The sequence below is a fragment of the Pipistrellus kuhlii genome, unplaced genomic scaffold (genome assembly GCF_014108245.1).
Source record: "Pipistrellus kuhlii isolate mPipKuh1 unplaced genomic scaffold, mPipKuh1.p scaffold_m20_p_1, whole genome shotgun sequence".
Lineage (NCBI taxonomy): Eukaryota > Metazoa > Chordata > Mammalia > Chiroptera > Vespertilionidae > Pipistrellus > Pipistrellus kuhlii.
Window position 1 is genome coordinate 174,843,846 of NW_023425404.1, and position 288,358 is coordinate 175,132,203.

The 288,358-nt window shown below is 41.4% G+C and overlaps 3 protein-coding genes across 9 annotated transcripts; 1 reads left to right on the forward strand and 2 right to left on the reverse strand.

Moving 5' to 3' along the window:
- The first annotated feature begins 24,297 nt into the window (after nucleotides 1–24,297).
- ATP8A1 (ATPase phospholipid transporting 8A1) lies at nucleotides 24,298–227,635 on the forward strand. Of its 7 annotated transcripts, none has more exons than XM_036417401.2 (37): nucleotides 24,298–24,607; nucleotides 53,019–53,133; nucleotides 55,034–55,133; nucleotides 56,055–56,153; nucleotides 61,381–61,426; nucleotides 77,962–78,002; nucleotides 88,539–88,612; nucleotides 91,117–91,186; nucleotides 93,035–93,162; nucleotides 94,002–94,113; nucleotides 95,934–96,099; nucleotides 97,397–97,524; nucleotides 100,042–100,119; nucleotides 101,252–101,340; nucleotides 107,072–107,116; nucleotides 115,995–116,067; nucleotides 118,454–118,559; nucleotides 120,265–120,347; nucleotides 123,969–124,018; nucleotides 126,210–126,279; nucleotides 131,017–131,101; nucleotides 132,342–132,481; nucleotides 145,824–145,962; nucleotides 146,714–146,778; nucleotides 164,286–164,458; nucleotides 179,470–179,653; nucleotides 179,747–179,857; nucleotides 186,022–186,096; nucleotides 186,199–186,321; nucleotides 189,675–189,753; nucleotides 192,686–192,747; nucleotides 194,428–194,484; nucleotides 195,746–195,853; nucleotides 216,845–216,933; nucleotides 217,623–217,715; nucleotides 224,696–224,787; nucleotides 225,983–227,635. In XM_036417401.2, exons 1-37 carry the CDS (start codon nucleotides 24,559–24,561, stop codon nucleotides 226,078–226,080), a joined length of 3,495 nt encoding a protein of 1,164 aa, XP_036273294.1. In that variant the 5' UTR covers nucleotides 24,298–24,558; the 3' UTR covers nucleotides 226,081–227,635. The 7 variants fall into 7 exon arrangements, with proteins under 7 accessions (XP_036273294.1, XP_036273301.1, XP_045428957.1 ...); XM_045573001.1 differs by lacking the exons at nucleotides 24,298–24,607; nucleotides 88,539–88,612 and adding exons at nucleotides 51,571–51,673; nucleotides 85,362–85,435; XM_045573002.1 differs by lacking the exon at nucleotides 24,298–24,607 and adding an exon at nucleotides 51,571–51,673.
- Nucleotides 200,688–203,076, reverse strand: LOC118707337 (polyadenylate-binding protein 1-like). Its single transcript, XM_036417463.2, is given in 2 exon segments — nucleotides 200,688–202,578; nucleotides 202,581–203,076. Coding segments are annotated over 2 exon segments (1,881 nt in total). The 5' UTR covers nucleotides 203,038–203,076; the 3' UTR covers nucleotides 200,688–201,154.
- An 8,541-nt stretch (nucleotides 227,636–236,176) lies between the features above and the next one.
- SHISA3 (shisa family member 3) lies at nucleotides 236,177–240,564 on the reverse strand. The gene is made up of 2 exons (XM_036417484.2): nucleotides 240,236–240,564; nucleotides 236,177–237,763 (listed from the first exon to the last, which is right to left on the reverse strand). The coding sequence occupies exons 1-2, from the start codon at nucleotides 240,510–240,512 to the stop codon at nucleotides 237,324–237,326; spliced, it is 717 nt and encodes a 238-aa protein (XP_036273377.1). The 5' UTR covers nucleotides 240,513–240,564; the 3' UTR covers nucleotides 236,177–237,323.
- Between the last annotated feature and the right edge of the window lie 47,794 nt (nucleotides 240,565–288,358).

Below are 288,358 nucleotides of genomic sequence, written 5' to 3' on the forward strand. Positions count from 1 at the left end.
GGCTCCAATAAGACAAATGGATAGACTGAAAATATATATTCAGTTTTGTTTGTTTCTTTATGTAATAAATGAAACACTATAAATTAATGCAAAAGAAAAATATTATTTAATATTGTAAATAGCAGGGACTCAAAATTGGCTATTTAGAAAAAAATATCCAGATTTAGAGCTTTAACTCATACTGTACATCAAATTAACTTAAAGGAAAAAAAATGAAGGTGAATATTTATGGAATTGCTAGATCATGGGATAGGAAATATCTTGGGTACTTAAAAACAAATGGAAAAAATCATAATGTTTATAATGAATAAATTTAGCTATATAGGCATTTTATTGCTCTCTGCTTCCATAAGAAACACTAACTTAAAGAAAAGAATGTATTGAAATTTTTAAGTGACAAATATGATGGAAAAATATTGTTATTTATATGTAAATATCTAATATGATTTCTTAAGAAAATGAGCAGAAAAACAAAATGAAAAAGGGTGGGGGCAGACAATAAAATTTATTTTCACTTAGAATGAAGAAATTCTATATATTTTTAAAAGTTTAATGAAAAACATAATAAATTTGCAATAACAATTAGCTGGTAAAAATATAAATTTTTATAATGAAAAATATAAACTGATGAACAAAAATAGGTCCAGAGACAGAGAAGCATCAAACAGATGGTCAAATCTCAGAGGGAAGGCAGGGGAGGGAAAGGGGGGGTGGGGCAGGGTAGGTGGTAAGAGGCCAACCATAGGACTTGGATGCATAAGCATAACCAATGGACAAGGACACTAGGGGGGTGAGGGCATGTGCTAGGGAGAGCTCAGTGGGAGGAAAAGAAAATATATGTAATACTTTAAACAATAAAGAAAAGAGAGAAGGGGAAATGAAGAAGGAAGGAAGGGAGGAAGGAAGGAAGGAAAGAAGGAAGGAAGGAAGGAAAGAAGGAAGGAAGGAAGGGAGGAAGGAAGGAAGGAAGGAAGGAAGGAAGGAAGGAAGGAAGGAAGGAAAGAAGGAAGGAAGGAAGGAGATAAATTTTCAGTTTTTTCAAAAAGCAAATTGGCAATGGTTTTCAAATCTCTGTCCCAATTCTGAGGATACAATGTAAAGAAACCAATGAAAATGAAGACCATAGTTTATATTGTTAAACAGTTAACTACTTGTTTCCAGATACATTTAAATATATATTTCAAAATATACATGCTGCTATCATAATGCAAAGAGCAAACAGAAACGTCTGAAAGACTGATTTGCATGCAATCGCCTTAGATGTAATCAATATAAAAGCCTGAACCTAAGTGATGATTCTATTAAAAAAAAAAAATGATCCACCTGTGTAATGTGTGTGAATTCCAGGCCCTCTCTGTCCCGACCCGCGGGACAACAACGGGGGGCACGCAGGAACCACCTAAGAGAATGAATCAAACAAGGAACGCGGAAAGAATGGAGGCAAGACAAGGTTCTGATCAAGCCTCAGTTTTATTCTCTGAAATGGCTGTATTTATACAGCAGAGACAAAGGGGGGCAGGGCCGCCCATGCAGGGGGGTCTTTGGTATGGCAACACAGGATTGACTAATTGCCAGAGGCGGTGTGACATTCCAAGGTGCAATATTCAAAGGCTGGGCTATCTAGGGGGGGAGGATCAGGAAGGGGAAGAGGCAGGAAGACAGGAGATGCTAAACCCCAGGTTAATCTTATCTTCTGGCCAAGCCCTCAGGGCACCACACAACCTCTGCTAGAAGGAACTTAATTCTATTTCCTTAAGACTGAGTTGCTTGCCTCAACTCTGCTAGCTCCCAACACCTCTCAGTAAAAGGGTAGCGTACTCCTCTCCTTTTTCCCTCCCCGTCTTACCGGCTGTCCTGTGGGAGTGATGGTGGAGGGTGGAAACCCCATGTTGATGATAGCAAGTCCACAGACAGACCCTGGAAGCCCACCCAGAAACCTCCCATGTGGCCCTTGACTTCATCTCCTGCAGGTGTACCTGCTGCCTACAGCCTCTAGGGACCTACTCAGTTCAGCATCTTAAATGACAACACTGCATAACTATACGCATAATGAGCTACAAGAATTAATGTTTTGCTCACTAACCCAAACTTGGCAACACACCTGTGACAGTTTGGGTACATCTTTGTATCACAGCAAATGAATGAGAAACAGCCCATGGTTCTGTGCCCCATTCTTTTCATATAATTTAAGAAAGATCAATCACCCTGTCTTATCCTTTAAGATGGTGTCATTAACTAAAGCCATTGAACTAGTCCAAAAAACAAAGTAAGCTCTTAAGGAGAATGTGTTAGCTATTAAAAGTGTACAAGTTATGCCGAAACCGGTTTGGCACAGTGGATAGAGCGTCGGCCTGCAGACTGAAAGGTCCCGGGTTTGATTCTGGTCAAGGGCATGTACCTTGGTTGTGGGCACGTCCCCAGTAGGGGATGTGCAAGAGGCAGCTGGTCAATGTTTCTCTCTCATTGATGTTTCTAACTTTCTATCCCTCTCTCTTCCTCTCTGTAAAAAATCAATAAAAATACATTTTTTAAAAAGTGTACAAGTTGACAACTTCCCCCTGGAAAATATTGATAAATACAGCCCCTAGAGCAAAGTATTAAAAGGTTATGGCAGAGCTTGGTAACTGTGCCCAATACTCACTTTCCACCAACTTCTTTGGTAATAGAATCACCAATTTTTAGCTGAGAATAGGGTTCTTCACATGGCCATGTGACTAAAGTCTAAACTAGGGGTGTCGAACTCAATCAGAGAAGGGGCCAAAATCTAAAATCCAGCCTAAATCGTGGGCCGAATGGTTTACTGAACAGTCATAAACTGTCATTGTGATGGAAACGCAGCGGAGTGCAGTGATGACAGCGCGGTGCGGGCCACATTGCAAGGCCTGGCGGGACGGATTTGGCCCGCGGGCCTTGTGTTTGACACATGTGGATAAAATACAAGCAAAAGTGGTCTGTGCAAACTCCAGGAAGTGTCCTTCCTTCACAGGAGGGGTACACCTCCATGATGATGGGGAGCACACGTGAGGTGTATATCTGGAGCAGCCACCTTGGACCTTGAGTTGGAAGATATGGGTTAAGATGTCAGTGGGACCTGAAAGAAGGAATGTGAGTCCCTCACAATTATGGACTTTCCTTATTAAGTATGGATTGCCTGCTTATGAGAAAGGGAAATAAATCTCAGCCTTCTTTAGGCCACTCTTATTTTTGGGTTCCTGTGAATCCGAATGTTACAAAGATCTAAAGCATATCATAGTTCTGTATTCCTAAAAGTATCAGAAGAGAGTGTAGGCAATATTAAACTTATTGATGGACAAATAAATGCATAGTGAGAACTTAAACGCATGAGAGTCAGTGTCACAGGTCAGCAGCAATCACAACACCTTGAAAGTACCAGTTATTTGGTTTTTCTCTTACCTCTTTCAGTTCTCCAATTTGTAAATCCTGAGATTCGTGAAAGTTTCTCCTCATAGGCTCTCTGCTGACTCATTAAAAAAGCAGTGAAATCGCTGCTTTGGTATTTTATAGTGTGCTTTGGAAAATTAAATTAACCTCCCATGTTATAAGAAAAAAAATAAAAATATAGTACTTTCAAAAATCAATTGTAAAGTGTTACTGTGCTGTAACAAATCTGGCAATTGGCCCAGACTAAAATGTATTGAATGTTTCACTGTCGCCAGAAAAACATGCCCAGCTGGACAGAGCGAGAAGAGGAGCTATTGTTTACATTCCCTAGCCTCTCTACACTTGAGTTCTATAGAGAAATTGCCTGATTTAAAAAAAACTAATTTAAAAAGGTTACTATTGCCCTGGCTGGTTGCTCAGTGGTTAGAGCACGGCCCTTGGACTGAAGAGTTATGGGTTAGATTCTGGTCAAGGACACATACCTCGGTTGCGTGCTTGATCCTGGCCCTGATTGGGGTGCATGTGGAAGGCAATCAATCGATGTGTCTCACGTTGATATTTCTCTCTGTGTGTGTCTCTCCCCTTCCCTTTCACTCTCTAAAAATCAATGGAAAAATATCCTCAGGTGAGGATTAACAAAAAAAAAAACAACAACAACAAATTAGTTACTCTAACACTTGCCTCAGGTGCATGAGCCAATGAAAACTACAGAACAACAGTAGAATTTAGGCACGGCTCCAGGGCAGCATGGAAGAAGAGAGTAAGCCATCTGGCCCGTCTAGGATGGTAACGACCTCAGGGATGGTCAAATTTCTAGAATTGAACTGTATGACCCAGAAAGCTCTTTGTCATACCTCCCGGGCCCCCCCTTAGACTCTTCTTTTCATAGCACTTTCCAGATTGATAAATTCCAGGCTTGCTCTGCATTCTGACGGGTTTTGGACCTCAACCCTGTCGATGCTTATCAGAAAAAGAGCATAGTAGATTGTAAACAGTATGGGCTCTGGAGACGCTAGCTGGTATCAAGTACTATATCATCATAATGATGATGAGAATAAAGAACAGAAGAAATTAATGTTGCATTAAAGTGGTAGATAGCCAAAATCTCAAAGATATACATCATTGCACTGACATTTCTATAGCTCCAATTATGTCTAAAGAACAAAAATAAATGCTTTAACCTTTAAAAATATATTATCAAGTAACAAAACAGGTCACATAGCAAGATTTGGTTTTTAAAGAACATATGTAGTATAGAGTGATGCACACCAAGGTAATAATGGTATTTATTACTCAGTGACAGTTATATATTTTTTCATTTCTTTGATTATCAGTATTTTCTACCTGGTGCATGTATTGTTTCGTAATACAAAACACAATATCTCGAATTCTCAATTCTGCTTCTCTCCCTGTCTTGCGGTCTTTTACAGTTTCTCTGAAAATAATTTGGTACACTACACATCTACTCTTTGGGGAGCTAAAAAGGAGAAAACTGAGTTCTAGCATGTCTTCCAAGCAGAACATGTTTTTCCATCAAACTATCCCAATTTTAAAAGCTTCCTTTTTGAGATGCCCTTATGTTACTGTCTTCAATTGTGACTGTTTCTCATAAAAAAGGCAAGAGGACCAGCCTGCTGTAAAAAAGGGGTTGAGATTGCCAGCTTTTCCCAACACCATCAGGGAGGTTTTCACAGAGTCCCCTTAATAGCAGAAAAGCAGAGTTGATATCAGTGGATTCGAATCCTACTCTACTTTAATCATGACTTTGCTATTCTCAAAAGTTGTTCAACCTTGAGCCCTTTACTCAACCTCTCATATCCTCAAGTTTCTCATCTACAAAATGAGTGAACAATGTTAAGATTAAACGTGATTCTACTTGTAAAGAAGCACAATTCAGTGCTTGGAAAATAATAGCTGCTTATTGAAGCATCTGCTATAGCTCAATAAATTTAACTGTAAATTGTTCTAAAATAAAATATAAGCCTATTCCCATATAATTTCAGAAACTTAGCTTTGTGAGTCCGGTACAAAGTCCCTTCTGATCCCTATCAGAGAAACATATGTACTTGAATAATCATTTAGGCACTTATTCTGTTTTGATTTTATTATACCAAAATTCTACTTACACAGTTTCTCTATTGGAACATATTTTCAATGTTCAAATGAGCCAGTTTCTATTTCTTAATGAAAAGATTATTATTTCTAGAAGCAGAATTATAATCTAATCAATCTAACTATATAAACAGAAATGTTTGAGCTGAAAGAAAATTTAAATGTATATTTTATTCATGTGTATATATTTTTTTTAAAAAAACTCATTTGTTAAGTTCCTAACATTGAAACAAACAAACAAAACCACTGTTAAAGATTATATTCAAAGGGGGTAGTATAGAGTCTGTTAGCACATAAGATTGATCATTTTTTAAGTTAATTATCAAACTAATCTGGAAGGAACTCAGTGGGGGGATGTTGAAAGGTCCTTCCCCATTGCCTTTAATATTTCATTAATTCACTTATGAATTTGTTTGTTGTTCTCAGAGAGTAAGTGATGCTAATGGTTAATCTTGCTAGTAATGTACTAGTTCTGCTAATGTGAATAGGGAAAGTACTTAGCCCACTTTTAAATATGGTTTATAATAATACCTACTTCATAAAGACATTGTAAGAATTTGATAAAAATGCATAAATCATTGAGCAGAATCTGAATATAACACCTGCTTTCAAATTTTATGCAATATTATTATCACTATATCTTATTACTAAGAAAACACACGCATGGGAGAAGTTAACTTCCTGAGGTCTCTTTAAAGGAGACTGGATCAGAATAGATTATATTCCCACAAGAACAGCAATTTATCCCAGTCTATTTTCAAAGTTCATTTCCTGACAAATTAATTCCTTTTGCTACTTCCTTGGCCAGCTTCGGAGAAAACCTCTTTAATTCCCTACTTCGATTTTATTCCTGAGGGGAACTCAGCCTTCACAGTAGATGATTTGGAAGGTTTTCCTTTTTAACTGTGAAACCATTTAAACATACAAGAGTACAAAAGACAACTTGAAAGACGTGTAAAATGTGGCAGTGCTAAAATGCAAAGGTTACGCATGTTAATAGTTTGTTTTCTTGAATTCAGTGTTCTCCCTTTGTTTTCTAAAACTAAAATATTACAGATACACCCATGCCTGCTGTCTTCCTCCCCAGGACTAACCATTACCCTAATGCCGGTGTGTATTATATTCATGGTGTTTTTCTGTTGTATGATGCATGGAGCATCCATAATTAGTAATATTTTAAATTTTTACACCAAAGAATTATATTGTAAGTATTCTTTGCAACTTCCTTTTTTACTCAGCATTACATTTTGTAAGTTAATCATATTTACTCTTGTAGATCTGGACCATTCATTAATATTGCACAACATTTGTTTGAATGAACCATAGTTCATACATTTATTCGCTGTTGAATGGGATTATATCCCTTAGCATAAACTTGCTCAAAGAGACCTCTGTGGGAAGTACCTAGGTTTTTCCAAGGAAGTAGCAAAAGGAATTAATTTGTCCAGAAATGAACTTTCAAAATAGACTGGGATAAATTGCTGTAGACAATGGAAGAGTGGGATGGTGAAGTAGGTGCATCTTCAACTTCACATGTTTGCAAATTGCTTTCAAAAGTCATCAAACCAACTTATACTCCGACCAACATGTATGTGGTTTCATCTTCCCCCACATCCTCATCAGTGCTTGGTATTATTATATATTGAATTTCCCCAATTTATTATTGTTACTGTGGATGAACAAAGAGTCACATACTAAACCTAACAAGCTCAGGGGAGGCCTGCATGGTGGGCCTTACAAACTCAGAGAGCTAAAGTAACTGCATAGGATTGTCTGCAATTAAAATTTCTTAACTAGCTGAAACCGGTTTGGCTCAATGGATAGAGCGTCCACTTGGGGACTGAAAGGTCCCAGGTTCGATTCCGGTCAAGGGCATGTACCTTGGTTGGGGGCCCATCCCCAGTAGGGGGTGTGCAAGAGGCAGCTGATCAATGACTCTCTCTCATCGATGTTTCTGGCTCTCTATCTCTTTCCCTTCCTCTCTGTACAAAATCAATAAAATAAAATTTCTTAACTAAAAGGGAGTCATGATGGGAAGTCCTGTCCTGGGTCAGTATCTTCCTTGGCAAAGGTTAATCTTTACCTTAAGGGAGCCTGTCTGTTGTCTTTTTGCATCTAGGATACCATATCTTTGAAATGTCAAAGTAACCCACTTTTGCCCGACCCCAGAGGGCACAATCTCCCACCAGAACATGAAACCACAGATTACCATCTCCACGCTGTAAATGCTCATTGCTAACTATCCTATACCCATCAATATAAAATAAATATGTGTCTGTCTATTTTATTTTTTATCCAGTCTCAGAGATTTCCCCACTTTGTTTTCTCCTGCCTCCTTAATCTGTCATCAATGAATTTCATGTAATCCTCCTTGATTACATGTATAAAATTGATTCTGATGTATAAAATAACTGGTAAAACTGCCGTTTTCCAGAGCATTTTATCAAGCCACTGAGATTTTTGCTTCCCGACAACTGCTGCTCAAATAAACTCATAAAAGTTCGCTACAGGTTTGGATAATATAAACATGGCAATATATATTTTCATATGTGCCTGAATTACTTGCCAATCCATTCATTTGCCAGGTATCTTGTAATGTCATTTTCTGGAAAAAGTCTCTATAATATCAGGAGAAAGAGCAAATAAATAACTTTAGCAATTCAACTTTTCATGAAGAATACTTTCTGAAACAAAAAGACAAAATCAATGAATGAATGGGATGAATCAATACCTGAAAAAGTAAATATGAACAAAAAATCATTTTCTTCTTATGAGATAGCCAGAGGTAAACCAACACAAAAGAAATCTTATAGTTCAACTCCTGCTCTGGAGTTCAAAATCAACTGGATTATATTTATTCCTTAATAAAGCAGAAAAATTGCAATTTCTTCTTTGTATCTTTCTGAAGCATGGTAGAAATATATAAAGCCCTCACAGAAATCAATAAATATTGCCTGCTGAGATCTCATATTCCGTTTGGCTGGCAAATCAAGATGAGTTCAATAATTTATACATCAACTGAGGATAAATTAATGAGCTTTGTGTATGCGGTTGCTTTTATGTAAAGAAAATTGAATCCAAATCTATCATGTTGCAAATGTGCTTGCTACTGAGCCTTTATACAAATAAAAACCACAGTGGTCCTCCAAATATGAATGCCAATATTGTTTCATATAAAGGGGTATTCCATAGGGCTATTTATATTATTTCTTTCACACTGAGTGAGCTGTAGTTTATGATTTTTTTGAGGAATTAGTTCATTTCCTCTGAGTTGTCAAATTTCTGTGTGTAGAATTATTTGTAGTAGTCCCTTTGACCATTTTTGTGTCTGCATTGGTTTTAGTGATGTTCCTTGTTTTCTTCCAGATATTGGTTATTTGTGTCATCTCTCTTCTTTCCTTTGACAGTGTTCGTAGAGGGTTGTCAGTTTTATTGATCCTTTCAAAGATCTAGCTCTTTATTTCATTGACTTTCTTTATTGTCTTTTTCTTTTTACTTTCATTGATTTCTGGTGTTTGTTGTTTCCTTCTTTGTGTTTGGTTTGAGTTAATTTTACTCTTGTCTTTTTTGTAGGTTCTTCAGGTGGGAGCTTGGAGGAGTGATCTGAGACTTCTCTTCTCCAATGTATCTACTGAGTGCTATAAATTTTGCTCTAAGTGCGTTAGCTGTGTCCCACATATTTTAATATTCTGCATTTTTATTTTCACTCAGATAATGCATTTTTTCATTTCCTTTGAGACATCTTCTATGCTGATTTAGAATGTGTTGTTTATTTACAGTGTGTTGCCTAGTTTCCACATGTTTTGAGATTTTCCTGAGCAATTTCCCTCTTATAATGATACCAGTCATATTGGATTTAAGGCTCACTATAATCTAGCATGAACTTCTCCTAATTATATCTGATTTCCTAATAAGGTTACATTCACAAATTCCAAGGATTAGGATATGGATATATTTGGAGGTTGTTTCTCAATCTACTATATAGACTTTATTTTCACCCTAAAACAAAATATTGGGGGAAAGAATCAGCCTCTTTTTTAATGAATCACCAAGTTAGTAGACATGCAATTACATATTGGATTATAATGGGTAGAATTGAAGATTAGAGACAATAAAATGATAACTGGCAAAGAACTATTTTAAACTATAAAGTGTAAATTTGATGATATAAAAAATTCCATGTAACACATAATTGTAACTAGTTTTCTTTTATAGCAAGATCAAGTTTTGTAATAATATATGTGTCTGGCCGAAACCAGTTTGGCTCAGTGGTAGAGCATCAGTCTGTGGACTGAAGGGTCCCAGGTTCGATTCCGATCAAGGGCATGTACCTTGGTTGCGGGCACATCCTCAGTGGGGGGCGTGCAAGAGGCAGCCGATCTATGATTCTCTCTCATTGATGTTTCTAACTCTATATCCCTCTCTCTTCCTCTCTGTAAAAAATCAATAAAATATATATATTTTTAAAATAATATATGTGTCTGACCAATTATTATTTTAAAGTACCTCTTTCTCACTAGATATTAACCTTGAGAGCAGGGATCTAGCCCTGCACTGCTGCATCGTCAATGCTTAGCCTAGGGCCTAATGGAGATTAGACAATAAATATGTGCTCGGTCATTGAATAAGTGAAAGCATACAGTGTGAGGATAGTATATGCCTGAATTCCTTTTACAAGATCAATGATGAAATCCTCAGCCAGTAATGTTTATGGTGATGCTTCTGTCTCAGTCCAAGTCCAAGTCTAGTTACCTCCCATGATGGACACTCCTAAAGTGGCCCAGTCTTTTCCAATATAAATACTGATGTGATATGTGCACAATATTCCAAATCTTTTTGTATAAAAATTCCTAAAAGTTTAGTCCTAAAAATAAGAAAATCTTCAATTAGTTATTTTCTTATTTGTCATTTTTTATATTTTTGAGAAATTTTGAAAACACAAAAATATAACTGTGATTGATAGTGACATCCATATTCTAGCTACTCATAGTTGTTGCCAATCTTTTTTAAAAGCAAATCAATCTAGATATAATTAAATTTCACTTTAACTTCTCTAGTTCCATTTTATTCTCCTATACCCCACTCTATCTTATCTCCTCATTATCATGACTTTGGGCATATATGTTCAGTTCTCACTAAAAATATGTTTATATTTAGTCCTGCTACCTTCATTCTCCTTATGCAGTTCGAGTTGAGATATATTTTAACTTTTAAATGTGGATATCAATTGTGCCTACAGTATTTTTTTTTGAATTGTTACATTTTTAAAACAAAATTTTCTACTTACATTAGTGTCTCCAGAATTCTCTTTACAATAACATTGGCTTTTTAATTTATTTCTGGCCAATAGCACACTGGTTTAATTAATAAAGTTTTACAGTGAGTATTGAATCCTAGTAAGGCAATTCCCCTAATCTTGTTCTTGATTGTTCTTAGGTATTTACTCTTCCTTATGAATTTTAGATCAGCTCTTCAAATTTCACGGTTAATAAAAAAAATGTAATTGGCATTTTGTCTGAAAATCAATTTAGTTATAATTTAATTTAGGGGATTTTTGCATCATTATGATATAGCATTCTTAGACTCTATGAACATGACATCTCTCCATTTTCAGATTTTATGTCAAATATAAAATATTTGACATAAAATATTTTATATTTTATAAAATATATTTATAAAATATTTATAAATATAAATATTTATAAATATTTATATCCTCAATATATTCGATATAAAAATTTTGATATGAAATAGTTTTAATGTTTTATAATTTTCTCTATTAAGATCTTGAATAGATCCCAGTCATCTTATAGCATTCACCAGTATTAAAAACTGTATTATTTTTTATATTTTCTATATAATTATTGGAATAATATAAGCTAATGCTTATTGAGGGTTTATTTGGCCAGATACTATTTTAAGGACTTTACCTGAGTTAACTAGTTTAATCTACATAACAACTCTGAGAGATAAGTAATATTATTAGCTCCCATTTTATAGGTGAGGAAAATACAACACTGAGAGACTACGTACCTTAACACAAGTCTCGCATGTATTAAGTGGCAGAGCTTGAATTTGAGCCCAGGATTCATATTTATATATTTGGTGTCCCCAAAAACTGTATACTTACTCGTTTCTGTAGATCCTCTTAAATTTTGAAAATGAACTGTATGTTAATAAACTCTGACTTTATAATCATCCAATGTGCATACATTTTGGCGGGACACCCTTTATATATATTCAGAAATTTGATTAGATTAGAAGAGAGTATAGCTGAAGACAGAAGAGAAACAGTCCAGAGATGAAAGACACTGATAACGCCTTGCCATACTAGCAGTCAGTAACTGTGTGTTGCTGCAGGTTGCCCAGGTTCAAACCTGCATCACCACCATTTGTCCACCATCCAGAACTGAAATATCATTGCTGACATGTACACATAAGGAACTGTTCAACATTAAAATTGGGACTCAAAAGAACTGTTGGCCCAGAATGAAACTCACTAGAGACTGATTCATTTGCCTCTCAGCATAACCATTATTGCTTGTCTCATTTTCGATTCTTATAAGTGTATTTCTTGTATCACATGATCTCACTCAACTAGGAAAAATAATGAACAACATAAACTGATGAACAAAAACAGACCCGGATTCAGGGAAGCATCAATAAGACTGTCAAACCTCAGAGGGAATATAGGGGAGGGTGGAGGAAAGGAGGAGAGATCAACCAAAGGACTTGTATAAATGCATATAAGCCTAACCAGTGGTCACAGACAACAAAGGGGTGGGGGTATATGTGGAGAGGGATTTTGAATGGAAATGGGGGGATGAGGACAAATATGTGATACCTTAATCAATAAAGATTTTTTTTAAAAAAAGAAGAGAATATGATATCCTGGCATTGGGTAGCTATAGCACAGATTATGGTGTCCTGGCAATAGGTCAGATTAGAAGAGAATTATAATGTCTCAGCATTAGGCTGCCAGGCAGCAGCATGCCTAGTAAGTCTTAAGTAGAACTGGATATTTAGAGTAACTGTGGTTAGATATGGGGCAAGCAGAAGGTCCTTTTCTTGCCCAAATATTCTGTGATAAAATCCAGTTTGATTTGCTTTTTCAATGTTATTGGTTAAAAGTATAGACTCATATTAAAATTTTTAAAATAAAATTAGAAAATGTGAAGCGATTAGTAGATAAATTCTACTCTAAATGTTGTGTGGTTCTAGAATTTTAAAGCATATTGTAACTGCCTTGCTATCTGAATCATAAGAAAATGATGCAAATCTTTAAGGATGTTATACAGACTATTATCATGAGCAACTACCCATGAGAAAAATAATCCTTATGAGGCAAAAGATAATACTGTTGATTCTGCCTTGAATGATAGCTGTACTCTGTATGCCCATCTTTTCATGTTGAGGTCTCCAAAATAATTATCTGTTACACAATTTTGCTCAGATAGGCCTATCTGATTTATTGGAGTATATTTACATAGTTCTATTCATTTGCAAATATAAAACATTATCTCCTAATCACAAAACTCTAGAATCCTTCTTTATGTTCTTTTCAACCCAGCTCTCTTGGTTCTGAGGATACCAAACTCTCCAATGATCATTACAAACCAGGAAAGCTCATGAACTCCCTCCAGGAACAAATCTAAAGCCTGAGATCACATTTCTCAACAAGGCTCTGCCAAACTTAAGAATCACCTCAACTCTTCACCTCAAAAGCAAACAGTTGCTAGAAAGTCACACCATCTCTCTTTCTTCTCATTACTCTCCTTTTTCAGATGTTTATTTGCATGTACTTGCCTGAGAACAGAATCATTCTCCAAAATGGTAAGTTATTCAAAAGGGAAAGTAAAAGCAAGTCTTCAGAATAGGTTGGTTGGTAGCATAAATTTAATGGTTAGTTTTCATTATTATCTTTATGCTTAATCACTGGAGTGGGAACAAGGAGTCCTAGCCACCAGGCAGTGAGGTAAGGTGACCGAGGGCACCAGCTCTGAAAACACACTTCCCTGAGTTTATATTGCAAATATCCTAGCTGCTTAAAGTTCGGCAAGAACTTAAATCCTCTAAACCTATCTACAAGTATCAGTATACCTATATAAGAGTTCACTGAAGGGATTATCAACAACACTCATGAAACCTGCTCAGTATACAATATTGACTATCATTTCATCATCAGCATCTTCACAGCACGGTCAAGGCACACCTATATTACTTCTCTGTGATGAAGGCACTGAATACTCAACGTTCAATGTAGTCCATAAAACAAGGCAACAAGGTGTAATATTTTATAGCAAGATTTGTATTTGAACGGTTGACTTGATAAGAAGAAGAACTCTTCTATGACTTAACATTTTTGGCATGGTTCTACATGCTTGCATATATTAACTCACTTAATCCTATTTAACCCTCACAAAAACTCAATAAGGTAGAGTCTGTTATTACCCCCACTTTACAAATGTGGAAACTGAGGAAACAAAGGTTAAGTACAGTTACCCAAAGTTGCAATGCTACAAACTGGCAGAATCAGAATTGAAATACAGACAATCCACTCTGTGAATTCTTAAGCACTCTGCTATACCACTATTCAGAGTTAAAAGCAAATTTTGATGTTTCAGGCAGAAACTTCAGCTGTCTAGAAAAATACACTTACATGAACTATCTCATTCTCCAAGGGATCAAAAAAATGAAACATCCTCTCTTATTTGCGCTACCTGCTCTGTAATTATCTCTTCTGTGTATATTAATGCACTCAGCTGATTCCATTGACAAGTTGGTAGTCTGAAAAGTAGGATGGCTGTTCCTTTTAAGATGATAAGAAGAACCACATGCAAGAAGTGCTGGTGAGAAATGTACACAGTGGGGAAAATTCATTAAGTTCCCCAGCTTCTCATTTTCCCAGTAGAAGGGCATTCAAGGATAACAGAACAAATCATTACCCTCCGGCAGCAACAGTATCTCTGCTGTGTCTAAGTCAGTTGCTCAGAAAGTTGAATGTACAATGAGGGAATAAGAAAATGTAACTCACGGGGGACCAGGCTGCATTGCTCAGAATTGCATTCCAAACGCATAAGCAAGCCTCCTGTATGCCTGTGTCTCCACAGGAGGAAGCAGGTCCCTGGATTTGGCTTGATCGATTGCATTGGGTACTACCTGTCAGGGCTTTCAAAACATCTCAGTGTTCTAAACAACAGAGTTCAGGCTGTTCTCTTTCTCTCTACAAAGAGAGAAAGTGGTTAGACAGATCAGTTTTACCCTTAACTCATTCAATCTCTGTGTTTGAATGGCTGCCAAATGTTTGAGGCTGCTTCAAGGTGACCAATCCGTATCATTCACTCACTGTTTCAATGCTCTCAATTGTCAGTTTCTCCAAGAAATATACTGGTAAGTTGTGGTTTAAAAAAAAAATTAACAAATCTCCCTATTTACTTCCCAGTGTCAGAAATCAATCTAAAAGGATGTTTGAGAGAATGTGAGATTAGCTTTTCCTCTTATGATATAGGATGAAATAGTCATGGGCCAGGTTTATAGCAGCATGCTACTCTTCTCATTACTTCTCAGTGAAAGTAACATCTTATTTCTCATGCACACATTCCTGAACATTCTATAATACGTTTTGGGGACACCCTCAAATCCATCCTCTACTTCCTCCTGGGTATCAGAATCCCAAATTTTATCTACATACATCGCCAGCTGAATAAAAAACTAAATTTATTAGCCTCTCTTTCAGCCCTAAGATATAAGCATAGCTTTATGTGAGACTTCAGGAAGAGATGCTTAAAGAGATCTGACTCAGCATGCTGGGGTCCCTTTTTAGCCATATTCCTATTCCCAAACTTCTAGTGTGGATCCCATGGCTGGTACACCAGGAGCCAGCTGGGAGCATGAGGTGGCCTTAAGGAGAGGAAGCCGGATATAAGCATGGAAGAGCAGAGAGGATGGACCCTGTATCTCCCATGACAGTGTGGAACCTATCTTCAACCTTGTTTCATGTGACAGAGAAAGAAACATCTATCTTGTTTAAACCACAGTTATTTTGGGGGTTATCTGCCATTTGCAGTTGAACCTTATTTTAAATGGTATAAAGAGGTATATTTGTCTTAACGTTTTAACAGTATTACTAAAGAGCATTCTTGCAACAAGTCTCTTAAAACCAATAAATAGAATCCTGCATTAAAATTATATATTCAACATTTATGCCATCTGTCACGTAAATGATAAAAACAATTGGTGTTATTTGACTGTACAAAGAAAAGCATTATTGAGGAAAACACCTCTAGTTACCTGAAATCATTTCATTTTATATTACTCACACAGTATGAAAACATGCTGGGTGCAATAATAGTAGCTAAAATTTATTTAGTACATCGCAGTAAATTCTCATGTACATCTCGTGACATTCTTATAAAATAGGCATTGTAATTACTTCCCATTTTACAGATGAGATCACTGACACAGAGAGAAGTAAAGTCACTTGGCCAAAGTGATACTCCTTAGTAAGTGGCAGAGCCTGGATATGAATCTAGCCGTTTCATTGCAAAACCTATATGTTAACCCACTAAATTAATGTAAGTTTCAGAAAGGTTTCAAAGACATTGGCAAGATCAAGGCACCAGAAAGGGCCAGGATTGAGACATAAACCAAGTCTTCTGATTCCAGTTCTTTTCATTTAATCTTTCATTTAATCGGGGTAGAAACCAATGAGATTTTTTTAATTGATCATGCATATTTTCAGACTACTAAAAGCCCTACTATCATAAAAAGATAAACAAAACACTTTCAATAATTAAGCATATGCTCAAATATAACATACATTTAGCATCTTCCAAAGGAAGTAACAAAGGTAATCTCCCCTCTTGGGTGTCAGAATTTCTGTTTCAATAAGAAATTGACCCAACATAAAAAAATTTAATTAACCATATCTATATATCTATAATTACACAATGATTATCTGTTTTTTTCTCCCAGATAAACAGACTATTGCCCTTAATTCTCTCTGTAGTCCCATAAGTTTTACTAAAACTGTTGCATATTACCCTCAAGCTTTTTTATTTTTTTAAATAGAAATTTTATATATATATATATATATATATATATGTGTGTGTGTGTGTGTGTGTGTGTGTGTGTGTGTGTGTGTGTGTGTGTGTATATATATATATATATATATATATATATATATATATATATAATTGATTTTTCACAGAGAGGAAGAGAGAGGGATAGAGAGTTAGAAACATCAATGAGAGAGAATCATCAATCAGCTGCCTCTTGCACACCCCCTACTGGGGATATGCCTGCAACCAAGGTACATGCCCTTGATAGGAATCGAACCCGGGGCCTTTCAGTCTGCAGGCCGATACTCTATCCACTGAGCCAAACCAGTGCCAGCCCTTCAAGCTTTTTTAAAATCACCATTTCCACTGTTAATTGAACAGACCTTTGTCCTCTCCAACTTCGTCCTTTTACTTCCAATCCATGCTCCTCATCCTGATGACACCACAGAATCTTCTTAAAACATACATTTACCTCGTGACTCCCTCTCCTTGGTGCATCCATTCCATCACCTCTGCTGATTGGCATTATCTTGCCATGCAAAGAAGCACTTGGTTCCCATGTTCTTATTCAAATTTATTTCTCTGTTTTTCCTGTACATCTCTCTTTGCCTTCTATACTGTCATTTAAGACAATAACAAGTCAGAGACCAACAGGGGTCAGAACTGGGCATAAGATTAAACCAATGGGCATAGGAAACGATGAGGGGCTATGAAGGCAACAGATTACAGCTGCTTCAATGAGAGGGTGTGAGGCTTCTGAAAACAGGGGAGGCAAGCTGGAGCAGAACAGCATGGATCTAGGAACAGGAGGAAAGAGGCCCCCTGTTCAGCAGGCTGAGGTCAGTTTTTAAGAATTCACACCATATGATAAATAGACCAAAAATCAATCCAGGCCGGGAAGAGGAGCTGACCCTGGAGGTTTGGTATAGACAAGCAGATCTATAAAAAGGTCCAAGTCTCCACTCCCCTACTCCACTCCCCTACTCAGGTTTAGGTCACTTTGTTCTTAACGTCAATGTCACCAGCTCCACAAACCTTGAATCTATACTGTTTCCTTCCTTTATATCTTTTCTTTACAGTGTGTTTCCCCTCGCTGGTGCTGCTGCTACTCCTTCTTCTTCTCCTTCTCCTTCTCCTTCTCCTTCTCCTTCTCCTCCTCCTCCTCCTTCTCCTCCTACTTCTTCTCCTTCTCCTTCTCCTTCTCCTTTTCCTTCTCCTCCTTCTTCTTCTTTCCTTTAGGGTATAATATACAGTTGTGATTTTATATTTATTTACTTAATCATTATTCGATTAATATCATAAGTGCTCTCTGGGACCAGAACCTATTTGTTTTAGTTGACCATTCAATCTCCAATACCCAGCTCAATATCTAGAATATGGCGGGCACTCAATGAGTTGTGTTGACTGCACATCGAACAAGCAACTGCAGTTACATATAACAACCATTTCAAGGGGAAAGAGGAAACATTGAAAGTGATTGGTATGTTTATTATCTTGCATGTGGTAATTGATTCATTGGGTGTATACATATGTCCATCTTATCAAATTCTACACTTTAAACATATGAAGTTTATTGTATGCTTCAATAAACCTGCTTTTTAAAATGTGAAAATCCAGCCCTTACTCGTTTGGCTCAGTGAATAGAGCATCGGCCTGCAGGCTGAAGGGTCCCAGGTTCAATTCTGGTCAAGGGCATGAACCTTGATTGAGGGCACAAACACAGTAAGGCAGCTGATCAATGTTTCTCTCTCATCGATGTTTCTAACTCTCTATCCCTTTCCCTTCCTCTCTGTAAAAAATCAATAAAATATATTTTAAAAAATAATAAATAAAATGTGAAAATCCATGACAATATTACACTAAAATGTATCCGTGAAGTTCACTAAGAATTTTACGGAATTTTATAAAGGATCAGCATTACTGGAGTGATGTTTGTTCACTTTTGAAAAAGAAACAGCACTTCTTAGGTGTTAATTTTCACTTCTTGGCTCTGGTAGGAAGAAAAGCTTTAAAGCAAAAACCATTCCTTATAATCAGTTTTAAATAATAAAATTGAATTCAATCTCTCAACACTAGGATTGTTTTCCCTTGAGCCTTCATTTACTTTTTGAACAAAATATCCAGTAAATGTTTTCCTAAAACATTGGGTATGAATTGAATGCTATTTAAAATATGCTGGAGGGCACTTAATGTTTTTTCCTATTTAGAGTTCTTTCAAATAATAGGAATCCACATTTCAAAAAACAACAACTGTAGTTTCATTTAAACAGTAGCCAAGAATTTTCTATTATAGTGAAGAAAAATTTATTGCTCTTTTGTGCTGTTGGAAATTTCCAGTAAATGAAGATAATAAAGCTTAAAGACCTTATAACTTTGAATTAAAACCTTGCTAAGGCATTTGAAAAGAGAACAATAATACATTTATGGTAAATGAATCATAGCCATGAGGGGAAAAATATTGATTTTATCATCATGAGAAAGAAAATGCCTGCCTGGATTATTTACTAACAATGGGTTTAGAGGTTTAGGTTGAAATCAGTTTTTGTTTTTCAAATTTGATCACTTAATTTTGGACAAAAGCCAAAACAGTAATCATAAAATTTTTCTCTGACCTCCACCCCAAGTACTTCATAAGTTATAGACCCTAAATTATTTTATATAAATAATTCTGGCAAAGTAATATATTCATTTATATTATATATGCTTAGGAAGGGTGCAAACTTATATCTCTTCAAATAGAATGCTACCTATTTTTCTGTTTTTATTTCCAGTCTCCAACCTTAGGGAACCAGATCATTTACAGTACACACATTTTTTCAGTTTGTTCATTCAACAAATATTTATTGATTTTGTGTATAGAGCAGACACTGTTTTTAAAAATAGACAAATTGTAATTAGTAAATATAGCAAGACCTGTATCATAATCAGGTAAACAAACAAGAAAACTTCAGCTAGAGATAAGTACCATGAGAAAAACAGAACAAGGCAATCTGGCATTGGCTGGAATTGGGGGAAGTGAGGCAATGTTAGCTCAGGTAGGCTGGAGCAATCTGAGCCCATGACCAAATGAGGGAGTAGACAGAGATGAGTCCGAGAGGCAGTCAAGGACAAGATCATAAAAGGTTTGGGTTTAATTCCAAGTGCTATGGGAATACTAGGCAGCTATAAAAAATAAAAATAAAATAAAAATAAAAAAGGAGGGCTTCTTACCCTTGGGACAGCATGGAGAGACCTGCAGAGTATCATGCCAAGCACAATAAGCCAGTCAGAGAAAGACAAGTATCACACGATCTCACTCATATGTGGAATCTAATGAACAAAATAAACTGATGAACAAAATGGATCCAGAGATTCAGAAGACGGAGCTCAGAGGGAAGGTATGGGTAGGGGGGAGGGATTAACCAAAGAATTTGTATACATATATGCATGGCCCAGGGACACAGACAATAGTGTGGTGAAGACCTGGGAGGGATGGATACAGGCTGGAGGGAACCAATGTGGGGGAAAGAGAGGGTATCTGTAATACTTTGAACAATAAAGAACATTAAAAAAAAAAAAAGGAACATAAATGGATTTGTGTTTTCAAATAGTAACTATGGCTCCTGTAATGTGAATAGAATAAAAGCAATCAGTTAGGAGGCTATTGCAGGTGAGTGGTGATGGGGCTTGTACAAGAGGGGTAGAGGTGGAGATGAAGAGACTTAAGATATACTGTGGAAACAAGAGTCTAAAGAACTTGCTGATGTCTTAGCAACACATGCAAAGAATGGTGACAGAAAGGAAACCTCACAAGTATAATAATACTAGAAGCCCGATGCACAAAGATTCGTGCTAGAATGGGCTTTCCTTTCCCTGGCTGCCTGAACCATCTTTTCACTCCAGCCCAGCCCCTTTCCACTCAGGCCCGGAAGCCACCTCTTTCTGCTCCAGCCTCTCCAGAGGCCCTGAGAGACTGGGGGTGGGGCAGAAGGCCTTTATCTCTGCTCCTGTCACTCATCGGTTGAGTATGCAAATTAACTCCCATTTTTGTTGGGTTAATTTGCATATCACTTTTTATTGGCTGGTGGCATAGCAGAGGTTAGGTCAATTTACATGGTTGTCTATTACTAGGTAAGATACCTCATCAATACACTAATCCATTGAATCAATATAACACCAACTATGCACCAAAGGTAGTAAGAACCTTTTCTTATAGTCACCAGGTAGCTTGGTGATCTGATGGAATTTTGTGTTATAGCTTCACCTCAATTTTAAACTAAAAGATTTCATGATCTAAAATTCAAGATTAATTGATCTAATTATATTGTGCGTCTGCAAAAGAATGGAAGCTCTCGTGCCGCCACGGCTCAGCGTGTATTTTATGCTGGTGTGGTAATCAGCTTTCTGTGCCGCAGCCCCAGTCAGAAGCAGGGCTCTCAGGCATGTCTCACGTCTCTATAGCCCAGACCACATGTTTCCAAAGGACTTCTGTCTGTATTATCAGTTAGTGATTTAGTGAGCATGCCTCTCTCGCCTACTTGCCTATGAGTTCCTACCCAAAGACACCAATTCTTAACGGTAATCCTTGGTGGCCCCAAACAAAAACGGACTCAGGCAACATCAGGTGAAAATCCAGCAGGATAGGCATACCCCTGCCTCTCTTCTTCACTTTCTGGACTTGATAATTTTGTGCCTGACTCCTCTGGAGATCTTTTTCTTAAACAGCTTTAAGGTACAATTCACGTAACATACAATTGACCCATGTGAAGGGTACAAATCATCTTTGTTGCAGTCAAATCGGTCTCTTTGTCCTCCACAAACATATTTGCTTTTTTATCCTTCCATTTACCTTTAATATTTGTTAAACTATTATTGATTATATAGTATATACCAACTATTAATATCTGGAACCATCAATGGTTCACGTCTAAGCCCAACCCCTACTTAAAGACCTAGCTCAACTATGTTGATCACCCCGCTGTTGGATTGCCCCTCCTCTCATTGTTTATAATCATTGCTGCTTATCCATTGGGCATTGAGCGCCGGCCATCCAGTTCCATCGCTGGTTCACTTTCACAGGTGCGTTAGGTGTCTTTGTAACCTAACCCTCCGGCACAGCACCTCACACATGCTATGCGTTCAGGGTATATTTTGTAGAGGATGATAAATCCCGGTCCTGGGAGAAGCTGTCACTGAATAGCCCTCTTCCTCTAAGTCCATCAGCAAGGGGAGTCATAGGACCTGAGAGTTTTTAAATGATCTGGCTGACGTCTGAATTGTACTACAGATTCTATGACAAGCTCAGGTTTCTGGAACTGGAGTTCTCTGCCAGGGGCTGGCTCAGAGTGCTTCTTACAACAATGAGAGATGAGATCTGAGAGGACTTTGAAATCAAATAGAAACAGATCAGAGCCACACTCAACCTCAATGAGGTTTCTGAACCAATAAAATTGCATGTGGGCCTGGCCGATATGGTTCAGTGGTTAGAGTGTGGGGCCATGCGCAGAAGGGTCACAGGTCCGATTCACAGTCAAGGGCATGTTCGTGGTTGCAGGTTCGATCCTAACTCTGGTCAGGAGGCAACCAATTGATGTGTCTTTGTGAGGATTAACAACAACAACAAAATGTGTGATTTCTAGCAATGAGGAATAAGTAGTTTTTCATAAATGAGTTACTTGGGACACTGCTACCATTATGGATATGGTGACAGAATGATCTGGAAGAAGATGCACAGTAAGCTACAGGCTACATCATGCAACGTTCTTCCGTGTATGAAAGACTGCTGTTGCTGTCCTTTCCTGTATGGATGACCTATGCTGTCACCTTCGCTGATGGGTTGTCAGCGAGACACACACACACATAGGCATATAGACAACAGATTGCTCTATAGAAAACGGGTAATCTCTGGAGCTCCCTTCAAAAAATAATTACTACTAAATAAGCAGAATTGAACTTCCTTTGAGGGCACAATGGGAAATTGCAAAAGTGATTGCTCATAAATCGAATACTGCCATGCAACTGTGCACTGATTTTGAATAAAAACTGGCTCTGGCTTTCTATAAATTACACCTAAAATATTAATCATAAGAGCACTGCATTTTCTCTGGTTTCTATTCCCTGACTTTTGAAGCTGATTTTTTTTCTATTTGCCCTTTGAATTTTGTTTCAGACTCACATTCATCAAGCCAGAGGAAGTCTGCTTCATACAGGCAGGTGCTTGATCTGGAAGGAATAAAAACCACCTGGGATGACAGTCCTAAAAAAAAGCTGTGTACTCATCTCCTACTTTTAGAAGAACCTATTTGTACATCACGGCCATCCCTGAAGCAAACACATTTGCCTTGAGCCCTGCTCTATCTGCGCTGTGAGGTTCCCTCAACTCTGGAAACGCATTATTCTGTTGTTGTTCTAATCTAATCCCAGCCTCTGAGTCAGGGCCTGGCAGAGTGGGTTTTTCATAAATATGCATTGATTGCCTGACTCAGGATTAATGTAGGACAGGGCTCTGATTAGCAAATGCTACCTGCAGGAGGCACAGGACATACCACAAATGGAGATAAGATGCTGTTAGCAGATTTTATCTCTTTTTTTTTATTGAGGGCTGAGAATAATCACTTATCTCCTCTGGTCAAACCTCTCCAGACCTCTCCCTTCAGGATCTGAAAGCAGTTCACTTAAAAGGTCTCCATAGGGGCCCTCTTCCATCCAGGGCTGGCGGAAGAGCCCAAGATGAGGGCCACTGCTCCTAATTTAATTTATTCCTTTCCTGCTGTTTCAGCAGTTCACCAGGATCTATATATCGATAGTACCATACCTTCTAACTTAAAGATGAAACCAGCAACAAAATAAACATACCGTTCTTCTTTTGATAACTTGTGTACAAAATAAAAGGTTGAGGTTACAACGATTTCTAGGATACTGGTCACATTAAGATTTAATATGTTTATGGATATTAGACTAGGACCCCCTCTCCTCTTTCAGTGAATACACTGCACCCAACTTCCTGCAAGTTTCCCTAAAAGCAAAAAAACCCGAACAAGTCCTCGTTTCACCGCTTCACTCCATAGCTGGTTTTGTTGCCATGCACAGCTTTGTCAGGCTGCAGAGCTCGCGCTGGGTGGGCCGTGCCCAGCCCACCCGAAGGTCAGCCCCAGGCGCACACAAGCAACGCGGGACTCGGCCTCGGAGCCTGTTGCTCGCGGCCCGGGCAGGGACGCAAGTGCATCTCGGGCTGAGATGGTCCCTCCGGGCAGAGAGGTTGGAATCCCACCCCCGCGGGGAACTCGCAGCCCCCTTCCCCTGTGAGCGCGCCAGGACTCCACACCGCACCGATCAAGCCCCTCTCGGCCCTCGCCTGCCCACTCAGACCCAGCCCCACTTTTCAGACCACGGGCGACTCCATTGCTTCTAACATCCAGGGGGTGTGGGAGAGGCGAGTCCAGGGTGTAGGAGCCACAGGCCCCCATTCTCCCCTGGCCAGGACTTGAGAGAGTCACTAAGGCGTCGGAAAAAGACGGGGATGAGCGAAGCCACGGCCAGGGCGAAGCGATGGCCGGGTCAGGGGGAGGCTGTAGCTGACAAACCTCCCCCCGCGAGGATGGTACGGTCCGAAGAGGGGCGGGACTCCAGGGGCTTCGGGTCCCGTTCCCGCCTCGCTCGCTAAGCCGCCGCCGCAGCCAATGAGCGCGCGTCCCGGAGACCCCGCCCCCTCGACTCCCCGGCTCCGCCCCTCGTCCCGCCGCCCCCCTCCGCCCCCCGCGCGCCTGCGGGGAGAGCTCGCTCGCCCGGCTCTGCGGCCGCCGCCACCCGCGTCGCCTCTCGCTCCTGCCGCCGGCGTGCGGGGACCGAGCCCCGCGGCTGCTGCGCGGCGCTGGGTGGGCGGGCGGCGGGGCCCGCGCGGCCGCTGAGCGCTCGGCGCAGCGGCTCCGCCCGGAGTCCGGCCTGCGCGGCGCGGTGACAGGTGCAGGGTCCCGGCTGCAGACCCACCTGCGCGGGGGGCGCCGCGATGTCCACCATGCGGAGGACCGTGTCGGAGATCCGCTCCCGGGCGGAGGGTGAGTGGCTACCGCAGCAATGGGGACTGTGCACGGAACGTGCGGGGTTAGGGGCGGCTCTGGGCCAGCCCGGGGTCCTGTGCATGCGTGTGTGTGTGTGTGTGTGTGTGTGTGTGTGTGTGTGCGTGTGCATGTGCATGTGCATGTGTATGCGTGTGCGCGCGTGCGTGGATGGAGATGCCTGTCCCACCTCTTCCCCGGTTCCTGCGGCGTCTCCCATGCACTTGCGGACCCCTCCCCAGATCCTGAGCCCGAGGCTTGCTTTGCACCGGCTGCGCGATCATTTATTTGGATCATTTATTTGGTCGCTGTCACCGATGCTCCTGCCCAACCCACCTCCCTCTCCAACTCGCTCACAGACCTCCGCGTCTTCTCCACTCGGCTTCCCCACCAGAGCGAACAGAGCCCGAACCCGCCGCCCACCCTTTGGCTCCCCACAAGGCACAGCTCCCGGAGCAGAAGCAGGTTTGCCTTGCCCGGGCTGCAGGCAGGAGCCTTTGATCCAAGCCCCTAGCCTCTCGCAGGAGGAGCCTGCATTGGGTTTGGGTGCTCCGCGGGGACTGTGCGCGGCGATGTCTCTGCAATCCTGCCTCCTGCAGTGGAGAGTCGCCCGGCTCCCTGCTGAGCTTTGCGGTTGTTTTTTTGTTTTGTTTCGTTTTTCCTTTTGCCTGACGCCTGCCCTGTGGCTAGCTGAACAGACTTCTCAGCCAGGTGGAAGGTGTGTTTTCTTTGCTCCACCCAGGGCCAGCTGTTGAATGGATACACTTGTCAGCCATGAGCAACAGATGCCCAAGGGCCGAGGCACTCTCCATCTTGTCTCAGGAGCCCTCAGCATCCTGCCTCGCACGAGGCAGCCCGTGAATGGTCCTTGGTTTGGCTCACGATAAAGCCGAGAGCATACATATTTTTTCTATTGTTTTTTTCTCTTCCATTAAACCCGTACCTGGATCCTGCAAAGGGCGGAATGACATGTTTTTGAGAATGAGCTTATCTTGCCTTCATCACTGATTCCCATCCTTCCCCACACCCCGCTCTAACGAGAAGCAGGTGGTAAAGTGGTTTTTAGGGGGGAAAAAAGTTAGGATAGGATTCCAGGAGGTTGAGGCAGGCCATGGTATCACTTTTCTTCCTTGGTGGCCCCCATGTTAGAAATGGAAGCACGGGACTCTGATGTCGTGATTTCCTGTTTACCTTGCTTGGGAAATACTAAATAAAACTGCTCTGAGAGAAAGCCACGCGAGATTCACAACGGACCTGTGTCCTGCATAAGAATTGAATACATACTTACTATTACGTGTAATACAATGAAAAAAATATATATATGCAAGACACTTTTAGATGCACCGTGGAATAGAGGGTAGTGTTATAAAATGTACACAGTAAAACACGTTTTCATTCCTTTCTTAATATATTTCTGAGTGACATGAGTTGATCTTCCTGATTGCCAGTTGAGCGAACCATTGCAGGTGTTGGAAATATAGTGGTAGCAGTTGGGATTGTTCTTTCACCTAATCATAATTCCCTATAATGAGAGAAAAGACCCGAAAACAAGGCAACACCTGTGGGTTTTAAGACGATTGCAAAGTCACAGTGTTGTTTGTGATTCACGTGTGTGTTGCAAAGGTGATCATATAGGTTACCTTCCAGGGCCTTGCAACATGCCTGGAGGTGAGGAAACTGTGGCCCAGGTGGTTGGGCACTTGCACAAGGTCAAGGAGTGCGTACAGTGGAGCCTCTGGATGACGAGCTCTGGGGAAACGCTTCTTATATAATCTTCGTGGTCCCTGTGTGCCCCCACAGCGCCAGGGGCCTGGTGGCACTTGGTGAATGACCCTCCCCTCCCATGTTGGCCAGTTTCCGTTTATTATGTGCTGAGCATTTCGCTCTAGGCTGTGGTGAGGACAACGTAAGTAATGACTCTGTGGGCCGGTGATGTGGCTCATTGCCTGCTCTGCCCACACGCTTCTTTCCTAAGGAAAAATTCTCCTCTGAGAGCTCCCACTGCCTGAAGGGCCTTGTTCTGAACTGCAGCCCCCTTGGTCTCAGCGGATGGGGCCAGAGGAAGCTCTGGACCCAAGGGCAGACAACCCATGAATGGCTCGGACACACACCACACTTGTGACCTGGTGGTTTGGCTGCTGCAGACTCTCTGTGCTGAATGTCTCTCTCATAGAATGATAGAAGCCTAGAGTCTTAGAGTGAACGTTATAGCAGAAAGGGGCAGAGGTGAGCAGGCTGGGAGGGGAGACAGTTGTAGGTCACCCAAATGCTGCTCATAGGAGGAAGCAGAAACGGAGTGAACAGGAAGATAGGGGAGAGGATGCATTGCATGAAGAGAATGGGGCAGAGAGACACACGGATGCTGAGAGTGTGGCCAGGCCTGGAACATCTTCCTCCATCCTTCCCTCTCTCCTCAAATAGCACTTGGGTAGGCTCCTTTTTCCTGGAAGTAACTCCAGTGGGTTTCCGTTCCCTGCATCCCGATTGGCCAGATGCAGAACTACTTATTTGTAAATAAGTTGCACTACTTATGATGGTAAGTAAGTTGCACTACTTAACTACAATTTATTTACCATCAAGTTGGGGAGAAAAGACTTAACATGACACAAGGCCTCAATAGCCCACGAGGGGATGTGGTTAGTGGAACGTTGTGCTTGCTGTGGGTGACGTAGGTCCCGTGGAAGGTCAGGACACAGGAGCACGAGGCTCGCTGAGAAAACACTTCACTGAGGTGAGACTGGAGTGCTCACACAGCGGAGCTTTGAAGACACACTGGCATCACCAGGGACCCGGTGAGAGGCAGGTTCTGCACCAGCCGGTCTGGGCACTGCTGCGTTCTTGACAAGCGCAGGGGCTGTGCGGGGCGGGCTGGCCGAGAGGGGGTTGGAAGTAGGTAGTAGGGGTGTCGAACTCAATCAGAGAAGGGGCCAAAATCTAAAAACCAGCCTAAATCGCGGGCCGAATGGTTTACTGAACAGTCATAAACTGTCATTGTGATGGAAACACAGTGGAGTGCAGTGATGACAGCGCGGTGCGGGCCACATTGCAAGGCCTGGGGGGACGGATTTGGCCCGCGGGCCTTGTGTTTGACACATGTGACTGGTAGAGGAACACAATGAAGGAAAAAAATGGTGAAAGTGAACATGGCGTATTTGAGAGCTCTAAGGCAAGCTGGCCAGGAGCAGAGGGAAACCTGGAAGTCGTAGGATGTACGTGGAGGTGCTGCTGATTACAGAGCATTTTGGATGCCAAGATAAGTCATTGGATGTAGAATCAACTGTTTGAAGAGGATCTTCGAGCTTGTCTGATTCAATGTCTCATTCAAGCGTGCCGCCAGTATATAATATCTCTAACGGCCGGTTAGGAGCCCAATCATGACAGCGGAGTGCCATCCCCAGAGAAGTGTTTTTAGAAAGATTAAGTCTGGATGTGTGTTAGATGGTTGGAGGAAATGACAGTATAGATAAACTCTGTTGATTAAAAAAAAAAAAAAGTCTAAAAACGATAAACTCTAGGGTGAGTATGGGAGGGGAGCAGTGAGAAGAGGAAGGGAGGAATCAGAGCTCATGAACTCAGCCCACAGATAGCTACTGAGCTCTTCACCAGTGGGCAGAACACAGAAAGGCCATCCCTGGAGGTGCTTGCATTGGAGTGAAGTGAGAGACAAAGGAAACACAGTCCGTTAGCAAATTACAGAGCTTGTTCTGTGGTGAGTGCTATGGACAAACCGAAGAGCAGATGAAATGCTGAAAGCTGGCGGAGGGCCTGCAGTTTCCAGTAGGTTGGTTAGGCTGGCCAGCTTTGAAAAGCTGGAGGAAGGGAAGGAGTTAGCCTGGAGGAGTCTGGGAAGGGTATTTCAGGCAGAAGGAACAGCCAGAGCAAAGGCCTCAGGGCAACAGACAGTCAGGAATGGTAAAGGGACTCTGAGAGGGGAATGGTAGGAAATGAGGTCAAAAGTTCATATCATGGGACAGGGAGATGGAGTGAATAAAGGGCAGGGGACAAAGGGATTAAAATGATGGGAGATTCTCAGGCAAGCTCCTGGGTATCTCATGAAAAGTTCAGTTTCCTGGGCTGGCACATGAAAATTCTGTTCAGTTGAGATATATATATATATATATATATATATATATATATATATATATATATATATCTGCTTTACAGTTTTAAACCTGACTGATTGAGAAAATCTGTTTAAAGATTTTGGAAATTGTATCTCAATACAATCAGAGAAATAAATTCAGATTTTAAAGTAATTGTGGAACATCCAAATAGACATATTTTGAAGATATTAGAAATTTGAAGGTTATATGTGGGGGGAAAATCCAAGGAAGATAGATTGTAGAAGGTAGATTGGCCAGAAAGCAAGATTAGATGAAGCAGAAGGCTGAGAATTTTAGATCTCTTGTACACCAGCTACATCAAACGGGTCTCTGAAAACAGCATTGGGGATGCTTGAAACAGGGACTGACATAGTAGTGGTTTACACAGAACAGTTTTCTCTCACTCTTGTAAAACGAACAGGGAGTAAGCAGTCGGGGCCAGGTATGCCCACTAAATAAAACGGTAAGAGACATTGCTCTCTGCCGCACCATCCTGAGTGGGTAAATTCCTGAAGGAGTTCCAGGTGAGAAACGATGGGAGGGGGAGAGACCAAGGCCGTCCACAGGAAGAGTAAGTGCCTGTTTTGCATTGGCTCCGGAATGCAAGGAGCGCTGGGAAAGGGAGTTGGCCAGCTGGGCACATTACTCAGGGTCTGATCCCTGAAGGAGAAGGAAGAAGGGTTATGGGTAGGCAACTAACAGGCATAGTCGCTATCAGGTACTCAGACTGTTCAAGGCTTTGGCTGGAATCAAAGAAGTGTACAAGGGCTTGTAATGTACAAAATCATAAGCGTGAAATCGCACCAAAAAAATACAGGCCTTTTTCAATGATTTGCATTTTCTTTCAATGACTATTGTAATGCTAAAATGTTAGACATTCATTTGATTACTATGTGCAACGTGCTAAAGCGATACATTAAGGAGCTGTTTTAGGGATTGTTTTTCCTAAATTGGTTTGTATAAGTGGTAGCTTTAAAATGTCTGCAGTTACATAGAATACTATGTTTCTTTCCTTAAGAGATTTTTAAAAAGTAGCATTCGCCCTGACCGGTTACTCAGTGGTTAGAGCATCCATCAGCCCTCAGATCAAAGGGTCTCAATTCCAGGTCAAGGGCATGTACCTCGGTTGCAAATTTAATCCCCAATCCTGGATGAGGATTAAAAAAAAATTGTATCAAAGTAATTTCTGTAAGGATGTAAGGATTGTTAGAGGGAGAGGCCATTTCATTTATTTAGGTAAAAAATGACCAAGATTCTTTGTTTAACGTTCATGTTTTATGCCCCTGCTGTGTACCCGCTGATTGGCTGGTGGGACAGAAAGGAGTGGTGAATTCAGGGTATCCCAGTGGACATGTGGAGATGAGTTAAAGATTTATAACTGACGGCACTGTGTGTGAGAGGGTGTGAGTGTAGTGATACTTAATGGAATCAACATTTGAGAATCCCCTATACATGTCATTTTACTTAGTGTCATTCTCAAGATATTAAACGTGGGAGAACACAGTTATTTTAGGTTTTCTAATCTATAGTACACCATGCTTTTCTTTTTAATATCTCATTTCAGAAATAGAGATTGAATCCTGTGCCTGCCTTACAGCCATAAAAAGTTTACATAGATCAGAGTGTACTTTGGTAGTTACTGAAAGGGTTGCTGCTTTCACATAGTTTCATTATTATTCACATAGTTTCATTTTTTTTCAGGCAACAGTTTCATTCTTCACTCACCACGGGATCCCACGCCTTTCAATGCCCTTATCCTCTGGGTCATAAACTCCCCAATGTTTTCTTTAGTGATATGTATGTTGTTGCTCTCACAGAGGACATTGTCGGACATAAAGTAGGAGCTCAACTACTGGGTGAATGAATAGATCTTATGCCCTGGAGAAGAGATAACCTAGAGATGCCTTATAATCACACCTATTTGATATTCCCCTCCTGGAAGCTGAGCATCGGGAAGGAGTGAGCTTTCTGTGACCTGTTTGTGTCCTGCCCTTATAGCCTTGCGGGTCACATGATCGCCGTCAGTGTTTGTCAGATGAATTAGTAACTCTGAGCTTCGTGCTGAGTGGAAGAACTTAACTTGGTTCTCTTGGTTGTTGAAGTAACACCTGATCATGGGAGAAACTCACACTGCAAAAAGGTGTCAAGGCAGTAAAAAACCACCACAAACTGTATTATCTAAATAGAATAAATGATGGCATTTTAATATATATGCTTTTTTAACTATTTTCTAAAAGAGGAGAGATATATTTATTTGTTTAAAACAATGAGATCATATGCTGCATTATTTTTAATTCTTTCTCTTTTAGTATTTCATGGACATCCAAGCCTATCATGTAGATTTCTGTATATTCCATGATAAGGATGGATTTAATCTTTTTTTCTACTTTTATTAAAATATAATTAGTTTCAGGTGTACATCGTAGTGATATATGTACATATATAATTGATTACCACAATAAGTTTAGTTAATATCCATTATTTCACATAGTTTCAAGATATTTTTCTTGTGATGAGGGCTTTTGAGATCTACTCTCTTAGCAACTTTCAAATATACAGTGCACTATTGTTAACTGTAGTCACCACTGTGCATTACATCCCAAGACTTAGTTATCTTACAATTGGAAACCTGTATCTTTTGACTTCCATCCCCTGTGGAAGGGATTTTTGTCTCGCAAGACTTACATCCTCGGTGCCTAGAGCAGTATTCAGCATTTGGTAGGGCCCTACCTCGTGATTATATGTTAAATGAATAGATCATTAATGTCATGGCAGCTTAATACTTTTATGTCCATGTATAATAACTTAGAAGTCCTCTGTAGGTGGGCATATGGCATTTCAATTTTATTTGTAAACAAACCACTCTTGAATAAGCAACCTTATATATCTTTGTGTACTTTTCTGATTATTTCTTTGTAAAAAGCCCTGAGGCATTACTGGGTCAAACTTATGTACCTTTTTAAATGAAAAAAAAAAAAAAAGTATTTTAAAATTGCTAGAAAGACAATACCAGTTTTCTCTCCCAATGAGAGTGAGCAGGAATAACTATTTCTCTATACCCTTCTCCAGTATTTAGAGAGTCTTTTTTATCCTAATGAATATGCTTATACATCGCAAAGAGTGAATGTTTAAGCTTACATTGCTTTGGTTATTAAGTTGAATACATTTTTATAAGTTTAGTGATTTTGTTTCTAAATTGTTTATTCAAGTTCTCTTGTGAATTTTTTTTGTACTTTTGAGACTATGCATTTTGAAGATATTAATTTTTTTCTCTCATTATAGTTTATCTTCTAATTTTATAGTATTTTCTGGTGTATGTGAATTAATTTTATGAAGTATGCTGTTATTTTTTTCTTAAAGTTTTTGCTTTATTTTTCATTTTAAGATAATGATCATTTTTAACATATTTTTCTTCTAGTACTTTCAGGTTTCATTATAAACAGTTAATGTGTAATTTCTGTGGGATTTAGTTTGTTGTTGAGATATAAGGTAGGGACCTAATTTTATTTTTTCTTAACTTATCCACTTGACATGATAATCATATATTTCATAATCCATTCTTTCTGTATTAATTTGGGCGCTTCTTTTATATGCTAAATTTACATACATAATTCATCATTTCTGGAGTTAGTCTCTCTTTTTCCATCTTCTTCTGAACCCTGCCCCTCAAAACCCCAATTTTAGTCTGTCTTTTGGCTCCTGTATCAAATTTCTTTATTGCAGTTAATAAAAAATATCCTCAGAGTGGTCTTGCTCTAACTGCTCTTTTCTCTAATTTCTTTTCTGGCTCTTTTTCTGTTTATGTTTTCACTTTGAACCAAGGGAGTCAAGTTAAACAATGTGTTGGGCTATTTGTTGGCATTTCATTATGTTTATCATTTATACTAAGAGAATTCACATCTTACAGATATTGAGTCATTTAAACTTAGTTTTTCTCTCTATTTATTGGCATTACTTTCATCTGCTGGGAGATGTTTCTTAAAAATAAACTCTGCCCATTTTAGGATGTGATCCTAGGTGGTTTACATTGTATGCAGATATTGTTAATGGGATTCTTTCTGAAATACTCTATTTTTGTTTGACTATTGGAACATGTAAAGTGGAAACTATTGATTTTGAAACTATCAGTCTGAATTCTTTCATTTTTAGTAGATTTTCAGTTAATTATCATCACCATAAATTTAAAAATTATATATCATAAGACAATGTCTTTTTAAAGAAGGTTTTCAGTTCATTAGACTTGACCGGGTATATTTTGATTATACTAATTTTTTCCCCCCAGTAAGATTAGTTCACTTTTACTTGCTAAAATATTGTGGACTCTGGCTCCAACTTATTATTTTTAAGGTGTCACACAATAGCCCTTACATAATAGTCAAGACACAGCTCCTTTTAATGCTTTCCGCTAGAGGCAGGAGTCAGAATTTAGACCAGCTGGGCATTACCGGTAACTGTTGCTTTCATGGAATATACTTAGATCAGACTGGCACTCTTAACTTTCATCAGGACTAAGAGAAATAAACTGTGAGCCACACATGTTAGACACAAATATAATTTTCAGTATTCTAATAGCCACATTAAAAAAAATTAAAAACAAGCAGTTAAAGTTAATTTTAACTCAATGTATGCAAAATACTGTTTCATGTTACTTATATAAAAGTTAATAACGAGGTAGTTTGCTGTATTCATTTTCTATACTAATTTTTAAAAGTCTGCTGTGCTTTTTATATTTACAGTGTTACCTCTCAGTTTGGATCAGTCCCATTTCATGTGCGCAGTCGGCACATGTGGCTGCCATACATGTTAGGATTTCCTGGAGTTCTTCAGAATCTAACGTTTTATCATAAGAATCATTTCTTAAGTAAAAACGCATCTGTGGGTATGCTCTCTTCAGTAGAAATTTACGCCCTCAACTCCCTTCCTTACCACAGAAGACAGTCACACATGTACTCATAAACCCTCACACATTGTGCTAGCGCTTGGGTAATGCTCCCGGTGGCCATGGAGAGGTTTGGTTTTGTGTAAGTCTATCCTATATTTAATAATCCATTCTTTCAATATTATTGTGGGCGCTGCTTTTATATACTAAGTTTACATACATGGCATCTTTTGAAGCCTGTTGTGTTCCCATTTAACAAAAACAATCCCCTTTTTAAGTAGATTTGATAAACGAAAACCATCCCGCCCTACCTTCCTATTAAATAATCCTCATTCAATGTTAACATGAAACATGTGTACACAGTAAATTTTGAGTAGTGTGCTTTTATAGACGATGTTGCCGTCACGTTATTGATCTAAGGGGGCTGTAGACCTTGGCTACAGGGATCATTTACACAGCTGATTGGGCAAAGGGAAGTGTCTCTGTTTTAAGCCAGGGCCTCTGTCGCTGCTTTTGTGTGAGCCATCTTTGAAGCCAACTGCTCTTGAGCCACTGGGGCTGTGCTTAATGGGATCAGGTTCGTCAGGTGACAGTTTAAGTGGAGACAGTTTCTAAGACCAAAGCCAACCCCAGGCTTCCGACCAAGAAACCACTTGAGTGGGCCAGACCTACTTACTAGGAGCATACCGGTTTCACTTTCCTGATGAAGCAAACAAGCAGTGGTATGCAGTGCTGGATCAGAGAGAGAGAGAGAGAGGAGAGAGAGATGACTCTCACCCCAACCTGGAGTAGGAGTGCTTCTGTCGTTGGCTTAGATCCCTGTGGCTGATTCTGGTCCTAAAGGGAAGCCAACTGTTGCAAGAGAAATCTCCTTCCAGAGTCTGCAGCCCATCTTTTCCCCATCCCTCCCTCACCCCATGTAGACTTAGCCCTGCCCAGTCTTGGAAAGCCCTGGGGTGGGGTGGGGATGGGTGGGGGGGGGGGGGGGAAGACATGTAAGAAGCTGAGTTAGCACTCTCAGGATGTGTAAGGAGCTATTTTTGTGCCTCAGTGGTGCTTCTTACACATCCTGAGAGTGCTAACTCATCATTGCTTTGACCCTGAGTGCCTGTCAGTCACTCGGAGAGCTCCGGGCCTGGGCCCTGCCTTGCTCTGGGAAAGGAGACCCTGGTCCCTGACCCTGGCTTGGACAGGAGTGCTCTGCACCGGTGAGTCGTTCTGAAGCAAAGTGAGGCCTGCCAAGGCTCCTGAATATCATTTGCATGTGCTTTCCTCCTGTTGGTCTTGGCCAGCTCACCTGGACAAACTAGTTGTCCCATGCTGGAGGTCTGGTTCTGAGTGCACCTGCTGTCCGTGACCATTTTTTTCTGGGTCTCTTGCTCTGCCACTATTGTTATGCTAGTGGCTGTGACTAGATAACTCTTTCCAGTCTCTAGCTGTACTTAAAAAAAAAAAAAAATGCTCTTTATCTGACCAAAGCAATGAAACCGATCTCTCTGTATGCATTTTATCCAGATTTGATGTGCTACTCTATAATCTTAATCTTGAATTGGGTTCAGTCCACCATCAGGGCCAGGATAGTTGTGATAAATGCCCTCTGGTGGACTTACTCAACTTCTCTAACTTTATTTTCACAATTGTGGGTAATGGTTAGAGAAATGACATCAGGAAAAGTGACTCTGTTCCCCATCTTTAATGCAAAGTGTATGGGCAAGGCAGTGGGAGGCTTGTGGAAGGTGAAATGTTTTTTAGCCATTTTTGTGCCTCAGTGGTGCTCAGCCCTGGCTGCACAGGGAGTAAAATATGGAGCTCTGGGCAATACCGGTGCCCAGATCCATCCCAGGCCAGTGAAATCAGTCAGGCCGATTATTGGGCAAATGGACCAAACATCGATATCATATCTCCGAGGTACTTCTAATGAGTAACATGTTAAAACAAACAAACACTGGTGAATCCTGGCTGGTGTGGCTCAGTTGGTTGAGATTTATCCCCTGCACCAAGGTGTCCAGGGTTCCATTCCCATTCAGGCCACATGCCTGGGTTGTGAGCTCAATCACCAGTATGGGTAGCTGATTAATCTTTCTCTCTCATCTATGTTTCTCTCTCCCTCTCCCTCCCTCTCTCTAAAAAAACGAAAACATATTTTAAAAAACACTCAGTGATGTAGATCCTTGCATTTACTTGCTTGCAGAGAGGAGGAATGGATTGCATATAAAGCTTGTAGGTTGCCAGCCAAAAATAAATAAATAAATAAATAAATAAATAAATAAATAAATAAATAAATAAAAATAATCCAAGAGGGTATGGATATTTTTGTTTAAAAGTTTTGTCCATTGCTCAGTTACTTAGTTTCCCTTCTCAGAAATTGTAAAATTCATACAATACTGGATTTTTAGGTTTTGAAGACTTTCCATTAAAAGAAGAGCACACACATGTAGTTTGTTTTTAGCTGTTTTATATCTACTCTGGGGGCTTGATGAGTATGAGCCTTTCTGCAGTGTCATTACTAGCTTTTTGCTAAACTATTTACGTTTAGTATATTGTAGTAATTAATCTTATTCATTTCGTATTCGTGGCCCACATGTGTAGTCATTTGCACCTGGAAGAAAGACTTGAGCAACTTGGTAAAAAGCAACTTTATTTTCAAGAGGTTTATTTCCTTTAGTTTACAATTATTGACTTAATCCCACCATGATGTTATAAAGTCTTTTATGGTGAATGCATAGAAACTGAAACTGACAGTTTACCACAGGCCCAGTTTACCTGCCTTCCCTGCATGCTGAGAAGTCACTTTGAGACCCTTGACCTGTGGGTTCTTTGGTCTCATGGATGGGTGTCTGGTTTCAGGATGCGATGAGGGTTAGAAAGGAAGCTTTGCAATGCCTTAGAGCCCTGGTCGGCAAACCACGACTCGCGAGCCACATGCGGCTCTTTGGCCCCTTGAGTATGGCTCTTCCACAAAATACCACGGCCTGGGCGAGTCTATTTTGAAGAAGTGACTCTCAAAAGAAATTTCAATCATTGTACTGTCGATATTGGCTCTGTTGACTAGTAAGTTTGCCGACCACTGGAATGCACTGTGTCCAGCCGTTTGGCTTTTTGATTGTGTAGTTAATTCTCTTTTATCCTTATTGTTTCTGCATTTAGACTTTGCTTTTCAGGTGACAATGTGACTTGTACCTTATAGGTAGACATATTTTTAAAGAGATTTATAGAGGGAAAGTTTTGCCTCGGCTCAGTTTACACCCCCACCCCATGGTTCCTTATTCTTGTCTTTTTGTTTCAAATTCAATGGGAGCGTTATTAACACAAGTTGGCCTTTCCTTGGCTTCCAAGTGATTACAATTAGCAAAGGAGAGAACGCTCTTCATTTCCCAGGTGCCAAGTGGAAGGTCCCTTGATCTTAAGTGACTGTACCTGTGGAATTTTTCCTTATGGTTGGTGAACCATATTGTATGTTTTAGTTTTAACTAAGTCCGAATACCAAGGTCTTCAGTCTTAATTGAATGGTTTCTTTATGTCAGACATTTTGTCATTTGTTCAGCTAGGATTGTCCTTTTCTCTTTTAATGCCTTTGATGCAAACTTGAATCACCATGTTTACTGTTTATATTTCATGTGGGTTTTTGTTTTGTTTTGTTTTGTCTTCTAAGTGCCAATCTATTTGGCATAGGAGCCATGTAAAAAGCCAAGTGCTTTTGTTCTGTGAGGCGAGCTTGTCAATGACTGACATGAGAGAAAATGAAATGAGGCACTTGGGGCTCCCAATAGGCCTGGAGTGAGATCTGACTTCTGGCTCTTCCAAGCTGTGTGGCCTTGGGCAAGTCACATAACCTCTCTGAGACTCCTATTTTCCTTTGGCAAAATGGCAGTAATACCTACCAGTGCGTGATAGGCCTGTAGGGTGGAGAGTAGACAAAGCCCAGCTGCATATTGGGCTCTCCCGAGGGGCTGTAAACATGCTGACACCTGGGTCCCACCCCCGGAGATTCTGATTTCATCCTCAGGATAGAGGTTTGAACCAGGGAGAGATGATAGTGGCTTGGACTACTAAGTAATCAGAGCCAGTGATGGGATGTGCTCAGGTTCAGGATCTAGTTTGAATTCATATTTACCTAACAGATTTGTTGATGAATAGGATGAGGAGCACTGAGGAGAAAGAGGTGTTGAAAATCACTGACAAGCCCAAACCGGTTTGGCTCAATGGATAGAGCATTGGCCTGCGGACTCAAGGGTCCCAGGTTTGATTCCAGTCAAGGACATGTACCTTGATTGTGGGCACAACCCCAAATTGGGGGGTGGGGGGGAGTAGGAGGCAGCTGACTGATGTTTCTCTCTCATTGATTTTTCTAACTCTCTATCCTTCTCCCTTCCGCTCTGTGAAAAAAATCAATAAAATATATTTAAAAGAAAGAAAATGACTGATGTTTTGAACCCTGAGCCCAAAATAGTGGCACCATTTACTAAGGAAAAACACTTGAGATGAAGAACTGAAAACCTCCTTACATCTTAGAAATGAGTGAGGAGATCCACATATGCCAAAATATGTATGTTTGTGTACATTTCTTTCATGTTGTTGTTGTTGTTTAGAAAGACTATTGCATTTATCTTAAAATCAGGATTTCAATCTATCCTGCATTTTCTCCATCTTTTCCCCAAATATTCTCTAGAACTTTAGAAAAACATAACTATTGTGGTCTTAGCTGTTCCTAGATCTTAGACATCTAGGGACTGAATAATTCTATTGACGAGACTTTTTGCTCCACAGTCAGAGATGAGAATAGTGTTCCGTGTCATCCTTATGTTGTTTTGGCTCTTGAGGGGTTCCTCGCCACAGGGATGTTCTTCCGAGTGAGAAATGAAATGAGAGCTATCAAGTAGGTGCTCAGCAATTGTTGCTTGCACTCGCCTCTGGTGGGTGATTAGGATAAGATCAGTTGTTAAGATTGAGGAAGGTAACTTCAGCAGGTGGAGTGGTTTTGAAGCCGCGTGGAGTTTTCCTCTCGTCACCAGAGGCCCATTGCCCTTTGCTCAGCCATGGTCACGGGCACTGCACGTCTAAGTGGTTGATTCCGTGATTCTAATTAGTGGTGGTAGCAAGTGGGGGGCAGAGTGATGCAGCAAGAGGCTCTTTCTGCACTGGGTGATTTTTTTATGTATGCCCTTAGAAGGTTTTTGAATATCTGTTCAATCTATCCTCTCCTTGTTCTTGTTCTGCCTGTGAATTGTGTGGAGCTGATAGCAACCTCACACATGTGTAGGTGTCATTGCTTTAACATCCCTGAGCACTGTACTGGGTCTTTTAAGTTCTTGCAGCCCACCAGCTGTCATTCACACCTCCCAGCTTAATCTGGTTAGTGGAGGTTTCTCTCTCTCCTCCCTCTCTCTCTCTTTTCCCCCACATCCTGACAAACGTATGGCTGCTAGCCCTGTCTTCCTTTTGTGCAAGTGACTCCTAAGTCTCGGGCCTGTCTTGTCCAACCAGTCTTGGTGGTTCTTCGGTGCTGCCCACAGTGCTTATGGCAGATGAGCCACCTGGAGCCACTCCCATTCTCGGGGTTCTGTCTGGGGGTGGTGTTCTCCGTGCACCTTTATGGGTGTCCTGTTTTTCTAGGCTTGTTCGCTGGACCTGGTGGATATTTTACATGCCAGATTGTGGCGCTGCTCGTCACTGGTAGGCAGATGAGAGTGGCACCCCCTCTTCTTATCTGGGGTAGCGTGTGGTTCTGCAGAATAAAAAGCTGTTCTTGCTCGTGGGCGGTTTATATTGTTGCGTGTGCTGCTCTGACTCCTCTGTCAAAGCCGTAATTAGCAGGTAGGCTTTCGTTTCTCCCCTGGGTGTTTTGGGTGGTTGAGACTTTGTTAAACAATAAAGGTGGATAATGTTCCTCTCCTGCCAAAGTTGCAGTGGTGATACAAAGCAGGTGCCCATCACACTGCACTGCCTGTCCTGAAAACAGCACAGCGGCAAAGGGTGTTGTTAGAATATTTCCGCTTCTTTAAGCAAAGAGAGGGTGAGTCTGTTGGAATCAGACATGCATTTTCCTGTTTTTATGTTGAAAATGCCTAACTGGCCCTAAAAATGAAAGTTGTGATTGTTCAGAAAACTTCCGTGGTTGTATTAGTATTTTTTCCAGTATATTTTAAGAGCTCATTCATTCAAAACTGTAATTCATATGGGAAGACATTGCTACTGAAGTCAGCGGGGTTAACTACCCTCAAAGCATTTTTATCAACTAACTCGAGAATTCCTTATTCCATTGACAAAGTGATTAAAACTTGCTTGTGCGTTGACTCTCTGATGTATTAATGATTTTCTGATGACCTTATAATTAATTGTCTTTCTTTTTTAAATATTTTTTTAAAAAAATAGCATCATGAAATTCAAGAGTTGGAGGGAACTGAGCAATAATACAGTGCAGTCTGGTCCCTGAGACGGTTACCCAGCTCCTGCTTGAATCCCACTCAGTACGAGAATCACACCCCCTGGTGAAACAGCCATTTCACACTCAGACAATTCTATTTCCTAGCAAGTCCTTTCTTGCTAAGAAAGCAGTGAAAGAGGCAAAGCCATTTATTTTCCACACATCTGCCTGGGCCAGATGTCCCCCATATTGTATTTGCACAGTTGATTTTTTTTTGAGGCCTTAGTATTGTATTAGATCTTCGACTATTAGATATTCAGGCTTTTTAAACCTCCCCAGATTCCGATTTCTTTTCATGTTGTCTGTGCATTTATTCATCATGCCGTGTGTGTTCTCATCATGTCATTGGAACCCAGGCTGTCTGGCTCCAGAGCCATCACTAAGCGATGCATTTAACATCCTGGGGGTCCTCTTGGAATCATCACAGCAGAGCCTCACGGGATTCTGGGATCTCTCACTCCGCCTTGTATTGCCTTGTTGTTCCCTCTGTGCATCCAGCCTATCCTCCACTTCATTCACAATTTCGGCATGCCCCTGGCTTCAGGGTGCTGTGACCCCTCCAGCCCAGCCCTCCACGACAATCCCTCCTCAGCGCCATGTCTGCCTGCCTGTGTCTCTGGATCTCGAGTTCACATCCCCGGAAGGCAATCTGATTAGTCTTGCTGGCTAGATGCCTCCTGTTCTCCCTGACTCCCTGGGCCAGGGGCCAGGGGCCAGGGAACTAGGCCAGGAGAGGGGAGGAGGGGCAAGAGCCAAGGATGTCCGTGTGTGGGTCGGCTCCTTCCGACGGGCTTGCAGTCAGGGGGAACCAAAGGACAGCCTCCATTAGAGTCCCCTCTGTGGCTTTTGATCATTTGTAAAGTCACAGCGCTATGCCCTCATGGAATCCTGTCACCATAACCGTGGAATCGTGTTCCGTTTCACAGGGCCTCGCTGGAAGCCTTGCTGAAATGCAAAATGCTAAGGATTTGGCCAATAGCATGGTTGTCTCACCTGAGGTGATGTCAAGAACCTTTTCCAAAGGGAAAAACTTCTTTTGATCTCTGACTCTACCTCCTGTGTGTGAAAAACACCACTTTCAAAACGTTGAGGTGTCCTACGCAATGTTACCTGAATGCTCCTTGCAAAACTGAACTGCTCCCTTTTAACTTCTGAATTGATCGTTTTCAGAATTTTCCCACAAGTCCTTTAGGAGCTGTGGAGCCCATTCCATACATCCGTGAGCTCTGAAAGCACATCCGTAGACCATATTTGCCATAAACAGTAGTTCACCGGGTACAGGACACCTGCCGTCTTTCCTTGTTAGAACCCTGGGACCCCAGTTTATGTCCAGCCTTTGGACCCACTCTCATCACCGTGCTTCGTCTGTGAGAGACACTTCACATAACTGCTCTGCAGGTGCTCACAGTTCTCTAGGTTTACAGGTTTTGTAGATATGCTCCATCGTAGGAATTCATCTAGAGCAGCTAGGTATTGCCTTTCCTTTTTCTCTTTTTAAAAATAATTCCCTCCCTCCCCTCTCTTTTGCTTTAGTTCCTCCAACTCATGTTTGTTCTAACCTTTCCAGACTTAAGAAGAAGATTTTCCTTGATAGAGAGTGAAATGAAGTAGGAGATGCAATAAAGTATGGTAGCAACCATACTTAGGTAAAAACTGCTGTTTGAATTTTAATCCTGCTATTCTGGCTTCGGCACTCGCTTACTTGCTTAAACAATAGGGCAGTTCCCTCAGCTTCCAGATTGAGACCTGGAGGCTAAGGGAATTTTCCTGTGCCTGTGAGCCAGGACCACAGGAGATGGGTTCCCATTGACTCAGTAACTCCAGGAGTTGAAACTTCAGATAACCTTTAGAGATTAACTTTGCTCAGCTCTGCTTCTGTACTATCTGCTATTGCAAGATAGGGCCCACATTCCAACGTCCAGCAGGATGTGGCTGGGAACGACCCTGGGGGCTGTTCCCAGCATTTAGAATTTAGAATTTAGAAGAAAGGAAATTTTTTGTGGTTTAGACCGGTGTGGTCGACAGTGTGGACTCCACCTGCGTGTGGTGCTCTCATGGCTGTCCTGGCCAGTTCAATAAATCCTTGCCTGCTATTTTAATCAATTGGCAGCCTCCAGTGGTCTTATTTCTGACTCCAGGGTTCGACCCCACAACAGCAGGAGTTGAGAAGTTCTGCTTTAAAAAAAAAATTTTTTTTTTAATTCTTTAGAGAAGTTCTGCCTTTTATTTTATTATCTGCAGGCAGCAGACCAATGCCATCAGTCCCTTGTATTCCAAAAGGAAGAGAGGAAACATTTTGGTAGTCTCCAACACTTTTTAAAACAACTTTCCTCCATTCTCAGATGTCTGGGTATGTTGTTATTCTTTAGTGAACAGGTGAGCCAATTCTCAACCTTTCCCATGATCTTTTTAGTCTTATTTTACTTGTTCAGTGGCTTCCTGGGCAGCCCCAGTGGTCTCTTTGAATACTTCTTTTTTCTCCCTTTTGTCAGGACCTTTCACAAGGAATCAGCATGTTGCTCTACCCGTGCTTCCAAACTTCTGCCCTTCCTTGGTTGTGATAACTTGTTCTGTGTCCTCAAATCTAGAGTGCATGTGTGGCTCAGGCTGGTGGTCCTGCCTCTGACTGTCCAAAGCTCTTTGGTGCAGTTATATCTTCTATGAGTATCATTACTACTTCGTCACTTTTGCATTGATTAGAGTCCAGTACACGGTAGCCATTCCTCCTCCTTTTTCCTGAATGGATTGGATGCCAAAACAAGTTAATGATGCTTTTAGCTCATTGAAATTCTCGGAGGTGCCTGGTGTATGCCTGGTAGTTGAAACCCCGTATTGCTAGTGCAGTCTTTTTCTATGTCAGTGTTTAATTCTCTGTGAGGAGCACACCGTTTACTTCTTCTATCTAACCAAGTGGTCCTTGGGATATTCCCAAGGCGATAGCATTCATTTCCTTTCATCTTTCATTGTTCTTCTTCCTCTTCCTGCTAAGCATGATTTGGCATTAGAAATGTTTCCATTGCTATTTTTAGCCACTCAGCATGCCCAAGATGACTCTTTTTCTGGGTTAATATCAATGGCTGGCAGCCAGGAAATTTGAGTGCTTACTATGTGTGAGGTGCAACACTCAGCATGCCATAGATTTCCATGTCATACCGCTTAAGGTAACCTTTCCTGTGAATACCAGCAATACTTTTTTCAGTGTCTACCACTTAGACTTCATACAACTACTTTGGGGCCTTAATGCAGTTCAGTGTGAGTTCAGGAAGTGTTAACCCATTATATTTTCCTATTTTAGACATTCATGCTGTTGATGTGTTTTCACACTTGGTTATTTTTATATCTGTTCCTACAAAGGCACTTTAAGAAAAATATTATTTACCCTGTATGGTCATGACAGGTCCTGATAGGAAAATATGTCAGAGGGCATCCGGAAAGGGAGACTATTAGTTGTCTTTTTTTTTTATTTTAATTTTTTTGATATCTGATATTAAAATAGAAAATTTAGTAAACATTTATGGCATGCAAGGGACTTCCATGAAGTGTTAAGTTTCTTGCCCATATTAGAGTAACATGCATAATAGATACTTACATGCACTTTCATGTCTGCTTTGTCCTCAATATGTAAGTTAGGTACACCCATAACATCTATTATTCTTCTCAGTTGCTGTATACCTAAGTCAATCAAAAGATTAATGTTGGAGGGGTCCAAGACCACCATATATATTCGAAACTTTTACAGGTGACACTTCAAGGAAGAATGGTCATCTAACAAGGCCATGAGGGTAGAAGAGGGCTATGGTTGAAAAACTTGTATTGAGGTGGAATAGGGCAAATAGAGGAGAAATAGTTACTGGGAAAGATCAGGTCAAGCTAAATTGTCAAATGAATGAATGCATCCATCATCACTATTAAAGCTGGGCTGGAATTTTCCAGTTTCCAAATATTGTCCTCACTGGCTCTCTGACCAGGACCAGTTCTGAGAATGAGAAGCTAAGTTTCCTTACATCATTTTGAAAATAATCAAATCTATATCATTTAGAGAATGTCTTTATTTTTTTTTTTTAATAAAGTGAACCCTTTGTTTGTTAAGATAAAAAACAACCAAATCTTGAAGTCGATAGCCACGTTTTACATAATCAGGGTAAGTGGCTATCATTTGTGACAATAGTCATTATAGTTTTGGTGTTGTAACTTAAATACATCTCAGTTGCATGAACAAGAAGGCGAAGGAGAGGAAACCAGAGGTGTGGAAAGCTTTTTGGCTGTTGTGCAACCCATAGTTATCCTGGAACATGCTGCACTCAGGGCTGGGTTAGGGCAGCTGTTCACATTTAAGGAGAGCTGATATAGCCAGGACAGCCTGTTAGGGAAAGTTCCAGGCAGCCTGGTGATTTGGAGGTGGGGGTCATGGTAGTTGCATTGTGGTCCTAGGTCATCCATGTAGAGCAAAAAAAGCCAGCTAGTGATGGGGTTCAGGGAATAGGTTCCCGCCTCTTGAAGAAGAATGGCCAGGTCCAGGTCCGGTCAGTGCCCAGCTACATTAGATGGGCATCGGGGCAGGACTTGGCTTCCCACCAGGACTGAAATTCCACTTCTAAATGCCTCCATTAAAGCTCCATAATATGGAAGCCATGCAGTCTGTAAGGAGTTGGAGTAGTTCCAGAGTCGAATGAAAGGCTTTACAGGAAGGTCAGGGATGACCCAAGGCAGCTTGAGTAATGGACAGTCATTTCAGGATGCCACAGAGTCGGTTTTAATCTTGCTCAGCCTTTTCATATGTGCACACTGCCAGTGGACTGTGATTAGTCTAGCATGGGCCATGTGCCCAACTTTAAATAAAAAAGGGGGATGCTATCTTTTTTATTATTATTATTTTTATTGATTTCAGAGAGAAAGGAAGAGGGAGAGAGAGAAACATCAATGATGAGAATCATTGATTAGCTGCTTCCTGCATGCCCCCTACTGGGGATCGAGCCCGCAACCCAGGCTCAATGTGCCCTAACTGGCAATTGAACCCCAGACCCTTCAGTCCGCAGGCCAACGCTCTATCCACTGAGCCAAACCGGCTAGGGCAAGGGGATACTGTCTTGATGGACCAGTTCCTTGAGACTGCCTACAGTTGAGGAAAGGGAAGTTTTCCAAAGAAAACCAAAGGACTGTTATCAGAAGAAGCAGACCGAGTTGGAGCGAGCAGCAGATGGAGCCTGAATCAATATACTCTGTGCAGGGAAGGTACATGGATGCAATCGAACGTTTCTTTTCCCCTGGCAATTGCAGTCATGGTCTAAAAATTTGAAACATGTTGCTGGATAGTTTCTATTTAATCCCCATGCTTTTAGAGGCATTTGATTTCTTCAGTACTATGGCCCAGCGATTGTCAACCTGTCCTATGTCATAGTACACATAAACTAATTACTAAAATTCTGTGGCACACCAAAAAGTATATCTTTTGCCAATCTGACAGAAAAATAAATAGGTATAGTCTTGATTCATTCATACTGGACAGTTATTGTTGTATTGGCTAGTGTCATTTTATAATTTGACAATCTAAGCCTTAGGGAAAAGGGGTTAGTGCCCATGACTAAATGTCAGGTATTGCATGATTTAGAAATGTTTGTGGCACATGAGCTGAAAACCGCTGCCATTTCTGAACATGTAGTGTGTAAGTCTCAACCTTTAAAGCGCCCAGTTAATTGTTTGCAGAGTGGTGGTTCCCTTTGTACCCTGTCTGTCTGAACAGCTGCTGCCTGGCTCACAACCCAACGTTCAACAATGCAGAACGTGGGATACACATCCCTTCTGTAGCTCTAGTAACTGCTTCTGTGTTTCTAATTAAATAAACTAGATATATGTATATATACAAAGATATCAATAAAAACTAAGTAAATAAAAGACAAACATCTAAATTATTCAGCCAAAGATTGTTTTGTTCCAGAAACTTAAGCCAAAAATTTTTTTTTTCAATGAGGACATTTATTATTATTGCTTTTCCCAGTCAACAAAATAAAGACGTTCTTAAACCTTTCAAATGGACCATGGGTAATGCTCATAATTTCCCAAGGTAAGTAACACCTACCTTTAATCACACCTGTGTTCTGTGCTTGTGCCTTTTAAGTCTCTGGTTAGTTTTCCAGTTAATATTCTTTTATTTGATTATATGACGGTTGCAAGCATTGCTGTTTGTCTAATGATCTCATTCTAGGTCAAGAAACATGAGCAATCAATATGGTCTCTTTAATGTCTAATATTGGAAGCCATTGAATAAGAAGAATGTATAATTGAATTTTCCTAAATATGTTTGGGGAGTTAATATAATATATATGCTGACTTCAATTTCAGCCTTACTTATAATTGCAATAAGGTTGAGTCTGCAAAAATGTAATGGTCCTATAACCATATTATCAGGCAACTGAATGATTTTGTAACTTATTCTCTCCTCCCTCTTACCGCCCCACTAGTTCTTTTCTGTTGCATAACCACTATACAGATGACATTTTGGGGGAAATGTGTACTTACTTAATATTAATTTATAAATTCTAGAGTAAAATCCATTATTTTACTCTCTAGATCCATTTGCTAGTCACAGCTTTAATTAAATAGTGTCCAATTTTTAAAAAATTGTTAATACCTAAATTAGTGTGTTTCTAAGACTTTATTTTTTCCCATCTCAACGATGTTGAAGGGGAGATTTCCTTTATAATCTCTTGGTAGAACAGAGTGACTGAAACTGTTTGAGTGACAAGTATTGTGCTACATTACTAACATAATGTTATTTAATCCTCCTATCAATCCTGTTTTATGCACGAGGAAGCCAAGCCTCAAAACATAAAATAGTTTGCCCAGAATTATGTAGAAATGCCATAATCCAAATTTGAACACGGGTCTGATAACAAAGTCTGTTCCTTTTCTCCATAGCCTGCCTTTCCGATTTCAACAATAAAAAATAATAACTAGAATGACTGTGTGTGCAGGGGAAGTTAGCCACTTTCCCAAATGCTTTACACGTGTATCATCACCCTTAATCTCCTCAGACAACCGTGGAAGAAGGTAGGCAGCTAGAGATAAGTAATTTGTCTAAAGTTCCCACCACTCATAACTGCTGGGCCTGGATTCTCTCTCTCACTTCATGGCGTGTGCTCTCAGTCCTAACTCTCTGATGTCTTTTAATCGCTGGGTTATACCTGTGTTCTCAATGGTATTGGTTACCATGCTCTGAGGAGAAAAGGATGTGCAATATCTAAGGACAAGGTTGTTTGGCTATGGAGACATTTCTATAAGTGGTTAATCATTTGTTATATTGAGCATCCTGTTTCTTTTAAGTCTTGGGCTTTTGCTTGAGTAGCACCAGGCAGTGGGTGTATGTGGCTCCAGACAGTGGTGGGATGATGAGAGACCTGGAGAGGCTGTAACAGTCAGACCAGCTTCACCTCCAAATCTGTCATGCATACATCCACTTCCTTTCGTCTCTGTCTCCACAGTCTCACATCATCACTGTTCACCTGGATTGTTGCAGCAGCCACAGAAGGATCTTCCAGCCTAACACTTATCAGTAGCTTCCTATGGCATAAAGAGAATAAATTCAAGTTTCTCCCAATCTGGCCCTGCCTCTTCTTTTTTTTTTTCCTTTCATTTTTTTATTGAAGTATTATATGTGTACGTATCTTACCATTGCCCCCACCCCACTCCTATACATGTCCTGACCTCCCAGCATTTTGCATCCATTAGTTATGCTTATATTGCCTCTTCTTGTTTGACTCTCCCCCTATTCACTGTTCCTGGTCCTCAGGTTCCTGAAAATGCCAGGCTCACTCCTGCCTACAGGGCTTTGCTCCTGCTTTTCCTGGTAGTTTACACTGTCCCTTAGCTTTCCTCACCGAAGTCCTCATTGAGGGGGTCTCCATGGAGAGGCCTCCCTTCCACTCAGTATGAAGCTGCTCAATGAGTATAGCTAATGTTCCTGGAGCTCTCACGATGTGTGAGGCATTGTTCTCCACATCTGTTAACTCCCCAGGTCCTCACAACCCCGCTGAGGTGGGTGTTACTATCATCTCCATGTATAGATGGTGAAACAAACACAAAGAGATCTATCAATCATTCTATCAAGAGCTGTTTGTTTGTTTTTTTCATCATACTTAATGTGTTCTGTAATTATCTTGTTCTCTAGAAAGTAAGTCCCCAAGAACAAGGGACCTTATCTTTTCTGCTGTTTCTGCAGCTTTTTATTTTTTTCTTTATTGATTAAGGTATTACATATGTGTCCTTATCCCCCGTAACCCCTTCCCAATCATGCCCTCACCCCCTTGGTGCCTGTGTCCATTGGTTAGGCTTATATGCATGCATACAAGTCTTTTGGTTGATCTCTCCTCCTTGTTTCAGCAGCTTTTTAAAAATGGCTGCCACATAGTAGGCACAGTGTTCAACTTCTAATGAATGTGTTGAATGAATAAGTGAACTACTGAACAATGGATGTACTGATTTGCTCATGATATCTTTTATGAGAAATGGGAACTTTCAGAGGTGATAATGCTGTTGTAATTGTATGAAAGGACTAGAAACATTTCATTCAATAACTGTTGAGCACTTTTTTCCCCTGTTACATCATTCTTTGGGCATATAAGCATGTGATCATGAACCCAGGCAGAGGAAGAAAGAAAGACTATATGTCAACACACTCAGTAACCCAGTAGTTACTGGTCAACAGGTGAGTGCCAGGTACAGCGGTTGCTGGCAACCAAGGACTAGTCACTATTTATCATTTTAGATAAGGAGATTTTGTCATGACCACAACCACCATTTGGTCCTGTGACCAGTTCTGGGTGCAGATTATGTCAGGCAACCATTGCTGTGAAACGTCTGGCTCCAGTAGGGAAATTTTCTATTTTGTTTTTAAACTGTCCTGTTTTTCTAAACAAATGAGATTTGATTTTTTTTTCCTTCCTGGTGCCCAATGGATACTAATTTCACAGGACATTGGATCTGGAAAAGAGCCTAAGATTATTAGCCTGCTTTCCTCACTGTACAAGGGAAGAGAATAACCCCCCAGGGAGTAAGTGGTTTGCTTGGGGTCATATAAATAATCAGTGGAAGAGCCTGAGCTTGCCACACAACCACTAAGAGGGTTTAATGGCCTCACACTCTTAGGGGAGTGTCACTTCATGGCTGTGACCATCACCATCCTATGTTTTCTTGATCAAGAAAAATATTGCTGGAAGCTGAAATGGTCTATCCTTATTAATGCTGCTTGTATATCCTTACTTAGTAATAGAAATATCTCCTTGTAGCACATTCAGTAGCTAAAACCTTTTGCATGACTTTAGGGCAATGAAAGCCCCACTTTCCATGAAGCCTCCATGAGAACGATTGGTAGATCTGGGCCTCGCCCTCCTCCACGTGCCTTCTGTGAGGGGAGGACACAAAAGTGGACTCCGTTCTTACTAAGTCTTTGGGAGGCAAGACAGGTGGATTAAGAGCTGCTGGTGGTCTTTAATGATTTATGTGAATGAGCTCTCTGAATTAATATACAGATCCCAGGAGGCATAGCTTCCCTCCTTAAATCAAAGGACAAACTGTGCATAGGAAGGAAAGGCAACTGTACCATCTTAGTTTTACCTTCTTTGGGGCAGAATGGAGGAAGGATCTTCTGCCAGTTACCTTTGCCATCTCTGTACATCAGCATCTCAGTGAGGCATTGCCCAGGTATGAACACAGAACTCTTTTTTTAAATATATTTTTATTGATTTCAGAATCTATAGGCTGACGCTCTATCCACTGAGCCAAACTGGTTGGGGTGATCATCAAAATTGTTTTTAATTACTCTAGCTTTCATGTTGGGGAAGGAGTTGATTCTAATTCATTTGTCCTTTGCGACATAGAAATTCTTGAATAAAAATTAATATGTGAGGAGATGTGATATCCAACTCCCACTAGCAGCATTTGAGATCCCAGTATAAATGGATGTGTCAGGGGAGGAGTGACACCTAACTCGCCAGCTAAGAACATCCGAGTGCCTAGGCCCCCAATAGTCCCATTACCTAAAGTACAGCCTGAGGGTATCAGTTCAGAGCAGCGCAGAGACCTGATGTTCCTGAGGCTCTCAGTCCAATTGAGGTGCCAGAAAAAGTCCACATGGTGCTGTCATTAAGGGACATCTTTAAGAATGTTTAAGGTTGATATGCCTCTGTTTGATAACCCATGTCTTAGTCTGGGCTGCTGTAACAAAACTTCATAGTTTTGGTGGCTGGGAAGCCCAGGACCAAAGCGCCAGCAGATTGAATGTCTAGTGAGGACTCACTTTCTGGTTCAGAGATGGCTGTCTTCTTGCTGTGTCCTCATCTGATGGAAGAGATGAGCGATCTCTCTGGGGCCCTTTTACAAGGGCACTAATCCCATCCAGGAGGGCTCAACCCTCTTGTCCTAATCACGTCTCAAAGGCCCCACCTCCAAATACCACCCCTGTGAGGGGTAACTTTGGAGGGGACACACAAACATTTGGTCTGTAATAATACATATGTGAAATTTTGATTCTATGAAACTAGGAGGGAAAGCTAGTGTTGTAACTAAAATGTGATGTAGTGAAAAAAAATGATGAACCCATGTGACTGACCATGGGCCAAGCTCCCAATGTGACTAACTGTATATGAGCGTCATTGTACTTAGGTGGAGCCGTGTGACATCCAAGTGCTGAGTATAAACCGTGACTCTCACTCCCTGCCTGTCGATCTGGAAAACTGGCTGCCAACTGGAGGATGCCATCCAGCCTTCTTCACAAGCATGACAGATGTTCTCAGATCCAGCCTGGGTGCTTTTTTAGTGCCATATCTCACCTGTCTTTACCTGGCCTTTATCTGTGCTTCATCTTGTCCTACGAGAGGCCCAGGGCATGAAAATTCATGCATCAGACGGGGTCCCGCAGCTCAACCTGCCCCCTCTCACAGTTTGGGAGCCCTCAGGGGCAGGAGTGACCCGGCGATCAGGGGGAGGTGACGTCCCCATCACACCTCTGTTGCTGCCACTGCCAGCAGCGCAAGCCTCAGGTGGCCCTAGGCTGCTGGGAAGCCACTATCTGAGGCTTGCCTGCACCTCTGGCCAGTCTTGGGCGGCTGCGGGGATGAGGGGACTGGGCACTGCCATCTTGTGGCTGTGGGCACCGCCATCTTTGTGGTCATGACAGTCAATTAGCATATTCCCTCCTTATTGGCGGTGGGTGCTACCATCTTTGTGAGGGTGTGATCGTCAATTAACATATTCTCTCTATATTAGGTAAGATTCCCTCTCCCCTGCACACTCTGCACTCTTCCCTGCTCCCTAGGTCTCCATGCTCATGTTCCTCCCCTTTGTCGAAAGCCTAAGTGATTTTCCCGGTTCGTAGAACCACAAAACCCCACTGGCAAGCTTTTCTTATAGCACAGTTTATTGCCAGCTCTTGGCTGCATAGTGTCCTTATCAGTGGGTGGAGAAGCATGTGCTTGCCTCAGAAAAAAAAACAAAAACGGCCAAATAACCACTCCTTTGTCATGTGGTATTTGTTTGTTCGGCAAACGTTTACCAAGTACCTGCTACCTGTGTTAGGAAGATGAGTAACACACCACCCATAGCCCCAAGGAGTTCCCTTCCTGGACCAGGGAGACTGACACAGAGGCCGGCAGTCAGGAAACGTTCTGGTTAGTGTTTTGCTGGAGAGAGGGGAGCACGGAGGACCATGGGGACACAGAGAAGGCTCACTGACTTTAGTGAGAGACCCCAAGTTGCAGCTCTTAAGGGGGGAGTTGGCATCGGCTTGGCAGAAAAGCGAAGGCAAATGGGTACTTGAGACAGAATGCTGTTGGTGTGAGCCTCTCTAGCAAAGGGGGAGGGAATTAATCCAGGAAGCAATTTAAATTGTTTTATTCTTCCAAAACTTACATGTTGTTTTTTTAACTTTGTTTTACTGTCAACTTTGCAATAAGCTGTTACCTCGTTGAAATTGCCTGAATCTGTTGAAGATTGTGAGATGACTTGATCTCAAAATATTTTAAATTTATTTGTGAACATACATTCTAATTAGTGAAAACAGTAAGATGATCATAGTAAGTTAAGCAATTGTGGTGGTTTCTTATTTAAACCTCATTGTTCATCTTTTTTTCTGTCTCCATCCAAAAAGGAAGGAAAAAACAAAAGCATTAAATATGTATGCTTAAATTTTTTTAAATATATTTTAAATGACTTCTGTCTTGTCAGTTCTTGTCTAAAACTATAATGTAAACCAATTTAAAATTTTTGTTACTTTTGGACATATTCTTATGTAGTGGGAGTAAGTAAAGTAAGTTGAACATAGATGGGGGAAAGATGAACAAAAATTCTCACTGTTTTTGAAATGGGTCAGTTTTTACATACTATAAAATGTTGCCTTTTAAACTTGGTGGAAATGTTAAATGTGGGGCTTTTTCTTTTTATTATGAAAGACACAAGAAGACCAATAAGGAGATGCATGTAGCTTATCACAGATTTTTGATCCTGGAATAGTTATGAAATGTGGCTTTGGTCTAGAAACCATGGTCAGCAAATTGCGGCTCACGAGCCACATGTGGCCCTTTGGCCCCGTGAGTGTGGCTCTTCCACAAAATACCACGGCCTAGGCAAGTCTATTTTGAAGAAGTGGCATTAGAAGAAGTTTAAGTTTAAAAAATTTGGCTCTCAACAGAAATTTCAATTGTTGTACTGTTGATATTTGACTCTGTTGACTAATGAGTTTGCCGACCAATGGTCTAGACCACATGTGTCAAACACAAGGCCCTCGGGCCAAATCCGTCCCGCCAGGCCTTGCAATGTGGCCCGCACCGCACTGTCATCACTGCACTCCGCTGCGTTTCCATCACAATGACAGTTTATGACTGTTCAGTAAACCATTCGGCCCGCGATTTAGGCTGGATTTTAGATTTTGGCCCCTTCTCTGATTGAGTTCGACACAACCTAGTCTAGACAATGAAACATTTCTTATAGAGTAAGAAGACTCTCTCTCTCTTTAAGGTTATGAGAAGACCGATGATGTTTCAGAGAAGACTTCCCTGGCAGACCAGGAAGAAATACGGACTATATTCATCAACCAGCCCCAGCTGACGAAGTTCTGCAACAACCACGTCAGGTAGGAACTGCCAAAGGATGATCTGGACCAGCCAGCACACCCAAGTCCTGTGGACCCTCTCCCCGCCAAAATGAAAAGGATTGCAAAGAGCTTACGGTTACATCAGTTAATATTGAGAGCTTACTAGTGGGCATCTGAATTGGCTATTTCTCCATCTTCTAGCCAATAAGGAAAGAGCAGAAAGGATAAGCAGCTGCTTGTGGGTAAATCCCTTTGTGATAAACCTGTTAATAGATTGTTGTTTGGGGTTAACAAATTTTCACATTTCAGAAGAGGTCCTTTGCCATTCTTCAAGGAGAACTCCTTTTGGCTAAATCACATGTGTCAAACACAAGGCCCTCGGGCCAAATCCGTCCCGCCAGACCTTGCAATGTGGCCCGCACTGCGCTGTCATCACTGCACTCCGCTGCGTTTCCATCACAATGACAGTTTATGACTGTTCAGTAAACCATTTGGCCCGCGATTTAGGCTGGATTTTAGATTTTGGCCCCTTCTCTGATTGAGTTCGACACCCCTAGGCTAAATAGTTGTAAAAATTAGAATGGTGGTAAGGAATGGAGGGCTGTGAGAATTATTTCATTGTTATATATTCACTACAGGCCCAGTGCATGAAATTCATGCACGGGGGTGTGTGTGCCTCAGCCTACCTACACCCTCTCCAATATGGGACATCCCTCTCACAATCCAGGACTGCTGGCTCCTAACCGGTTCACCTGCCTGCCAGCCTGATCCATGATTAACTGCTCCTCTGCTGGCCCAATCACCCCAACTGTCCTCCCCTGCTGGCCCAAAAACCCCTAACTGCCCTCCCTTGCCAGTCTGGTTGTGCCTAACTCCCTTCCCCTGTTGGCCTGGTCACCCCCAACAGCCTTCCCCTGCAGGCCTGAGTCTCCCCCATCTGTCCTTCCCTGCAGGCCTGGTTGCTCTCAACTGCTCTCCTCTGCCAGCCCAGTCACCCCTAACTGCCCTCCCCTGCAGGTCTGGTCTCTCCCAACCACCCTACCCTGCCGGCCATCTTGTGGTGGCCATCTTGTGGCAGCCATCTTGTGTCCACATGGGAGCAGCCATTTTGTGTGTTGGAGTGATGGTCAGTTTGCATATTACTCTTATTAGATTAGATAGGATTCCAGCAGTAATATAAAAGTATCTCTGTCATAAGCCCAATTCACTAAGTGGCCCCTGGAACCAAGTGAGCACCCCCAATGCTAGCCCAGGTTTCTCCATTGGCAACATTACTACACTGGAGACACGCCCACTTAAAGTGAACATTTACAACTTAAAATTCAAGCAGGAGTAACTTTTCACAGTTTGGGGAATGCGGTTTGTGGGCGTGTGTCCCTTTAATCTCCTCTCCGTTATCAATGAGAGGAAGATTGGATGTTTCTAACACCTAAACTGTGACTGGCTGGCTATATCGATGTGTTTGGTGCGGAGTCCTAGCCAAAGTCATAGAGGGTCCCTGAAGAAAATTCAAACCCAGGAAACTCCCCATTTCTCTGAAGCTAGCCAGGGAAGGCATCTCTACTTAAAGTCTCTCTGGTTCTGCTCAAATTGCTGACTTTGTTGTTGTTTTTGCAAGATTTTATTTTCAACGAACATGTTATACATTTTCTTAACTAAAGTTGCTCTTCTTGGTAAGCTATCCCTGGTAATGTTGAAACAAGGATGGCTGACGAAGGAGAAAGAAAGATATTAGGCAGGAAATGAAAGTGTCTGTTTATCCAATTCCTTTCAGTCCTTTTCATTCAGGTTCATGACCATTTGCAATAGTCTCCCAAGTTGAAGCAGAGGACAGATGCTTCCTCATCTAATTTTGTAGATGGTGATACTAGGATTTTGTAAACATTGGAGCTAATTGTGGAACAATTAGGTTTTATGCTGCTTTCATTTTATTTTCCAGCACTGCAAAATACAACATCATCACATTCCTTCCACGATTTCTCTACTCGCAGTTCAGAAGAGCCGCCAATTCATTCTTTCTCTTTATTGCACTGCTTCAGGTAAAGTCCTGTTGTAAAACCTTAGTTCAACATCAGACGTTGTCATTTAATAAAAGCCTGTGACTGGTCTTCGGAAGCTTATCCGAACACAGAGAAATCAGCTGGTTTGAGTGGACATGCCCAGCTTCTGCGACAGCCGTGTTAGAATTTCACTACCTCTGTTAGTCTTCCCATTCACTTTTATCAGCTTATTTTTAAACGTTCTGTAAATTCAATGTGGTGAGGACTATTTGTTTGGTTTCTAAAGGGAATGGGGCATTTTCTTAAAATATCAATTTATTTTAGTAACAATATAACTCAGTTCTGAACCTTAGAATATAAGAATTATCCCTTTAAATCTTGTTTCTCTTTGTAGTTGAAAAATCAGGGGGGGGAAAGTGTTATTTTATTTAAAAATAGCATACACTTGTTATAAAAAGAATTAGAAAACATATTAATGTCTAAAGACAAAATTTACAACTCATTCCACCATTGAAAGGCAACTATGTTCTTAAAATCTGGAGGTATATCCTTCTGGTTTTCCCCCCCCCTTGTATATTAACTTAGTGTACAAAGGGGACCACAGAGTACATGTGTTTCATAACCTGCATTACCAGTATTTTCCCATGAGATTCACTGTGTAGCTAAAATATTATATTTTAATGGTCACATGATATTTTATTAATAGTATATGGATATACTGTAATGTATGAAACCAAGCCCCCTTTGTAGGTGTTAGTCCTACACACAGCTGCTTACCAGAAAGCGAATTAACAGCTGCTTCTTAGACTTGAGCAAATCACCTTATCCAGCGTCAGTCTGCTAAGATAGTAAAATCAAGGAAGCATATGATAAGATGCACTAAGATGTTACCGTTTTTAAATGTATTATCGACTTGCTAGTTCTCACTGGATTTCTTTCTCTCTCTTTTCCTTCAAATAGCAAATACCTGATGTATCACCAACAGGTCGCTATACCACACTGGTTCCTCTTTTATTTATTTTAGCTGTGGCAGCTATCAAAGAAATCATAGAAGATATTGTAAGTACTTAATTTTTTTCATAAGTAAATGACTCTTTATTTTTACATAACTATTTTAAAATATTATTTCTTCTTTCAGTTATTTCATTCTTGACACAAGCTGCTTAAAATGCCCATCCCACTTATAAGTGTGTAGAATATCCTCCCACTTCTACAGTTAATTTTTGTTGATTTTTATATGGTTAACATTTCAAAATGTTTGCTACAGTGTTTCCTTATGTTTGTGGTTTATTAATGAAAGAAATTAATTTGAATGAAATAGTTGACTTAGAAAAAAATATATTTGACCATTATTATGAATTATGCTCAATTTTCAATTTGAACATTGTTTCAAGTTAAACAGACCCTCCAAACTATCTAAAAGTAAGTAGTGAAGGGATTCTTGGTGGTTTTTTTTAAGTTTATGTACCCTAGTTTTCACCTCATTAAATACCTACGATTCCTTTCTTATTTTAGTAGTTCTGAGTTTCCTGTTCCTCTATCTTGTTGTAGTAAAAGAAAGTAACAGCGAATGTGCTATTTTTATTTTTCCGTAGCAGCAGAGAAAAGGGGGAAGTCGGTTTCCCCTTTATAAAATACATTCTCTAAGATAAATTCAGGCTTTTCTTTTTCTTCTGTTTTATCTGTTTGTTTACCACCGTTAGTTGAGGAAGTCAACCTTTTTTTTCTATGCCCTTTAAATAAGATGCCTGTCCCAAACCACCTTCTGTCAAGCCTTCGGCAAGTCAGATGGTAAGGAGAGGAAAGGCCAAGACGTTCTTTAGAAAGCTCCAATGTAAAGTTACACAAGCATTCATTAGTATTATAGCTGCAGGGGATCCGATTGGGATCTCACTGAGAACACATGAGCCATGGCACCACTAGCCCATTAGACATGGGTCAGCCGACTGTTTACCAGGGATGGGGAATCTTTTTTTCTTCCAAGGGCCATTTGGATATTTATAACATCATTCACAGGCCATGCAAAATTATCAGCTTAAAAATTAGCCTGCTATATATGGTCAAACGTGTAATTCACTCTGAATGCCTCGGCGGGGCCAGACCAAATGATTTTGTGGGCCTTATACAGCCCACAGGCCGGGTATTCCCCACCCCTGGTTTAGATCATCAGTGTCAAAAACATCCAAGTGTGTAAGAGTGCAAACAGAGGTTGTGTGTGTAAAACACCAGACTCCTCTTGATTGCAAATGACATACTTGATGGGGACCACTAGCTGAAAAGTGCAGGGGCCCTCTTCTCACGCGTATTGTTCCACACGGACTTACCACCTTTCAAATGAAGGTTGGATTTGGCACTTTATACGGATTCATCTTTATTACAGTTTTGTCTCTTTCTTTGCCTTTGGTACTCCCTTTTCTTTGTTTGTTTAATCTAGGTTTCATTGAGCATCTGTTACTTACTAGCATTATGCTATTGTATTAGCAAAAGGTTTTCTCATTTAATTCCTTCACTAACTTTTGAAAGTTGGATATTAACCCCGTTTTAAAGGTAAGGAAACTGAGGCTTGGAGAGGCCAAGTATCTTGTCTAAGAAATTGATGGAATTTCTATCCCATCCATTGCTCTTTTTTATTGTTGTGACGAGTCACCAATGATAATATGAATAACTGAACTTCTGGGATCCACGTTCGTGCTTTATGTCCTTTATAGTTATTAAATCTTATATTAACCCTTTCAAGGATGAATGGTATTGTCCGTATTTCACAGATGAGGGTGAGGAGGCACAGAGCAGTGAGGTAACTTGCCCAAGGTCTTTCAGCTGTTTATGTGGGGCTGTGAGAATTCAAATAAGGCTCCTGCCGTATAATCATTTCTCTAAACTGCTGCTTCTACCCTTACCTTTTCTCTTCCTTAGCAAAGCTGTAAGCTCTCTACCCACATTTTTAGTACCCCTCTTTATGAAAATACATGGTAAATATGCATATAAGTACAACAAATAGACACAAAACTCTGGGGAGGGAGGGCATGTATGGGGGGGCAATGGTAATGTACACAGATAATAATTTAATTTTAAAAAATTAAAAAAGAAAATACATGGTAAATAGAATGGTATCCAAGAAGTTTTTTGTTTGTTTGTTTGTTTTAACAAAATGCTTATTAGAACACAGCTAATTGGGCAGTTTCTGAAGGTTGTTATATTAGTACTAGAGGCCCGATGCATGAAGATTTTGCACAAGAATGGGCCTTCTCTTGGCTGCTGGCATCACATTCCCTCCAGCCGGAGCCGCCTTTTCCCTCTGTCCTGGAGCCACCTTTCCGCCTTCCTATGCTGCCCAAAGGCCCGGAGCAGCTGGGGCAGTGCGGAACGCTGCTCTGTGCCTGATTGTACAAATTAACCTGCCATCTTTGTTGGGTTAATTTGCATACTCACTCCTGATTGGCTTGTGAGGGTCATGAAGGTACAGTCAATTTGCATTTTACTCATGGGGTAGATCATGGGGTAATAATAGTATCATTTGAAGTAGCTTTCTAATAAGTATTAAAGAATGAAGTAAAAAATGGACTGTAAGAATGATTTAACAAGACTGCTGGAGGGATATATCAAGGAGGCAACTGGATATAACTGTCTGGAACTCAGATGAGAGTTTTGGCTGGTATATATTTACAAGTTGGTTATCGTTGAAATTGCAGGTATGAATGAACTAAGAGAGTGTAGAGTGAGAAGGAGAGAGGGTAAAGGATTGAGCCTTTAGAAATTCCATCGCTGAATTACAAGCAAGGAGACAAAGGGGGCCGAGGTGCAGGTAGAAGACCTGGACGATGATGCAACAAGAAATGTCTGGGTTGGAAAAATTCCCCGAAGTAGGATTAACCAATATTGCATCCTTAAGTATCCTGAAGCTCATGGAGCTATTTACACAGTCCAGTTTATTGGTGTGCTGTCAACCAAATATTGAAAATATTAAGTAATTCACTAAGTCTTGCTGGCATTAGTGAATTCTGATTACAGGACAGTGACTGTATTTGAATTCAGAGAATAACTATATAAATTTTTCTAAACTATTACTTTTAGAATAATGATCTCTTAAGGTACAAAGATGCTTTCTTTTTGTAGTCATCAGATTAGAATCTGCCTGTCTGGGTGGGTCCTTATGTATATTCAGCACAATTATGTCCTGACAAGTAGTCTAATTTATTCTGTGGTGGAAAGGTTGAAGAAAAGGATGCTCTGTACAGAAATTCTGTGTATGGAAAGTAATGTTCAAGAATTCCTCAGGTTTCACTAAGATTAAATTTCCTGTAGAAGTGGAATGTTTTGTTAATTCGCATTTATTTGTCTCCTTCAGTTGAAAGTCTAACTATTATATATTAGAGGTCCGCATTGTTTTGGAAGTATTTGCACCTGCTCTGAGTATCTGCTTTTACCTTGGATCATTATTTCAGTCTAAAATTTATTTTGGGTTACTGTTCATTTTCTTAAAATCTTTATTAACAAACAAAAATGAGCAAGCATGCTCTACTGAATAATATACTCTACAAAAGCTACAAATTTAACAGAACTTTAAAAAATTCAGTTAAGAATATTTTTTGGCAAATAGTGTGCTTGCTTTTGGAAGCAATAACTTGCCTATTAAAAGTGTACATTATTACACTTTTACTTATGATAGTTTTATTCTGAGAAAGGATTGTCCCTGCCATATGGATGTGCAAGGATTATTTTCAATAAGCCTTCCACAGAAGCATTCTGAATGCACCACTTGCATTTTGAGCAGTTCACTGGCTGGTTATTGGGATGAAGCAAGTTCTCACTGCCAACTATTATGCCATTCCTCCTGAGTGTTGCTATGTCTCCAGATTTTTCTCTTGGAAAGTGTTTTTCCTAATGTGCCCTATGCCCCTAAAAACCATCTTTCTTCTCAATGGAAAGCTTAGGAACTCATTTGTTTTGCATATGTTCCACCCTATCTCATAGTCAGGTATATGCAGCTAAATCTGAACAGGGGTTATATATGCTGGAACCTTTGAACACAGAGTCATTTACACTCAACACCTTTTTCCAACATCAGCAGAAGCTGATGTGTTACTCACAATGGTATACATTTAGACAGAAGCTATGGAAAACCTCTTGTTTCCATTGGTCATTCAAATCCTCACCTTCCTCCAGCCTGCCGTTTCTTTTCCTAACTGCTGTAAAGGCCTTGGCTTCTGTAACTCTTCAAACTCACCCACCTAGACATAGACTAGCTGGCCTGTTTATTTATTTTGTCTTAGTGCTTTTGGGAGGAAGGAGAACAGGATCATGCATTCACTGGCTTCTGATTATCGGGGAGAGTGGCTCTTGGGGAGCAGTAGATGGAAGAAGCTTTGTGCAAGTGGTAGATGCACCTTGTTTCTAGTCACTGACAGGCACATCATTAAATTATAGAGGATCTATCAGCTTAATTAGATAATGGATTTTATAAGTTGAAAATATTTCAGTGCCATTATAAAATGATAGTTATTATAGATAATTCTCTTGGGCAATCTTTTGTGAGTTATTGAAACAAATGATTAAGTCAGCCTTTCAGCGCAAACTCTTCTAGTACCGTGGTCGGCAAACTGCAGCTCACGAGCTACATGCAGCTCTTTGGCCCCTTGAGTGTGGCTCTTTCACAAAATACCTGGGCGAGTCTATTTTGAAGAAGTGGTGTTGGAAGAAATTTAAGTTTAAAAATTTTAGCTCTCAAAGGAAATTTTAATTGTTGTACTGCTGATATTTGACTCTGTTGACTAATGAGTTTGCCAACCACTGTTCTAGTACATTAAAATTTGAATTTTACCGGCATGCTGATGTCAGACCTTCCAAGGACCCATACACCTGGAAAAGGACTGTGGATTGCTTTCAGTTTTAAAATCCCTGATTACCTAGCCTCCCATCATCATACTCACAGCATATTTATGACATTGATATGGGTATGAAAATAAGTTAAAGAAATCTCTTGCAGCCGAAACCAGTTTGGCTCAGTGGTCGAGCGTTGGCCTGCGGACTGAAAGGTCCCAGGTTCGATTCCAGTCAAGGGCATGTGCCTTGGTTGCGGGCATATCCCCAGTAGGAGGTGTGCAAGAGGCAGCTGGTCGATGTTTCTCTCTCATCGACATTTCTAGCTCTCTATCTCTCTCCCTTCCTCTCTGTAAAAAATCAATAAAATACTTTTTTTTTTTTTTAAAGAAATCTCTTGTAGGTGCTATTTTGTTTTACTTGTCTTTCTCACTTTTTCACAGTTTTTATTTTTGCTTTTAAATTTTAGAAACGACATAAAGCTGATAATGCTGTGAACAAGAAACAGACACAAGGTAGGAATTTTACAATTTATTTCTTGTATCTATCAAATACACTCATACTAATATAAATAATCACTTCAGTTAAATGTAACTCAATTGAAAACATTGTATATCTCTTACATTTTGTTCCAAGGTAAATTCTTGCTGTGTAGCATTTATTAGCATGACATTTAAATCGCAATAGATGACTTTAGTGGTAATACTTTTGAAAGATAACATCTTTAATATATTTAATTACTTCATAACAATATGCTGGTAAGTACAGTTCATAAAATCTGCAATGGTTTTAACAGTATTATATGCTGCAAAATATATTTTGTGACTTATTGATATAATTCTAGCAGATACTATCTAATCTAATAATAGAGTAATATGCAAATTAACTGTCACTCCACTACATAAGCCATGCCCCTCAATCAATCAGAGACAATATGCAAATTAACTCAACAAAGAGTGTGGTTAATTTGCATACAGGGAGGAGGGAGGAGTGAAGACTGAAGATAAAGCAAGGTGGCTGCAGCTGTGCCTGATGGAGGGAAAGCACTGGCAGCACATGTGGAGTGGGACAAGGTGCGCAGCAGCTGTGGAGGCAGCTGGGGCGGTGGTCCCAGCAGGGCAGAGGGCAACTAATCATTGTTTCTCTCTCTCCCTTTCTTTTTTCCTCCCTCCCTCGATGTCTCTCTCCCTCTCTCTCTCTCTCTTCATCTCTCTAAAATCAATTGAAAAAATATCCTTGGGTTAGGATTTAGAAAAAAAGAAATAGGTAAGGCTTCTAACATAAGTATATAAAACATGTCAATAATAAAATATTTGGGCTTAACCGCTATAAACACCATTTTGGTAGAATACTTGGTAATCCCATATATAAGATACTATGGGATACTTGATACTTGAAATTGTTTTCTCAGCGATCTTTCCTTCTTTTCTCCCTGCTTTGTCTAATTTAAGTACTAGTTATCGTTTATATTTTGAAGTTGATAGGACATAAGAGAAATGCTTGTCGATGATACTGTTTGCTATCACATAACTCAGATTGCTTAATACGAAAGCCATCTGTTGTCATTAGACCAGAATGAAATTGATTTGCTTTGCCGAATTGAGGCAGTAGTGGGTGTAGGAGTGGGAAGGGAGTATTTTTGACAGATAATTAATTTTTGACAAATATTGGAAGTATTGAGCTTAAAATTTCAATTTCCTAAATGTTTACCAAGCCCATGCAATGTGTAAGAAAATACCTTTCCTTCAGATTCCAATAGTAATCCTTCTCTGTTCTTAGAGAAATTAATATTTTCTCTCCTTATTTTGCATGGAGGCACTAGAGTGACTTTTTTCTTTCCTTCCCTAACAACTTCAGAAATATAAACTCATAATTTGATTTCAACATTTCTGATCATTTAACTCTGTAGCTTTGTACATGTCTGATGCTTCATTTTCACCAGTCAGTGCACTCAGTCAGGGAGCATATTTTGTACTCTACTCAGAACTTTATAAACTTTATGTTTTAGCCTATTATCAATGCTTTTGAAAAGAAGCCATGTCTTCTCCTGGGGTTATAGAGTTGGTTAGGCATATGGTTCATGGAGCTAGCAAATTCAAAATTTTACATTGTTCTCTGAGGACATAGCTGTTAGGGAGGGCAGAAGGCACAGATGCTCAAAAGTTTGGGAAATATGAGTTGTGTGGTCCACTCCTCCTAATGACTTGTGACCACCTTTTTTTGCGCCTGTCCTTTGCTTGTGTGCTGCTGTAGCTGTACCGGGTGGCAGCACTGCAAAAGGCAAGTCTACCTTCCTACTGGTCTTCGTGTTTGCCACGAAGGGGCATGTCCTGAGCAGGTGGTATATGTGTTTGTGTAGCAAATGAACCAGTGAATGAACCATTCTCCCTACAGATGCTTGAGAAGGAAGAAACTAGGCATGAAAGGAGCCTTCTTGAAAATTCACTATCTGAGGTGTGAGCATGATGTTTTTCCATAACACCGTTTCTCAGGCACTGATAAAATACTAACGTGGCAGAAGTTCTAGTCACCTCCTCACCCTCTCTGTCAAAGTCATTACATCGTCATTTCACACTGCTTCGCCTCCCGTGAACACCTTACTGTGTCCACTCATCAGTTCTGTTATCCAGAGACCAGAGCTCTGCCATATTCAGAATGCCCTGGGTCTCCTTGCATCTAAACCTACCTTCATTTTCTCGGACTTCTTCCCTTGATATTTGGACTCATGGCATCTGACAGACCCTCTTCTGTGTACCTGACACACACTGGAGGCAGTCTCTCATGGTTTTCCCTAAATTGGGTTGTTCTGCCAAATTTTGCTCTGCAGGAATTTATAAATAATAAATTTCTAATGATTAATGTGGCATGTAAATTGAAGCCAATCCCCATATGAATTTATTGTCGTTGAGCTCATTCTCTTTCTAAATTGTAAAAATGTGCTTCTGAGGTTTTTTGGTTTTTTTTTTTTTATGAAATGCTGCTCTGGCTAGCATGCCAGTATTTCTGGTGGAATGACAGTTTCACATGCAGTGACAATAAGGAAGCCTGGGAAAGGATGGGGTTCAAGTACAGGAGAAGAAATATATTTGGGAGAATTAAAAATGCCTCCTGGTGAATTTTTGGAGAGTTCGTTCTAGGTCTGTGAAATATGCCATTGGCACTTTAATGGGAAGTGCATTGAATCTATAGATTACGTTGGGTAGAATGGACATTTTAATGATGTTGATTCCATCAATCTATGAACATGGTAAGTTCTTCCATATCAGTTTATGTCTTCCTCTATCTCTTTTTTCAGTGTCCAATAGTTTTCTGAGTACAGGTCTTTTACCTCCTTAGTTAAATTTATTCCTAGGTATCTTACTTTTTTGGTGCAATGGTAAATGGGATTGTTTTTTAAATCTCTCTTTCTATAAGTTTCCTATTGGTGTATAAAAATGCCATATATTTCTTGGCATTAATTTTGTATTCTGCTACATTTCTGAATTCATTTATTAAGTCTAATCATTTTTTTATGGAGACCTTAGGGTTCTTTAAATATATTTTATTGATTTCTTACAGAGAGGAAGAGAGAGGGATAGAGAGTTGGAAACATCGATGAGAGAGAATCATCCTACTGGGGATGTGCCTGCAACCAAGGTACATGCCCTTGACCAGAATCAAACCTGGGACCTTTCAGTCCACAGGCAGATGCTCTATCCACTAAGCCAAACTGGTTTTGGCAGGGTTTTCTATATACACTGTATATAGAAAACCCTGCCAAAACCATTATACGGTATCATGTCATCTGTGAATAATGACAGTTTTACGTCTTCTTTTCCAATTTGAATGCCTTTTATTTCTTCTTGTCTAATTGCTATGGCTAGCACTTCCAGTACTATATCGAACAGGAGTGGTGAAAGTTGGCATCCTTGTCTCATTCCTGTTCTTAGGGGAAATGGCTTTAATTTTTGCCCATTGAGTATGATGTTGGCTGTTGGTTTATCATATATGACTTTTATTATGTTGAGGTATGATCCCTATGTTCCCATTTTGCTGAGGGTTTTTATCAAGAAAGGGTGTTGGATTTTGTCAAATGCAGACCCTAAATAGCTGAAGCAGACCTGAGAAAGAAGCACAATGTAGGAGGGATCTCAATACCAGATATCAAGCTCTATTACAAAGCCACTGTTCTCAAAACTGCCTGTTATACTGGCATAGGAACAGACATATAGACTAAAGAAACAGAACAGAAAACCTGGAAATTGACCCAAATCACTGTGCTCAATTAATATTTGACAAAGGAGGCAAGAACATTCAATGGAATCAAGACGGCCTTTTCAGTAAATGGTGTTGGGAAAATTGGGCAGATTCATGAAAAAAAAAAAGAAAAAAAAAAAAAAGAAACTAGACCACCAACTTACACTATACACAAATTAAACTCAAAATGAATAAAGAAATTAAACATAAGATAGGAAACCATACTAGTAAAAATATTAGAGTAACTCCCAGGCAGCAAATCTCAGACATATGCTGAAGCAATATCGTCATCGATATAGCTCCTAAGGCAATGGAAACTAAAGAGAAAATAAACAAATGGGACTACATCAAAATAAAAAGCTTCTGTACAGCAAAAGAAATTATCCACAAAACAACAAGGAAGCCCACTGCATGGGAAAACATATTTGTCAATGTTATATCCGATAAGGGTATACCCACCATTTACAAGGAACTCATACAACTTAACAAAAAGAAGATAACCAAATCAAAAATAGGTAATGGACCTAAATAGACACTTTTCAAAAGAAGACAGAAGGAAGGCCAAGAGACATATGAAAACCTGCTCAAAGTCACTAATCATCCGAGGAATGCAACTCAAAATGACAATGTAGTACCATCTTAAACCTGTCAGAATGGCTATCATCAACAAATGACAAGTGCTGGCGAGAATGCAGAGAAAAAGTGCACTGTTGGTGGGAATGCAGACTGGTACAGTCACTGAGGAGAACAGTGTGGAGTTTCCTCAAAAAACTAAAAATGGAACTCCCATTTGACCCAGTGATCCCACTTCTAGGAATATATCCCAACAAACTAGAAACACCAATCAGAAACAATATATGCACCCCATATGTTCATAGCAGCACAATTTACCATAGCTAAGATTTGTAAACAATCTAAGTGCCCATCAGCAGATGAGTGGATTAAAAAATTGGTACATCTACATAGTATATTATGCTGTGGTAAAAAAAAAAAAAAAAAAAAAAAAATTCTTACCATTTGCAACAGCATGGATGGAACTAGAGAATATTATGCTAAGTAAAATAAGCCTGTCAGAGAAAGATAAAAATATCACATGATCTCACTCATTTGTGCAATATAATGAACAACATAAACTAATGAACAAAAACAGATCCAGAGAAGCATCAATCAGATCGTCAAACCTTAGAGGGAAGATAGGGGAGGGTTGATGTAAAGGGAAGAGGTCAACCAAAGGACTTGTATGCATGCATATAAGTCCAACCAATGGACATAGACACCAGGGGTGGTGAGGGCATGAGTGGGAGAGTGGGGAGTGGGATAATGGGGAGATAAGGACACATATGTAATACCTTAATAAAGAGAGAGAAAAAATGCCTCCTAATGGAATAGATTTGCTTCTATAAAATGCTAGGTTTGGGTATACTCCCTGAAGGATAGTGTGCATGCAATCTACAGGTGAGAATGCGTGAGAGCTACGGCTGTGACAACTGACAGCACATAGATCACCTGCTCAGATGCTGAGGTTAGATGAGGGCCATCCTTCCTACAATTAGATTAACACCTTGTTATAGCTTGACATTAGGCATTAGAATAGAATAAGTATTTAATAAAGCAACTTCTCTCTGTTCCATTTTAATTGGGGAAAAGACAACATGAAATTCTTTTCAACTAGGAACATAGAAACAAATAACGGGTCTCATTTCCACCTCTTTCCAGCCTTTTCACAAGCGGAATTGGTGGCTGATGGCCACTAATAAGGCTCCTTTCCCAAAGATCACATAGTTGCTTATCTCCCACTGGAAACCAATTCACCTGTAATGTCCTTAGTGAGAAAGGTGCTGGATTGATGTGGGTTGAAGATGTTTTAGGTTGTAAGTCTGAAATGACCTGCTAACAGGGCTGACTCTGCCTGGTTCCTGTTCAGTCCAGTGTTGTGCAAAGGAGCCAGGGTATTAATCGAAGGGCCTTAAAATAGCAGCACTTTCCTGGCTTCTGGAAAAAGTGAATGCCCTGCCTTTTTGGCTCCCTCGAGGTATCTCCACATCTGTTTATCCAGTGGTCCTCAACAAACACTCTGCCATATGTACATCAACTTAATTGTGATAGCTCAAAAGGTATTTGTTTCCATGATGTTAAAAATTGGGCTTAAAAACTGAGCACATATACGGCCTAAATAATTTCAGACACCTCTAAGATTAATATTTTTGAATTATTACAGAGATCTTAGGATTATTTCAGTTGAACTGGTTAGATATTTTCCACAATAGCTATGGACAGAAAGGAGGTATCCGTTTGTGGGGGAAATAACTCCAGATTGTTTTTCATTTGTCCTATAAACAAAAGTTGCACATAGAGGAGCAAAACCCACTGAGGAAATTTAAAGACATAGTTGAAGGAAAACATAGAGAAGGAAAACATGTGTGATTCAAAGTTAGGACATTCGTTATTTCACTTCATTAAGTACTTACTGAACAACTACCTTGTGTAAGACCCAGTGCAGAAAATGCAGACAAAAAACCAGTCTTGGTTTTTGCCCTATGGGATACTGTAATCTGGTAGGGAAGACAAGATGCTCACTCATATTGAATGCAAGATAGTGAAACGAAGAAGGGCTGGATGAGAGAAGTGGGGGTTCAGAAAAATCATTTGTGAGGTTCTTGAAGGACAATGGAATTTCAGTAAGCAAAGCTATCGGGTGGTAGCAGTGGGTGATCCAGAAGGACTTTGGAAGACATGAGCAATATTCGGGGAAGAGCAAATATTCAGTTTTGGCCAAAGCTTTGGATATATGTCAAGGAGTTGTGGACGGGGATGGGAAGGCTTTTGAAAACCAGGTGGAGAATTTGGAGAGAACTACTGGAGATATGGATAGGTTCCCACTGGTACTTTTGAAAGAAGAATGTGTGAGCTATATAATTACGGAGGGGGGACTAGGACAGTGATGACGAGAAGCCAAAGGAAAGTGCATAGTGGTAGATCCAGTTGGGTGTGGCCAAATGCTGCTGAACTGAAAAAGGATCAGGACCACAACTCTCAGTAAATTCAGCATTTCAGAACTGACATTTCATTGCTAGAGTTCCAGTTCTTTTTTTCTTTCTTTTTTTTAATATATGATATTATATTGATTTTACACAGAGAGGAATTGAGAGGGATAGAGAGTTAGAAATGTTGATGAGAGAGAAACATCAACCAGCTGCCTCTTGCACACACCCTCACTGGAGGTGTGCCCAAAACCAAGGTACATGCCTTTGACCAGAATTGAACCCAGGACTCCCCAGTCCACAGGCCGACGCTCTTATCCACTGAGCCAAACCAGTTTGGGCAAGTTCCAATTCTTAACTGGAGAGAAAAGTGCTGCTATGAAAACTGAAGCCTGGTGTGAGGAATGGGGGAATGGATGACTGGAAAGGCTGAGGAAGGAGATTCTTCTTTCAAGAAATTTCTCAGTGAAATAAAGGAAAGGGTGATTGATTGATGGTGCTGTGAGCAGATTGAGAGAGAACATCTTAAGAAAAGGGGATTGCTCACCCTGTACTCTGATCACATCAGCTCACCACTTCTCGATCTACTTGCTGGGACTCACACCTAGAGTTTGTGTAGGCCTTGCATGGTGAGGGGACCACTGGTAAAAGGTTTATAAGCGAAGTAGTGCCTGCTAACTGCATACCAACGTGCAGAATGTGGATGAGAAGGGACTATGGAATGTTTCCTTTGTCCTTTGTGTCTGTTGACTCCACTCAGGTCTATGTTCACTTTGTCCTTTACCGGCAAGTTTTATGCAAGAGACTTTGTTACAGAAAACCGAAGAAGAAAAAAGCAATACTTAGAGAGATGGAGTTATACTTATTATGCGTGTGTCCAGAGGAAAATGTCTCTCAAATTCTGGGCTCCAACATGCAGGAATTTTCCCTATTGATATGTTTTTACCTTCTTTGTCTCCCAAATATGGGGTGTTTCCAGCCCCTTTTGCAAGTTCTTAAAGAGCCCTTATGTGCTAGACCTTGAGACCTCAACCAGAGGCCTAACCTGGCGCCAGCACTGATAACCTTGTCTGAGGAAGGTTGAATGGCCTCTCTGAAGTGGAAGTAGACTTAGCAAGCAAGAATTTACAGAAACTAAATAATAGCAGGGTTAAAATTTCAAACAACAGTTTTTATATAAGAAGGATGCTTCAACTTGAGTGCAATGTCAGTTGTGCCTCAGTGAGGTCTTTGCCTTAAAATGGTCTTTGCAAGTAAGGTTCTATGTGGTGAATGATACTTTCATATGGACATGCTGGTTTTACCTTCTTTACATAGAACTGTAGTTTGAGCTGCACTCTTCTTGATGCACTCAAGTTCCCTTCGGGACTTATCCCCAGATAGGACTCAGCCACACTACCTTTCCTGTGTTTTCTCTGTCCTCTGTGACACTGGTAATGCCATTGTCCTTTCAGATAGCTTCCTCTTGTAACTCACTTCAAGAAATGGCTTGATTGGCCAGGAGCAGCATCCCAGTGACCTTCAGTAATGGCCCCGGTGGTAGATGGTTTTGATTTCCCCAAAGCCGGTGTTAGACTCTAAGTGAGCACCTCCACTTTTGCAGGTTTGACTGAGTCCTGAGAGACAGCCAGTTTCTGCAGGGCCTTTGATTGGGGAATTCCCAAGCAACTCAAACAGAATGTTTTCATTGCAAAAGAGACCCATGATGACAAAGCTGTTAATAGTATTCCTGCTAAAGTAAAAACAGGTTATATTTGAGGTATTTGTTTAGAGTCTGAGTTCTCCTTTGCATATTGCCAGACTAATTAGATGTGTGGAAACTATACCAGGTGCATTTGGCTGGGGCTGCGGGAGGATGGGGGAGGTTTGCATTTAGAATAACATGCCGTTAAAATACCCTAAGACAGGCCATTCTGATAGTTCTTGCTCAGCTTGCTCTCGCTCTCCTTCAACAGGTGTCACTAATCATCTCCTCCAGGGCTCACCTTCTTGAACTCTTACACTCTGGAGGCATAGTCAGTATATTTTGGGCCCCAGAAAGCTAAAAGCTCAGCAAGGGACCCTTGCCTCATTACTTGCTTCTGTTGCATGCACCTCTTGCAGACACCAGACAGGTGTTATTGGACAGCTCCCAAGGTCAGAGGGAGAGGGCTGTCCCCACTTCAATTCTTGTCATGCTTGTATGAATGAATTCAAATGAGTGGTGCCAGGTGACCGTATTGTGGTAATGAAACCAGACAGTGAATGGGTTGGGCTCCTGTCACTACCTGAGCAACTAAGCAGAGACAATGTTGAATTGTAAAGAGCATTTTGTTTTCCAATATTGTTGGCAACATGGGAGAGCAGCAGGTCATCCACAAAAATCTGCTCCACCACCGCCACCTCTCCCCTACTTAAGCCATCTGCTTAAATTGGGTAGAAGGACAAAATTACAGGCAATTTTGGGCTGGAGGTTGCAAAGTGTGGGCGCTCTGGGTGGTTACCTATCCCAAGCAACAAGGATGTTAACGTTTCCATGATGATAGGTAGTTCTCAGATAAGGAGAATGGACCACATTTCGAGGTTAACTCCCAAGTCTCAGAGGGTACAGTTCCCAGCCTGACCAGATGTACCTTCTTTAATCAGAACAAAACAATCTCAATTAACAGAGCATGATCAATATTTCTTATAACTAATAGCTAGTCCCCACTATTCTACTTCTCCCTCCCACCCCAAACAGTAAAGCCAATTTATTAAGAAAGTTATTTATTAAGAAAGTAAAACATGCACATTGATTAAAGAAGCAAGGCAAGCAAATCTATCATCTGGCATATTGCGCTGATGGGCTCTCTTGGCAAATCCAAAAAGCGAGCGGGATGGGGGGTTTCTCTGCCTTACTTTATACATTTCTGTCTGTGATTTTAAAAGTCTTCTGCCAGCCGAAACCGGTTTGGCTCAGTGGATAGAGCATCGGTCTGCAGACTGAAAGGTCCCGGGTTCATTTCCGGTCAAGGGCATGTACCTTGGTTGCAGGCATATCCCCAGTAGGGGGTGTGCAAGAGGCAGCTGATTGATGATTCTCTCTCATCGGTGTTTCTAACTCTATCCCTCACTCTTCCTCTCTGTAAAAAAAATCAATAAAATATATTTAAAATATAAAAATTTTAAAAATAAAATAATAAAATTATTCTGCCAGATGTCTTGGTACAGATTAATTTTCACTCTGCTTTCACTCTGCTGTGGCATCCCCAGAATTCTGAGGAGCACCAGCCAAGCCCACTGGCTTTTCTGTGGGAGGAGATAGGGCAGCACACTTCCTTCCCCTTTCTCCCTCCTCTCTGCTGCCTTTGGAGAGCCATTAACCACGTGGTCTCCTGTGTCCTTGGTTGGGGAAGATAATGGCTTGTTATTTACATGCCAGCTGCAAACTCTCCAAACCGCTTGGCCTTGTTTCATTCTCTGTCTCAGTTTCCCTATTTCTCCTGCCCTGGAAGGTTCCTACCTTCTCTCTGTCCTGTAACACTTCCTCTTACCCAGGTTGATCTGGGCCAGAGGAGGTCAGGGATTAAAAATAACCAGGCTGCTATTTCCGTTCATCAGCATAATACACAGGACACTGTTTATTTTCATTGTTCTTGAAATTGGATGGTTAGGCACTAGTTCCGCTGTAAATGCAGCCGTGAATTGTGTGATTGACTTTTGTCCTTGGCCAGCACTCAGGCCTGGATTTGTATAACAAAAAGCTGTTATATGTTATGAGCTGGTTTTTAACTTCACCAGATCTGTATGATTTCTACGTCCTAAGATGGCATCAGCCTAACGTTTGAACAAGCGGTGCACTTCTCTCTCTATTTCTGTGTTGGGGCTTGTATTTCAAGAACAAGGGAAATGGATGGTGGGATGGGAAGAAGTATGCCCTCAGGTCTAGGAAGCCTGGGGATATGTATCCAGGGAATATGGAGGCCACAGGTCCCTGCACCAGATATTGAGTAGCAAGTATCTTCCTTGCCTTCACAGCAGTGGTACTCTGCTTGGGTAGAAGTCTAATTCAGCAGTGTTGGCGGCGGTGAGAATGGCACCAGGTGTTAGACTGGCAGAGACAGACAGCAACCTCAGTTGAGTTCTGGCTAAGAAAGAAGTCAGAGCCAAGACTCAGACTATAAGAGAACATTTATTTAGAAAATCACCGAGGTGGAAGAAATGAGTGGTAGAAGAAATGGCTCAGGAAACAAGTTACAGAGACAGCGTAACTTGAAGGACGCTTGGACTTTGGGAGTGAGGAAAGTAAAGGTGACACACGTGGGGGGAAGGGAGGAAAGAAGGGGGAAAAAGGCCAGTGTGCAAGATGGGACCTCCTTCCTCTGGGCTTTAAGGGGGGATATTTTAGTGGAGGTCCCAGGGGATGATCTTAACTGAATATTCATCAGCTTTCCAGGTATGCCCTTTCAGGGTTGGGTCTCCACTGATTGACTCATGGGTGCCAGGGTGGGGTCATTATTCAGTGCAGCTGGTCCTGAGGTCAGCCAACACATCACCTGTCTGGTTTTGTTACCTTTCTGGGCCTGGCGCTGAAATACCACTGAGTGCCTCGTTATCTCTAGGAAGGAAAGGTCGGGGAATGACCAGGGATATGCTAGGGGAGGAAAAGGTCACCCTGGGTCTGTGATCCCACCCTATCGTTGACGGTTGCTAGGCATCCAGAGCTTTCTACCCTGGTGACCTTCTTTTGTACCTCGCCCATTGACATCGCTCTACTCACATCTGTCTAACTGCCTACCACAGAGCCAGCAATGTTTAAGGATCCTCTCCCATAGAAGAGAGTCACGTCAATATGTTTCAGTGTTGTTTGAGGTGGGAAAAAACAACAATAACAATGGAAGTTGGAATTTCCATCCAGATGTGGATAGTTGGACACATGCTATTAGCTGAGTGGACTGGAACAGCTGGACTGGAACAGCTTTGTGCTGAACGTTGGCCAAGATAAGGACAAGATGGACTAGGCTAGTTGGTGATTTATAAGGTGCTCTATAGGGTTTGAAACTCCCCTTGGAGGTACCCCAGACCAAATTTTGTACTTAATTTAAGGATGTATCTATTGTAGATTGCTGGCTTACCCAGTTTAATATATTGCAAAGTCTAGCTTGGCTAATTGACAGAGGGCTATGAAATACCCCAGGGAAACTTATTCCCAGGCTTCCCCAAATTAATATTTATTGGACATATAGAGGAGGTTCAAAATCCATGCGGTGGCTTAATAAGAAGGACCCCAGGGAACTGTGCCTAGGGATTTCTCAGACCCCTGATACTTGCCTGGGCTTTCCTTTTCCTGCTGTACTTTATCCTCTACTTTGATTAAGCTTTGTGTGAATTCATACTAGAGTGCATTCTAGTGACTCCATTAACTCAAATATGTGCACCGTGTAATCATTATTTAAAAAAAAATTTTTTTAAGCATCTCTGCTCTGTCCTGAAAGCATATATGAAAAGTGGAAAACCAAGTTTCAGAGAAATAAAATTTTCAAAGGAAAGGAAGAAAAAGTGCATATGTTTGTCTAAAGCAAACATGTCAAACCCCAAGGCTAACATGGGCCAAATAAACAAGGCATGGGGCCCGTGGGCCACAAGTTTGACGTGCTTGGTCTAGAGAAAGGTGGGTGAGGATGCATCCATTTGTCTTCCTTACCTTGAGAAAGTGGCATGAGATGAGGAGAATGTCTTCTTTACATACCTCCGTTCTGCTTGTTACAAACATAGCACTGATTTTTGTAGTTTGGGTAGAAAATGTTGCTGACTGAATATGTATTTCAAATTTTTTTAGACAAAGTTTTTCAGTAAGCCGTACCTTCCAGTGAACTCTTTGATGATGAGTTGACAGGGAACGTTTGGGTGGAGAGTGGTAAAGAGGCGAGTGGGAGAATGTACTGTTGGGCTGGAGGCAGAGAGCACCTAGGAGATAATCTTAGGACAAGTTAATAGAGAGGGAACTCCAGAAATGTGGTTAGGGGAAGGAGGTAGAGGCTCAAATGTGCAGAAAGAAATGATGGAAGATTGAGGGAAAATGAGCAGCCACTGGAATGTGGGGAAGTGAAGCAGGTTTAGAGGATTGTTTTTCATGGTCCCATGGAAGTGCCCCTGGTTCTCCCCCTTCTTAGTGGAGCGTGGTCTGCTGCGTTGGGAAAGCCTGTGATGACACTCCTGTCCTGTAAATGGAACCCAGTAGAGTGGTTCAGGGATATTTTGGGATGTGACCTGCAAACTGGCAGTACTTCAGGAAGGGCCAGTTTAGACTACAGAGCTGGAAGGGCTGGCCCTGAGCTGACATCAGAGGACACTCATGTTAGTGCATCTGATGGTTACGTAACCATTTCCAAATGTTCACATTGGAATTATTTCAGTAGCTTATAACACTGACAAGTCTATTTTAAGCAAATGTTTAAATAGTCTATTGATATCATTTTATGTAGATGCTTTTTATTGTAATCACCTATCATAAGATTTATTGTTTTCAAGTATACTATTGTTGTAGTGTACTCACAAGCTTATGCACACATTACCACTATCTGATTCCAGAATATTTGCCACAACAAAAAGAAACCCTATACATCCAGGCATCTTCAAACTACGGCCCGCGGGCCACATGAGGCCCGCAGAGGAGTCTGATCGGCCCGCCAGGTTTTTTGGGCAGTGAGCGCAGCCGAGGTGTTACAGTAGGAATTAGTAGTTCATATAGTCCAGCCCTCCAGCTCTCTGAGGGACCGTGATCTGGCCCCCACTTTAAAAAGTTTGAGGACCCCTGATAGGCAGTCAATCCCCATTCCCCCGTCCATGAGTCCCTGACGGCCACTAATGTACTGTCTCTATAGATCTGTCCATTCTGGACATTTTCTATAAATGGAATTGTATAAGGTGTGTCTTTTCTGTGTCTGGTTTTTTTCACTTCCTGTAACTTTAAAATTTATTCATGTTGTGTGTGTCAGCACTTTATCCCTTTTTATGGCTGAATAATATTCCCTTGAACAGATATACCACATTTTCTTTATTTATTCATTAGTTGTGTTGTTTCCACCTTTTGGTTTATAAGTAACATTACAGTAAACATTTCCATACAAGTTTTTGTGCAAACATATGTTTTCAGTTCTCTTGGATAAATACTTAGGAATTAAATTTCTGGAGTGTATGTTAACCCCATGCTTAGCTTTCTGAGGGATTGCCAAAGTATTCTCCTATTTAGCTGGGTTTTTGTTTTTTTGTTTTTTTTAACATCCTGTAAATGTTGTACTTAATCTTAGATTTAACAGGGAGCAGGGTTGTGTTTTTAGTAAACCCATGTGACAGTTTGATGGCTTCATATGTCCTGAGCACATAAGAACATCAGCCATCCAGCAAGTATTTACTGAGCACCTCGGTAACAACACTGGGGATACCGCAGAGAGCAGAATAGAGAAAGTTCCCCTTGTCACAGACCTTACAGTCTGAGGGTGGAGAGAGTCCTTATATTAACCCTCTCTCTACCAGATGTGTAGTGAAACTGGTAAGTGCTCGGAAGGAAAAGTGCAGGGAGTTCATTTATACTTGGGATAATGGCGGAAAAGTGGGTGTCCAAAAATTTTCTCCAAAAAAGTGATGTTAAAACTGAAATCTGGAGAATACGTAGACGTTATCAGGGTGAGGGTGAAAAGAAAGAGTGCTCCAGCCATTGAAATATGTGCAAAGGATTTTTAAGCAGGAAAGAGCATGAGTCTGGGAGAGAGCAGAGGGGGTGTTAGCAGGTGGTGATGGAGACCTGCTTCATCTAAGGCCTTGTTCATGTTTGAGCTTATTATATGAGCGAACAGGAGTCGACTGAAGAGAGTTCTGAGCAAGTGATGAGTAATCTTTTTTAAGTATGCTTGTGTGTAAGGATATAAGGATACACATACATGGATACATCATAATACATCATTATTATTTATATGTAAAATCATTATATATAGTCATAAGAGAAACTAAATTGGAAAGAGATTAAGAATAAATGCGGGAAACTAGTGATGTGACTAATGCATACCTCTAGTTGGGAGATGATGGTTGCTTAAAATAGGGGTGCTGGTATTGGTGATAGTGGAGATCAAAAAAATTTTGGCAGTATTTGAAATGCTAAGGTCATGAAACCAACAGAACATTTTTAGTAGTAAAAATTATTCTCAATTTTCCAAGTTTCCCTCCCCATATTAGCAAACAAACAAACAAAAAACACTTTAAAAATGGAGATGAACAGTTAACAGTCATTAAGAGCATAATAAAACTATCAAAAAACATAATACAGCATTGTTAAACAAATAAGTTGCTTAGCAAGTATTGCCACAAAAAGAACAACAAAACAATAAGAAAGAAACCCCGCTAGAACTAATAAACGGATTTCACAAAGTTTTGGGATGACAAGGTCAATGTATAAAAGTTTAATGCACTTTTATATACTACCAGTGACTAGTTTAAAAATGGAATAAAAAATATTGTTTACAATATAAGAAAAAAACTTAACAAGTATCAGGAAATAAATCTAATGAAAGACCCCTACACTGAAAACTACAAAAACATATTTAAGAGAAATTAATGAAGGCGGAAATAAAATCAAAGATACAGCTCATCCATGAGTTAAAAGACTTGAACCCCAAATCAAAATCCTGAGAGGTTTTGTGTGCTTTTTAAGAATTGACTATTTGGTTTTAAAATTTATATGGAAATGCAGAGAACTTAAATATCCAAAACAATATTGAAAAAAAAGAACAAAGTGAGAAAAGACCATAAAGTTACAGTACTCAAGATGGTATGTTGGTTTGAAGATATGCAAATTGACCAATGGAGTAAATACAGAGTCCAGAAATTGATCCACCATAGTGCTCTGGTAGTTTAATGGGAGAAAGAAACATCTTTTAAACAGAATCTCAGATATCTTAATTGAAAGCTCAATGTGAAAATGCATACATATTGTGTGATTTAGTTTAGTGTGTATGAGATAAAAGACTAATAATCTTCAATGACTATAGTTGCCTCTGGGGATGGAGAGGTGGATTGTACAGGGGCACAAGCAATCTTTCTGGAATTCTGTTTCTTGTCCCAAGTAGTGGATTCACAGGTGTTTAATTTTCAAAGTTCATTGAATAGAACTCTGAAGATCTGTACATATCATTATGAGTCACACCTCCATTAACAAAAGATCTCACAGACTTGAGCCAGGTGACAGGTACCCTAAAGAAGGAAACCAGGCTGGTATAGAGCAGTAGGAGACCATGAACACCGTAATAGGGTGGTGGCCATTAAATATCTGCTGTATGGCTTCTGACAAGCCTTAAGCTTGTCAGGCACTTTTCCACATTATCTTTGTGGCACTGTAATTCCTCTAGATTAGGGGTGTTGAACTCAATCAGAGAAGGGGCCAAACTCTAAAATCCAGCCTAAATCGCGGGCCGAATGGTTTACTGAACAGTCATAAACTGTCACTGTGATGGAAACGCAGCGGAGTGCAGTGATGACAGTGCGGTGCGGGCCACATTGCAAGGCCTGGTGGGACGGATTTGGCCCGAGGGCCTTGTGTTTGACACATGTGCTCTAGATGCTGGAGAAAGCCCTTAGCAACACCAGTGATATTCCCCTCTATTGGTGATGCTTATTGTGGGGTCTAAAATGTACTATGATTGTTTCTAATTCTTTGTATTATTTTACATTTCATTGCTGTCATAATTTTAAACCTGTCAAAATGGCTCCTGGTTAATTTATTGGAAGCTATTTATTTAAAATGGGCATTTCATCAGAAATAGGTTTTGATTAGTAGTAAAGCTGTTCTTTGAAATGTGACTTTTTTTTTTCTTTCTTTTCAGTGTTGAGAAATGGTGCTTGGGAAATTGTACACTGGGAAAAGGTATGCATTGATTCTTACTGTGTTCCAGGAGAAATGCATAATAGTGGATGTAATTTTTATGTCTAATATAAAAACAAAGGTCAAGAATTCCACCAATGTGAAAGCTGTCTAATATTGATGTTGTAAGCATACATGGAGTCTTCAGTTAGTCATATTTTTTAATAATTTTGCCATATGCTAGAAAGACTGTTTTCTTGAAAAGTAATATTTAGATCTTTTTAATTCTTTTTTGGTTAATTTACTCACAAGACCTCTAATATGGTCATTAGTGAGTTAAGGCATAATTTAGCAAGTGTTATCCACGTGTTCATATGCTATTCAGACCTCAGTTTTAAAAGGTAAGCAATTGTTGTTAGTTCTCACTTAGTTCTAGAACAGTGGTCGGCAAACTCATTAGTCAACAGAGCCAAATATCAACAGTACAACGATTGAAATTTCTTTTGAGAGCCAATTTTTTAAACTTAAACTTCTTCTAACGCCAGTTCTTCAAAATAGACTCGCCCAGGCCGTGGTATTTTGTGGAAGAGCCATACTCAAGGGGCCAAAGAAACGCATGTGGCTTGCAAGCCGCAGTTTGCCGACCACAGTTCTAGAACATTTAACCTCTAGTCACCCACAGATGAATGACCTTTGTACTTGGTAGGAGACTTTGGAATTGAGGCCTCTCTCCCAAGGGGACTTTGTTCCCTGAGCTTGCCAGGGCAGCAGAGATGTAGCCCACAGCCAGTTTATTGGTACTTCATGTGTCCCAGTAGATTAAAGGCCGTGCTCTTGATTCTACCTTGTGATGTTCACAGTTACCTCATATCCCTGCCCACAACAGGATTTCCTCTGAATCAATACATTTTTGTTATTTTAAATCTGTGGCTAACATAGGTATTGACATCTCCCTTGCTAGGTATTTGGAAACTTACCACTCGCTTTGGTCGAACATAAAAGTAACAAAGTGGCTGAAACCGGTTTGACTCAGTGGATAGAGCACCGGCCTAGGGACTGGAAGGTCCCAGGTTCAATTCCTGTCAGGGGCATGTACCTTGGTTGCGGGCACATCCCCAGTAGGGGTGTGCAGGAGGCAGCTGGTCGATGTTTCTCTCTTATTGACTTTTCTGGCTCTCTGTCCCTTTCCCTTCCTCTCTAAAAAATCAATAAAATATATTAAAAATATATATATTTAAAAAAGTAACAAAGAGGAAAATATTTTGATTATGCTTTTCTTATTTCTGCAATAGTCACTTCTTTTTCAGAAAAGCAATATATATTTTAAAAAAGCCACCAAAAGTTCAAAATAATGTTACAAAAGAGTGCCTTTTATGCTTTTGACTGGCATTTGTGAATCTTAACACTTTAGAGAGAAAACAGATAGGATATTGTCCAGTATGATAGATTGAATTTTATTATATATTTCCTTCATATAGTGTAGTTAACATAAATGCATGTCCTAACAAATTGATAGATGTGTTTCTTAACCTTCTCACCTATAGTGCTTGTTCAGAAAAGAAATAGTTGTTAAGTAGGGGATAACCATCTACTACACTCGTAACATTGACCTCTCAAAATATCTTATTTTCCTAATAAGCAGCCATTCCAAGATTGTGCTAATCTACCTGGATTATTGTAGCTCTTTTCTCAGTTTTTATAGAAAAAAAATAAATTATCAGCCCCAAATTACCCCAAATGATAGCATTTCCAGTTCTCTTGGAGATCTGTGCCATACTTGACATCCCACTTTGAGACACAGAATAGGGATAGAACTTAAGAGTGTTGCCAAAAGTCATCCAGCCAAAATGAGCTGGTTACTTAGTAATTAGAATTAGATAATTAATTAATTAGAATGAATAAAAGTTGGTTCAACGATGAATTCAAGATAAGTGTTCAAATACTACCAGCATTCTTTTGTTGATAATAACAAGATTGAAAATACAGTAGGAAGCTCTGGCTGGTTTAGTCAATGGATAGAGCATTGGCCTGCAGCCTGAATGGTCCCAGGTTCAATTCTGGCCAAGGGCACATGCCTGGGTTGCGAGCTCAATCCCCGGTAGGGAGTATGCAGGAGGCAGCCTCTCTCATCATTGATATTTCTATCTCTCTTTCCCTCTCCCTTCCTCTCTAAAATCAATAATATATATATTTTTTAAAGTCACTTACTTATAAAAAAAAAAAAAAGAAAAGAAAAGAAAATATAGTGGGGAAATAAGTTCTCATTCCCAATGGCATGTTAGTGAGATATTTACTACACATAAACTTAAAATATATATTACCTTGGTAAAGAAAACATCAAAATTTTAGATATTTAAGATTCACATAAATGTACAAATTTTCATATTCCTAGAAAAGCTAAAAATAGCAACTGTTTCCAAGTATTCATGTAATATAATCCCAGAGAAAGTGTTCTCTTCCTAAAGAGCTGACTAAATTTCTCATCTTAATTTCAAAAAAGTAAACAACTGAGAAAATAGAAAAAAAAATATTTTGGAAAGATGAAGAAGAATGTGGAAGGATTAATTATAAAATGGGAAGCAAAACTTATTAAAATCATGTATATATGTTGCAAAAATACACATTGATAGATCAGTTTCTTAACCTTCTCACCTATAGTGCTTGTTCAGAAAAGAAGCACTATAGTTGAGAATAAATAGAAGAAAATAGAATACCCTGAAATAAAGTCCATTTAGTATTTGATAAAGGAGACAAAAAAAAAAAAATCAATGATAAAAGGAATGTTATTTAGGATCACAGATTAAATGTTACAAGAAATAATAGTTTATCTCTAAATCACAGCCTTGGCTAAAATAAATTCCAACTGGCTAAAAGAGTTAAATGTTGAAACACTATTTTTGAAAAAACATAGAAATAGAATAAAGACTTTAATAAATATTTAGAGAAGAGCAAGATCTCAAGATCTATGGAATTTGATTATACAAAATTTAAAACTAACATACAGCAAAAACTACCACAAATAAGGTGAAATATGGAAAGTACTTACACCAAATATGATAAAAGTTTAAAATCATCTATACTTATAAATGGGTAATATGCTAATTAGGCTGGACATCTTTCGGACGTCCTTCCAGACAAAGCCACAGTGGCAGGGACTGAAGCAAAGGTGGTTAGGGGCAATCAGGCCAGCGGTGGGGAGCAGTTAGGGGTGATCATGCCAGCAGAAAGAGAGATTAGGGTCAACCAAGCAGGCAGGCAGAGTGGTTAGGGGTGATCAGGTAGGCAAGCAGGCGAGTGGTTAGGAGCCAGCAGTTCTTGATTGCAAGAGGGATGTCCGACTGCAGGTTTATGAAGGATCAGGCCTAAATTGGCAGTCAGACATCCCCCAAGGGTTCACAGATTGGAGAGGATGCAGGCCAGGCTAAGGGATCCCACCCCCGCCCCCCGCCTGTGCATACATTTAATGCACTGGGCCCTCTAGTCTATATAATAAAAGCCTAAGCAACTGTTATGGTGGAATGATCAGAATGGCCATTCACTATGATGCACACTGACCACCAGGGGGCAGACACTCAATGCAGGAGCTGCCACCTGGTGTTCAGAATCTGGACTCACAGCTGGTGAGTCTAGAAGTGGTGGCGGAAGTCCCAGACTGTGAGAGGGCACAGGCTGGGCTGAGGCCCATTCCGCCCCCATGCACGAATTTTGTGCACTGGGCCTCTAGTTGTTATAAAATAGGAAATAAAAGTTGGCAATAAGTAAGAAGTATAACCTGACTCAGTATAATATTCAATATAATAATAACAGTTGCTAATTTAAACAATATTGAAGTCTCACTTGCTATCTATTCAATAAATAAAAACAAACTCTTGTGTACTTCATAATTTTTAATTTTATGAAGTATTTCATTCACATGTTATTGTCGATTAGCAGTTTGGCTCTTCATATTGAGAAGTATAAAAAAAAGGACTCTAGAAATTTATCCCAAGAAAATAATCACAAAGTAAGGGATAACCTATATATGTGTAAAAATATTTATTGTAGCATTATTTATAATAGTGAAAAATTAGAGTATGTGGATACCTAGCAATAGGGAACTTTATAAATAAAGTATAACACCCTGCACTCTGGTATATTTTGTGACAAGTAAAAGCTATAATTTCAAATACTATAACAAAAATTTATACCATTCATTCAACAAATATTTATTGAGTGTGCCAAGCAGTGAGCTCACAGCAGCAAGCAAGAAGTGAGGGTTTCTGCGTCATAAAATATAATCATAGGTGAAAAGAACAGAGCAGTATATGTATATATACACTAAGAGGCGGACTTTGTAAAAAGGGTTTATAGAACATCAAAAGTGGACAGGCATGAAAGTAGGCTTGCTTGTTGGGTTCGCCAGACTGTGGGGCAAGTCTTTTCCTTCCTTACCTTATGTAATATTTTGTGCAATTAAAAATAAAATCAGTAAACCAAACCCGAAAGTCAGATTCACATACCAAGGTAATATAATAGACCTTAGTGCAAATGGGCTTTAATTCAGGGTTCTTGCTTTCTCTGACGCTCTAAAGGTGTGGCTACTGTGGTTGCTTTTTAATGGTTCTCCAAGGACCTACAAATTTGTCCAGCACACATCCCAGTCATCCACAGATGGGCAGGCTTCAGCTCCCAAACATTAACAGTCATCTCCCCAGGTCCTGGCCTGAAGCCTTTTCTCAAAGTTAAGTTGCTGGGTTTTTCTTTGGGTAAAGCCCTATGCCAGGCATTGCATCTCCACTCTTGAAATGTCAACATCCGTCTTCATCGTCTTCACCACAAAGACCAGTTGTTCAGAGACCAGTCTGCAGCTGAAACTGTTCACAGTAGCAGGTAGAATTTTAGGGTCAACTCATCCTTCTAGCTTTGCAACCAACCTCAGAGTGGTCTGTAGACTTGTGTACAAGTCACTCTATAAAGCTGCTTTAATGCATGAAGTTTCCACCATGAAATGTATTTCTTTGGATTCAGAATTTATATCTCCAAAATTCCCTGGTGAAAACAAGCATGCTGAAGCCTCCAATGGGACAAAGACAGATTTAAAAGCAGCCTATTTTAGTTTGATAAGGTTACCTTTTACATAATCCCCCATTGTAATACTAATGTCAGTGACTTGAAGAGGCTCAAGGTTCTGGCCTAAAGCCCTACATATTTTCGTAACTGCAGTGTGTTGGGGATTAAAACTGCTTTGTCATGATATTCCTCCAATGAGAACTTGTGGTCAAAGAATTTTCGGCATCTTGACCTTCTCCTCTGTCTGTTCCTCTTATTCCCACACCCAGCTGGGCGGGGGAATGCCACATTAGGAGCTCAGAACCCGAAAAGGAAAAGGTGTTTGCTTGCCTTTGAGAAAGTGATCTGAACCCTAGGCATCCTTAGGAGGAGGGCCAATCCCTGCTTTCCTGAGAGCTGCCTTCGCACTTAGCAAGCCTTGTATTTCCCAGGCCACTGAGGGAACTACAATACACCGTAGAAGATGCTATTGAGGATAATATTTTCTTTTAGTCTTCAGTGTAATACTCACAAGTCTTTCTTTGTCTTGCAATGAATACAAGTCATGGAAAGCAGTACAGTCAATTACAAATTTTCTTAAGTCTGTTAGACTCTAACATTGTAGTATAGATCCTGATTTTTGAAGCATATAGTCCAATTGGAGAGTGAAGGTGAGTGCATAGATAGCGATTAAAGAACAATTAAGTGGTAACCTGGGTATCATTCTATCTAAGTGCCATGGCACAGAGAGCTTACATTTCTTTATCTTGCTTTCAGTTGGAGCTATCTGCGTATTACCACCACACATAACTTTAGGGACCATTTTACACCTATACTAGCTCTTTTTTATTTTCCCAGATTTTGGATTTCAAGGTCCCTGGCAATTTGTCAATTTCAGATGATTTGAATATCAACTGTAATACATATCTTGTGTGTGTGTGTGTGTGTGTGTGTGTGTGTGTTTTAATATATATTTTTATTGGTTTTAGAGAGGAAGGGAAAAGAGAAAGATAGAAATATCAGTGGTGAAAGAGAATCATTGAGCAGCCGCCTCCTGCACACCCCACATTGGGGATTCCTGGTCAGGGCGCATGCCCAAACCCAGGCATGTGCCCTGACCAGGAATCAAACTGTGAACTCCTGGTTCATATATCTATGCTCAACCACTGAGCCATGCGGGTCTGGCTCTAATACACACCTTTTAATCAAAGCATCCAGTGCTTCCCTACCTGGATAACCAGCACACAACCTTCCTGACCTGTTCCTCCCCCAGAGCATAAAGTAGCTGGAGTGGGCTGTCCCTGCAGCGATTTCTCTTTTGTTATTCCCCGGAGAATGCCATTCTCTCCTTCCCTGTAGTTAAGTGTTATTTTAGGGTTCAAGGAAAAGTAGAGAGGGGAAAGAACAAAAAGGCTTTAACTAAAAAAAAAAAGGGGGGGGGGAACTATAATAATAAAAAAAGCTTTTCTTCTTGATTAAGAATTGAAACTTATTTTTAGGTTCATTGGGCTACAAAGAGAGGGCAACTTGCATGCTCTAATGGGAGCAGTCATCAGTGTAATGAGTTGGAGTTGTATTGTTTGCTAGAAGCTCTGTGACAAGCCCTCACTTAAGTTACTTCTAACAGTTTCTGGTGTAGTATATCTTTAGTTTGTCTTCAGTCCATACTCACAAAAATGCTAACAGTAGTAAAATGAGAAATATATTAAAATTTAAAATACAGTGATAGTGTCACTATATTTAGTTGTGCAAAATAAGGCTTTGTAGGCAGTCAGAAGTAGATTTCAGTCTAAGCTCTTCATCTCACTGTGATTTTGGGCAAGTAACTTAGAACTTAAGACCCATTTTCTTCCTCCCTAAATTGGGAATTATACTAATACTATTGTATTTCATAAGGTCATCATAAGGAATAATTATATGTGTAATATATATTTATAATATACTGAGTGGCCAGATTATTATGATCTTTGAATGCATAATAATCTGGCCACTCAGTATATATATGTAATATACCTGTAATAAACATAATTTGATAGCTTTTCCAGTTATATTGAGATTTCCTTAAACATGGTAAAGATTTCATTTGATAAATTTCTCCTTTTTTTTTGTCATAGTGACAGAGTATGATAAGTTGAGATGTCAATTAAATTGATAAAATGGATAGATTTATTTTATTCAGATGGTATATACCTGATAAAGATACTGCATTCATTTTTTAAAGGAATTCCCCATCCTTGGCCTCACTGGGAGATAATTTTTTTGCCATTTTGGAGATAAGTGGTTCTTGTTTGCCAGTAACTATTTTTACTGTATTTTATGTTTAAGTACAATGGGTTGTGTATTTGTATCTATCTTTCATTGCAAATAATTAACCAATTCCCAGTTTTCTTTCAGGTAAATGTTGGAGATATAGTTATAATAAAAGGCAAAGAGTATATACCTGCTGACACTGTACTTCTCTCATCAAGGTAGAGATACCTACTGATGCTCAAACAGTGTAGAGGATGGTCTCTCTACCCTGCATTGACCTTGTATTTCTCCAAGGAAATAAGGAATAAACGAAGAATTTTAAACCTCTCTGATGATTCTGAATTAAGCATTAAAAATTTGATTGTTCTTAAGAGACTCTTTCATGTTTGCTATATAAAATAAATAATAAGCACTGTACTTTATAAATCAGAACTTATAATTATGGTTAAGAGTCTCTTCCTCTGGATATGTCCAGATCCTTTAAATGTGGACCATTAACTCTTATCTGATTTCCTGTCATTTATTTTATATAATACATGGATTGGGTTGTACTGATTTTATCTTGCAATCCTTGTTCATGACGAATCCCTTTATGATGCATTTGTATCTCTCTCCAAAGTTACTTGATTTTTATGGTGCATTGGTACAAGAAAATGGATGATTTCTTTTTTTGGCATCATATCTTTTGAAATGCCATACTCTTCCAAGAAAAATTGCAGTATTTTTATCCTTTTTATTTTAAAGTTCTTTCCATTACTGAGTTTAGATAATTTTTGTTTCACTCATATTTAAGATAGTCATGAATTAGTATTCAGAACATATGACACTGTTACCCTTTAAAGAATATGACTTTCAAATGGTTTTTGGTTTAAAAACTATAAAACTAGTCCTAACATAAAATAAAAAAATAATGTTTTTAATCTTTTAGAGGTTGTTTATCGTCATTTCCTTGGACAGTTTTATTTGTAAAATCCACATATAAATATGGACAGTGTCCTTTTTTTCAAAATCTGTTTAATCAGGTCTTTATGGAAAGTGATTGGATGTATGACAAATTAGTGAAATTCGAATGAGCAAGTAAAACTTATCCAGATATTTATAGAAGTAAGCCTATAAATAGTTGAAATATATTTTTATATTTTTTAATCAGGAGCTCTGTGCCATTTCTTTATAGATTTTGAAGTTATGAAGTTTTTAAATTAACCTTTATGTTTATAGTTTCCTTTACTTAGCGTTTGATTAGGGTAGGTTTCTAAAACTGAAGTAAAGGGGGTGGCCCGCACATGGCAGTGTGGGAATGAGTTTAACAGGCAGTCTGTTGTCTTTGTCTCAGGTGCTGTAGGGCCTCAGTATGAAAGAGCACTGCTTAGTCTAAGCCAAGAAACTTGGCCCCCTATCTCCTTAGGAGATAGGGGGCCAAGTTTCTTGGCTTGGTGATTTTGAACAAAACACTTAATCGCTCAGGCCTTAATTTCATATCTTTTTAACTGAGGAAGATAGATTACTTAAACTCTCATAATCCTCAATTCTTGTTGTTTAAATTGATAGCATTTCATTAAGCTTTCAGCATGTCTGACCTATAGAATGATATGCCAAATAAAAGTTTGAGAAATATACTAGATGACTGACCACCTGAATGTCATGTTTATATAATTTTCAAAATTATAGTAAAACATTTCATCAATTTGTGTATTGATGTTTTTCTGATTAAACTTATCATGGAGACATTATCATAGAAATAATAACATATGTTGAACCATTGATTACAATGTTTAAATTTCGTATGCTCAAAATTATGAAGGTAACTGCCTATACTGCCCTGGCTTTGTACTTAGCTCTAAGTTAAAAGTTGTCAAAACATTTCTCATCTGCCTCTTTCTTAATCCCAGAAATTTCCATAATGCTCTGTTCTTGTAGTTCTTAAACTTCAGGGCATTTTAAAAGGATTTATTTTCTAAACATTAAAAACATTTACTGGTGGCTATCAATATTGGCAAATCAAAATAGTTCCTTATATCTTAATATAGCATCCACAGTGATTAACTTCCTCCAAAAATTAGTACTTTTAAAAAGGTTACCTGATATTTCTGTCCAAGTGACAAAATACCACCTGTCAGTCTTTTTTTTTTTTTTTTTCCAAAGGGTTTTTTAATTACTTGGCTCTTTTGAAACTTCATTAGATTTTAAAAGCAGGTGAAGTTTTGTCATCATTAACAGAAAGAGGAATTTTGGCTTTATTTTGTTTTTGGCCACTTAACTTTAGCTAATGATAAGGTCACTGTTAGACTACTTAATTCCTAATCTAATATCTTCATTATACCGTATATCTGTTATCAAAATAAGTACATGGTGATTTTCCCCTGTACTAGCAATAAACAACAATTTATAATATTTCAATTTCTAATTTTTAAATTATTAATTACTAGTAGTATATCTTCTTTGAGGTAGTTTGAAATTAAAGCATGAACATGTTGAAAGTAGTTTCATTGATTTTCATTCTGAAATAAAGAAACTGAAATTTTGTCATATAACAAACAAATAGATGCATGAGTTTAGAAAGTATAAAATAGAGTTAAATAACTCAGACTATAAATTCAAATCCAAACAGGTTCTTGGCATGTCTACTTTATACTTTAGAGATTTTTCTCCCAGGTTCAAAGGATTACCCACCCAAAATGATACATTTCTACACTTTATTAGTTATTAAATAACTCAAAACACTGCAATTATGCCTCCTAACATCCTAAAATCCATGTATTTGCAGGCCTGCATTAAAGTTGATAAGATATTTATGTAATAACTTTGAAAATATTTTGTAATCAGAAAATTTTAAAGGTTTTTTTTTTTAGTGTATGTATAAAAGAAGAGCTAGTGTAGTATACTCTGTTTTTCAAAAGTAGTTTCCTAAAAAGTAATTTCCACAATTATTTCCTTCTATGCTAGGAGTGGACACAGAGTAGATTGGCAGGAGAGTGGGGGAATTAGAGAAAATAAAATCTTTCAGATAAAGTAGCTCTCTATATAGAAAGATCTTTTTATTAAATATGATACGATGTGTTTATAATTAAATTTTTGATAAATCAGAAATTTTCACATTAAACGTTGAGCTTGAAAGTGAATACATAATCCTTCAATAGTCCATGTTTTCTTGTACCTTTGGACCTGATCAAAATAAGTTTTGAAAAAATTGGCATTAGACATTTTATTAACATGTGTTATTTTCTATAATAATTTCAAACTTTCTGTCTCCTTTGTCCATTTGTTGTTTTTCTCTGTTATTTTTTTTTCTCCATTTTGATTATTTTAAACTGGGACCTGTAGGTGGCAGTAGGGGAGATAGTGAAAGTGACCAATGGGGAGCATCTCCCAGCAGATCTCATCAGCCTGTCCTCAAGGTTAGAGCATGGAGCCCTGCAGGATGTGTGCATGGGATCCTCACCCTCCAGCAGAGAACAGTTACACCAAAAGATGACTGAGTTCTGTGTCTCTTCCTAGAAAACACAGACTTTTTTCTACTTCTTGGGGATGGACATTTCACAGATGTTTTAAAGGCCTTGTTGAAAGCAATGTTGGCTGATGTTCATCCCTTAAGTAGGCAGATTCAGCTCCTATCAGTAGGAGCCCATGAGGCATGCCATTAAAGCTAGACTTTAATTTCCTGTGCATCATTCATATATATATTCATTTTTTTTTAACAACATGCCTAAATACTAAGGCTTAATTCAGTGCTTCTCCAGGATATTATTTTGAACAATGTTAAGCTTTACATGAAAGCTATTGAGAAATATTTAAGATTTTAAATGGTTGTCTTACATCTGAAATTTTCTGTAAGTTCTAGAGAATCCCTTCAGCACACATGGCTGTTATTTGGGCTTGTCTAGGGTCTATGGAGGACTCCCTGCACAAAGCTCACTGTTGTACATTCTGTACCGCATGCTCCAGGGTCAATCGTTATCCCATTTGTAACTAGTGACAAAATGCACATGACTGTGGTAATGTCAGCTGTCTGCTAGTGTCTTGAGTGTGATGTGCATCTTGTTTCATTTTCCCCACTCGCTAATCAAAAAGCCTGCTTTGCTTCTCGGCCTGTAGTTTGTGTGTTGGATGTCTTCATACTTTGCTGAAATATCTAATGTGTAGCATGATTCTTCTCTGATACATCTTGCTGCCTTTTCATAGCACTGTTAAGAACCGCTTCAGTAATAGCTGTCTTCAGGGATTAATATGTTCTGAATTGGATGCATATTTAATTTGCCCCATTTCAAGTAGAAATCAGCCATTTAACTTTCTAATTTCCTAGCCATTTAAAGTCCTAGAAAAGTTGCTTTTTGGAAAAAAAAAAATAGAATTAGAATGTTATTCTCATTTTAATGGGAGAATAGCCTTGGATCTGTAAAGTAAAACTTTTAATGCCTTTTTTACTGCCCAAATCTGTAATCAGCATTGTTCATTTAGCATGTGTTTATCGTCATGCTTCTGTATTTTCAGAAGATGTGCTTTATAATTTCATAAACCATTTCTGTTCCAAATATATACATAAGTAAATTACAAATTGAGAGCAATTGCCAGAGCCACATTAGTATTGTAACAGTAATAATAATAAAAAAAAAAAACTTTGAATAATTGATAGAATGAAAAATAAATATTGAAAATTTTTCCCGTTGGGGAAAAGTATCAGTTTTTATGGGATTATAAAAAAGCCCATAGAGTAAATTGAAGAACATGAGAACATGCAAAGTTACTTTAAAGTGAATCTGTAAAATATTTTATAGCCATATGGTTAATAATTTTCACAGATCTTCAGGACACAAGCTCTATGCCCATTTTTGAAACTCATAATAGTCTGTTTTGCACATACACACATTGGAAGTTGATTAGAAAATTCCAGATGATTGTAACTAATAAATTTATTTCTTCCCAGCTTTGAATACACATGCTCGTTAGAGAGTGCCTTCATATTTGCTTGTGTGATGTTCCCTAATTAGGCTTATGTAATGGAGTGCCAATAAGACTTATTAACTTCAGAACGCTTTGCCTTATATTTGAGAACCAGCTTATACATTGGGACATTATGTACTATACATAATAACCTGTCTATAATTATTACACAAGGACAGTTAGTATGTGAAGGGGCAGGATATAGGTGGTTCAGGACACGGTGTTTGTAGGGGAAAGAAAAAAAAAAAAGCTGGAGTACCTACCGTCCCACCAGCCAGTGAACACCAGGATCTTCTAGGTCAAAGAGCAATAGGGCTAAATTAGCTGGTTTTCGTTATATTTCGGTTTTTTACTGTCCCAACAGTCTCTAAAACAACTTTAAGAAACAGAATAGGAGCAGAAAGCTACTTTCACTGCAAAATCTGTTCATAACGTTTTTAAAAGTAGTTTCAAATTTTCAGTATCACAGTTCCTGTGATTCTAGTCATCTTCCCTACAAGGCTAGTACATGCAAGTCTGTAGAAGCAGCAATCTGGAATTTTCTAATCAACCACTTCCTGAACCGGTTTACATGTGGCTGTGAGCATGAACCTCACTTGATATTTTTGAGCGAAAGATAAATCTGGGCACATGTTGCAGATACAGTCTGTGATGTATCTTTGTGGATGAACACGAAGTCCGATGGGACACATTTAAGCATTTACTTCATCTTGAAGGTCTGCACTGATTGTTGCCAGGAAACCGCTTTGGGATCCTTCTGGCTGGAAAGCTGGTCCATGAGTTGTCATGCATGGGTTCTCCGCGCAGCGTTTTGTACTAAGAATGGAAACCGGCAAGAAAGGGGATGGCTAGAGCTTTGCTTAGAATGAAATCAGCTTCAGTGAGTCTGAGCAGTCAGGAAGCTAGTGTCATGCTTTTCTTCCCCCACTGACCCTTTCTCCTTTTCAATCTTAAACAACAGTGAGCCCCAGGCCATGTGCTACATTGAAACATCCAACTTAGACGGTGAAACAAACCTGAAGATTAGACAGGTAAGACCTGACACAGGTTTGTCTCGTGGCTGCTGTGTTCTTACATGGAATCAGTAGCTTTACTTCTGTCTCGAGTTGAAGTACCGGTTTTTTCGGACCATAAGACGCTCCGGACCATAAGACGCACCAGTTTTTAGAGAAGGGAAATGAAGAAAAAAAGATTCTGAAACAAATAGTGTCCTAAAATATTTTATGTGCATTAAAACCCAACATCACAGTCATAAACACATGTAATCAACCCTGTAAAGTAAATAGCAGCATTTAGAACCATTTTAGAGCCGGGCAAGCACACAGAGACCACACAGAGCTGGGCAAGTAAAAAAACTTTTTTTTTAAAGTATATGTGTAGGCTATATTTGGACCATAAGATGCAGGGACTTTCCCCCCCCACTTCTGGGGGGGAAAAAGTGTGTCTTATGGTCCAAAAATATGGTAATTCTGTCCAGTTGTGGATGTTTTCTCACTGAGCCCCTATGAAGAGGGTTTAGAAATCAGTATCATTATGTTTTTTGGAACACTCTGATTTACTTGCCTGATTAAATAGGGTCCTGTTTGTATAGATACTATTTTAAATATTTTTATGTAGTAGCCAACAATCTGATGATCACAATAGTAGTCATTCTAATTGCTTTTGTTGTGTGTTAGCTTATTATTTTTGCCTATTCACCTGACCCAAATTATTTGGCTTACCTATAGCGAGAAGACAGTTTTCGTTGCTGTTCTAATTGTCTCACTCATCTCAAGGAATAGTCTAGATTTGTTTATTTCTCACACCATCTCTAATAGAAAGCAACTGTAGGGTTTTTATCTTTAAAGTTGTAAAAGGGACTTGAAAAATGTACAGTCACTTTTCATTTGAAAAACAGGGATGGCTCTGAGAAATACATCCCAATGTGATTTCATCATTGTGCGAAACACGCGAACCTAGATGGTTTAGCCTACTACACACCTAGGCTGTAGTCAATTGCTTGTATACTACAAACCTGTACATGTTACTGCACAAACAACAGGAGGTTAAATCAACCACAAGAGAAAATGATGCCAACACTCAGTGTCTCAGGCTGCTGCCTCCTTAACACACATCCAGTTTATAGCACACTTTTTTTGTAAGTAGAAATGGTATTTTCTAAATCATGATTAAAAAAATATAGTAAATACATAAGCCAGTAACATCATCATTACCAAGTATTATATTATGTACTATACATAATTGTATGTGAGCAATGCATTGCAATGTCCGTAGGCAAAAAGGATTGTTCAGCTCCATGATAATCTTCCAGAAACGGTCACATACACACATTGGAAGTTGAATATGCCATCACTTGTTGGTCAAAACATTGTTAAGCTGCTCATGACTGTGTTACCTAGGGTTCTAGGTGAATGGGAAGAAGGACATGTGGTAGATTGGGGTGGAGGGGAGGGAAATCGGTCATCACAGCACCTGAGTTTGGCTCCAGACATTCCTTGGCCAGAGGGAAGAACTGGTTTGGACATAGATTTTATTCATTTTTCAGCCACTTTCTGAGATTCAGCAGAGAGATTCATACTGTACTTTTTTAAGAATTTATTTTAAAATATCTTTTCAGACTAGTTTATAGTCTCTCAACTATATTTTAGAACTTTCCAATAGATGTCCTATTCTTGTGCTAGAAACCTGTGTTCCAGTGGAAAGTAAGGGATCCCTTCATTAGGAATCTACAAAGAATGTTTGTTGTCTGAAGGGGAGAATTGTTTATAAAATAGTGGGACCTCTTATGTCAGAGGCCTGGGTGGATTCAGAATCCCTCCTTCCCCCCCACATGCAGTGTATTTGATATACTCTTTACTTACTGAAACATTTCTAAACAGGGCTTACCAGTGACAGCAGATATAAGAGACATTGACAGTTTGATGAGAATTTCCGGCAGAGTTGAGTGTGAAAGTCCAAACAGACATCTCTACGATTTTGTTGGAAACATAAGGCTTGATGGACATGGGTATGTAAAGTCGGTCTTCATAAGGACACAGAATCCCCTGTGTCCCAGTGTATTGCTAACCTGGGTACGTACTTCCTTGTGCTCTCAGTCTGAGCACTCAAAACCTTTTCCTTGAGCACTTGTACAGTACGTGAACCCAGAATCCACCATCTGAAAATGATGAGATCTGTGAATTTATTTTACCTTGTGTATTTATTATTTATTTTTATTTTTTTTAATATGTTTGTATTGATATCAGGAAGGGGGAGGGAGAGGAAGGTAGAAACATCAATGATGAGAGAGAATCATTGATAGGTTGCCTCCTGCATGCCCCACATGGGAAATTGAGCCCACAACCCAGGCATATGCCCTTACCGGGAATGGAACCATGACCACCTAGTTCATAGGTCAACCACTGAGCCACCTCTGCCTGGCACAAAGCTATTTTTAATTTAAAGGAAGATGAGGGAGGGGCGACAGAGCTCCTTACCTAAACACTTCCGAACATCTCAGAGCCCTAAATGGACTTAACTAAATCAGGGAAAGGCTTGAATAGGCTTGAAAATGAGCCTATTCCACAACGTTGCCTCCTATTTTAGATTGTGAATTTGTAGGAAATGGCAGGATTGATGTTTAAGGAGAAGCCACTGAAATGCTTCCCCGCAGCTGTTCTCATGTAAGAAAATTCTTATGGGCAGAAAAATGACTTCTTTTCTAAACATACAGTAAATCTGAGAAGGGTTATGGTATTTAAATAACAGAGCCTTTTTTTTTTTTTTTTTTTTGAACGTTATAGTGTCAGTAGGGCTCTGAAGCGTCTTAGAAAATGCCGTTTCTAATGCCAGTGTCCTCTGTCGCAGCACCGTGCCCCTGGGAGCCGATCAGATCCTTCTTCGAGGCGCCCAGTTAAGAAACACGCAGTGGGTTCACGGAATAGTCGTCTACACTGGACACGACACCAAGCTGATGCAGGTGGGCTTTGTATCCGGGCAGACCTCCTCCGCCTCGGTCTTTGGGACATGTGCTGTTTGTGGCTTTCGGTGCGGTCGTCCCACACTTAGTAAACCATCTGTCACAGATCCCTGCGCCCCACTTTCTGCCTCCAGACTCTCGTGCTTGGGTGAGTGGGCAGTGCCGTGGTTCACTGCACACACCACACCAGAGCATCTCTCCAGAGACCACCCGCTGCGCGAACTCTCAATGATCTTGCGTGTTGGCTCCATCGGCGGCATTTTCTAACTATTGAAGGGATACATGCAAGGTGTCTGCATAATGATGAGTGATCTGCCTGCCTTGAAGTATTCGTCTTATAATCTTATTTGAATACAGTGGTCAAATATTAGGACTTACTTTTCTTTTTCGTAAAATTAGAAGAAAAACACGTGAAACAAATGTTGACCATTGTTTCGTAGCATTTTTATGTTAGGCCATTTTTTATCAACCTTCATCCTAGCCATTTGTAATGTTTACACATGCCTGCGGATGCTCCTTCTATACATTTAGTATCATCAGTGTTCAGTGTTTAGAAGGGTGTGGGAAGGTCAGTTTGAAGACACTACATGAACAGCTGCTCTGAGGGCTGATTGATAACTTGGTACATTGTGAAGTCATGAAACTATAATCATCAGGCAAGTAATACTGCTATTAATGATTCCACCCCTAATTATTCTATAAGTTCTGTACGTCATTTCATATTGGTTATGGCATTTAATTTTCTGTCCTGAGAATGCCTTCTTTGTTAGCACAAATCTGGCATAATCATTTTTTTTACATTAAAAACATCTGAGGAAACCTGTCTCTATTATTCTCTGCACCCAGGGCTGTTTAGATAGTTGCTGTGTCTGGTAAAAAACAGTTTGCCAGTGCCACCAAAATCTGGAAACCAGTGATCCTTTCATTATTGCTTTCAGACTTTGGAATTTCCAGTTCTCTGGCTCTGGGTTCATAGGCAACTTCTCTGCCTCTCTTCCTAAGCAGAAATGCTAAGTCAGATGCTACTAGTCTACCCCTTTGCTTAAGTAGCCACGTATTACACTAGGGGTGTCGAACTCAATCAGAGAAGGGGCCAAAATCTAAAATCCAGCCTAATTCGCGGGCCGAATGGTTTACTGAACAGTCATAAACTGTCATTGTGATGGAAACGCAGCGGAGTGCAGTGATGACAGCGTGGTGCGGGCCACATTGCAAGGCCTGGCGGGACGGATTTGGCCCGAGGGCCTTGTGTTTGACACATGTGTATTACACTGTTCATCTTGTCTGCCACAGTACAAAAGCTGTGTTTGCAAAAGGCATGTTACTTCGTTCTCCTATTATTGTTTTTACTAGAGGCCTGGTGCACAGGATTTGTGCAATGGTGGGAGTGTATCTTGTGGGAATTGGCCCACTGTGGGAGCTCTGCTCATCCCAGTTAGCCAAGCAGCACTTCCACTATGAGAGCTCACTGACCACAAGGGCAGCTCCTGCATTGAGCGTCTGCCCCCTGGTGGTCAGTGCACATCACAGCTACTGGTCGAGTGGTCATTCTGGTTGTTCCACCATTCAGTCGCTGAGCTTTTATTATAGTAGGATATCCTAGAAAAAGGCTTAGATGACATAGCAGCCCTTAGAAAAAGAGGCTGTTAACCTTTGACAGCTTATTACATCTGTGATTATTATCTGTATAATGTTCAGGTACCTGCCCATGTCTAGATTTTGAGTTTAATGAGGACCTTGTCATCCTCATCAAAATACTAGATACCTATTACTAAATCATTATACACATTTCTTACTACTCACCTTGTGTCTTTTTACAGAATTCAACAAGCCCACCACTTAAACTCTCAAACGTGGAACGAATTACAAACGTACAAATTTTGATTTTGTTTTGTATCTTAATCGCCATGTCCCTTATCTGTTCTGTGGGCTCGGCCATCTGGAACCGACGGCATTCTGGAAAGGACTGGTATCTCAACCTCAGTTGTAAGCATGAAAGTGCTGGACACTTTCTCTTTCATTAAAACGTGTGCCGGTGTTTGTTTCACAGCTACCTTGGGATTTCCTGTGATTCCTGAAAGGAGAACATTGTGACCAAGATACCTGGGCATTTAGTCTTCACTTTTCAATGTGATTTTCAGTAAAAATAAAAAGTTAGAATCTCTAAATTTTCAGGATCCTTAACAATAAAATGAGCACTTCACAGTAACATAAAATGTAATTTTATTCATGTTATTCTCATTGATGTTATTCGTTTGTTTTAGAATATTTTAATGCAAGTAGTTAGACGGCTGTCTGGTAAAGAAAGCAGACAGTATATTTAAAGCATCAAAAGTAGTTGACACGTTTTTAACATGTTTACATTGAATGTACTTTCACTTGAACTCCTCAGTGCAGTGAGTTCTGTGTTATCTGTCACGTTATCTGAGAGCACGTGCTGTTAGATTCCTTTGGAGTATTTATTCTCTATTTTATGGGATGAAGGCACCTCCCCTTTAATTTCTGGAAAGTAAGTTAATAGGGCCTTTTGATGAGTCCTTGACCAACAAATACTTAATTTTCAAAGGTGTAAAGACATTCTAGGAAAATCTTTATGGCAACATTGATTTTTTTCAATTATATTTTTATTATATTGATTTAGCTTGGCAGCTACTCCAAGTTTTTGTTGTGGGTTTTTTTTAGTCATTGGTTTACTATTTCAACTTTAAAACCATTGCGACTACCATCAATTTGTTTCTTTGTATACATTACAGTGTAGCTGGGATGACTGTTTTATTTTCATTATTGAAGATGAAGACTTTAATTTAACTAGAGCTGAGTTAATCTAGGATCCTGCCCTACCATTGGTTTTGCTGTCTGGGTTAGTTTTGCTGGTGCTGTTTTGTTTGTTTGCTTTTAAGGCATGCTTTAAATTGGAAGCACTTTCCAAAAGCTTATTCAAAAGTGGTTCTGCCCAGTTAAGATTTTTCATTTATAAACCCTCAGTCCTGTCCCTAATATCTCTAAACTTTGTGCTTGAAACAGAATTTGAAATGCTTGACAGTACTTTTACTTTTTAGTATCATGCATGTCTTAATGGGATTAATTAATATATTGTACACAAATAATGCTCTTCTATCTTGAAGAATGCTTTTTGAGAATTAGGTTAAGTTATCAGCACAGTATTCCTCCCAAACTATCAAGATATACTGTACTTTATGAGAAACTTTTGTTATGCTTAAAGTTCTGATCAAAATAACATATATAAACCCATAAATGTTTTTCTTCCCACCTTCCCCAACAGATGGTGGCGCTAATAATTTTGGACTGAATTTCCTGACCTTCATCATCCTTTTCAACAATCTCATTCCTATCAGCTTATTGGTTACATTGGAAGTGGTGAAATTTACCCAGGCATACTTCATCAATTGGGTAAATACTAATGATTATTGTTTCTTATCACTCAAAACATATCTTTTCCTGATAGGATCTTTTGATTTCTTTGGAGGGGAAAAAAAAAATCTTAATTATATCTTACCTTTTGTTGACTACAAGGTAATATTTCAAAATATTTTAAGCCTAATACAATTGTAATAAGGTTATTTGATGTGTGAAAATTAGTAACAAAATCTCTCATCTCAATATCACCCAAGTTTATGGACCAGACATCTGCAAAAAGTAGGTCTCTAGTTCAAGAAAACTATTTTGTTTTTTTAAATATATTTTATTGATTTTTTACAGAGAGGAAGGGAGAGAGATAAAGAGCTAGAAACGTTGATGAGAGAGAAACATCGACCAGCTGCCTCTTGCACACCCACTACTGGGGATGTGCCCGCATCCAAGGTACATGCCCTTGACCGGAATCAAACCCGGGATCCTTCGGTCCACAGGCTGACGCTCTCTCCACTGAGCCAAACCAGTTTCGACAAGAAACCTATTTTGCCTTATATAGTGGGCTTGGGGAAAAGAAAATCAGGGGGTTTGGAGTTAAAATATTCTCGTTCTACAATTTACTAGCTGTGGAGCTTTGGCAAGCCACTCGACTTCTTTGAGCCATATTTCCTTGGACACTCACGTAGGAATGATAAATGGAGCTTACCTGCTTCTCCCAGTGGTTCTATAAATCCCAGAAATCTCACAACATAGCGGACAGCTTTGTAAACAATTGAGCACTATAAAAATAATACTGTATGCACTTCTTGTAGCAGCCAGGGCTCCTGCCATGTTTTACACATTATAGAGTTTATGCTACCACACTATAAACAATTTCAGCTGCACTTGAATTCTTCCTCCTCTTTTTTCCCCCCCTTCAATATTGTTTTAAATCTTGGGAAAATGTGCTGGACATCTGTTTCCTAAATGCTTTATTTAATACATTGCTCTTCCTCTGTTTTATTTTTACCAAACTTAAAATTAATGTAATTAATTTATGTAAATTAAATTAATATCCAGGCCTGGCATGCCTGAAAGTTTAATTTTTCTTTTATTTTGAGGAATTGTGGTGTTATCTTTTGATGTTTCTTTTTAAATAGCTTTAAAGTCTTTCTACTGGAACAATATTAGAATTTTTAAAAATATAACTGATGCTGCTTTTGTAACTGCTCATTATCTTCCTATGGTAAATGATCCACCTCAGCTGTCAGTCTCTTAATTCATTGGTAAAAGATCCATATAAATTTAGGATGAGCTGCAAGCATAGCTCACTTCATGCAGGAGATACATAACCAAAAATATTCTGTAATGTAATAAAGTTTGTACAAATACGTTTAAAACTTATTGAAGGTTTTCCACTTATAATCAGAAGTAATAAAGTTGTGAATATCAAATCAAATAACTAGTCAATTCCATTGCTATTTTATTTGGATTTTCAAAAATAATATTTGCTTGAAATAAGTACATAATTTTAGTGGTGGGTGACCCCAGCAGACCTTTCAACCACCTTTCTGATACAGAGATTTTTTAACCTTTCTGACGGAAGAGATATCTCTCTCCAGCAGCTTATTCTTTGTGTGGAAATAAGATTAGTAGCTGCCTCATTTTGATCCTGGTTCTGCTCAGATCTTTCAAGAAAATTGTCTCATCCTGTTTCCAAATACTAGCTTTCTAAAACATTTGAAATTGACTGTCATGCCAATTCTGTTATCATTTCCCCTCTCCCCATTTAATGTTCTCCATCTTCTTCGGTTCTTCATTTCATTTGATTTCCAACTTCCTCCCCCTTCCAATCACTCCTCTCCAAACATTGCCCCATTGTTTAATTTCCCTCTTCAATCATGGCACCCACAACTCAACAACCTACTCCAGGAATGTCATTGAGCAGTCTGAAATGCAGAAGGGGTCAGGTTTCACCTTTTCATATGACATGTGAAAATCAGTCAACTCTGATCATTAAAATGTTCTGCTATAAAGAATATTAAATTTTATGGGATTAGGAGTCAAAACTCATATTTCTTGGGTGCAAAGCAAGAACAAATTGGTGTGTAAACTATACGTTTCTCTTTGGGTTTTGAGAATGCACTCTTTTTGCTTTCAAGTGCATATCATGTAAGAAACTTAGCCAAGAAAGTACAATTGGATAGAATCCAGTAGGTCATTTTCCCAGGGGTGTGAAGTTGTACTTATTGTATCAATATTTAGTTGCTGTGATTTTAGCTCACATTAAGCACTTACTTTGTGTCAGACCCCATAGGAAGCACATACATTATCTAACATACATTATCTTGCTTAATCTTTACAGTCAGTCTGATATCCAGAGACATGCTCTACCCGTCACATTGCTCTGCCTTTACTGTGATTCTAGATTGAGCACTGTTCAGGGAAATCAACTGAAATGGTATAGGGATGGCAAAAGCTGCGAGTGATTATGTACACAGCTTACCAATTAAAATGAAATTTCACTCAGTGTCTTATGACTAGTTGTACTCACGGATTTATTTTATTTTTAAAAAGGATCTCGACATGCACTATGAGCCCACAGACACTGCTGCTATGGCTCGGACCTCTAACCTGAATGAGGAGCTCGGCCAGGTAAATGGTATTTCTCGTTTATGTGTTGACGTGGAAGTCAGATTCTTTGTGATTTGGAAATGCAGAAGGCAACCATTAATGTTTGTGGCAACTACTTCGTATGAATTGACAGTTCCTAATTTGCTATTACTTGAATAATCACATAAATACATATTAGTACACAACCATTAATTTTCATTTATAGTAAATGAAGTTGTAAATGCATTTAAAGCATATTTTGCTCTCAAATAAGGTATTGTACTGAGAGGTGTCCTTCAGTATATAATCCGACTAGTAGTAAAGTATTGGCAATTTTTGCGTTATAAACTCTCAGTTTAAAAATTGTCCATAGCTTTTGACCGGAAGGGAAGAAAAAGGTTAAATTCATCAATGAAGCTATGTAAATTGAGCAACAGGAATAGTAGTCAAAGGAATTTTAGATTTACAATTCATACAGTATTCACACACGTGTATATCTGTCATCCATTTATCCAAACAAGGTGGGGCAAAAGTAAGTTTACAGTTTTACAGTGGTGAGTACACGACGTACAGAGTCTATTCTTACATAATTATTTATCCGTTGTTGTATTGTTTTCTGTATAAACAACTATAAACCCACTTTGCCCCACCCTGTACTGGCTAAGAAAAGATTCTTTTTTTTTTTTGGCGCTGGCCAGTTGCTAACTCTTATTTTTCAAATAGCATTTAGACCAGAATCAGCCTTTTCCTTACCATGTCAGATGTTGTATGAAGTTCATTGCAGAAGCAAATGCCTGTTCTTCGATTATGTGGAGAAATGCTGGGAGAGGTTTTAGTGCCCCATAAATGTTAAGTAGCAGTAAATGCACTTTCTGGTGGAAATTCATTCCACATCGAGGCAGATTTCTGTTTGACCGTCGTTTCTCTAATACCTTGAGGGTCAAACATGAAATGGTTTACTGTTCCAATACTAAACCAATATAGTTGAACATATTCCTTTACATGTTATAAGAAGTCCACTAATAGCATTCCATTGTGCCCCTACAATGTAACAGAATTGATAAAAAGAATTTGAGGTTTTTTTCCCCCCCTCTCTGTAGGAGACTGGCATAAAAAGACTTCTGAAATTTTAGTGAGACCTTTTAAACTCTCTCTCTTTTTTTTTTTTTTTTAGGTAAAATACATCTTTTCTGACAAAACTGGAACTCTGACATGCAATGTGATGCAGTTTAAGAAGTGCACCATAGCTGGGGTTGCTTATGGGTAAGTTTTTCCTCTTTAAATAGAATATGAAATACAACTTAATTAGTGCTAGCAATTTGGTACATTTTGAGAGTTCTTTTAGTGGAGATTTTTTTTTTTTTTTTAATCTGGAAAGCAGCAGTTTTACTTTCAACAGACATGTATGTGTTGTGTTTTATATTTGGAACCACCTCTGCCTGATACCATTTCAATGTTTAGAGCTGCTCACAGTCTCTACCTGGTACAAACACCGCTCCCTCTGTGTTGTTGTTAAGTTAGGGTACAGCTGGCACCTGGTAGGAGCATGTAGTCTGGTGGCCTTGGGCACTTTTTTTTTTTTAATATATTTTATTGATTTTGTACAGAGAGGAAGAGAGAGAGATAGAGAGTTAGAAACATCGATGAGAGAGAGTCGTCAATCAGCTGCCTCTTGCACACCCTCTACTGGGGATATGCCCGCAACCAAGGTACATGCCCTTGACTGGAATCGAACCCGGGACCTTTCAGTCCCCAAGCCGACGCTCTATCCATTGAGCCAAACCGGTTTCAGCAAGGCCTTGGGCACTTTTCAAGTTAAACCTTATTCTTGTTTCTCTGATAACTTGTCCTTTTGATTTGTTTTTTTTGTTTTTTTCTTTTATCATCTCTCCTCTTTTCAGTCACAGAACAATTTACATTTCTGGTGATGGAAAGGAAGTAGGGACATGAACTTCTTAAACCCAGGGAAGAATTAATGAGTATCAGCAAAAACTTTTATCAGGAGGTTAATGTCTCTTTGCATGTGCTGTTGAACACTCATTGTTTTCTCATCCCCAGGTATGCCTACCTGAGCTGTTCAAAATCCTTGTTTTCTTTTTAATATGGCTTTTTTACATTGAATTTTAGAGAGAGAGAAAGTGAGAGGGAGAGAGAGAGAAAAAAAAACAAAAACGCAAAATATTGATGCAGGCATTCCACACCACCCTAGCCGCTCCAGGCCTCTGGGCAGCATGGGAAGGCGGAAAGGAGGCTCCGGGCCATAGTGTAAAGGTGGGAGCGAAGGCGGTGCCAGCCGCCAGGGGAAGGGAGGCCCATTCTTGCACGCATCTTCATGTATCAGGCCTCTCCTGTGACTATAAAAGGCTTCTAAACTCTTCAGCTAAAAAGACATTTGATTGAATGGTTTTTCCACGTCATAGAGACAGGCTGTTCATTTGAGAAGCATGTTTATGTTTCTGGGCTTAGGTGCCATGGTGCATCTTTCCTCTTGACCTGAAGATCTGCTAATTCTCTTAGACCGAAAGGCCTCTCTTCACCCCAACCCCGAACTTACTTCTGGCCTCACTGTTTGGTCAGCCATGGAAGCAGGAAAGAGAGGTGCAGCCATGCTTTTAACATTGTGTGTGTGAGACCCACAGTAGTCACACGAGAGAAGGAAAGACCTGTCAAGATTCAAGAGTTTGTTGTATGATACTTGCTGACAGACTTATGGTAATGTTGGTTTTTATACAAATTCTGCATCCATCCTGAAATGCGATTATTAGAATTACCTGTTTGATAATTGGCATCCTTTTTTACTTTGTCCATTTTCCAATTGAAGAAGCGATTCAAAATAGTAATTATTGATGGTGAGTTTCTCAAAGCAGAAAGCTAGAATGGTCTGTAGGTATACTCTTTCCATCTGCATTTTATTAGGTTGGTTATTTGTTTGTTTAATTCTTGGAACAGGTCCTTCAGCACTTGCAGGTAGTAGTTCTGTAGAGCAGTGTTCTTCCTGTGTCTGCTGATGATGTTGTCATTAACTGTACATGGCAGAGTGGGGTTGAGACTGGTAAATATTAAAGTAGTATTCGCGTTCAGAATTATCCTCATTTAGATTTTAGATTAAGTTTTCAGTGAAACAAATTTCCTCTTTGGGAAAATAACCTCTCAATATCAAAATAACTCATAACACATGAGTTCTAGTTGTACCTTTGTTACTAATTCACTGTGACCCTGGAGAATTCCTTTCAAATATTCCAAACCCTTTAAAAATGAAGGTGGTGAGAGCAGGTGATTTCCCCCCATCCCCCCAGAGTTTGGAGCAAGGAAATATTTATTGCTTAAGGTTTAAGGCCTGGCTCAAGAAGATCAGAAAAGTAATTCTCAAATTCATCCTGAGAGAGTTCAAAATTCAGGAGCTTTAGATATGAAGGGAAGGAAGAATGGGTGAGGGGAAGAGGTTGGTGGGGACTGTGGACAGCAAAGGCATCTAAATCCTTCTGTTCCTCCACAGATCCGAGTTCGGTTCTGGAATTATTAAAAAGCAGGTGATCTTTAAGGTGTTTTTGCCTCGGTATAAAATTCTAACATATTTAGAAAATTTTTATAAAAGGTGTTTCTTTGTTTGCAAATTTTAACTATATACACAGAAATATGTTTCTTTTTCCAGTGTTGCATCATGCTTTCAAGAATACCTAAAGCCTTGTTGAGTGAGGCCAGTTGTTCAACTGCTTCCAATAACCATGTATGGGTTGTATATGTGCTTTTAGGATCCTTCACCCTGACTGAGTTTTTAATAACATCCTCTCCTCCAAACAGCCTGATGGTCAGGCAGTAGGAGCATCAGCCTTGTGGAGAGTTGTTAATAGCTGAAGGCTTTAGAGCACATGTGTCAAACACAAGGCCCTCGGGCCAAATCCGTCCCGCCAGGCCTTGCAATGTGGCCCGCACCACGCTGTCATCACTGCACTCCGCTGCGTTTCCATCACAATGACAGTTTATGACTGTTCAGTAAACCATTCGGCCCGCGATTTAGGCTGGATTTTAGATTTTGGCCCCTTCTCTAATTGAGTTCGACACCCCTACTTTAGAGTAACCGTTAACTTACGTCCACCAAACGCCACAGGAAAAAGTAATTACTGTCAGCCGCCTCTCTGTGGGAACGGCTTGGGTGATGGGAGTCCGGACAGGGAAATAACGCACTTCCATGACCCCACGTGCCCTGCAGTGGTGTCTAACGCTTGTAACACGGGGAACTGTTAGATAGGCGCACTTCCGGCTCCCACAGAAGGAAGCATGGTGTGTGCCCCTCCAGGATGTGGCAGAATAAAGGAAAATAACGGTCTTGCACATACTAACAAATGCCTTTGGGGCTACAGTTTCAGAGCTGGTGTTTTTTCAGCATTTTTAAGCAGTGAGGGAAAGCCTCACTTAGGTAGAACCAATGGTCAGTTGTTTTGCTTTTATCTGGTTCAAGGGCAAGTCAAAGTCTCTTGATAGTATAATCTTTACCTAGTTCTGTGTATTCCATAGGTTTGTTAGAAGATACTATTTAACACTTAAAACAATGCTTCAAAAATTACTCTTGATTAATTTAATTCTCATTTCACTTGAATTTTGCTCCAAATTGGATTCATGGTGGGTAATGACATAAAAATATTTGTACGCCCTAGCCAGTTTTGCTCAGTGAGTAGAGCATTGGCCTGTGGACTGAAGGCATTCCAGGTTTGATTCTGGCCTTGGTTGCAGTGTTGGGCAGCCAATCAATGATTCCCTCTTATCATTGATGTTTCAATCTCTCCCCTCTCCCTTTCTCTCTGAAATCAATAAATATATATTTTAAAAAATAAAAATATTTGTACAATGAAATAAAAAATGTTGCCCCCATCCGAATTAAAACCCACAAATGTGTCTTTCTGTTCACGTGACTAGAGGTGAAAGCTGGGTAAACACCATGAATTTCTCTATTTGCCTTCCTAGGTGAATGCTAATCTCCTGCTAAGTATGAGGCACCGTTAGATAATGGGTCTGTAAGGGTCAGCAAAAGTTCACAGGGTTCCTGCCCCCTAGAGTTGATAGCCTAATTGGGGGTTAACAGCTGTTGATTTAGCAATCATACAGACCATTAGAACACAGTACAAAGGTCTATGGGAGTCTGCGATGGGGGGTTGATGTAATCAGGGAGGTCAGGGACCACTCCCTGAGAAAGCGATACTTGAGATCTAAGACGGAGTCTGATTCAGTGAAGAGCTTACCAGGCAGATGGAACAGCCCTGACCAGATGTGCAAACAAAGGCGAAGGAATCATCAGACCGTGCAGACACACCAGCACTACCGGAGCTGCGATTACAGGAAACTCCTGCAGACGGAATCAATAGCAGCGTGTGGGCGGCCTGCTGCTCACCACACTGCACAGTGCTCAGCATCTACCAGGGCGGGCCAGGGGGGCGGGGGGCCCTGAGCCTGGAGGGCTGTGGTGTTGAAGCTGCCTGACTTGAGAAGTAGGACAGGTGTGTGAGATCAGGGGCTGCTGGGCAACACCGGTGCAACCTGACACAACCTTGGACAGTGTGGCTTCTTGGGTAGCACACCCCCTGCCCCTGCCTCGTACAGTCTGGAGTCTAAGCCTTGAGGTTGGTCAGAAGCGATTGCCTTGGACTCTGCAGTGTTCACTGCCATTGCCTTTTCTGGGAGTCCTGCCCACAAGGGGCTAGGTTAGTTCTTCCTCTCAGGCCCTACAAAAGTCCTTTGGTAGGAGAGAATGCTGAGTGAGTAGAAGGGACTGCCCCCTTGTGGTTGGAGTGGCTACTGCACTGAGGCAGCTCAGCGCCTTGGAGGTGGAAGAGGTGCTCTGATTGACAGGGCCAGTTTGGTGAAGGGAGAGAGAGTGGGGTGGTCACTTAGGGAGTGAGAGGTCCCAGGGAAGTTAATCGTACATTTCTCAAAAGTAACAAACATTTTACATTGGTCCTGAACTCTGCATTTTTAAAAAGTTTACCTATACCTCATAGATTTAATTTACAGGAAAAATATTGAACTCCGTTTGTTTTTGTTTTTAACAAAAGAAATGGGAGATAAAATCTGCTCTAGTTGCTAAGAGAGTAAATCTTAAATGTTTTTGCCACAAAAAAAGAAATGATAATCGTGTGAGGTGACGGGGATGTTCACTACGGCTATTGTGGTAATTGTTTTGCAGTATATAGATGTATCAAACAAACACATGATACATCTTAACCTTACACTGGTATATGTCTATTCTATCTCAGGAAAACTAGGGGAAAATGACCAATAAAAGTGAAATTTTATAAATACATGCATACATAAGAGAAAATCTGCTCTGTGGTGTGTTCTGGGCCACTTTTGACAGAATTTATGACTGGCCGGTTAAAGTAAAAGCTATACATCCATCCCATGTCCCTAGTGCTCACCTGAGCTAATTAATAGAGGAAATTAAGTATTCATGTACGTGATTCTTGTTTGAGGTACCAAATGGTTTAATAACTGAATTATGATATAAGTGGAGTTTTTGAGAAAAATCTTAAAATGTGGTTCTATTTCATTTATATAAATGTAACTAATTTATTTTACCTGCTTAATGAACCATCACCTCATGAATGTCCGATTTACTTCTAAAATATATGTGGTGAACTTCACCGGTGTGGTTGTTTGTTCCTAGGTATTAGCATGTTTGTTTCATTAAAACACTTGATTCTGATTATACAGTATGTGATTGAGTTTCCATTGGCTTTGTCGTTAAACCGCTAAGTTTAAATATTTCCTACCGAATCCTGGATATCAGTAAATCTCATGCTGAAGAGGCAAGGTAGCTATCCAGTTATAGAATAACTTTGTTAAACCTGCTTATTTGCCATAAATGATCATTCTACTTACTATACTAACTGCCATTCTTCCAGAATCTGCTAAAAATTCATTTTCTTAGCTTTTTGAAGATCCATCAGCCTTTCTGTGACTATTCTTCATCTCTTTCTGTCCCTCTCCTTGCTTTCTGAAGCCATGTCCCTGAGCCTGAGGATTATGGCTGCTCTCCTGATGAATGGTAAGCTCCACGGACCTTTTCTGTCTCACTGATTCCTTTAAAAGGCTTGCATTTTATTGTTTTGTTAGGCACATTTCACTACTGTTGAGAAAAGCATTACTGATCAGGTATGGTGGCATGCTGTAAAGTAGGTAGTTGTTGAAATTCATGAAATATCCTTGATTTCCTATTGAATAACCTTTAGTCACTTTATAGACATTTAGTTTAAAGCTTAGGCTCGTCAAAGTTTTATAGTGTGTATCGGCAATAAAGTCTGGAATAACCCACTTGGGGCCCTGCGCTGTGAACTCGCTAAGATTTCAGTTACAGCTCCAGAAACTCCGTTTTTTAGCTCAGTATTGCCACCTTCTGCCGCTATGCACGGACTCAGCTGAGCTACAGAAACATGCTCCCAGAACATACCCAAGAAGTGACGTCTCCTGTACATTTCTTTTCATTCATTTATTAAATCTCTTTGGGAACTAGAAAATGGACTTTTTAAAAATCAAATGTCTGGAATAAATGATGAAAGACTATGCTACAAGGACTAGAGTTAAATGGGATGTAATTAATTTTACAATTATTAAAGATGGCATTTTACAGGTTTAATTTCAATATTTTGGGTTGTTTGTTTTTTTTTACTTTGAAAATCCCTCCTCCAAAAACAATAGTAAAATTAAAAAATAAAATAAAATCCCTCCTTCATGAATTTATATTTTCATTTAGAGTTGTATAAGTTGATATGTTGATATTTCTATAATTCATCATGATTTCATGGCAAATGAAATTTCAAGAAACAGGTTTCTTTAGTGCTGGTAATTGTGGAAAATATTGCGGCTTTATAAGTGGCTACATTTTTATTTTCAGGTTGTGCATGTTTTGTATGATTAAATCACATTTCTAATATGTATGGAAGTCCAAAAACATCATTTAATATTATTCAACTTAGATTTTATTTCAGTACAGTAGATGTTTGGTAACGATTTGCAGTAAAACTCCTAATACCTAGGGGTTAATGACAGGCAGTTGTTTGGTTCATGTGATAATTGATGAGTCATCTCATTTCAGCTCATTGCTTGGAATGTCATGCATTTGGACACCTACACACAACTGAATAATTTTTAAAAATATGCCAGAGCATCTTACTGTTGGTGGATAATTCGAGTTTAATAGTGTAGATATTCTCTTTCATTTAACATTTTGATAATATAGTTAAAATGTTGAGTATATTTTTTATTTGTTGTTTTTCTATAACATCAAATAATTCTGTTAGGCCCTGCCATGTCATACCAATATGCCAAGGTTTCAGGTTCAATTTCCCATCGGGGCACACACAAGAAGCAACGAATAAACATCTAAATACGTGGGACAACAAATTGATGTTCCTCTTTCTCTCTTCCTTCCTCCCTCCCTCTCTCTATCAAATCAATAAATAAAAATTTTAAAAATCTATTAATTTTTTTATTGTTAATCCTCAGTCAAGGATATTTTTGCTGTTGCTTTTCAGAGAGAAGGGAGGCAGAGCAGGGGAGAAAGAGAGAGAAACATCGATGTGAGAGAGACACATGAATTGTTTGTCTCCTGGAAGCGCCCTGACCACCCCAACCAGCGGGAAGGGAGCAAACCTGCCATCCAGGCCGGAAGAGACACTGTGCAACTTGTTCCAGGGCACCCATGTGATCAGGGAGTTGAACCCGGGACCCTTTGGTGTTCAGACCGATGGATGCTCCAACCACTGAGAACACCTGCCAGGGCCATTCTATTCATTTTAAACACCACTCCTTAATATGGAATTAGGGCACATTTCTCTTAAGATAACTCACTTATTCGTAAAAGAAGGGATTTGCCTTTACCATATTTTAATTAAAACTGAATGGAAATGCTAAAGATTGTTGTTTGTTTACTCATTTGTTTAAAAAATATCCTATTTTTTAAAGAGGTGATGTCATAACTGCTATCACTGTTAGAAAGAGAGGATGTTATTTTATCTAATTTAAGAGGATCTTTTTGTAGAACATCCTTTTGGAAAATTGAATACTTGACCTTCTAAGCTACGTAGCTCCAAATAAAAATGCCAGCTTTTTCATAAATTGTACATTTCCACTTGCAGTTACATATAAATTTATATATTTGTAATATTTTTTTAAAAATAAATACTTAGGGATGACATTTGCCGCTTTTATAATTAAACTAGAGTCCCGATGCCCAAAATTCATGCCTTCCCTCGCCTGCTGGCACCGGCTTCCCTCCGGCACCCGGAACCTGGGCTTCCCGCCAGCCGCCCGCAGGCGCCTGGGACCCAGGCTTCCCTCACAGCCCTCGACTGGAAGGTCACCCCGAAGGACGTCTGGTCTAATTATCATATTACCTTTAATTATTATAGATAAGCTTTATTTAAATATATCCTGGGTTTCCCATCTATCAAAACGATGTGGGCCTGCAAAGATGAAGGAACAGATACTGGCTGAGCTTATGTTGTGTCTCAGTCCTGTGCAGGGTAGGGTCAAGGAGGCAGACTCCGACTTCTGACCGCCCACGTTCACATCCTGCGCCTATTGGGGCCCCTGCACAAGGTGCACAATCATCTTCCTGCCCGTCCTCACCTGGTGGAACGTGGACTTCACAGGGAGGTTGTAAGGATTAGTGAGTTCTGATTGCAAGGGGCGTAGAAGCGTCTTTGGACATGGAGCGCTCACAGGGAGTGTTAGCTCTGGTGTCTCTCATTAACCTCCGGACATATTTGAGGCGCTGTGATGGACATGACTCTTCTGAGGTTGGTGAAATTTAGGCAAGGAAGCCCCACACTATACAACCAGCAGACGTGGGAGCCTGGTTACCAAGTGGGAGCTGCTCACATTACATACACCCTATAGACTGTAAACAACTTCGGAAGAGAACTGCTTTTGCAGCACCAGAGGTCTCTGCTATTTGTCATGCTACTTTTTCTTCGCTTCTTGTTTTGTTAAGGTGGGAAGAACGGGTGAAATTAAACTGCAGAAAAGTTAGTCTGGGGACATCAGTTTTGCACGTTCATAAAGCTGGCATTCACCCCACCTCATCCGATTGGTTTCATGTTGCCAGTGACACCAATACCAAAAGTGTGGTCCTGGTTGAATCCTGTGCTCCAGGCACCTGACCATGTCTTTAAATGGCTGGTCTGCAGGGGAAAGCTAGAGTGTGATGACTGCATAAGTCCAGAATCTGGAAGTACATTCCTGTCTGTCAGCGACTTAACATTTCAATGTGAAGTTCATTGAATTCCATGTTTAAAACCTGTGTCTGCATGCATTTTACTGCCCTACTGTATTTACCACAAAAATGTTAAGTTTAAAAAAAAAACAAACACCAAACATAATATTTAACATTTAAATGTGTTTAGATTTTTTCCATTTAGTTGAATTTAAAGGCAAACCTAGGATGTAGTAACCCTTTCATTAAAGATAATTGGATGATGGCTGAAGCTCTACTTGCTTATATATATATTAATATAAATAGTTTAGAGAGAGAAAATCTAATAGATAAGCTTTATTTAAATATATCCTGGGTTTCCCATCTATCAAAATGATGTGGGCCTGCAAAGATGAAGGAACAGATACTGGCTGAGCTTATGTTGTGTCTCAGTCCTGTGCAGGGTAGGGTCAAGGAGGCAGACTCCGACTTCTGACCACCCATTGCCTAGCCACTTCAAAATTAGTGTGATTTTGTTGTTATTGCCAACTACCATAAACTATCATATAACCTTATGGATTAGTTCTTTCTATAAAAAAAAATTTACCATTGCAGGGAAAAATAATCTGCTTATTGTCAACATTCATGTAGCCCTAAGATATGGCTATTTTCCAAAACTATATATTTCCATACCCATTTTTTCTAGTGCTTATTGTGGAGAAATTCAAGCATAGACAAAAGTATTCATCAACTCACTTCAATAATAAGCGCTCACTACCAATTTCAATTAATGTATACCTTTTCCTCACTATTATTTTGAAGTAAATTTCAGATAACATATTTATTTCTTTTTTTTAATATTGTTTTACTAAGACTTATCCATATTGTTGCCTAGAGCTAAAATTTGTCCATTTTAAAAATATATATTTTATTGATTTTTCACAGAGAGGAAGAGAGAGGGATAGAGAGTTAGAAACATCGATGAGAGAGAATCATCTATCAGCTGCCTCTTGCACACCCACTACTGGGGATGTGCCTGCAACCAAGGTACATGCCCTTGCCCGGATTCGAACCCGGGACCTTTCATCCACAGGCCGACACTCTATCCACTGAGCAAAACCGGTCCCGGCCATATTTATTTCTTAACTATTTCATATAGCTCCATATTATTCTTTCTGGTAAGTTTTTTTTTTTTTTTTACATTAATGCTAGTGAGGGTTAATTCTCCAGAAAAAAATTACCTTAAAGTGTTCTGTGCTTAGTCATTTCACAGTGATTTTTGGTATTATCATAATATGATTGGATAGTGTCTGGTCTCCTTTATTTTCTCATTTCATTCTGTATGTAATTATGGATGGGATGAGTGGCGTTTCTTTACTCTGCTAGGCTCTCTGAAACAATCTCCCGGGTGTGACTGCATCATAACGCGGTATATGCGACCAAGTCAGTGTTAGTCTTCAATGTGACAGGTGATTTAGGTATTCCAGTGAGGTGGCTGTTTCATAGGATGTCTGGGAGCTCCTCTTTTGTAATTGCCTTGGGAATTACTACAGTCATGTGGAAAAGCAGGCCTCATCACCAATGGCCAACAAAAATATTATTGAATTTGATCACTTGCTTATCATCTTGAACTTTACTGGACCTGACTCTGAATAACAAATTTATTTCTAAAAATTAAGCCTTCTTTTGAGGAATTTTGATTTGGAACCAATAGCACCATTCAAAAGCAGGACATACACTTCTATTTAATAAAATGCTTTGCAATCACACTGCCTTTCGTCTTCCTGTGTGTGCATGTGTGTAATATGTGCAAGTGTATAATGTACACATTTAGTTTACATGTGGGGTGTGTGTATATTTCAGATGGCTGACATAGATTTTGTTCTTGTGTGTGTGTTTTTTTAATTTAAGTTTGATTTATGTTTTAAGTTCATAATGCTTTAACATGTTACAGAGGGAGAGGTTTTCCTCCGTTCCCTGTCTTGGAGCCCTCCATTTCCCCTCCTGAAGGAGCCAGTGGAACCAATTTTAGCTCTATTCTTCCAGATCTGTACAAACATGTACAATATTTTTTTCTCACATTTTGATAGAGAGTGAGGGATACTGCACAGTTTTGTACCAGCTTTCTTTTGGCTCTGCATTCTTGAGATTTGTCCATATTCCATGGATAGCTACCCATTTTTTGTATAGTATTCTATTATGTGTATGTACCAAATTTTTTAAAGCAACATCCCTGATGGAATTTGAGTTATTTTAATCCTTTGCTATTAAAAATGTGATGCAAAAAAAAAAAAAATGAATACATGCAACATTTTGCTCCAGGCAGATCATTAGTATAAATTCCCAGAACTGGGATGACCGGATCAAAGGATACATGCATTTTTAATGTTGACAGAAATTGCCCATTTGCCCTGTGGAAATGGAACCAATTTTCATCATCGATGAGACATGATTTAACTTTTTCCATAATCACAAAGGCACAGGACTGTCAAACTTTTATTTCTGTCAAATATGAATTTCATTTCTCTCATTATATTTAAAGGCTGAACTTAAAATATGCTTAAAGCCAATTGTATTTCCTTCTGTATGAGCTGTGTTTATATTCTTTGCTCGTTGTTCCATTGTATTGTTGATCTTTTTCTTATTGATTTCTGAGTGCTTTCGGTTTTATGAAAATTAGCCTTCCATATGTGAGTTGGAAATAATTTTCCCCAGTTTGTTGTTTTTAGCTTGTGACTTTGTAGTGTTTTTGCTCTGCAGAAATGTTTTAGCTTTATGCAGTCAGATTTATCTGTTTTATTTTCTGAACTATATATGATAGATGTTTATGTATTTCCTACTTTTTATTTTTTAAATTGTCCCATTCTTTGGTACTTTCATTAGATTGTTCATCCATCTGAAGTCTATTTTAGTTTAAGGTGAAAAGTGTAGGTCTAACTCTTTTTTTTTTCCTGATGACTTTCTTGTCAACATGAATTTTTAAAAATGTCATAATCCATGCTGTCCTATATGAAAATAGCTAATACCATATGCATTCTGAGTTTTCTGTTAACTTTTATTGCTCTGAGGACCCTCTGTTTTTGTATGATCAGGAAATAATCATTTATAAGGTATCATGGCTTTTAAATCAGGCTGCAAGAAGCAGCCAGTCATGTGATGTTGTAGGCTACCTGCTCATGGTGTCTTACTTAGTGTTCCATTCCCTCTCTTATTGCTTCTTGCAAAACACCATTATTTCTTTGTCTCCTGGTGAGAAAAATGCCACTTGAAGATTTCTATGGAAAAATTTAACTAAATCTTGATACTGACTTGCATTTTTATCTGTGAGCAGTTTGCAATCCACATAGTTTTGTCAAGTTACTGTTTAAAGTATTCCTTGAATTTATTGTGCAGTTTTTTATCATTTTTGAAGTGACATGCACTTCTTAGTTTTATCTGTTTACATTTACTAAAAGTGTTTGGTAAGATTTTGGAGAGGGGTGGTGAGAACACCATGGCTGCATTACCCATCCAGGCCATGCAATTAGCAGATGAGGTATTTATGGTTTATGGTCTTGGAAAGGAAGCCACTTTCTGGAAGAGTTCTTATGGAGCATTATCCCTGGTGAAGCCTTCATTGGTGGGTGGAAGATGGGATGTGTCCATGCAAATATTTCAACTGCATATCTGGTGTTATTTGCCGTAAATGCATTTGAAAGTTGTATCAGTTATGATGGCCTATGATTTATACAATGAAAGAATTACCAGTGAGATTAACTAGTTAACTGCCACGCGTCCAAAACAGAAACCATCCCCACACACCATAGACGCTTATGGCATACAAAGGGTTAACAGACATATCTTCAGATTTACAAGGTTTTCAGTCTGGAATTCTTTGAAAACAAAATAGACCTCCATTTGCAAGATGTTACTGTGAATGTTCCTTGACAATTCAATTTATCTAACAAATAAGTAGGAAAATATAACTAAGAACAATTAATGAATCGTTTAATAGTAGGAAGATTTTATGGAACTCTAAATAATAAGAACTGATAGTATTTGTAGTAGAATATGTGCTATTTTTTTTCTGTTTGCCTGTTAATAAGTCATTTAAAAGTCCTTGGATTTTTCTCTCCATCTTTAAAACTAGAGGAAGAGGAAAAACAATAATAATAATAATAATAATAATAATAATATATGCTTATTCTGCTTTCCAGGGTTGTTTTGAGAATTCTAAACTACTATATGTTAATAAAGATGTAATATAATTTTGAGAATTACCGTATTTTTCGGACCATAAGACGCTCCGGACCATAAGACGCACCAGTTTTTAGAGAAGGGAAATGAAGAAAAAAAGATTCTGAAACAAATAGTGTCCTAAAATATTTAATGTGCATTAAAACCCAACATCACAGTCATAAACACATGTAATCAACCCTGTAAAGTAAACAGCAGCATTTAGAACCATTTTAGAGCCGGGCAAGCACACAGAGACCACACAGAGCCGGGCAAGTAAAAAAACTTTTTTTTTTAAAGTATATGTGTAGGCTATATTTGGACCATAAGACGCAGGGACTTTTTCCCCCCACTTCTGGGGGGGAAAAAGTGTGTCTTATGGTCCAAAAAATACGGTAATAGACCATATACTACATGTAAATAAAGATGTATTTTATTATAAATGTTCTAACTTCCTTCTTTGGTTTTTGGAAAAATATGTTCATTGAGGGTATTGTATATGTACAATTATTTAAATTCTTTTTTCTTCAGTGATTTTTCCTTTTAAACTGCTGGTTTTAAAATTATGAAACTCTTGCTATTTGACACATTGACATTGATGATGCTCTTTGAAACCTTTAAAGATTGGGATTAAAAATTTTTGGGTTTACAGTCACTTAATATTGAGCATATCTTTTTTCTTAATGAACCAATTCTGAAATTTCCTTCAGTGCACAAAAGCTTAGATCTATAGATTTTCACTGAACATTGCGAAGTATCTCCTTTGGGTTTGACATTCCCAACTGCATGGTCCTTGTTCTTTTGAATTTTAACAGTTTTATATTACATTTCATTGCCAAGATTCATAATAGCTAGATTACGGAGGCCATTCTGACTCCATTTGTTTCTTCTGAAGTGCATGATGTGTGTGCTGACCTGAACATAGCCAAGCACAAAAGAATCCCATACACCTTTATGATTTTCCTCCTCAGTATACAGAACACATGTGATATGTATGTAAGCATATCAGGTATTTGTTAGTGATGATAAAATATATAGTTTATTCATATTTTTATATTTGATACGATAATCATGTAGTGTTAATTACTACAAGTAAAGATTTCTCCTAGGCTACGGTAAAAGTATTCATCAGTATTGATTTTAATAACTTTATCTCAGAATTCTTAAAACTTGAAAAAATTACAGAAGTAGAAGAAATTCAATTCCTGGTATTTTAGCAGTTTTGCTACATTTTTTTAAATTAAAATTTTAAAACTTCATTGGCTACAATATAATTTCACTCCAGGGAAATGAACTATAAAATACTATTTTCATTATGCTATAAAAATCTGTCATATTTTGCTATGCTTGAATATATTTTCTGATTTATTCATGAAATTTGTGATGCCTTATTCACTAATGACTCTATATGGTATTTATTAGGGGTTTGCAGGCATAGTGATTTATTTAAAAAGTTACAAACAGTTCAGTGAGCTGCTATAAATAAACCAGGTTTGCTCCTTTTTTCCCCCTGTAGGCAGAGCTCACAGTTTGGAGACGAAAAAACATTTAATGATTCATCATTACTGGAAAATCTCCAAAATAATCATGTAAGTGACATAAAATCATTTTATTCTAATTAGTGAATGAAAACTAAATGTTCATATCTGTAGTAATGAGCATTTCTCTGAATTATCTTCTCTGTTTATGTGGGGGTGTTTTAGTTTTGTGATTATTTTTAATAAATTTTGAAATCTGTTGCTAATATTTTTAACTTGGCCCACATGGTTCTTAGATAGTCAGTTTTCCTATTATCATTATCAATATTCTATCTTGTAACAATGTCTTATATTAAATAATATTAGAACCCTCTTTGTTTAAAAGAACTCACTATTAACCATTTCAAAATATCTGTAGAAATGAATTACCTGCTCAAAATGATAGGCCATTACCAACTATACACAGTAAGAACTATGGATATCTTTATCAACTCATTGACACTCACTAAAACTTCATCCGATTAAGTGGTAGGGTTTCCTGGCCTTTAAGCCCCAGAGCTTTTTCTCACAGTTGCTTGAATATGTGCACAGCATGCTCCCTCTGAAGTACGGATGAACCTACCACTTGTGCCTCTGGATGGTGCTCTTGTCATGTGTTTGCATGGCTATTTTTGTATCCTTTTTTCTTACGAGAGCCTACAACAGACTATTAGCTTCAGGATCCACAAAACCTAGACGTAGGCTTTTTCTTCCCTCTTGTTCCCCCAAGTTCAGTAACTTACACCACCACCTGTCTTAATTCTTCTTTCTAGGAACGTTAGGGTTGCTTTTGATACTAACTTGTCCCTCCATCTCCAGTCAATGGAGTCACCGAGTCCTTGTCAATACTGACTTCTAGAATATGTCTCAAACATCGTCTTTATTCTCTCATTCACTACCTGAGTCCAGAGGACCTGCATCCCATCCCCTGTGTGAATTACTGGAATGCCTCCTAACCGTTCTCCTTGGTTTCCTTTTCACTTCCTTCCAATTTTCGTTGCACAAGACAACTGCAGTGATGCAAGTGGAAATCAAGTCCCACCGCTTCCCTGTTCAAAACCATTGTCCGGTTTCCCTCTTACCTACAAAGATCTGGGCCTGTCTGTCACCAGCCGCACTCTAAGCCACTCTTTCCTTCTTTTTCCCCAGGCCATGCTGGTTCCCCTTCATGTTCTCAAACACACTTCATTGTTTCCTTTTTTAGGATCTTTCAGTCATATTAGGTTCCTGTTTGATGAAAAATCTCTGCTCAGTTTCTCATGCGGCTAAAACCTCACAGGCTTAAATATTTCATTATCTTCAGAACAACCAGTATATGGTCAAATACTGGGCTTAGAAGACATAGGAGAAATTCTAAAATGTTCTTTATCTGGTTCTAATTCACATTACGTGTGTTTGCACATTCTCTTCTTTATAGCCCTTTTCACTCTACAAATATCGATAGATTATACGTGTATGTTTATCTGTGTTCTGGGTCCTTGTTCTTTTGAATGATCATCTACTGAGCAACACTGACCAGGCTATTTTATTTTTTGTCCAACAGCATAGAGAGATTTTTTTTTATTTTATTAATTTGAATGATATTTTTTTTCTTTGTCAAGAGCCAGGCAGGCAGATGTTTAATGTGAGATCTGGCTTCTTTTCTTCTATAAACTAAACTCCTTCCAGAAAGGATTTACTTTCATGTCTTACTCAAGTCACACGAGTCCATAGTACATGGAAACTGCTCAATCATTTCTTTATTTGGTAAAAACTGTCAGTTAAGGTTGCCAGTTTGGAGAGAGAGAGAACAAGGCATTACAGAGGAATCCCCTGCCATCATCAACTCAACCCAGAATAGTCAACCTCAGTAAGATGAGAAGCCTAAAATTTAAATCTGGTCAGGGCCTGGCCATTGTGGCTCAGTGATTGAGCACCGACCTATGAACCAAGAGGTCTCTGGTTGGATTCTAGGTCAGGGCACATGTTCGAGTTGTGGAATCGATTCCCAGTGTGGGGCGTGCAGGAGGCAGCTGATCAATGGTGTTTCTCTCTCATCAGTGTTTCTATCTCTCTCTCCCTATCCCTTCCTCTCTCTGTAAATAAATAAACAAACAAACAAACAAATAAATAAATAAATAAACCTGGTCAGAAATTAGAACCAGATAAAGAACATTTTAGAATTTCTCCTCTGTCTTCTAAGCCCAGTATTTGACCATATCCCCTTTTCTTTCCACTATACTCTTTCTATTGAACAACACAGAGTTGTCTTGTATAAATGTTTACAAATTAATGAAAGAGTACAAGAATGAATGATTTCAGTTAAAAATATTTTTTCTTCATCATAATATTGTCTTTTGAGTTAGCTATAAGCTCATACCTTCGATATTTAATAGCTACACTCTTAATGAAGGAATATTGCTATCATGAGTGTCAGAGTATTTAAGCGAGAAGGTCTAATGTCGGTTATTTCTTACAGCCAACTGCATCTACGATCTGTGAATTTCTCACCATGATGGCGGTCTGTCACACAGCAGTCCCTGAGCGAGAGGGTGACAAGCTCATTTACCAAGCAGCATCTCCAGGTACAAAAGAAGCAATTGTGATGGATTTTTTTCCCGTGGAAATTTCTTCTTGAGATTGTCAATAAAACCAATTTAACTTGAAAAATTAAAATTACCAACTTAAGTTTTTTATTTATTTTTTTAAATATATTTTATTGATTTTTTTTTACAGAGAGGAAGAGAGAGGGATAGAGAGTTAGAAACATCGATGAGAGAGAATCATCAATCAGATGCCTCTTGCACAACCCCTACCGGGGGATGTGCCCGCAACTAACATACATGCCCCTGACCAGAATCGAACCTGGGACCTTTCAGTCCGCAGACCGACGCTCTACCGCTGAGCCAAACTGGTTTTGGCCCAACTTAAGATTTTTAAATTAAAAAAATCATTTACTAATTAGACAAACCTTGACTCTTGGAATTAAATATATCTAAATGTTAAAATATAAACCTTTATACAATTTTGGTAGATGATATAACATAGAAATTTGAATAACAAAATTCAAGCAAGTGAAAGTATTTTTTATATGCACATGGTAAATTATCCCTTCTTTCAAAAAAAAAAAAAACGTAAGTAAAAAGCTGTTTTTGCACATAAGCAGACAGAAAAGGAAGGTCTGCTTACCTAAAGAGTGTGCATTTCAGAGCACCAGTTTTGCTTCCCTCTTTGGGGAATGATAATCAGTAATAGATTGTTGTGAATTTATTTGGATGAGGATGGTTTACACATTTGAAGGGATTCCATAACATAGTATATTAGCATAGTTAATTTTTGAGCTTAATTTTAGACCTATTTTCAATGTAAATTTGGGTAAATAGTCAATCCAATTATTATAAGTTTTTCGGAAAGAAGGAACACACTTTGGAGAGCTTTGTTAGAAGGATTTTAAACTATAATATATTCTAAACCAGTAGCTGTAACCTAGTAGAATGTACCAAATTCCTTCTAAGTATAAGAAAAGTTACATCTCACATTGCTGGGATAGAAACTATATGAACATTCTCTTATCCCTCAGCAACAAGAAGTTTTAAAGTAGCATGGTGATGACAGTAATTACTAGTAATATATGAAAAAATAAAGCCTCCATTCCTTTATATCCATTTAAGTCAAATTCTCAATTAGTAGTGTTAGTTTTTCTACAATCAATGTTTTAGGAGAAAAGACATAGAATGTAAGAAGGCAGTTTTGTGTCATTCATTTTGAGAAAGATGTTCCTAGAAAATATGCTGGACCAAGAGGCACATGTACATTTTCATTCTTGTTTACAAGTAAGACTGAGTCTTAATGTTCAGAAAAAGGACTCTGGGTCTATACTGATCTCAGATTATTATATTCATTCCTTAATGTTAAAGTAAATGGATTGCATAACAGAAGCCAGAACAAGAAGAATTTTAATGCTTTAAAAATTAAACAGCACCCGGCCCAGGTGTCTCAGTGGTTGAGCGTTGGCCTATGAACCAAGAAGTCACAGTTTGATTCCCAGTCAGGGCACATGCCTACGTTATGGACTCAATCCCCAGTATGGGGCCTGGAGGAGGAGGCCGATCAATGATTCCCTCTCATCATTGATGTTTCTATCTCTCCCCCTCTCTTTTCCTCTCTGAAATCAACAAAACATTTTTTTAATTAAACAATAAATTATAGTATAGTGATGTATTTCTCTAGTGTTGGGAATAATTTTTATATCACCATGTATTTGCTTTCACCTATTTTTTTCCAAAACAGATGAGGGAGCTTTGGTCAGAGCAGCCAAGCAATTGAATTTTATTTTCACTGGAAGAACACCTGACTCAGTGATTATAGATTCAGTAAGTTATTTACTTTTAAGTCTTTTTTTCATCAAAGTAAACATATGTATAGCTTTAAAGATAAAATAATACCAAAAGGCTTGTTTTAAAATAGAGGTTCCCTACTCTAGAGGCAACCACCTTCTGTTACTTTATGTCTTTCTTCAAGCATTTATACATCTCATATTTTCAAAAAGTATATGTGATTAATGATACTCAGTTTCTTCAATATTATACATGCCTATTGACTTTCTATTATATTTTGTTAAGTGAGGATTTATCTCTTCTGACTCACCATCTCTTTCCAATCTACACTAATAAAAGAGAAATATGCAAATTGACCATACATTTGTAATGCCCACCAGCCAGTCAGGAGTGGGTATGCAAATTAATCCAACAAAGATGGCAGGTTAATTTGCATATGCAGGCACGGAGCAAAGACTGAAGATGACTAAAGACTGAAGAGGCTTGGATTCTCCGCTGTGGCCAGAGCAGAGAAGCCTTAAGACTTGGCTTCTCTGCTGCGGCTGCAGCAAAGACCTGGGTCCCAGGTGCTGGAGGAAAATTGATGCTGGCAGCCAGGGTAAGGAAGGCCTATTGCATGGATCTTCATGCAACAGGCCTCTGGTATTATTATAATTGTATTACAATTTTTGGTTAAACAAGTATTCAGATCCAGTTTATTAAATGTTCAAAAGACTTAAACATTTATCAAAAGAAGACATGAAAAAACATTGTTAGTCATTAGAGAAATGAAAATTAAAATTATAATGAGATACTACTACATACCATCAAAAAACCTAACATAAAAACTGTTACACCAAATGTTAATGATAATATAGAGGAAGTGGAGTACCCAGATATTTCTAGTAGACTCACAACATGATGCAATCCCTTTGGAAAACCTTTTAGAGTTTTCCAATACAAGTAAACTTGCACCTGACCCAGAACTTGTTCTCATGGTTGCCCAGGGAAAATGAAAGCTTATGTCCACAAGGCAATGTCTAGTGGAATGTTCTTAGTGGCTTTATTCATGGTAGCCAAAAACTGGAAACAAACCAGATGTCCATCAGTAGGACAATGGATAAACAGATTGTGATATACTCATACAATAGGATATCTAAACAGTAAAAAGGAATGAATTATTGATTCATCAACAGCATGGATAAATCTCAAAATCATTACATTGAGAGGAAAAAAAAATCAGACACAGAGGAGTGCATAGCCTTTGGTTTCATTTATAAGCAGCTCAAAATCAGGCAACAGTGATTTGTGGCAATAGAACTGAGAGCAGTGGTTGCCTCAGAGTCAGGGAGGAGGTTGGTTGGGAAAGGGCACAAAGGAATTTATGGGGTGAGGAGAATATTCGGTATCTTGTTTGAGGTGATTACACCAAGTATGCCTTTGTCAGACTAAATGAATTTCATTGAACTATACATTTAAGGAGTATGTGCTTTATGTATATAAGTTATATCATTATAAATCATTATTTAGTGTTTATATTATTACACCTGTAGCAATATGCCTAGCTCAACATTGCTATATTCAGTATTTTCTTGTTTGAATTTTATTTCCTGGCTTAAAATTATTTCCTGAAAATATGTTTCCTTTTATTTCCTAAAGATAAATGTGTACATTTTTAAATTGCTTATTTTCTTTTCTTCCTGTTGCTGATTGCCTTTATACCTTCTTACACACCTTTATCAGATAACCTGCCAGTTAGTTAACCTGTTCTTAAGACATCCTTCTTGAAGTCCTCCATTCTCCTTGGTCTGGGCCATTTTAGTCCTAAGGCTGCTTCCATGGCATTTGACATTCCTTTAGATTTTTCTCCTGTTTAGGACTTTTCCTCTATATCAACCCTTCTTTCTCAGTGAACTCCCTGGTTTTGAGGGAGCACATGATCTGTGAGTTTCATCAGGTTAAAAAGTTGTCCCGGAAGCGGGGGGCACAGGAGTGATAGCCCTCAGCAAGCCCACCTCTTTAGCTCTCGGATGCCCTGGCTGACAGTCTTACTCACAGATGTCACCCTGGAGCCACTGTCCTATACCCCCTTTATTTCCCGTTAGTCTGTGCTCGGCCTCCTATTTCCTAAAGCCCACGTCTCTGGTTCTTGGTTTACTCTTTCGTTTTTGTGGGACACATTCTTTAGTAGCTTCTTGAGAAATGGTACAAGGGGAATGATTAATTTTTTTTTCTTTCTCTCGAGTCTAAACATTTTTTTTTTATCTTACCATTATGCTTAATAGTTGATAGCCTACCTGCAAGTAGAATGTCAGGATGGAAACCATTTTCCTTAAGAATTTTGTTTGCTTCACTGTCTTCTGGCAGCCAGCACACTTAGTTGAGAAATCAGAACCCATTGTGATTCCACATATTTTCTGACTTGCCCTGCCCCGCCCCCCCCTGAGGATTGTAGGATCTTCTTTGTTCTAAGAGTTCTGAAATTGTACAATCCTATGCCTTAGTGGGAATATTTTAACCCGTTTTACTGAACACTGGGTGAACCCTTTTCCATTTGTAAATTGATATGCCATCCCTCAGTTCTGGAAAATTTTCTTGAATGATTCCATTTTCCTTCTTTTTGCTCTGCTCTCTCTTTAGAGAACCTTTTAACTTCTTTTCAGGCCTTTTCCTTTTTGTTCTACTTCTTGGAAGTTTTTCTCAACTTTGAATTTTTGCCCTTCTATTAATTTGTTTTTTTCATTTTCCCTGTCATGTTTTTGATTTCCAAAAACTTTTTTTTGCCCTGTCAATATTTCTTTTTTAATAGAATGCAGTTTTTGTTTCATGCATGTCATACGTTATTTCTCTGAGAGGAATAATGATAGTTATTGTAGGGAGCTGAGTGGGTTGGGGCATGTCATCAGGATAACAATGCCATGTCTTCAACTGTGCCAGTCAACTTCTAGACGAAAGACCCTCTTTCACCCTGGTCTTCTGCTGGTGCAGGAAGGGCCAGTGTTTGGGATGCTCCGACCCAGTTTTCCCTATTTTAGACCCCTCCTTTCACCTCCTAGTCCTAGAGCTGTCTGGCATTTCACTTCCATAGACTTTGAAGGATGATGCAGTACAGATCAGGTTGGTTTCCAGCTTTTCAGTGGCTGCTGTGGCATTTGACCTTCCTGTTTCTGCTAAGTAAGATTCCACTCATTGAGCTCTTTTCAAACTGTTGGTGCTATTGTCTTTTTTCCCCCTGCCATTAGAAGTGTCTTTCTTTTTAAGTGTTTACTATCCTTTTAGTGGGGCTTTGGGAAGGATGGAAATTAAGTGTGAATGTTCAGGCTTCAGTATTGTCCCAATGCCAAGGTTGCAGGTTCAGGTCAGGGCACATACAAGAACCAACCAGTGAATACATAAATAAGTGGGACACCAACTTAATCTCTCTCTCTCTCTCTCTCTCTCTCTCTCTCTCTCTCTCTCTCTCTCTCTCTCAATCTATCAATAAGTAAAACAATGGGAATGTTCAACCTTCCATCTTAACCCGTAAGTTAGTAAGTTCAATAAAAGATGATATATTTCAAAAGGGACGATTTGTTGGTGTTGACATTTTTTACAATAAATTTCATGACTAAGGTTTATTTCCAAGAAGGCAAAGAAACTTCCAACTTTATGTAATAATAAAATTCCTTTTCTTTATAGCTGGGGCAAGAAGAAAGATATGAATTGCTCAATGTCCTGGAGTTCACCAGGTAAAAACATCTGCTCTGTGATTTGTGTGCGTAAGATAAATGTCCGTCTATCGTTACTTTTTCCTTTTTACATAAGTAGGAAAGTAGGCTTTATTTTCTTTAACTGAACTTATTTAGACAAAACATTGCACTAAAATCTCGGGTACAATGTTTAATTTTCATAGCTGCAGATTAATCAGAAACAGTTTCCTTCAGAATGTTGCCAGATAGGACGCCTGAAGATAGTATAAAACTATTTTTCAGCATGACTGTCTGCATCACAACCGAGGGATATGGGACCAGGAGTCTTGAGGCTAATGATCTGGAAACATTGTTATACTTAGGGGGACCAAGATTGATGTGGAGTGAAGATGAATTAGAGTTCAGATCCCACAATCCTAATTATGTGCTCATTATACCTAACGGTCGCTGGGATCCGGAAGACATATCCATGTCTCTGCTAGGCATCAAACCAGCGACTATCTGGTGGGAAAGAGCAGAAAGCAGAGAGATTATTCTACTTCCTTCCTTTCTTTCTTTCTTTTTTTTTTTTAATATATTTTATTGATTTTGTACAGAGAGGAAAGGAGAGAGATAGAGAGTTAGAAACATTGATGAGAGAGAATCATCGATCAGCTGCCTCTTGCACACCCCCTACTGGGGATGTGCCTGCAACCAAGGTACATGTCCTTGACCGGAATCGAACCCGGGACCCTTCAGTCCTCAAGCCGACGCTCTATCCATTGAGCCAAACCGGTCTTGGCTACTTACTTCCTTTCTTAAAGTCAAATCATGGAGGCCTTCTGTTATAATCAGTGATGTGTCTGGGGTGTAGGCTTTTTATTACCACGTTCCTATTCAGTTTCCCAGCTGACCTACATTCTTGGGGCAAATAGTCTTCAGCTACAGACAGAAGGGCCTTTAATGGCTTCATTGCCGTTCACGGGGCCAAGGGACTGTTTTTCCTGCGCTCCCTTGTGTTGTATCTATGAAATATTCATAAATAGCCTATCAATTAGCATATGGATATGTTTGTGTATTAGCATACACCGATAAGCCCTGTGCTAAGCAGTTAAGTGCCGTGAAGAAAAAGAAGGCAAGGTTGGGAGGTTGGGCTTGTTCAGGATGCTTACGGGTGATGGGGGTAGGCATAAGGGGTGAAAGGGGAAAAAGGTGAGTAAGGTGGTATTAAAACAGGCTCCTGGAAAGACATGGGTGGTTTAAATTAGGCTGATAGTAGTGAAATTGATAGAACCCAGGTACCGTGAGGGATGTCAGGGGGGCGGTTTTGGGGGGGATTGGATGTGGAAGGGAGGAATTAGAGTCTTGGGTATGAATAGCTGGGTAGATAGATAGAGGTACTGTTTACACAGGTGGCAGGTATAGGAATAGGAACAGATGTGGCGGGTGACATGTTTGCGTTGTAGATGCCCGTGAGAAACACAAATGGAGGAGTCAGAGGTAGGCAGCTGGGTATAATGGCCTGGCGCATGGAAGAGAAGCCAGTGGGAGAAGTAGAAACGCTGAGGTCCTGGGCCTGTCCGTGGTGCCCAAAGCCATGGAGATGAGTGGGATCTGCTGGGTATAAAATAGAGAAGGCGGGGAACGAGAAAGGCTGAGGATTGAGCCCTGAGTAACTCCAAATTTAAGGGTTGATTAGAAAATGGGGAATTGCCTTGTTATTAGAGAAGCAGAGGACAACGGCACAGAGCCAGGGGAAGAGGATGATTTCGGGACAGTAATGGTCATCTGTGTGAGAAACAGCCGCAAAGTCAGCTCAGAGGAAGGTTGGAAAGCAGGTGTGGGATGTAGCCGTTCCGTGCAGTGGTGAGGAGAGGCCATCGTTTCTGTTTCTAATGACATACAGTTCATCCTCAACCATACCGGCTTAAATGCCGTCGTTGCTTTCTAATCTGAACACATTGGACCAGAGCGCCCCTCTACCCTGGTGGGTACTGACTCAGGCAGGTCACTAGGGAGCTGTTTCATCAATTATCCCTCCGGGGCAGCAGATGGTACCCTCCGGCCTTAAAAACCGTAAAGGAACTTCCAGAGGTACCCCACTGCCCGCCCAGGGGAGGGTTTGTATCCGTGGTCACATTTCAGTCAAATTTATTTTTTCAGTGTGACTCTTAAAGTATATGAGGCATGACACACATGTCGATGCGTATTCTCGGGATGATGACACGTTATGGAAAACCTTTTCTTCCAGCACCAGGAAAAGAATGTCGGTGATTGTTCGCACTCCATCCGGGAAGTTACGACTCTACTGCAAAGGAGCCGTAAGTTTTTATTTGTGTCTTTTGCAGGTTTGATTTGTGGTGGTGGTTCCTAATGTCTATGTTAAGCACTCTGCTGTGGAAATACAGCACAGATGTTTAGCACGACGTTGCTGACATCCCCTTTTGTTGGTGTTTTATAGTAATAGTGCTTGGTCTCTTCTGGTGCCGTGTGGAATTCCTTCTGGGCCAATTTGGTGCTTTAAAAAAGTGTGGCCTAGGTTATTCATATAATTTAATTTTTGATACCTTAACTTAAGGTGTATATTGCATAAAGAAGATAAGAGACACTTAAATACAGAAAATATTCTTAAATTGTATTAGAGAATACAACTTGACCACCAGTTGAATTTGAATTTTTAAAGACCACTGAAATGGGGGGGGTGGGGATTGGATCAGAATTATTGCAATAATTTCTTCACGTGGCAATCGCTATTTGTCTTGCATCGTTTTAAATTATAACAGAAATTTTTATTGTTGGTTGGCTTTGGTATATTGGCAGGTCAGACTGGCAGAAACAGCAATCTGTCATTCTAATTTGATTTTCCTAGTTAAAATATCTTTCCACTCATTGAAAAAATAAGAAATCTACTGACCAGAGCCTTTTTTGTTGTTCTTAAAATTGGTCAGGATTTTCCTTCTTAATTATCCTTTTTAGGTACCTTAGTCTACTTGGACTAGTCAGGTAACGTACCAACTTGGAACTTTGCAATTTTGAATATAATAATAAATAAATAAATAAATAAATAAATAAATAAAACACCTCACTTTAAAAGTCCATGGGACTTGGAAATTGACCTTATTAAGAAGCCCAAGCATCTCACCTTGTTCCTGTTGAGAGTGTTTTTCAATGCCTTGGTTTTAGAGCATTTGGTAGACCTACTTCATGGCGTCTCATGAATTTAGTCTTAGAATGCCCTTGGTTGTTGATCCAAACAATTAACATTTATTTGGTGTATACATTTTATCTACTAGACTTTGAAGTGGATTTGGATATAGGAAGATAACACCCAAGACTTGTTAGGAGCTTAAGACTAGTCAGAGAAATATATATAAAGAGAAGATGAGAATACAGTATTAAGGTATATTGTAAAGATTGCATCTTGATGGTAGCATTCAATGATAAGGGGATAAAGAGTGCCTTTAAGACTCTCACTTTGAATAGTGGATGTAAAAGTGTCCAGTTTAGTATACCCAACTCACATTTTGTCCTGCTTAGTTTTGAGTACTCTACCTACAAACTTTGTCTGGGGAATTAAAGCATTGAATACAAAAATAAAAACACTGGATTTCCTTTTCCATAATCATAGACATCATTTGCAAACATTAACTTGCTCATTGCATTGTTTTTCCCCGTTTTCAAATTGCCTATCCAATATTTGTTAAATATTAAAAAGGCATAAGTATATAAAATAGCAAGGCACATTTGAGAACCACATGTAGTTTGGCCAGCAACAGCAGAATGTAAGGCTGGAAAGGTGAGTTAGCTCATAGGTCTTTTCATGCCGAAGAACTTTTATGCTTGCTTCTGGATTGTTCTGATGCCATTTAGGAAGATGAGTGAAGACAAGAAAGAGATGAATATGGAGGTGCCAATTGAGGTTGTTGATGAAAAGGGCAAAGAGTTGATAAGGATCTGAACCAGGTCAGTTGCAGAGAGGGCTGAGAGGACAGAGATTTTAGTAATTGATTACATGTGGATGATGACGCAAGAGATGGTCTAGGATTATTATCAGATTTCTACTTGGCTGAGTTTACTACATGATACCACTTCCAAAATAGAGTGTTGGGGCTCATAAGGTGGAGATAACCTGGGGGGAAAACTGGGGTGCTAGTACAGACTTAGGAGGTAACAGGTGTAAGTGGAAACTAAAAGCAGAAGATGGATGAGAACTCGCAGGTAGAAAATACCACATGAAAAGAGAGCAGGACTAAAGGTGAAACTCAGAGGATCTAGAGGGGAGACTGAAATTTGGAGGAGATGTTTCCTTGGTAGAGTGAATATCCACAGAGACAAGTGCAACACAGTACGTTAGTAATAAAAGTCAATTAAGAAGCCATCACTAATACTTCCCAGTCAACATAGATAGTCTGTTCGTACTTTGATTGTATCTCCTCAATTCCAATATCATGGTAGTGATGGATAACAGTATAAGGAGAAAAGAGATAAAATCAGGCTCAAAGCAAATAGGAATAGAAAATCAAAGTGGCACATTGAAATGAAGCGTGAGCTGAGTTGGGTGGGAGTCCCAGGCCCTGGGTTTGGAATCCGGAAGGAGTGGTTGGAGATTGGTTTCTGTGGGGCAAAGGTGGCAAATAGTTCTTTCTACAATATAAAATGCAGATGGGAGCCAACTTCTACTCCTCGAAGCTTAAGACAGCAGTGAGCTTCCCAATCACGCAATGAAGCTGAGCAAAACTCATGCCAACCTCTGCTGGGTGTTAGAGATCCGATAGCTTGTAGACAGAGAGGGAGAAAGCAAAACTAGAGCATGGATTCACTACGGTTGAAATCATCCGGTCTAGCAAAGGATATCTAGGTTCAACATGATAAAAAAAAATTATAATTTTTATTTTCAATTCTTTATAATAAAAAATAAATTGGAGGGGAGAATGGGCTGCCTGTAAGATAAATTAGAAACCATAAATAAATTTAAGAAAGAACATAAGCAAATGGAATAAACTCTAGATTAGACAGAGTTGAAGAGGTGGGAGTGGAATTAGCAAATTAGAAGGTAGTACCTAAAGTTCTCATCTAGAATAGGGGTGGGGAACCTTTTCTCTGCCAGGGGCCATTTGGACATTTATAACCTCATCTGGGGGCCACACGAAATTATCAGCTTACAAATTAGCCTGCAAACATAAAATACACGTTATCTACATATGTGTTTACTTTTCACATGAAGGGTGGCCAGCTGTGATTGTCACTTAAAAACATGCCATTCAACCTGAAGAGAAACCAGAGGATGGAATTGGAGAACATCATGCTAAGTGAAATAAGCCAATGAAAGAAAGATACCACATGATGTCACTCATTTATGGATAATAAAGAACATTATAAACTGTTGAACAAAAAGATAGGTACAGAGACAATCAAGTATCAAACAGAATGTCAGATTACAGCAGGAAGGTTAGGGAGAGGTGGGGGAGATAAGAGTCAACCGAAGAACTTGTAAGCATGCATATAAGCATAACCAATGGACTCAAAACTCTGGGGAAGGAGGGCACGTAGGGGAGGAGGGGGGCAGGCAATCGTAAGATATGTACACATATAATACCTTAATAAAAAATGCGGAAAAAACAAACATGCCGTTCGATTCACGCAGAAGTCACGTTCGGTCCCCCGCTTTCCTCAGCGCCTTGGAGAAGGCAGAAAGTTCTCCTGTGCTGAGCACGTTTCTCCCGCCAGAATGCCTGGCTGCATGGCAGAATCTCCTCTCCCTAGCCCTATCATCACTTTGGTTTACATGATTTTAATCATTTAAAATATTTTCTTAGTTTTAAAGTGACCCTTTTTAATTTCATTGGACATGTCGTTAGTCTCTGGGGAAAAAAATAATAAATAAATAAGAGTTCCTAAGTTATGCCTTTCGTTCTCCGAAAGGAGCCACGCAGGGAAATCATCGTTACCTTTGCTTTGCCCCCCTCCCCATTCCGCCACTGACAAATGAAAAGAAATTCCTAATTGAGCCCGGGAATACTCCATCTGCTCTGAGGTCACTGGGTTCCGCCGCTCCCCAGGGCTCTAAATCACCGTCCATTAGTCTGCTTCCAGCGCAGCCCTGAGACCAGAGGCCCCGGGGCGGGGACACCACTGAGAAAGTAATTGCAGGTAAATGATTTATGTTTTCCTGGTCTCATAAAACCAGGAAGGCCAAAGACTAAAATTCTTAAAATGTTCAACTGAGGCCAAAGAGTAACTGAGGGAACAATAGGCAGTTTATAAAGGGCCAAGACCTCGAGAAACACACGTGGTGCTCAAGTTAAAGCGGAAAGGAGCTCTAAAGAGAACCCAGTTGTTGGATTTTACAGGCTTAGGAAATGGAGTTCTTAGAGATGCATCGCACGCAGTAGCATCTTATTATTTTTTAAAATAGGTTTATATTGATTTCAGAGAGGAAGGGAGAAGGAAAGAGAGCCAGAAACTTCAGTGATGAGAGACAATCATTGATGGATTGCCTCCTGCATGCCCCACACTGAGGATTGAGCTCACAACACAACCCAGCAGGTGCCCTGACCAGGAATCGAGTCCTGACTTCCTGGTTCATAGGTCGACACTTAACCACTGAGCCACACCAGTCAGGCCACAGTAGCATTTTAAAGGCTCTGAGAAGCTGCAGAAGGGCAAGCTCTTCACGTTGAACCTTTTGAGGGCTGGACCATTCTTCTCGTGCACCTGTGAGCACTGCCATGTTCTCCACAACCTTCAGAGACGGGGCAAGGGGAGGGCGGGAGGAGACCCTGCAGTGTGTGGAAGGTGAAGTGCTGATAGAAGATGAGATCTTGAATGTTGGAGTGACTACAAATGTATTCAGAAAAAGATGAAAATATTGGACTAAAATCTTATTCATTCTTGTCATGGAATTGGTATTATTTTGGGGCAATCTTCTATGCTTTAAAACCAAAGCTGAAAGGTATTGGTTGTTTTTATACAAATTTGCTACCAATAATGTTGCCCACATCAACTTTATTGAACTCAGAATACTTCGTTTAATTTTATACTTTCTGTTTGTTTTCCAGGACACCGTCATTTATGATCGACTGGCAGAGACTTCAAAATACAAAGAAATTACCCTAAAACATTTAGAGCAGTTTGCTACAGAAGGTGAGTGTAATATTGTAATAGAGCATGATTAAATGTGTTTTTAAAATCATAGACTACGGATACCCTGTGGGGTCATTGTTATTGTTTTACTTAGAGATTCCAGAAGCCAGATGATGATTAGGGTTGATTTTTTACATCATACTATATGCTATTCCCACCCATTATCTTCGTTTTGCTTTCTTGTATTTATTGAATTTTTAAGAAACTTTGTCCCCTTGGTGTAGAGCACATGTGTCAAACACAAGGCCCGCGGGCCAAATCCGTCCCGCCAGGCCTTGCAATGTGGCCCGCACCGCGCTGTCATCACTGCACTCCGCTGCGTTTCCATCACAATGACAGTTTATGACTGTTCAGTAAACCATTCGGCCCGCGATTTAGGCTGGATTTTAGGTTTTGGCCCCTTCTCGGATTGAGTTTGACACCCCTAGTGTAGAGGCTACAGGGCCTATAAATTGGTCCACTTTCTAGAATGGGCACTATTTACAGTTTAAATACTTGACTTTGTATCTCCTTTCATAAGCATCTGGGAAGCCTATATGGTGAGCCAGCCCCTGTGCTCGGGACTGGAGTTATAGATACAGAAGGTCTCTGCCTTCCAGGAGCGCTAAGCTAATATAGGCGGGCCACGGAAAATAATAATAATAATAATAATAATAATAATAATAATGAAACATTGTCCTTCACACCATAGCGGTGTTTGGGGATTTCTGCCCAGGCTTGGGGGCTTTCTGGGTGAGAGGAGGATGCTTTAAAAAGGTGATTTTAAGAATTTTGAGTCTTAAAGTAGATGCAGACCAGACAATGGAAGAGAATTGGAGAGAATGTGATGGAGAAAAAGTGACCAGCATGTGCCAAAACCCTGGTGTGCAGGAAGTGAATGGCAGAGAATGGGGTTGAAAATAATTGCTATGGGATCAATGAGCCAGACTTCAGGGCTTGGAGTTCCTTCTGAGGAACGAGTAAAAGATTTCAAGATTTCTTAAAAGGTTTTAAGAAAGTCACTCTAGACATGGAGGATGGGTTGAAGGAGTTAGGAATTAAAATCAGGGTGCCACTTTTAAAGGCTAGGGCAATTAATATATTATACATCTACACTAAGGCTTGTCATTCTTGAATTGGACTTCAACATGTTGCAATTAAATCAGCGTTTTCTAAATAAGACTTTATTAGATAAAAATAGAAGCGTCAGACTCCTGACTAAAATTTTATTTGGTGTTGAGGTGGATGCTACCTTTTTCAGGGCTGAGAACGTTATGCTTCGCTGTGGCCGAGATTTCGGAGAGTGACTTCCAGGAGTGGCGAGCAGTCTACGAGCGCGCGTCCACCGCCGTGCAGAACCGGCCGCTCAAGCTGGAGGAGAGTTACGAGCTAATCGAAAAGGTGCGTGGAAGGCAGTTCTGTTCACATAGAAAGCGTGGTTTCCAGGAAACATCCATCTCCACTCATGGGGCTGATGAAATAAAACCAAAATGTCTTCCCATCCCACTTACTGTTGAATTTCCACTAGTCTGAGCATTGACAGATCTTAATACCAGTTAAAGTTGTTGCTGAAAAGTCTCTGGCATGACTTTGTATGGATCTTTACTCATGTCGCAGTTGTGGAGCTGAAACTGAAAGCTGGTTTAGTCTACCAGGACTCCTGGCCTTGCCGTGTGCGTATTCCATTGCTTCTGCATCATTCAAGATACATATGCCACACTCCACACACATGGACATGCACATATGCACACACATTACAAATACATGCATGTGTACATAATAGTTAATGAATGTGTGTAATGTGCAATTCAAAATAACAGTAAATATTTTGTAGCTAATAATAATGTGTCGGCCACTGTTGCCTTTTATAGGCATCCATCATTTCCGTCACAACAGAAATGTCCTCATTTTATTTTCCAACCAACCAAGGCTATTCAGCCCCAAAGTGATGGGTACACTATTATTGATGCTGTTTTAATAGCAAGAAAGCTTACTTCCTCAATTAATATCAACAGACATTTTTCCATAGTCTTTACTCGGTGCCGGTGCTGTTTGTAGCACTTGAATCTATTTATTCATTTAATCTTCACAACACCCGCTCGGAGGTAGGTGCCACTAATTAACCCCGTTTTACAGAGGAAGAAATCAAGGCAACAGAGAGGTTAAGTCATTTGGCTGCAATTACACAGCGCCTCAGAGGACAAGCCAGCATTCTCACTCTGGCTCCCAAGTTCATGCTCTTAGCCACTCAAGCATCTTCATTCTAACCTTTAACTTTACATCAAGTAACTTCCTACGTGCATTACCCCAGCTGTACTGGAGTGTACTGCATGGAAGCAAGCTTCCTGTTGGCTACCGTTTCTTGGGTCTTGCTTTCAGGTGAGCATTTTCACTTTCTACTCCCTGCGTGCCCGCCCCTCTGGGAACAGTCATGCTCCAAATGCAAGTGGTGGTCTCTGTCAGAAACAGTGCCGTCTGTGACCCTAGATCTCATCCTCCTGTCTCCTCGGTGGATAATGATCACTTTGTTCCTCATATCTCCCTTGTATTTGAACTGAAGATGTGCACACATAGCAGGAGGCTTGTTACCAATCCACTTACTGAATTTCTTTTTTTCCTAACACGCTCATATATGATGATGCCTTGGGGTATTACGTGGTGAAATAAAAATAATATTTTACTGGTGAGGCCATGACCATAATCTCTTTCCATCTTGCCAACCAAAGTCACATGTCTTGAAGCACAAATGGTATTGATTTGTAATCTTTTGCTTCTCTTACTCCTCAAGAAGTAAAGAAATAAAGCTTTACTCTGTTTGCAAATTCTCCTGTTTCCCTTTTTACACAGCCTGAACTTGACGTAGCCAGCCTTCTACCACATGCTAATGAGATATCATTCATATACAATAAGTGACAAGAAAATATTTGAAGTTAGATTTTAGATATTAAATTGTGTTTGTATGTGCAGCATACTGCAGGGATTTCTGGACTTGAATCTTGAATCTGGGTGTCCTAGAATTTCTAGATTAGATTTTATAGGTTAAACAATGGTCATGGTGGTGTGGTGTGTGTGTTTGTGAGTATATGTATGTATGTGTAATATCTGTTATTAGAAGCGTTGTCATTTCCATCTTTAAGTGAAATACGTAGATTATTTTGCCTTTTACCAGCAGATGGCGATGGTGAGTCACATTGAAATTTAAGTTGCCTGGGGAAATCCATAGCATGGATGTGTATAGTTTTAGTTTACAAATACACAAACCTCCCTTGCCTCTTACCTAAAATAAATGGTAAAGGTAATTTAAAGCTAATTCCTCTCTAGTTCGTGATAAGCTGTGGTCTCTAGGTTTTACTGGAAAATCTAAGACCCATAAAGTTTAAGGTTGCCCAGTTCAGCCAGCTTGTTTCAAATTAGGATTGGTTTCCTAATTCATCCCTCCCCCTGAAACCATAGTTTCATCCATTTATTCAGGTTAGGCAGTTAATAGATATTAGTTACCTATTAATATTAGTTATGGGGTGACTAAGCAATTAAGCAAATAAGCAGTGCTCAGCGTAGCCCTCTGAGTGTCGCTGTCTGAGCAGCTTCCTTAAGGGTGTCTGAAGGGAGGCGTGGCTCACAAACTCCATCCAAAGGAAACTTTAGACAGGTGGCAGCTTTTGAAATGAGCCTCAGAAGATTAATTTACCAGTTAAAGGGGAGCAGAGGTCTTTTTGGGAGAAAGAATAGGCACGTACAAGAAGGAAAGTCTTTGCAACTGAGAGCTGGTTTTCTGAAAAGGGCTTTTCCCAGCCCTGATCGTGTTGGCACCCCCAGAGCCAGGTGATACCATGTCTTCATTAGTCCGAGCTCCCTGCTTTGTTAAAACCAGCTGGGCTTCGCACTCAGTGGGGTCTCGGGCCAGTGACTGCCACTGAAGCCACCTAGGGCGGCAGGTCTCAGCGTCAGACCAGGCCCTGCTGCTGTGTCACCCTGGCTTACACCTAGCTGTCAGCCTTACGGTTCACCCACTGGCTTCTTCCTTGGCTCTTTTAAGGGAGACATGTTGGTTATGTAATCTTTTTAAATGTCATTGGAATCCATTTTTTATGTAGAGCATAACAGTGGCCTTACCACATAAGATAGTAAATTTTAAACTCGGCGTGGTTTGCAAGCACCAGTGGGGTCCCTCAGCCTGGTCTGTGCTCTCTCGCAATCTGGAACCCCTCAGGGGATGTCAGTCTGCCAGTTTTGGCCCGATCCCCACATGCCAGGCCAAGGGACCCCACCAGCGCACAAATCTGTGCACCTGGCCTCTAGTATGCATATAAGATCTTTGGTTAATCTCTTCCCGCCCTCCTCCTTCCCTTTGAGACTCATAGGTTCCATGTTTTCATGCCTGTGCATTGAGCATCTGCATCCTGATGGTCAGTGTGCATCATAGCTACTGGTCAACCAATCTCTTAGACTTTATATATAGATAGATAGATAGATAGATAGATAGATAGATAGATAGATATAGATATAGATATAGATATAGATATCCTATATAATAAAAGGGTAATATGCAAATCAATCAAACAGTGGAATAACCAGTTGCAGGAGCTGCCCCTTGGTGGTCAGTACGCCCCCACAGGGGGAGCACTGCTCAACCACAGTGAGGGCTGGCCAGCTCAGAGGCCCGCCTCTGCGGCAGCGCTAAGGGGAGAGGGCCTAAGCTGCAGTCGAACGTCCTCCAAAGGCTCCCAGACTACAAAAGGGCACAGGCCGTGCTGAGGACCCCCCTCACACACCCTTGAGGAGTGCACCGATGTCATGCACTGGGCCTCTAGTATGTATATATATACTGTATATATAACAGAGGGAAGTGAGGCTGCTCTGCTGAAGGAGCACAGGGGCGCAGAGAAATCCAAGTTGCTCCCTTCCGCCTCCACCTTGCCCTCATCGTGGTTCACAAGCACAACCCTGGGCCTCCACCGAGCATAGCTGAAAAAACCTAATGCTGTTCCATCCCAGTGGGAAGTTTGTAGAACATGTGCTTCTCAAAATGACTATGGACATCTTCCCTTGCTTTTCAGCAAAAATCAGAACATTTTTATGGTCCCATACAGGGGTTTCTGAGCCTATCTGAATGAATAATGCAGAGTGCCATTGACTTGTTAATGGAATGTCATCATAAAGACATTCCAATGTTTAAAGATTTGTAGAGCTATTCCTGAAGACAGGAATATTTTTCATATGTAACAAAAGAAGTGAAAATTTTTTAATGTTATTAAGGTTGTACTTTTAAACCCTGCTGTCTATCTTATCCCTTCGATGTTGGTTCAAACAAGAAATTCCGTTTTTAAAATAACAGCCTTGGGGTCTGTAACTTTTAGCATAGCTGGAAAAAAGTGCAAAAAGACCAAGAACATCCAAGAAGATAATGACCTTTGTGACATTTGTCCCTAGGTTCAGTGCCTTGTCACTTACAAACACTAGAATGCATTAAGGAAAGAGGACTTGGGAAAAAGGAGAGTCCTTGGATATTGTTATCTCTATTGATGGTCACTGTTAGATGAGAAGATTTAGGACTTTTACATTCATCTATAAAACATCCTCTCTGCTACAGTCTGGGCACATTTCGATGGTAAACTTTTCCGAATTTAGAAAAGAATTCTCATGCTGTGGATTATTTCAAGATGGTACCGAACCATCTTGTTTCTGGTACTAAAAGCAGGCCAAGAGGTGACATGCATTATTAGGAAGGCAAAATTATTCAAGAACAAGAATATCGTTAAAATGAAAAACATATTGTTAGCGTCGTAGCAGGTACTGGAGGCGCCCTGGCCCCATTTTGGGAGAATTGTCGCATCCCCTTGGGTGTGTGGACAGTGACACCTCTTTGTCTCTCAGTCACAGCTTGAGAGAAGTTGCAGTTGTCTCATGCTTCCCCTCAGCACACTGGAGCTGTTTTCCTTCTCTAACCTTATTCTTTTGACCTTATTCTTTTGAAAGATAATTAATGTATCAATATTTGGACGTGTAACTTTAGATTACGAAACCTCTATTGTGTTGGCCTATATTTTTAAAACTCAGATTTTTTTTTTAAATTAAATTAAGCATTAATTTATTTGTTTTGGGTCAGGAATAATATCAAATAAGAAACCGAATAATTATGAAGCTGTTTGCTTCAATACCGGTGGCTTCTCTGTAATTCCTCACCATCTTTGATCTGCCATTTTACATTTCTCCCAACATATTTCTAAGACATGTAGATTCTCCCCCCTGCCCCCCAGACTTGTACTGCTGGGTTCCTTTGAAAATTAATGGTACAGAGGGCTGTGATCATACTTATCAGGGAAGATATCATAATTAAACCGTTGGTTGAAATATGAAGGTATGCTTTCCTGGTAAATACAGTCTTTGAAAATTTTGTTATATTTATTTGCTTCAATAGACAAATTAAATTATATCCTTAGCATTGCATAAATTACAGATTAATCACTTACCATCCTTAGGAAAGCAAATTATTTATCTTGAGCACTACAGAGCAGAGAATGAGATATTATACCTGTCTAGATTGGGCAATGATTGGAGCAGTATTTCCTAGTGGTAAAATTCTTCTTTCCTTTTTTGTTGTGTTGTGTTCTGACTGCTCCCCTGAACCAGCTGTTCCCCATCTCTCTCTCCCTCTCTCCCTCTCTCCCTCTCTCCCTCTCTCTCTCTCCTCTCTCCCTCTCTCTCTCTCTCTCTCTCTCTCCTCTCTCCCTCTCTCCCTCTCTCCCTCTCTCTCTCTCTCTCTCTCTCTCCCTCTCTCTCTCTCTCTTCCAGCCTCCCTATTGCCTGAGGCACAGCAATATTGAAATCAGGCCAATCCATAACCCTATAGTGGCCCTTATGTGTTCAAGGGAAAGGAGGGGTGAATCTATTCAGCAGGCTTCACCGTTCTCTCATTTTAAGAAATGGCCACAGCCACCCCAACCTCCAGGCACCACCACCCTGGTCAGTCAGCCTTCAACACTGAGGCAAGTGCCTCCACCAGCAAAAATAGTATGATTCACCAAAGGCTCACATGATGTTTAGCAATTTTCAACCATAAAGTACTTTTTAAATAAGGTATGTACATTGTCTTTTTGGACAGAGTGCTATATTGCACACTTAATAGGCTGCAATATAGTGTGAACATAATGTTTCTATGCACTAGGAAACCAAAAAATCCGTGTGGCTCGCTGTATTGGAACAGTCACCTTGTTCTGGTGGTCTGAACCCTAACCCACAATGTCTCCATGGTATGCCTGTAATCAGGAGGCTGTATCTTGGCATCCTCCAGCTGTCCTTTGAATCAGATAGCAATACTGTGTTTTATACACATTTTTTAATTTATGCTTAATGTGTGTCCTCCACTAGAAGGAAGCTTCCTGAGGGAGGGACTGTCTTTATGGTATTCATTCCTGTGTCGTTAGTGCCTGCTTCTCTGGCCTCCGTTAATCACTGGATAAATATTCAACAGATAAAGGAATGATTCCATTAAATGATTTATTCAGAAGCTATATGTATTTAGTCGGTGCTTGCTTAATGGAAGCCTGATTCCTGTTACTAATACATACAGCTCATGCTTTCTGTACATCGAGGATGTTGGTATCAATGTGTTGTCACTAAGGATTAATTTAGGGATGCGTTGGCCTGGCTACAGTGGCTCGGTTGAGAGCATCACCTTGTGCACCAAATGGTTGTCGGTTCTATTCCTGGTCAGGGCATATACATGGGTCTGGTCCTTGATTAGGGCACATATGGAAGGCAACCAATTGATGTATCTCTCTTTCCCCCTTCCTTGTCCTTTGCTCTCTCCCTAAAATCAATACAAATATACTTTTTAAAAACATGTAGGGATATGTTTGAAAAGGAGCTAGTAATTTATAGAAATTTAGACTTGATAAAAAACAGAAACAAAAAAAACAACAACAAAAAAACATGTCCTTCAAGTTATGCCATATATCAATGTGAGAAGCATATAATGAGAAAGATTCAACAAATAGCCAAACACAGGTCAGTTTCTTTTCTGGGCCCTGGGGCACAGCAGGGGAAAAATAAAAATCCTCATGGTGGGAGATAGGCCTACACTTATACACTGGAAATACAATTTCAGACAGGTCCTAGCGCCCTGGGCACTGAGATTGGGCATTGGGGTAGTGATCTTTTTTACATTATTTCCTTTACTCCTCCCCAAAATATGGCCAACACTTCTGGGATTTTTTTTTTTTTTTCAAGACTGCCTTGATGTGGAGTAATATAGATCAACCATTACACTCAGCATGACTAAATACAACAGTTTAGTGCCCTTTGCAACACATGGCAGCCCGTGGCTTAGAGGATTCCTAAAGAAATCTAAAACTTAATGGAAAACAGGACTTTTCTTGAACATTTGTGACTGCCAAGTCCACAGTAACTTCTGTATTAGAATGCAATGATTCTTCAGATAAAAGTACCACTTCTATTCTTAATAGCTGCAAATACCGCTTTCATTTGTGCTAAAAAGCGCCATGCACTAGATGAAAATCTGCATGATGTACTGGTGACTAGGTGGTTTAACATCCCAGTAGTTTTCTATTTTACTGTTTGCTTAAGAACATCTGCAGTCTGTCAGCTCATCTACTAATAAGACCTGCAACTTTTTGAGCATCTACTAAGCTCCACATTCTCGGTTCTTTACCCCGATTGTCTAGTTCAGGGGCCTCTAGAGTCGAGTATGCAAGATGATCCATTGGTGTGAGCGAGAAAATGTTTTAACTTCTGTTTCAACTTCTGTTTCTGCTTATGTGTGATGTCGTCTTTTTTATAATTTCTGGTTTTGCATTTTTAATGTAGTGTATAATTTATTAATAACAGCACAAGTATGTTATACAAAAATACAGCAGTGTCATGAATAAGTACTCAACATTTTTTCCTTGCATACTATTACACACACACACACACACACACACAAAAAAAAAAAAAAATCTTTAAGAGGACTGATCTAATTTCATCCTCAAAACAGCTTTCTTAAATTCCTGTCATTGGCCTTTCACATGCTGATGGAGAAATTTTTAGGAACCGTAAGTTACTTGCTGAAGGACACATACCAGTGGTTGGCAGAGTAGGGATTCAAATCCCAGCTCTGTCTGAACTCCATGCTATTCTGCCAGCTGGGTTTAGAAGAAAGCAGGAATGTATGTAAAGCATAGTAGACATGGAAAATAGAACCTGGTGGGGGAGTTGATGCATTTAGGACACATCCAGTTAGTAAACGAGGCAGTCTCTGTATACTCGATGTTGTGGAATGTACTCCTGTCCTTTCCTATGAAGCTGGAAGTATGTTTTTCATAATTTTCTCTCAACTCATCTCGAGAATCTTCTTGTTTAAAGTACTTGTGAGTTCCTTAGAACTCCAATCACATGCTTCTCCCTGCTGGCCTGATAGATTTCTTCCTAGAAACGCTTCGTGGTAGACTTTCCACCCTGGGTATTGCTGTCTTCTCAACTCAGATAAGATGGATGTGTTGTTTTTGCAAGCTACACCCAATCGCCTCGCAAATCCTGATTCTTTTCAGCTGGGTGTGTGCGTTCTGGCCTTGTTTGGAAAACCCTTAGCTGTGTGAGAAGAGTTCACATATAATTTCTACGGTTCAAAAAGCAGCCAGTTCAAACCTACTTCTTGGCCTTGAAGCAGTGAACCAATTACAGGCCAGTGAGCCATTCCAAAGTTTTAAGGCTCTTGCTCTTCATGTCCTGCCATCCAGGTTAACCTGAAATGAAAGCGATGTGAGGTTCTCTCCTTTTAAATTAAACCTCATTGTTTTTGTTGAAAAGGAAAAGCATAAGGGTGAACAATGCCCCGTGGAATGCAGAGCAGTGGACTAACTACAAATCCCACAGCCACAGCACATCCCTGGTCCAGGGTCACCATATCTTTAAGCTAAAGAGGTCTCCGTAGCCTCTGACATGGTCTTGTGGCCTCCAGTCTTCCTAGTCCATCCCCAGTGGGCCACCAGCCAACTTTCTGAAACCTACGTCTGATTCTGTCCCTCCTCTTTGAGAATTCCTCCCCGGGTGCCCTTTGCCTCGGGATCCTGGACGTAACACATAGACCCCACCATTTCCCTTCCCCACCGGTTTCTCCAGCCTCACCTTTTCCCAACATACTACCCAAAAACGCGTTCGACATGACTGACCCCTCTACATCTCAGAGCAACCCCGCGAAAGCAGTGTTACCTAAATCAGCACCGCACCTCACTCTCACTTATTGTTTCCATATTGACTAGATGGCAGCTTGTCACACATAATATGCTTTTGCACACCTCTGTCTGTGCACGTGTGATTTCTCTGTTTGGAATTCCCTCTCCCACCTCTCCTGATTGTTTGACCGACTCAACTCTTCCTTTAGGACTGCAGGTCAAGTGTTCACTCCTGTTGGATGGGCTTTCGAGCCACCCAGACTAAGAAGATACTCTTTCCTGTGTTAATCCTTTGTAGGCACAGACAATCCTGTGTCTACTTTGAAGACTGTGTAACATGCAGTAATGGGATTGTTTTTAGGGGGAGCACTGTTCCTCGCTGGTGGTAATCCTGTATTACAGGGAAGGAGGCTTTGTCTGTAGTTTAGGATTGCCAGGAGAGGAAAGAGAACTGGGCCCAGAAGAGCTAAGGCCAGGGTGGAAGGGGAGGGCCTGCCCCAGGGAACCAGTCAGGATGGAGCAACCAGTAAGGATGGAGCCCAGTGCAGAGATGGGCTCCTCTCTGGCATTCTGCATCAGGGGGTCCGCAGACTCCACCAGGGCCAAACCCACCCACCGCCTATCTTTGCCAATGAAAATTTACTGGAACACAGCCCTGCCCATTGGTTCACAAATTATCTTTAGCTGTGCTCTTGCTAAATGACAGAATTGAGTAGTTGCAGAAGAGAAAGTCTGGCCCTCCGACCCTAAAATATTTATCATTTGTCCCTTTGCAAAAAAAAAAAAAAAAAAAAAAAAAAAAAAAAAAAAAAAAGGGAGAATGGTCACTTTTGCCCTAGAGAGCAGTTCTCAGGGTTCAGTTCTCAAGCCAGCAGCGTTGCCACCATTGCTCACCCACAGGCCTCACCTCAGACCCACTCACTGAGAAAGTCTGGGTGTAGGGCCCACCAATCTCTATGAAATAAGCCCTTCAGGTGATTCAGAAAATCACCAGTCTGATAAGGTGGGCTTAACTACAGCCAGGCCTGCAGGATCTAAGACCATGGTCGGCAAACTGTGGTTCACGAGCTACATGCGGCTCTTTGGCCCCTTGAGTGTGGCTCTTCCACAAAATACCATGGCCTGGGCAAGTCTATTTTGAAGAAGTTGTGTTAGAAGAAGTTTAAGTTTAAAAAATTTAGCTCTCATAATTAATTTTAGTCATTGTACTGTTGATACTTGGCTCTGTTGACAAATGAGTTTGCCGACCACTGGTAGGAGAAACAGGTTCCAATAAAAGACAAAGGGATACAATCAGAAAATAGGGAAGGGAGGGGATGTGGATGCAAAGAATCTCTAATGATGCCTCTGAATTACAAATACCATGAAGGAAGGAACTCACTGTTGGATCCCACCGTACTGCCCAGTGCTACCTGCATGTGCATTTGCGAGTGAATGAATGCAGGTGTGCAGGCGTGCTTGGAATGGAGCCAGTGCCAAAAGGTGACTCTGAGCCCACAGATGGAATCATGGAAATAGGTATACCTGGCAGTTGTGGCTCAGGACTGTGGCTGAAACCCATTCATAGCAAGGAAGTACTACTGAAGACTAAAGAGCAGGGGCCTATCTAAAAGCTTTGAATGAAATTCTGACTTTCATTTAATCTGTTTCACTTCCCAGCCCTGCCTTTGGCGGAGTATTGGTTCTGGGGATTTTGTTTTTACCATCATAGCTCAGCTGTACCTCTGTTTGACCTTAGATAATTTACTCAAACTTCCTGAAGTTATTAACTGAATTAATAAATGGGAAGCCCTTAGTGCCTGGTACACTTCCTCCAATAAGGAAATAATTTTGACGTATTTCTAGTCACGATCTCATTTCATGGTGAAATAAAGATTACCAAATATTACTAGTATTTTATTCCAGTGGTAAAACTTTGCTGCTTGATATTATTTCTTCACTAGAGGCCAGTTGCATGAAAATTCGTGCAATAGGATTTTCCTTCCCCTGGCTGCCAGCACTGGTTTTCCTCAAGCACCTGGGACTCAGGCCTTCACTCTGGCCACCTCCTTCCATCTTTGCTGCAGCCAGAGTCTTCAGTCTTTGCTTCTGCATGAGCACCACTCCTGTAGCTCCCTCCACCCACCCACCCTCCCTCTTATAGCAGGAGTCCCGCCCTGACCAGCCCTCCAGGCCTTCATGCTTGCTGCCCAGAGTCCCGGAGCGGCTGGGGGTGGGGCCGTCGCCACCTTTGTCGGGTTAATTTGCATATTCACACCTGATTGGCTGGTGGTTGTTGGGAAGTGAAGGTCGATTTTCATATTTTTCTTTTATTAGAGTAGATTGGTCTTTAAAGAGACTTCTGCCATGCTATCCATGTTACAATCTAAAGCCTAAGTAGATATGAGTTTCATTATTACACTTTTTCTTATTTAGCATATGTCACAAACTTTTTAAAAACCAAAAAGTACTAACAATATGCTAATATGGAAATAGGTCATTTTGAGGTTCTGTTATTTAACAAAATATCCATGAGTTGGGGAAAAAACATACTATCTAAACCCATCATAATACATTTTACCATACAGCTTTTAAGTACTCTTGTGAAGTTTTTTATACTCACTAGGGTACAATTTTACATTTATATGCCTTTTTTTAAAGAACTCTGCATATATTATGCACATATGAAAGAGAAAATAAGATTATTGAGGGCTTTACTAGGTGAATAAATATTATTTCATGATTTTTCAGTGATAACTAAATCTATATTATGTCAAGGAGCCATCAACCTGAAACTTTAATAACTTTTGGCATAGTGACATTTTGAAAGTAAAATTAGTGTTTGGGTTGTTTTTTGTTGTTTTTTTAATTCCATAAATGCCAAGGGAATTTTATCACGTTTCAACACTTGCTGAATATGTAATTCCCATAGTGCCCATTAGTGGCCGTTTGTGTAAGGTAATACATGTTTGGGATGAAATTGATTAAGGCCTAAACACTCTGGTGTTATGATCAGGAAAAGCACACAAAGTTCGCGTCTTTTTTCTAATGATCGTTATGGAGCTTAGAGATATGGATTTCCAGAGGCAGAGCAGCCTATCACTCAAGATCCTAATCTCACAATAAGGGACACCAGGGCCAAAGAGAAGGAGATGGAGAGACTTTCACTGAAGGAAGTAAGTGCTGTTCTCAGGAGCCAGTGGGGATGAAGGGGGAATTAACAGGCGTTGGAGCACAGTATTTCCCTTATAGGCATCCAAGGGAACCCATTGCAGTTGCGCTGAATATTCAGAAATATTTCACTACCTTTTATAAATTCCTGTTGCAGCCACTAACACACTTCAAGGTTAACTTGTAACTTTAATCAGCATATGCGTTGCTGGTCCAGCCTCCTTGGTCCCTTATATTATTTTTGCCTGACTTGAAAATTGTTTTCTTTGTATTAACTGTGCAAAATCGGTGCGTCTCTTCTTTCAAATATGTTTTCAGTGTTATCTCCTCAGTGCATTTTATCTTTATTAGATGAATACCTGTGTACTTCCTAAGCTCATTTATCTATCCCCTTAGCATAGAGCGAGAAAATACAAATATACAGTACTTGTTTACATATTCCTAATGAATGTATTTTCACCTTGGCTCTCACATTATCTACATATGTACTGGTGAAACATATTACAAAAAAAAAAAAAAGATTCTTTGGTTTAGAAATATCTGAGAGTTTGTGTTTCTGAACTGTCTCCACGATCATCTTAAAATTTGATCACGTCTCCATAGAATATGTGGCATTTGAAACTCACCTATATCCTGACCATCCCTGGGATATAGGCCAGAATGATTTGGGTTCCAATGCCCTGAAAGTAAACAAAAGAATTGATAGAATCATTGTCCAAACATTGAAATATAGCCATTGTGATGTTGGCGTACTTGATGCTGAACTGTCCTTCCTTTTCATTGTTAAACATCTTGATGATAATTATTCATCAGGTTATGATAGATTTCAAATCTCTTTTCCATTAAAGATAACAAAATAATACTGTCTCCTTAAAGGAGGAAATTTATCTTCCTGTCTTATATTTTTATATACTAAGAAGTCATGCATCAAGTGCTTCTAATAGTTGTAGAAGTTATTTGGAATATATGTAAAAGAAAATGTTCTACAATATAGCAATGTTTAATAACACTTCGATTTTAGATTTTTTTAAATGTATCTTATTGTTGAAAATATTACAGATGTCCCCTTATTATTCCCCATTGCTTTTAGGAAGATGTATTTTTAGTAGATGCCTGATTTTTTTTTTTAACTGACTTGATTTGCCCCATTCTATAGTGTGATTGTTGTTGCTGTTATTTTCAGAATCTGTTTCTTAGCTTAGAGAGAAGTGAGGTAGGATGGTAGCCTCAGTCACATGCCAAAAGCACTGGAGGAAAATCAGGGATCCGTAAGAGAGAGAGCTCAACCGGCTAGTTGGAACTAAAACCAGAGTCCATGAATTACCATTAATCTTGTTTTTAAAAGCATATGCACACTTAAACATTTTGTTCTTAGGGGATCTAAACTGGTTTTCTTAAATGTTTACCACTTGTTTTCCCAGAATCTTCAGCTTCTTGGAGCTACCGCCATTGAGGATAAATTACAAGATCAAGTGCCTGAAACCATAGAAATGCTCATGAAAGCAGACATCAAAATCTGGATCCTCACTGGGGACAAGCAAGAAACTGCCATTAACATTGGTAACTCACCTAATTCAGACTTTAAATGTGACGCTTTAAAACAGCTTGATATATTATAGGAGATAAACGAGAGATATTTCAAGATTTGAAAAAAATCTTTAAGAATTCCATATTTGCCAAAACCGGTTTGGCTCAATAGGTAGAGCATCAGTCTGTGGACTGAAAGGTCCCAGGTTCGGTTCCGGTCAAGGGCATGTGCCTTGGTTGCAGGCACATCCCCAGTTGGGGGTGTGCAGGAGGCAGCTGGTCGATGATTCTCTCTCATCGATGTTTCTAACTCTCTATCCCTCTCCTTTCCTCTCTGTAAAAAATCAATAAAATATATATTTAAAAATAAATAAATAAAATAAAATAAAAAATAAAATAAAAGAATTCCATATTTATGTTATTGGGCTTATCTGTCAACTTTTGGCCCCGGGGCCTCTTTAAAATTACAATGGCTAAATATTGTAGCTCTTATAACCAGATAATACCCGTACTCCCCTTTGTATCCTTGCCTACCCCCACTTTTCATCCACAATTGGCACATGTAGATAACATTTCGGCAGTTATCTGTGAAAGTCTAGAAATTGGGATTATGGCAGGTTGCATATAGATGCTTGTTTATTTGACCAAAGGTTATTTCTGAGATAGGAATAAGAAGGTTGCCAGTTTCCATTCATTTTTTGGAAACAGGTTGTTAGCTCAGGCTGCCATAACATCTCTCTAGGAATGTATTGCATCAGTTAATTCCCTTTATGTTTGGACACAGGACACTCCTGCAAACTTCTGAGAAAGAACATGGGAATGATCGTTATTAATGAAGGCTCTCTTGATGTAAGTAAAATCCTATTTTTAAAAACTATTGAACAACATAATCATCTCATAGTATTTTATATTCCGGTAGCTGTGAAAATATTTTATCTTCCTGAGGTTAAATGGTACCTTATTACAGTTCTGCTGTAATGTAATGTGCACTGTTTGATCCACGTTGATGTAAGTAGATTGCAGCTTCATGTCTGACAGCTGAAGGAATTGCTTAATGCAAGACGAGAAAGCGGCTTCACAAAAGCATCATGGGAGGAGGTTACTGAGTGACTGCATCTTGCTCATATCGATCTGTATATTGTTGATTTAATATCCTGCTTAAGTTTCTGGTGATACTGTCTATACAGGGATGAGCAGAAGTAGGTTTACAGTTGTTCATATAGAAAAAGGCATGCAACTTATTACTATTATAATTGCTTTATTAATTGTGTTTCGTGTACTCACAACAATAAACTTACTTTGGCCCACTACTGTATTTTGCTTTAAAAAAAAAAATTGTGAACGCTATTGAACAACACAAAATAACCTTGCTAATAGGAAAGTTTGTTGTTGTTGTTTTCAATGTTCTATCTTCTGGGCTATCATATAATATAATTTTATGGAGGTGTTTTTCATGGCTGTGATCCCCTGAATTTGTATTTGGGTAAGGAGGAAAGATTTGTTAAGTGCACAGTGTAAAAGTACACGTTGACAAAGAAATATGTAGGTCAAATGACCTGTAAGTATTTTATATAATAGTAAAGGTGACATTTTGTAACTTAAGGTGGAAGACAGAACAGGAGAGGTGGTTATATTTACACGTGCTTGAAATAGAGCAGAGAAAACCTTGTAACCGAGGTGTTGGTGAACCTGTGAGGCCAAGGACAGAGAGAGATGGTGAAGAGGAAAATGCTTAGAATTTGGGTATAGAGCAGAAACTGTGTAAAAAGACATTGACTTCTGATTTTTACATTGGAATAGTTATCTCTTTTTTATGTGCTCTCAAAACAGTCCTTGTGATGTATTTCCCTTTCTTGTGAAATCTTTAAGCAAACTTTTTAAAATTGTTTCATTTGTTGATTTAAGAGAGAGAGAGAGAAGCATCTATCTGTTGTTCTACTTATTTATGCATTCATTGGTTGATGCTTGTATGTGCCTTGACCAGGGAAAGAAGGCACAATCTTGGCTTATCAAGACGACACTCTAACCAACTGAGCTAATGAGCCAGGGATCTTTGAGCAAACTTGTTGCCTGAGGAATAATATGTGTTTTTGCAACCATGAAAGTTGCTTATGCCTTTAACTATTGGAGAAGTATTTTTGTGAACCAAGTTTTAATCTTAAAAACACAAAGCAAAAAAAAAAATAAAAAAAAAAAAATAGCCAGCTGCTGTTTGAAGACTTTCCTTTATATTTTTTTCATGCACTTGGCCCCCTGCTAGGCACTGGGAACACACCACTAAACCAAACATGGAGACACCGCCCTGAGAGCTTATAACAAATCCAATCTCCACCCTGCATGTGTACGCATTTTGGTTTATTTATAAGGCAGCCCAGCCTTCCAAAAGCTTATCTATACTAATAAAAGGATAATATGACAGGAACCGGTTTGGCTCAGTGGATAGAGCGTCGGCCTGTGGACTGAAAGGTCCCAGGTTCGATTCCAGTCAAGGGCATGTACCTTGGTTGTGGGCACATGCCCAGTAGGGGGTGTGCAAGAGGCAGCTGATGCATGATTCTCTCTCATCGATGTTTCTAACTCTCTATCCCTCTCCCTTCCTCTCTGTAAAAAAATCAATAAAATATATATTTTTAAAATAATAAATAAAGAAATAAAAGGATAATATGCAAATTGGTCAGGATGCCCTTACAGTAATGACCAAACAGCAGGCTGTGTGGGGCAACCAGGCCAACAGGAGGGTTAGTGAGGAGGGACCAGGCTGGCAAGGGGAGCAGTTGGGGCTAACTAGGCCGGTGTGGGGGAAGTGGGGGGAACAGTTTGGGGCTACCAGGCTGATGCGGGGGGGTAAGGAATTGGGGATGACCAGGTCGGGGAGCAGTTGGGGGTGACCAGGCCAGCAAGGGGTGGGGGCAGTTGGGGGTGACCAGGCCATCAGGAGGGGGCGGTTGGGGGTGACCAGGCTGGCAGGTGGGGCAGTTAGGGGCGACCAGGCTGGTGGGGGGTAGGAATAGTTAGGGGAAACTAGGCTGATGGGGGGAGTCCGTTGGGGGCAACCAGGCCAGCAGGGAAGGTAGTTAGGGGCGATCAAGCAGGCAGGTGAGCAGTTAGGAGCCAGGCCCAGATTGTGAGAGGGATGTCCAACCACCACATGTTTAGCCCCAATCCCCAGGATCGGGCCTAAATCTGCGATCGGACATCCCCCAAGGAGTCCCTGAATTGAGGGGGTGCAGGCTGGTCTGAGGGCATCCCCTCCCCCCTTGTATGAATTTCATGTACCGGGCCTCTAGTAAATAATAAAGGGAATAAAATGCATACACATGACAATACAAAATAGGTATGTATCGTAAATAAGATAGATGGTTTGCTATGAAGATATTGTGAAGTCTAGGGAGGTACAAGTACTAGTAAGTGGCATTTAGTTGATAGAGGTGAGTCATTGAGTAAGGAGGGGAGTACTTGAAGCAGAAAGTTATTGCATCTGAGTTCATATGTGGGGAGTGAAGGAAGAACACTGAACTTGATTACGGGATTGTAATTTTTAAGTGTTTTTGTCTGAAGAAATATAGGCACGTAATCTTCTATAATAACAAAAGGGTAATATACTGATTAGACCGGGCATCCTTCCTGAGGAAGCCAGGGCCAGAGGGAAGCCAGCCCGGGTCCTGGGTGTCTGCGCTGGGCCCGGTTTGAGAAGTCGCCCTCATAAGTAAGAGGACAACAGTCATTAGCCTCTTAAAAGAGGTAAGCGTGTATGAGCAATTGTATCCTGAACTTTATCAAGTTTAGAAGGGCGGGAGGCATGGGGCACAGGCAGCGGACCAGGATGAGAGCTCAGGAAGGAGACATGAGGGCACCAGTGCCCAGATGTGGTGTGAGGGAAGCATCTTGTTCCTTCTCCCTGAACTTCCCTCACACCACATCTGGGTGTGAGGGAAGTTCATTGGCACCTTCTCCCTGAACTTCTTCCAGAGCTGGGCTTTCTGAAAACCTCAGTGGAAGCGTTCCCACGGTCCCTGGAGATGGTTAGGCCTTGGTCAGCACCTTGGTCAGACTCCGGACATGGTGTTTCTGACGCTTGAAGGAAATCAGAGGCAGGACCTGTGACGCAGAGGCCAAGGCTTGAGGAGCCACGACTGACTAGACACGTGACTCCTGTTGGCTGGCCTTAGGCTCTCACCTCTGCAGAACATGATCACTTTGCTTCTTTTGTTTTCATCCGTTTCATCCTTTTCCTTCCACTCTTAGACACGTTCTTTAAGTGTTCTGAGTATCGGGTAGATAGTCATCTCCACGGGAAAAAAGTGAAATGCCAAAAATATTCCACGTAACGGCATCATGTGTTATTTTTATTTGGAGGTTTCCAAGAAAGTAACTCAAAAGTCATTAAACACCTCAAAAGTATCTGGTCTACCTGTTTCTCCTGGAGGAGATCAAGGTGGGAGTCTCCCGGGAATACTCGGTTTCACTGAAAGCAGGGACCCGGTCTGTCTGTCTGGTTTACCATTCTCTCTCAATGCTCAGCAAATTGCCTAGCACACAGTAAGGACTTCATAAATATTGGAGAAGCCTGTCTCTGAGTCATCTGAATTAGGGGCTTCTTTAAAAAAGGTGTAAGCCAGTTTAAATTTGGTTGTAATCAACCACGTCTGATATTTAAAATATAAAGTGATTAGCGGTGTCCTTTGCAACTGAAGTGACCCTTGGGGTGGAAGGTCCCAGACAAACTCTATGGCCACATAGATGGGCACTGATTTGTCCCGCTGCAGACTGCGAGCATTCTAGCTCTGCTGCCCTGGGGAGGCTTTTCTCCCAGGGATTTAAGTGGGGACTTTACAAACCCAGCTGTTTAGGGTCAGACCTGCTGAGGGGCACTCATTTGCTTCTCAGCGGGAAAGGAAGCATCACTTTGCATTGCTCCCTCATATCTGATGTCATAAAATCCTTGACTGCGTTTTCAGGCAGATCATTAGATGTGCTAGAGTGCCCGTGGGTTAATCAGTATTTATTTTTCCGTTGCCATGGAAAAGAAGAGCATCCTGGGTGTTCACATTGGACTGGATGGTAATGAAATATGGGACTGCCATTCCATCAGCAAAAAGAATAATTAGCATGTAGGCAATAAACTTGGGAAGACAATGGGAAATAAATGGTGGGTGTGTGTTTTGTCAAGTGACAGACAAATGAATGTATTAATATTCAAGTGACTCCATGAAATAACACCACATTTAAGAGCGCTATTCTAGCCCTCACTGGAATGGGGACCCTGGGCAAGTTGAAATTAGATAGCTTCTCCAAAGCCGTTTTGCTGCCTGTAAAGTGAGGATAATGTTACCCTTGGCACACGATTAGTGCAGGATGTGGCACACATATAAAAACGAGATGTTATGAAACCTTATAGAAAAATAATATTTCAATAGCGTGCAAGTTGTTTTTGCATAACGTTCTTTTTATTATGAAAGGTATATTCTTTTCCCATCTTTTAATTTTTTCTTAAGAAAGCAGGTTATAAATGCAGATGCTTTTGCATGACTGATACATATTGCAATGGACTGTTCAAATTTTCTTCCAAAATATTATCTCTAGTACTGTGAAAATTTTATAGCCGAATCTCTTTTATTATGTTGAAATTGTACAAATAAAGTATCATCTTTAAGCCTCCTGGATTTCCAAATAGAAAAGCCTTTCTCCTGCCAGTGGTAGTAAAAATAAATCTTTGTCTTCCCATAATCCAGCTCATCTCAAAAAAAAAAAAAAAAAATCCATTTGGCTTTTTAACTTTCTCATTTTGAGTTTCAATATAATTACCCTCCTTGAAAAATGAATGGCTGTTCAACGTTTTTTAAAACCTCTAAATAAAAATATAAAACCAAACTGCATTGAAAATACAAACAAAATGGGAGACTTGCTCCACAGCTCTAATACAGGAATCTGGCTTTTTTCCTCTGCCCAGTCAGCTCCTGTCCTCGCCAGAGCAGCACAGTGCCCGAGAGCAAAGCTGCCTGTCCTCGCCCCGTTATCTGCAAGGCTGGTGTTAACTGTCGCCCAGCCAGCAAACGTGTTTCTGAGAAAGTCGATCATAATTTTTTAATTTTAGAAAGTAAAAATTTCATGAAGCATCATTAAGAATCATCTAAAGTTAGTCAGAATCTGTTAGATCCTTATCTATAATAATAAAAGCGTAACATGCTAATGAGACCTGACAAGGCCAGGGCTGCTGCGAGGGAAGCCAGTGTCTACTTAGGGTCTTTCAAAATGTTCTCAAACAATTCTGTCAGGATTGGGTCTATGTTGCTTTAAGGACTATGATTATATTTATTATTCAAATCCCCATAGCATCCCAACTCTGGAAATCTCTGGAAATACTCTCAAGTGACTCAAAATATTAGTTTTGGAAGACCTGTTTCATTGAGATAGCTCGGGATTTTACTCTCCTCATCTGTCGAGTCTGGGGTGGGTGGGAAGGACCATCGTTTCTTAAGCTGCTAACTCTGTGAGTGCCAGAACGGTCTTTCTTGAGTCTTGTACGCTCAGCCTCCTTCCTCTAGCATCTCTTTCCTATGGAGCATTGTGGCATCTCCCCTGCATGCTAGGGCTGGCTCTTAAATCCATTCTCATCATTTTTGCCTTCTCTTTTCTACTGTCTGGCTTTCTAGGAAAAGGACAAAGAGGACAATTATTTACCATATTAGAGGCCCAGTGCATGAAAACTCTTGCTTGCACCCTCTCACAGTCCAGGAGCCCTCGGGAGGATGTCCACCTGCCAGCTTAGGCCTGCTCCCTGCGGGCTAAGCCACAGTTGGACATCCTTAGCACTACCGAGGAGGTGTGGGCTACTGGCCAGGTCCGTAGAGAAAGAGAGAGGCAAGTGCTGATCAACAGCTGCCACAGAGGCTACGGATCAGACCCTGCTTCTCTTCAGGCCTCTCTCTGGGCCTGATTCTCAGCCCCTTCTGCAGCCAGTGCTGGGTCACCGGGCCTGCAGTCATAGCAGTCAGTGCTGGATTGCCACAGCAACCCAGTGCTGACTTCAGAACTGACTTCCAGTTGGTTGAGCCTCCGGTCATTGTGGACGTGATGGACCCAGGGTTTTTATATGTTACAATTACTATTCCAAGAGAGAAAGAGCAAGAGTACTTTAATGCCATCCGCTTTAAGAGGTGCTTTTAAACAGCTGCCTTTTCACTCCTTAAATTTTCTCCTTAGTTTCAGACTAGGACCCCAAGCCAGCCCAGGTTAGCTTATGGATACCAGTGTTTTCCCCCATTGATATATTTTACAGAAAATGAATTGTTAGCCACATTTCCTATTAGCAAGCATAAGAATATGTACTTTTCAACGCCATAGTAAAAGGAAGCCTTTATGGGATTGTTCACTTTTTTCCTAGCTGAACTTGATTTTCTAACACCATGTAAGCTTCAACTATAACTTACTTTACATTCATGACATGAATGGTGAAGTTGTCATCTGTACCCTTTTAAGTTAGACGTGTATGTATGATGCAGACAGACCTCGCCGTTTGGGGACCAGCCACCGTTGAGCGGCCTCTGAAAGGAATCCAGAATAAGCACGTAATTGACTCGACTCCAGAAAAGGGGGAGAAACAGATCTGGGGCTACTTCAGGTTTTGTCTCCACATGTCCCATGAGCCCAATACAGCGCATTTTGTGTTGCTTTGAAAAATAGTTTAGGCAGGTTTGAAACCACACTGAGTCTCCCTCCGCCGCCAGCACTGGGGCTTTCGTGGCGTGGATTTTCTCTTACCATTATTAACAAAGCTATTTGGGCGTTTGGCCTGAACATTGAAAGATCTTAGTTTAACTTTTCAGTTGCTAACATATCCCTGCCAGAAGCAAACCTCTGTCCAGCTGCAAGAATTACACTGGAAAGAAATGGATTAGTAAAAAAAAAATGTAAACATTACCAAAAATGAAAATAACATCAGAACAAATAATCTGCTCTCTTTTCCTCTAATTTAAGACGGTGTCAGCCACGAGCCCAAGTATGTGGTGATAAAAGTTCTACTGTTTGGTCTCCTAAGACCTGAATGTGTCCCTTTTCTTAAACAAAATCTAGTCATCTTGGCTTGTGGGCAAAACCTTAAGGGAAGCTGTTCACAAATTCAGAGTGTTTCTGTTTGGAGACATACTCCTCCCCTCCCCCCAAAGTCTGAATATTCTTTATCTCTTTTGTTCCTGGCTAAACATCTTGGAAGAGTTCAGATGTGACCTTGAACTCCAGATACTTTCTAACCAGTCTGTGACCTTGAACTCCAGATACCTTTTAACCGTCTGTGACCTTGAACTCCAGATACTTTCTCCCTGTGACCTTGAACTCCAGATACTTTCTAACCAGTCTGTGACCTTGAACTCCAGATACTTTCTCCCTGTGGCCTTGAACTCCAGATACTTTCTAACCAGTCTGCCCCCTGGCTGCTGCCCCATGGCCTGGTGACATTTCTGAGGGGGAGCAGCGGAGCCTTGTGACTTTTTTGCTTCTCTGTTACCCATGTCATTTGATGAGTTTATAGGAAGCCCAGCATGTGCCAAGGGTGTCTGCATAGCTAGTCTCTGCCCTAGGGGCTGGTGTTTGCTCAGTCTTCGATAGAGGCTGTGAGTTCTCAGAGCCAGCCAGTGCAGGACCCTGAGTTTCAACCTAGATCGCGCTAAGTCCAAAACTGTTGGTTCTTTCCGGCTTTGAATACCCATGCTTGCTCCAGTGGCGGCAGGCACTCACTCAAAGAAGGAAGCGATCCGGGAGGCAACCCTGATATTTTCTAACTTGTCCCTGCCTCCTCCCTCGCTCATCACCAGGACTGCAGAGCCACTGAAAGAGGGGTGTCCTCCAGGGGAAAAGGGTGGGTCTGGGCAAAGGCATTTATGGAATTCGGGGAAAGACTATTTTTTACTGACACAGCAATTGCACTTATGAAATAATAGAAATGATGTGCATTTGCACTGAGTAAATAGAATAGATTCTTCTGTATTCCTACATAAGATTAGGAATATAATGGTTTATTAATTCAAACCATTACATCTCCAAGCCGTTGAATTGGTCATTTGCTTATTTTCAAAAAGTCGGTTGTGTATTCTGAGCCGTCTCTCTGGCTGCATTGGAGGCAGGGGGGAGACTGGATAGCCTGGATGTCTGCCGCCTGCCCTGAGGGGTTCCTCCGAAGGCTTCCATCCGCCCTGAGCCACTGCCGGGGGAGAATATGTAATACCCAGCTCAGCTCCGAGAAAGTGTTTAGGGGCCTTTCAGTGGTGGTTTAAAATAATTACTGTGAGGGCTTTGGTAAAAGCCTTTATCCACAAAACTATTTAAATGATATAATTATATCCCCTACCTCACTCTTCCTTCTTTTCCCTGGATGTGTCTCTGTTTGCTCTGTGCCCCACCCAACACTGAAACATAAACTTGGACCCAGACTCGACACTCCTCTCTCTCTCTCTCTCTCTCTCTCTCTCTCTCTCTCTCTCTCTCTCTCTCTCTCTCTCTCTCTCTCTCTCCTCTCTCCCTCCCCCTCCTTCCATCTCTCCCTCCCTCCCATCCAGGAACCCACAGTAAACGGAGAAGGTATTTGGAGAAGGTATTTGCCTGGTGGAACCTATCACAATCCCCAAACCCAAACCCCTGCCCAGGGGCCAAGAGAATTTACCCAGCACTATAGCTTCCTCTTTTTGCCTTTTCTGCATTGTAACCCTCGACCTTTTTCAGATGGCATGACCCCACAGGGATATGGGATTGTTTCCTCAATTATAGTGTTTTATATCTACCCCCACCCCAGAAATCCTATGTCTGTGTATCAGCAAAGCGTGGGAGTTTTTAATCCCTTTCCCGCTACATGTTTAGCAATAGGTACGGATTAAGTGCATTTGCTTGGCTGTCTTCCACTAAGCTGATTCGGAGGAGGTCTTGGGCCATATGTTTTTAATGACTTCACCTCTGTCTTTCCTTACCCATTTTGGAAAGGTTGGAAAGGCTGTTGGTTCTAGGAGAATATGTTTTTAAAGGTTATTTTCTAATTTGTATAGTCTGGGAGTTCAGAAACACTGGAGCTTTTTTGATCAAAAACTATGTCTGAGAGAGCTAGTGACCCTGACTGGGATGAGTACTCAATGGACCACTTGTTTTTATATAAATGTAGTATCTCTACTCTCAGGTAGCTCTTCACAACTTATTACAGCCTACAGTAGAGACAGGAGTAGTAGGTATATGTATTACCTGGGGTATATGGAAAGTCTAGTGTTCCACTGAATCAATAACACATTGTCGAGAAATAGGTAATACCCAGTGGTTTATCCTGATTGCTATTGTGAGAGTCATAATTCACTCATTAAGAATGTGCTAACAATGTCCATACTTCATGTGGTCATAGTGTGTTATGAAGATTATCCTTGGAATGGTCTGCTAATTTGTAATTTTAGGGTGTGAACATTTGGAGAGTGTAGAAACAGAGAAAGAATGAAGCATTCTGTGGTCAAAACTTTGTAAATACCTCATGTCTTAAGTGATGATGAGGTGGGACCACAAACCACCGAAACAGTTCATAAAATATGTGTTAGTATAAAATTCTTACAGATGTCCTCTTATTTGGCATTTGAAATAAACTGATAACAGGCTTTTAAAGGCGGACCCTTGGCAAACTAGAGATTTTTTCACATTCTACACCCACCTGAAGTGGAGGCAAAGCTTGACGGCTCAGCCATCGCGTGTGTTTGGCTCCTAGAACTGTCGTTCTTTACAGCGTGGCTTCAGCCTTTTGTGAACCCTCCTGGCTAGCCCCGACTTTCTGACACTCCTCTGTGTTATAGCTGCACATGTGAGTGTTACAGGTGGGCAGTGGTTCTCCCTGCCCGGGTGTGACACGTGCACATCAGCTGACAGGTTGGAGAGAGCTACTTTCCAGTGGCTCAGCCTCCAGCTGGTCTCTGTTTGAGCAAAGACACCATCTTTGTTCCCCAAGATTCCTGCCGGGCTCTCCTGTAACATTCTGTCGCTTTTTGCCCTTTTTATGGAGAGCAAGTGAAAACAGAAACCTGTGGATACTACAGTAAGAAGTTCAGGCTTCACTTCATTCTGGCAATGGTGACAGTTGTCTCCCAAAAGTTGAGTCATCATTAGCCCCATTGTAGGCTTATTTCACTTCCCTGGTGGGGAACTCACGAAGGACGAGAACAAGTGCATTGTTAAATAGCGTGCACAAAGTCAACATGCACTTTAGAATTTTGGTATGTTATTTTTTTTTTCCTGGGAACCAAATCCTCCTTTTCAGTTTGTCAGTGGGCCTGCACACGTATGTCAGATCCCCAGGAATAAGTGTAAATGCTGAGTATGTACTCATTTGTATTAAGACCCAGACACCACCGAAGCCAGTTTGGCTCAGTGGATAGAGCGTTGGTCTGCAGACTGAAAGGTCCCAGGTTCAATTCCGGTCAAGGGCATGTACCTTGGTTGCAGGCACATCCCCGGTAGGGGGTGTGCAAGAGGCAGCTGGTCGATGTTTCTCTCTCATTGACGTTTCTAGCTCTCTATTCCTCTCTCCCTTCCTCTCTGTGGAAAATTAATAAAATATATTTTAAAAAAAGACCCAGACACCAACCTGCGTTTTGGACTAACTCTGCATAAGGAGACTTTCTTCTTTAAACCTCTGCTGTTTGGGCTTAGCCTCGCTGAGGACACCCCCTGGGCACAATGACTGCATGGGCTTACTGCCACTCCAGTGACTGCAGCCCCAGTGCCGGGTGTGGGAGCCTCAACCCTGAGGCGTCATGTTGGACGGTTTCTCTCTAACCTTCTGGTTAGACGTGGCTAGCCTGTCTTCTAGTGAGAGGATAGAGGCTTCTGTTTTCCTTTCCTCGGGGATGTTTCCACATTCTCCACTAGGGTGTTCCTTGGATATCTTCCTAGGTAAGACTGTCTGTTCTGTAAACTTTGGAAAAGAATCAGGAAGAAAAAAAACACCAAAAGGTTAGAAGCTGAAAAGGGCCATTTTTATACAGGTGCTCTGCAGTGAGGGCCATCAAAAAACATAGAGCTGCCGAAACCGGTTTGGCTCAGTGGATAGAGCGTCGGCCTGTGAACTGAAAGGTCCCAGGTTCGTTTCCGGTCAAGGGCATGTACCTTGGTTGCGGGCACATCCCCAGTGGGAGTTGTGCAAGAGGCAGCTGATCGATGTTTCTCTCTCATCGATGTTTCTATCTCTTTCTCTTCCTCTCTGTAAAAACTCAATAAAATATATTTAAAACAAAACAAAACAAAAAACAGCACTGAGGTGACCTAGCGGGTTCGTGGCACATCTGGCCTCCAGGTTCCTCGGACGGTCCAGGCAGAGTTTGTGCTGGAATGAAAATGGCATCCTGCACACAGTGCATCTTCCCAGACAGGTCAGGGCACTTGCTTCATCTCGCTGTGAAACTGCCAGATGCCATGGTCTCCATGTCCTCTGTGATCTCATCCAGGGTTTCCTGACAAAGGTTATGTACAAGTAATGAAGAAGATGGCCATGGAGGTGCCCATCCCCGCTTTCTTTGGGAGGATGGTTGTTGTTTTATGAACATGTTCATCTATTGTACCAGGCTGTACCCTGAAGATTCCAATGGGACTTGTTCAAGACCTCCTGACTGGAGTTGTCTTTGTGAGGGATTCTGCTTTACCTAATTATCTGCCAAGAATCTTTCTCATTTCTATGTACGTATGTGTCTTAATTAACTGAGTGTATATTATTTACTTTTCTTCTTCTTTTTTTTCCCAACTTATCTCTGTTATTGAAAGTATTACCAATTGACCTTTTTGCCCTAATTGACCACCTCCACCTCCACCCCACTCCCATCTCCTGCCCCACGCCTTCCCCGATCTATGGTCTGTCTATGGGCTATCATATAAGCATGTAAGTTCATGGGTTAATCTCTTCCCACCCACCCCCCTTCTCATTGAACTATGTTAGTCTATTCCATGTTTCAATGTTTCTGGATCTATTTTGTTCATTAGATTCCATATATGAGTGACATCATGTGATAATTGTCTTTGTCATGTGACACTTTTACAATATTTCGCTTAGCATCATACTCTTGGGTCACTCCATGCTATCTCAAAGGGTAAGAGATTTCTTTTTTTTATATTGGCCCGCTGTTACACAACCTGACTTGGTCTCTGAGTAACTCGTCAAAGTGTTCATTTTGTTGTATTCATTAGACACTTTATATTATTTGAGACAGAAGTAATCCTCGGGTCATAGTGTCTACTTTATTCTCTATTTTTTCTATAATAAGAGAAGCATATTATTGTGTTACTTACTGTTCTAATTAAGAGTATCCGATATTATGCATGAGTTTTATAGGCAGCAGAAAACAGTCCTCAGAATGGTCACACTAGAAAAACCATTGTAATTTCCCACAAAGTATTCTTCATTCGTTAATAATTTTATTCTTTTATTCACTTTGCTTCATCTCTTCTTCAAAGGCCTCAATCTGAAGGGAAAATAAAGATATAAACAAATAAGCTATTATACATTATGCTGCATTACATAAGTACAAAGTCTCTGAAGAATCCCAAAGGCGGGAGTATTTATGGCACTGAGAGGACTCAGTAAAAGTTGGTTCAAGGGACCATTTCTTGGTTTATTTATTTGTTCACTGTTTTTAGTATGCAGTCTTGAAGGGGGGAAAATAATGGCAGTGGGAAGAGAAGACGCGAGAGGGAAATGAGTGGAACAGAGGTGAGGAGAAGAGGGTTCTAACCCCCGGCTTAAGAATTAGGGAGGATTAGGTAAAGAGAGGGAAGTGTTTAGGTGAAGAGAGGATAGTTGAGGGAATTATTTCTGGTATAAATGCTCCCGGGAAAGCAAGTAGATGTTTGTGGAAGTGACAGGGGCCAAATTTGAAATCTTAAGAAGGAAAGGTCTAGAGTAGCCTCTGGGAACAATGGAATCCACGGGCCATGGAGGGCAGTCTGCATCAACAGCAATGAGCACCCCTGGGAGAGGAGACAGGGGAGTAGAGCCTGTCCTCAGGGGGGTGGAGGGTGGGGGGACGGCCGTGTTGCCCTTCTTTGTTGTTAACTGAGAACCCAGCAAAAGGTTGGTTGTGCCCTAACCAGTTTGGATAGGCCGTCGGCCTACAGAGTCAAGGGTCCCAGGTTCAATTCCAGTCAAGGGCATGTACCTTGGCTGAAGGCACATCCCCAGTATGGGGTGTGCAGGAAGCAGCTGAAGGATGTTTCTCTCTCATCTATGTTTCTAACTCTCTATCCCACTCCCTTCCTCTCTGTAAAAAAATCAATAAAATAGATTTTAAAATATAATAATAAATTGTGAATTGACAAGGCTGGCAGGCGGGTAGAAGGTCCAGGGCTATGGGCTTCCATTGCGCTCTTAGCTGTGGGTTGAGAGAATAGAGTTGAATGACTGACTAAAGGGTCCAATGGGATACAGGTTATGGGAGGTACAAGCAAGTCCCATTTTCCCTGGCTCCCCCTCACCCCCTGACCTAGATTGCTCCAAGATATGGCGCCTGCACCCCAGCCTTGCCCCTCATCTGTCTGTCTCCCCAGGTTGTCTTTACCACTGACTCCCTGATTATAGCAACAGTTGTTCCTTTTCTTCCAGCCCACCAAGAGGACTGTGTGGAACAAGGAGATACAGAGCCTTTATTTGGTTGTACTATGTGGTCTTTTATTCCTTCTCTGATTTAGCTTTTCGTGTATATATTTTCACTTTCACATGTCACTAAGTTTAAATGTTTAAACATTTCCCCCCTTCAGTAGCCAAAATGAAAACAAAGCAACAGCTAATATAGTAATAAATTTATTTCTAGCTACCAGGAGATAAGCTTCAATGCAATGTGGCCATAAAGTATGGCTCCCAGGCTTAGGGGAGAAGCCATAAACTTTTATAAATAAAGGAATTTTAAAATACTCCTGGCAGTCTAAATAAGGGTAAAATATAACTTATAACCGGCAGCACACAGCCAGCGCCAGAGCTACTTGCAAAAGAAAGCCATGAACTAAAATAAGAAAATGTTTGCAGGATTTCTGTTGCTACCTTGCACCTCAGGTGGGCTGGGCTGGAGAATTCACTGTGAGAAGTTTTTGACTTACCTTCAGATATTTTGTCTCAGTTACGTCTCCCAACACCTTTGGATTTGCTGAAGCTCTGTGATAATCACCAAGGAAACCCAGGGTCCTTTGCCACAAATAAGAGAATTCTCAGCAAAGGTGAAGGCTTTATAGAACAACCTCCAAAAGACGGAGTGTCATAACCCGAGACCGTGTCCCACAGGGGGGTTATGAGGGAACTTGCCCAGCTCAGGGGTTGACTAGACTTTCAGTCTTGCTCTGCAGCCAATCTTTAAAGAAATATGAACCCCTCCCAAGGGCCATCTCAGGTTTCACTTGGGTTTTCAGCTCAGGAGATTCTTGGGTAAACACTTTGAAAAATACAGTGGCATTTTAGTGAGCAATGCGTTGATTTGAAAAACTGTTGAAGTAATGGATTATCCCTCTGGAAAATTAAGAAGCAGACAAGAGAATACTGCTCTCCCCTTCCCTCTCTTCTCTCTCTCTCTCTCTCTCTCTCTCTCTCTCTCTCTCTCTCTCTCTCAGAAGTGATAATATAATAGAAGGGGAAATGGAATGCTGCCAATAGGATGAAATCAGAATTTTATCAGTGCTCTCATTCAATAGCCTGTATTTCCCAAGCATCTGTACTTATAGGCCAACTGTGTTTGTTGCTGGGAAGCAGGTTAAGGGTGGTCTGTCCCCTCCAGGAACTAAGGGCCTTGCTAGCATAGAGTGGGTTACACCTGGCAACAGGAATGCATCTGGGAGGGCTTATTAGATACTAGTAAGCTTACACTGAGTGGCCGGATTATTATAGTCTCTGAACACATAATAATCTGGCCACTCAGAGTGTGTGTGTGTGTGTGTGTGTGTGTGTGTGTGTGTGTGTGTATTAGAGGCCCGGTGCGTGAATTTGTGCATGGGTGGGGTCCAGCCAGCCTGGCCAGAGGGAGGGGACATGGGCAGTTGGCCGGCCTGCCTGCTGGTTGAACTCCTGGTCAAGGGGACAATTTGCATATTAGCCTTTTATTATATAGGATATACACTGAGAGGCCAGATTATTATGCATTCAAAGATCATAATAATCTGGCTACTCAGTGTATTTTAGAAGGTGGTAAACTAGCCTCTGGAGGGAAAGGCATTCATTCCAGAGAGAGGAAATGAAGGGGTTGAAATGGTAAAGGGAAGTAGAATGGATGTTCATTCATTGGGCTTCTACTGTAGAAAGCCTTCAATACCATTTTAAGGTTTTTGGAATATATTGTGTAGACAGTAGGAAGCCATAGAAAAAAAGAACAAGCAGAGACCTGATCTGTGTTTTAAATTTGTTTCCTAAAGAGAAGTCTCTGTTGGCGGTAGGGAGATGGGAGACAGATGATGGGGCTCTAGGGAATCAGCAGAAGGAATGTGTGGGCATTCCATGAATGATTTGCGAGGCCTGGCCCTGGCTGAAGTTGGGTTTGTTTTGCTGGTTTGTGCAGAGAAAGACAAGCTCACACAGAAACTTTAATTCTCAGTTTCGTTTCACGACTTAGTAGCCATGTGTCCATGGGCAGGGAACCTCAACTCTGTCTCAACGTTACTTGTCTACAGAATGGGAATAGTAGGAGGCCTTCTGCATAGGGCTGCCATTCGTTTAACTAAAATGTTATATCTGTATGTGTAGCCTTTAGAACCACGCCTAGGATGTGGTACATGCTTACTATTGTCTCACTTCATTTGCATTGTTTATCAGTTCATTAATTCACTTATTTGTTCGTTTACTCTTTGTGAAGGCAGTTTTAAAACAATCCAGGTTAATCTACTCTAGATTGTCATTGGTAAATTTTGCTTGCCGAATTTTACTGACTTTTTTTTTTTTTTTTTTTGGCTGGGGAGTAGGGGGGGACGCGGGAGAGACTCCTTTTCTTAATTCCTCCTCAGCCAAACATTTCCAGCAAGAAATAAGAGGGTGGTGCTTATAAATTAAAATTAGCTACTTCCCCTCCATGTAAAGTGTGAACAGAAAACTGTGCAAAGAATGCTGCTGTGTGGTGGTTCTTGGGGCCAGTGTGTGACAGAGGGCAGGGGAGTGTTCGGTCAAGCTCTTGTGCTGGGGAAAGGGGCCGGCTTGCTTTACAGTGCAACCTGGTTCCATTATTTCAGACCACGGATTCTGAAATTCCAGAGCCTAGCGTGAGCCACATTGACTTTGACGGAGAAACACCTCCCAGAGTCCCCAATATAAAAGTTTAATCACCCATGCCTCTGCTTCCATTCTTAAATTGTAACAATACTTCTGTCTCCCACGAATATAATAAAAAATTATGAGTATTTTCATTGTAGGTCTATTTTATTATATAAATGTATATTTGCATTTATTATATAAGTAACTGCAGGCTCCGATATTAGCACTCAGAACAAAGCTCTAATAGGAGGGAATAGCTCCTTTTTTTTTTTTTTTCCTTGTGCAGAGCCAGGATTCTGTTTCTTCACAACGTTAGGGCTCTTATGAAACAGGAAGTGGGTCTCATTAGTTTACAGGAAGAATCTACAGGATTTGGGGAGAAAAACGAAATATCCTGAAACGTTTTGCCTTTGAAGAGCTGGGAAGGCAGTTCTTGACTGAGGAGAGACTCACACAGCTTCTCTGTATAGTTGAGGTGAACAAAACTCTCCTTGACACTGAAGGCTTTTATTGTACCTGCACATAAACTCTCCACTGATGGAAGGGGTTCTTTTGTTTGATCCATCAAGATTGCCAAGCCATATGTCACCATCCCCAACTAGGAAGCAGCATCATGAAACGATGATTAAAGTTGCAGGAGCCAATTCATGAAGTGGCAAGAGATGATGGAGACTTCATTTTCTCCTGTTGGTTATTGGGAGTTCAATTTTATAGCACTGAGTACTTCTGAAAGAAAGCTCATAAATTATTTAAATGACGTGCTCCAACTTTTCTCCTTGACTTATGGCTAAGCAGTTTTGACTAGCTCCTAAATTAGGGCAGTGTTGTCTTGTGATAAGATAATTTGCTGAACATGTTTTTTGTGGGATCATGATCATGTGGTTAATTAGCAAAGATCGTAGGGGGTTGGGTGATTTGGAATCTAGTCCCATCCCTATAGGAATACACGTGTGACTTCAAGCAAGCAACTTATTTCTCCTGAGAATGTTTGTCCCATCTCCTTGGAGGGGCTTTTGTGAGAATCAAATGAATGGAGGTAAAGGAAAGCTCAAGCACTAGAAATGGCTAACAGTAGTTGCTGAGCATCCTTAAGGAAGAACAAATGAGCATTTTGTTTCTTTGTTTACTTTCACAGGCAACAAGGGAAACCCTCAGCCGTCACTGCACCACGCTGGGCGATGCCCTTCGGAAGGAGAATGACTTTGCCCTTATCATTGACGGGAAGACCCTCAAGTACGCCCTGACATTCGGAGTGCGCCACTACTTCCTGGACCTCGCTCTGTCCTGCAAAGCGGTAATTTGCTGCAGGTACGTTCTCCTGAAGATTGTCAGGTTTCAGTCACGAGCGACTTTATCCTGAGTTCCCTGGTTCTTAAAGTAATTCTCTCCAGGATTTGTAAGTGTCAGGTTATTCATTAATGGAAGGCTCATAGACTGGGATAGACTTTATTAGCAGAGATTTTGAAAGTGAGTCCTAAAAAATTCTCAATAAGTTATTGTTCATGATCACAGTTGACAGGCATTTTGCTGTTTTCTGCGTGTGAAGTCAATCATTTACCTGCATTTCCAACGAGCATTATTTCTGTAATACCTACCATAAGCATCTACACAGAAATCTCTGATCCTGCCGCCAGGATTTATCCGGGGGAATGGCAGGATGGGAGGCACTGATTAAATCATCTTCCAGGGAGCTGAGCATTTTCCTGAAGGCTCGACTAGTGGGAAATAATTATTGATTGTACAGTCCTTCATCCTCTAATGTAGAATTTTGCCTTTACCCTAAAACAGTATGATATTGCCTACCTCCTAAAATAAAATCTGTTTTCAGTTATCAAGGCCACACCCACAGAATTGTATAAACCATGTGGTCCTTCCTGAACTCCTTGTCCAGGAATCTTCCCCATCTCCCTGTCTACACTGTGTAAACTGTGTCTTCCTAGAACTTAAAGTGCATTCATGACTGTGCCAGCCTCTTCCCTCTGGCCACCATGAGTCCTAAGGATTTTCCCCTTCACTGCTCACTTACTGAATCTTACCCGCTGGTCACACTGGGTCCAGGGTAGCAGTTTCTTGACTTGTTTCTCTTCCTCAAAGTGAAATGTTAGCAGGGCTTCTGAAGAATTTCCTACAGTCACTGCTTTTCATTTTATCTTTAAGACTGTAATGTTTGCTTTTAGTATTTTCTTAAAAATGTATGTATTTTTTAAAGAGTGTTACGTGTTTTGCACCTTTTTATTTTTTTGGTCCAGGCTTAGTCACTTAAATATCCTGTGTATTATATTGTCTCCAAACTTATTAGCCATGCCATGTAGAGATTTCCTAAATTTCAATTGAAATATACTTTGTGAAATATAATCTAAATTGTACTTAATAGGTACCCTTTATAAGATTCATTTCAACCTATAAAAGTGTGTCATATCTGAAGAATTGAGTTGCTTATTCTTCTCAGTGGCATCTATAAATAAATATTACTATAAAGCTCATAGATAAAATAGTGCAAGATCATTAATATTAGTAATAATCAGGCTCTTTGCTTACTCTTGAAGAAAGAATTGGCAATTTTGTCATCTTGACTGTCATTTGCACTTTGGTATCCTCATGCTTTAAAAAAAAAAAAAAAAATGCATTTTCAGTAACTTCTCCTGGCTCCTGACACTCTTTATCTGGATCCTATTGTGCCAGATTTGGCTGTGGAATCATTGTCACTAATTGGGTCCCAAGGATCAAGTCAAGTTTGCTCAAAAACACATTAACAGATACAACTCTTGGCTCTTATGTGGACACAGAGCAGAACCAGGGCTATTGGGATAAAAAATAAAACCGGTTCCCCTGAGTCAGCAGCCTCAGTCCTGCGCCCCCACGTGCTTGACGTAGATGGCGCTCCCTGGAGCATGAAGAATACTTCCCTGCATCCCTCCGTCCTTTCTGTGTTCAGTACAATCACAACTGGTTTGGAAGATGTGGGAGGCCAGTTTTCCAAACGCAGCCCTAGCAGCTGAGCCTCATTCTTACGGCATTGCCTAACCCAGTACCTCCCACCATCCTTCAAAAAGCTGAACCACAAACTAAACAATAGCAGAGGGAGAGAAAAACTAGAAAGCAGCATCGAGGGAGGAAAAATATGCTCTGTGCTGTGAAACGCCCTCTCGAGATCCTTGTTCTGGACGCTCACAAGTCACATGGACCTCGGGGCTCCTCCAGGCCCCGGGGGAGGGAATCCCACCCAGCCGAGCACGTGCAGCCCAGCTCTGCAGCCGCCCAGCTCTGCAGCCGCACTTATAAAGATGTGTGTGGCCCTTGCCCCACTCCGCCCTGCCTTGTGCATGTCCCTGTGCAGACACTGAGTTTTATTTAGAGTTGTAGGCTTGTTGTGTGTGTGATGTCTCTAAGTAAAATATCCCTCCTTGCCCCTTTTCTTCTCATTATCTGCACACTCTCTCTTTTCCCATAAGGACTGTGGTTTCGGCTTCCGGTCTGGCTTTAAGAATTCCTCTAAGCCCATAATTACATCAGTGCCACTGCCCGATTTATGTCTCTGCACCTTCTTGGCCTGGTGCCTCTTGGCATATAAGCTCTTGGCACAGGCCATCTTCATGTCAGTGGTTTCCACTTTCCCTGCCAGTGCTCCTCTCCCCGGGCAGGCACAGGTGAGAAGCTCTGTGGATCATCCTTCACCCTGCAACCCCAGTGTGGCGCCTGTGTTTTTTTTAGATGATGATCCTCTCCCAGCCTCAGGAAATCCTCTATTTTACTTCATTCTAGGAGACGCCCCCGATAAATACTGGACATTATTTCAAAATACAGTGCAGGACTGTTTCCCCAAATGCGTATTCACTCAAGCTCAGTGGGTTTTTCCCTCCACGACCTCTTTCTTGTCAGTCTGCACAGGAAGATATTCCGATCCTGCCCTGCGTCTGCAGCCCTCTCTCTGTCTCGGTTGGGGGGAAGTGGAGGGAGAGGCATCCCATAATGGGTAATGAGGGGCCATATTAGGTGCTCTTCAGGATTACACCAGCCTCTCTTCCCTGACATTATCAGCGCCGGGGGCAGGAGGCAGTTCTCGGTGTCTGCCTAATTGACACAGTTATGGAAGATGAGCGTTTTCCCCGAAGAGTCTGCAGCGGGATTGAAAGAAGCGGTTGTTCTCCGTCCGTGGGCATCGGGTCTTGTACTCGCCCCTGTTCTCCGAAGGGGGACAGAAATGAGCCCCCAAATTATTCAGGGCTTTGGAGTCCCGGTTTTGGTTTACAAGGGAAGGTTGCATGTCATTCCTCAGGTATTTTTTTTTTTTTTGAGTTTGTCAACTCCAAGAAGTAAAAGGAAATCTGTTTGTATCCGTCTGCGAAGCGCTGTATTTTCAGGAGCCCCACATGAGCAGCTTTCGTTTTCACCTCCGCACACGTGTACCTGTGCAACCTGAGCAGCTTCACGGGAAACACGCATCTCGTGGCAGCAGAGTTTCCGATCCCTTTTCCTGGTGCCAAACGTAAGCTGCGCCTCGGTGGCCCTCTTCCCTTCGGTTTCCTGGCTCACGCACCCCGGTGCTTACTGTCTGTGTGATCACAGTACTCTTTTTTTAAAAATATATATAATATATTTTATTGATTTTTTACAGAGAGGAAGGGAGAGGGCTAGAGAGTTAGAAACATCGATGCGAGAGAAACATCGATCATCTGCCTCCTGCACACCTCCTACTGGGGATGTGCCCGCAACCAAGGCGCATGCCCTTGACCGGAATCGAACCCGGGACCTTTCAGTCAGCAGGTCGACGCTCTATCCACTGAGCCAAACTGTTTTCGGCGATCACGGTGATCACAGTACTCTTGAAGAACAACATGGAAGCTGGGGACCAGCTCCTCCAAAATATACACCAACGTGTCACATTACAGGCGCTACGGTAGGGGTTACACAAACTCCCCAAACCTCCTTGGACAGGGACGGCGGAAAGGGACTTGCTCTGAGAATCATGAAGATGTGATTCTAGGGTAGGTAACAACAAGAGCTATTCTGCCAGGCAGCAGTGTCAGAAAATAAGTCCTCGTCTCGGTTTCCAAATGATACCCTGAAGTCTTATAGCTTGCGTTATTGGCAGAATGGCGCTTTGGCTGGGGGTGCACACGCTTCTTGTGCGAATGCTACCTCTCTGGCGCCACGGAGACCGCACGGCATCTCTCCGGCCTTGCTTTCGCGGCCTGTGGAGCTTGGCACGCAGCAGCCATGCCAGTCCTCCGGGGAGGCCGGTGTCTAAAGCGGAGGAGAGCGGCGCTCCTCTGGCGTGGAAAGGCGGGAAAGCCGCGAGCACGCGCACACTTCCTGGCTCAGCTTCTTCCGGCTCGAGAGCTTCTGGGCCAGACGACTGCTCTGAGCCCCCTTTTTACTATTTTTGTGTGTGTGTGTGTGTGTGTGTGTTTGTGTTGGCCACTCTGTCCTGGGAAGACCCTGCCTGCTGCTTGCACTCGCTTAATGTGGGGAAGCATCTGTTCCACCCCTGTGACTCTTCCCTCCAGAAGAGAGCGGTAGGAACGTGCAGGGAAGCAGCGCCGTGTGTGAAATGGCATGTGGTTTCTGAGCTCCTCCTCGGTTCACATAACCCGGCCTTGCGGAGAATTTTACATTTTTTTTCCCGTAGTTGTCAGTTCCGTTTAAACATACATTGAGACTTATGTTCTGTGACAGTTGGTTGAAAATTGGCCTAGAGCCTCCAGCTTTTAGACTGTCTAGTAATCACCGTTCTTCCACATAATTTACGTACTCGTGTCTTCTGAAAGGCAGAAGTTAAATTGAAGTAAGCGTTTTTCCCTACTTGCAACATCTCCAATCAGAGTGTTAGCCCCCTTTTAGGCGATTTCCCGGCAGTGCCTAAGAAAACGCTTGACCTCCGTGAGTGTCGCCACTCGGGAGTGGCATTCCAGGCCAGCCCTTTCACCTCCGTCCCATGGGGGACCCTCCGAGGAGAAGTCCGAAGGGACACCCTGCATACTTTCTGTCATAGCGTGAGTGCGTTCAATCAAGGATTTATTTACTGCTTGAGTCTATGGCTTGCATCTTTTTAGGGTTGTCTTAAACTTCAAGGATTTCTCTAAGTAAGTGTTCTCCTTAAAGGGTAGTCATGAAGCACAAATGAAGTTAGTAAATGCTCAGCAGACATTCCTTTCTAGAAAGAAAAAAAAAGTTTGTGAGCATCGTAGGATGCCAAAGCAGATGTTTGGCTCTGAGAAAACTTACAAACTGTTAATGGATGTCAACCCCCTATTTGCTTCCAAGATCATATGAATAAATGTTGGAAACGGTGAGAGAATGTTTCTTTCAGACATGTATGGCTAAAAGAGAACGTGGTGATTAAATTTTATTATTTCATACAATGACCACATTTTGCTTTAACAAGATGTAACAGTGAGGTGTCCAGCCCTGTCTATCTCATTGGCTGTTCTACCTGCACTGGGTAATGTTAAAGGAACTGCATGGCCACTTGACAGCCTGGTAGCCAGTTATGATGTGCCCCACCAGGGAAGTTCATATTGAACAGCAAAATATCTAAAATGGATGAGAAAGCTAAATGCTGAGGAATCTCACTGTAATTTGATATGATGTACTTTTAGAAGTGACACAAGTAAGGTTAAGCACTGTGACCAACATAGAATCACACACCACACACACACACACACACACACACACAAAGTAGACCTGCAGATTATATACATATTCTGATAAAAACAGAGGTAACCTGTATTGGGAAGTATATGAAGTGTAAGTGTGCAGCTCAGTGAGTTTTCACACAGTGAGCACACTTCTGCATCCAGCACCCAAACATGACAACACCCTGGGAGCCCCCTCTGTTCCCGTCAGGTCTGTGACTGCCCAAGGGTAACCGCTGTCTTTATTTCCATCACCCTCTCTCTTAAATGGTGTCCTGTTCATTTTGGTCTTTTTCTGTATTGTGTCTTGCTCCCTTGGAATAAGTGTATGTAGCTTCTGTAGCTGCATTCAAACTCTCGACGGTTCTTTTCTGTTCAAACATTTTAACACAGAACTCTGCAGCTTTCCAGGAAAGGCCTCCCTGAAGCTTCACATAAATCAACACATCAGCACCCCAAGATGCACCTCAGGCAGATGCAGACCCACCTCAGAGAGGGCTTGCAGTGCTGCTTCAGTTCTGCGGTGCCAGAGTGAAAGCACTTCACGTTCTGGTTTGCTGAGGGCATGGTATACGGAACCTGCAGCCTTCCTCCCGTCTGCCAGTCTGTTGACCCGAGGGTGAGGGAAAGGGAAGCAGAGTTAGCTTGGCATTTCTGGTTCTCCTTAAAACTCCTGATGGTTTCCAGTGATTACCATCTTTTCAATAAACCTGTCTGAACCATCTCCACGTGGAGTCAGTGAAAGCTTAGTGCATGGAGCCAGGCTAGAGTTCCAGAAGTCAAGGCCATGACTGTCTAGCAGCTGGAGGGCATAGAGTCAAAGGAAAGGAGAGAGAGCATCCCAGGGGGACGGTGGCCTTGGAAAACAAAAGGCAGATCACCAAGGGACCAGAAAGAGAGGCAAGAAATGGACACAAAACAAGCTTCACGTGAAGTTCAGGGTGCAGGAGGAGGTTGTGCCAGGTAGCATTCTCTCAGTGCATGGCAGAGTTTTATAGAGAAGAGTGGGAATGCTGCTGAAGGGATAGATAATAAATGTGTGAGGCTCTCCAAGCCATAGAGTGCCGGTCACAGCCACTCAGCTCTGCAGTTGGAGCATGAGCTGATGTAAAAAACAGGCTGCTGCCTGGGCTGGGCCCTGGGGCCGCTGTCTGCCCGCCAGCCCTGCTCTGGCGTGTGTGTGGCTAATGAGCGAACAGCAGAGGGAGTTGGTTCTGACACAACTTCCCCGGGAATATTGATGGAGCTCACTCCAGGCTCCTTAGTCTGCCGTTTCCAGACTCTTTCTTTTCTTGAAAATGGAGACATACTCCCATCTCACTTGGCATGTTTCCCTTTGCCTGTGATTCCTCAGACAGGACTGGCCCTCCCTGGGCTGGGAGGTGCCATCCAGTTTCTCTGCGCCCTGGGATTCAATAGAACCCCTCACATGTGGATATTCCCAGAAGTCAGTTTGTTTTTTAAATGAGACGTCAGTGACTACTCATATATCGCGACAAGAGAAATGTGAGGAACCCAGAACCACAAACATCAGATCTTGCTCTGTCGCCAAAATGACTTCTCTGTGTTCTGGAAGAGACGAAAGGTGCCAGAGGGGATGACCAAGAAGGATCAGGAGGGAAGATGCCCAAGCTAGCCTTCTCCGGAGGCTGCAGGCATGCTAGTATCAAACGAAAACGAGTTTTTCTTTCATTTTTATGTATTATTTCACTTTTGCTCTTCACTCCCTTTCTCTTCACCCTAGGAAAACAGTCTCAGTTAGTTAGTAGGTCCCCATCCGGCTACCATACTTTGTAGGTGTGTGTAGCTATGGGAAATATATAATATTGCTATGCCTCTGTTAAGATAGATACATGTTTATAATTATTTCAGCATCAATCTTTTGTCTTTTTGATTTTTTTTTACCATTTTAAGACCTCTCCATGATACTAGATATAGAATAAGTGTGTTTATCTTCAGCACTACTATTATAATAATGCGCGTACAGCATTTGACTGTATGCATCTGTTACCATAATAATGGCCACACAGGTTGCCTCTAAATCTTCGCTGCCATGGAAAGGGCTGAATTGAGTGTCCTCTCTGGGCACCCATTCAAGTGTTTTTCCAGCATATACACTTAGGGATGGACATGTTGGCCGTGGGCAGTGTGACGCATCGCTCCCAAACAGCTATGCTGGTATGTACTCCAGATTTATGTAGGATGGTTGCTATTCCCTGCCTTTCCCTCAGAATTAGCACTCCCAAACTCATCTTTGCCAATTTGATGGTTGAAAAGTGGCATCATTCATCTGATGTTCAGGGAGAATGAGCATTTCCTCGTCTAGCTATTTACCTCTCTAGATTTCTACTTTGGAAGCTCATTCTTTCATTCATTCTCCCATTCATTCAGCAAATGTTTTTTGAGCACCCACTGTGTGCTCAAAAAACATTTATAAGTACTATAAATAGAGCAGTGAACAACAGGAAAAAATAGTTCCCACCTTCACATTATAACTATCCTATCTAATAAAAGGGGGTTGGCAGTCATTGTTAAAAATGATGTTACTCTTAGAAATGCGATCACATTTTCTACATGGCCTACTTGAATACTTCTGGCAAGATGAATGCTATCATAACATAAAGATTTCTCTCTGATTATTAGGCCTTTTCTTTTTTTTTTTCCTGTGTCCTAAGTTCTATTTTGTCTAGGATTAAAATGGCTAACTTGGCATTCCCTTATTTCAAATGGGCCTTGTCTTTTTTCCCCCTAAATCCTTATATTCAATCCTTCTGTATAATATAGTCACTAAGAATGCTGTCTCTAAATCCACACTGCTAACGTGATCCCTGACTTTACCACTGCTGTTTTGCCTTTAGTGATTTCATCTTTCTGTTCCTCAATGTCCTCATTTGTAAAATGGCTATAATAATAATCCATCTCACTTAGAATTCTTCTGGGAATTGAATGAGTTAAAACCAAGTAAAGAACTTGAAACATAGAGATCAAATAAGTGTTCTCTTACATTAACTATTACTGTTGTAAATATGTCTGTTTTAGACTCCATTTTGCTGGATCTTATTGTTTTAATTCAACCTAAGAATCTGTCTTTCAATCAATGAATTTAACCCATGTATATTTATTATAATTATTGCTATATTAGGCCTTGTTTCTCCTGTTTTATTTTGTATTTTTTATTTATTATGCTTTTTCTTGTTGTTTTTTCCTCCCTCTCCTTTCCACTGTCTAAATCAGATTTTCTGCGGCTGGTTTACAATCTGTATCTAATCTATATGTGGTTATTTCTAAGTGTTTGGTAACCATATTTGTGCTTATTATTCATGTTAGTATATCTTCCTTTCCCTACCCCACCTCCCAAAGATATTGAAGTAATTTTGTGTGTACATCCAGTATGAGATCTTTATTTCTTTGTAAATAATCTTTTTTTTCTCTCTAGAAGCTTTTAGAAATTTTTCTTAATGTTTAGCCATTTTCTTAATTTAAGCATAATATGTCTAGGCGTAAGTACCTTTTTCTTGAATGTCTTTTTGGCACTGTATGAGACCTTTGAATTTAAGGACATGCCTTTCTTTAATTCTGGGAAATTATTAAGCATTCTTTTTCATTCTGTCCCTTTTTATTCTCTTCTTGGCATTACCTTATATATATATATATATATCTACTCACCTGTATTCCTCCATTTCTTTGTATTTTTCTTACAATCTTTAATTTTCTGCTATCTTTGGGACAGTTTATTTAATTGAATTGCCCTTTCAAGCACTGTCATATTTACTATTCAGTTTACTACTGGTTTCTTTCTTTTAGCAGTTACATTTTTGTATGATTTATTTTCCAGTTGCTTCAATTGCATTTTTGTATAACTATTTTCCAATTGCTTCTCTCTTCTCATATCTTTCCAACATATTTTTAAATATGTTTTTGTTTATTCTTAGAGAGGAAGGGAGGGGGAGTGAGGGACAGAAATATTAATGATAACAGAGAATCATTGATTGGCTACCCTCCTGCATGCCCCACACTGGGGATGGAGCTTGCAACCCAAGCATGTGCCCTGACATGGAATGAAACCGTGACTTCCTGGTTCAGAGATTGACACTCAACCACTGAGCCACACTGGCCAGACTAGGAGGTGGTGGGTTTTCTTAGTACCTTTTTAAAAGTAAGGTCTATTTGCCAGTTAGCAATTGGGGTGGGTGCCCATGTGCAAGTACACACACTCACATACATGCATATTCAAATACACACTGTCAATATGATTAGTCACTAGTTAAAATATTCTCTGAACCATATAACCTGAAAACAGCAATAGTTTACCCATAACAACTGAAATTCCATGAAAGAGAATAACACAGTTCTCTTGCCTCGAAGTGGTTGAATGTTTCATGATGCGCCACATGCTAAGTATCGTTTTTAGGATTCGCTTTCCAAGTGGCTGTTTTCTCGTTCCGCTAACAAACTGATGGTGAGTTTCTGGAGGTGTTATGACACTTGTGTGATTTTGGTGCATGTAACACAAACTTTTTTTTTTTTTTTTGCCAGATTTTAATTTTTCCTCTACTTAAAACTTTTTAAAGAGCCTAACAAATTATAATTCAAAAAGGAACCAAGTCGGATCTCATAAGTTTTTCTCTTAGGTTTTTCTCTCTTTTTGTAATTTCTTTATTAGTCAGCAGAACATGACTCCGTGGGGGATCGACTGATACTCCCAGGGAGGAATCGTAGGAAGTGTGTTGCAGAGGAAAGCACAGCAGCTCCCGGCATTAATGATCCTGATCCCTAAAGAGTCCCAGGAGCCGCCCCCAGCTCAGTGAATCAGGGCTCTGTCAGCACGAGTCGCTGTACAAAACCCTTCAGGATAGCACGCATTTCTCTGTATTCCTACATGTTCTATTTTTTTCCCCTCGATTCACTTTCTGAAGGCAACTTTATAGTAACTTTTAAGTTAACAGTATAAGTTATTGTATTGCCAGCATAATTTTTGCTGCATAAGGTATTTTAAGATTATTAAACTAAAACATAATACAGTAAGATACATTATGGTACCCCTTCTGTCTGCCTTTAGAAAGTCCCTTAAAATAGTATTTATTACGTGTTTATGTGTATACCTGCACATTTCATCTTTATCCATATTTCATTCAAAAAGGTGACTCATTGCCCGGCCAGTGTGGTGCAGTGGATTGAGCCTCATCTCACGCATCATGAGATCACTGGTTCGATTCCCATCGGGGCACATGCTCGCGTTTTGGGCTCGGTCCCCAGTAGGGGGACTGTAGGAGGTAGCCGATTGATGTGTCTCTCTCACATCAATGGTTCTGTCTTTCTTCCTCTCCCTCTTCCTTCCTCTTCCTCTAAATCAATAAAACATATTTTTTTAAAATTGATTCATTTAGCTAATCCTATGAAAAGAGTGCAAAATATAATTTGAGCCACTCTATATACTTTCTAGCTTAAATGGTATAAAAAAAAAAAATTCCACTACCACGATCTCATGTTCACAGGGCTGTGAGAATTACTACATAAGCAGTAAGGAAAGTAATGAATAACATGTGCAGAAACTACAGCCAAAATAATATCTGAAAGCATACTGCACTCAGTGCACTGCTAGGGCGTATCGCACAGGACCACCCTCTGTTTGAGCAGCCACAGGGAAGAAACCCGGACCTTACGCACACACTGGATGTGGAGTCTTTTTCTATCGAGGCTCTTACTTCTCCTGGAGAGTAAAGAGCAACAGCAGAGGAGAACTGTGAATACAGACCCATAGTGGTAAAAAAAATATCTAGGGCAGAGCACAGTGCTACTATGATGTTTCTGGATGATACATTGGGACACTATTGGTATTTGTAAAATTAAGGTTTAGATATGTTCAACCATGGATGAGTGGGTTTTGATAGACATTTGGAAGCATTAACTTGTGTGGTGAGGTTGTGCTAGACCAGCAGTTTTCAACCGGGGTGCCACAAGAATTTTTAAAACATGCAATGCCTGACTATTTCATCAGGGGCACTGATCTCTTTTCCCTTAAATCCCCCCCTCCCCCAATCTCAAAAAATAATAGCCAACTCAACAATAGCCATTGGTGTGAATGAATCTAAATTATACCCTTTTTTGCCAGATAGGCAAAAGATAGATATTTTTGGTGTGCCGCAGAATTTTTAGTAATTTGTGTATGTGTGCCATGATATGAAAAATGTTGCAAGTCACCATTCTAGACTATTATGGACATTGTACACATGTAGACACAAGTGTACAAAAGTCAAGAAAATAAATAAACTCTAGTGAGTGAAGTATATGGCCTTTTATGAAGTAGGAATAAAACCATAGGAGGGACTATATTGTGGATAATTTTTAATATGTGCTGGTGCTTTTATCTGCCATGAGCTTTCCTTATCAAATTCTAATTCATCAAGGAAGCCTCTTGCAGCCCAAGCTAATTTCTGCATCCTCTACAGAAATTACCAAGTACTGGTCATCTGTCAAAAGCTTTATGCTACACTCACTTTTATTGTCTTGTCCTTGGCTTTGCTATTTTCTTCCTATGCTACTTCTTAAAGTACTCATCCTTTAGTTAAACATGTTGTAGGTCTTAGAAATAATAATCTAGTCAAAAGAAAAACAGGTATAATGCTCGAGAGAGATGTTTTTGAGTTGCTAAAAACTTTACTGTTGGACTTGGGGTGGTAATGCCATAAACGTGGGTAAAGGGCATCATTATGTTCTAGTCTTCACATGAATGAAGCCAACCGTGGGTTATGCCTTGTAAGGGAGGTGTCTGCTACCAAAGGATGCAGAATTTTAGGCAGCTGATCCCAGGTTAGATTCTGATCAAGGGCATATACCTTGGTTGTGGACACATCCCTGGTTGGAGGTGTGCAGGAGGCAACTGATCTATGTCTCTCTCATCGATGTTTCTGACTCTCTATCCCTCTTTCTTCCTCTCTATAAAAAATCAATAATATATATATATATATATATATATATATATATATATATATATATATATACATACACACACACACACACACACACACACACACATACATACACAATATATATATATATAGCTTTCATATAGCAACCTTTTACCGAGTCCCTATTCAGGATCAGCACTAGGAATACAAAGACAAGGAGACAGGTTCACTCTGCAAGCAACTCCCAGCCTGATGCAATGATTCTCACCCTTGAAATAAAACTCAGCGTGGCTCTGGCTTTTGAATGAAGCCTTTCTGAAGGGCAGTGGGCCTCCTGGAAGTATATATTGGTGCCGAGTATCCACTACTAGGAATGTTTCCTAAAGAAATAATCAGGAAAATGTGCAAAATGTTGAGTCTTTCAGAGTAATGATCTTCATTTTTAGGTGGAATAATAAATGATTTACCAGATGTTCCAGCAGATATTATGAGGCACCTCCTCCACTTGACCTTGATAAAAAATTTAGCTATGAGTTGCTTTTCTTGTCCAACATTGTGTGATAGTTGTTAGTGTTTAATCGCAATCTTCACTGTTGACTGAGCCAGTTCTCTGTTTAGTTTTCCTTTCTTCTTAGTCGCCAAGACAGTATTCATAATATATTAAGTTCATTACACTGACGCATTCTGTCTTTGAACCCTGCTGTAATAGCTGTGGGGTTTATTTCTTAAGTGGCTTTTAAAAGTCTGTGATAAGATAATCTGAAGTTAATACCAAAAATGATTTTAGTAAGGGTGCTGCTGTTCTCTGTCCCCGACCCCATGGTTCTGCAGGAAGTCACTTGAGTCTCCTTGGCCATTAGTCAGTACCAGGTGTACAAGTTAATAATTCCAATTTTATAATCAAAGAAAACAAGATAACTTCAAGAGAAATATCAAAAGTGCTTTATTCAAAGTAATGTACATCGATAGCTACACATTTCCCCCATCTTTCAGGTAATTTGTGGATACCCAATAGAACTTTTCTTCTTTTGAGGCAAACCATTCAGAGACCCAATTTTCCACTTCTTTGTATGTTTTGAAGTGCTGCTCAGAAAGTGTGTGTGCCATCGATCAGAACAAGTGGTAATCTGAAGGAGAAAGGTCTGGTGAATACAGTGGGTGGGTTAATACTTCCCAGGCAAGATCTTTTAGAGTGTCTTTAACTCCTTTTAAGTGTGTGATGGTATGTCATCATGAAACAAAATTACTTTGCCGTGTCTCCTGGCCCATTCTGTTTGTTTCAAGATCAAAGCGTGGTTCAAATTGATTATTTGTTGTTGGTAGCGATGAGTATTAATGGTTCACCTGGTTTTAGAAGTTCATAATACACCACACCTTCCTGATCCCACCAAAAGCAGAGCATTGTCTTCTTTCTAAAGGGATTTGGCCTTGCAGTTGATGTTGATGGTTGACCTGATCAATCCATGATTTTTGTGCATTTGGGATTTTCAAAATAAATCCACTTTTCATCACCAGTCACAATTCGATGCAAAAAAGTCTTTCATGCCATTAAAGCAACATTTTATTGATGACATATTGGTTTTCCATTTGTCTTTCATTCACTTGATGTGGCACCCATTTTCCTTCCTTTAAAATCTTTCCCATTGCTTGTAAGTGATCGAAAATTGTTTGCTGAGCAACATTTAATCTTTCTGCAAGTTGTTTTTGAGTTTGATATGCATCTTCATCCAATAATGTTTGTAATTATTGGTCTTCAAACTTTTTGGTTGACCTGGCCATTCTTTGTCTTTCACATTGAAATCATTACTTTTAAAGCATTTAAACCAGCATTCACAAGTGTCTTGAGATGGAGCATGTTCACCATAAACTTCCCAAATTATATGATAATTTTCAGCGGCACTTTTCTTCAAAATAAAGTAATGAATTAAAACTTCCCACAAATGCTTTTTTTGGGGGGCACTAAATTCAATATTTTTAATCATAAAAATATCTATGATGTTAACACTTTCAGCAAATTTGACATATGAAGTTTTGAAGCTTGCTGTTAATACAACAAAATAGCATACATATCAAATCACATATATATCAACATATGTGTAACTCCATCTAGTGAAAAAAAAATCTGTATTATTAACCTGTACATCTGGTAGCTTTGGAAGAAAATTGAGGCACAGTAGCTATGCAACCAATGTTTGGTATTCACTTTGGTTGATTCACCATGGTTAGCCAATGCCCTACTGTTAACTTAAGTAGATTTTTGAGTTGTTTTAAATGTCTATTATACTGTCTAAGTTCACCTTTGGGTGGCTCAAAACTTTTGTTCTCCAGAAATAGTACAGGTTTTAATAAGTATTTGGACTATAGTTAACAGCCATCCTGACCTTTTTCGTTCACAGTGAAAACTTAGAAATGCTGATGTCATTTGTTAGGAAGTAATGCATTTCTGAACTCAAATGTTATTTCTTTAACAAGTTAATGTGCACTTGTTAAAGAAATAAACTAGTCCTGGTAAACTGGTAAACTAGTGCTTAACAAGGTTTCATAGCTTCTGTTTAACTCCTACAGATTTGCTTCCAAGACTTTCGTTTTCTCTTTTCTCTTGAGTTGGCAACCAAATTAACAGAGTCAAACATTTGCAAGCCTAATACTTGTCCGTAATGGTTCTTCATAGAACTACATACTCACTTGCTCTTATCCTTCAAGACAATTGACATTTTAAAATTCTTTTTTTTCCTTCCAGAAAACAGAGTTAATTGGTCATTTGTTCTAATTTAAGGGTTTCTCCCCTTCAAAAATCTGAAGTTGTGGAGATGGTTAAGAAACAAGTCAAAGTGATAACACTTGCGATTGGTGATGGAGCCAATGATGTCAGCATGATCCAGACGGCACATGTCGGCGTGGGTATAAGCGGGAATGAAGGCCTTCAGGCAGCGAATTCTTCTGATTACTCCATCGCGCAGGTGATGATCATTTCTGCAGTCTCATCCTTCATCTCAATCAGCTGACACTAGGAAAAGGGCAATAACTAATTCTTTTTTCCACTCTTATTCTAGTTCAAGTATTTGAAGAATTTATTGATGGTCCATGGTGCCTGGAACTATAACAGAGTCTCCAAGTGCATTTTATACTGCTTCTACAAGAATATAGTCCTCTATATTATCGAGGTAATAGCCGGTTAACTTTTAAATCCTTGTCAATTGCATAGATATGTAAAGACATTTTCTTTATGAAGACATGTTCCCATTTTAATTAATCTATTCATCTACTTTGTATAACTTCTAAACAAGTTGAAACAAAAAGTTTGTCAGCCCTAGAGAATAATTCGTGTTGAAATTCTGGCTGAAAAAGGTATATTGCTTTGGTAAGAAATGTTGAATTAGACTTGCTAATGAAATGGTGTTTTCGGTTTTAAAAAGATTGCAAACTATAGAGTTTTTTATGAAGCTCGAAAACATACAAGAGAAAACAATACACTATTTAGGGATATGCACGTGGAGACTGTATTTTAAAAGACAGTGAAGGGAATGATAGACATAAAACTGAGGAGAGCAGTTCTGGTGTTGGGGATAGTGGTTAAAGAAGCAGAAGCAGGAAGGATATGTAGGCAGTTTTGCTAATATTGGCCATCTTATAGTTCTTATTATGTTTCAAACTTAGATATTTATATACAAGCATCCCTTGCTACCCAGATATGTTTTTGTTTCTGAGTTTGGTTGGTAGCAGGAGTTTAGATAATGAGGAATGAGTCTAAGAACTATCAGAATATTTAGTTCCTGTGTCTGGACAGCAAGAAATTCCAAATTCCTTTCCGTATATCAAATATAACACCATTTTGGGGGGAGTCAGGAGAGGGACAAACATTTTGTCTGTAAAATCATTTTTTAAAGGAAAACTTAACCTGAGTCAGAAATATCACTTCTAAAGCATTGTATTTTGTCCAACAGTTTCACAGCGCCTACTGGGTGCCAGGCCCCAGGCTTTGTTCAGGGTTTTTCCTGTCCTCCACCCAGGAGCTTGCCGACAGGAATAACAATGCCAGCCCCCTGTGCAATTCTGGAAGCCACATGAGCAACACGTAAAAATTAAAGCCCACCTTCACTTTTAAATGATATTTAAGTCAATATATTCAGTATTACCATTTCAACATATAATCACCTTAAAATTTTTTAATGTGACATTTACATTCTTTTCTTCATACTAAGTCTTCAACTCCGGGTGGCTATCAGTGGCTACCACAGTGGACAGCAAAGCGCCCGTGCAAAAATGGAACTGAACGGTCCATCAGGAAGTGATAGATACATCATTTACCTCTCATTCACATTTGGCCATTTGGCCATCAGAAGCTACATTTATAAAACACACTCTAGATGTTATCGTTTCTTGCTCCTCCTGCAGCTTCGCAGAGCATGAAGATAAGTTCTCCATAGCTCGTTAAGAAAGCCCTCCGTCTGCCCCTCCTGAGAGGACCCACCTTCGCCCTCACAAATATGCCCAGAGCTTCCTTACAGATGTTTGTTTATGCCAATTTGACCTCTAACTTGCTGGCTGACCCTCCACAGCTGTCAGGAGATACACAACCCCAACCAATGTTGCTCAGTGATTGTTAGCAAAAGAGGTCACAGTTTGATTCCTGATCAGGGCACATGCACAGGTTGTGGTCTTGATCCCGAGTGGGGAGCGTGCAGGAGGCAGCCAATCAATGATTCTCTCCCATCATTAATGTTTCTATCTCTCTCCCTCTCCCTTCCTCTCTGAAATCAATAAAAATATATTTTTTAAGAAATAATATCCCATGCTTTACACCAGAGGAGTAACACTGTAAACAAAACAAAAATCTAAACTTTACACTTACCCTATTGGCAGGTTAGCTGGGAACTGCTGTGTGTTTGGTTCAGCTGTTCTTTATGCCTCTGTAAGAATGCTTGTCTCCTTATTAAAATGTTGACTTAACATAGTTCTTATTATAAGTTAGCTGGTAAAACTGAAACTTAGTTTTCAAGTGTGCAGGCAGTTTTATTTATTGGTCACTAAAAAACACACCTCTAAAATTGCTTATGAAATCCAAAATATATATATTTTTTTAATATATTTTATTGATTTTTTTTTTTTTTACAGAGAGGAAGAGAGAGGGATAGAGAGTTAGAAACATCGATGAGAGAGAATCATTTATCAGCTGCCTCCTGCACACCCCCCACTGAGGATGTGCCTGCAACCAAGGTACATGCCCTAGACCGAAATCTAACCTGGGACCTTTCAGTCCACAGGCGGACACTCTATCCACTGAGCCAAACCGGTTTTGGCCCAAAAAATATATAGATTTTTTTTTATTGTATATATAAAGTTGTGATTTTTTTTCTAAAATAATTATTTATGACTAGGAACCCCAACCACCCACCACCCTGCCTTGAGACTCAAACATCTCCCTGCAGAACTCCAGGGCACCTGACCCAGCGCTCCCTTCCCCACCCCTCTGGCCTTCTCTGGCCGCTTCAAGCCCCACCCTCAGTCCTTCAAGTCACCTTGGTCTGGTCTCGCCTTTTCTGGGTGCCTCCTGCTTCTGCCCTGTCTCCAGAGCACCCTCAGGCAGCCTCCTGTGATCTGTCCTACGTTATGGCGTCCCAACCATTAGCATATTAGCTCCTATTATTATGATGATTACCAGTATCCTCTATAGTTACTAGCTTTTCTAATTATATTTTTCTCATTCAAAATAATATCAACTTACATAGTTTATTTACATATAATTTTTGAAAATACTAGGAGTTGAAAGCCATTGGTAGCAAAAAATCTGCTTTAAAATTTTTATTTTTATTTTTTTAATCTAGATCATTTGACAATCAGTAAAGCAGGTAAAACTTCTGTATTAATAGGGGAAACAAAATATATTAAACTCAAATGGAAAACAAAATCTGTAATTTCTGATTCATCCAGAGTTATACAATTTGTGTTTGATTAGCCCTAAATTTCACTTGGCTTTGAGTTTAAAGCCTCTTCATGAAATATTTAGCACGGACGAAATTCTCTCAATACAGAACAGGAAGTAAGTCCTAATGTGGGGTATTGAACTATGCAGTAGTGTATTATAGAATTATATACCTTAAACCTATATAATTTTACTAACCAATGTAACCCCAGTAAATTCAATTAAAAAAAAAAAAAAAAAGGAAGTAACATTCTAAACTTTCCTGGAAATCTCATTTAAGTTATTTTTCTTTGAGCACTTTATGAAAATGTATTTTGAATATAATTCCACTATCTTGGGAAACAAATTGACCTTTTCAATCAATTCCCAGATACCAAAGGTTTGCCAGCTAAAACAAGTTCTGCAGATGTTAATGGCTCATGTCAATACTGTGAGTGAATAGACAGAAAACACATCGTTGAATGTCTCTAGTGAGGACAACTGCCAGTCTCCACTCTCTCCTTTCAGTGTTTTGTGCTGATGAGGCGTGGGAGCAGAGGACTCACAGTTTGTAAGCTGCTGTTTAACATGCAAAAAGGCTCCATGGGGGGGAGTCTGTGCTTCAGCTGCCACGCCTCTGCTGGGACGTGGAACTTAGAAAAGAATTCCAGGAGAGGCAGGTCTGGAGTGTCTTTGCTAATGAAGGAATAGTCTGGAGCTCTATGAGTTTTATAGATTATCTGCGAAAACCGCTTCCCCCATTGCTGCAGTGCCAGCAATGCCACTCTCTAGCCTCTCGTTGCCATCAGCCTCAGCCAAACAAACAAATACAGATTTGGCAGGTGGCGGTCTATAGCACTTACTGATGGTGGCCACTTGCAGGGCCTAGGTGTTCACTGAAATCTTTCTAAAGAGATGTTTGTGAAATTTCTTAGACATCTGACTCCTTCCTACCAAGATAAGAACTTTTCTTTCCATTGGTTGCATCCAGGTGTTCTGGTAAGATCCCAAAACAATGTGGTGTTTCTAATTTACAGAAACTCTGAGTGAAGTCAGTGAGGTGATGTTTTCCCTGTGCGCTGTGCTGGCACGTGGCTTTCCTGAGAACTTAAATAATTTAGATGCCTCCCCAGAGGAACCGATGTTTTCTTTCTGCACCTGGTTTGGGTTGAGTCAAAGGAGGGACTTTTATATATCTATAATGTAGGTGTTGTTCTTAATGTGAGAGACATTTCTAAGTTATCTTTTAACTACCAACCTCACTAACTTGAATTCAGCCTTATAGTAAACTTCTCTTTCTCTTTGAATGCCAGAATATTTGTCTGAATGTATCTAGAGTTATTCTCTTATCTAGTCATTTCTCCTTTTTTTAAAAAAAAAAAAGGAATTAGAATACTAACTTTTTTAAAATGCAAGAAGAAAATTTCTAAAAACCTTTATATCTTTCAGTAGGAAAAATAAAAAGGTAAAAGTTCATACCTATCCATTTTAAAATGTCTGTCATAAAGCAGTAAATTCATGCATTTTAAAAATAAACTTTGAATCCAGAGATGTGGATTTATTTGCATATTATTTGAAATTTGAAACCTTTCCTAGATGAAGGGAGGTTCTTAAATTCCAAGCTTATACCAGAACATTTGAATCAGCATCTCATGTTCTATACAAAGAAACTAGGAGACTAGTCACATTTACAAATGTTGACTTACACACAATAAGTTTATTCATACACATTTCTCTTATTATTCAGTGATAATGATTGCATTTATAACCATAACCTTTGAACTGATTCATTATCCATTACACAAATTTGGTATGCATGTCTCTTGGGCTTTCTTCAGACCAAAAATGATTAGACTGCATCTTCATAGACTAGTGAGGCCATAATTGAAAGTTTGGGTTTAATAATTCCTTAAATTTCCATCGTACCCTAGGAAACCTGAAAGAGCTTGTTTGTAGGTAGCATCACGGTAGAGCACAGTTACCTTCAAAGAGGACATTACCTTCATCCAGAGCACATGTGTCAAACACAAGGCCCGCGGGCCAAATCCGTCCCGCCAGGCCTTGCAATGTGGCCCGCACCACGCTGTCATCACTGCACTCCGCTGCGTTTCCATCACAATGACAGTTTATGACTGTTCAGTAAACCATTCGGCCCGCGATTTAGGCTGGATTTTAGATTTTGGCCCCTTCTCTGATTGAGTTCAACACCCCTAATCCAGAGCATCACTTAGTCCACATCTCACAGAGGTCAACTGTGAAAACGAAAGAGCAAGCGTTGAAGTCTGTCTTGACGATTTGTGTATGCTTAACACTTAAAAAAAAATTTTTTTTTTAAAGGGATGTCAGCAGCACCACCCTAAGGAATAAACTTCAGAAAACTTAGCATGTACAAGTGAATGCTCTGGCTCCTTGTTTAGGACAGATATTCAATTTTTTTTCCTGTAAATATATGTGGCAAAGCAAGCAACAATTTCAGACTTGATTCCAGTTTCTATGCTTTTGTTGTTGTTATTGTTAATGTGTGTACAACTCTGACACAATTTGGACTGATTTGTCACATGCTATTACCACTTTGTGTTCTTTTTCATCTCCTGGAGGAAACATTTATTTTTTTCTCCTCCTTTCCACTCTAAAGAGGAAAACAATCAGTGTGGGTGCAGAAAGCGTTCATTGTGGGGGTCGGCCTCAGTGCTTATTGATGAATGGTGAATTTGTAGCAATCCATGCTTCCAGAATGATGTTAAATGAAACGTGAAGTGTAGCCAAGTCCCAGCAGCTCCGATTCAAACATTCGCTTGCCGGGCAGGTCAAGCCTGCTTTCCTCTAACGGGTTTTTTTGGTGGTGTTTTGCTTTTGTGTTTGTGTTTATGTAATCTCATTGCTGGGCCGGACGTTTCATTCTCCCAGATCAACATGATGCTAATTACATTTTAAGTAATGGAGGAGTTATTGATTTACTAATAGCACTCTCAGTTATCATCTGTCTTACACATGTTGGATAACATTTTTCTCTCTTGCCCCTTAATTTTATAGCCGACAATCAAGGTTTCTATTTTTAAAAGAATTGTAAAATATGGAAGGACATTATGCTCTGTTAGTTAAAGATATTTTTTTATCAAAGCATAAATTTAAGTTATGAAATATTTTTATATATAAATTCAGATTTCATATTCTGACGGCTGTAACTATCAAAAACTATTTTAAAAGTGTCTATAGTCCTAAGCTGTTTGGAACCATCTTTGACTTAAATAACAGATGCCTTGTGAGGGCATCCCTTCAAATTATAAAGTAAAGCAAAGAAACACCATTTTCAAGAAAGCCATGAAAGCATCGTGGTATTATGCAGTGGCTGAGTACACAACAGATTCTGCACAATGTGCTTATTTTTGTGTGTCCTAATTTTGGGGGTTTTTGTTTTCTTTCTAGATCTGGTTCGCCTTCGTTAATGGCTTTTCTGGACAGATCCTCTTCGAGAGGTGGTGTATAGGTCTTTATAACGTGGTAAGTCTGACACATTTGGTTTTCCCTGTTTCGTTGAATGCTTTAGAATAAAGGCCCACCTGCCTTTGGCCGCTTGGAGTAATACCCGTTTGTGTGCTTCAGATGTTCACAGCGATGCCTCCCTTAACGCTGGGCATATTTGAGAGATCGTGCAGGAAAGAGAATATGTTGAAGTATCCTGAGTTATATAAAACGTCTCAGAACGCCCTGGACTTCAACACCAAGGTAGGCTATGACATCCTGCCACATATTTTTTGGGGGGGAGGTGGGAAGAGGGGGAAGAAGGAGGGTGCTTTACTGCTCTAATTACTTAGGGCATCTGGTCTCCCAGAACCAGGGTGTCGACCGTGGTGCGTCAGGCTTACCTAAGCTTCTGATATGGGCTGACAAGGTTTTGGTTTGTGTTGTTATCATTTAAATGTAGCCACGATTCACTGGGACTTGCCAGGCAAAAGGGACTGGGTCTGGCAGACAGACTGCAGGTCCCTTTGGCCCCCTGAATGCCAGTCTCTGCAGCCGTGCCCTTCACAGAGGTCGGTCCCCCAAGACTGAGCAGGACTTTGTCACATGTGTGAAGAGGTGAGGGGCGGGGGAGCCTTCTCTACGAATGACCTGTTTTGTGAACTAACTTTGTCCTCTATAGAGTATTAGATTGTTTGCATGGAACATTACAAATTATAGTCTCGGGGGGGGGGACACCTCAGTCATAACAGTATTTCCAAGCCATAAAAAATTAAAATTCAAGATAAAATAGCCAGCATTTTATATAAAATCATATTCTGGGTTTTTATCCTGCATAGCATGGTATGAAGTATTGTCATCTCTTGTGCCCCCTGGTTGTTTATCCATCTCAACCACAAAAACAGCTCATTTTCTGCAGTTTCCTTCTGGGCAAGTATATGTTCTCAAGTATTGCCAGTGGTATTTTCTAGGAGCTCTAGTTTTGGTTTAGTGTGAGGACTGTTTTTTTCTAACAGTCAATTAGATGTCGTTTTGAAACAATAATAAAAGTAGCAGAATTTTTCTCGTTTCATAGCGTACATGTCTATTAGCATGTTACTGCTAATTAGATGTACGTAACCTAGGTTGGGTGTTTTGACTTCAGGACAGTGAGTGTAGGAAACCTTAAATATTTTTGAAGCTCTCCAATGACAGTTCTTCTGAGTACACCAGGAAAATAAAACAGGACAGGTGTTTCCGCGCCTCTGACCTCACACCATAAATGTTAGCGCTGAGTTTATAGCCCGGATGTTGCTCATCTTCTGAGCTGAGGTCCTCGTGGATGCACTGTGCATGCACGGGCAGGTGTGCCTGTACGTACAACTTGATGGCATTATTTCAAATAACTGCATTTGGTTAATTTTTTTTTTAAATGAAAGAGTTTTTGGACTTAATACCATTAGTTCCAGAAAGTATTTTTAGTAGCCTCTTAAAACTATTCCGATTTGTGATATGAAATGTCTATGCCTTTATTTTTGAATGTTTTCTTCTTGGCTTTTTTAAAAACTTATTTGTGATATCCAGTTTGTCTTAAATTCCACCACCTTGCTGTAACGTTCATTACCTGTAGTGGATATTTTCAAGTCAGCAGCCACCATGCCCCACGAGCTCTTGTTTCCCTGAAGAATTTATCTGAGAGCGAGGCATGTTCAGACATACTGACACACTAACCATAAAGCTTAGGGACCTAGACTCATGTATCAACCTCAGCCACGGGCCCCCAAACAACCATGGCTCAGCCACCACCGTGCTCTCCCCAGAGTTAACTTCTCAGCCACACACTTGGCTGTGGTACTGTTGCTTTAAACATACATTCCACAGGATTACCCAAAGCCATTCCTGAACAGCCACATCCTCACCTGCCCTTTGCATCATCGCATTTTTGTGGCCAGGGGTAAGGTGTACCAGGTAGAATAGTTTTAATGTGGATGCATCGTTCCTTGCAAACTTTTTTTTTTTTTTTTTTTTTGGTCGTTTGCAAACTATTTCATTATCTGCAGAACCCATGCATTTCAAAAAGTCTTCAGAGCAACCCAAATAGATTTTACAGGGGCGGGCCAAAGTAGGTCTCCCATTGTGAGTACATGAAAGACAAATACTATATTATTTTATTATTTGTCTTCTTCCCTATGAACAGCTGTAAACCTACCTTTGCCCATCCTTGGACTTCTGTATTCTATTTGAGAATTTATACATACCTGAACTGCACAGCATTTTTCTGTAGGGAGGGTGGATGGATTTTTCTAATGATTTCAGTGACAATTCTTTGATTAAATCCCATGGAAGTGCTTTAAAATTCAGGGGCAAGTGGCCACAGAATGCATACTTGTGTGCACAGCGGTTGCCGCGGGTCCCAGTGTGGCAGCATTGTTGCCCTGAATGACAACGATCACGTTTGTTATGGTAAAAAGGGTCGGAGGTGCTGAGGTCAGGCCCGGGGTTAAAGGATTAGCGTGTGACAATAAGTAGCGGTCAGGAAAATGGAAAAGTAGAACTAATTTTTCTTGCACCCACCTGTGCTTTCTGTCAAATGAAAACGTGCGGTGATGACATAGTGAGGAGAGGAGACAAAGGTTAATGAGGAACACAAGTTCAAATGTGTAATGTATTGGAGCGTAAATTGGATCATACAACCCAGGGTGGCTGCGTGAACCAACAAAGGAGGTTGAAATCACAGTGGAACATTTTGGGAGGCAGGCAACTTAATTTCTGTTGTTTGAACAGCTTAAAACTATTAATACACGACAATTTTATTTAGCAGACCCGGTGGGCAAGAATCACTTTTTAAATGACAAACTGCAATTGTTCGAAGGGCCATAAGAATTCTAAACAGTTTTCTAGAATTTAATTTTGCCTAGCCATTGTTTCAAAGAGCATGCCAGCAATACTAGCTCTCTTGTTCTTCTTAAAATACAATTGATGTACAAAATAATAAACTATCAAATGATATTATAACTGTAGAAAGTTTGATGTTGATGGGTATTAAAAATTGTGAGAAGCTTTTTATGAATTCAGTTATATGGACAATGCTTTACTCAAAGGAATTATACAATTTAAATGTAATACCTGCTAGTTTTAGTATATAATATGTGTGTGTGTGTGTATGTGTGTGTATAAATGCCTAAATATGGAGAGAGAATATGAATGCATAGAAAAGTTTACATTTTTATTGCACGTGGGCAAGAGAAAGTAAGGATTTGACCAAATTACAATCTTTCCAAAACTCCTTTCTTCTGCAATTATGAATACAGGTCCTCCTCAAAAGAATGTCAGGATCTGCATTACTTTAAATTTTTCTTTTCTTTTTTCAGGCAGAAATGTAAACTTTTCATACTTGGTTTTAAAAGGTACGAAAAAAATTCCAGCGGAGCTGCAGAAAACATTTTGAGAAACATAAAAATAAATAAATGACCCATGAAGGTCTAAGAGGCAGAAAGTGTCTGCCAGTTCTATTAATTCACAGCGGTGGCCAGACAGAGCCACGTTTTGTGAATCGAGCCCACAGATAAAGAGAGAGGTCAGAGTTCACACAGCTAGTTTATCACAAATGGTTCTCATGGATTTTTGTTTTCCCGCAGGTTTTCTGGGTTCATTGTTTAAATGGCCTCTTCCACTCAGTTATTCTGTTTTGGTTTCCACTAAAAGCCCTTCAGTATGGTAAGTAGAAAGGATACGAATGCTAATAAATGACTTCTTACTTTGTTTTTTTTTTAGAAAACTAATTCATTGTCAATATATGTTAAAACTCACAGCCATTTCATTCTGTGGTATTCCTTCACCTAAAATACATGCGTCCGAAAGTCGCCCACACTTTTAAAGAGTTTTATTATTCCTTTGGGAGAAAGTGATTTAATATATGCAAAGCCTTTCTTCTCGACTTTTTCTCATGTTTTCCCAACTTGCAGAGAATTAAATTTTAGGGCTCTTTTTGTCCTCTGCTGATGCATTGTTTGGAGACAATGGCGCTAATATTTTATGTAGTCTGTTTATTATACCTACGGGGCCTGTAGCAAGCTCTTTATGCTGTGCCTAATCAGACATGCTAGTATTTCTAAGCAGACGTGAGCCGATGTCCTGAATGAGAGTTTTAATCTGTCTTTACGTTCAGCTTGGAGGGTAAGCTTTTTCCTCTGCATGTTTTGAGGAAGTGAAGTTATTCTGTCAGCTTTGAGAAATGGGATCATGGTGAATTTCCTATAGGCATAAAAATGATGAAGTGGCCACTTTAGAAAAGAGATCCCGGCGCTGCTTACGCAGGAGCTGCCTTGGGATCCCGAGGAAGGCAGCCGGCCATTCGGTGCCTATGCCCCCCAAACTAGTCATTAAAACGCCACCCAGGGGGTCCTCAGTCCCTTGGAATATACAGGCCGTACCTCGCTGGCGGTGAGGAGTGAGTGAGTGATTGCCAACAGAAGAGGGCTGGCCCTGTGTCCTCACTCACCTACAGTCTGTCCTCCTCCGGCAGCCGGCGTGGTCCTTGCACTATGTACATCAGACCTGGTGCCTCTCTCCTCAAAACCCACAGACTTCTGTCACATTGAGGGCAGAGTCCACAGCCTTGACCCTCATCTGATTTCCTTCCCCACGTCCCCTCTCCCTGTGCCTCCACGCTCATCCTTTCTTCACCCAGATGTTCCTGCTGGCTCTCTCCCTCACTCCTCAGAGCCACCGCTGTCCCCACTGCCCATGTCTCTATCCCATTGACGTCTTGTTTCTTCTTCATGCTACTTGTCTATGGAGGTCTGGTATGTTTGCTTATTTTTTGCTAGAGCCCCCATGCACGAAATTTGTGCAAGGGTTTTGGCCCTCGCAGCCTTGGCTTTATCCATAAGGTCGACTGGAAGGACGTCCAGAAGGTCATTCGGCTGTTCAGTCTAATTAGCCTGTTACGCATTTATTGTCATAGATTGTCTTTCTCCTCTGCTGGAATCAAAGCTCCAGAGGAGAGGGAGCTGTTCGCTCAGCTCACTGTTGTGTGTACAGTACTTAGAACAGAGCCCGGCTCATGGTAGGCACTCAGTATACTGCCAATGTGTTCACAAGGGCCTGCAGCATGAATGGGCTGAGAGTTAGGGGAAAGCAGTGGTTTTTATCTCATGCCTTCATGAATTGCTTTGCCAGTGCAGCAGTAAATATTTCCCATTTTTTAGACCATGGAAATGAGTGTGGTGAGAAATATAATTAAAGTAGATTTAGACTAGGGAAACACACTGGGAATTTTTTTATTTTTTTTATTTATTTATTTATTTTTAGATATAATTCCCATACCATAAAATTCACCTTTTTAATTTACACAATTCCATGGTTTTTAGCATGGTCACAGAATGATACAAATGTTGCCACTAACCAATGCCAGAACATTTCATCACTCCATAAAGGAAACCCATACCCATTAGCAGTCACTTCCCCTTCCTCTCCACCCTCCCCACAGCCCCTAGTGTCCACAGATTTTTGTGTCTGTGGGTTTTGTCTCTGTGGAATCATGTCCTATGTGACCTTGGTTTATCCTTGTTGCAGCATGCCTCAGTATTTCATTCCTCTTTTTGACCAAAAACTATTCCATTGTATGTCTGTACCGCATTCTGTTACGCATATTTATCAGTTAGTGGATATTTGAACTCCACTCTTTGGAGCCAAGTGGTATTGGAATCCAGCATACAATTCAGGATTCCTTGACCTTAGAGAAGTTCTCCAGTTAAAGTTTGTTTTTTCAAATAAACTTAACCTATCCCGTTACTTCAGCAGTCCTCAGTGTGGTCTATAGACATCTGGGAATACCTATGACATTTTAATGGTCCATGAGGTCAGAATTTCAGTTTCAAATATTTTATAATATTATCAAGACATTATTTATCTTTTTCACTGCTGATACAAAAGCAATGGTGGGGTCAGACTGCTGGAATCTTGGCACCATAGAGATGTCACTGCACTGGCAGTCATTACATTCCTCGTTGCCATGCACCCACATTTCAAAAGCTGTCAAGGCCTGGCTAGTGCTGCTCAGTTGGCTGAGCACCCTCCCATGAACCAGAAGGTCACCGGTTCTAAACCTGGTCAGGTCACATGCCTGGGCTGCAGGTTTGATCCCTCTCTCCCTCTCCCTTCCTCTCTCTCAAAATCAATTAAAACATTCATCATAATCCAAAAAGTCAGTTTAATTTTAACAATACCCTTGAAAGCTTCCTAAAGCCTCATCTGTATTGTTATCCGAGTTCTCTCTTAAGGGTTCAGAGGCCTCCTCCTGTCTCAGAGCTCACAGCATTAAGATTTGCTTGTTCAAACTAACTAAACGATTAGTTTGATTTTAGTTTTTTTTTTTTAATCTCATGGACCCTGAGAATTGGTTAACAAGTCAGGTTTCCTTCATATTGGCCCATGGAAATTTGTCTTCAATTTGTGACCCATATTCATAGCAACTTGGTGAGACGCCTGCAGTACACTTTTCAGCCTTAGTTCTACAATAGCTGCATCGTGTGGCCTTGGTCACCGTTCTTTTGCTCACCACTTCTGAGTCGGTCTATCTTTGAAGGGACCCTGACGGGACCTTGTTTATTTTCTTTTCTAACAAGCGTCTCTTCTGTTCCTATAGGCACTGTGTTTGGAAATGGGAAGACCTCCGACTACCTGCTGTTGGGAAACTTTGTGTACACGGTGAGTGCGGGGCGCTTGCCCGGTTTGCATGGAAAAGAGGGTCCTTCCATAAGTGCTTGTTTTATTTTCAAATTGACATGCCTGCATTTCTGGGTTTAAGGGTCGGTGGCACTTCCCTTTAAGGATGAAATGAGATGTTTTGATTAGTAAAAGATGGTTCCACATCAAGTTATTAAAATGTCGTTTAGGTTCACTGACTTTACAGTACTTTGGTTGCTGTTATTTTCAGTATTCCCTCTTTACCCTTATTCCTCCCCCCATTTGCCCTTGTTCTCTTCCTTATCCCTTTTTCCTCAGTTTTATTTCACGTCCTTGTTAATATTTTTGCTTTTGCTATTCTTGGGTGTTTAAGCAGCAGTTTTTCTAGAATCTCATGATAACTATGATGGGAGAGAAATCTGGACTCTTTGGGGACATTTCATCAGCATCACACTTTCATCACTGCAGATTCTGACCATGCCCAGAGTTTCCTTGACTACTGATAATGTATAAAATTGTATTAATTATACATCCTAATATATAAAAAGCTAGGGGCTGTCATGACTGAAACAACCAGACAGATGACCGAACAGCAGGCTGCGTGGGGTGACCAGGCCAGCAGTGGGGGTGGTTGGGGGCAACCAGGCCAGTGGCAAGGAGGTGGGCAGCAGTTAGGGATGATCAGGCTGGCAGGGGGGTGGGCAGTTAGGAGCAATCAGGCAGGTGGTTAGAAGCAGTTAGGGGTGATCAGGCAGGCAGGCAGGTGAGCAGTTGCAGATTGTGAGAGGGATGTCTGACCGCCAGTTTAGGTCCAATCCTCAGACATCCCCAAGGGATCTCGGACTGGAGAGAGTACAGGCTAGGCTGAGAGGACCCCCCACCCACCCCCATGTACAAATTTTGTATACAATAATAGATAAAGCGCAGTGCTAAGCACAGTTCTTGGTGTTTTATACTCAAACCCCAATGTGACAGGTAAGTTTTCTCAGTCCCAGTTTACAGATGAAGGAAACTCGCCTAGTTCCTTCACTGAAACAGCTAGTAAATGATTGAGTCTTGCGCACACATGGTCTGACTCCAGGCCAAGTCCACTTACCCATTCTGTGATCCTGCGGCAAACACGGGGTGGCTGATTGGACCTCCTTCCCTTTCTTCAGAATTAGTAGCATAGTCACCGGCGAGGAGGGGTGGTAGTTACAGCACATAACAAGCTCTTACATCCTGCTCTGCAGAGTTTTACTGTACGTTCGGTTACACAGTGAGTGTTTAGATTTCTAAATGTCCATTTATATTATTTTTAGAGTGATCTTTAAAATTCAGAAAGTAGAGGGGCCTATGTGTTAAAAATGATATAAAATGAAATGAAAGCAGGCTTTAAACCCCAAGGAACTGCAGACACAGCCTCCATCAGTATTCACAAAGTGTACAAGAAGCAGGCGGGCAGCTCAGGGGCCTCCTGCATGGACTGTAAGGCTGTGGGGGAGGCAGGGGTGCAGTGCTCATGGGTAGTTCTGGTCCTAATGTTCAACCCCCAGCCAATAGCCAGTTCACTGGACTCTTGTTAGACGTACAAGGCCAGGTGGGGATAATGTAGTTCCATCATCTAATTCAGAGATACCCGTTCTTTATAAATCTCACTCTCAGTCATTCTATGAACTATCGTATTTATTTTAAAAAATAACGTTTTCCCTTGTGTTTTAGTTTGTGGTGATCACTGTGTGTTTGAAAGCTGGCTTGGAGACATCATATTGGACATGGGTAAGAGTATCTCTAATCTCAACCTATTGATAGAAATCTCGCATTTACCTATGTGTTATTGCCACCTTTTTTTGTAGTTTGTCATTCTGACTTTATGTATCCTTTAACCCTAGTTCCTTCTACAGGTAGTTAATTAGGAGGGAGGAGAGGGGTCAGGAATGGAGGAGAGAGAACCAGGATTCTTGTTTGAAAATATTGAGTAAAACAAGTTTATTTACCACAAGACTTCTCAGAGCCTTCAATGTATAATTGTATATTGTGAATATCCCAGGAGTAGGGGAGGCTTTTAAATTTATTGACAAGGAATTGTTTGGCAGAAAACAGGGCAAAATGATTCTGAAGGCTAATAATATTAGCAAAAGATTTGCCCTCAGACATTTGTAAATTTGTCCAGTATGGATAAAGCAAGTTCCATTTTAGGTACCTTAGTTTTGAAGTATATTCACATCCAGGTAGACAGATATAGTAAAATAAATAAATAAATAAGTTTGATGCTCAGGGGAAAGATTGGCATAAAAAAAATTGGATTTGATTGTCATAGACAAAAAAAAAAATAGCATTCACACAAATGTCTAACATCTTTCAGTGAGAGCATGCAGAGAGAAAAATCAAGAAGCTTAAAAATGGTAGGGGATTTTAAAAAAATAAAGAGTGCCCTGACCGGTGTGGCTCAGTTGGTTGGGCATTGTCCCATGCACCGAAAGGTTGCCAGTTCGATTCCTAATCAGGGCACATGCCAGGGTTTTGGACTCGATCCCCAGTAGGGGGTGTGCAAAAGGCAGCCGGTCCATGTTTTCTCTCTCTCTTTTTTTTCTCTCTCTCTTTCTCTCTCTCTCTTTCTCTCTCTCTTTTTTCTCCCTTCCTCCCTCCTTCCTTCCCTCCCTCCCTCCTTCCTTCCCTCCCTCCTTTCTTCCTTTCTCTCTAAAAATAAAAATAAATAAAAAATACCAAGAGGAGAGACCCACAAAGGAGGTAGAGAAAGAACAGTTCCAAATGCCAGGACCACAGACATCACAATTGTTGTGGGAAAAGATTACCACTTAACGGAAGATCCAGTTCACACACACACACACACACACACACACGCACACGCACACGCACATGCGCACACACACACATACACACACATTTAGAAATGCCCAGAGATAATACTTTATGGATGTGATAAGAAGTTGGTAAGGGAGTTTGCGAAGGCTTGGTTAGTGTTTGTGTACTCCATCTACCTCTCAGTCTTTTTGACTCCAGCTCCTTTCCTCCGCAGTTCAGCCACGTGGCGATCTGGGGCAGCATCGCCCTCTGGGTGGTGTTCTTCGGGATCTACTCATCGCTGTGGCCCGCCATCCCCATGGCCCCGGACATGTCAGGAGAGGTAATGTGTCCTCGTAACTCATGATCCAACAAACCTTAACCATCACTATTCATGAAAGAGCCTGCGTTGTTTGGCTTGGATTTATATTAAAATGGAGCCTTTGACCATTTAAAAGCTATTTTTAAATTCCTCGGTTGTAATAAATCCTGAGAGGATATTTTAAATGCGGACCTTTTACTTAAATCTGACTGATCCTTTCATAAACATAGTGGGGACAATAAAGCATGGCTGTCAGGAGCGTGAAGCACGGTAAGAATATCCACATTGAAAATTCCATTTTAAAATCAGAACATAAATCCACAGTTACATTTTGGAGGAGAGATTTGGGGAAATGGGCGGACATATGTCTTTGGGACCGTCTATCATTTCTTCTGTTATCTCTTATTCCACGGAGAAGTCCACCGTCGCTAGATTAAATGCACTTTGAGCGTTGTCCTAATAACATCAGTTTGGTTTTCATTTCGAAGGAGCCCGGGCATCTGACATTTCAGCCTTATCAGAGTCCATTTTCAGTTCTGTCTTTCAGTGTCTTTGTTGGCCTGGTAGGAGTTGAGTTATTAGGTGTTCATGGGGGAATGTCACAAGATCCCCTTTCCTTCAGAGGAGATTCCAGCAGTAGGAGGGTTTATGATTTCAATTGCAGGAAATTTGACATAAAATGTATAAAAGAAAATGTGGAAAACATTTCAGGATTTCCTGTGACCTCACAGTAACTTGCAAATCAGGGTAATGTGAGCTCCGTTCCAGGACATTGTTTCCCCATAGTCATGGGAAACCTTTCCAGTGGTTTCCTTAGACGCCTTGCCCCTCAGTAGTGCGTGAGGAACTTTCACTTTTGACAGTCTGGTTTGTAGATCATGTTCATGAAATTTATCTGACAGCATCCTGTGTTTTTTTTTATAAATTAGCAGAACGCAGGCACATTTAAAAAAAAAATTTTTTTTGTGGTTGAATTTATTGGAGAGCCATTCTATACTACTAGAGGCCTGGTGCACAAACTTGTGCAGCAGTGGGGTCCTTCGGCCTGGCCTGCGGGCTGAAACCAATCTCTGGGTCCAGAGTGCGGGTAAAGCAGATTTAGGACTGACAGTGCCCCAGCAGCAACCTAACCCATCACCGATTCCTCGAAGAATTGGGCTCCCTCTTCTACTGGTCAGAGCGTTTGCCCCCTGGTGGTCATTGTGCATCATAGCTACCAGGCGAACGGTCAGGCGATCACTTAGGCTTTTATATATACATATATATATAGACTAGAGGCCTGATGCATAACATTTGTGCAAGGGGCTAGGCCCTTGCAGCCCTGGCTGCCCCAGCTGGCCTTGCTGCCCCGGCTGGCCCTCACAGCCCCTTGCAGTCCCAGCTTCGTCCAGAAGGTCATCTGGATGGTCGTTCTGCTATTCAGTTTAATTAACATGTTGGCTCTTTATTATTATATAGGATTGCATAAAGCCAGACATATGAAAGAGCATATACTTCCAGCAAAAGTGAAGGCTTCTTTTGAAATATGTATCATGAACTAGAAAATTTTCAGCATGTATTTTAAGAACAGAGAAAAGGCTGTGAATGCATCTCCCTCTTACCTTGGTTGCTGAGTCCATTGGTTCTAAAGAGATAAAATCAAAGACTGTATCTGTCTGACAAGGCCACCTGAAAACCCAATTCTATTCTTTGTTTTTTATTTTATGTACTCTGTTTTTTCCCCAAGATCAATTCCAACTTAATATCATTTTCATTAGACTTCATTTTGCCTCGTTTCTTAATATTTTATCTTCAAAATGAATGACAAAAGAGGTTGCGATCCAGATAGTGTAAGTAACTGTAGCCAACAGCTTCAATGACAAGAATGGGGGTTTTGACCACCTACTTCTATGACAAGTGTGACATCTGATTGGCTTTTTGCCAACCAATATAATTCTACCCCTGCCTGGAGAATTCCCAGTACTAACCGAACTCAAAACCTCATCTCATCTCTTGAGGTTTGTGGTGATGCTGTGCTTAATCCGGAGTGAAATGAATGTCAGTACTCCATCACGTCCCTGTTCACTTCACAGACAGTGGGACGTGCTAACAGGGGTTCTTGTTCTTGTTTATTTTATTGCTACTGATACTTTGAATATAATATTTAAATAGCTTTTGCTCCATTGAAACTACGAAAATGGATTAACTCAGCATTGAGCTTGACTAGCTTGTCCAAAACGTAAGTCTGTCTAATTTATTGAAAGAAAAGAATAATAGTTGAAATTTATATAGTACTTTAGGGCTTTAAAAGCATTTTGATATAAATGTGTGCATCTGAGTGAGCCTCACAGCAGCTCCAGAAAAAGAGGATTTCAAGAATGCCACTCAGATTCTCAAGGATAGATAGTCTATATTTACCATTTCTTGGGCACTAGGGCAATGCATCTCAAAAAATGTTTATAGCAATATCAATTTTTAAAAATATGTTCTTATTGATTTTTAGAAAGAGAGGAAGGGAGAAGGATAGAGTGATGGAAACATTGATGAAAGAGAAACACTCTCTATTGGGGTTCGAGCCCACAACCTGAGCATGTGCCCTGACTGAGAAGCAAACCGGTGACCTCTTGGTTCATGGGTCAAAGCTCAACCACTGAGCCACACCAGCCAGGCACAATAATCAATTTTTGAACATACTTATTATATGTAGAGAATCATTTGTTCTGTTACAATCCAGTTAGTTCCATAAAGAAGTCACTTACCCTTAGGTTTATATTTTTCTAATCTTAAAGCTATATTTTAACCTAAAGTATAGTCACATACACATATACTAGTGTGAAAAACTTATGTTCCAATATTTATATCTGTTGTGTGTGTATATATAAATTACTATATATAATTGGCCGGTGATTTTGAATAAAATTTAATGATTCATCTGTTAACTTTCATAGCAAAATACTATTATATTATATATTACATATATTATTATATATTGCATATACATTATAATTGCATAAATCATATTACTATTTTAATATTACATACATAATATACTAGAGGCGCAGCACACGAAATCGCCCGAGACCCAGACGTGCCGGGCACAAATAGCACACCACGCAAGCACTGCCATGCCTCACTGCGCCACTCCTTGTGAGCCCCACCACGCTGCCGCAAGTGGCTCGCAGTTGGTGGGGAGGGATGAAGGGGTGCTCCATGCACCCCCTGGTGACCGGTCATTTGGTGGTTGCAGCCACTGGCCTTTTATAATATAGATTACAATACAATAATAGAATTATATATAATATATGCTAGATATAGTAATATGCATGTTATTATCAGTAAAACCAGGGTAAGTATAAATATTAGCATTCGCCATAGAGCCTTGTGGCTTTCACTCAGGGTCAGACCAAGGGCCATGGCGGGGTTTGAGGGAGGGGGACCACTGCCACCCTCTGACCTGTGTTTCCATAGCAGGACTGTGACTGCTGTGTTCTGAACCACGTAGGAGGCTATGGCGGTAACCCAGAGGAAAGGCAGTGGTGGCAGAGGTGGCAGTGGTCGTGTTCTGGACCTATTTTGAAGGCGGGAGAGCCAATAGGACGCTGCCAGACTGGCTGTGGGGAGTGGGAGAGGTCAGGGCAGACTCCACCATGTTGGCCGGAACATCATGAGCATTTGCTTGTCCCCAGCTCACGTGGTCCCCACAGCAAACGTGTTATTATAACCATTTCAGGGATGCGAAACCTTCAACAGGGACGTTAAGTGCCCCACTGACATCCCACTCATACTAAGTGACAGAGGAGATTTTGACTCGGCTGCCTGGCCCCAGAGCCCGCAGTCTTACCCATGGTGCCGTGCTGCTCTCCACTCACAGCCATTCCGAGGCATCCGTGGTGTGTAACCTGCAAATTAGAAGTGCAGGCCGGTCACTCCCTGCTGGTAGGTGAGGGATTTGCATAGAAGAGGAAATCTGTTTTCTGCAGGCACGGATCTCTCTAGATATTTCCGTGGTCTTGTTCCTCCTCAGCCCACCCTCCACCTCCGAGCCCCAGTGACCATTCCAGAAGGCGTCCACCCCTCCTCAGCATCCGCGGCCTTTGCATGTCTTCCCTCGTTCACTCCAGCCTCCCAGTGCCTGTAAATCGGTGGTCAGTAAACGATCGTTAAATAATTTTTTTTGCTTGCTTGTTTGTTTTGAACAAATGAGAAGCAGTGAGGTAGAGGTGACAGAGAGCCAGATTTCAGCTCACATGGAACATCTTTCTAGCATACAGCAACCCACATGTAACCGTTCCCAGCGTCAGAGCAGGATGCTGGCCTCATTGAGCCAACCCTTTCTGTGCTGCTCAGCCACCAACCACTCTCAGGAATTCCAAGCCTCGTGTGTCTGCACCAGCAATTTCCAACTTTTTTTTTTTTTTTTTTTTTTTTTGTCATCTCGTGGCACGCAGAAACTAGTCCTGGAATTCTGCAGCACACCAAAAAGTAAATTATTGTTGCCGATCTGACAAAAGAAAAATAGGTATAGTTTTGATTGATTGCAGTGAAAATTACGCACATCACACAAGGACATAGTGATCAATATTAACGTGTATCAGGTGCCCTTAGTAATGTATGTAAGAATTTCTGGTACCAAAAATTTACCAATCAGATGCAACCTTATTATGTGATGCAACTGATAAGATGCAACTCTGTGACTAGTAGTTAACCTATACATTTAGGGGTCAAGACAGGGCAAGCATACCAGGCAGCTATTGTGTTGGCTGCTGTCATTTTTTATTTGGCAATCTAAGACAAGCACATCAAACTCACGGCCCTGAAAAGAGGTCAGTGCCTCTGACTAAATAGTCAGATATTGCATGTTTTGTTTTTTTGTTGGTTTTTTTTTTTTTTTACTCTTTAAGGAATTTTTATTAAAGCAAGAATTTTATAATCCAAATTACGTTTCCTTGCTCAGTTATCAATTCTGTTACTTAAAACAGAAGTGACATTCTGAGCTATTCCACAGTAAAGAATTACAAAATTAAAGAAAGGAATGCTTTAAATTTTTGTACTTTGCTGAAAATTCTTTTTCCCAGGGTCTATAAAACATTAATTTGTTTTTATATTTTACGATTTTTTTGTAGGTTTTTTTGTTTCTGTTTTTAAATCAATAAGTAATGTAGGACTAGCATTACTTTTGCTAGACCTGGCATTTGCTCGGCACATAAGGTCCAAAGTTTCCTTTCCTTTTTTTTATTTATTTTATATTTTGCAATTTTTTTTTTTTCTGTAATATTGTTTTTCGATGTTTTCGTATTTTTCTTCGGTGAAGCACGAGCTTCTTTTCGTGGTCCCTGATCAATTTTAAACAGTTGGAACACCGGTGGCACTGGTAACTGCTTTCTGGGCAGCCTCTTTAGCTTGGTGGGCTTGCAGTATGGCTACAACTTCATCAACTTTAGAACGAAGAGATTCTGGAGACTCAAGCATATGAAGAAGTTCTGAATTATCGATCTCCAGCAGCATGCCAGTGATTTTACCAGCAAGAGTAGGGTGCATGGCTTGAATGAGAGGAAACAGCCATTCACCCAACATTTGCTTTTGCTCTTGAGGAGGGGCAGATGCCAACATGGAAGCAGTCAAAGGCTCCTGACCTTGTACATGAACAGCAGGCTGCTGCATGGTGACTTGTGGCTGTGCATTAAGATGTTGTTGAGGATTGCGAACTCCTGCAGCGTATTTATACTGTGGAACGGTGCGGACAGCAGGAGTAGCTGCAGCAGCAGCCGCTGCGGGACGAGGACCCATTGTCTGTGTTGATGTGTTAGCAACACGCTGTGTGGACATGACTCGTGGAACCTGTGAAGAAGCTGGTCTCATAGTACTAAATGGTGGTCTGGGAGCGGCTGGGCGGATAGCACCGGGCATATTTTGGAATGGATGAGGTCTGGCACCCTGAGCAGTCCAGCAAGGACTTGGTCTTAGTTGAGCAATTTGGCTAGGAGGATAGTAGGCAGCACGGTTCTGAGTCTGCGGGATAGCTGCCATGAAGTAACCTGAAGGAGGTGCTGGCTGGTAGGGGTTGATTACGGGGTTGGGCACAGCTCTCACACTTGCCATTCTCTGCATATACTGGTTCGTGAGGTGAGCCTGATGCTCTTCTTTGCGCTGAGCTAAAGCCACGTACAGTGGTTTGGTAGCCACAATTCTACCGTTCATCTCTGTAACTGCTTTAGTGGCTTCTTCTGGGGAGGAGAAACATACGAAACCAAACCCTTTGCTGCGACCACCCTCCATCATAACCTTTGCACTAGTGATTGTACCAAACGGAGAGAACTCTTCCCGGAGACGTTCATCATCAATACCATCATCAAGGTTCTTCACATAAAGGTTAACACCCTGGTATCTGGTGATCCTATCTTGCTTCATCTGTTCAAATTTGCGCTTAAGTTCCGTCTGCCGTTCCACTTTTTTCTGAGCTCGGCCAACGTAAATTTGTTTTCCATTGAGCTCCTTTCCATTCATCTCATCCACAGCTTTCTGTGCATCTTCATGCCTCTCAAAGCTTACAAATCCAAAACCTTTGGATTTCCCACTCTCATCTGTCATTACTTTCACACTTAAGGCAGGTCCAAACTTGCCAAAGAGATCCTTAAGGCGCTCATCATCCATGTCTTCTCCAAAATTCTTGATGTAAACATTGGTGAACTCTTTTGCCCTAGCTCCAAGTTCTGCTTCTCGTTCTTTACGAGACTTAAATCGTCCAACAAATACTTTACGATCATTTAGAAGCAACCGTTCACTTTTTCAATAGCTCTTTCAGCGGCTTCCTGTGTCTCAAAATGTACAAACCCATAACCCTTGGAACCATTTTCATCACAAACCACCTTACATGAAAGGATGTTACCAAAAGCAGAAAATGTATCATACAGTGCTTTATTATCAATGGATTTGTCCAAATTTTTAATGAATATGTTGCCCACTCCACTTTTGCGAAGTGATGGATCACGCTGAGACCACATGATGCGAACTGGCTTGCCCTTTATAACATCAAAATTCATGGTGTCCAAAGCACGCTCCGCGTCCGCCGGCTGCTGGAAGTTCACATACGCGTAGCCCAGAGAGCGGCGGGTGATCATGTCCCTGCAGACCCGGATGGAGAGGATGGGCCCGGCCGGGCTGAACTTCTCGTAGAGCATCGCCTTGGTCACGTCGGGGTGCAGGTCCCCCACGTAGAGCGAGGCCATCGGGTAGCTGGGGGCGCTGGGCTGCCCGCGGGGCCACAGGCCGAGACCTTTTTCCAGTCGAGAGGAAGAAGGGGAGCGAGTGCGGAGCCGGGGGAGGGGGAGCGGGGGCGAGCACGGAGGGACAAAAATCAAGCGGAATCGAGAAAACTACTCAACAGCCGCAGGACAGGGTCGGTCCGCCGGCCAGGAGCGAAGGTGCGGTGTCGGGTCCGGGGCAGCGAAGAAGGCCTCGGTCTCTGGGTTCCCTCTTGGAGCTGCTGCTGCTGCTGCTGCTGCTGCTGCTGCTGCTGCTGCTGCTGCTGCTGCTTGCGGGGCTGCGGGCGGGTCGGTCTCAGCTGCTTCACCGGGTTATTTTTATAAAAAAATGAAGAAAAAAAATAAAAGTCTCCAGCGGGGGGAGGGAGACACGGACTTTTCTGTAAAATTTCTTTTTGGGGGGGTTTTTTAAAGGTTTTTTAGATTTTTGGTGTTTTTTTTTAATAATAAATGTGTGTTCTGAGCCCGGAGCACACACTCCACACTCTCAGCACTAACCGCCGGGGAGAAGGGCCAGATATTGCATGTTTTAAAAATTCTTGCAGTATACCACCTGAAAATCCCAGGCCTACCCCCATCCACCCCCGATCTCATTACCCCCCACCCCACCCCCAGGTTGCCTGCCCACTCCTGAGATTCAGATTCCCTGTGTGTTTGTCTTCACCATGTTCTCCCAGAGGCACACCTTGCACGCTGAAAGGGCGCAGGCTCTCCTGCTCTAGTTAACAGGATCTCAGGGTGTGAATTACACACAAATCAGGCCTCTTACAGGTACAGGCCTCATGCTTCTATATTCAGCTGGATGCACATTCACACATAGGCCTGGGTTTTATAGTCATTCCCAATCTGCATTCCAGGTTCACCTTTGCAGCCCCATCTGCAGGCAGGGGCATTTTTCTCTGCATGTCGAACGAAAATCCTATCTCGCTAGGAGGGGGAGGGAAGAGAATGAGCAATCACTGCGCACCGCCATGCTCTCCAGGCCCTGTGTGCGATTCCGGGCCTGCCTGGTTTTACTTCACGCTTTGTGGGAAGCACAGCAATGACCCGGAGAATTCATCCCAAGTGGTGGTGGTGTTTTTCAGGTCCCATTGCTTTTCTCTTACACGATGAAGAAGGGACTAACAACTACTCAGGTGTGGGGGGACATTGCTCTTCCTTCCTCCCACTTGGGTTCTCTCCGTCTTCCCACTGCCATCTCCCGTGAAGCGATGCCCCGGTTCATCTGCTTTTTCTCGGGACACTCAGGGCCCTGATCATTTCCCTCCAGTGAGCCAGGTACCAACGTGTTCCCATCTCCTCTTACAAGGGCCCAGATTTTTTTTTAATATATTTTATTGATTTTTTACAGAGATGAAGAAAGAGGGGATAGAGAGTTAGAAACATCAATGAGAGAGCAACATCGATCAGCTGCCTCTTACATACCCCCTAATGGGGATGTGCCCGCAACCTAAGTACATGCCCTTGACCGGAATCAAACCTGGGACCTTTCAGTCTACAGGCTGACGCTCTATCCACTGAGCCAAACCGGTTTCGGCATGTGCCCAGATTTTTAAGTCCTCCTTTTTCAACCCCCACCTAACGCCCCAGCACATGGATAGGAATTCCATCTCACTGCAAACCCTCGCCTCTTGCCTCTTCTTAACAGCAATATCGGCACAAATCATACCCATCTCCTTAAAAAATGTAAACCCGGAAATGAAAACCCAGTCAGCCCCCATCCTCAGAGAATGTGCACTTGCCACTAAAATAATCGTAGGCCCTCGGCCCTGAGGGTCAGTCACAGTGTAGCCCTTTTCATGTCATCACTCATTTAGCATGTGAGTTTGTCCCTGTGAGCGCTCTCACAGACACAGAGTGGTTCGCTCATTTCCCCAAGGTCACACAGCTTGTGTCTGAGCTGGGATCGGAGCCCAGCCAGAAGCCACCCCCTTCACCACCACTGGCTGTTCCTTTTGCAGTTCTTCTCTCGCCTTTGCATTCTGCAGTAAGGTAAGGTGACCAGTCGTCCCGCTTTTGGCAGGACAGTCCCGATTTTTAACAGAAGTCCAAAAGATTTAAAAGAAGCTTTCCAAACATCGGGACTTTTTAAAAATGCTGCAGGACGCGGGACAAATTGTTAAAAATCAGGACTGTCCCGCCAAAAGCGGGATGTCTGGTCACCTTACTAAGGCTTCCCCCGGCCTTATCAGCTGTAGTGGTGTAGAGGCCTTTTGGTGCTAGTGTTCCAACGCACTCCCTTCCGTCTTGCTGGGGAACGGAGCAGTCCTTGTCTGTGTGTGATATTGCCATTTCCACATGTGCTCCGCTGCCATTATCGCCAATGGGGGGGTCTTTCCACCCTGTCAAATAGTTTCTTTCCCTTAACTGCAGCACATGCTATGTGCCAGGGCTTACCGGAAATGCATCCCCAAATATCTCAGAGCATAGGGCCGCCCTCCCTGGCTGCAGCCACCGCCTGAGCGGCTGCTCTCAGTTGGTGGGCAGGGTGTTCCCATTTGGGAGCCATTCCTTCCTATAGTTTTGCACTTTGTTTCCATTACAGTAATTCTACATCCCATAACAATGATGCAAATGGTAATGATTAGCAAGTATCGGTGGTGCCACCCATTGTTGAAATATATTTACCTAAGAAAAGGGCATTTCTGACATAGGAGTGTGGGGCAGAGGAGCAGGGCAGACAGGGGTAGAAACTGTGAAGATGATAAGAGGTTATTTAAGAAAGAAAGCCAAAGAGAACACAGTGTCACAACCTTGGCTGTGACTTTAAATATGTCCCCGTCTTCCTCTCCGCGCACAAATATGGTTGTGATTTAAGAGGAGGGCTTTTTTTTTTTTTTTCTTCAGGCCCAGCTTGTATTTTTTCACACCAGCACAGCAATTTATGGGGCCAGGTAGGCCCTGGGGAGAAGGGCTGTGTTATATAAACACATGCCGGCCTGCTTTCCCTACGCGTCTAGATAAGGTTCCTGGGCATTTTTTGTTTGTTTGTTTTTTGAATTTCCAGAAGACAACAGTTTAGCCACTATGATGACTTTGCCAGATTTAAAAATTAAAGCCAGCTCCATCGAGGACCGTTTCCTACCACGATTCATACCAGGAGCTCGGTACCGGCAGAACTCCTGAACGGACCTGGGCATCGCCGACCCGCAGCACCATCCTCCCGAAGCGCCATCTGGTTCTGCTCTCCCTGGCCCGGGGGACCCATAAAACTACTGAAGGAAATTGAAGTTAAGGAACGAGCATGTGTTTTACAGAATCTCAGATCTCCTGATGGAGGTTTGTAAGGTCTTTCCTGCAGAACAATAAAAACCTCTGTGGAGCCCTTTGGTGTCACCCCCGTAGGAGAGGTATTCATAAACCACATTAGCGATATGATTTTCCTAAATGGCGCTGTTACCCGGCTTTTACCCACACAATAAATTATTTTACATACGAGGAATTTCCTGGGTAGAGGGGTCCTTATTCATCTCTCAGCCTTTAATTACCTAGATAGCATGTGATAATTTATTGGTCACAACACCGGCCCTTGCTGATGGGGTGGGGCGGTGTTCTGATAGGAGGGCGTTTCACCCAAGGTTACTGTGTGCAGCCAAGGGGCCACCCTAAGCTCTGTCAGATGTGCTTCAACGAGCCAATGATAAAATGGTAAAACAGGGTCACCGTCCTCAAGCCCCTGACCTTAAAGGAGACAGGCGGGCCATCACAGTTCTGAAGGCAGCTGGCTGTGCAGCCACTCCCAAGCCCAATTTGTAAAGAGAAGCCTGGGTGGGAGCACTGAGGAGGAAAGCAGGACATGGGTGTGACGACTGGAATGCTGAATTGGGACACTTGCATACATTTGTTTTTTTCTTTTTTATAAATATATCTTATTGATTTTTTTTATAAAGAGGAAGGGAGAGGGATAGAGAGCTATTAACATCCATGAGAGAGAAACACTGATCAGCTGCCTCCTGCACACCCCCCCACTGGGGATGTCCCCTCAACCACGGTACATGCCCTTGACCAGAGTGGAACCTGGGACCTTTCAGTTCGCAGGCTGATGCTCTATCCATTGAGCCAAACCGGTTTCGGCCACTCGTGCCCATTTTAAAGCTAGAGCTCTCCTTGGAGTCATTAGGAGAGCTGGCATTGCGATGGTAGGCACAGCATCCTTTTCCTTACAGTGCAGAGCCGGTGGTCATTGGGTGTCTGATGTACACCAGGCTCTGTGTTGGGCACCAGGGGATGTAGGGATGACAGACTTGGTCCTTGCCCTTAAGGATCTCACTGCACATGAGGGGGTGTCAGTGTCATAATCTGAGAGAGGCCATAGGTACCCAGAGTGCCAGGGCATGGAAAGCTGAACAAAGCCTGCTTCTAGTTCTGTTCGCAGGAGTCCATTCGTCCTTGTGCTAACTCATTCCATAAATACGTGGTGAGTGCTGAATGGGGGCTAGGCTCTGGGCCGAGGTAACGGGTTAATTGGGCAGGATCCCCATCGGCAATCAGGTTGAGGGAAGCTGGGAGTGGGAAGGAGAATGGTCACTGTATTAGTGAAATGACGAATGACTACAGATGATTTCACAAAGGACCAAGCAGGATGTGACGGGGCCTATAATGGGTGCTCCAGGAAGGTCTTTCTGAAGGAGGAACAATAAGCTGAAACGCAGACGGTGTGGGGATGGATGCCTGCTGTGCGAAGAAGGGCATGTCAGGGTTGAAGGAACAGCAGGTACCCCTGCTCGGAGGCACCAGTGAGCCTGGCCAGTGCAAAGAAGAAAAGGCCCGGGTGGCTGGAGCAGAGGAGGGAAAGAGCTCTGAGAGACGGGCAGAGGGCAGATCGCCCCTCCACATTCCGCAGTTCAGCTCCTGAGACCAGTCAGCTTGTGACTGAGTGGTATGCCAGGGAGTCTATGAGAAAAGCCCATGAAAGAAGCCATGAATGTCACTACCCTCTGCTTCAATAAAGCTCATAATTGGACACAATTTTTGCAAGGAATGGTCAAAAGCTGCTCTGTTTCAAATCGTCACTTATCCTCCCTGGCTCATATCCTCCAAAGCAAATTTATGGCATGGTTTTTTATGTTTAAAAAAAAATTAAGTACATTAAACAAGATAGGAATTTATTTTCTCTTTCATGTCAAAGAAGTCCGGTGGAGGCAGGTGGTCCAGGACTGTGGTGGCAGCTAACCAATCATGAAGGACAGGTTTCTTCTCTCCTACTGCATCGCCAATCTTAGTGTGCTTCCTCGTGGCCCAGAATGGCTGCTTAAGCTCTCGCCGTTGTACCGGCATTCCAGCCAGCAAGAAAGGAAGGAACTCATCCTCGCTGAGGCTCTCTCCTAAACATTGCCTACCGTATTTCCACTTAAATCTCATTGCCCAAAAGCAAGTCGCATGGCCACACCCAGCTGCAACAAAAGAGCCAGCGGCATATAGCCTTTTGAGCTGGAGGACAAGGTGCCCAGCTAAAAATCAAGAAGTTGCATTTAAGGAGGGAGGGGATTTGTTGTGAGGCAACGTGAAGTCTCTGTCATGAAAGTAATCAAACAATTGATGCTTTATGAGATGGTTTTTAAGAAGATGGAATGCAGCCCTGATTAGTGCGGCTTAGTGGGCTGGAACATCCTTCCGGAAGGTCAAGGGTTCGATACCCTGTCAGTGCTCCTACCTAGGTTGCAGGTTCAATCCTTGGTTGGGGTGCATATGAGAAGCAACAGATCGATGTTTCTCTCTTTCTCTATCTTCCCCTACCTTTCTCTCTTAAAACAAAGAAGAAGAAGATAGAATATAGAGCTACCATAAAGTTATAAAAACTTATAAGAATGATAAGTAAACCTATTGAGCATTGAGGCAACTTACCCTATGTTATGCACCTTGTTCAGTATCATAATATTTTTAAATTATATTTCTCATATTAAAAAGAGTATTTGGATACTAATTCTCTACTAATTTTTCTGGTATTTTAAGTTTTTTTAAATAGCACAATAAAGTAGATTAAAATAAAGCAAATTCTGTTCTTAATTATTTTTACTCCTCTGGAAACTATAAGCCCAAGAAAATAAAGTTTCAGAGCCATACTTTTCCTAGTGTTCTTGATTCCTTTTTAGAAAGACTATTTTCTTTTGCACATTCAGTATATATTGATATAGAGTCAATTTTTACTTTTTTGTGAAAAAGTTACTTCTGAATGACCCAGGTCCCAATGAGCCCTTCCTCTTTTAATCATTTGTTTTCTAGTTACTCCCTGCTGGAGGGATGAGATTCAATGATCATTTCTTGCATCACACAGTTAGACTGAATATTGGTTCAGAGTCCCAGGGCTGACCAGACCTCCTTCAGTCCCTCACCAGCAGAAATACCTAAGGGGAACAGTACATAAATGCTGTGATCTGGTATCTAATCTGCATACTTCCTAAGCTTTTCTTTGTTTGGAACCATTTGCATATTTTCTAAGATTCTGTTGTTTGTTTGTTTGTTTGTTTGGGATAATGCAAGCCAAGGGTTTTCTTTGTCTCTGAGTAATCAAGAGCTTCTGGGAATAATTGCAAACATATTGGGGGTTTATCTGAAACACCCTTCTCCTCAGTTATTTCCTGGGTGTTCTCTGCCTTGTCTGATTTTATGGAGAATGTCATTCATCCTTTATAAGAGCCCAGATCAAATCAGTTCAACTGAGGGCCCCGTGTGTCAGGACCGAGAGAGGGTGTCAGTAGCTCAGAAGTTGAGGAAAAGGAAGTGTCCTGAGGAGCTTGAGTCTCAAAGAGCCAACCTTCAGATTAACAGGTAATTGGCTCGGAAGATGCTAATTATGATCCGGATGCACAGGGGACAGATAGCAGAGGAGAGGGCGCGCCCCGGGCTCTGGTTTGGATAGTCTGGAAAGGTTTCTTGGCGCTGCTGCCCTGGGCGGACGTGTGAGGAGGGCATACCCAGGAGGGAACAGCCCGAGTGGAACAAGTTTGGGGTTTCCAACATGGGGAATGTTTGGAGCTAGAACTGAAAAGTTATGCAAAGACCAGGTCATAGAAAGTTACCCAGATGTCATTAGCATAATTACTTGGAGTCATAGCAGGTGGCTTTTTATTATGGAACGCACGGCATTCCAGAAAGTACCTGAGACCATAGAATAAAGATTTGGATCAGAGGACTGGGAGAAATAAATGCTAGTGGTAAACTAGTACAAGACCTTTTTTCCATCCTGGCCAGTCTACTTCCCTTATCCCCACCATACACCACCCCCACAAAAATTATGTGACTTCCAGTTGTCATATTTTCCCTGTTTCACTGAAATGTATCTTTTGCATGGCTGGTGTAGCTCGGTGGTTGAGCACTGACCTATGAACCAGGAGGTCGCAGTTCAATTCCCAATCAGGGCACATGCCTGAGTTGCTGGCCTGATCCCAGTAGGGGGCATGCAGGGAGGCAAACAATCATTTCCCTGTCATCATAGATGTTTCTATCTCTCTCCCTCTCTGAAATCAATTTTTAAAAATATTTATTTTGATTAATGTGGAAGGAAGGGGGAGGTAGTTTAATATGCTTAAGCATTAATACATGCCACCCAGCTTTTTTAAAAGACAACTTACATTAGAAAGGATAGTTAGGGAACTGGGTCAACTTCCTTTCCCCCCTCTCCCAGAATCACATAAATATCTGGTTATAACTGCTCCCGGGATAACTGGGCCAGAACACAGGAAAACCAATCAAACTGTAGCCACCCCATCTCTGGAACACGGTCCCAAGGCTGTGGTGTTTCAACGTTTAATCTCTCCAAACCCTAGATCGTAAGAACTTATTTATTCAAACATTATTTATGGAACACCTGCTCTCGGTAGTTGAGGACGTGGGTTGTGAGAATTTATTTAGATTTACTCCTTCCTCTTGCAGAGTTTAAAGCATTACAGGAACTCAGAGGAGCAAGGAGACAATGGGTGATGGGTGGGCGCCATCAAAATGAAAGCCCAACGTAGGGTCAGCTAACCCACAGCGAAGGGAGGAAGTGACATCCCATGTGAATATTTGAAAGCAAAGGTGCATCACTGGTGCAAGGTTGAGAGAAAGCCGGGTCGAGTTGCAGGAACTGAAACACATTGCGAGTGTTACGCCCAGACTTCGTGATCCCCAAGGACCACCAGGGAGCCGAGTCCGATGCAATAAACAAAAGAGCCTTTTCCATGCTAGCATGGGCTCTTCCCACTCACGCCGGCAGCATGGCGGAAGAGTGAATTTCACCCAGTCCAGGGGTTTTACTCGGGTCGGTGGTGATATCACTGCCTCAGCTAATCCTGATTGGTTGGGTGAGGGCTAGGGATAACTCCGCCCTTCGGGGCAGAGTCAGGAGCTCATCCTCGCCCTGCCCTGCCCTCTCATTGAGATGGACTGGCTTGAGAGAGGATAGTGGGGAAGCAGTCAGAGGTCAGGTAGGAAAAGCCTGGAAATCCTATTCAGGCCTTTGTCCTCTGTCCTACGGTGATCTGAAGCCATTGGAAGCATTTAATCCAAGAACCACTCCCATCTAATCTGAACTTGGGAGCTGTCCCTCTGGCTGCAATGGGCCACCTGCCTCGAAGCAGAGCAAAGAGAGTCAGTCAGTCCAGTGAGGAGGCTGTTGGGAGGACCAACAACTGCTGGGCCTGGGATCATGGCAGCAGGCCTGGCAGGAAGTAGAATTCAAAGACACTAAAGCAAAACAGAGCCTGGTGGTGCCAGGAGACAATTCAAGAGTAGAGCCCAGCTTCTGCCTTAGTCACTGCAGCCATTCCCTGGACCAATTTCACAGGGAAACTCGGGTCTGGTGGGAAGACAGCGTGTTCCATATGGGACGCATCTGTTTGAAGGACCTGTGTGATGGTCAAGTTCACAGTTGTGTGTGAAGTACTGGCAAGAGAGTCAGGCAGAGGGAGGGTTGTGACTGATCCCTGCATAGATCCTAGAAAGCGCCAACCCTCCTAGGGGGTGTTTTCATGGTAACAGAAGGCTCCTTCGAGAATAGCAGGATGTTTTACCTTCCCCCTTTTATTCAGACTCTGCCGAACAATCCGTTTTCTAATCATATTCTGTGAACAGCATCACTAACAGCTTGGATAATGTTATCTTAGTGCGTGTACATTTACTTAACCAGCCACATAGGGTCCTGTTAGTTTTCACCAGTGTTTTACTGGTTTAAAAAAAGAAAGAAAGAAAGAAAGAAAAGAAAAAACACGATGAATATTTGCATTCCTCCAAATTAGGTCCATGGGGTGTTGGTAAGCAATGTGGGGGGACAGTGTTCCAAGGTCCATAAATACATTTGGAAATCGTGGTTTAAAAAACTATGAGGTAGGCTTCTTTACTGGGATTTGCCAAACCCTTAAATGTGCTACTGAGTGCTGGGTCGCTCCCCGAGATCATGGCTGGGGTGTGTTTATACCTTTACTAAACCCTGGGCCATGGCGTGCTTTTGAGAGGGACTGGTCTCCCCAGAAGTTGCCTTGGATACTAACCTGCATGTAAAGGCTGCCCCAGAGTGCAACACGCGGCTCCTGTAAACACGAATCCTGTCTTTGATGCATGTTATCAAATGACTTTCCCTAAGGCCAGTACATTGCTGATGTGGATATAAATTGTTAACGTGCTTCGCTGAACTCTCCCCCAACGGTGACTGTGAATTTAAACCTGACCTCACTTGGTTGCGTTTCTTTTCCAAGGTACTGATTACTTGCTGCCGCTGATGTGAGCACTTTCTGATTTCTCTTCCTACCTATCGGGCTCTGTGTTTGTTCTTATGAACACAAATGGTTTCTTTTTATAAGCGGACATGATTGCAGAATTTCGTATACGTATGGCAGTCACTGCTGTTTTTGTATTTGCTTTTTAGCAGTGCTCTTTTTGAATTTGTCACACTTCTTCTACATGTTTATGAATCCATTCTCGAAAGCATTTATTTTTGTAGCTTTCTCACTGTATTGAAGCTGAGAAAGTCCATATATAAAACTTGATGCACTTCATAATCACTTCTTGGTTTTTTGTTGTTATTCCCATTAGCTTTTAGCCCCTCTGGAATTTATATTCATTTATCTTGCTGTTCTGCTCTCCCCCCAAAAAACTGTTTTACAGCACTATATATTCTGTATCCGTTTTTCCTTTCAAAATTAATTTATTATACCCAGGCAGTCCTTCCATAATGGTGATGGGGGGGGGGGGAGATTATCTCTGCTTCCTAAATTAGCAGACTGAGATGCATGGGAATTTATTAGTGGTCAGTTACTTTGGCCAGGGTCCGTCGGGAGGCAAGCATGTTTTGTGATAATGTGATGAAGCCACGACCTTTCTAAACGGACTTACACTTACTCTGTGATTTTTTAAAATTTCCTGCCTGGAAGCTCCTGGGAGAGGCCACTCGGAAGAACAGAAGTCTGCGTGTTTAAAGATATTTGAAAATTAACATGGAGAAAGGAAACGTTGGTTAGGAACCAGCGTGACTCATAAAAGCAGCCGCTTTACAAACTCGATCAGGTTTAAGTCTTCCGTCCACCGTGCAGCCAAGAAAAAGCAGAGACGGGGGCCACTCCTCCCGCCTGGGAGCTGGGACGGGCCGAGCCAGGGCTCCTTCGGGACGGTCTGTCGCTGCTGGGGTCCACGGACAGCGTCTTAGAGTCCCAGGGACCGCTGTGTGGACAGCATCAGTGCTCTCCGAGGAGTCACAGCACGGCACTCTGACAGCTGCAGGGAACAAGGGGGTGTAGAATTAAGGAGCCTTTTGCTGAAGGCTTGTAGGCGGGGAGCACATTGACATTCTTTCCACAAGGCTGGACCTGGGGGCCCTGGAGGTGACGGAGAAAGGGGTCCTCTGGTGTGAGAACCACGCCCTCTTCTCTGGGCAAGCCCCTGGGCTCAGCTAAGGGCGCCTGAGCTCGCCTTTCTTTCAAGCGCCCTTACTCTGCAAGTTCACGTGGACATTTCGGAACAGTTCCTCCTGCCTGGGCTGAATCTTGCAATCAGGCCGCGCTGGTTCATTTGTTGTTGCTGTTTTTGTTTTTTGTTGTTGTTTTTTTAATTTTTTAAAAATATATATTTTATTGATTTTTTTACATAGAGGAAGGGAGAGAGAGAGTCAGAAACATCGGTGAGAGAGAGACATTGACCAGCTGCCTCCTGCACACACACACACACACACACACACATACACACACACACCCCGACTGATGTGCCCTTGACCGGAATAGAACCTGGGACCTCTCAGTTCACAGGCCGACACTCTATCCACTGAGCCAAACTGGTTTCGGCTTGTTTTGTGTGTTTTTTTTAACAATCTTTATTGTTCAGATGATTACAGATGTTCCTCTTTTGTTTCCCACCACCCCCACCCCCCCATAGCTCCCCTCCACCTGATTCCCCACCCCACCCCAAGCACTGGGTTGTTTTTTTAAAGCCCGCCAAGTCCCATGTGGAGGCAGTGGCTCCCTGCAGACACAGGCGGCTGCTTGTCCCCTGGCAGGGCCTGTGCCCTCCAGTCCCCAGCTCGGCAGCTCCTGGGACTGATCCCTTCTCAAGGCCCCTGGGAGCCACTTTTGTGGCCATTCCCTCTGGTCCCACAGGCCCTCCGGTGGAGGAGGGGCTCCGGGGACCGCTTGGCAGGGCCCACCCGTCTCCCAGTTTGCAAACCGCTCTCGCAGGGGGCGCCAGGCCAGCCCGGAACAGGCGGCCCCTGTTCCCCCCATTGTGTGCGGGGGTCGGCGCCTTCCCCCAGATGACCTGAAAAGTTAGAGACAAAAATCGCGTCTGCCATGGGAGGGGGGCGTCCTTGCACAGAAAGGAAGGAAATACCTCTGTGGGATTTTCCCCCCTCTCTCCATCCAAAAAAATACAGAGCCTCTCTGTCTTGCATGCAAAGGCCAGCTTTAAATCTTTTAGGTTTGGATTAACTCTGCAAAAGGGAAAAAGAAAAAAATCTGACAGGCTTTCAGATATGACGAGGCAGAGAAAACTTTTCCCCCCTCCGTTCCTGTTGTTCTTGTGTGAAGCCAGAGGCTGTGGGCTGAATGGGGGTCCCGTTACCATCACAATGGTCAGAATGAGCAGCCAGCGGGCTCCCCCCAGGACTGGGCTGCCTTTTCTGTCAGCGGACTTTTAATCCAAGGTGGCCAAGGCAAGAATAAATCTTTCTCCTCCGGCCCCCTCAATGGAAATAGGTGTTTTCAGTGCCGGGGCTTAGAATCTTGAGTCTTACCTTTTCCCCTCAGCAGGGAAGAGACATGTGGTGGGGGTTTCCTTACAGTAATCACCATCCTAAAAGGTTTCCTTCACTCCCCACAAAACCCACGGACTTGATAGACATTTCCTCTTACACCGTGATTGTTGGTTTTCACTATTGAGGATGTCAGCAAACACGTCGAAGATCACGTTTTGCTTGCAAAATAAAGTGACTTTTATGGGAATATTTTTCACGCGGTTGGTGTCCAGAATATGGGTGCTGTTTCGTTGAAGCCACGTGGCAACATTTATTTTCTGATAATTTCGTAATCCCGTGTTTTTATTTTAACTGTACTCAGAGCTATTAAAAGGGGAGGGGGTGGAATCTTCGTATTCTTGAGCCGACACTCTGTATCGATATGCCGAGTTCATGTAGAAAAAAATTTAAATAGCAATTCCTGGTCTTCAGGTGAGTTCAAATGTGAAACATAATTAGTAATCTTTCAACTTGATAAGGATTGATTGCCTAGGGTTGTTTGTGTGTAATTGTGAAACTGCCTATATGAATTAAACTCTGGATCATTTTTAATTACTGAACCACACTTGGTTTAAAAAAAATTCTGTGTGATTTTTGGTAGAGTGTAAATGTGCATGCATTAGTTGGCTACATTTTCATGGGGTTATAACAGTATATTTACTGCAAATTTACTCTTGCTAAATAAGACTTAAAGTGAAACAAAATATTTATTTTGGCTTTATTGTATGGCATAGTCCTTTCTTTTAAGCTCTTTGTAATCGAATTACATTACAACAGAATTTGTATTATAATTGCAAATAACCAATAGAATTTATGTTATATTCATAGAATCATTTTTTTTTTGTAACCCAAATGGCTCTGATATAGCAATTTGGGATTTGATACAAAAGAATGATTAAATTATTTTTTACTTTTACTTGCATTTTTTTATATGCTAGATGTTTGATTTAACTTTAGCAATAAAAGAATATATCAAAACAAGTTATATAAATCTTGAAACAAAAATTTAGATTATTCTACATAATATCAGCTGAAAATAGTAAAATTATTTTTATAGCTATCTTAACTTAATTATATTATATTCATTATTTATCTGGATAGTTTCTTACTATCATGTCTTATTTTATAAAAATCATTAATTTTTATTTGCAAAATAGTGAATTTAGTTTCTAAGTAGGATTTATTTTACATGTTGTATTATAAGAGAATTTAATCCAGAATATATTTGAATTTGCCCAAAATGATTTTTATATTATAAATATATAAACCAAGGACAAACATATTCTACGTTATAAAAGAATGCCAAGGTTTATTCCTCCATGTACTGACCACAATAAAAATCTCATAAAAATATGAAAAGACTTGACAAATGATAAAACATTGCTGTATTAGACACTCAATGAGGGGGGAAATAGATGTAGTAAATACATGCGTTAACCCATTTGGCTTTTAATTTGGTATATTTCACAAGCTTAGAGTTATAGTATACCCTCTTGCAGAACGAAATTCTTACAATTATTTTACTTCATGTCCTATACAAACTGAGCATGAATGACGCGTTTCTGGTGGTTTCCTCAGGCAGCCATGCTGTTCAGTTCCGGAGTCTTCTGGATGGGCCTGTTATTCATCCCCGTGGCCTCCCTGCTCCTTGACGTGGTGTACAAGGTGTAAGTACCGTGGTCAGTTATGTGCATAAGAACACAGGTGGATGTTAATCCACACATTTCTCTACTCGTAACGTCAGCTCCAGGATGTGCAGTTTGCAGAATAGGAATTAGTAGTGTTTGTTTATTCTACATAAATAAGTAAAGAAGGAGTGACTGAGGAACTAGAAATCTAAATTAGTTTAAAAGACACAAAGCAGGTAGTTTCAGTGAATATTGGAGAAGACGTTTTTAGAAATCATCCTGAAAAAAACCAGTGAAGGTAGGGGGAAATTTTTATCATCGCCAGACATACTTATATATGTTATTAGTGAAGAGGAGTTGTGAAGTTTTTTGCTTGCCAGATTCTAAACATACATAAAATATAGAATGAAAGAGACTAGGACTTTACTAATTTATGTCAAGGATTATAAGTTTTAAAATGTCATCTCTTCCCACAAAAAAACAGTACCATGAAAGTTAGTTGTATGATGGTTAATAACTATGAGAGTTTTAATGTTATAAACCTAATCCATTTAAGATTATTGTTTCTATAATTATATTAATGCTCAAAATTATTGTCATTTTTTATATTTTGGTGAAACACTGTTGTTCTCTGGTCACTGTTGTACTTAGAGGAATGATAATAAAACAGTTTTGTGAAGTCTTTCGTCTTCACACAAATATTCCCATGCAAAAATTTGTTTTTGCAGTATCAAGAGGACTGCTTTTAAAACCTTAGTAGATGAAGTTCAGGAGCTGGAGGCAAAATCTCAAGACCCAGGAGCAGTCGTGCTTGGGAAAAGGTAATGTACACTGCATATGTTCTTTTCCGAGTGAATTTTACATTTTTCTTTCACTAGCGATTGGAAATAAGTGGTAAAATTTATATTTTATCAGTTAACAAGGAACTGGCAGTGTTGTTGACAAATTTTGGAATCAGAGAGATGTGGATTCAAATCAAAGCTGCCATTTTACTAAGCTGTGTGTGACCTTAGCCAAGTTGCTTAATACTACTGGGCCTTAGTTTACTCATCTATAAAATGGGTGATAATTCCTACCTCAGGACTAGTTGTAAGAATTGAATAAAATACTAATAAAATCAACCAAAGGCCTTGTATGCATGACTATCAGCCTAACCAATGGAAACAAACACAGGGGGGTAAGGGCATGAGTGGGGGCGGGAGGCAATGGGGGGATAAGGACCATATGTAATACCTTAATCAATAAAGAAAAAAATGTTTACAAAAAATACTATCAATAAAGCAAATAGCTTGATGCCTGTTATACTCATTAAATAAATAGTAGTTATGCTAAAGCTGGTTTGGCTCAGTGGATAGAGCGTTGGCCTGTGAACTGAAAGGTCCCAGGTTCGATTCTGGTCAAGGGCATGTACCTTGGTTGTGGGCACATCCCCAGTAGGGGGTGTGCAAGAGGCAGCTGATCGATGATTCTCTCTCATTGATGTTTCTAACTATCTCTCTTCTTTGTAAAAAAAAATCAATAAAATATATTTTTAAAAATAGTTATAAGCAATACTAGAGGCATGGTGCACAACCTTCGTGCACTCGGGATGGGGGGCTGTTCCCTGAGCCCAGCCTGCACCCGTTAGCAGTCCGGGAGCCCTCAGTGGGTATCCCACTGATGGGGGAGCAGGCCTAAGCCCTGGCCAGACATCTTTACCGCTGCTCAGAAGCGGGAGAGGCTCCCACCAGCACCAGTGCACTCGCCAGCCATAAACCCAGCTTGTGACTGAGCCGCACTCCCCCTGTGTGCATCATAGCAGTCTTTCTGCTGTTCGGTCAATTTGCATATTACCCTTCATTATATAAGACTGTCTTATGGAATTGAAAGTGGAAGAAAGACTTTTGGCTTCAAACAGTATCCATAATAAACTAGGATGTCATGAAAATCAGAGCCTGTCTTAGGACAAAGTGCCCTGCAATTGCATATGTGGCTTGGTATGTGATTAGGACCTGATAGGCACGTATCATACATGAGTACTCCAAGCCCTTTCCTCAGCAGCACCACCTCAAAAAAAACAAAAAAAAAAACAAAGCTAGAAAGCTAATCAAATGTATTACATTGGCAAAGCTTTACAAAAAGGAAATGAAAATTATTTGAAAGCAAGTCTGTAATGAACCCCAATCATGAGGGTAATGCCAGGTATTTTTTTTTCTCTCTTTCATCACACTAATATAAGCTAAACCGTATGAAATATGTCGCCCTGATGTGTGTCACCTTCTTGGTGATTCCCTGTTGTTAATCTGTTTGACACAGTGGAGTAAGTGTTAAGCTAAGACCTTGGCTTCCAGCCCTCACTTGTTCGCATGAAGCCGAAGGGGCACATCATACCCCAGTCTGCCTCTCTGAAGCTGTTAGCGTTGGTTTCGTTGGGCACTACTGCATGCCAGGGGCTGCCCTTACCACCCATGTCTACTATCGCATTGAATCCCTGTAACAACCGCATGCAAACCCACCATCTGCATTTTTTCCAGATGGAGGAACTGAGACTTAGAGAGACGATGTACTCAAGGTCAGAAGTCACAGAGCTGAGCTCTGAGCCACATGAATTGATTCCCAAATCCCTGATCCTAACCATTCATTGTTCTGCCTCCTGGCGCTACCTGCTCAAGGACCTGATAGAGCCACAAAAGCAGCCGACACTGGCCTGACACAGTCCTTGGCCTCTCTGAATCAGTATCCCTGTGATGGGATGAGGGTGATATTACCTATTGTCCAACTTAGAGATAGTCTCCTCCTCCCTCCACCTTCCCCTCCATCTCTATCCCTCCATCTAAAAATGTGCCTCTTTCCCATTGCATGGCATACACAGTCCCTCAATCAGTGACTTCTCTCTCTCTCACTCTAGCTATAAAAAGGATGTAAGAATTCTGGTTCGCACGACTGTGAATAAAACCATTTATGAACAATTATTAGGGAAAGGCCACCAATGATACTTGGTACTGCCCTCGGGAGTAAATTTCTCATATCTGTATGTCAATGAAACTTACATTAAGCCCCTTCGAGGGATATTTAGTTTTTGTGGTTTGTAATTTATCAGTGACCTCAGTGTCTTCCAGCTAGGTGATAGATAGAGGAGGGGGAGAGGGGAAATCTATGAAAGGAGAAAAATCTTAATTCATTGGAAGAGTCTTCATGCTGAACTTATGGCATTCTAGGCAGTTAAGGAATTGTCAATTGATTTTACTGCCACGATTATTTTAGAAATCTTGAACAATGATATCACTATCAAATTTTTTAAAGTTTGTTAATTTTATCTACATTTTCAAAGAGTAGTGGGTGGTAAATAGATGTTTGATTTGTAAGTAGTTAATTAAAAATAGGATACATAAGAACATAGAGTTACATGGGTTACTCTTCCGAAATTAGTACAATCCAAAATAATGATGGGGGTTTTTTGACATAGAATGATGCAGTTCTTTTTTTTTTTTTTTTTTAATATTTTTATTGATTTCAGAGAGAGGAAGGGAGAGGGGGAGAGAGATAGAAACATCCATGATGAGAGAGAATCATGGATCGGCTGCCTCCTGCATGCCCCACACTGGGGATCAAACCTGCATGTGCCCTTGACTGGAATCGAACCTGGGACTCTTCAGTCTGCAGGCTGATGTTCTATCCACTGAGCAAAACTGGCTAAGGCAGAATGATGCAATTCTTAAGGAAGACTTTGTGAGTTGATCATCCCTAATTTTTTAAATTTTCAATAAGTGATGCTATGAAGTCAAGCTAAACATAAGTGAAACTTTGTAACATGTAGGCACTGTGTCCAGATTAGCATTTGCAATAATTTATTTCCCATCTTTACTCATTGTCAGAAATTAAAACATCTTTGTTAAAATAATGAGTCTGTTTTTAAGTATGCTACTTACCAGCAAATTGGGTACATTCCAATTTTAAATCAAAATGGGCGTCAGGGATATATATTTCATCATCTTAAGCATATTGCTTTTAAACCTAAAATATTGGGAGAATCAGTCCAAACCTCACTCCTGACCACTGTGTAGCCATGGCTCTTCATTTTTTATTAAGAAAATGACTTAAAAGCTGAGTTCTTTGCTGTAACTTTTATGTGGACATGCTTTAACACTAGGGAGCGGAAGCATCTATAGTTCTAAAATCCAAAAGCAAAACTTCAAAAATCCATTTTTTCTCATAGATCTATAGCAAACATTTTTTGGAAAAACCTAAACTATTTGTTCTGTAAATATAACATTAATAATGTTTATTTTTTCTATAATGTAAATGTTTATACATTTTGTAGCAGAAATATTAACTTGGGGAGTTTCTTGGATTCTGCTTGAGGGTATTATATCTACAAGTTGTAACATCTTAGTTTCCCCACCGGGAACTGAGCCCACCACCCAGACATGCGCCCTGACCAGGAACCGAACCCAGGACCCTTCAGTCCACAGGCCAATGCTTTATCCACTGAGCCAAACTGGCTAGGGCTACCTCCTTTTTTAGTGTTTCTAAATGAACTATTATTTTAGAACATGTTATCATTCCACCTCATCTCCATCAAATATCCAAGTTGCAAAATGTTAGCGGGTTTGAAAATAAGGTAACAATATTTAAGTGGTAGTTGTTGTGTATGTAATTGCAATAAACGAATTCAAAAGTTGGCATGTACAGTATAGGAAAGACCATACAGATTGAGAAAAAACCACTGAGAACTGTGAAGAAGATAAGAGTTTTTAATGAGAAGGAATCCTACTCACTTTTCTTCTTATACTGTGTTCAGCTATTCAACAAAACTGAACTTTTAACACACCTATTAATGGTTAACATGTTTCATAATGTGACTTGATAGTAATATCAGTACCCATAAACATCAATGGCACAAAATGGCATGATGTTGACCTGATGAGTAGTTCTCTAATTAATGTAAGATAAGACTAGAGAAAATAGTAAACACAAATCATCATCACTTACTATTTATTAAGCACCCCCCTGTCAATGGCATTTCTATTCTTAAGGAGGGACTCCACTCTATAAGAAATAATAGTAGGTAGCTAAAGCAGAAAACACACAGAACTCACAGCTACTGGAGAAGTGGAGTGAGAGGATTATAAATTAAGCACATGTAGCCACAGGCATCTCCTGCTAAAGTAGTGTTAAATAAACACCCAGGCATCTTTCATTTTGTGATGATCTCTGTTCTAATTGATTTTATATATTTTTAATTGATTTCAGAGACAAACGGGGGGGGGGGGGGGGGAGAGACATCAATGATAAGAGAATCATTGATCAGCTGCCTCCTGCATGCCCCCTACTAGGGATAGAGCCCACATCCCAGGCAGGTGCCCTGACCGGGAATCAAAATGTGGCCTCTTGCTCTGACCAGTTTGGCTCAGTGGATAGAGCATCGGCCTGTATACTGAAGGGTCCCAGGTTCGATTCCGGTCAAGGGCATGTACCTTGGTTGCAGGTACATCCCCAGTAGGGCGTGTGCAGGAGGCAGCTGATCGATGTTTCTTTCTCATCGATGTTTCTAACTCCGTATCCCTCTCCCTTCCTCTCTGTAAAGAAATCAATAAAAATATATTTTCAATGTGGCCTTTTGGTTCAGGGTTTCCACGCTCAACCACTGAGCCACACCAGCCAGGCCCGTTGATTTTTTTATAACTTTTGGGGATCTGGTGCGTGGTGAGGGGAGCAGCATTTGTTGAGTGCCAGTCACTATGCTGGAAACTATACCAGTCACTGAGTCCTCTGCCAGCCTGGGGTTAGGGATTGTCCTCTTACACATGAGATGGCTGAGAGGGTTTGCCTAAGAAGGCCCAGCTAATATGAAACAGACTCAGAATTAAACCAAAGTAGGACAGCAGAGCCCAAGCAATGTGCTTCTTCCTCAGGAAAGACTGTCTTAGTGCTTTTTTTTTAACACTAGACATTCGCTTTATATAGAACAGCTGAGTGAAATTCAGCGCCGCCTTATTTGAAATGTTACTAAACAGCATTGCATTTTCTTATATCATGCGAGCTCCCATAATGTGAAAGTCAAAACTCTCATGTCCGCCTTCTTCACACTTGGATGTTGTCATGTGAAGGCATCATGCATTTCCGAAGGCCGGCCTGAGACCTGGGAATGTATTTGTGGGAGGAAGCTGCTGTGTAATGATACATTACCGCCCCCTCGTCTTCTGTAATCATTTCCATTTTACTTCCCCGGCATCCCAGCTGGCCAGGCTCTGCTAACGACATCAGACCACCTGCTGCTCAAGCTGCCCACGTCCCCAACGCAGTTACATATTTCAGTGTCCCTCAGGGTCCCCCGGCCTGTAATGCTAGATCATTTTCCAGTGGAGTAAGAAACGGGACTGTAAAAATGGCTCCTTTCCCTTCCCCTTATCTGTTTATTTCACTGGCAAAAGCGAGTTCTGCAAATATTTGCAAAACCACTGGGGCTGTGGATGAATTAGCTTTCTTGCTTTAATGTAGCTAATTCCCAGTGACAATAAAGTATGTCTAATAAGTACCAGTTAACTTCCCTAGCCTTTAAAAAATATCTGTGGAAGATTACTGCAGATGTCAACATTTCTAAATATTTTACTTCGGCAAAAGCCTAAATATTTGTGTAATTACAAGTTCATTTCGCAGAGGATCCGTTTTTTGGGGTGTTTTTTTTTTCTTTTACATATTATTAAAAATTGTTCCATTTCAAGGTCTCAAAATAATTGGCAAAATACTGAACTGACATAACTTACAGCAATTTAGCTGAAGCTTTTTATACTGGGGGAAATGCAAGATGGAAAATTTTCAACTGAGTCAATTCCAGTGGTTAAAACAAAATTGTATAAACATTTCCTGCAACGCATATAGATTTCTTATTAGCTCTTTATGCTTATTATGTTCTTTGATAGCAAAGCAAAGTTTTATAAATCAACCAATGGAGAAATGGTGTGGTTGGGAGAATTGATGCTGTTTCAAAGGGCATTTCAGGATTATCATTCAAATTCATGTATTCAACCAAAATTTGACTTTCCTATTATGTAAGACAGTTCTATGTATATGGGGGGGGGGGGGGGGGACGGGACTGATGCACTATTTCTTGCCGAATCCTTTTAGAAGTTACATCATTAATCATATGAATTTCTTCCTGTAGAAAGGATTATTCTAAAGATTTATTGAAAAATGAATTTTTTCTTATCATTTTACCTACCATAATTATTTTCTGAAGACAACTCTTTTATCTTAAAATGAAACGAAGGGACACATTTCACATTGTATCAGAAGTAGTGGAATTTTCCTAATTAAGTAGTCTAAGAAATTTCTTCTTTGTGTAATTTCCAGGATTTCTTTACATAATTAAAAAAAAAAAGTAGATTGCATACCAAAATATACTCAAAGTAGGCAGAAGCTATAATAGTAATTAATTATTGTCATTCTAAAAACAAAAAACAAAAACGTGTGCTTAAAATATACATAGTAAGTCAACTAAGATTTTTAGAAGCAAATAAACTATTGGAAGATTTTTTTTTTATCTTGTATTCATTGTATTGTGCAGGTTGTATATTTCCGTTTGACTTAACTATAACTGGGAGGTGGGGAACTCTTTTGACTGGATTATTGGGGACAAAATAGTCTTCTATCTAAACTCTTGAAATCTCGTTAGCTGAGAAAATGGGGGTAAAAGAGAAATCACTGGACCACAGATTTCCCAAGCCATCTTTTGTTTAAGCCTGAGTCTCTCTGGTGGTCCTGCGGGCGCACGGGGTCTCTGCTGAGCTGATAATTCCTTTCGTTTGCACCTGCTCCGCAGCCTCACTGAGAGGGCACAGCTGCTCAAGAACGTCTTTAAGAAGAACCATGTAAACTTGTACCGGTCCGAGTCGCTGCAGCAAAACCTGCTCCGTAAGTATTTGCAGTTTTTTGTTGTTATTGTGTGTGTGCGTGTGTGTTGTTTTTTTAACTCTGCCATTACTTGCTAGCATTCGTGAGAACAGTATTTTGACTTTAGGGACATTTCACTATTTTAAAATTAGCACCCACAACAACTTTTGCCTATTTGGCAACACGCTAGGTAAATAGCAAATGCTTAGAGAATCCTCTGACCTCAGCCATCTCGCTTTTAGCTGGGAAGACGGAGCGCTTTAAAGACTCGCTGCTTTCATTGAAAGAAAAATAATATTTCCACATGCCCCTTGCTTCCTTAAATCTTAAAAGGAACCAGTAAAATAAATCTTAACTCTTAAAAGCTCTCTCTGCATTGTTATCTTTTCTACTTGAATAACTTTGCAATAGCCTTTTCAGCTTTCATGCAGAACAATGAAACATATATTCTCCCCCTTCAAAAATATTTATGAACATTTGGAGTTGTAAGAAATTACTAGGTATCATGCCCTCTTCACATTTCAAAAGAATATAATATATAAAGCCCTGTAGTAAATGTATTTATGTTAGTAATATATCTTTTTGCTTCATGTTGTTTCCACATATAATTTATTTTTGTTTATGTACACTCATATTGAATGCTTTTGCTCTTATACTTCAAGAGATGTGATCCCCTGGGGAGCCATGTCTTATCCATGTGCCCCCACCAGTCCTGCTGGGGTTTGAGTGAGTTCATTTGTCGTTGCCCAAAGCCAAGCAGAATATTGTCCGAGGGAGAGACCATTTTCCACCATTCGTAGCTATATGTGCTTAGCGCTTCTTTGCTTTTATTCTTCCTCTCCCTCTCCTCCACCTAATCTATGTGGACATACAGGTGCCCACTTGACTGGGCTCCCCATCCCTCTGGAAGCCAGGAAGCGAAAATTAGAGGCTTGAACCTGAGATGCTGACCAGAGACTTGAGAGGGATTGAGAGTGCCCGCTCATTCACCTAGGGATAGAACGTGTAGTCTCTGAGCCAGTCATCCGTCCCCCTCCTCATGTAGCACTCGAGTCTCTGTCCTTTCCCAACATTAAAAATTAGTGTCATTTTTAATGGGGGGAGAAGGAGACAAGCATTAGCTCGCCAAGTTAGAAAAGGAGCACTCAGCACTCAGACGAACAGAGATTCCCAGTGACTTCATGCTGATCATTTCTCTTTTATCTTTAACTTCCAGACGGGTATGCTTTCTCTCAAGATGAAAATGGGATCGTCTCACAGTCAGAAGTGATTAGGGCCTATGATACCACAAAGCAGAGACCCGAGGAATGGTGATTGGGGAGGGGCGGCCCGGCAGGCAAGCTCGCTGTGTTGCTGAGGATGGCTCCTGAGTCTTCACGGGAATCTCCTGGCCAATTTCAGCCCCATCCAGGGAGGCGAACGGTGGATCTGAGCTCACGTCGGTGACTGACATTCAGATTCGTGTATATTACAGACAAAAGCACTGTGCAACCTACTGTAACACCATCTCTTTCCGATTTTGTAAAGTCTTTGCTAAGTCTTTGTAAAGAGATCGAAAACGACCTTGAATTTTGCTGGGAGTGCTTTCTTACACTGAGAAAAGATCAGTATTCTTAAGCCGTTACTGTGGGGCTATAACTTAACAATTTACTGGTTATACCACAAAGTGACCAACCATTAAAAACAAAACAAAACAAAAAAAAAAAACCTCTAAAATGTTCATAACTGAAGGGGCTCTCGATATCCAGACTTAGATTTCAGGATATGTTGGAGAAAAAAACCAGCATTCTTAAGGAACTGACTCACCTTACTGAACAAAATTTCTAAACAAGATATTACTAAGTGTTTGTGTCAAAAATTGTCTCGATAACGTGTTTGCCAAAGAAGTTCAATAAATGTATTTCTTGTCCAGTAGTCATTTGCCCAGAAATGTGAGAGTTTACCTCCAGTTCTGCTATAAGATCTGCATGCTTGAACTTTTCCAATCTAAGAGTGATTTGCAAAAAAAAATGAGTATTTCAAGGCATTTGCTACTAAAAAAAAATCTGTGATGTTGCACCTTTGGCCTTACAAACGCTTCTTTCTTGTCCGTCTCGTGTATTTGTTCAAGTCAGAGGTCACGCGTGGGAATGTGACTCTGTCGTTACCCTACTGATTTCTAAAACTGTGTTTATGTCTCGGTCCTTTCTAATGAGGTTTCATCATCGTTTAGACTTTTCTAAAAATCTGGCTTCTGCTGTAGATTGCGTGATTATCATTTTGTCCTCAAGTTTTCTCTCTCAAGAAAAATATGCTTATGTGTTCGCATGGGATTTCTCATGCTTCTGTCGGGATGTTTGAAATAACCATGTCAGACGAACGCATGGGCTTTTCTCCTGCGATTTGGTTCTCCCTGTGTGTTCCCACCAGAGGCGTCTGCTGTCTTGTGTAGCACAGGCCGTGTTATGCTGACTCCCTGAAACTTAAGGCTGAGGATTACTTCACAGCTCACTTGTCAAGCAGCTCCCTAAATAGGTCACATGCTGCTAATTGGCACAAATAAATAGTACATTTCCCCCTTTAAAAAAAAAAAAATACCTATGTTACTCAAGCCTTATAACTTTTCCATCAAAGAACACGTTTCATCATGAGCTGGTTTTATTCATACGTTTCAAACTGTATGTTCAGTTTCATGATTTAGAGCATGTCCAAGGCATCGGAAATGCCTGCTTTGCTACCAACAATAAATGGTGAAGGGGCTGTTTTAAAACCACAACCCATTTTCTACACGATTTTTAAAATAATTATTTTATGTAGGAAGAACTTAAAAGGAATTCTAGTTTTCAGGTACACGTCAGAGATCGATGCAAACTTTTTGCCTTTTATTCCCTGTTTGCCTTTAAGTGGACTTACCAGCAAAATAGGTAAAGATTCTTTTTTAAAAAAGAAAGAAAGAAAGAAAGAAAGAAAGAAAGAAAGAAAGAAAGAAAGAAAGAAAGAAAGAAAGAAAGAAAGAAAAAAGCAAACTGGAATTGAGAAGAGAGGGGATTTTCCAAATCACTCCTTGAATTGAATCATTTCACATTCTCTTCGCCCTTTTTCTCAATCTGGATGTAAAATTAGGCTGCACACCTTTTCTTTCCCTGCATTTTTAGCTGTTTGGTTACAGGCATGCCTCCCACATTTTCTACAAATAAGAGAGGCCATCACACCTACATAATTCTAACCTAAAAGGGGCCAGGAGTTGACATACTTCCCTTCCCAGTCCCTCCCCGCTTGGGCTTTAGAGGAAGGGAATCGTGAATCAAAGCATCCAGCAAAGCCACAGGTGGACGGTCCCCCTCACAGTTCTGGAGCCACAGGCTTTGACTGCCCGCCGAGTGGGTCTACAGAAGTGGCTTTTCTGGGTCTCACGACAATGGAAGTCCAACCACAAAAATTAAAAAACGAGAGTGACGGACCTCCCTCCAGAGAAAACCTAGTAGCAGCTAACAGGCACCAGTGGCTTCCACTTGCCCGCCCCTCAGTGGTGGCATTATTCTCCAGAGCTTGAAAAGGAAAATATGATGACTATAATAAAACTTAATGTTATGACTTCAGAAAACTGAAAGTTCTGTTTTACCTCAAAACATGGATTGTTCCTGTGGAGCTCTCCCACATGAAGAGAATATTCATGATGAATAATGTATGTGATCCTGATCAGAAGTAGGAACTAATTTATGCTGCTTTTTTATCCCATGGCCCTGTGTTTGAATTATCAATATTAAGTCCTTTTTTTTTTTTTTTTTTTTTTTTTTTTTTTTTTTTTTTTTTTGCTGCTTGGGTGGGAGTGGGGCAGGTCGGGGGGTGGGGGCAGCAGGGAGTGATCTCCTTGGTGAAACTTAAAATATAACATTGCGATGGCAGTGACCTCATAGTGCTGCTTTAGAGAAAACCCTCTGGTTCCTCAAAAAAATACCCAAGGAGGAAAAGTGTAACACAGTTTACCGGGACTACAGAGAACAGTTGGAGTGACTTTCAATGTGTGTTTTCTGAAAATAAAGGACACCTACTCTTCCATTAAAGGGCCCCTTGTAGGGACTCTGGCAAATGCTAACGCCGTTGCTTTCAATATTTATAATTCAGAAAATACTACTTAACAGCCGAGAACCCTCATTCATTTTGGATTGGAAAGCTGGGAGTTGCTTCTTTCACATTGAATAGTACGCAGTGACCCTGTGCATGAACTTTCTAGATGTTTTATATAACATATAAAAATATATTGGTGTCTCACACCCAGAAAGATGCTCTATGGTGGAAATTGCTAGCAGGGAAGTGGTGTTTCTCAGGAATGTAGTAAATTTAAAATGAGAACTGTGCTGCCCACCCACCCACTCCCCGCTCCGTCAGATGCGAGCCTGCTTCCGCAGGGTCGTGAAGTTAGTGGAAAGCATCTTCGGATCAAGTCAGGTGACTGTATTCAGCTCCATAATATTGGCCATTGACATAAATGATATGGTCATTCAATAGGATCAGTGATTCCTCTTAATTTCTGGGGGGAAGGAGGAGGGGCTGCTAAGCATTTATTCTGACCATCACATTGTATGTTTTAATTTTACAATTTCCACATCCTAAACATCCAATAGGAAAGTCACCGGATAGCTTGTTGGGCATTGTGTGCACTGTAGGTCACTTACTGGTGTAATCTGCCACTTAAAACGTTCTTTCAGAAAACGAGTGCTAGTCTGAACGTAACAGGTTGCATATTCGTAGTTTTAAGTTACTTATAACAAGGTCATCATTACCACAAAGTGAAATAATCGTTAGGGTTTATTTCTGTGTAGTTGCTCTTGGATAGTTCCTGATTTTAAAACTTGTATCATCAAGGAAGTCTAGAATCTCATAACCATCTACAAAATGTATCAAGAAAATGGCCACCCCATTCAATCATCCGGGCCAGTCCTATGAATTCTTTTTGTCAACTAATGTAACGTGACACCATATGGTTTGTTACCTAAGTAATGCTTTTTAATGATGAATATTTCTGTAATGCCTCTTAAAGAGACCGTAGCCTGATTTTTCTCACGTTCAAGTAACTGAAGTCACTTTGTGAAACTTAGTTCTACTTTGCTGCATTTTAATTAACCTTCAACAGCTATTAAAATGGAATGTAAGTTAAATTTTAAAGGAAAGGAAATAAATGTTTCTCATTTTCCATCTTGATTTATTTTCTGTATGAGAGCAGCTGTGTTTTTGATAGGTTTATGGTTTGCATGAATTAATATTTAAAGTGGTCCAGGCCAATGCATGGCTATTGCTGTAAATCTTGATGTTTATTTTTCCTTTTAAAATTCTATCATGGCTTACCTGGAATTTAATATTCAGGGGGACAAATTAATTGGTCCACTGCACAACTTTTTTTAACAAGTAAATTATTTTATAAACAAATTTGAACAGATTTAATTGAAACTTTTGTTTAGCTGGCCTCTGAGAATCTTTCTTAATAAAGCTCACAAAACTCAGCAAATAAATCTCCCTTAAGTAGGAAAAAGGCTAGATTTCATAAACTCGCTTACTCTGAATTAACAGCAACTTTCCATAGGTAAATCTGCCCTTGCAAAGATGTGAGCAGAATATTAAAAATAATAATAAATATTTTTATGTTTCTTGGTTCTAGAATAGAAGCTATAACTGCAGTAAATACTGTTTCTTCTTTGTTTTACTACTTGAAGCTTCATTTTTCACATTTTCAAGTTTATTAGGTTTAAAAAAAAACAGGCAGCCTTGTAAGGCACCTACTATGGAAAATTGCAGTTTGCATTTGAGATAAAATTATATTTTCAGCCCCATGAAAAGCCATTCCTGCCGAAACTGCTGTAGAAATTGTGGCGCTGCATGAGTGGAGAGTGTTGAATCTGTGATCATAGTAGTTTTCTCAGGTTTGTTTGTGTTGATGTTCAATGCACTGTGTTTTATAAGTAGTTACTAAGTTGAGTAATATCCCGTTCTATGCAGTGTTACCTGTCATTGGCCTTTTGTGAATGTGCATGTTTTAAACTGCAAATTTTAAACATTTTGTCCTCTAATTGTTATTAAAAATGAAATAAACTTTACCATTACATAAAAAGTACTGTTAAAGTTTTAATTGCTAGTTTTAGAAACTATATTTTATAAAACCTTCAAATTCACATAACTGGCCTGAGAAGGGGTATCCATTTAATAGCCTTAATATATTTTGTTTACAACCCCAATGTATATAAAACATCCCTTCTTTTTTTGCCCACCTAAATGAAACATGGAGTGTATTAACATTGGTTTAGTAAGGAGAGTTTTGATAAGTATCAAAAAGAGAATAGTATCTTAAGTGAAATTACGTTATTCTGATTCTGCAGTCAGAAAAGCCTTCCAGGATTTGTTCCCCTTACAAATGCAAAGCAGCCTGCAAGTGAGCAACTTTTCCCCTAGGATGCATTTCTTAGGGTCTTTACACCCACCAATTTTTTTTAATCTTTTTTTTTTTTTTCCGTTCATGAGAAAGTAGTTATGTTTAGCCATTACATTTGCAGGAAGTAACCAGAAAATGATGAAATTGCCATGTGATATACAAGTACAGGAAACATCAGAAATGAGGACAATAGTTCCATCAAAAATAAGCATGGTTGCCCTAACCGGTGTGGCTCAATGGATGGAACATCGGCCTGCGGACTGAAGGGTCCCAATTCTGGTCAAGGACATGTAACTCAGTTGCAGGCACATCCCCAGTGGGGATGTACCCGATGCAGCTGATTGATGTTTCTCTCTCATCAATGTTTCTAACTCTCTATCCCTTTCCTTCCTCTCTGTTAAAAAATCAATAAAATACCTGGTGGTGTTTTTTTTTTTTTAATTAGGCATGGTTGGCTAAATAAAAGGTAAATGAAGCTGCATTCGAGCACCCTGCTGGCATAGGCCTCATTTGCAGGCACTGAGGAAGCAATCTGAGGCGTCCTGGTTATATCAGAGTGAGGGCCCCTGTCCTCTCCCACAGTCTTCCCAGGGACAGCAGTTGGGCGTGGCTACCCCAAGCAAAGCCATGTGCATACAGAAAAGTTACCTGTGAATTCTCTCAAATGATTTCACATGCAACTTTATTCTCGTTAAAGTAAGCACTGTGTGTATACGACCCTGTACTGTAGGGTGCCTTCTGATACATAAGGAAACTTGAATGCTTGTAAATTTAGTATGCCTTCCTCATTTAGACACTTGTTATTCTTATGGCTGTGGTACATTCACTTGTTATTTCAAGTTTATGTAGCGATTCAAATAAGAATTCTCTGTCAGAATAATTTCATTAATAACTAATATTTAATTGCAATTTTAAAGTAGCCATGTACATATAAAATGTGAACAATTTGGGTTTTTTTTTCTTTTTTAAATATATGTTATTGATTTTTTACAGAGAGGAAGGGAGAGGGATAGAAAGCCAGAAACGTCGATGAGAGAGAAACATCGACCAGCCGCCTCCCTGCACATCCCATACTGGGGATGTGCCCGCAGCCAACGTACATGCCCTTGACCAGAATCGAACCCGGGACCCTTCAGTCCGCAGACCAACGCTCTACCACTGAGCCAAACTGATTTCGGCAACAATTTGTTTCTTGATAGTTTAAGACGCCCATAAATTCTTACTTTTCCTGAACACATACTCAGTAAACTCCTTAGGTTATATAAAGGTAAACTGACCCCGTGAAATGGATCACATTACTAATTGTGATTGCATATATTTCCAGGAACCTTTTTGGTTATCTCATGTTAGGCAGGAAATTTCCTATGGACTTACTCGTAGGTCAATCTGGAAAATTCTTCACCATGAGGAGGAGCTAATAATGACTGCAATAAAGAGTGGAGAGAGGCAGGGAAATAAGAGGGAACAGTCTCTCCATTTGAACAATGAAAAGTACAATCTGCTGGCTTTAGAATGAGACAGTCATTTTAAAGCAAACCTACTATACTGCTTATCTCTCCACACTCTCTTCTTTGAATGCTTTGCCTAGTTTCCAGAATGCTTCTTGTTCTTTCACACTGTGGTTGCTTCTGTGCCTCCCTGTGAATTCTGTACTTTGCCGAATATGCTCTTCCCCTCATTTCCAGACCCTTCTCCCCCTGGCCATCCAGTCTTCTTCACTCGGCTCCCACTCATCTCTTCCTGCTCAGCTGCAGCCTCATCGTCTCCAGAATGAGGGAGGCCCTTTTGCCTGGGCAGCCAGCACGCTCTGCATGCACTTGCCCTATCGTTGCAATTCTAAGTGTTGGATTATGGATTCATCTTCTCCTACGTGGCTGTGAGCTCTTGGAAAAAAGGGAAGATAACATGTTTCATGTATAAGGTACCATAACATACACGGTTGCTGTCAGGCCTACGTCCATGGGAAAAGTGCCTCCTTGAATCAAAACTGTATGTTAGTCCAACCAGTGTTGCTCAGTGGTTGAATATCATCTTATGAACCAGGAGGTCATAGCTCGATTCCTGATCAGGGCACAAGCCCAGGTTGCAGATTCAATCCCCAATGGGGGGGCCATGCAGGAGGCAGCCAATCAATGATTCTTTCTCATCACTGGTGATTCTCTCCCTTCATCTCTGAAATCAGTAAAGATATTTTTTAAAAACTTGCACGTTATTCACCTTGTTACTCCCATCCTCTAGCACCATGCCTGACCCTGAGTGTGCCCAACACATGCTTGTTGAATGGGACGATTCCTGCAAATCTGACACAGGATGGCCTTCCCGCGCCCCCCCCCCCCCCCCCCCAGGATGTGAATGAGAATAGTATCAGCTACCTAGTCCTCAGAGAGAAGTTCAAAGACATGTACTAGATGCCAACGAGTACGTGGGGATATGATTTGATTCAGTGTCACTGAATGCCATATTTCCCTGAGGTACACAATGCTGGCCTCATTTTAAGCAATTTATAGCCAATGAACTTGACCGATGGGAGCATGCTGCTAAGGAAGGGAAGTTTGCAGGTGTGAGCTCTCACCATTCTTCAGCATTATCCTGTCTACGAGATAAAAACTGCTCCCCAAAGGGATGGCATATAAAAGTAAGGCTTCTAGAGAAACCTGACAACCAGATGGTTATCAGTGGGGGCAGTTCTGCCCCCTAGAGGACATTGTGAAATTGTGTGGGTGCATCTTTCTCCTTAAGGTTTGGGGCTGGGGCAGGTGTGCTACGGGCATTCATTGGAGAGATCCTGCAATGCCTGGGACAGTCCACACACAAAAGACTTGATGTCTCTTGGCATGGCTTTGGAATGTCCCACCATTCCTTTTGGTGTAAAAACTTAATGCCATTTACCCTATAATGTGATATTTGCGCTGCCTTAATATACACTGAATTTTCCAGATATATAACAACTATGCAAATCAAAGGAATATTAAACTTTGTTTGGAAAAAAAAATCACTTAAACAGCAGCAGTGCAACTGTGGTGTTTGCGTTGCCAGTTTAGCAAACCTGCATCATTCTGGTTTGGCCAGTGTGCTCAGTGATTGAGGTCCACCCTTGAGCAAGGAGGTCAAGTTCAATCCCCTGTCAAGGCCCATGCCTGGGTTGTGGGCTCAATCCCCAGCAGGGGGCATGCAGGAGGCACCTGATCCATGATTCTCTCTCATCATTAATGTTTCTATCTCTCTCTCTCCTTCCTCTCTCTAAAATCAATAAAAACATATTTAAAAAAAAAACTGCATTGGTCTGGATTTGGAAGTGTTACATGTCAGTGATCCTGTGTAAGAGGTTTGCATCTGAGTCCTTGGTTGGTGGGCTCAAGCCATTATATTTTGAAACCAATGACTTTTCCTTTCTTGCTTCTTTCTATTTACCATTGGGACATTGTATGGATTTTTACATTATATGTGTCATGTGAGTAATGGTATCTATGAATTTCACATGAGGACAGTTCAAGAAATGTCACAAAACAATTGTTCCAAGGAGAGCTCACTGGCTCCAGCAGAGTTGACAATCTCTGCCTTACAGAGAGGAGCTGGGCCTTGGGCTCTGCTCTGCAGTGGGTTTTATGCATGGAAGCATCCAAACCTCAAAGCAGCCCTAGCCAATTTGGCCCCCTGGATAGGATGTCAGCCCACGAACTGAAAGGTCTGGTGTTTGATTCAGATCAAGGGCATGTACCCCGGTTGCAGGATCAATCACTGGCCCTGGTTGGGCCCGTACGGGAGGCAACTAATCGATATGTTTCTCTCACACAGATGTTTCTCTCCCTGTCTCTCCCCTTCCCTTCTGCTCTCTCTGAAAATCAATGGAGAAATAACCTGTGGGATCTTGGGAAAGTTACTGTACTTCTCTGTGCTGGTTTCCAAATGTGAAATAGAAATTATAGTTAACTCCCCGTTGACTTTTTTTGGAGGATAAAATAAGTGAGTGCATATATATACTTACAATAGTGTGTGGCTCCTAAGAGCCCATGTAAAGATTAAAAGAGCCGAAACCGGTTTGGCTCAATGGATAGAGCGTCGGCTTGGGGACTGAAGGGTCCCAGGTTCAATTCCGGTCAAGGGCATGTACCTTGGTTGCGGGCATATCCCCAGTAGGGGGTGTGCAAGAGGCAGCTGATCGATGACTCTCTCCCATCGATGTTTCTAACTATCTCTCTCCCTTCCTGTCTGTACAAAATCAATAAAATATATATTTTTAAATATATATATATAAAAAGAGCCATATTTAACGAACATGAATAAAACCAGTCAAATGACATAAGAATGTGTTCCAGAGCATGTTCTCACATGTACATCCTTTTATGCTCAATCTTTCCTCTGCTCCTCCCTCTTTCCTTCCCTCCTCCTCTCCCTTCCCCCTGGTTCTTCCTTTCTTCCTTTTGTTCCTTCGCTATGGGGGCTAATTTGAGACACAGGAGAAAGCAGGAGACTGGAAGTCAGGGCTCCTTGGCCATTAGACTGGGCAAAGGCCCAGTATCTTTAAACTTATTTCAGAAAGGTAGGCCCAACAGACTCTTGGGTCAGAGTTTTACTCTATCGAGCTAGATTTGAAAAGAGCTGCTAAGGGTGACCTATGATAGTATGAATTCCTAGGCCTGTATTCCCAAACAGCATCTACAAGCCAGACAGGCAACACAACTGAGGGAGACGGGCCAGGTAGGGGGAACCAGACCGGAAGGGGGGACCAGGCAGAAGGCTGGCGAATGTCAAGTGTTCTGTCCGAAAAGGGCTGGCCTGAGCCTAAGGCAGTACACACCTTCTCTGGGTCACAAGAAGCCAGAAATCCAGATTCTTAGGGTGAGAAATAGCCCAACACATCTGAGGGCGGCATGCAGCCCACCAGCTGATCCTCAAGAAAAATTCACTTCCTTTACTGCTTTCATGAGCCCAATGCAGGAAATCGCTTCTTACTGGAGCTCAAAATCAATGTGAGACCTTTTTTCTTTGCATTTCAAATATGAAGTGTTAAGTAAAAGTTTTCTTTTTATTGCATAGCAAAGAGTATCATTAAAGAGATAAAATCATTAGAGCTTTGCTCTAAAATTTCCAAATAGATTTCACGAAAACAAGTATTTTATTTATTCTAACCCAGCAGGATACATGCCCAAATGCATAGTCACATCAGACATGGAACTCAGTGGCATTTGGGATATGTAACATTAGATGATTATAACCAGTAGCTGGACTTTGAACTCCACAGTTAATATTAACATAACAAATTACAGTGTGACTACTAAATAATTAGTACCGTCAATGTGGTAAATCCATTAAATTATAAATCTTTACATTTGTACATAACACATTTTACATATGTTTTAAGACCTAACCGTCCAACGTTCACTTACACAGAAAAAAAGATTGCTGAGCAAAAAGTCTGCAATAAATATTCCCTCCGGTGAGTTGGGGAGGAAACGCGCTCACATACATCCTGTGTTCCCATGAATAGCTGAGTAAATACTGAGCACTTTAAACACCTCCTGTGGTTATCGAAATCTTGTATTCTGAAAAAAAGCTCTTATCCTTTAAACACAATGTAATCGTTAATTTTAAAAGTAACTGTTTCTGAGGGTGCTAATTATTATTCATGGTTAGGTTGCTCACAAAATCATAAATAGGTTGTTTACAGTCCCCTCCATTTACTTAGTAGTTAATTCTTTTAAGTGGACCTTCAATAATAACTCCTACAACCAGGTACTGCCCTTTCTTATGTATGCATACATTTGTATGATAATTCACTAAGCAACTTATAATGAAAAAACAACATGTAGACTTTTCCTAAACAGTACAGCTGAGTTGTTGTCCAATAAAACATCTCCAACTTGTACGCAACTGTGACGTCTGAACTACGGTACCTTTTGAGTAAAAGTAGCGCACATGGAGACGTACTGCTCACCATGTTTTCCAAGCCTGAAAGCAATGACCTAACACAGTCATTCTGTGACGGCCGCCAGGTGCCTGGAGGCCAGGAAGGGCCGTGTTTTCCTAGCACTCTCCTCCACGCACTGCTGGGTTCGAGGGAAGTCTCCTCGCCAACATCTGTGGCAATGACAGCGGCCAGCGTCCCGCCTTTTGCCCTGGTGCTGCGCGCTGGCTGGGTTTATAGCCGGGCCTATCAACTGGAGCTGAAGTCTGGACAGGTCTTCCCAGGCAGTGGGGGCTCCTGCTGGAGCGGGTAAGCAAAGTACTGGGGTGACACCAGGAAGCCGGACGGCTGGGTCAGGTGGATGGGGTGGCCCGTGGTGTATGGCGGGGGTGGCGAGGGCACCAGGCAGCCCGGCTCCGCCCTGGCAAAGGAGAACCTGCGGATGGAGCCCCCTGTGGAGCTGGAGCTGGTGGCCGTGCTGGACTGCCGGGAAGGGGCTCTGAGGTTCGTGGAGGTCAGGATCATGGGCAGGGTCTCTGTCTGGTAGCTGCGGAGGGAGAAGCGGATTGGCTGCTGGGAGGGCTCCTTGGGTCTCAAGCAGGTGCAGCAATAGATGGCCACCAGAGAGCCCAGGATGATGAAGGCGATGAAGATGGAGCCCACAATCAGGAAAGGGACATAGACAGGCTCTAAAAGGAAAGAAAAAAAAAAAGACATAGACAGGTGCTGAGACAGGGGTCCCCCAAAACTCCGGGAAGCTTGGGGCTGGGAGGTGGGTGGCTCAGTGCTCCCACTGGCCAGCCCAACTTCTCAGCGCTGGTTACTGGGAACTCCTCGAGTGTGAACTCCTCGCGGAGAGGAAGGAAACTGATATTGTAGCCTCTGTTAGCAATTAGCCATCATCTTGCACATCTGGAAGTCAGAAGGAACAGACCTAAGCCTGTTCACGCACCGCGGAAAGGAAACGGCGGGTTTTTCTCGGTTACTGTAACTGTGGGTCTAAATCCGGGTTTTAGTCGTTTTATCACGGTGAGGCATTAGGGCTTTGACCCCTATCCGGGGCTGAAAATCCATCTCCCATCCCAGGTCTCCCATCTACGTGAAGAGAACGAGGCCTGTTGAATGAGCCCCCCCCCCCCCCCCCCCCCCCCCCCGAATGTGCCAGGCTATGGAGAGAACAGAGTGAAGAAACCCGTAGTGGGCCCCAGCGAACCGTGTCTCCTAATGCATCACAAATGGTCATCTCTGGATGTTTCCAGAAATAAGTCGGGATGCCTGCTTCAGCAGCCACATGCGTGCCTCTCCATTCCCACTCAGACTCTGGCACGATCGGGCCGAACTTTCGGGAGATCATGATGCAATCCTCGGCCTTGGTGGCCCCAGACTTTGTGGGAGAGCATCCTTCCCACAGAGCAAACCCCCATTTCCTCATCTCTCCACAAGGCAGACAGGCCATTTCCCACCCCAGAGGCACCCCCTGACTGACAGAGCCGCACCTGCAGGCAACCTCCAGCTTGGAGACAGAAGAAAACCCGCGTTGACCAAGGCCCTACCTCCATGTGGCTCTTCTTTATGTGTCATCTGATTCAGGTCCCATAGGGTGGGCATGATATGCCCTATTTTCCAGATACGAGAAGATACCAGAGAGTTTTCTACATTCGCCCAGGCAGTGAGTGACCGGGAACTATCAACCCCCACGTCTGTGGGCTCCTGGGTGCAATCTCCTCAGTACCCACCCCCCACCCCCCAATTGGGCCATGTTGAGTCACACCTGTGGAAGGCAGGGCGAACAGGACTGAGTGCTGCCCAGCGTTCCTGCAGGCTCTGCCATCCCCAACCTGCCTCTGAGAGCGGCATGCCCCTTGTAGGGGCGAGAAGAGACCCAGAGCGGTTCAGTCACTTGCCCAAGGTGGCACAGCTGGCAGACCACAGAGCCACAGCCTGGGAGAGCCTGCCAGTTCCCAGCCTCAGGGAGCGCGGGGGCTGTGCTCTCTGAGCAGAGCCAAGGGGTCCCGGGAAGAAGTCCCCAAAGCAGACTGGTCGCTGACACCCACTCTGTGTCTATGGAGAGCACCGGGTCTCCCAAAGCGAGAAGAGTGTATTTTTCTAACTATCTGCCTAGAGCTCCCTCCTTTCCGCTTCCCGAATCCTCTGGGCTGGGTAGCCTGATCTCCAAAGCTACATTTCTTGAAAGTCCAATGAAATTCTGGGGGCGAGCGGGCCCCCTTTTCTGCGGGTTACCCTCCCTCTCTTGGCGGGGGCAGGAGGGAGAGCGCCAGCGCCGTTCATTCATTCATTCATTCATTCATTCATTCATTCTCTCTCCACCTGGCCAGGCTGGACTTTCCCCCGCAGGTTTCCGACCTCCGCACCCAGCCTGGGGTCCGGGGCGCTCAGCCCGGGGTGCGGGGCGCCCAGCTGCGCCCGCCCCTCCGGTTTCCGGGCCATAAAGCCATCGCCGGGGGCTCTGAAGGGTTTCCCTGATGTTCTGACTCAGGTGGAAAGCTTTTTTTTCCTTTTTTTTTTTTTTTTTTCCCCTAGAGTGTAAAGTTTCTCTGCCGGGGTTGTGATTTATTCCGCTCTGAAGTGAGCGGAAATTTGACCCGTGTTTTCCGACGTGAGAATAGGGGGCGGGGAAGGCCCTGCGACCCCGGTTCTCCGTCTCCGCCGCGCGGACCCCGCGGTCCTGAAAGGCGTGACAATGGGGGGCGGGCCGCCCGGGGTAATTCGATGCAGAGGAGTGAAAGGAAGTCGGAAAATGGGAGAGCGGTTTAGAAACGCCACCAAAGGACCACAAAAGCGGGGGCTGAAGCTCCTTGGCCCTGCGGGGCTGCAGAGGAGCGCGCCCCAAGCGCTGCCGTCTCTGCGGAGTGATGGGGCCCGCCATGGGGCGCCCTCATCACCCCCAAAACCAAGGCCAGCCTGGTGGCTGCCCCCACAGCCCTTCTCTGCAGCCCCCCGAGGGCCCGCGAGCCGCAGCCGTCTGCCCTCGAGTCACCGGGCCTCTCCAGCTCCCTGCGCCCCCTCTGCATCGACCCGGGAGACCGGGCGCCTCCCCGTCCGCCCGCCCGCCCGCCCCGTGCGCCCTTCAGCCCGCCCCGTGCGCCCTTCAGCCCGCCCGCCCTCACACCAGCCGGCCGGGGAGGGGGACCCGCACTCACGCGCCGGGATGCCGGGGTGCTCCAGCTCCCCGCGGTCGTTGGTGCAGCCGCCCTGCTCCAGGCGGGCGTCGGCCGCGGCGCAGCAGTAGCGCAGCGCGCAGGAGCCGCAGCAGATGGTGGCGTCCGGGGTGTCGAAGTCCTCTGGGCACTGGAAGCCGTCATGGTCGCTGCCCTGCGCGTCCACCCAGCCGTGGCAGTACTCCCCGGCCGGCTGCGCGCCCGCGGGGCCCCCGCGCAGCCCGCCCAGCAGCAGGCACAGCGCCAGCAGCGCCCCCATCGCCGCGCTCCGGGGCGGCCGGGAGGGAGGGGCGCGGCGGGAGACCGGAGGGCTGAGCGGGAATCGGGGCGCGGGAGGCTCCTTCGGTGGCCGCGGCCGCTCCCGGGGGGATCAGCTATCGGGGGCTGGGGAGGCGGCAAGGGCTGCGCGGGGGCGCCCGCGGGCCGGGGCTCGGCATGGTGCGCGGGGGCCCGGGGACGGGGGCCCGGGGACGGGGACCCGCGGGCGACGCCGGCGGGAGGCGATGCGGGGGCCGCTGCTGCCGCCCTGGGCCCGGCTCATAGCGCTCCCGCCGCTCCCGACGCGGGGGCCGCGTCGAACCCTAGGCGGCCTCCCGGTGCACTGCGCCCGGGGGCCATCGCGCCCGCGGCGGGCAACGTTGCAGGTCCGGAGCGGCGCCCCAGGAGGGAGGATGTGAAGTCCCCCCACGTGTGGCTCCTCGGCATCCGCCCCCCGTCTGTCCCGGGAGCAGGAGTCAGCCGGCCTGGCCGGTAAGAATGGCCTCCGGTTGCTGACAGTTCAGCCTGCACCGCGTCCTTTAAAAGGGAGGAGGGCGGGGGAGCTGGGGGGGGGGGGGGTGTGAGTGAGGAAAGAGTCCGCCCTCCCGGGTCGCGCCGCAGGAGCTAATCGCCGAGGGCGCGCCACCCTCCGCCCTCCCCGGCCACCCCCGCCCACCGCGCACCCCACGGGCTCTAACCCCGAGGAGTCCGGGCACCTCCCCACACACACCCCAACTCCCGCTCAGCTCAGAGCATCCCGCAGGAGGAAGGAGAGGGCCGCCGGGTTGCGCAGTGCGAGGGTGCGGACGCGGGCTGATGCTTTTTATTCAGTGTTTCCCAAACTTTTGACATATGTGTACCCCTTCTTTAATTTTGGTAACGCTGAGTATCCCTGGTACTCATGAGAACGTAAAATTAGGTGCAGCTAAGCACGGTGCGGTGCATATCCTCACCAAACTCCGGTGCAACGCGTACCCCCACCAAACTCTTCCGGTACCCCTGGGGGGGACACGTACCACACTTTGGGAAACACTGAGGGGGGCTGAGGCTTGTCGGTTCTTCTGTCGCTGGTGGCGCCATCCGCACTCATTCTTAGGACACCTGTTCCAAGGATTCTGGACGGATAACAGGATGTTTGGGGGCCGCCAGTATGTGCACTGAGACTGCAACTGTTTCCACTCTCCTCTCCCCCACCACCACCCCTTGCAGCAAGCCGGCTCATTTATACACACACACTCATACACACTCTTACACTCACACTCACACACACATTTACACACATACTCTCTTACACACACACACTCACACACACACTCTCTTACACACACACACACACACACACACACACACACACACGCACTCTCTCCCCACCCGCCCCTAACTTGCGCGGCCACTGAGTGAAGAATCAAGGGGTTACCCCACTCACCCACCAGGGCAACTTGCAAAACCTCAAAGAGCACCACTTTTCCTCCATTCACGCCCCGCAGAGGAGGAAATCAAAGAACAAAACGGATGATAATGGAGCAGCTCTGAACTCCCGTTCGGGCAGAGAAACACATTTCCTTAAAGGATGCGTCCCCTGTGTGCTATTTTCGGGGGCACTGCTCCTTCAGCGGCTTAAGTGCCTTGTGAAAGGGGTGTTATGTGAAATCCGGGCTGCACTGGAGAATTTGTTTTTACTGCATCCTGCACTTCCTCTCATCCTGCGCTGGCCTGTGAGACCACTGCCCGGCCCCGCGTATCTCAACCGGTTTGTCACACGCGCTGAATGCCCGCGACCCTGATTTAGATGTTGGTTGAGTTGAGTGAACCAAAAGAGACAAAATGTGCTGCGACCAGACATGAAAATGTGCGATCATAAAAAAAGCATTCACCACGCCTGGGGCTTCCCGAAGAGCGGCTCAGAGAAGCGTAAATATATATATACACTGAAGGGAGAGGTTTCTTTTTTAAAATCTAAGTTAAAAGTATACCCCAAGTCAAGAACTACTTCTGATTTCTGATTTTAAACATCAGGATTAGCACGGAGTTATGCGAATGTCAAAATAACACCCAAGGCTTCAGATGTTCAGTAGGACCATGTAAATCAGTATTTAACTTTATTGCTCGCTTAGATTTTCCTTGGGACAATGAGAAGCTATAAAGAAAAAGCAAATTAAACTCAGGCTTTCATCCACACACAGTGGGATAGTTTTTCTTGACTTAAAAATTGAGCATATGGCATTGTTTTTTGCAGAAATGACTCGGATGCTGTTTTTTTTATTTACACACAAAAAAGGGCTCTTTAAAAGTTGCTTTTTAGGAGTGTTGTTTGGGTTATATATATCCTGAGCAATTAAGAGGGAAAGTCATTTAGAACCACAGCAAAAGTGAGACATGGTGATTATAATAAGATGATAAAACTACAAAGACGTGTTTACGGCTCATAACTTGCCCAGAACCACACCTTTTAATATTATTTTTGTTAAATGGAGAGGAATTCCATTACATCACAACTGCATAAAGTTCTCTAGTAGCTACGGCAACCCCTGAGAGTCCCCCACGGGTCAAGTTTCTCTCATTATCCAGCTGTTCTTTGATAGCATTAATATTTTTAAGGAGTGATTTGTTGGCACTCACCTCCCATTAATTACATTCCCCATGCCACAGTGGGATTCTTTTCCCTAACACACCGGCATAATTAATTCCCTCAGTCAAAGCCTCTGTCTATTTGACTTATTTCGAGGGTATTTAACTCAAATTTCCTTGGATATTAACTAATGAAAAATAACCAGACCTTCAAATGATTTGATACTCCATAGATGTGATGTACGCCATGCTTTCATATCTCGATCCTGATCCAAAGTGCCTTTAAACTATTATGACGATCTGTTTCAGGACTACATAGGGAGTGTGTTTGGTTCCTTGACACAGAATATCTCCTCAAATTTTACATGGACAAATTTTTCTATTGATTTCACAGAGGAAGGGAGAAAGAGATAGAAACATCAATGATGAGAGAGAATCATTGACAGGCAGCCTCCCACACACCCCACACTGGGGACTGAGCCTGCAATCCAGGCATGTGCCTTAACCCGGAATTGAACCGTGATCTCCTGGTTCATAGGTCAATGCTCAACCACTGAGCTATGCGGGCTGGGCAACATGGACGAATTTTAACTGCAAAAGAGATGGTCTCTGAAAGCTCTTTGGGCACAGGAAGAGAATAGACACTTCCTCTTGGGTTTTTAAACACCCAAAGTTTCTATTATTCTGTTACCACTTTAATAATAAAAGAATATTTTTAAAAAAATTCTCGTAGATCTCCCTCAAGACTCTAGGAGGAGAGTGTGGAGATGGAAAATAAGATCTACACCATCTGAGGGATTATATAGCAGTTTTAGAAATTCTATATTTCTCCTTATCTCAGAAATACAAATTCCATATTTTGATGAAGAAAATCATAAGAGATCACTTCTTCAGCCTACATTCTCTTGTGGCCCTACCTCCAGGAAATTGTATAGGAAATGAGTTCCATGATATGACATCTGGGATTTGCTTTAACAAATGAGAGAAGAAGGAGGGAGGAGGGAAGGAGGAAGGGAGAGAGAGAGAGAGAGAGAGAGAGAGAGAGAGAGAGAGAGAGAGAGAGAGAGAGAGAGAGAGAGAGAGAAGGGAGGAGGAGGAAGAGGAGGAGGAGGAAGAAGGGAAAAAAAAGGAAGGGAGGGACAAAGGAGGGAGGGAGGGGAGAAGGGAGGAAGAATGGAGATGTGAAGATGGAAGAGACAAAACTGAAACACAATTGGCAATGAGGTAATAATTTAGCTGGTTGTAAGGTACTTATAAAAATCAAAATGCAATTCTATTTGTTATGTATGAATAAAAATTACTTGTTAAAAATACTTTTTGTTTTTAATTGATAGAAATTTGCAACAGTACAAAACTAGCACCAGACCATGTTTTTAAACCTTGTCTTCTCTGCTTCTCTTTGCTTGATTTTCTTTAGAACAAAGTGAAAGATTGAGAAAAGCGAAAACAGAGACATGAAGCAAAAACGGCAAAATGGGTACATCAAAAGGGGTGGAAACTAAAATGTACTCAGGAAAGGAGGAGAAAAGGCCAAAGGAATACAGAAGTGAAAAAGTAAATTAAAAGTGACAATTAATTTTGGCTATGGAAGTTCTTCCAGCTGACTTGCACTGGATCCAGAAATAAAATAGAAAACAAGTTTTTCAACCGTCCCTCAACTTCTTTCCTGCAGTGAGGAGTTATCACCAACCTTCCTTTAATTGCTTTTCCCAGGATTTTTTTAATTCTCTTTCTTGGATCACTCATAAATCTCTTATTCTAGGAGCAAGTCAATCTGAGTTACTTGGAAAATATTTTTTCCCCCTCAAATTTGCTTTGGAAGATATTCACCATTAGAGAATAGCAAGATGCCCAGAAGTATGCTCCCAGCCCCAACCTGGACCCCCCCCCCAAACTGTGCTTTAGCTGGCCTCAGCCTCTTGGTTTATAAAGAGGGAACTAGACAGAGGGCTCCTGAAGCACTGTTTCTTAAACCAAACGTGCATATGAGTCACCCAGAGACCTTGTTAAAATGCAGAATGTGATCTCCAGAGTCTGTGGAGGGGCCTGAATCGCTACACGTCCAGGCAAGCTCCCAGGTGATGGGGAGGCTGCTGGCCTGAGGACCATCCCCTTGCCCCTTGGGGCCTCCTCGGCCCTTGCCTCCAACCACAGGTGGAGGAATGAATTGAGCCAAAGGGACATATGCTCACCCAGAGCCCATTTCCTACCTTTCCACACCAATCCCTGGGCCTTGGGATCCCAGCACTCCCACGCAAGCTTGGGAACCCGTGTTTGCTTCTCCAGTTCACAGAATTCTCTTCCTGGTCTTAAGTGGTTCTAGGGGAAGGTGGTTAAAAATTGGTAAACACAGAACAGGGTGCTCAGACAGGTACAGGAGAGCCCGGGCAGTACCAGATGGTGTCAGGGATGGGAAGAAGGAGGGAGCGGGGCAGAGGCAGGCTGGTGGCCTCCAGGTCTAGTCTGGCCCTGGCTTGCACTTGGTAGAGTGGACCTGTTGCCTAGCACAGGGGTCAGCAAACTGTGGCTCGTGAGCCACATGCGGCTCTTTGGCCCCTTGAATGTGGCTCTTCCACAAAATACCATGGCCTGAGCGAGTCTATGTTGAAGAAGTGGTGTTAAAAGTTTAAGTTTAAAAAATGTGTCTCTCCAAAGAAATTTCAATCGTTGTTCTGTTGATATTTGGCTCTGTTGACTAATGAGTTTGCCGACCCCTGGCCTAGCACATCATACACACTCAGTAAGCAGTCATAGAGGGCATCAGTGAATGACTGAATAAATGACAAAAATCAATGTTTTTCCTTGTAAACATAGAATATTTACCATACCTCGTTGTGATTTTGTGATAGGTCTTCTGTGTCCCCCAATAATTTGACATCCTTCTTCCTTATTATATCCTGGTACATAGTGAGTGCTCAGTAAATGCTGAGTGAATAACTGACTAGAAACATTCAATGAAGGTTGCGAACGAGTGACAACTGACATACGGCCCCTATTGTCTAAAGCTGAGTCTCTGGGAGCTGCACCAGGGGAGAGCAGGGTGGCTCCTCTGGGCAGGGGAATTTGTAGAGTCAACTCCTGGTGATTTAATTGTAAATGTAGCTCATCAAGAACTGTCCAGCCGAAACTGGTTTGGCTCAATGGATAGAGCATCGGCTTGGGGACTGAAGAGCCCCAGGTTCGATTCCGGTCAAGGGCAAGTACCTTGGTTGCGGGCACATCCCCAGTAGGGGGTGTGCAAGAGGAAGCTGATAGATGACTCTCTCTCATCAATGTTTCTAGCTCTCTATCTTTCTCCCTTCCTCTCTGTACAAAATCAATAAAATATATTTAAAAAAAAAAAAAAGAACTGTCCAGTGTGTTGGTACTGTTAGAATAGGGCAGTTATGGGCCGATCCTCATTGAGACAGTAGTGAGACTTGTCTAGCAGAATAGAGCTATGATGCAGAGAAAATCAGCCAGCAGAATAGAAAGAATAGTCTAGTTTTGAGTCAGACAAGTCTGGGTTTGAGCATGCCTCTTTCTGATCATGTCACCTTGAGCAAGGTCATTTTAGCTTCCTGGACCTCAGTTTTCATGTCTCTAAAATGAGGGTGTGTGTGTGTGAAAGGGAATGGTCCTTTCCTGAAAGGATGGTTGTAGGGTTCAAAACAAACTGTAGCAAATCTGGCTCAGAGCAGGGGCTTCAGAACCAGTAGGCATTACCCAGCACCAGCTGGTTTGAATCTACAGTCAAGTAATCATGGCAAGTTTCCTGCTATCCAGAACAGGCCTATGCCCTGGTTAATTGGAATGGATTATTTACAGTTCTCCATCATTCATTCCCTTATTCATTCAATGGGCCCATTCATAACCACTGGCAATTGAGTATTGATTATTCAATTTTAGAATTATTCTCCTGATATGGGCCCCAAAGCTATAGGAACAGAGGCGGGTAAGGGAGGGTTTCCGATGATCAGAGTAGAGACAGACACTGCTGGACAGACCTTATTTCAGCTAGATTTCTACAAAGCGTAGCCCCCAAGAACAGGTGGGCATTTAATAAGTATCCAGTTAGTCTATGATTCCATACTGTGTCAGTAGAGATGTAATTTATGAACCTAAGTTCCTGGCATTTTTCCAGCGCATGTATAATAGAGTGACATTTCTCATGCAGAAATATAAATTAAATTAATTGGCATCTACAGTTAATTGAAACTTCCTTGAGGGTAGATGGATTCTCCCCCAGCTCCACCCCTTACTCAGCAAGGGGCATTTCCTTCTGAGTGCTTGCCGAATGCCAGCCTGGTCCCTGGGCTCTCCAGGAGCTGGCTTTCAGCAGGGTGTGGAGCAGAACTGACCCGGGAAACATGGTATTTTGCTGCTCAGAAGCCACATGTTCTTTAGCTGGGAAGGTTTTCGGAGAGGAAAGAAAACAGAGCATTCTTGTCTTGTTTCTGTCTTCTTACTCCCCTTCTCATATTTATTAGCCATACAATGTTTAAAAAAATTTTTTTTAAATATACTTTTATTTACTTCAGAAAGGAAAGGAGAGATAGAGGAACATCAATGATGAGAGAGAATCATTAATTGTCTGCCTCCTGTACGTCCCCTACTGGGGATCAAGCCCACAACCCAGGCATGTGCCCTTGACTGGAATTGAACCGGGGACCCTTCAGTCCACAGGCCCACACTCTAGCCACCAAGCAAACAGGCTAGGGCTAAAAATTTTTAAGTCATCCTTAAAGTTTGTAAATCATTAGGAATTTTTTTGAGGGTCCCATATAATTGCTGTCAAAGGTATCTTTTATTTAAATTTTTTTCTCCTTTTCAGATAGCTGGTGTTTGGTTATATGCTGGTAACATAAGGGGCCAATGAGGAAAAGATCCTAACTGCCACCTGCTATGGGTCAGCTAAGTTTCCTCTGTCTCGGGAATACAGAATGCACTCTTGACCTTGGCTTGCAAACACCTGCTGTGTATTACGTGAGAGCGAGAGCCAGGGAACTTGGATGTAACAGACACAATCAGATCTGCAGCATGGAAAGTGAACTCCATGTCACCCACTCCTACAGTAAAGGGGTGGACAGTGTCATCTTCCTAAATATCAGCGTTTTGTGTCTAGAACTCATGTGCCCTCAGAACTGTGCATTCAGAGTTCCTTCTGATTTTATCTGACCCGTCATCTGACTTTATCCGACCGTTCATTCTGTGCAGCCACTCCACTTCATGACGCTTTAGCACAGCTTTGCAGTCAAGGACAAGAAGAAAACTCATCCTTGGCGTCTTTTTTTGGCTTCTCCATTTGAATTGGGCTTGAAATAGAGATCACGTCTGTAGCCGTCTGCAGGGCTATTCCAATGCAATATATTCAACGCTAGGATGCAGTAATTCTTTCATTTATGTGCCATTCTGCCTCTTCCATCTAGAATTTACTTGGCAACCTCAGCTTTCCTGAAGACTGGAAATCTTCAACTTCTTAAGAAAGTGTAAAAAGTCACAAAGTCTGGCACCAAATTTAGTTTACTTTTTTTTTTATATGAGGGAGTGCTTTACTTCCTCACACAGGGTCTGTTTTCCTATATCTCTTCTATCTATCTGTCTTGGCTTTTCTCTTGGCCTGAGCATACGTCTGTGGTTGGCAAGCACATGGTTTGTTCTCTAAGCTTGGAAGGGGCCTGTGACCCTCCCTGTCCCAGCTCCACCTTGGCTCTTAGGGGCACTGTGGATCTCTCTACTTGGCCCTCTCCTCCTCAGGTCTGCTTGCCTTGAGCAGTCTATCCGCAGTCCTTGGCCACAGGGTAAATGGTCCTCAATGTGGCAACCCCGCCAGCCAGCACCATCAGCTATTGTCCCTGTTGCCTGTATAGCATGAGAGAGCCTTCATTAGTAAATCTCTCTACAATACACAGGAGCCAGGAGAGGTTCCCAGTGCTAACCTAATATTTATACTGAGTGGCCAGATTAGTCTGATCTCTGAACGTAAAATAATCTGGCACTCAGTGTATATCCTATATAATAAAAGGCTAATATGCAAATTGCCCCCTCAACCAGGAGTTGGACCAGCAGGCAGACCAGTCAACCACCAATGTCCCCTCCCCCTGGCGAAGCTGGCCGAACCTCACCCATGCACAAATTCATGCACTGGGCCCAATATATATATATATATATATATATATATATATATATATATATATATATATATATATATATAATCACTGGCCAGATTATTATGTGCTCAGAGGTCATAATAATCTGGCCACTCAGTGTATGTTTCCGCCTGTCCACCCCTTACTGCCATTTTAACTGGCTTCCTCACATTGGAGCAAGGTCACACACTGTGCTGATCTCCGTCCAACAGAGAAAGAAGCAAACCGCAGCCTGCTTTTTTATTTTTAATCTTCACCAGAGGACATACTTTTTTATTTATTTTAAAGAGAGAGGAAAGATAAACATCAATGTGAGAGTCAAACATCGATCAGTTTCCCCACCCCAGTGCCATGGCCAGAGATTAAACCCAAAACCTAGGTATGTGCTCTGACCAAGAATCAAACCTGAGACCCTTCTGTGCATGGCAGGATGCTCCAACCAACTCAGCCACACCAGCCAGGGACCACTCTGCTTGTGATTTTATCCTGGATTTTCTGACACTCTCCCATCTCCTCACTCCCTCTGGTAGTTGAACTTGGTAACCAGAACACACTTGTCTCACTATTGCTTCTTAAATGTGTACCCCTCTCTCACCCAGTCTCCACGAGGGCTTTGGGGGGGGGGGGGGGGGTGTGCATCCTTTCCCTTTTCCCAGGGGTCAAGGACTTCTCTAATATCATTTACGGGTTCTTTCTTCCAATGGCTAATCATAAGCTTGAAGTCACATAGGCAGAGCTCCTAAGTAAAGAATAAATTAAAGAATTTAGAAGATCCTCAGATTCTCAAGACCATTGTCTCTTTATGTGCTTTTAAAAAAAATCCCCTTCATTTATACCTGGACATTTACCTTCTCTTTCTCTTTCTTACCTTTCATTATTTTAACAAATTCTGAACACTATTATGTAAATGAATGCCTTTGGCTGGCTAATGGGAAGGTTAGAAAAAAATGAGATGTGTTGTTTAAGCTATTGACATAATTTAATAAATATTATCCTTCTACAAGGAAAATTTATGTTTGTAATTATCATCACACGTGGTGGTCAGCTTGAAATACACTTAAGTATTTTAAATACTTTGTATCTGTAGACATAAACACACATACACATACATTGTTGGCACTTCCACCATGAGATTTGGGAATAATTCCTCACCATTATTTATAAGAGTGGGTGGGCTTTTATAAGCATAGAAAGAGCCTTACTTTCTCATTCTCAGTCAAAAAAAAAAAGTAATTTCAAGGCAGAAGACAAAGAAAATTTATTCTTCTAGACCAGTGGTCAGCAATTTTTTTCTACAAGAAAACCAGATAGTAAATATTTTAGGCTTTGTGTGCCATATGGTCTCCATCATTACTACTCGACTGATGTTATAGCACAAAAGCAGACATGGATGAATGTAAATGAATGGACATGGCTGTGTTCCAATAAAACTTTATTTATGGACATTGAAATTTGAATTTCATGCAATTTTATCTTGTCACGAAACATTCTTCTTATGTGTTTTTAAAATTATTTGAAAATATAACCACCTTTCAAAATTGTGCGCTATGTAAGACATGGAGTGGGCTAGATTTGGCTTGCAAGCCAGAGTTTGCCAATCCCTGCCTTAGGCCCCCATTTTAAATTTAGATACTTTATTACCTCCCCTCCCTTGGGTTGACACCAAGAGGACACATGCTGTCTCAGACCTGCACAGAACAATCAGTATGTGACCTGGACATTTTGAGCAACATCCTTCCAGATTTTCCAAATGATGTCAATTGGCCCATGGTTCTTGAAGACACAACTTTGAAGACACAAGCGATGGTTCTTAACCACCCCCACCATCACCACCACCACTCCCCTGAGCTCCTCTCCCGGTTGCACACAGGATGGCAGAGGCCAGATCCTGATGGACTCTGCATAAATGGCTGGAGGAGGAGGTGGTGCTGGGGTCTCTGCTGAGACCTCCATCTTTGCTGATCTGGACAGTATTCCTGCCAGAACAGTGTCTTGGGACAGGTCATTGAAAGTATCATGTCTCATGTGTTGTCAGCAAATTTATACGAAGGAAAGTGAACCCAGGAGTGACATGGTGGGAATAATTCAAATCCTAAGATCTGGATTGGATTCCTTATCATGAGTCATTAAGAAAAGCTTGCATCCTAATCCACATAAAATCCGTTGAAGAAAAAAATAAGTGCATTATACAATCAGAAAATGTTCCAATCCAAATAGTTGACATGTTTACTGTTCTGTTACTTTAAATCTGTTATCTGGAGCATTTCAGCTATCCACACCGCTGAGGTCTAGCAATACAAATATAGAGCCTGATAGAGTCCTATTTTACGGTAAAAGTGCCCTCTGAGAGCTCTGCACCATCAGTCCGTGTAGAATTTGCAAAACTCATTTATGGCGGTGTGTGTGAGGTTAGATACAACCGATTTCTATGTAACACTATTTTTATTGCCCCAAGAAAATTCTAACTAAATAAACCGATGTGTGAAATATAATTTCCCACCAGAACTACACTGGCCATCTGCCTTCTGGCCGGCAGTCATTTTCACATTACATAATTTAAGTTAATTGAATGAAAATATTCTAACATCTTGATGGTATTGCTAGACCTCAGCGGTTTCGTTATAAGAAGGAAAAGTAAGTTATTCACACAAAAAGCACTGTTTAAGAAAACTTCATATAAAATGGTGATAATCAGTGAACATTAGGGTTTTTGATTCACTGAAGATAAATCAATGATCACTTTTTTAAAATAGATGGAACATAGACTTATTTTCATTAAGTTATTCTTAGCGGTTGGAAAAAAAATACCCTGAATATAACGATCATAAAATGTCAGTTATTTTTATATCACACTCATGGGTCTGAAAATCTTTCAGAACGGTTTTTAGGTTCCCACTTTCTGTTGGTACGATGGTAGGTATTTGCCACATGTCACCTTGTTTAATGGCCACAAGCATCCTATGAGAAGACTCGGACTATAAGTACGGCAACTTGCCCAAGACCACACAGCCACGTGCATCAGCTCTGCACTCATGTTCTCACCACCTCCAGAGTCTAAATCCATCCCCTGGGTGGTCTCCTCATTCCCTGTGAGACTGCTGCACCATGAGAACAGGGAAAGGTTTCATTAATCAATTGGTTGTTTTATTATATGATACAAAAATTGAGGTTGATTTCTTTTTCTCAATAAATCTTCTTTGTTTTTATTCAATTCACTAACACAATTTGAAATTTAATAAACTGAATTGGTTCTACTCGGGAGCCCAGGCTCTTACACAGGTCTTGAGTCACCTGGCAGACTTGCAATTAGCGAGAGAATCAGGCATCTTAATCAGCCCCTTCCTGGCAAACATTACACACACCTGAGCCTGGCTGATCGTCTAAATGTGTTATGCCCAGCCTGCTGGCTGGGCGGTTGAGCGTCGACCTATGAACCAGGAGGTCACAGTTCAATTCTCAGTCAGGACACATGCCTGGGTTGCGGGATCAATCCCCAATGTGGGGCGTGCAGGAGGCAGCCAATTGATGTTTCTCTCTCTCTCTTCATCTCTGAAATCAATAAATGCGTTAGTGTTGGAGGGAGTGTCATTCCATAGTTTCATCTTTTTTATTAAAAAGCTCAGATTTCAAGGGTCACAAGTGCATTACGCTTTTATGTTTGGATATTTTTTTTTCTCCAGTTGAAAAATTTAATAGACTAGTTGTATAGAATATTAAAATTGACTTTGTAGACTTCTTTCATTTGCACTTGTGTAACACTCAGCTCTCACTAAATATTATGGGCTTAAAAAGGATCGGCCTCTGGAGCAGACTCTTTACTTAGGAGGAAGAATAAATGCACTTCCAAGCAAAGGGATCTGATAGCAGAGCTGCCAGAAATCATCCTGTCCTGCAAGAGGGCAGAGAACATTCTGTGAAAGGTCAGGGGGTTGGAAATATTGGAGCTAGGGGTGTGTAGGGCACCTGAGGAGAGAGAGGGGGGGGGGGGGGGGGGGGAGAGAGAGAGAGAGAGAGAGAGAGAGAGAGAGAGAGAGAGAGAGAGAGAGAGAGTTCTTAGGATTCCCAGAAAAAGTACTTAGGCCCAGCTGAGGGAGATATTTCAAAGTGTATCTAGGACAACAGCCAGGCCATTAAAAAATGCCATGTCCAGATACAAATCCATGTCCTACATGGTGTGCTAAATCCTCTTCATGGTCCTCTAGTATGAAACAGGTAGGTCACATGAAACAGTTTTCTGTGAATTACTGGGATGATGCATTACTGGGAAAATTTTCAAGGTGAAGAAAAGAAAGATGTAGCAGTAACCACAGCCGGATTTGCACTCAAGTCTTGAGTGAGCTGCAGTGAGAAAAGGTGGAGGACAGGCAATGAGCAAGTAAGCAGGCAGCCTCTAAGAGCTAACATGGCAAAAGGACAACTTTCCCCTGGGGCCCAGAAGGAATGCAGCCCGATGACCCACTGGATGCTTCTGATCTCCACAACCATTAGATAATATATTCATGTTGCCTTAAGCTGCTAAATTCATGGCCACTGTTACAGCGGAAACAGGAAATGAATACTCTCAAGAAGGAGCCAGGAAGTTGGGACAGTGAAATTCTGCACAGATGCAATAATATTGCTTAATGTGTTCATCCCTAAGTTAAGTGAAGGCTGCCCGAAATACTATTTTTTAAATTGTGCTTGATAGCCCAGCCAGTGTTGCCCAGTGGTTAAACATTGACCCACAAACCAGGAGGTCACCGCTCAGGGCATACGCCCAGGTTTCAGGCTCTATCCCTAGTTGAGGGCATGCAAGAGGCAGCCAATCGATGTTTCTATCTCTCCCCTTCTCTCTTATCGTCTCTCTCTAATATATATTAAAATTATTTTTTAAAGAAAGAAAATAAAATTGTGCTTTGTAATTTACATAAGTCATTCTTTTTTTTTCTTTTTTTTTTTTAGTATCGAATATCCTATGTATGAAAAACTTACACACATGGTGAAGACAAAGAGCAATGGATTTGGGAAGATAATAATGAGGTGTTTTCTTCCCCCCACAGAGTGCATTATAAGATACTGATGGAACATCCAAGAAGAGGGCTCAGAAGGCAGAAGGAGGAATAGGGAGCTCGGAAAAGGTCTGGAATCCTCATCCTCCAAGGATAATTGCCTGGATGAGTGAGCTGCAGAGCCCTGAGGTGAGTGTCAGTTAATGGAGGATGGAGAAACCCACAAAGCCAATGGAAGAGTGTGCTCAGGTGGAAGAGAACACAGAGAGAACAATTGGCATGTTATTAAATACTAGAGGCCCCGTGCATGGATTCGTGCACTGGTGGGGTGCCTTGGCCTGGCTGTGCCCTCTCACAGTCCAGGGGATGTTGGATTGCTGGTTTCAGCCTGATCCCCGCAGGTCAGACTGAGGGACCCTGCCAGTGCACGAATCCATGCACTGGGCATCTAGTATGCATATAAAATCTTTGGTTAATCTCTTCCCGCCCTTCCCCCTCCCCACTTCTCTCAGAGATTCATCATTCTGTTCCATGTTCCCATGCCTATGCATAGAGTGTCTGCCCCCTGGTGGTCAGTGCAATTCATAGTGAACAGTCAAATAGTTGCTTAGGCATATATATATATATATATATATATATATATATATATATATATAGTAACTTATGTACACACATTTTTAGGTTCATAGTGGTGTTATTCTTAAGAAATTCAGTGATAACCCTCCTGGCAAGGTGTCGACCATATCAGATATACCAGGACCTGGTGGATCTTCCTGATCTTCCAGGGAGGCCCAGATTAGTCCTGCTTGGTTCCTCCCGAAACTGTAGTCACAGGCTCACAGAGGGAGAGGGAGACTGGGGGTGCCTGGCACTGTGGTTGTCTGCTGTCCTGCTCCACTATAGCAGGATCAGGCCCTTGGAAAGCACCCGCTTGCTTACCTTTGACCAGTTGCATTTATCTGCAGGGATCTAGCCACATTGGAGGTAGAGGCTTCTTGATGAGACCAAAAAAGTCCCTGTGGCAGCAGCCCTCTTCTCAAACTTTAGGTAAATCACACCGTGAGGTTGTTTGCATGGCTGCTGTCCTGCCTGGGACCAGGACTCCGTGCTCACGGAGCTGTCAGGCTTGGCTTTCCCCAGCAAGGCCTTAGAGCACATCCACTCAGTCTCACACCTGCAGCTGAAATAATGGGCATGGCAAATTATGGCAATTGCAGCCAATGTTACAGAAAATAAAAGTAATTGGAGGTCACGGTGGGAGCACTGTTTACATATGGCACTCAAAAGAATATTTTACGCTTTGGATGTGCATACCATAGGGGGGAGGGGTATGTTTGGTTTGGTTGTGTGTTTTTTTTTTTTTTTTTTTTATTTTTTTTTATTGGTTTTTACAGTGAGGAAGGGAGAGAGATAGAGAGTTAGAAACATCGATGAGAGAGAGTCATCGATCAGCTGCCTCTCGCACACCCCCTACTGGGGATATGCCCGCAAGCAACCAAGGTACATGCCCCTGACCGGAATCGAACCTGGGACCTTTCAGTCCCCAAGCCGACGCTCTATCCACTGAGCCAAACCGGTTTCGGCTGGTTGTGTGTTTTTTTAAAGCACACTGTATGCTCCTTGTCACTTTCCTTCTGAACACACTGGAACTGCAAAAGGCAATGGCTACTCTCTAAAGCAGCGACTTTTGCCCAGGGTGCCCCAAGAGTTTTTAAAACATGTAATACCTTACTATGTAGTCGGGGGCAATGACCTCTTTTCCTTTAGATCTATCAATTTTATTATTTAAAAATGACAACAACCAACACAGCTGTCCGGTGTGAATGGATCAAAATTATACCTTTTTTTGTCAGATCGGAAAAAATATAATCTATTTTTTGATGTGCCACAGAATTTTAGTAATTAGTGTGTGTGTCATGAGATGAAAAAGGTTGAAAATTGCTGCTCAAAAGCATCATTCCTGTGCTCCAAACATATATAAGACGTCCTTGATTTCATAGGCACTGAATGTATTAATCTCTTAAGGGGAATGAATCAACATCTTGACTTCTTAGTGTTCACAAACATTTTAATAATGATAACCTGAGGGTATTTCTCTTCCCTTATCTAAAGTCATTCTCATTCCCTTTCTTTCAAGATCTGAACTAAGGAAAGGCTTAACAGACTTACAGTAGGAACACAGACACTTATAATAAATACATACATATGAGCATGCTTTAACTATTGAGTTATAATATTTGAAGTCACAAAATATATTTCCAGGGATTCCATTTTCTCCCTTAACCAGCACTTGGATTTAAGAATTGAATGTCATTTCAGCATTGTCTCTATATAAACTCAGATAGGAAACGGTATGGTGCCATCTGTTGGTGAATTCTTGGGTATTGCTAGTCCCTTCCCTATTTCAGGATAGTGCAGTTGAGGTAACTGCACTATTCCTTCAGTTATACTAAGCACTTACTACCTTGACACTTGTATGTCTGTAATTCCATGCACTTGTCCTGCACACAGATGTCACAGTTCTATATTTAAGAGAACTGTATACAATCCATGGTTAGTCACTTTAGTAATCCTAAAAACAGATTCGGTAATCCTAGACTTCTTTGTTCACAACAATTTCATGGGCCAAATAAAACATAGGCCCTGGCTGGCTTGGCTCAGTGATTGAGCATTGACCTGTGAACCAGAAGGTCACGGTTCGATTCCTGGTCAGGTCACATGCTGGCTCGATCCCTGGGGTGGGGTGTACAGAAGGCAGTCAATCAATGAATTGAATGTCATTTTGATAGAATCATTGATGTTTCTATCTTCCTATCCCTCTCTCTCCTCTATGAAATCAATACAAATAAAAAATTTAAAAAACCCATAGGTCTTCATTTGTAATTCTTAGCATTCCTCAACTCTGATTAAATAAAATTTAAATCATCCTGCTAGCCAAGAGATATTTGTAAGGTGATTTATTTATGTCAAAAAGCTTAGTAGGAATAAAAGGCAAGTAGCTACTATAAACATATATTTCCCATTGAATAAAAAAAAATCCTTCCTTGAGTCCCCATTCTTCAACAACTCCATTATTTTGCTCTTCTGCACAGCAAAATTTCTGGAAGAAGTAAGTTGTTTGATTTTTTTATAATCTACTTCAATCAGCCATTAAGCCCTCTATACGTGTGTACACACACACACAGAAACCATCAAGGTCACTACATCGCCATGTTGCTGATTCCAATGTCCAATTCTCATGCTACCTTGTACTAACCTCTCCTCAGCCTCTAACATAGCCATATGCTCCCTCTTTCTTAGTATTTTATTTTCACATGTTTTCTAGAACACCCACTCTCCTGGCTGGTCTCCCTCCTAGGTTGCCTCTTTTAAGGTTTATCATAGGATTAAACTCTATTTCCGAAACCTCTAAACCTTAGAGTGGCCCAAAGCTTCAGTCCCAAGACATTTCTTTTTTACTAAAAGCTCCTTTAGTCTAGCTAAGCATTATCCAGTAGAAATGTAAGGCAAGCCACATATGTAATATTTTGTCTTCTGGTAGCCAGCTTTTTAAAAGGCAAACAGAAACAGGTAAAATTAATTTTCATAGCATATTTATTATGTCAATATATCCAAAATAGTATCATCCCAAAGTGTAGTCAATATTCAAACTATTAATGAATTCTTTTACATTTTGGGCACAAGACCTTAAATACAAATGGCATATATTTCACACATTTAATACATGTTCATTCAGATGCTATATTTTTATGGGAAATGATTACTCTCCATTTCCTACGAAATGTCTGATGTTATAACATCTATAGTTGAAAACGATACCTACGCTTTTCCAAACATATTTAAGTTTTTAATAACTGAATCAAGTGTCAAATTTTATGTTTAAATTTTAATTAATTAACACTAAACACAATTTGGTTCCTTAGTCCCACAAGCTACATTGCAAGCGCTCAGTGGCCACATGTGGTACTTACACTTTGGGAAGCACAGCTTAAATGCTGAAGTTTATTTCATGGATTTAAATCACATTGATATGCCTCAAAGTAGAACTGCAGTATGGAAACCTCCCCGGACTGATACATCCAAAAGCCTTTCCACATTTTACTGAACTACCTAAGAGGCAAACCAAATTTAATACTTGGTCTTGTTTTGGCATCCCTCCGCACTTGGACCTACTCCTGAGGGTGAAAACTAGAGGTCTTCATTGATTTCGTTCTTCCTTTTACCCTCCCCCCCCCCCCCCCCCCACTCACAACCATCCATCAAATTCCCTTTTAAAATTATATTCATAATCTGATCATTTTCCACACCTTCCATCAGTCCCTAGTCAAGGCACCACCATCTCTCAGCGAGGCCACTGCAGGTGGCTTCTGACCAGAGACTCTCAACTTCTACCTCTTCCTCCAACAGACCATCTTCCACATGGCACTACAACAAATAAAGTGAAATTCAGATTATAGTTCTTCCTTTCCATTCTGACCACCGCTCCCAGCCCATTCTGCTCTGGTCACACCTTCTCTATCCCACTAGGCTCCCCAGCTGCAACTCCTCCCTGGTGTTCATGTGGTTAGATTCTTCACTTTGGCCCTGCTCACATGTCACCCGACCATTGTATTCAAACAGTCTCCCTCTCCCAACGCCCAGCCCCTGCCCCCTTTCCCCCTTCGCTCCCTCTCTCTCCCCATCTCCGCTGCCACTCTGTTTTTCCTCCTAGTTCCAGCCCATGTGTGTTGGTTATCATCTGGCTTTCCCTCTAGCAAATCAGGTCCATGTGGGCAGAACTGGAAATGCTTCTTTTTCCCTCTGGAGACTTCCAGTTTCTGTTCCGAACATAAGGAGCTTGGAAGTCATCACCCCGTTGTAACAACAAATAAAACTCTGAACAGACTGAAAAATCAACAAGTCTTCGTGGATACACAGAGTGGGATGGACATGGAGCAAAAGCTGCCCCCAAGATTGGAGAGAGGGCAGGCAAATACAAAGAGTCGCGGCTAAGCAGGGCAGAGGCTCATGATGGGAAACCAGCATAGAAACCGGAGCCACAATTGCTGGAGGTTCAGTGCAGACAATGTGAGGGTTATATCTCCAGGAGTGCCCAGTCAGAGAGCACCCCCACAACACTGTGAGATTTACCTCCGGGAGCTCCACCAGGTTCCCACAATAAATGTCACAGAAAAGCCCCCTCAGGCTTCTGGCAGGAAGAAGAGGAAGGGAACCATCTGAAGTGGCCAGAGCACTGAGTTCTTCCTGCAAGGCCCGCCTTCAGGGGAAAAACTGGCCAACCAGAGACCATCCTACTGGGGTGTTCAGAGTCTGCCTCACTTGGGGAAGGGAAATACCTAACATACCTAACGGCAGCCAGGTCTACCGTATTTTCCGGTGTATAAGACGACCCCCTAATTTTTACAGTTAAAACATAGGGTTAGGCCTATATTCGCTGTATAAGACTACCCCCCACTTCCGAGGCAACACCAGTTCTTTTTTTAATAGACCGCCTCTCTGACTCTGGCCAATCTGAGCAGGCTTTTTTCGTTTCAAAAGTCGTTTTATACTCTGGGAAATACTGTAGTCTCACAAGTGGGAGAAAGGAAGTACACCACTCCAGACCTCTCTAGCCATTCTTCCCACTGAAAGGGAGAAAGTTTTGATGGTCGCAGTTCAGGGGCACAGGTCACCAAAAGACTGAGGCCTCCCCCAGCAGGCATGGCTCAGTGGTTGAGCGCCAATTGATGAACAAGGAGGTCACGATTCAATTTCCAGTCAGGGCACATGCCCAGGTTGTGGACTCAATCCCCTGTGGGGGGCATGCAGGAGGCAGCCGATCAGTGGTTCTCCCTCATCAGTGATGTTTCTATTTCTCTCTTCCTCTCACTTCCTCTATGAAATAAATATATATATATATATATATATATATATATATATATATATATATTTATTTATTTTTTTTTTTTTAAGACAGAACTCATCACACAACTACAGAATGCTTCCCCTCCCTTTACACCTCACCACCATATCACCGAAGCCTATTTACAGCAGTTCCTTTTATTTGAAACATCATGTCTGGCTATCAAGAAAAAATTACAAGGCATACCAAAGGCAACAAACAATTTAAACAGACAGCACATCAGAACCGGATGTGGCAGGGCTGTTGGAATTGTGAAGGGAATTTAAAACAACTCTGATTGATATGCTAAGGGCTCTAATGGATAAAGTAGACTGCATGCAAGAACAGATGGACAATGTAAGCAGAGAGGTGGGAATCCTAAGAAAGAACTAAAGAGAGATGCAGAGATAGTTTTTTGTTCATCTGTTTACATCACATGGTCTCTCTAGAAAAAGAACCGTGCCATCACTTCTTCATGACTAACATTTAAACAACACATATCATAATAACATGAATAACACTTTAAAATATCATTCGCATTCTGAAGCATTTATCAGCATAAAGCAGTATTTGGCCTGACCATCCATTTCCTAATTTGAGAATGTCACTCTGAACATCAGCCAACAGGTGATGAGAGAGAAGTAGGAAAGCGCACTCCTCAAAAGATGCCCGGATCAGCCAAGAGAACACCACTCCCAGCTTCTATCTAGAAAGAGCTAGACTAAGGGTTGGCCATCTGCAGAACAGCCGGAGATGCTCATCTTTATTTTTTTTAATTTTCTTTATTGATGAAGTTATTATATGTGTCCTTATCCCCTCATTACTCCCCTACCCCCCAATCATGCCTTCATCCCCTTGGTGTCTGTGTCCATTGGTTAGGACTATATATGCATGCATACAAGTCCTTTGGTTGATCTCTCCCCCTAATCCCCACTCTCCCCTACCTTCCCTCTGAGGTTTGATGGTCTGATCAATGTTTCTCTGTCCCTGGATCTGTTTTTGTTCATCAGCTTCTGTTGTTCATTATATTCCACAAATGAGTGAGATCATGTGATATTTATCTTTCTCTGACTGGCTTATTTCGCTTAGCATAATGCTCTCCAGTTCCATCCATGCTGTTACAAATGGTAGGAACTCCTTTTTTACCGAAGTGTAGTATTCTATTGTGTAGATGTACCACAATTTTTTAATCCACTCATCTACTAATGGGAATTTAGGCTGTTTCCAAATCTTAGCTATGGTGAATTGTGCTGCTATAAACATAGAAATATATATATCCTTTCTGATTGGTGTTTCTAGTTTCTTGGGATATATTCCTAGAAGTGGGATTACTGGGTCAAATGGGAGTTCCATTTTTAGTTTTTTGAGGAAATTCCATTCTGTTCTCCACAGTGACTGCACCAGTCTGCATTCCCATCATCAGTACACGAGAGTTCCTTTTTCTCCGCATCCTCACCAGCAATCCTTGCCAGCACTTGTCATTTGTTGATTTGTTAATGATAGCCTTTTTGACAGGTGTGAGATGGTACTGCATTGTCATTTTGATTTGCATGAGATGCTCATCTTTAAAGGATGTTAAAATATTGAAGAGAAATAACCAGAAATAAGTCACCAAATCACTGAGGTCTCCAACCGAAATTCATACCAAACTGGGAAAATCTAAATGTATCCTCTTCCCTCAGAAACAGACAGTGCTCTTGAGTGAGTTAGTTCCAAGTCAAAACTAAAGTCTAGGTCTTCTGGTTCCCAGTTCAGAGCTTCTTCCATTTTCCTACTTCATGGGAGGGGGGGGGGGGGGGAATGGTATTTGAGATGGGTTAGAAAAATAGAGTGTAGTGGGCTGAATACCAGCCACTCACAGATATCAGGCCCTAACCCCTGGCACCTGCAAATATTATAAGGAAAAGATCCAAGTTAAAGATGTTAATAGAGGAAGATTATCCTGGATTAGATTATTCTGGATTATAGATTTGGATGGGATCAAATCTATTCTCCAAGGACCTTATAAAAGAGAGGCAGAAGGAGATGTAACACGAGAAGAAGAGAGGCAGTGTGACCTGGAGGCAGAGACTGGAATGACTGGGCCACAATTTAAGAATGGCTGCAGCCACCAGGCCCTGGGAAAAGCAAGGAAAGGGTTCTGCCCTGGCACCTCCGCAGGGAGCATGGCCCTGGGTTCAGCCCAGTGACACTGATGTCCGGTTTCTGGCTTCCAGAACTGTACGAGGATACATTTTTATTGTTTTAAACTACCAATTTCATAGTAATTTGTTACAGCAGCTGCAGGAAACTAATACGGGTCAGGGAACACATTCTGAGATGGAGTGGGATCTGAAGAGAGAGCTTGAGCCAAGACACACTGGTGGGAAGGACAGCATGCGGGGGCAGAAAAGACCAGCCAACCGCAGAGCCTGGTGTCCATGGGGTGCACGGAAGACACCCTCTTCTTGAATTGTCTCCTTCAAACTCCTCAGCATTTGTAAAGGTTAACAAATTCGGGGCATTTTATTCAAAGCTTGATGCAATATGCTTCCCCGAATGTGCTTTCTGTGAAATATAAACAAATGGCAACGAACCAAATATGTAAAAACATAGCAAGTTTAAACCTTATGTATACATTTCTTCTGCACTGAAAGGCAATTTACATAAAGCACAAACATAAACAACATCTGTGTAGATCCCCAGTAATATATTAAGTGACAGTGATGCTCTCCTTAACCAAAAATGTACTTATGCACTTAAAATTACCATTTACATAGAAGTGGGGGGGGGAAAGACACATTTTCCCACCAATGGAAATTACCCTAATGTGTCTTAAAATATGTAAACATGACCTAGATATATCAGAGTGGTATTTGTGAAATATCACACATGTTCAAAGCCTACCCCAGTAATTATGTTTTACAGCTTTTAAAATGGTTCGCATCTCTGAACACACACACACACACACACACACACACACACACACATGCGTGCACGCACAGAGTACTGATTTGAATATAGCATTCTCATTGTTTCTTCTTTATATAATTAAAACACTGAGAATTTTAACCAACTTTTCTAGGAATGAAACTTACATCTTTTTAAAAATATATATATTTTATTGATTTTTTACAGAGAGAAAGGGAGAGAGAGTTAGAAACATAGATGAGAGTCATCGATCAGCTGCCTCTTGCATCCCCCCACTGGGGATCTGCGCACAACCAAGTTATATGCCCTTGACTGGAATCAAATCCAGGACACCCCCCCCCCCTTCCCCGCCCCCAGTCCACAGGCCGACACTCTATCCACTGAGCCAAACTGGTTTGGGCCAAAACTTGCATCTTTTAGTGATGGAAAAGTGGTGCAGGTTTTATTACATACCATCTGAACCCCAGGGGTTAAATCGCTCACTCATTCAGGGTCCCAAGGCCTGGATACCAGCCTATAAAAGCAGAATGCTCCGAGCTGAGGGTCCCACCATTCACATTCATGGATTGAAAACTCTTAGTTACAGATAGTATCTGAGCCGCTCCCTTAGCTCTCCTTATTCCTCTTGCTCAAAATCAAGGGTGTCCGTTCTCTCCCGTCTCCTCCTCTCCTACCCAGTCCTTGCACATCACCAAGACTGTTTCTTGTCCAAAGGCTGTCTCAGTAGAGTCAGGGGCTGTGTGGGTTCTGCAGCCACAGGTACCTGCATCTGGGTATTGGCCTTCACACCTGTTAACAGCATGGTCTTGGCTCACCCTGCTGCCGCCTCAGTGCCGCATCTGGGAGATGGAGAGGGTGCTACAGTGCCAACTCCACTGTGTTGTTATGAGGCTTAAGGAGTCCTTGCACTCAGTGCAGGGACAGGGTGTGAGGAAAGGATCCGGGTGCAGGCTGACGCCTCCCCTCTGCTCCCAGGAAGAACCTGTGCTCCGTACAGGGTGGCTTGGCAAGCTCACAAATGGTACCACGTGCAAGGATGCCAGAGCCCGGCCAGGGTGGCCCTGCTCCCTCCGTCTTAGACACGTGCAAACCTTTCTCGGGACTGCTGAGCTCTGGTGCATCATCGGCCCTCGGGCACACCCCAGCTTTCTCTGTTTCAGGCCCCACAGGGTGAGGGGTGGGGTCCTCCAATTGTAAGACATCAATGGTAAGAAAAGTCATTGATGGTTGCCAATGAGACAATAAAAGTGTTTCCAATTAAATTGTGACCTGTGATTGTAAGATACACCCTGACTTCAGAGATATTACAATGTGAAGATAGGGTGCAGACTAAAACCCCCAAAAGATGATGCTATAAGGAAAATGGATGTGCATAAACAGTACTTGTGCCTTCTCTGATTAGATAGAAAAGTGCCTACTTATAGACACAGAAATGAATTTAAATATCAGTATGCATTCATTTATAGATGACATCCAATTCTTAAATCTCTCCTAAGCTGTGTCTACATGGTCTCACGCTATCGTTTTTACATATTTGTACTTGGTGACTGACTTTTGGTGGCTGTCAATATTTAATTTTCCTTTGGATACCTTTAATTTTACCAATCTCCAATACTGCTCCCTTGCTCTCTTACATGTAACTTCTTCCTATTTCAATGGTCTTCAAAACCCAGAGTCTCCTTTTAAAAAACTCCTTGCAGTAAAGATCAGTTATCAGACTCTTTGCCTCTTAATGCCAGAATTTGTTACATGCGTTTGTTAATTCCACGGCTTCCGGCTTGGCTTGAGCCTCTAGGTGGAGCAGCCAGGTCCCTGTCTTCCCTTCTCTTTAGTCGGGAGTGTCCCTGCCAGCTTCTCTTGGGGCTGCTTCTTCTCAAAGGCACCCCTTCCTTAATAGGGCCTTTTCCTCGGCAGTGGCTGTGCCTGTGATTAATGATAGTGAACCCAACGTGGACCTTTGGCTTTCTGGCTCTTAGCTGAGTAGCCGAGACATTTCTGGAGACTGATAGTTGGCTTCAGTTCTAATTAATGATCAGTTGTTATCAGCTTCGTTGGGACGTGTTGCTCTCTGACTTTCTGGCTGGGGAGCCTAAACACTTCCCAGATCCGGAGAGCTGGCTGAAATTTATGTTCCGCTCTCTTGGCACCGTCTTGATCATTCCGATGCTTTCCCGGATCTGGAAAAAGATTTTAATTGTTTACAGTCTTGATGAATGGGTTTGCTGTTGCTTTGATAGTCCACCATTTATAACGATAAGAAACCAAAGAGAGAAAAATAAATGGGCATGCTATATCGCTCTTCTGGGATGTTTTGGTCGACCCTTTTGTAAGGAGTCACTGTTTTGTTTCCTTCTCTATTCCTAATAAGTTACTAATAATTTCGTTATAATTGACCTTTATACTATCGCTATTTCTAACTCCTTTCTCCCTGCAGTATTTATTAGGCTGTAGAGTTTCTTACTGTTGTTTTAACAAAGTCCTTTTCTCAGAGTCTGCTGGCTGTATATCTGGAGTCAGCCGCTCACCGAGACAGTTTACTTGCAAACACAGGGTGTTCTTATCACTGCTTTAGCTTCTGTCACAGAGCTCAGTAAACCTTGGCTTCTTCCCCTCTATCAGATAAATTAATCCCTCAGACTCCACAATCACTCTTTGGTTAATTACCACATTTGGCCGAGTAAATAGTCCCTATTAAAGTGGGACCCCACGTTCATTTTTACCAGCAATTTTTGTTGTTGTTGTTGTTCTTGTTTTAATATATATTTTATTGATTTTTTACAGAGAGGAAGAAAGAGAGATAAAGAGTTATCGATAGAAACAACGATAAGAGAGAGTCATCGATCAGCTGCCTCTTGCACAGCCCCTACTGCAACCAAGGTATATGCCCTTGATCAGAATTGAACCCAGGACCTTTCAGTCCTCAGGCCAATGCTCTATCCACTGAGCAAAACCGGTTTCGGCATACCAGCAAGTTTTATTCTGCACTATCAACTTGTGGCCTGAGACCCAGCCCATGTCAAAGGCTCTTCCTGATAGCCAGGTGTTATTTATGAAGATTAGTGCCGCTGTGAACTAGTACTCTGTTCACCTGGTCTCAGTGGCCTCTGTGTCCCAAATACTTGGCTTAGATGGAAATATATGTTTTTCTCTGTTAGAATTCTCTGTGGCTATTTTCTTTGTTCCCAAAGGGGAAAGAAAGAAAACAAGAGTATTTGAGGGAGGTGAAGGTTCCTATTTCTTTCTGTTTCTAAAAGGATGATCGTGTCACATGACATTTTGACAATTACCCTAGAAGCCAAAGTTTGCTCTCAGTCATGTTTGGTGCCTTAAAGGAAGAGAGCTATCTCTATAGTTTGTTCATTTCTGTATTGTTTCAATTATCTCTAGATGTTTTCTGATTGATGTTAATCAAAATAATTCTCCACATGCTAGAAGGCCCTTCGGAGGTCACACAGGACTTCGTTTTGAGAGAAATTCTTTTTTGGCCTCTTCACTGCAATTGATACTCTTGACCCTTCACTCCTGGAAATCCTTTCCTCCCTAGGATTGCGTGACCCGACAAGGTCTCAGCTCTCCTCCTCCCTCTTCAATCACTCCTTCTCTGCGTCCTCCACAGGCTCCCGCTCAGGCCTCCCTCCCTCCAGCGCTAGACCACCCCAAGGGCCTACCCTTCCTTACCTTTTGGCTCCCTTTTCTACACTTCTCCTCGCTTAGACACTTTCTGTTTAATGCACAGCCTCTTACAGCTTTAACCTCCAGGAGAACTGATTCTGTTACACCAGGTTCAGTACCTTCAGCTGAATTCGTATTCACTTCTCAGTTTAGAGAATTCTCTCTTAGATATCCCACATTTCCCTTACTCATTTGTACCAATATTGGTAAAATACAATAAATAGTTTGAATACATTTAGTAGCTTTGGCTATTTGGGGTCTTTTGTGGTTTCCTAAAAATTTTAGGACTATTTCTGTGAAAAATTTCCTATAAAAAATTGGGATTTTGATAGGAATTCCATTGAATCCATATATTTGCCAAACCAATGAAAGCCTCTCTTTGGAACCAATCGTAAGTCCAAGCCCAATGTCCATGAGACAAGAGAATCTAGTCCCCCTTCGCACCAGTGAAATAAAGAAGGGAGTGAATATTTGCTGAACAACCGTGTAATCTAACCAATATTCCTTTCTTTTACCATCAATAACAATTATTGGATAGTAAGTCTCATTAATTTTTGCTTCAATGTGTCACCTATATTTACCACTTCTCAGCCATTATCCCCAAGGTTGTAGAATGGACTTTAACGTCTCCCATCTCTCTCCGTACAAAACAGAAATGCCAGTCGGTTCTCCCAAGTGGCTGGACTATTTTCTATTCCCACCCAAGCTGTGTAGGTTGCTCCATAACTCCACGAGCACTTGTGCTGTCAGGGTGTTTTATTTTTATTTATTAGCTGTTCTAATCAATGTGTAGTAGTTTCCCACTTTGGTTTTAATGTGCATTTCCCTAGTGGCTAATGATGGGGAGCATCCTTTATTTACTACCCATATATAGCTCCTTTGGTGAAGTGTCTATTCCAATCTTTTATCCTTGTTTTTTTATTGTTGTTTTGAGAGCTTTGTATATATTCTGGATACACATCTTTTATCAGATATGTGTTTTGCAAATATTTCCTCACAGCCTGGCTTGTCTTTTCATTCTCTAAGCAGTGTCTTTCGAAGAGCAGAATTATTTTGTTTTGACCAAGTCCTCTTCAACAATATATTCTTTTAAGGATCTTGTTTTTGGTGTCATAGCTAAGAAATCTTTGCCTAAGATAAGGTCCTAATGGTTTCTTTTTGTGGTTTCTTCTAGAAGTTTTGTAGTTTTCATTTTACATTTAGATCTATGATCTATTTTAAGTTAATTTTTATACAAAGTGATAATAAGAGTCAAGGTTCATTTTTTGCATATGCATCTCCAAATATGTCTTCCTCTTATAAAAACCTACATACATCCCTTAGTATCACTTTATCACGGCTCCCCTCTAATTAGGAACCCACCATGGCTCCCTGTCATGGACTGTTAACAGCTCACACTCCTCAGCCTCTACTTATTACCTAGTACTGAGCTACTCAGCCCACTTCATCCTCCACAACTGCCCATACTCACCATACCATTGCCCTTATTGTGGTCAGTGGACTTTGGGGACTCTCGTTCCTGGGTTACCCAAGGAAGTAGATCACAGTGCTTCCTGGGGGTTATAAAGTGGGTATTGAAAGTGAAGTTTCCTCCCAAGGAGCTGCTATGGTAAAAGGGTGAAATGAAGGAGGAGAGAAGAAGGTCACCACATAGAGGGAAGCATAAGTTGGCCTGACAATAGATCCACCCTCCTCACTGTAGTAGTTGGCATATAACCCCATGTCACCCTAATGTCCTAATGGCTGTAAGGCTGGGGAAGGTCTAGTCCATTAGCAGACATAAGCTCTTACTATGAAATACTCAGGCTAAATGATAAATCCAGAAGTTGGTGGAAGAGTCCTCAACCTTTCCTCTTGAGTTTGACCTTGTCCTTCCTCTCTGGTTTCCCTCATGCTCCTCCTCCCTCCATAGTCCCTTAGGCCTTTTTTGCTCTCTTCCTCCATCCCTGGCCTTGCTGCTGGTGGTCTTCTTCACTTCTTACTTGGGCTCCCATTGGAGTGTCCCCTGAGGAATCTGGAGGTGGAGCTACAGAAGGAGAAGATGGAACAGGGAGCTACATGGTTGGTGTTAGGAGGAAAGAATGAAGGGGGAAAACCCCCTCCTGATGAGGCTTCAGAGAGAACCATCTATAGTCCAGCAAACCTAATGAAACAGATACAGATTTCACTCAGCAGCACATTTACTTTAATACATCAAATTACATCTAACTCCCAGACCACAAGCTCTAAGGTGGTGAGAAATTTAATTAGGACAGTTTGATTAAATTTAATTTAGACAATAGAAGACAAGACAGTCTAAGTTGGCAGCTTTTTGAAACAGGCTTAATTCAAGGGCATTTGGAAACTAAGCCAAGGTGGTGTTGAAATATATTAGGTGACTGGCCTCTGATGGCGAGCCAGACTCCGGGTTGTTACTGATGAGAAGACAGGACTTGGGGAAGACCTGGTTCTCACCTGGCTCACGTTGCTCCTTCCTGGGCCAGCTGCCTAAAGCCCACAACCACAGTGGAGATCGGCTGTGGAAAAAGTCAGGTTGCAATTTCCCTCTTATATATGCATCTGTTTGGTGAGCAGCTGGAGAGGGTTAGACTGGAGAAGCAAAGACCTACTCTCCTTCTCTCCTGACTTGGCTCTGGCAATCTATCTGAGCACAACCCATTACCATCTGAATGGAGACCTGCACAATTTGTTTACAGATTCAACAAAACCCCTGATGGACTACTTGCTCTGGTCAGAGTGAAGAGATGCCCTTTTCCTGATGGTTTCTCTTTTTTCCCCCACCATTGTTAATGAGTTGAAAGCTCCTCTCTAAACCTATGCCCTTATAAGCAATCTAGTTGTCCCATGCACAATCTTCTCAGGACTTTGGCTGAGGGATTTCATTGCCTTGGGATCAGAGACCCTTACACTGAATTCTTAGCCCAGTTCTTTCCTCCACTCTTCACTTTCTCTCTTGCTTGCTTTCAGTTGTTGTTTTAAAGTTTTTCCTGAGTGAAAGGAGAGGGGGGAAAAGAATTTTTGTCTGTGCTCAGTCTAAAAAAAAAAAGTAAAGCTCTACAAATCCTTGGAGGCTGTGGTAGGGAGAATTAAAAAAAACAGTTAAAGAAGCCCACGGGAGGAGTGAAGACTCGGGCCAAGAAAGCCAGAGGCCAGTTGTACAGAAGTACTTGCCCCTTCTGGGCTGTTTACCACACAGGCTCTTTTTTTCTTGTCATTTGGGGAATTTTCCTATTTTATAGTGCAATTCCCACACAAACCATTCTCCTGGTGGGGTCTGATTTGAAAATGATGCTCTATTGTTCCAAGCTGTGTGTGTGTGTGTGTGTGTGTGTGTGTGTGTGTGTGTGTGTGTGTGTGTGTGTGTGTGTTGTGTGTATGTGTGTGTGTGTGTGTGTTGTGTGCGCATTTCTTTAAAATTGTTCTTCATCAAAAGGAGAGTGATGAAGGTTCTTTTATTTTCTTTCCCCCTTCAGGGCCTGGGTCCCCAGAAGGCAATGACTAGTATTTCTAACTCCTACATATTTGGAAAAGTTCTTACATAGAAAACAGAAACTTGGAATTTATGTTAAGCCATTTTAATTGAGTTGTAGCATAATTTAGATTTTGATCTTCATCAGCCAGCCACATAACTGAGAGGGGTTGGGCACTTCAAAGGGAGGGATCCTGCAGAACTCACCAAGAGCTATAGAGGTGTAAAGCATACATCATAGAACAGACCTTCCCTGTTCTTCTCTGGATCTCAATGATAAAGAAACCGAGGCATGGAGAGGGGACATAAGTTGGCCAAAAGTCACTAGTAGTACGCACTCTACTATTCTCACAGTTTTGGCCATACTCTTTCTACCTATACTTGACTACCAGTATTTTATGTCTTTACAAAGTTCTTAAACTTCATCAATATTTTGGTAGCTGGAGTTGTTGGTTTTAATTAATTAAAATGATTCTGATGTTGTATCAGACACTGGGCCAGAGGTTAGATAAGAAAGACAATAAACACAAACACCACCTCTCCCTGTGTATGGGAGCTTAGTCCAGAACAAGGGATAAGATGTCCCCAGCAGCTGCCATACAGGGTAGAATCCCATAAAAATGCAGAGAAATGGATGGGGAGTTCTGAGGAGAATGGCTTCCAAATGGGAGGAGATGTTTATGGGGAAGGCGACTTTTGGGCTGCAATGGAGAGTAACTGAGGATGTGACTGTGAACTAGAGAGATGCATGGAGGAGCACACCCCCATGAAAGGAATAGGTAAAAGCCAGACATGAAAGGGGCATGAGGGACAACAGAGTGTTCAGTTTGACTAGAGAATACGATGTGTGAAGGGATTTAGTATGATAGAAGCACCCTACCAATGGCACTGAAAAGTAAATTTCTTAAAATACGGGACCATGTATTGGTTTGCTAGGGATGCTGTACCAAAATAACATAGATTGGGTGGCTTAAACAACAAAATTAATTTTCTTACAGTTCTTGAGGCTAGAATCCCAAGATTAGAGTGTGGGAAGGTTTGGTTTCTCCTGAGGCCTCTCTTCTTGGATTTCAGATGGCCACCTTCTTGCTGTGACCTCACATGGTCGTTCCCCTGTGTGCATGCACCCTCATGTCTCTTCCTCTTGTTATAAGGACATCAGTCCTATTAGATCAGGGCCCTAGCCTATGACCTCATTTAACCAAATTACCTCTCTAAAGACCCTAGCTCCAAATACAACTTCTGAAGTAGTGTTAGGACTTCAACATATAAATTTTGGGATGACACCCTTCAAACAATAATAACCACTACTCTGTAGGATTATATTACTTTAAGGCAGATTATACTTTTATAAAAGCTTCCAGGCTTTTAATAAAAACTTATTAAAATAGGTTCCACATTTACTCTCTCACGTATTTTCTATGAATCTTTCATTTTCTATGAATCAAAGGCTGAAAGTAGAGGCTCAAATACTGAAAGAAAAAAAAAAAAACTTAAGAAAACAACACCGCATTTTTATTCCTAGGAATTTACCCAAAAGAAATAAAAAGCATGTCTACACAAAGACTTGCACATGAGTGTTCATAGTAGCATTACTGAAAATAGTTAAAATGTGGAAATGACCCAAATATCCATCAACAGATAAATATATAAACAAAATGTGGTATACCCATATGATGGAATATTATTTGGCAATAAAAAAATAATGAAGTACTGATGCATAGTACATGGATAAACCTTGAAAACATTATAGGAGTTAAATAAGCCAGATGGAAAAGACAGCATATTGTATGATTTTATTTATATGTATATCCAGCAAATTTATATATCAGTGGTTGGCTGGTGCTAGAAAAGAGAGTGAAGACTGATATAGATGGGCACAAAGGAAATTTTTTAGGTAAATTCTAAACCTGGATTGTGGTGATGGCTGACAAAGCTATAAATTTACTTTACAAAGAATTGAATTATACACTTATGGGTGAACTTTATGAAATGTAAATTATCTATATGTATAAAAGCCTAAGTGACCAGTCAACCAAACAACTAGTCAACTGGTCACTAAGATGACACACTGACCACCATAGAGCAGACACTCAACATAGGAGCTTCCCCCTGGTGGTGATTAGGCTCCCTCAGCCAACCTCCAAATGGCCCACCAACCTCCCACAGTCCCTCTCCTTGGCCAGCCTGCTCCAATCGGCCCCAATTACCAGCCAGGCTGAGGGACTCCAGCAGTACATGAATTTGTGCACTGGGCTTTTAGTCTATAATAATAAAAGAGTAATATGCTAATTAGACCAGACAGCCAAATGACCTTCTGGACAACCTTCCGGATGAAGCTGAGGCTGTGAGGGCTGAGGCAAGCCACCATGGCTATGAGGGCCGAGCCCCTTACATGAATTTTATGTATCAGGCCGATAGTACTTCAATAAAGCTGGAAAATGAAGAGATACATAGGAAGAATTGGGGGGGAAATACAAGAAAATAAAATAAACTTAAGAAATGTCCTATAATCCAATAGGAGAGTTTATTCTTTCCATCTGTAGTCTGTAGAAGGGACAAGTATACCCCCATCCCAAGTGAGTCCTTACTTCAGCATTATGAGGAATAGACAAAGGGGAAGAAGTTTGCAGCTCAAGAGCCTTGTATACTGTGTCTCATCCGCTGACTCATTCCTGGTGAAGTCTGACAAGTGATAAAATCCTAGAGCAGTAACCCTGGGGTGGCCTTCAAACACCAACTTATGCAAAACTCTCATTTCAAAGCTGGTGTGAAGACTCTTTGTGGACTGATGCTCATAAAATGGCCAGGTTGGAATTTTTCCCAGATTCCCTAATTGCCAAGCCAGGGTCCTTCATTCAGTTGTCCATGTCTCATAGCTTCTCTCATTCCCAGTTAGCTCATCTGCAAAAATGGGATTCTGATATCATCCCCTGTGAGTTTCCACAGGGCCATGTGAAGATCAAATGAGATCAGCAACATGGAAGTGCTTTCAGAAAGCAGAAAGCCCTCTGCTAATGCTGAGTGCTATTGTATTGCATCAGCAGGTCAGTTGTGGGTCCATCTAGCTCAGGATCCAGACCAAAGATCTGCAAGAATGCACTTAGAGGAAATGCATTCATCTGTCCAGCTGTGAACATGAGTCTCTGGTTATCAGAATTCAGGGGTGGGCAGTGTTGGCACTATTCCTTTAATCTTCCAGAGCATTCTCTCATTCCAGAACATCATTATCGTTCAGCTGTCCATTCATGACACTTTAATGAATTTGATGACAATGAGATTTAGCCTTTGTGCATTCAACTATGATTCCTCAAGTAACAAAGATGAAAATGAAGATTTGGTTTAGATATCTATGACCTAAAACGTATTTACTTTATCCCCTTCTTTGAAAACTTATCCATTCCTGCTGGGACACTGTAAAGGACCCTCTGTGTCTAACAGCACCTGGAAATCCCTAAAACTGTAAACTAGGTGTTTTTTGGAATGTACTCATCTGTTAAAGGAGCCCTTCCACCCCACCCCCTTCCCGGGGCCCTGTGCCGCCCACACAGGAGCGGATCTCACAAGGAGCCCTCAGCAAAATGAGGGCCCAGCAGACCAGTCATCTCTGCTGGCCCAGGAAAACACCAGGTGCAGGGCCCAGCACAGAATGTGATCTGGCAAAACACTTATAAATCAAGCGGGGCCCCGGGAGTGAAAGTACAACTTAGAAAGAAAAAAAATAATAACAACAGAGTGGCCATGAGATGTTCATCAGACCAACCCAACAGCAAGCTCGTTAGTGTGGCCTCTGCACAAAATCATGGGTGCGGACGGAATGATAAGCTAGGAGGAAGCTGGAGAAGTATGCTCACCCCATGGCTGGTTACTTATTACATGAGGAGGATTTGCCCTTTAATGGTGCTCCATGTTTCAAATGTGTCCCACCCCCTCCCGGTTGTCTTGTGGCTTTATCATGATTTTTTTTATATATTATTTCCTATACAAATGTATTTTATTTTTAGGTAGTTCAAGTTTTCTTTTCTTTTGTTGCATCTGGATTTTGAGTTGTATGTCCTCACACCTATGTTACAGAGAAAGTCATTCATGGTTTCTCCTAATGCCGGCGGCTTTCAGTCTTGATCCAGATGGAGTTTATTCTCACAGATGGCTATGAAGAGATGCTCGCCATATTTATTTAAAAGTCCACTATTTGCCTCAGTAATTGGAGGTACCGTTACCATGTACTAAATCTCCACATATATGTGGGTCTATTCCTCAACTTTCTATCCTATTTCCATTGATATCCACCCACCTGTGTCCCACTGTTTTAATTATTGAGGCATTACAGTGCATTGTACTATCTTATAGGTAGCTCTTTTCCCCCAGTGTTTTCCTGACTATTCTTGCATGTTTTATTTTTATGTATGAACCTTGCTATCAACTTGCCTTGCTCCAGAAAAAGGCTTATTAGTATTTGTGTTGGGATCACTTTAATGGAGGAAGGACTGATAACTCCAAGATACTTAAGAAACTGGGCCATCCTATCCGAGGTCAGGGATTTCTTTCTATTTGTTCAAGTCTACTTTTATGTCTTTTAAGAGTGTCATAAAATTTCTTCCCATATAAAATCTGCACATTGAAGTTTACTACAATCTTTGTTGCTACATCCTGTTACTTTCTGAACCCAAGCTGATCCAGGCCCTTTATCTTGGGTTCTAAATAAAAAGTGACATATTCTTTTCCACCCCCAGTTAGTTTTCCTTTTGCCCAGTTCACTAGTTTCTTTGGCATGACCTAGAGGTATCTCTATTGACTATGTTGGGAGAACAAGAAACAATAGTAGGTCTAGGGTTTAAGATAATATGACATAAGACAGCGGTGAGGAAGGTCTTACCGGTCTTAGCAAGAAAAAATTCACGTCTGCCTGGGGGCAAAGATAAGAAGTTGCTGGGCTCTCCCATATTTAAAAATCTGAAATAGGGTTTAACTGGTCTGCTTTTCTCAGTCAAGTAAACTCTATCAATCTTTGTGACATTTTGGACAATCTTTTAAATCCTCTTTCCTCTTCTCGGTCTGACATAGTGCAGTATACTTATGAGTAATAGTATTGAGTTGATAAATTCCTTCTATAAATTCTGCATTCTTAATATCTCCTTAGTACTTTCATGATCCAAGACCATGTGGCCACAGGAATCTCTGATAGATAATTGCCTCCAAGGCTATCTGTAAAACCAGGCCAGAGGCGGACCCTGTAAATTGCAATACACATCGAGACTGTACATTTATGTCAGACTTCAGACGAGGGGTTCCTGGCTGGTTTCCTCGGATAGTTGGGACATGATTCTGCTGAGACTGAGGTAAGCAGTTAGCTTTCACTCTAGGCCAGCTTCCTTCTCTCCCAATGTCTCTCTTCCAATGGTATTTTAATCCCTTAGACCCAAAGAAGACTGTGAAATCTAGACAGACCATAGAAAATGCAGTGTCCAATAGCAGTTGGAGACTCTAACCCTTTGGCAAGAATGAGAAGAGCACCCTTTGCCTGTAACACTTTCTCTACCAGTTTCACTGCTGAACTCCTAAACACCCCTCAAGGTCAGGCTTAACTGCCACCTTTGGTACATAATTTTTCATGACACTCCTCTTACCTCTCAATGAACTCATTACTCCCTCATTCGTTTTCTCATTAAATTCTAAGCATGCTTCTATTATCACTTTGTCACATTTTATTACAACTCTTTCATTATTTGTTTATATCTCTCTTTACCAATTAGGCTTCTGATTCTTGGAAGGCAGAAATGTGTTTCGTTCATCTCAGTATCCTCAAGATCTAGCAGTTTAATAGAATGAAATTGACCCCAGGAAGAAATTTGAACTTTTTTTTCATTCACCCTTTTAGATCTCTTAGTCATAGTCTCAGCAGAAAGCAGTGCTATGAGTATTACCCAGCTCACATTTATACCACGAGACCCAAGGCAGACCTCCTTGGTGGCAATATGCAGTGTGCTCCAAAGCCTGCAGCCCTCAGCCTACTGATGAACTCGTAATTGGTAAAATGTGAGGATTAAATAACATAATGCATCTAAGGCACTTATTAGTGAAATAGTAATTAAAATATTAAAAATTTTATACCACACAGTGATGAAAAAAGTGGGATAGCAAATAGTAGAGTTATTGAGTCAAAGGAATTCTCTTAATGAATTGCCATGCTCCCTACCCAATAATAGCTCCCTACTTTTTCTCTACACAACATATAAGATAGGTGAGATCATGTGTGGGACACATTCCCAGGATCATTCCTATGGACTGGCATGTATATAAGGATACATGCATGTTACAGTCAATTTCAGGTACATTCACTGGAACTCCCTACATCCTTCCCCTGTGTCTCAAGAAAGCATACTGGAATATCTGTGAGTAAAAATAGCATAGCTATAAAAACAATATATCTAATCTTTTCAATTTAAAAGTATTTTATTGTATTGAGAAAGAGAGAGAGAAAGAGGAGAGAGAGACGTTGACTTGCTGCTCCACCTGTCCATGCATGCATCCATTGATTTCTGCTTTCACCCTGACCAGGATTAAACCGTAACCGTGGCATATCCAGGTGACATTCCAACCAGCTGAGCTACTGGGTCAGGGCTTAATTTGTTTTTTAATGCATGAAACTCAGTTCTTCATTATTAATAAACTAGAGGCCAGGTGCACAAATTTGTGCATGGGTGGGGTCCCTCAGCCTGGCCGGTGATCAGGGTTGATGTGGGGGTGAAGGGGGGAGGGTAGCCAGCCAGTGGGAAAGGGCCTCAGGAGGTCGGCCAGCTGGGGTGAGGGCCCATGGAGGGAGGCTGGCTGTGGGAGGGACTGCAGGAGATTGGCTGTGAGAGTGCACTGACCCCTGGTGGTCAGCGCATATCATAGCAACGAATCAACCAGTCATTTGGGTCATTCAGTTGCTTAGGCTTTTATATATATGGTATAGATAATAAATTATTCCTGCACACCTGTTTTTACACACCAGTGTTTTATTGGAACCCAGTTGCTGAATCTATTATTATTGATCCTGAAAGCTTAAAGCTGACTATGGTCACACACTGCAAGATGCTCACAAACTCTTCTACTGATCGTAATAATATGAAAAGCGTTAAATGCAACATCCAAAACAGTCTCAGGCATAGTCATGGCACAGAATGAAGCTGCAATGTCCCGGAGGATGTTTGAAAGCTCAGGGTCCTGACCAGAAAGAGATGGCAAATTCAAAAGGTGACATTGAAGGCAATTGGATGAAGGTACTGTTTACAACGGCTCAAGCATGTTGAAAGGAGCCCAACCAGAAGCCAGGGGTCAGCACCAACAGGAAGTTACTACTATCCTCTGCCTGCAGAGAGCATGGAAGCAGCCATTGGAACTCAAGCGGGCTATAGCTGTGGAAGAAGCTGCTTATCAGAAGAAGCCACTGCCAAGCCAGCCCAGCAGTTGGTGAGCCAGGAGAGGAAGCACTTCAAGGTCTTTCCTGTCTCCTCCCTGTGCCTCTCACAGGCCAAATCCAGGTGGGATTTAGAGAGTGCTGACCCCACTATTTGCAGGCCATAGAAACCCATCTTCTCAGACAAGACCAGGGTGGGGGTTGCAGGGTGTATCAGGAGGGGCCAATGGAAAATGCCAGCAGCACTGCCAACCAGCTCTTTTCTTCTTGCTTCTGCAGTGTGGTTTCTAGTCTGGTTTTTATTTATTTATTTATTTATTTATTTATTTATTTATTTATTTATTTTTAAAATATCTTTCATTGATTTTTTTACAGAGAGGAAGGGAGAGGGATAGAGAGTCAGAAACATCGATTAGAGAGAAACATCGACCAGCTGCCTCCTGCACACCCTCTACGGGGGATGTGCTCACAACAAAGGTACATGCCCTTGAATGGAATCAAACCCAAGACTCCTCACTGAGCCAAACCGCTCAGGGCTCTAGCCTGGTTTTTAGACACACTGGACTGAGTTTGAGTCTTTTTCAATGTAGTCCCAAGGAGCACAGTTCTTTTGTTTGTTTTTTAATCAGCAAAACTAGAAACAGCTAGACTCACAAGTGTGCCACTAAACTCTGGAAATACACAGCATCACCTCAAACCTAAATAAAAAGAAATCTCCGCCATCCCTTTCCTAGGCCATTTTAATGAACTTGGTTGGGAAAGTTGAAATGTGTCACTCTCTCACTCTTCAATTTCAGATCAATAACTGGGCAGAATGTAAAGATAAAACCCAACAGCATTTACACGGGAGGGGAAGAAACAAAAACCTGAAACACAACAGAAGCATGATGAGGGGATTTTTGTTCACCTTCTGCCTTTTTAGTTCTTGTCATACTTACTCAATACAGAACTCCACGGGCCATGTGTTCATCTTGATGGCCTGGCTCCTGCTCCAGCCTGAATCCTCCTCAGGGAAATGAGCAGAGGCCAGGGCGCTCCTTGCTGGCAGCTGGGGCTTCATTTCCAGTCAAGCTGTTTCATCTGAAATGCTTAAGGAGACACCAAATATTTATTCTTCTTAACATAACGTTTATTGACCATGAACATAATCATGTATACACTTAATTGTATATAATTTTATTTTTTAATTGTGTATATTATTAAAAGTACCAACATATGTAAAGCAAAAATAGTAACCCTGCATGTCCTCATCTAACAGTGGTAACTATGGTATTATTCATGTTTTCCTATGTTTCCTTTCACTCTTTTTTATGCATAGGTTTCCCAGATAGGCATTACATACTGTGTGTAGTTTTACATCCTTCTTTAGTGTAATTAACATGATAGAGTAATATTTCTGATGTTATTAAGTAAATTTCAAAATAAATTTAAAGACTGTATGACATTTTTTATATGAATGATGTCTCTGTTCAGGCTGCTGTAGCAAAATGCCTGGGACTGGGTGACTTAAACAACAAATGTTCATTTATCTTGGTTCTGAAGCTGGGAAGGATACCAGCATGGTTGAGTTCTAGTGAAGGCCTTCCTGTTTTATGAACTGCTGTCTTATTTAAAAAAAAATATATATATATATATATATATATATATATATATATATATATATATATATATAATGTATTTTTTACAGAGAAGAAGGGAGAGGGATAGAAAGTTAGAAATATTGATGAGAGAGAAACATCGATCAGCTGCCTCCTGCACACTCCCTACTGGGGATGTGCCCGCAACCAAGGTACATGCCCTTGACCGGAATTGTACCTGGGTCCCTTGAGTATGAAGGCTGATACTCTATCCACTGAGCCAAACTGGCTAGGACATTAACTGCTGTCTTCTCTGAGGACATAATGCTACCGTGGGGCTCCACTTCATGACCTAATTAATTAACTTCCCAAAGACCCCACCTCCTGCTACCATTGCATTGGGAGTTAGAGTTTAGACACATAAAAGGGGGCACACTAACATGCAGACCCTAACATATGGCTTTACCCCAATGTATTTCAGCATCCCCTGTTACCAAACACTCAGATTTTTAATTTTCCTTATTGTGTATAAGATTGCATTGAACATAATTTTTCTAAATCAATGATACATTTCTTAGAACAAATTTCTTAACGCAGTTTCAAATGCAAATTGCACTGGACCTTGTCAAAATGCCATCTAGAAAAGACTGTACTCATTTACATTCCCACAGAGCACAAGACTGCCCATTTTACAGAATCTGGATGGCACTGGGTGCTGGAATTTACTTCTCTCTCTGTCAATGGCATTTTGTTATTGATTGAACCGTCTTATCTTTGCTCAGCGAGAAGGAACCCTTTTCCACACACTGTAGGCCATTCAACTAACTCCCTTCTTTGGGAATTGTCTGTTCCTGCAGCTTGGCAGCTAAACTTCCTTCCAAACTTTTGTTCCTCTCCTGAGGATCACAAAGCTCTGTACAACTTTATTCCACTTCATTGAGTGTTTTCAGATGGTTGGTTGCTTTTAAAAGAGTGAGTGATTCCAAAAATGTCATTTCGATTTGGTTTTTGACAGAGAAAAGCTATATGTTCCATAGAATGCTGCCCAGACCGTTTTCCAAAACCATCACTAAAATAATCATAATCGTCTCTCTGAATATATTAAAATACACGGTAGCCTACAGTTGCAGTTCTTAAGTCCAAACCTCTTGGAAACACATTTCTTTTGTTGGCCTCTCTTGGCCTAATTAGAACTATATGATCCTTTTTAGGTATTGGGAAGAGTGAGAAGAAGAAAAACAACAAGTATGGTCAAGTATAGGCCTTTTGACGTGGGTTTTCAACTTGATCTGAAGCCCAGAAACATTACTACAAATGTGTTCCTGGGTGCTTTCCTACTGTTTCTGTGGAAAGTGGGGATGAGGTGATTTCCTCACCTACCATACCTTAGGCACACCTTGCAGTAGCTACCAGAAATTAGTGACCCCAAAGGAGGTACTAAGAGATCCAGTGGGAGTGAAGAGCACGCAATCATTTTCCTTGTAGTAGCAAGTAGTGTTTGTTTAGTACTTTCCACTTTGCAAAGCACTTTCTTGGTCATAAACTCATTTGATACAACAACCAAATGGGGTGTTAGATTCCATCACCCTCATTTGCAAGGATAGTTCAATGACTTGCTCAAAGTCACACAGTTAGTAAGTGGTCATGGGAGCTCAAACTCCTGTCTTCTGTCTATTAATGTGTTTCCAACTGTATTCTCCTGCCGTACCTGTTCTGTGTTTACTGAGTACCCTTTAGAAATGTAACAGGATCATGAAGCAAAAATTGAAAAAAGAACAACACACACACACACACACACACACACACACACATGTCTTACTCAATGGTCTGGAGAGAAAAAATATGAAATTTATGTGATCTTTTCAATGAGCAGTTACAATCTTAGTCTTCGCATATGCCTCTCATTATGTGATTATAGTTAATGATTACTCTCTGGGGATATAATGGATTTTTTAGAGTTATTCAGTTAACTTTGTATCTATCCATCTCCCATTCTTCCTAACATTTAAAAATAAATTAACTTTTATTAAAAAATTAAATTTTTTCACAATTAAATATTACTCTTCAGGTTTCAAAAGCACCCAACACATTTCTGATGATGATGATGATGATGATGTTAATAATAATAATAATAATAATAATATAATAAAATAACACAAAATTGACAGTATAGCTTCAAGCTGCCATTTGGTGATTTGAAACTATTATAAACCAAAGATTTCATGCATGAGAACTATGTTTAGATTTACATTCACACCACATTTTATTAGCAACAGGTGAGACTGGTTAAATTCTAGGTCCATATATCTATCTTTACTGAGTAGTAGATATTGCATTAGACTTTTTAATTGGGTGACTTAATTAATCCCACTCCCTTGTACTCCCATTGTTTAAGCCAGATTCTTTAAAAAATGTATGCCAGTGAGGTCTGATTAGTACAGTATCTCAGAAAATGTTTTAATCGAGAAAATCAGTTTTGCTATGATCTACTAACTTATATAACTAATCGCTGCATATACCAACTTTGTGATTACAATTTTCTCAATTATAGTTGTGTATGTGTGTGTTTTTTTAAGTTTGGGGTTCTTTTGAAAAATGTGTTCTGTTCATTTATTTATCATAACTATAGTCTTTATTTTGAAATAAAATGTTTATGGGGAGAAAAAGGAACAGAGGGCCATCTTCATGAATCCTAAAAGCATGATGATTTGACTTCTTGGGACCTGTCTCATTTGTCACCCCTATATTTTTAAATATATTATTATTGATTTCAGAGAGGAAGGGAGAGAGAGATAGAAGCTTCAATGATGAGAGAGAATCATAGATTCCACAAGCCTCACTCTGGGGATTGAGCCTGCAACCCGGGCATGTGCCCTGACCTGGAATCAAACCATGACCTCCTGGTTCATAAGTCAAGGCTCAGCCACTGGGCCATGTCAGCCAAGTATTAGCCCTTATTTTAATTTGTCTATAGCAAAAACTAAAGCTTTTCTCCCTTCTCCCAGTTTAGTTCCCATCCTGCTAATTTGTAACCAAACAGCCTTATTAACACTTCACCTCACCCAGCAGGGGAGAATATATTTTAAATCTTCTGACATTATTTAGAAAAATATATATCACCCATCTGCATTTTTTCATTAAAATTCTGAGTAATTGTTATAAGTAATGCAACACTTCAACTTAATGACTCAGGCAACCTATAAACAAACTCGCTAATGAACATGTTTCAAGGATTCATTAGCAAGTCAGTTATATTATGAAACTCAGAACATATTTTTCCAAATACATGACCTTGGAGGATGGATTCCTTTAGAGAATAGATTCCTGGGCCAACCTTCTATACTGCTTTAACTTAAGGAGGTATATTTAGTCTGACTGTACACCTTCAAAGGTCTGTATGCCTGGTTCCTGGACTCCTTACAGCAATAGTTAAAATCCAAGTCCCTGCGGAAACCAGGTTAGCTCAGTGGATGGAGCATCGGCCTGTGGACCAGGTTCAATTTCGGTCAAGGGCATGTACCTTGGTTGCGGGCACAACCCCAGTGGGGGGCATGCAAGAGGCAGCTAACCAATGACTCTCATCGATGTTTCTAACTCTCTATCTCTCTCCCTTCCTTTCTGTGAAAAATCAATAAAATATATACATAAAAATAAAATAAAATCCAAGTCCCATTAATGAGATGGGTGATCTCAGTTTACCCTGCCGTAAAATGGATGTATGGACACTTCCTTTCTTAAGGCATAACTGAAATGATGGAAGTGAAGCACCTAGTACAGGGCTTGGTGCAGAATAAATGGTTATAAGGACTATGATGGCAATGATGACAAAGCCTTTTGAGTTTCAGGTCCCTCTAAAGCCAAGGGACAGGCAGGTCTAGGCAGTTTCTTATGCCAAGTATGTGTGCTCATTACATTGATTGAGAAAAAATGCATGGTGAGTGTATTAGTTTCCCAGGACTTCTATAACACGGTGCTGTGGGGCTTAAAACAATAGCAATTTATAGGAGCTCCGGACACTGGAAGTCCGGAATAAAGGTGTCAGCAGAGCTGGTTCCTTCAGGACTGTGAGGAGACTCTGGTCCCGTCTCCCTGTGGCTGGTGGCCTCAGGCATTCCTGGGCTTGTGAATGCCATTCTCCCTGCAGCTTCACATCGTCTTCCTTCTACACATGTCTATCTCTCTGTCCAAATTTCTCCTTTTTATAAGGACACCATCAGAGTCCATTAAGGCCTAAGCTAATGGCCTTGTCTCAACTTGATCTTTGCAATGAGGCTGTTTCCAAATAAGGTCCATACTGGAGTTAGGACTTCAACATCCTTTTTAGGGAGCACAATTCAACCCATTACCGTGACTATTTCACTGAGCATGTTCCGGGCAGGGTGGTGGCTTCACAAAGGAGGAGAGAGAAAATCTCAGCACTGCTAAGTCCGGGATGGAGGAATGGGGCTGTAGTGTGACCATCACCGTCTCAGGGGAGCAGGGGCTCTGAGGGGTTTTCCTGTGTAGCAAAGCTCCACCCAAGACCTGTCTGTAGCTCTCACAGGCAGGGCAGATCACCCAGGCTTTCCCCCAATAGATACCCAAGTGTAAGCCCCACACGTCTCTTTGCTTCAGGGTTTGCCTTTGGTTCAGACCATTAGATCGCCTCTCTTCATGAGCTAATAAACATCTTAGGAAAGCAGTTATTCTTTCTGGCGATTAGGGTCCGGAACAAATCACTTTATTATTCAATTCCTAGCAACAGTTTTTGCAACACCTGGGAATTCATCAATTTCTCAAAACTCCTCTAAGTGAAATGAATTTTATATCCAGTTAAATGTTTAAAACAAGCACAAGCGGCCTCGCACTTTCAGAGGATGAGGTCATCGTGAACTCCAACAAATGACACGAGGGCGTCCCAGTTCTCCCCACAGTTGGGAATCCGGGTGCTAAACAGCACGCCTGACCTCTGGAAGGAAAACCAACTCCCCCTGGTGACTAATTTACAACCAGGAAACAATTTCTCCACGAGGAGCCCCTGAGTCAACAAAGCTGGTTCTTGGTGTGCTCCCAGGGCTGCTGTAACTGGGGCAGGGGGTGATCTAGGTTCACTCTTCCTGCAGGCTGAACAACCCCCCCCCCCCACCTCCCAGGGCTCCACAGCTGGGGCTGCGGAAGGAGACTGTCTTCTAAAACCGCTCAGTTACTCAGGAGAATGCTTGGACGCTCCAAACATCACAATCAGAAGGTTCAAGCAATAGCTTAAGGAAGAATAAAGCTCAGGTCTTGAACAATCCGGTAGATAGAGAAGGCATAGCAATGGTTTTCCAACCATAACCAAGATGAGGCACGGGCCTTGGCTGGCTCACTCCTCTCTTCTGGCCTGGCTGGCGCCTTCTCACCCTTCAGGCTCAGCTCAAATGTCTGGATTGAGACACGTTCCTTGGCCACCCCCATCTTCCTTATTCATAGCATCATTCCCACTAGTTCCCTCCTAGCGCTACAATCTGTCTGTAATTATTCTATTGGTTTACTTGGTCTGTCTTCTTCACAGGCACATAAGCTTCAGAAGACCAAGAGCCTTGCCAGGCTCCTCTCCGCCTCAGCTCGTGTCGGATGCTGTACCTGGCACAGAGCAGATGGTCAAGAAACATGTGTTGCGTGATGAATAGTCACAATGACAAGCAGGTGAACAGATACCCTCCGAGGCCCCGTTGACCAGTGTTCAAGGTGTTGTACATATTGTAAGGCTGGATCAAGCGATAAAATATTGACCTGCAAAATATTGCCTTCCTGAATAGTCACTCTGGCCTAAATAAACAGAGGGAGCCCCGAGGAGTTGTCCTGCAAGGCTGATTTAGTAGAATCATTGGCACTTGGGTAACATTGTGGAGACTAATGTCCTCGGCACAGATGCTATTTTAAAGAACTTAACACCAGGAAAAACCTTCTGGGGCTAACTCTGTGGGAATGGGGCCCCTTTTATGTCAGGGGTGATGTATGAACTGATGGCTCATGAAGAGGTGAAGCTCAGACTAAGTTATCGGACTTTTTCCTTCTGAATTATAGCCCAGCAGGCAGTCTTGACTGATTGCAGTCACTGACAAGCGCTGAGAAGTCTGTGGCTTGTTTATATTACCAAAGAACAGTGACAATGTGGCCCAATTTAGGGCCTGCAGCCCAGCATAACCAAACACATCCTCCTTGCAGTCCATGTTGAGGTTCACCTTAGCTGAGCTGGATTGATGCGAAACAAATTGCAAAGAGAACGAATCAGTCTATGGTGCTCATTTTGGGGCCCAATTACTTGGAAAGTCACAAATGAGGACCCTTAGAAGCTTAATAAGAAGGAATCACCTTCGCTGAAACCGGTTTGGCTCAGTGGCTAAAGTGTTGGCCTGCAGACTGAAAGGTCCCAGGTCCGATTCCAGTCAAGGGCATGTACCTTGGTTGCAGGCACATTCCCAGTAGGGAGCATGCAAGAGGCAGCTGATCGATGATTTTCTCTCATCGATGTTTCTAACTCTCTATCCCTCTCTCTTCCTCTCTCTAAAAAATCAACTATACATATATTTTTTTTTTTAATTTTTTTTTTTTTTTAAAGAAGGAATTGCCTTCAATGGTGCAACTGCACTTTCGGCCACTGGAGCTGGTGTGTGCTGGACAAGGCTGTCTGCAGGAGGGCGGAAGCTCAGAGGGTCACAGAACCACCTGCCCAGGAGCCACCTCACAGAGGCAGAGAGGCTCCATCGCTCAGAGGCCAGGAGGGCTCTGCTCAGCTGTGGGTGTCTGATGATGACATTCAGCATCCAGGGCTTCAGAAAAGGCAAGTTTACCTGCTCTATGGGCAGGCCCAGGGATGGGGGTCCACTGGGCCCGGACACAGGACTTCCTGCCCTGAGAGCACAGTGGAAAGAAAATGCACAAAAGATCTAGACCTGTCTTTACTGCTACAACTTCTGTGTTCAACAAAGTGGGGAAAGTTTCAAAGGAGCTGGCCTCCAGTCCATTTGCAGGAGTGAGTTGTGTCCAAGTCCCCCATGGAATAGCATGGCCGCACTCGTCTGCTCTCAGAGCGGCGTTTCTAAACCTTGCGGGGGAGGCAGGTCATGGAGCTTCGTGAAAGCCACGACCCTTTCTCTACCCGGAGAAACATTAAACAGTGTCAGGGGGTCTATCATAGCCCATTCACGGACCCACTAGAGATCCCCATGTTAATAGAACAAAGCGCCCCACAGTTGAATCAAAACTGGAGGATGTTTTCAAGATGTGGTTTTACAGAGAGAAGGGAGGGGAGAAAGAGGAGAGAGGAGAGGAGAGGAGAGGAGAGGAGAGGAGAGGAGAGGGAGAGGAGAGGGAAGGGGAGGGGAGGGGAGGGGAGGGGAGGGGAGGGGAGGGGGAGGGGGAGGGGGAGGGAGGGGAGGGGGAGGGGATGGGGAGGGGAGGGAAGAGGAGGAAAAGGGGAAGAGGGGGGAAGAGGGGGGAAGAGGGGGGAAGAGGGGGGAAGAGAAGAGAAGAGAAGAGAAGGGAAGGGAAGGGAAGGGAAGGGAAGGGAAGGGAAGGGAAGGGAAGGGAAGGGAAGGGAAGGGAAGGGAAGGGAAGGGAAGGGAAGGGAAGGGAGGGGAGGGGAGGGGAGGGGGGGGGATTGGGAGGGGCGGGGAGGGGAGGGGAGGGGAGGGTTGGGAAAGGAAGAGGGACTTCCTGAGCCCTGACCCAAAGCAAAAATTAAGCATATACAAATGACTCATAGGACTTACTTTGACAAAAGGGAAATGGGAGACATCCCCCCATTTTGTCACTACAGTGACTCTCTGATGAGGTCTGGTCACTGTGGTCCACTTCCCTCCTTTTGCAATTGTGATTCAGAGGGGTTTATGGCCAAACACAGTGGCACGGTAGGCATAGTGAACAGCGGAGCTGGCATTTTCTGCTGTGACGTGTGGAGAAGGGCATTATCACTGCTACTTTACACATGAAGCTAGAGATTCGGGGGGAGGCAAGACTAGCATTTTTAATACCCTCTACAGACATTATTTCATAAAATGTTGACAATTCTAAGAGATATGAGTTAATATGTCAATGTTATTAATTAGAAAACTGAATTTAGAAAGGTTAGGTGATTTTCTAAAGCCATGCAGCTCGTAAGCATCAGAGCTAGAAGCTGAACCCAGTGGGGCTGGCTCCTAAGCCCCTAAATCAGCTGCTTCACCCAGCTGAGGGGCTCATCTTCTGCTCGCTCGGGAATGTTCCCGTCTCTGAGCACATCTCCAGATTCCCAGCCTGCACACTGTACAACCTCCGGGGATGTCACCTCCCCCCACCAATGGTCTGATCACCACATCAGCCATATGTTACCTCCTTCAGTCGGAACAAACAGCCTGAGAGAAGGTACCAGCGGCTCCATTCTGCAACAAGGAAACAGGCTTGGAGAGCTACTCAAGGTCACACAGATGGGCCTCTATCTCCTAGACTCGTGTTCTTTCCATCATATCATTCGTCTCCTGCAAGAAATCACAGAATCCTTTGGAGCCGTCAGTCCCTTTACGGAACATTAATCATGTATTTGCCAACAGGGGCTGGTGTTTCCGGTGTGTGCCGTCTTCACACCATGCCTCCCTGCAGATATAATCCTCAGCTCAGAGATACTCAGCTGTTTGCTTCCCCAAGGAGTGAAGAGAATGTGCGGGCTCCCTTTTCCTCTGACCACACAAGATGGCAAATTCTCCCTGAGAAGTTTGAGAAAGGAAAAGGCGAAGCCTTTTTTAAAGGGACCTGACTGGTTTGGCTCAGTGGACAGAGCACCAGCCTGAGGACTGAAAGGTACCAGGTTAGATTCCAGTCAAGGTATATACCTTGGTTGCAGGCACATCCTCAGTGTGCAAGAGGCAGCTGATGGATGTTTCTCTCTCCTCGATGTTTCTAGCTCTCTATCCCTCTCCCTTTCTCTCTGTAAAAAAATCAATAAAAGATGTTTTAAAAAAAAATAAAATCAAATAAATCAAATAAAAGGGGTGCACTGAGCACTTTCTGTGCAATATATGCTATGTCTAAACCACTACCCCCCCCCCAACAATATTCTGCTCTTCTCAGCTTAAAAATGAGAAAAGTAGAGCCCAGGGGTGAGGGGTGTAACTCCCCACAAAATGATACAGCTCGTAAGTACCAGAACTGGGATTTGATCCCACGTGAGGATCGCCCCTTGCCCATGTTCTTGATGAGGGTCGCCTTCACAGGGGCGAGGCCTGTCTAACATGGGAAGGAAGAGCCAACTGG

Excerpts from the sequence above, each read along its gene's own strand:
- ATP8A1 (XM_045573001.1), top strand. The coding sequence starts at position 51,586 with ATGAGTAACACACCACCCATAGCCCCAAGGAGTTCCCTTCCTGGACCA. Across the intron at positions 107,117-115,994 it reads GGCTGCTCTCCTGATGAATG|GCAGAGCTCACAGTTTGGAG; the intron begins GTAAGCTCCACG and ends TTCCCCCTGTAG. Across the intron at positions 179,654-179,746 it reads CTGATTACTCCATCGCGCAG|TTCAAGTATTTGAAGAATTT; the intron begins GTGATGATCATT and ends CTCTTATTCTAG.
- SHISA3 (XM_036417484.2), bottom strand. The coding sequence starts at position 240,512 with ATGGGGGCGCTGCTGGCGCTGTGCCTGCTGCTGGGCGGGCTGCGCGGG. Across the intron at positions 237,764-240,235 it reads GCACCCCGGCATCCCGGCGC|AGCCTGTCTATGTCCCTTTC; the intron begins GTGAGTGCGGGT and ends CTTTCCTTTTAG.